General features: G+C 39.7%; 1 protein-coding gene and 1 pseudogene across 1 annotated transcript; both read left to right on the top strand.

Moving 5' to 3' along the window:
- Positions 1–50084: 50084 nt before the first annotated feature.
- On the top strand, positions 50085–206428 carry LOC119890634 (CUB and sushi domain-containing protein 1-like). The gene is made up of 62 exons (XM_038701984.1): positions 50085–50295; positions 50991–51176; positions 57787–57927; positions 62771–62892; positions 63170–63242; positions 64576–64714; positions 65372–65559; positions 65750–65938; positions 71201–71317; positions 71592–71807; positions 72526–72714; positions 74317–74486; positions 79326–79482; positions 81649–81840; positions 86193–86319; positions 86902–87113; positions 89586–89777; positions 92826–92964; positions 95772–95959; positions 103642–103836; positions 117882–117998; positions 118110–118223; positions 119936–120031; positions 120145–120348; positions 120714–120838; positions 120951–121047; positions 129806–129910; positions 133490–133608; positions 133996–134065; positions 135613–135729; positions 136376–136585; positions 141070–141258; positions 141738–141915; positions 149658–149803; positions 154523–154603; positions 156711–156824; positions 158972–159088; positions 159457–159528; positions 161686–161832; positions 164356–164544; positions 164656–164841; positions 165716–165913; positions 167478–167651; positions 172540–172713; positions 173023–173196; positions 175666–175854; positions 177535–177711; positions 179496–179681; positions 182821–182997; positions 183571–183750; positions 191010–191183; positions 191311–191377; positions 191589–191695; positions 192779–192852; positions 193379–193490; positions 193682–193861; positions 194316–194378; positions 195137–195298; positions 196465–196577; positions 198022–198109; positions 198409–198535; positions 203141–206428. Exons 1-62 carry the CDS (start codon positions 50085–50087, stop codon positions 203298–203300), a joined length of 9192 nt encoding a protein of 3063 aa, XP_038557912.1. The 3' UTR covers positions 203301–206428.
- Positions 206429–243825: 37397 nt separating this feature from the next.
- LOC119890633 lies at positions 243826–256392 on the top strand (annotated as a pseudogene).
- Positions 256393–271032: the final 14640 nt, after the last annotated feature.

Here is a 271032-nt window from a genome sequence, read left to right as displayed (position 1 = left end):
TAAAAGAAAATTATAATGTAACCTAAATAGAATCTTTAGTTATACTTGTAATAAGGTCTATTGTTATGTAACAAGTAATAGTTTCCAAATAACTCTCAATTAAGTCTTTTCCAACTCAATATATGTTCTTCATTCAAAGTATTGCTCATAACTAGTTCACTGGTATTTGACGCTTATTGACCCACACACATTCCCTATTCTGAACTTGCCTCCTTTCTCCAAACAAAACATTAAAGCAAAAAACTTTACCAACTTAAAAATTCAAGAGCCTGAAGTTTGATCCTCCACCTGAGAAGCTGCTGTCCTTTGCTAAGAAATGTGTAACCCACATTACCCATGACAAAAAGACTATTACCGATGACACATTAAATGACAGGAATCCACTGTTGCTACATAGGGCACATGTCCCCTCTTAGATCCTATGGAGCAACAGTCACACTCCACACATCATTAAATATTCCTCAAGCATGATAAATAAATTTAAATTAGGAAGTAAATGGTCAGCAGGAAGATTCTTAATGTTCTTTTTTTATTTGCTAAAAACAGATTTTTATGAACTTTCACCAGCCCTTTGAAAGGATTTAGCCCCCCAATTTTCCCAGTATATTGACCAATTATGACAATCACAGGATTTCAATCAATTTTACAATGTACATGTATCTTTAATCTATAGTAACGGAATGCATTTTGTTTGTTGTTTTGCATTACAAAAATGTCCACTGTTGGCTGGTACATAATGACACAAGTTCCCTCTTAGATAGCATGGATTGACACTCACACTCCAGCATGAATAAATAAAAAAGAAATTGATAATTTCTAAGAGAAACTTATAATTTAAACTAAATATAATCTGTAGTTACTTGGGGTTTGAAGAGACACTAAGTTTACAAGACTAGGCGAGACACAATATTGGGTGCAAGTGTGAAATGTTAAGTAGTTCAAGTTCAAAGGCCTAACGATCATCATTGGTCGCAAGAAACCCTCCCCCACTGCAGACAATCAGACACAGATTCTCACTGCAGACAATCAGACACACGTTCACACCCCTCACCTGCTCCAGGTCACCTCTCAGAGACAGCACTCACACTTTCTCCAGGATTTTGTATTAGCTTAACTCTGCATTGGATGCTAATTCATAACAGTTTCCTACAACCACAAAAGAAAACGGTAGAATATGTAGACATATGTTTAGTAAAAGTGCCCAAACCCCAATTCTAATAAAAATCTGATGATGGTACAGCCAAAGAGAGAAAATAAATACAGGAGAGAGGAGATGCATGCTAATAAGCCACAGGTTTGATTAGAACTGGGCCACTGCAGTAAGAACTCATTTGTGTATGGTGCACATGCTCCTGAAGACACACGCTCATAAACTGAAAGTTTCTTGCTCTCTTCTCTCTTAACTTTGACCCTCAATTTACTGTATACTGCACTATAATGGCCACTCTACATTTTGGGTTTCAACAATACGCTTAAAAGAAATGTATGCCAGTTTGTATAGCATATTTACAATATTGGTAAGCCTGAGAGAAGTTCTCACCACTGTTAAATTATAGTATCCCTGACACAAGTGGCATGTAACACAAAATAAATTAAACACTCAATAAACACAATTAAGGCAAATAAAACAGAAGCCTTTTAACTACATAGCCTAAATACCTATGGTAGAAGCACAAAAAGCAAGGACAAATGACCAAATAATAAAAATCTGAGCAAGATAATAAGGCATTATGTTGGTTCTGAGACAGGCTGTAGGTAACTCCACCACTACACTTAATGTACGTAGAAGTTTAAATTCATCAGAAGAGAGTGACCTAGAATTTGAATGACTATGAATGCCTGGTTGACATTCATTGTAAGCCTTACATATTAAATGATTCCCACTGCTTGTAAACCTTTTCAGTGACTTTAAGCATTGTTGATCATGTGTCAGACCAATCAGAGAGACCATCAGTCTTCCTTCTTTTGAGATAGATTTCCATCCAAATACACTATATGGACAAAGGTGCTACCCCTGTCCTAATAAATTTGGTAGGGGCTGTGTTTTCATGGGTTGTTAAGGGAAATCTTGCCTATGGATTTAGAATGGGATGTCATAAAAGTAATGCGTAGGTGTTGCTGTATTTTTGTCCATACTAGTGTAATAAATTAACTCCATTATACACAATCGCTTTAAAATTATTTGGTGATATTTTAAAAGTTATTCAACCCCATTATTTGGGGGTGTACTAAATCGCACATATGTATGGTTATTATACTAATTCTTAGTAGATGTTTTCTGGTATAAAACACCTTATTTAGCTACTTTTTGTGAGTAGCTTGTAACATAGGGTACAATTTTCAACAAAAGTGGAGTATTGTACATCCGCTCTTTACAGTTTCAAAATATCTCCCACAAGACTCCAGAGAAGTTGCATTACTAAAGGCCAAGTCACTGGTTTGCGATCTTGACGCCCTAACGACCATCGTCAGCAACAAGAAACCATCCCCCACGCTGCACACAATGGAGAACAATGACTGAAACTTCACAACCCTCACCCAAGATGACTTCTCAGAGACAGCTCTCAACATTTCAACCTTAAAACATTTGTGAATCACATAGGCTCTAGTCACTTAAATGTAGAGGATTCTTTTAAATCTACATCATTAACTGAAGACATGTGTAACTCTTTCTAAAAAATCCACAACAATACCTTCAAGCAGTATGTCTGACATGTCTACCACAGTAAACAAAAGTAAATCAAACCTATATCTAATTGCCAGAGAACATTTGCATTACTATGCCAGCAGTAGTTAGCATTTGATGTCTTATCCTAAGAACCAATCACTGTCCAGATAGCTAGTCAGGATTGTGTATATATATTCTGGGCTCCTCAGAGAAGGTGCATGGCAGTCTTTGGTGTCTTGTGGAAGTGTTGACAAGTATGCAGTTTTTTGAAGGAGAAAACCAACTTTAAAATTTCTTTACTATTCTTACTAATCGTTTACCAGTCATCCATTTATCTGTCTATCTTAACGGTATGTAGACATATTTCACCTGTGTTGTTCTTTTGAAAAACTTTTTCATCTTTCCATCCTGAAGACCAAAGCGAGAGGTAAGTTGAACATTTTTACCAATACCCCTTGTATGTTTTCATCAAGGCTGTTTGTAACTAAACTATCAAATTTAAATATAAACATGTACATATATATATATATATAGTATTGTATAACATAGTATATTCTGACTGTATCAGATTGTACAGATAGTTTGTTATTGTATATTGATTGCTTAGTGTGTAAATTTTTACACCTATGTAGAATGTTACCTGTATATTGTATATAGGGTGTATATAGTATGAATATTATTTATACTAATACATAGAATTTTAACTGATTCTACTTTTATTGTATTTTATTCCTTACATTCCTATATACATATATGTACACAGAAAAAGTACTGATAGCTTATATTGTTTTACAAAGTCACCCAAGTTATCATGCTGTTCTTCTCATTGTATAAACAATAATCTTAAATTAACTTGTTATAAGTCAAGACACCATATGATGTATAATATATTGTAAAACATTTCACTGGAAAATGAGAACCAGAAGGGTTTTTCCTAAAAAGGAAGCCTTGCAACTTCACTGCATCTGAGAAAGAAAAAGCCAAATTTCAGAAAGGATTCATCTACAAGGAGAAAGGTATTAGATCAGAACATAAGATTCTCTATTCAATACTGTATTTAACTACAACTTTCTTGGTTGCTAATGAATTATAAGGAAATGGAGCATTGTTAAGTGTGTGCATAGTATTATACACTATATATAGTTATATGTTGCCATGTAAGGTGCAACCTGAAAATGGTTTAAAGGCATAGCTTGATTTTGTGTTCAGATATGAGAACAATATTGATCTTGTCATTCAACTCTCAGCAAGTCAGTCAAGCTAAGCAGGCAACAATTAAAATAAGAAATACCCACTGCCATCATACATAGTGTACAATTTGTGTGTATTATATAAATGTAGATACAAATCCAAACCCTTAGGGTGACATTGCATAAGATCCCATCGAGTGTTAGAATGCTGAGATAGTGTTGGTCGTTCATGGAATTTGATGACAGACAGACTGACAGATAATTCATTTATTCAGTATAAAAATCACCACCAAAAACACTGAGCCAGGAGAATTCTTGCAGGAATATATTTGAAGACACATCACTGACTCCAAAGAAGGGGCCCGGTTCTGAGAGTACTCCTTGTTATGGTACTAAAAGTCCTCAACGATTACACAGTGGCATTAAAGTACTATAAAACAAATGTCTGGGTTTGATAACAAACCGATTCTCTATTCCCTCAACAGCCCAGGACCTCCACATCCAGCATCTTCACCACCAAGATTGTCTGAGACCAGCCAGCCGGACAGCTGCTGCAAGAATCGTTTAGCATCCTCAAATAATTTCTGCACAAACTGTCAGGAACCATCTCAGGGAATCTCATCTGCATGCTCGTCATCCTCTTTGGGGTCTCGACCTGACTGCAGTTTGCCATCATAACCGACTTGAGTGGGCAAATGCTCACATACGATGGCGTCTGGCACTTTGGAGAGGTGTTCTCTTCATGGATGAATCCCAGTTTTCACTGTGCAGAGCAGATGACGTGTGTATGGCTTCGTGTGGGTGAGCGGTTTGTTGATGTCCTAGTTGTGGATCGAGTGGCCCATGGTGGCGGTGGGGTTATGGTATGGGCAGGCGTGTTTCACGGACAACAAACACAGGTGCATTTTATTGATGGCATTTTGAATGCATAGAGATACCATGACGAGATCCAGAGGCCCATTGTTGTGCCATTCATCCACAACCATCACCTCATGTTGCAGCATGATAATGCACGGCCCTATGTTGCAAGGATTACAATTCCTGGAAGCTGAAAACATCCCATTTCTTGCATGGCCAGCATACTCACCGGAGGAATTGGGGCAAAAACAAAAGTGTTGCGTTTATAATTTTGTTCAGTGTAAGAACACAGAAGAGGGTGGGCACATGAGGAACTTTCAGTTTAGGAGTTTGTGTGTGTCTTAGCTTAAAAGCACATTCAATAAAGTTTGCTTCAACATAGTTCTGTATATTTTGTACTGTTTTCTATTTGTGGTTGAACAACTTGTGTTATGAATAGCCATCCAACGTTGTGATGGTTCTGAGATGATCTATAGGTAACTCATCACTATTTCAATGGCTATTAAAATCACTAACACACATTTAAACTGTACATGCTAAAGAAAGAAGTTGAAAATACTGAGATGTAAAAATCTATAAAGACAAATACCTGCCAAATATCAGTGTGAACTTAATGCAGCACTGGTTGTGTGTTCTCCAGTTGATGCAAACTCTAAGTTCCATTGTTACGATGCTGCACCATTTGACAGCCCTCAAATATGCTTCTCTATTCGCCAACAAATGTTTAACCCCACATTTCAAAAAGCTACAATGAGAACATTGCTGGTGACACTTTTCTAAAAAACAAAACAACAACACTACAGCTTATATATTTGGTTTAGATTATAATTTTCGAATTGTCCATTTTGCTTATTTCATATTATTTGTAAAGTGTGTCTGAATGTCTCTGTGGACCTTTCTCTAAGGCTAAGAACAAATGTACTGCCGAAGCATTTTAGAAAGATTTTCAATTTTTCAGAGACAGGCTTCATTTAGCCCCTTAATTACCACATCATAAAACCTAAACAGCACATATGAACTTGTTCATTTGTAGCTAAACTAACCTTTTCAACATTTCACACTTTAGTTTTGACATGATGTGATTTCAACTGTATAAAAGTAGCTCATCTCGGCCACACCTACTGACTACCAGTTATGCACAGCGTTCTAACTTTTTCAGCTGTATTCTAAAACTAACATAGCTATCCTTATTAGCTAGGCTCCTTACATGCTTGCTGATAACTTTTTTGAAGGTGGGTCTCCGACATTGACAACATTGTGTTGGATAGATTTGTGCAGCGGTGTTTAGGAAACTAACTATTCAATTGACAGACAGGTCTGTTGTCAATGTGTTTGCGAGCAACAACTTCCTAAATATAGATTTAGGACACATACAAACACTGGTCATGTATCATGATAATTAACAGCATTAAATCCATTGATTAAAAATTAAGAGATCTTGCAGCTGACCTTTGTATTCATTTGTTTTTACTTTCACTTTTTTTGTGCTTTTAAAATACTCATTCTGCTGTCTACTGGGTAGTCTATCATTTTAGTAGTCTGAAGCTTGAAACAATTTAGGAATTTCACTAAAACTCAGCCTTTGTATTTTGTTGAAATAACTTCAATAAAAACTCAGGCTTTATATTTTCTTACAATAACAGATTATACTAAATAAGACACTCTGTAATTAGTTTCTTCTCATAAGTATGATTAAATTTGTTTATTTATTTTTTTCTCACAAGTTGGAGTGTGATTATCGCTCCATGCTATCTAAGAGGGAACTTGTGTCATCATGTACAAGAGAACAGTGGACTCCTGTCGTTCCACACAGTACAAGTGTGGTCCCTTTTTCTGTAATTCAAATCAATAAATAAAATGCATTTCTGTAAGTGTAGACTAAGCACATAGATATGATGACAAAATGTATTGACATTCAGTGGTTGTGAAAACTGGTCAGTTTGGTGTTTTAGGACTGAACAAGTTTAAAGCTGTAGTCAAAGTCTGATGTTAAATACTTTTTAACAATTAATTAAAACTGAATAGAAAGTATCTTACCTCTAATCATTTAATTAATAATTCAACTCTGGTTGTTTTTCTATTTTTGTTCCTTTTTTTTGGAATCTACAATTCATTTTACTCTCCAGGCCTTCAGTGTAGCCCTTTATTTTGATACATGTTGATCTTAAAACACAAGACATCCACTAAACCTCAGCCTTTATATTTTGTTTTAAAAGAATGTATAGAAAATAAAGAGACTATTTAGTTAGTTTATTTTGTCTCAAAAGTATGATTAAATTTGCTTATTTATATTTTCACACAAGTTGGAGTGTGATTATCGCTCCATGCTATCTAAGAGGGAACTTGTGTCATCATGTACAAGAGAACAGTGGACTCCTGTCGTTCCACACAGTACAAGTGTGGTCCCTTTTTCTGTAATTCAAATCAATAAATAAATGCATTTCTGTAAGTGTAGACTAAGCACATAGATATGATGACAAAATGTATTGACATTCAGTGGTTGTGAAAACTGGTCAGTTTGGTGTTTTAGGACTGAACAAGTTTAAAGCAGTAGTCAAAGTCTGATGTGAAATACTTTTTAACAATTAATTAAAACTGAATAGAAAGTATCTTACCTCTAATCATTTAATTATAATTCAACTCTGGTTGTTTTTCTATTTTTGTTCCTTTTTTTGGAATCTAAAATCCATTTTACTCTCCAGGCCTTCAGTGTAGCCCTTTATTTTAATACATGTTGATCTTAAAACACAAGACATCCACTAAAACTCAGCCTTTATATTTTGTTTTAAAAGAATGTATAGAAAATAAAGAGACTATTTAGTTAGTTTATTTTGTCTCAAAGTATGATTAAATTTGCTTATTATTTTCACACAAGTTGGAGTGTGATTATCGCCCCATGCTATCTAAGAGGGAACTTGTGTCATCACCTACAAGCGAACAGTGGACTCCTGTCGTTCCACACAGTACAAGTGTGGTCCCTTTTTCTGTAATTCAAATGCATATCTTTAAGTGTAGACTAAGCACACAAATATAAAAAAAAAATGTATTGATGTCCAGTGCTTGTGAAAGCTGGCCAGGTTAGTATTTTGGGACAGAACAAGTTTAAAGCTCTAGATGTCAAATGTCAAATATTTTTTTATTAATTAATACATTTTTTTTTATAATTAATTAAAACCGTAAAGAAAGTATCTTTATACTGACCATTTTATTTCTAATTCTACCCTGGTTGTTTTTCTATTTTGTTCCGGTTTTTAGAATCTACAATTCATTTTACTCTCCTGGCCTTCAGTGTAGCCCTTTATTTTAATACATGTTGATCTTAAAACACAAGACATCCACTAAAACTCAGCCTTTATATTTTGTTTCAAAAGAATGTATAGAAAATAAAGAGACTATTTAGTTAGTTTATTTTGTCTCAAAAGTATGATTAAATTTGCTTATTTATTATTTTCACACAAGTTGGAGTGTGATTATCGCTCCATGCTATCTAAGAGGGAACTTGTGTCATCATCTACAAGCAAACAGTGGACTCCTGTCGTTCCACACAGTACAAGTGTGGTCCCTTTTTCTGTAATTCAAATCAATAAATGAAATGCATATCTTTAAGTGTAGACTAAGCACACAAATATAATGGGGGAAAAAAAGTATTGATGTCCAGTGCTTGTGAAATCTGGTCAGGTTAGTATTTAGCGACTGAACAAGTTAAAATCTCTAGATAACAAATGTCAAATAATTTTTATTAATTCATTCATTTTTTATAATGAATTAAAACCATAAAAGTATCTTTATACTGACCATTTTATTTATAATTCTACCCTGGCTGTTTTTCTATTTTTGTTCCCTTATTTAGAATCTAAAATTCTCCAGGCCTTCAGTGTAGCCCTGTATTTTAATACATGTTGATCTTAAAACACAAGACATCGACTAAAACTCAGCCTGTATATTTTGTTAGAAAAAATTAAGAAATTGTGTTTCAAGAGACAGCTTTCTTTACTGAGTAGCTTGTATAATAGCCCCTCTACAGTCTGATAGACTCCCTGGGGCTGCAAGCCATTCACTCTATAGGGGAGTGTTAAGAACGACGTGTGTGAATGAGTCGTTAAAATCTTTGCTTGATCCACTAGAGGCACTGCTGAGTATGGACTTAAACACTCACACACCTGCAGGTCCCCTCTTGGCAATAGTTTAAAAAATTTACCAGATGGTTTTAGACATGATTTTAGCATGATTTAAAGCATGTCCAACAGGGGACCTAAAAAATGTCCCCTGTTCACTTTTTAGTCCCCTCTTAGTGGGTGTGTAACGACGTCGAGGTCCACTGTTAGATAGGTTGGTAAGTGCACACGCACACACACACACACACACATACCCACACAAGGTAATTGCTGCTGTTTTCTTTTTGTATTTCATTTTTGAAGGGTATTTTACAGAAGTCATTCACCAGTTGTTAGCTATATAAGATAATTCATGAACACAGAAGAGCATTGTATCACACCCACGTAAAGTAAATATGAAATATTTAAATATTGTGACTAAATATTTGCTGTTAACAATTTTGCACATTAATTGATAATTTATTCCCTTTGTAAACATCTGTGACTTGGTTTAAAGGCCCTGCATGCTCGTGATACACTAGCACAGGTGATTTGATTTATTTCATCTGATAACTGCTCTTAACAGCTTAATCTTCCTCCTTCACCTGTTACACCTCACCTAGGACAATATATACTACATCTATATCTACTTTATATGTTTAATCAATCTTAGTACTACCGGAAGTCCTGTGATCACATAATTCCAGTATAGCTTTCAACCTGAGTAGAGGTCTATTCAGCCAGAATAACTAAACACCTGTGTGAGTGTGCAGGGCCTTTAAGAGCGGAAATTCATCATTCATTGTCTGAAACTAACTATTCTACTAAAACAACATCTACAGTGGGTAAATGATTTTAATAATACGCAGAGCTTTTTTCATTTACAGGTTTAAACTGTGAAATATACAATGTCAAACTCGCAAACAAACAAAACAAAAAGAAATTCCAGCAACCTATACTTCCTTTGCATGTAGATTAGAGCTGCAACAATCAGAAAATGAATTGCCAATTACTTTGACAATTAAATAATCATTTTAGTAAAACAAGACATTTGAATATGTCGCCTTGGGTTGTGCGAAATTCTAACAGGCATTTTTTTTACCATTTCTGACATTTTATATCCAAAACAATTATTCAGCGAATCAAGAATTGATAATGAAAATAATTGTTGGTTCCCACATGGTTGCAGATAACGTTTACATGTCTACATCTGCAATTCTAAACTGCTGTTGCCTAATCTGCTAATAGGTGGTTCATGTTGGCCTGCAACATGCCTGTCGGTCCAGAGCTCCAGGTCTGATACTGCAGTTCTCCTCAGCCAACATAAACTGAGCCTGTTTTGTATTGTTCACTGTGTCTCCTTGTTTAGAGTCATTTTTAATCATCATCAGTAGCTGTCCAGAGACACATCAGTATTTACCAATTTACATTACTAATCACCCTTCAGGTTTTTAGGGCCCTTACTCATATTGAGGTTATAATTGGAAGGAATATTCCGGAAATAGGATCTTGGCTAATAAACAAAGACTTGGTGGACACAGGGATTTTTAAACAACTGAGTCCATGGTGTCTGTCATCTTATTAGTAGAAAGGGAGATAATTTCATGTAATCAGGAGCGAGCAATTATGAAATAATCACCTCTCCTTACGACTCATCCACTTAGCATCAGTGGCATCTAAATTATTCTTGTGTTTCTCTCGTGATTATGAGAGAATCAGGATGGGTAGTGAATTTTTTTTAACCTTTTTTCTTAGACTATTTTCAGGCCAAAAAACTTGAAATGATAATCATCTTTTAATCTCCAGCTCCTGGTGTTCTTCTTTACCATTAGTAACAATGACTGCACTGACTCTGTAGGACTATTAGTGGAGTTGTCTTAGTTAGTGAAAGGTCATTAACTCCATGTGTGTATGTGTTTGTCTGTGTGCTTTTATGTGTAGGCATGCATGCATGTTGGCATGGATGTGTTTGGTGTGTGTTACAGGTTTCTGTCTAATCATCATCAAGCACAACTGACGCAGATCTGCGGTGTGAAGAAGTAAGACAGGAAATGGGGAGAGAACATAGCTGCAGAGAAAACAAGAGGTTTTACTGTTACTGTGGCATGTGCAAAATGTCTGTAAGTCAGTGTCTCATGGCAGTTTTGATCCCCAAACAACCACATACACGAATGCAACAGAAAGCGTTTGGCTCTTTTCAAGGGAATAGCAATAACAACAAAGTTTTATTTCCTGTTATTGTAAATTGCACAGTGAGTGGCTAGATGTAAGGTGTTTTAAGTGTCATCAGCATCGCCATAGTGGCAGTAGCTGTAAAGTGAATGACCCAACTCTCCGTGACAAAGGCACTAACAGAGAGATTTGGCCAGACTGTACGACTCTACAGTGTTTAACAACAGGGTGGAGCTGCTGAACAACCAGAACCCTACATAGCGGATGTTTGGCCAGGTGGTAGACTGTGGTGTGTATCAGCAGGCAGGAGACATTAAGCTTTACAGCCAAGACACCATGCAGACTTCCACTTAGATGGCTGAATGTCCCTCTCACGTGTTTGACAGTGGGGTGTTGGTGAGAATGGGAAAACAAGAATGATCAGAACAAATGATTAGAGAGAGGGCGACCGGAGTGAAAGGATGAGAGAGCAAAGGAAAACAGAACAACAGAAAAAAGAACGAGTGGAGAAAGGTAATGTTCCTAATTGGGTGATCTGTGGTGACGGTCGTCTTATGCAGTGATCTAAAAGCCACTGCATCATTAATTTCATGGCCATCATTCATCCATTATTTATTCAATTCTCTCCTGGATGGGCCTAGTTCTCCTAACATGTAAGCAGTGATGTAAGAGTCTCCTATAAGTATCACCTGAATGTGACGGCTGATGTTGCAGTCGGAGCCTAGAATCACATTACTGTTATTACTGTGTTTGACAAGTGTTGTTACTGTTGTGTCTCCTTAACTAGAGTTGGCTCCAGCGTCCAGTTCAGTTGCGATGACAGCTATGTACTGCAAGGATCTAAAAGTATCACTTGTCAAAGAGTCACTGACACACTGGCTGCCTGGAGTGACCACAGACCCATCTGCAGAAGTAAGTTTCACCTGCCATTCCCTCTGAAACCTGTCACTTGTTAGGTGTGCATGCATTAGAATGGAGCCAGAGATATTTAATGCAATGGTTTCATACAACTGACATTGTGAGGACTCATCTTACAAAGCATATCTGCAGCTTGCTATTAGTGTGCCGTATGTACTGTACTGATTTGGCTGCATTATATAGCATTTCTTGATCTTTTACTAAGGTTAGGGTTTTAACGAATGGGCATTTGACACACTAAAAAGGTTTCCAGCACTATAAAGCAGTGAAGTAATTATCAAGGACAAGTATGGGGCAGAACTGTGGACATATTCATATTGCATTAGCTATCACATCATTCGTTTAGTATGAGTGTGTCATGATATTTATAAAGTTTTCCATGGACATACATAAACTGCATTTATGTAGTACATTTAACCTGAGAATGGTGGAAAGACCTTTACAATGCGTCACATTCACACACACTCTTACACATTCATACACTGATGGTGGTGGAGCCGTTGGGCAAGGTGCTGACCTGCTTATCTGGGATTCAGTGTCATGCTCAAGGACACTTCAGCATCCTGTCACGAGGAGCCTGGAGTTAAACAATTAAACCTGATGACCCGCTTTACCAACTATTATCATCCCAGAGGTCTAAGGGTTAACAAAAATTATGCCCTACTTGTCATGAGACATCCCACTGCTATAGGTGATGTAGCACTGAAACTAGTCTTGCAAGTGCGTCATAAAGCGGGAGTATGTCACCCAAATGCAACGTTGTGACTCTTTAATGTGTTTTTAATAGTTCTAGAATAACATTGGACTTACATTGCAGGGGTGTTTAGGCTTTATTGAGATCTGGCCACACAGGCAATACATGATAGTAAGATAAATTAAATGTTAGTTTTTGTGTCTTCAGGGAATTTGTTGATGATGTATAAAATAATATCTATCTTCTCCTTATAATTTGATACTTGCTGCTGCCTCAGGAGCCCTAATGGCAAATGCCTGTTCACCTTCAGTCATTTATATATAAATAAATAAAAAAATAATATAAAGGTCTAGTGTTGTGCTTCCTGATGGCAGTTACCCTGGTTGGAAAAACAACTAAGCCAATATGAGCGTTGAAGGCTGGATTAAGAATGGGAACGTCATCTTCTTGTGCCATAGCCAGAAAAATGGCAAAAGGGAAATGGTCACAAAAGATGTAAGTTGAGTTACATAACACAAATAACAACTCTGAAATCGACATATTTCTTTGATCAGCATGAGAAACATTAAGTTAACTGCTCCTGGCAACCACCTCCTAAGCTTGCGTGTCCACTGAAAATGACAAAAATGTGTGCCTGGACAATTTAATGCAATCCCAATCCCCATTTGGAAAGCATTAAATGTAACATTTTTGGCAAACTATATAAGCGATATTGACTGTGATGTTTTAAACTGTAATGGTATTTGCTAATGCAGAGGCTCAAACGGTAAAGTATCATAGAAACTTAATAAATAATATCACTGTGATTTACATTTTGTTGTGTTAAACTTATGATTCACTTTCTGACTGGTCTGTCTGGGTGACTAAATAAATAACTGTGTGAGTGACAGAGCAATGATGCAGGGGTTTTCACTGCCCACATGTTCACTGACAATACCCTGTTGGGTTTATTGCTCCACAATGAAAAGTCAGACAGCAAGCATATACACCCTAGTGCGCGTGCACACAACACACACTTACATTGACAGCAAGTGTCCAAAGGACAGTGTCACATACCTCATAGCTGCGGCAGTATTTGCCTTGAGCTGTGTGTGTGTGTTTGACAGACAAGCAGTCCCTGTGCTCGGACACAGACTATAGGGTCCCTGTCACATTGTATTATAGTCTGTGTGTGTTTGTGTGTGTGTGTGCGCGCCTGTGCCTGTTTTGTGTCTGCATGTCTGTCTGTGACTGCAGGGACCTGCCTGACTTCATGATACTGGCTACTCACGTCAGTAAGAGACAGTAGATATGGAGGAAGAGTGAGATAGTGACAGAGATGAAGGGACGTGTGGATACTCTTTCCACAGTTAGCTGACTTTCAAAGCTTAAATATTTTTTACTGTTCATATTTTCTTAGATTCTGTGTGCATACATTTACTGATGTATCACTAAATGTATACACAGCATCTGCTCCCGCAGAAAGCTGTTTCCGGCAAAATATATACATTATCTGTCTTGCATCAAACAGCAAATAGGTCTATAATGAAATATAATAGTGCTTGCCAGTGTCGTTAGCAAGCATCCTAATGTTGGGAACACGTTGTTTTCTTCTGTCCCTAACTTACTTAAATTGGTTAATGTGACTCTTCAAGTAATGTAAATGGCAATGTAAACATTTAGAAAAGTGTAAAAAATAAAATAAAAAAAGATTGTTTAGAACTAGAAAAACGTATGTATAAAATGATGCTACATGGACTCAATATGCATTACATTTCATATTCCTTAAAGGAACTGGTAGAAGAAATAGATGCAGAAAATGTGTGTGATGTTTTTTAACTGGAAAGACTTGTTTTTCTTACCTTGAAACCGATGAATTTACATTTTAGGGAAAAATCAGAATTCAAGAGGTGAATTTTCAGTAGGGCCCATTGTACAACTTTGCGGCAGCTGGAGACTAGCTAAGCTAATGTGTTTGACAGTGATATATGTCTTTTGATATTTTCCAAATGAATATAATTAGAGAGAGGAATAAATACAGAGAGAGAAAAGGGGAGAGCAAGGAGGAGAAAGAAAGAGAAGAAAATAAAAGAGAAAAATTAGGCTGTTACACACAAACAAGTAGGCAGGCAGAGGTTAAAAACTCCTATACTGTAGCTCTGGTGTATCTGGTGTGATCACTCTCCTGGGATTCAAACCCATGAGCCTCTCTCATTCTCTACTGAGACTTTAATGTTAATTAGAAGCTAGTCTCTGGGATGAATCGCTATGAATGTGTTACTGTGTGTCCATGTATGTGTGTGTACCTGTGTGCGTCTGTGTGTGTGTCATAGTGTGTTTCAGCTCTCTTTTCTAATTAACAGGCAGATCAGTCATCTGAGGTCCTCCTCTCTCTCTCTCCCTTTTTCTCCTAGTATTTTCTCTCTCTCTCTCTCTCTTTCTTGCCTCTTGCCCTTCCTCCTTCACATTCCTTTCTCTTCCTTTCTCACATTATTATCATTCACCCTTACTGCTCTCTCTTTCCGTCTCTTTCTAACCTCTCTCCGTCACGTCTCTCCACTTTCTCTCTCAACCTGTATTTGCAAAATCTTTACTTTATTATTTCCACCTTCCTCTCTCTCTAGCTCCTGACCGCCACTATTATTCTGTATTATTCTTATATTCTTCTTATATCATTTTGCTTTTGCCTCTTTGTTTTTGCCGATGGCCTTCCGTTCATCCAATGGGAGTGATCTGTCTAGCTAAATCATTATGATAGATAAAGGGCAAATATATGATCAGGTAAAACTTTCTCTACAGTGTTTTTGACTAAAACAGTAAGCCCTGTAATATTACTGTGCTCAAGAGAGGGGATTTTAAGGGGACTTTTGACACTACTTTTTTTTTTTTGCCAAATATCCCTTTAAGGCAATAACACATGGGTGACTTTATGAGGTACTGAAGGCAAGAAATATTACTTTGAGTATCACACAGGACAAAATCAATATGGGTAAAATAGAGCACTAGGAATAATATTTTGAAAATTGCTGTTGATTAAAGGGAGCAAAGATACTGAAAGTTCTAGCAGCAGAGGAGGAGAGTTTGGGGGTAAATGTTTTAAAAACATCTTTACTTGGAACATACCTATTTCTAAAAATAGTTATGTCGTATTGAAAGCATTTTTAGCCATGCCAGCTGGTCAGTGTGTTGATCCTTAGTGAAATATCCTAACAGCTATCCATGGACCACCGACGGATCAAAAATTGTACTTTAGTTCATGTAAGAATGCCTCCAATTACCAAATTCTTATCCACCTTAACTGTGCTTTTTAGATTAATGCTGCTAATATTGCCAGTTTAATAGCATGCACATTAGTTTAGTAAAAAATGACACAAACCTTTGCTGTATTTCAGCTACAAATATCATGTTTGTCTTATCTTATGTCGTATATTTTCTTATTTTTAGTCTTTTGCTATCCATTGTGAATGTATATCAGATTTTGCAGAGCTGCTGAATGTTCTGATTCAATGTTTTGACCCTGCTTTAATACTGCTGTTTTGTGTGCACGCTGTTTTACAATGGTCAGTTATATTGGGCATATCAAGTGCAGCATTCACCTTCATTTTCAGTGTTTTAGATAGGGGAAGTCAAAAATGTAAATTAAAAAACACCACATCATTTCCTTTTGATAAAAATAATGATACACTTGAAAAATTGTGAAGGCCCACAAGTGAGTCAAAGAGGGCAATGTTTTTTTTGCATTTGAGTGATTGATGTGAATCACTCAGCGTGTTTATCAAAATTGAGACTGTTGGAACTCTGGCAATGGATTAGAAGTAAGTAGCAAGGTGGGTTAGTAGAATCAGAATGAGTAAGTAATCAGTTTAATCTCACCAGCAGTTGATGTTTGTGGAATGTATCTGTGAAACGAAGACGAGGAAGGGGAATATGATTGATTTCATTGTAGGACTTAATGAAAGCATACAAAAATGTTACCTAATCTTACTAAATGTTGCAGTGACAGTTTTAAATATCCCACAAAAATATGACACACAGATAACTATATGTAGGTCCACCAAAATGCCCAAATTCAGTGTCTATAAACCACAGTTTCAGTTTTCGTTACATTGAACCCTATGATCTACAATAATTTGCATTTTCTGTTGTTGCTGCCACGCTATCTTTCTCTCTGACTTTTCACTTTTTAAGTTAAAAAGCCATTTGCAATCTGCATGCGTAATTTTGATTACCCCATAAATCTTATTTGAAACTCTGTGTCGGTCTGTTTCTCTCTCTATTGCTGTCTTCCTCTGTAGCTCGGACCTGTGGAAGCAATCTAAGGGGGCCCAAAGGTGTCATAACTTCTCCTAACTACCCTGTTCAATATGAGAACAACGCACACTGTGTGTGGGTCATCACTGCAATGGACTCTGGGAAGGTGAGCTCATTTTCATTATTTTATTTTCTTGTTATTTCACCAGGCATTATGATTAAGAAAAAAAACATTATAATCTGACGTGGGGGGAAATAAACCATCTATACCTTCAATTTTCTTACATCACATTGCATTGTCTAATGTAGTGTGTAACATGCCAATACGTGACCTTTGAGACAATTCGATTTTTGTGTTAGTCAACATGGCATTGGTTTGCCTGTTTTTTCACCAATCTCTGTCTGTGTTTTCAACTTTTTTATTATAGTTTTTTTATTAGTATTGCCAACTTGAACATAGCATAGCATTGGCCTTGAAAAGCTGATACTGGTTGCAATTTAAAATAGCTAAGATATCAACATAGTGATGAGGATATTATGAGATGAATTTGCCTCTGAAAGAGAATGGACACACATCTGTGAATTATCTATTCTATGTCTATTGCAGATCTTTGCCAAGAGAGGCAAACTGTCCACAAGATGGATATTAAATATGTGTTATTTATTTGAAGATTACTTTACTTTATTTGTTTTTATTAGCCAGAGATCCCAGGTGTGAGTTTGTGTAACTGCACGACTCTGATGTTATTGCATACAGAGCCTTCCTGTGGTAAATAGAAAATAAAGAAATGCAGAGTGACAGGAAACGTAAAATAGAGAGCATGACTTTGTAAGCCAGACTAAAAGCTATGACACTACATACAAAAATTTTCTCTTATGTGGTCCAGTGTTGAATATGTTGAAGAGCTGTTGTTTTAGGCATGCCTTTTGTTTTCCTGCATACTGACTGAATTCTGTTTCCATTGCTGAGCTCATGGTCACCACACCTCCCCAATTTTGTGATGGCAACTTTGTTGTTCAGTCATTTCTGTGCAGACGTTCATAATTGATATACCTGCGGTACAGCATCTCAAGTCTCTAGCTACAGTTTATTTTGTGGTATTATCTTGTCTCCATGTCTCGTCACATATCTTTTCTCCACTTCCTCTCCCCTTTCCCAGCTTCTGCACTCATTGCGGGACACTATTTCCCATCCCTCTCCCCTTATCCTCTGCTTGCCTCTCATTTTTTCCCAACATCTCTGTTCTTTATTCTCTACTCCTCTCTCCTCACCTTTCTCCCCGTTCACTCTGCTCTGCACTGCTCTCTTCCCAACCACTTTCTCCTTTTATCATCTTTTTTCCTCCCTTCACTTTGATTTGTCTAAAATGTTAAATTTGAAGACGGTGAGAGTCGGAAGAGAGGGAAGAGCAAAAAAGAATGCAAGATAGCACTGAGCTCATTGAAAACTACAGAGGAAAAGTATAGAGGAGAAAAAATGGGCCTGAATATTCAGCTAGCTACTTGACGATTAGAAAGCAGGCACCAGAAAGAGAGAAAAGGAGAAAAGACTGAATGTCCAAGCAGGTACTTGACATGTGACATTGAAGTTTTCTTTAAAGATGGATGAAAATGGAGTCTACAAACCCCTGAGCCTCTGAGGGAGTAGGATGGAGAAATAGTGAGATATAATTGAGGAGAGAGAAAAAAAATAAAAGGGAGGGAGTGTGTGTGTATGTTGGTGTTTAAAATAGAATAGCATACAATAGAGTATAATATATTCACAAGATGGATTGTCTTTTATCTGTTTTGTGTACTGCTCGCGCGTATGTGTGTGTGTGTGTGTGTGTGTGTGTGTTTAAAATGCTTGAGGTTTGAGAGCACTTTAAGAATGTGCTATAATGACAGATTATCAGCAACTACAGCTGCTGGCATTTGCAGAATGCCACCATCTACATACACAGTGGGAGAGACAAGGACAAAGACAAACAAGAGGATAAAGACAGTTATAGACTATACTAGACTGGAGTAGAATAGAAAAGAAAAATAATAAAATAGAATGTAAATGAATGACACAGAGGATAAAATTAAGTCCGATCCATCCACATTACTCAGACATCAGTGCCTTGTATAGAATACTCATATATTGGACACTTGTTTTGCATTCCTGATTTCACCTTTAAATGTAATCCTTTTTATTCCACCACTTAAAGAAGAGAGAAAGGCTGCTATACACTGAAAAAAAAGTCTGTTAAACTTACATAAAAACAATATGTACATCGGTTGCACATATATTTATTTTTAGTCGAAATTATTCATTTCAATTTAGTATACTGAATTCTTATATGTAAAACCAACATGATTTGATTATGTTCATTCAAAGTTATTTGTTAATGTTAAATTTATTAAATTATTCTGTAAAGACCCAACATCATTTGTTTGTGTTAATTTAACATTTCCCTTTAATGTTTAGTGTATTCAATTATCACTTATTAAATGAGATTTTGATGTAAAGTATATGCAATGTTGTTCTGTTAAATTAACCTAACCTGCTGAAATTAGTCTGATAAAGATTCTGCAAACTTTGTGTATAAATTCTACATGCTAAAAGTATTTCTGCATGCTGATTTCTTTTTAATCTTACCTACAGTTTTACTCCTGTAACATTTTCAGAACAAATAAGGCATGCACAAAAACATTTCTTTTGAAACTGTATTGTAATAAAATAGAGTTACTAACAATAATTCAATCAGTTCCATGCAATGTATACACAAATAAATGCATATATATACAAACCATTCTCACATTAGAACAAAGCACCTTTTTCCTTACATTGACACTTGGTAGCCAAGTTATCAAGAGTGCATTGTAAACATTCTGCTACAACCTGAGGCAACACTGTTGGTCATTAAAACACCTTCTAAATGACATCTAACCAGCATCAGTAGGGAATTTTACACTGCCAGATTAATGCAGAAATATCTTGCAAAATTATGTAAAAAAATGCGCAATACATCAACTACATTTACAACTTCTTTACAACAACAAAAAAGACAAATGTAATGAAATCATACACTTTGGTAAATTTAAATCCAGTGCTTGTAAAGTTATTGTGCTCCTTTAACTGCAAGGGTTCTGGAATTAAAGAGTAATAAAATTAAGGAGTAATTGCTTTCCCACCACTACTATATTTTCAGTTACGAATGTGCAAAAAAAAAAAATCACCTCCACATTTTAATATAGGGGAAACTGTTGGGAGCTCTGACACATCTGACAAAGCTGACATAATATGAAAGAGAGACATTTTGCCACACATGGCCCTGAGAGAAATAATCTGCTGAAACAAATACACTACACTTGCAGTAAACAAATGCATACATAAAGGCAGCGTGAGTTGCAGAAGTCCAATAAAAAAAGCAGCATTGGTCCATGTTCCAAGAAGAAAGGGAAACTGTTGTATCCAGGTTGCCTAAAATGGCAACGGCTCACTTATAGTTTGTTTTTGAGTCCCTGGGCTTTCTTTGACAGTGTGTTGCTGCCCAGCTCCATCACAACTTTCTGGAGCACGTCGAAAGAGTACTTAAGTTCAGGAGGGTAGTTGAGGTTCAAGGCATACATTAAGTGAAAAAACATGGGAGCAGCTAAGGCAATGTTGTCCATATCATGCCCATATCATGCAGTACCACCTGGCCTTCCAGGACAATCCCAATGTCTTCTGGTCTATCAGTGGCATTTAACATATTCCCACCATGGTCTCGTCAATGGCACCTTGGTTCAGGTCTTTGTCTTCTGCCTGCAGAACGTACAGTCACAAAAAAGTCATATGAGAGGAAATAAAAAAAAAACACACTTTAAGCCTATTATGCACTGAAAACATCACACTGAGTATCTGCATTAACTGATAACTGATTCTTAAAATTGTGGCCTGGGCCTTTATTTACCTTAGCAGCAAAAGGGTACCAGGTCTTGTGTGAAGTGAACAGATTGCTATTATAAGTTTATGATAAAAATGTTTTGCTCCTGTTTTGGAGTTTTTTTAATAAATTAACAGTCTCCAGTTACTCAAGTCCTGTGTTGTTGGTTTTTTTAATCACTTTTACCCATTTAAGATTTTCCATAGCCATGCAGTTGCACAATATACCAACAGTCTACATTAGCATTTATAAACTTTGACATGTGAAAAGCTTGTCATTAGGAAATGTAGCCAGTACCAAAGCAATACTCGTTAATGTTTTGTATAAAAAGTTCACTATATTTTATGTAACTACACGGGATCTGTCAGTGAATGTTTATGAATTTGACAGCGTCTATTAAATGGAATATCAGCAACTAACAATTCTGTCATTAGTTAATCTAATATTTTCTCAGACTTTGCTTGGGTATATTTGGTGACAAATTTTAACATTTTGCAGAGAAACACAGAGTTGTAATCTATTACTTTTAGGGCTGGACAATTCATCAAAAAGTAATTCAAACCGAATTTCAGATTATTCAGATAATTTCACTTTGAATTAAATTTAATGCCAACTTCACGGTCATGTGTATGAAGGATATAATGGAAAATCAGTATGGGTTTTAGAAAATAATTATTTACCATTAAGAGTCCCCACCCCTCTCCATGGCCTCACATAGTGCCTTTTGGTCAACAAAAGCTCCATTTTGAACTGAAGCTAATCGTTTTTTTTTTCTTTCCTGACAAAGAGCGTTCTACTTTCACAATGCAGTGTGACATCCACTGTTTCATAAACCGCACGTCAGCTGATTTCCTGACAGCTCTACTACAGTACTGTTAACTTCACAGCCGATCTCCTGACAGTGCTGTTTTATACTCATTTGGCCACTTTTCATAGTTAGCTTTGCACATATTTAATAGTGTTTTGATCATTCCAATTCCTAATCACCTCACTGTTTTTAGAAAGTGAGCTAGTTTAGGCAGTCAGCTAGCTTAGCTAGCTACTAAAATTAATTATAATAACGTTGTGATGATACAGGCATTCTATAGGAGACAAGCATAAAGCAGATATATGTGTCTTGTCACTAACACAGACTTCAGTCTGCAAATCCACACACTTCACTGATAAACCACACAAGTGTAGAGTAACAACAGGCTGCATGAGCCCCCGACAGGTGTCTGTTCTCGGCTGTTCTCATGTATCCAAAATACCTGCTACATACCCTGGACTGACTGGTGATGGTGAATGTTTCCTTCCTAATGTTATCTGCCCATTTTGCCCTTTTCTCAGCATCAGTTTGAGTGAGAACTTAAACACAGAGACTGAGCAAAACTCCATACAGCTGACAGCACTCCTCATAAGCCACACTGCTTTTCTTCATTTTAGTAGCCAACAGGCTTGCTGAATAGCTAAGCTAGCTTGCTTTGTGAAAATACTGAAGTGATAAGATTGATGAAAACACTGCATACAAAAAAGAACAGTAAAGACTATCAACAGTATGTACAAAGTTAACTGTGAAAGTGGCTAAAATAAGCATGACACTGCACTGTAAGGAGATCGATGGTGGCATTAATAGTATTGTAGAGGTGACGTCAATCTCAAAAGTACTGAACCCTAATAATTATACTCACAGTGTATTCTCTCGCTCATTTTTCCAGGTCCTCATTGAGGTACTTGAGTATGCATTTCCGCCAAACAAGTCATGGAGTTGAGAGTCCTTAAAAATGTCATCATACACACAACATTCCTTTAGTACCTTCATTACCAAACATAACCAAAATACTGCATTAATTTTAAACCAAAACTACAGGCATAATTAGTAGAATTTGTGGTCTGTGACAACAAATACTGCAACTTATAACCTTCATGACAGCAGGATTAATTACAGGACTGTATTAGACTGCATTAGTTTTTACTAAAGATTGCAGCAAGAAAATACCCAGGATCTTTTGAAAGTCTTGACAATCAAGTTTAAACATGTCCAGTGTTTCCCACAGAATGACAGTGCAGTCGATGTTGACTACCAGCTACATATAGCATGCTAGTGCTGGTCGTTGCTACATCATGCAAATAAAATAAAAACATTTGTATATTACTCACCATTTAACACATGGCCGAAGGTATGAAGCGTTGAGATCTCAACTGGAGGAACACCAAATACCTATCCAGAAAAAGATATATACATATTATTTCTACTAGCTAGTGAAGCATCCTGATTGTCACACAGCTTATCTAACTGTTACGCCGCCATGTTTCTACAGTAGCCCAAACAGACAAACTGCTCTACAGAGCGTGTTTGTCACTGAATATATACAAAGAAGAAGGAAGAAGAAGAAGAGGTAGTAGTAGTAGTAGTCGTCTGGTTTATTAGAAGTAAGAACAGAAGTGAAATTTGGACAAATGGAGGCCTAAGCGTATTATTTAGCACAAGAGCTGACAGTGTCAGCCATCATAGCTTCTTCTGCATTCTTGGAAAGGGAGCGGTAATCAGCGACTCATATTTTTATGTAGACTTAGAACAACAAAGTATAAGATTTAGACCTTGCTAATTAATGAATAAATAGTAATAATAAACAAAGCAAGAGGTTTCAGCTTAACAGCGATGTGCTTTTTTGTGTACTTGTAGATTTTACTATTATTGTGTATTTCTTGTAATATTAATATCCATACGTTTCCAGTGATAACCTGATATGTCCTATGTCGCGGCTACGTATATGCTCTCATTAGCTTTCACCACTAGGTTTTAAAAATAAGCTTTTATAAAAAAAGGATTTTGCCCTGTTCCTATAGATTTTCTTGATAATGTGGAGCACAGATCAGATTCGGACTTGTTGGCTATGTTTACCACTTTGAACAGTTTAATTCTGTACCTCAATATTACTCTATATCAAAAGATGTTATGTCATTCAGGCAGTTGCAGACAGATGCTCATCCCAAATTGAATTGAGCTGCCTTAAAAGCTAAAGACTTCAATAAAATAAACAATAACAATAAATGTAATCTTAAAATATATTCTCTAACTAGGTCCATCTACTGTCTAGGAATAAGCCATAATATTCAAATGACTTTATTAGCATTTGCATCTCAGTGACCTCAACTGAGCCTGATGATCAGCAATCGTCTCTTGCTTAAAGGCCCTAAACTTGTGTTTTGTTAGCCTCCTTTACAAGCACATCTTCCTTAAATAGAAGACACATGTATTCCCACTTGAACATTGATCTTTAATCATGATTTAATTTCTGTATACAGGGAACGAGACAGATGATTAAACACAGCACTTAGAATCCCAAGTGTAAGTTGCCCAGAAAAAAATATGTTTATATGTGCTTTTTGTGGTCAGTTAGAGAGTAAGTGCAGAGAGATTTAGGAAGATAACAAGATTTTTAAAGAGAACAAATAAGCATGAATTAAGATGAATAAGGCTCATCTTTCTGTAGACCTTTTTTTTTTCTCTTTACGTTTCATACAAAAGTCAACAGCCAATAAGTAATGCTGGTTGGTTGTGTGTCTGTTGTCATTCTGTTAAGTTCTAAATAGAAGCAGCACAATCAATACAGTATACTTTGTAGTGGCAGCCTGTCGGCAAAATGCTGTGGTTATGCTTCTCTTTGTGTGTGTGCCTTTGTTATTTGTGTAAGTGTGCGCACGAGCTTCTGGTTGTGTGTGATTTTATGAATGTTGACTGTGTGTTTTCTGTCTGCCAACTTAATTGCTAACTGCCAGAGGTTGTGAAAAATGTGTTGTAGGGTAAACTGTCAACTTTCAGGTAGTAGTGAGGAAAAACACGGGTGTACAGCAGAAAAAAACATGTGTGCGTGCGGCTTTTTGTGTGTCAGTCGTTTTGATTCATCAGTATCAAGCACATAATTATTTTGTTCAAGTCTGAACCATGCCTGACTGCTCATACACATACACCCTGAAACGCTTCATCACACATGCCCATTAGGCCTCTAATCATTGCTGTCTTTTTCCTGATGAATACATATTAGTGTGTGTGGTATGGTATTGGATGTTGGGTCATTTTCATGCATGGATCATCATCATCATCGTCGTCATGATCATCATCATCATCATTGCTTTAGTGTTGGCAGGAGACATTCAGTGACCATCTATCTGATTCTGTTATATTTTACTTGATATAGAAATTGAGGCCAATAAAGACCAATAAAGGCCTTAGCCAGAATATGTTGAAGTCCAGTCTGATTCTACAACAGTACATTGTTGTGCAATATGATTGCACAGTTGCTTGAATGGTTACATGATGAAGACACAATTCCCAATATTCAGTGTATTATCATAATGGTATAAGAGTGTAAAGTTGTTTAACTTAAGTTTGGTGTCAGTACACTGAAGTTAAAGGATAACTATGGTTCATGGTGTGGACAAGCCAACAGTTTAACTAGATTAGTGTCCACCTTATTTGGAGGTAAAACAAAGAGTCAGTGCTTCAGCACTGTTTGTAATCATCCTTCACTGGACAGGAAAGCTGTATGCTCTGCTACAGTAGGTTAAAGAGGCCATATTATGCTTTTGGCTTTTTCCACTCCTTTATTGACTGATACCTTACCTTTTTTTGTGCATGTAATAGGTCTGCAAATTGAAAAAGCCTTAAGTCCACTCCAAAGGGAGTTCCCATCTCCCACAGAAAACACTGCTCTGAACTGCCTGAAAAAAAAAATTGTAGTCCAGCCTTTTCCTTTTTGTTCTCTGTGACGTCACAGCAAAATGCTTGTCATAATGCTCGCCTAGCGACTAGTCCAACATGCCCTCAAAAACACCGGTGGAAAAACACACTGAGCTGCATCACACAGCGACAAGATGTCAGCTTGCTGCCTCTTCTCTCCCTTCCAAACACTAGCTACCCTCCAGGCAGTCAATGGACATAAGGATTTTACTGTGATGTAGAGACAGAGCTCAGTTAAAACTTAGATGAAAGATACATTTGTTACAGATTAATAACTCACCACTCTTAAACTGTTGCTCCAGTCCATGTTGCTAACCTGGTAAGGGGAACATGTACAGCTGAACTGAAGCTGTGTTTATAGGCTTCTCACGACACGCCCTTCTCTGCTTCTGATTGGCTAGTAGTCCTTAACTAGGAACTGCACATGTGCAACTCCCAACAAAGATCTTGTAGAGGTAGGATTTATCACTCCATATCTAAAACGAAGCGTTCAACACGAGGTGATGAGAGGAGCTGCAGCAATGTGCAGTATGACAAAAATATGGTGTTTTTTGACAATGAAACCATGTAAACCTGTTCTGATAATCCCCTAAACAAGATTTTGAACATGAAAATTAGCATAATATGATCTCATAAAGTTTAACCAGGAGGTTGGTCTGGAAACTGTTATATATTGACTGACAGTTTGCGTCATAGTTTTACTTTTCATTTCAGTTTCTCTTACAAATAAATTAACTTACCTGGGGGTGCCTTCAGAGATTTAAGCAATCCTTTGTAGAGCACAGTGTCATCATTACAGATACAGACAAAAATAAAACCCAAATTCTAATAAACCGTAGCTTTCTTTGAATGTTATAGGACTAACTTTCCACCTGAATTTGTCCTTTAAACTGTGTTAAGTAAGTTTAAGCTTGTCTACTATTTACTAGTGTTGTAGTCAAGACCGCCCAAACCGAGACCAAGTCAAGACCGAGTTTATCGAGACAGAGACAAGACACTACGAGCTGAAATCAACTTAAGCATATTTATTCAACATTCCTTTTCCATGTTTACCATTCACTTAACACTAGAGCTGGGCGATATGGCCAAAAATGTTATCACAATAAAAAATGGCATCATTCGAAATTGATAATTAAAGCCCCCCTCCTGCCAGTTTTAACTGACGTTTTTGGTGAATGTTCTTTCTCAAACAGAGACTGGGAGTGTGGTTAATAGTCGGACATTGGTAAAAACATTGCTAAAACGACATGCATGTTGCAGACTGTAAAGTTGTATAAGATGGTGGCATGTCAAAGTGTGACGCATTTTCTGTCAGCTGTCCAACACCGCATGCACAAATGCCATAATGAAAATGAACAGCACACTAAACCAAGGAGGAGGAAACTAAAAAATAAAATTAAGACCCTCTGTTAGCTAGCTTTCTGCAATAACTATGCTAGCTAACTACACCTGGCTACCTACAACTTAGTTAACTTAGCTAACTAAACTAGAAAGACAAACCAACAATCAGACACAGAGAGACATACCTACTGTAAGTTCAGTTAGACAAGACAGTTTTGTAACGAGGCATGACAGTGATCCTGCGCAAGCTTGGAGAATGACGTCACAACCCCGTTTTAACAACTAAGCAACTTTTGCAACTTTGAGCACAAAATAAAGCTATTTGTCAAAAAATATTTGTCAAACTATGTGGGTAATCAACATTGTAAGGAAATGACTCAGAAAAGTATGAAAGATCATAGAAATGTCAAAATACACTGGAGAGCGGCTTTAATACGGTAAATGTAAAAAAAAAAAAAAAAAAATCTAATTTTAGCCTTAATGTGGGAGCTGTATGCAGCTGACAAGTAGCTAAAGGTGATGTAACTTAACTTACACATTAGCTACATGTATATGGCCTGTCTCATCACAAGCAAAAATGGATCTTAGGAACAAGCTGTCACAACATTGCATTAACTACTTCCCTCAATATGTTAACTAAATTAGGTAGCTTGTGCACCTGGCTAGGTGGTTAACTCTGGCAAGCAACCATAGCAAGCAACTGAAATTAGTGTCCTGAAACATACGGTATACATGCGTAAGCTAACGTCACTTACACATCGCATACCTTTCTTTTTACTTTCTTTCTAAGTGGCAGTAAAAGTTAATAACGGGGTCCCAGCCGTCTCCATAAGGTTGCACTGCAGAATTTACAGACTGTTGTGTGTTTTCTTTTGGATGCTGTGTGACAAATTAATTCTTTATAGTTTAGATAGCTATATGTTATTACAAAGATTTTGTTGACATATCCTCCCGCTCCCGGACAGCCACAGCTTCTCCTATCTCCACCATTTACTTTCTTGGTGTGCGTGTTAAAAAAAGTGGACCGGTCTCGAGTATTTCAACACTAGTATCTACCATATATTTACTCTAAAACTGTATGTGTTTTTGTGGTGGTAGGACTGCTGCTACCATGTACAATACTGTGTAATTTCTGAATCACTACAAATTATACGACTTATAGGCCATAGATCAGTGAGGATGTTGATCACATAGACTGAACAAAATGTGCAGAGTAAATAACCATCAGTGTCCATAGTAATGGAAAGACATTCACCAATAGCTACCTAATTAGCACATTATCTCAATTCAAGGCTTTGTGCTATTTTGGCTTTTGACTGTAATTTGGCAGTCTGACTGACCATAATTCACTATATTAGCTGTGTCGTTGGCTCTTATTCCTGCACCTTATACCTCTCTACTGAAGGAGGCTGTCCATGGGCGATGTATGAATGTCCCAAGGTCACACCTTTTCATTTTCTGCACTGGCCTCTTCTAATGGTGGTAATACATGAATTAAAAGTTTGTTTTAGAGTAATGTCAAATAATCCTATAAAAAAGCATCTCAAATCCAGCATCGTTAAAGTAAATGTATCAATCCACAGTCTGCTGTTGTCAGATATTTTTCTGCAGTATCACTGAACAGTTTATTAGGCAAAGAGGTTACACAGAGCTGCAACACAGCTGTTGCTCAAACATAGTGTTGTAGCGGTCTCACCAAGTTTAAGCCAGTCAAAAGTATCAGTATCAAACCACACAAAGAATCTGATGTGAATAAAGGGGCCAGACTTCCAGAAAGCAGGTAAATCAGAGCCATATCACTGATTGACAGGATTGGTGGGTGTTTGGAAGCGAATGAACAAAACAACAACAATGTACATCTCTTACAACAACAACATAATTTGGACAACACTATGCAGTTTTTATATATATATATATATATATATATATATATATATAAATAAATAAATAAATAAATGTCCAGGCAACATGTCAACAGCACTCAGTGGTGCTGTAACACCTTGGCAAGGGAGTTATTTTACCAGACAGCAGCTGTTTGCTTTCTTGCCACTTAAAGCAAAGGTCACCTCGGGGCACAACTGCAACACATAAACATGGCACATCTGGCTACTTTCAGGGTACAACCAGCAGGCTAGCATCCTTGGCAGTCTATTTTTAAACTGACTGGTATTTTATTTGTCCCAAATGGAAAATTGCTTGTCAGAGCATATAATAACATCGAGACACAGTAACTAAGTTAAAAAACATTGACATTTAAACCCAAGATGCAGTGATCACCACAGATGCTGCACTCTATACGGTATTGTGTAATGAAACCATTTTATTATAGTGCACATGTAATGACCTTTTAACACACACTACCTGTGAGGAAATTAATCTCTTGTGGCCAGGTAAGATTTCATTCTTTCTTATATCTCTATCACCATTTTTATCACATTTCTGCTGAGCTGAGATCAAGTGTATATGCTAACATCTTAATTGGCTGCACTGGTTGCCGGTCATGGGGTGTCAGTCAGTATAATTTATCAGCCTCTTTTGTTTTTTCCGTCAACTTTTGTCTGAAGCAGAAGACGTCACCAGGTTCTTTGGTAGTGCCCAGATCAAGATGTAGCTGGGATCAGTAAGAAGTCCTAACCTCATTTAATGTTTTAAATTGTGTTGTTCCTCTTGTTGATACTGTTTCCTCACACATTCCAAAGTCATGCAGGTCAGGTATACTGCTATTGGGTGATTGTATATCTAAGGTAACCCTGTGATAGACCAGCCATCTGTCTAAGCCATGCTCTGCCCTCTGGTCAGTGCATACTCGGACAGCTTCTGGCCCTCGAGACCCTGAAAAGCAATAAACATAAACAAAAGCAATGAATGGATGTCTCTTACAGAGAGCAGCAAATTCACCGCTCAATTTATTGTAATGAGAGCCTGGCAGAGGACCTTGGGATCCAGTCACTTAATAGTATAACAGACTTCTGAAACATTTTATAACAGTGTGTCAAATAATGATGGTTGATCCTACAGCTAAACTACTAGCTCATACTCTCGCCTAGTGGACTGCAAGGGGCTGTAGCATTGGACTTAGACATCTATGCACATTCAGCTGCAGCATCTACTTCTTTGTGCTTGTTAACAGCTTGATGAGGCTCTAAACAGCTGATCTAAATGAACTGTAAGGATGAGAATCTACAAGCAGTGCCTTGGTATGCATCCCGCTGCTGCGTTTGTCCCTCATTGCCCAGCTGCGTGGTTTGTATCCATCATAAAATTCACTGCAGCTGCAAGATGCAGTGCACTATAAATATGATTTATAACACTCTCTTGAGCTGCATTGAGCAGCAAAAGTGCTTCTAAAATTCTGATTAGACTGTCAATGAAATGAAATGCTCCTAAAAGGTCTAGAATGAAAAAAAGAAGAAGAAAAGTGAGTAATCCAATAAATAATTGATTAGGCTACAGGTAGTTTGTTTTCTGTAGCTGATCACATTCTGAAAATAACTTTCCCAGGGATGAAGAGTGCTGCTGTGGGTGCCGTCTTCAAGCAGGGTTTTATGCTATTCTATTCTTTATTTGGCTGAAAGGTTAAAAGTAATCTATTGGAAAAAAGCCACCACTTACATTGTGGGTGTTCACCAATGACTCAACGTAGCTGCACAACCTCAGCAAGGGAATTCTCGTACACTCTGCTTTCAGGACAGATGTTCCTTCTCTGTACTACTTGTGACAAGGGGTCACCTCAGTACATAGTTTAAACGTTTTCTTGACAGTTTATTTTTGACTCAGTGTAGTTAGAAATGCATTAAAGCCTCAGTGAGCAAAATATAAAAGTACGCCCCTCTTAAGCTTAAATCCCACTGGGATAGAAGAGGAATAGAGTTTGTCAGTCCTGACTCTGTCCCTGTTAAGACCCTGTATATCACATAAATTGTGGTGTTAGGTATGTTTATTCGCATGACACTATCAATGTGGACAGGAAGTGACAAAATTAATGAAACAAGTGTTCTATCAAGAGGAAGTTAGACATGACAAACATGATTTTGCCTCTCTCGTCAGTCTACCGTTCCCAATCTGAGACCGTCCATGTTTGTCATCATCAGTGGTGGCAAGTTTACTGATGTCATGCTGTATAATTTCTGGGTACTTTAGTGTTTAAATTGCATTACCTCTCATGTCATTTGAGGTTGCCAACTTGTAAAAAATGTGTAATCCAGCTTCAAAATAATGGATTTACCATTTTGATTTCATTTCTTTCATGCCCAGACGTTTGGACCTGTGGTGATTGAATTGCATACACACACACACACACTCTTACTATACACGGTTGTTGTCAGCTTCTAATTCAAGTAAGACAAATTGTAAAAGTGCTTTTTGTTGGAAAATAATGTACAAACACAGCATTCTGTCATGTCTTCGAAAGCTGTATAAGATTTTCCTAGTACAGCTTTTGCTTTAACTTTAGTTAAGAAACATTTTGTTTTGCAATAATTGCTACATTTACAGTGGGTCATTTGAGAGGTTGATCAAATCCAGAGTGAGTTCTGTTAGAAATCATTGTTTGATGTGAGAAAAATTGCATGTTTGTTGTAGTGTTGTTGAGTGTGATAGTAATAAGGAGGTGTCTATGAAGATTCTCAGTCATCCAGGTCATAGTTATCTACACTAACGAACCAGCGGTATCGATGACCCGAGATAACGACCCCACTGAGGTTAATAGCTGAGTTTCCCTGCCAGTCAGTCAGAACTGAAGAAGTCCTTTGGATAAGGGACGAAACGTCTTCCAGTAGCTTCAACCAAGTCCAGTTGCCCTTCATTTTAACCTTCGTTGGATAGTAATAAGGAGGTTGGCCATTTTGCCACCAAGGTTGAAATTTATCCTATACCCATGTGTGCTACCCAGAGATGTGCACAGAGATTTTGGACGGCAGGGGCTCAAGTGAAAAAGGGCACTTCTCATAATTATTTATTAGAAAAATGTTTAATATATAACAAGTGCTGGACAACGATTACAATTTTTAATTGTGATTAATCACATGATTTTCTTGCGTTTAATTGCATGATTTTTGCATTAATCACATGATTTTCTTGCGATTAATCGCATTGTTATACGCAAAATAAAATAAAAGTAGTATATTTAGTACTTTTAATTTAAATGTACTGCTATATAGGCTACACAAAAGTGCAAAACACTTTAAACAAATAAGGTGCTTTTTACCAGCAGTATTCCCATTACACAGTAGCAATAAAATATTTCTTGTAAATCTCAACTTAAACATTAATGTAATCAAATCAAATATTAAACCAAAAGCTATTTGCCACTGCCAGGGCATTACCTTTTATCTAGCTTGTTAAAGCAAGTTACCATCAGAGTCCAGTTTTCTTGTTTTTTTTTCTGAACGGTAATCAGCAGAAACATTTTTCTTTTATCAGGGAGCAGTCTATGTTCAATCAGTAGCAAGTTTCCCTGTTAGAGTGAGGTGAAGTGGTCGAGCGCAAGTATTAGCGACAAGGGGTCCGTTCCCGTTCGCCTCACGCACACGCCTGCCAGCTACTGAAGTTGAATTGTCCTGAACATTTTGTACGCGATGCGGAGCATAAATCATTGGAGGAGAGACTGATCCTCGCTGTTTGTGAGTTTCCAGAATCTATTACTGTTTACTAAATAGTTACCAGGACATCAACAGGAGGGAATGCACATGGCAGAGCATCCCCGCAAAACTAGATGAAGGCCTATCAGGTAAAGTTATGTATAATTTTAACTTAAGTTAAATATTCTACAGCTGTGTAACGCACAGAAGCCGTTGCCACGGTTACTATCCATAGAGCGCCTGCCATTTACTCACGGAGTGCTGTCTCCCTTTCTGTTCACCTGAGAGAACCTGCTGAAGCCTCCCTCCACTGCTAGTTTGGGTGGGTGATTTGCTGGCTGATCAACATCACATCCCTCCTGTGACCCATGGTTTGACTGTATGTGTATTCAGAGCCAGTGAGCAACGGACTTTCAAAATAATAATAATTTTTAAAAAACTGCGTTAACGTGAGATAAAATAACTGTCGTGTTAATTAATTAATGCATTAACGCAATAATGATGCATTAATGTGCACAGCCCTATATATTACACAACTGACTTCCTTACCAATTTATTTGAATTCCCTCACACACACCCCAAAATCATCAGTTCACACAGAGACCATGGTCTTCTTTAGTATTCACTAGGTTTATCTCATGAATAGGCAACAGCAAAGGAAACTATGCAACAATGTGCATGTTTCAAGTTACAAGTATTTATTTTGAATAAATGACTGCACCAAGGAGAGGGACATCAAAATGAATTGTTTAAATATTTTTTTGTTTCATAAGCAAGAAATCCTTGAGCTTTACACAGCCTAGCAACAGAATACTGAATTACCTGAATACATTAATGTATTGATCGAATACATTAATTTATTGATCAAATACATTATTTTTATTATTATTACATTAGCTATTAGTGTAGTCATGGATGTTAGTAAGATACAAGTTAACTATATTTGGCTTTTGGCTAATTAACTGTCAAACTTGAATGCCCAAACCTAACTGCCCAAATGCCCACTCCTAAATTCCTAAATGGCCAATTCTAAATACTAATTGCCTAATGCTAAAACCAAATGCCCAATCCTAAATGCATTTTTAATTTAGACTTTTAGTTTAGACGAGTTTTAATTCTGACTCAATAAACCCTCCATAGGCATCGGAACTTAAAGTCTAATCTCCTGACCTGATCTTTTGATTTTTTATTCAATAAATATATGTGTTTGACAGGGAAGCTGTGCGCAAACAGGAATATATATTCAAAAGTACCCCTGTAAAAAGGGCACTTTCTCACCAGGAAGAAAAAGGGCAGGTGCTTAAGCTTTTGATGTCTATGTGTGCACGTGCCTGGTGCTACCCTTGGTGAGGGACACCTCATCTTATTCTTTAGTTGAAATGGCTGGCAGAACGTAACTCATTAGACATATTTACATTTTAATAGTGCCCAAATCAAATCTTATTTTTTAGGGGAACCTAGGACTGCCCAACAGTATAGTAAGTATGGTTGGAAGGCTGCCATCTGACCAGAGGACCCAAATGAAAAAAACCATACAGAGAAGCATTTGACCTCCTTTGATTGGAAAATTTCTCTCCTCTGTTGCTGCTTGACAGTGACCAGCACCACTGCAGCCTCAGCTCAACAAGGGAATTCAGGAACTAGTCCACCCAATATTTCACTGTAGGTTTGGTTTGCACAGTGCTCTTAACAATGTTTAAATAGCCTATTGAGCTGCTCTGCTGCCTGCTAATGACCTCAAAGTGATAACGCTTCACTTATCACTTGAAAGAGCATCCACCCTAAGATAGAAACGCTTTTACTGATCTTGGTCCAACTTCGAACATGAGGAACTCTCCTGGAAAAAACTCAGTAATGTGAATCAAAAGAATATACAGAACTGCAGTCATCAAACTGAAGGCACATTTTGTGTTTACTGTCAACACTGTTTTAGTTAAATATTTGTAAAGGCCTAGATTATACTTCCTGTCCTTTTTCTTTCTGTCGTGTTTGCTTCCTTACTTCCTTTCTATCCTTGCTTTAGAAAATAAAGAAGCTAATCTAGTATGGTTTTGGGTTGCAGGCTGCTCTTAATGTGTTTCTAAATGGGTCCACTTGGATCTATTGAACAGCACTGAGCTTCTTGCTCAGTTCAGTTCTTTCTTTTAAGTATGCTGCTTCTATGCAATCTGCCTTGACTGTCTAGACACCACACATACACACAAACATATAAATAAAGACAGAAACATGTAGGCACTGAAACACAGCCAAACTGTGCTCTCACATTCAGTGAAACAGGCGTGCCTAAACATCATTCTGCTTCAGTTGATAAGAGAGATATACCTCAGCAAACCACCTATACAAACACACACACACACACACACACACACACACACACACACATTGACACACTCACAAGCTGCTGCTGTACAATCTTAATAACTTTAATTTAACTTGTGCCTGGAATGAAAGCCCAACAAATTTTTTTAAAAGGAAGAAAAAAGTATTTGAGGACAAATGAAACTGATTAAAGTTGACATTTGGAGGTAGCTGTTTAGTGTGCTACAGCTGACTAGCCAATTAGCAAGCAACTGACATTAGCAGTGCACCTTTAGCCCTGTAGATGTTTGGTAGCTAGCCAAGGTACAACACAAGACATGTAGGTAAGAATGAGATATTGGCTGGAAAGCTGTAGTGGGTTGTGGTTCTTTATGTGTTTTTCACAGCTGTTATGCGGCTGTTAGTCACAGTCAGCCTATGCAAAACTGATAATTACTGCTCTATGCAAATAAGTTAAAAACAAATATTTGGCTATATGCATAAATCAACACAGAAGAAATTGAAATCCCAAAATATAAAATATATATTTCTCCCATTTGGGTACTTTTTGTAGGAAAAGAAAGCAAAGGATATGCAATTTACAAATGAGATGTGTATGTTGTTGCTGAAAACGAGTATTTAATTTCACCTTGACTTTAAATGCTTTTATGCCTGTTAACATGTATTTCTCTTTCAGCTGTCTGCCAAACTAGTTATCAAAAGTTTTACTGATGTATCACAGCCAAGAAATGGTTTCTGTATCCCCATAAAACCTGGGTAGTTGACGTGATCAGTACTACTGTTATACTACTGATAGATAAAATATTGTGTCCTTAAAAATGGTTATGAAACATCTGAAGATCTTAACAGTGATATAAAATGTAGTGTACCTACGTTACCTTTAACAAAAATTATGAATATTAATATTCAGAAGTATTCATTCATAAATCCTCAGGGCACCACCAGAAATTCAGTTCTCCCAGGGCCTATGGACTCCCTGGGTATGGTTTTATAATTATACAATTATTCCTAGTGATCAGTTAGTTAGTAGTAATTGCTTAATCATTTTTTATAAATCAATCAGTCAATCTCATATCAAAGGCGTAAATCCTCTGTTACAGTGACCTGGAGTTAAACAATACCCACAGTTCCTGTGATTTGGGTGAAATTTATTAGAACTAACTACGTGAATAGATGAGGTTAAATATACATCAAAGAAATAAACAATGGCTAAACAAAACAAAGTGCAGACAAGGGGAATGGTGTAGTTCAATGTGAATTTTGTTGGTCTGAGTTATTGTGGCGAAGGATTTGATTCTAAGAGAGAAAGAGAACCAATAAATGGAAGTTATATGATAATGTGTTTTTTTTGATGTCCTCTGTTACTGCTGGCGTAACTAACCCATGGCCTCCCGGGCTTCGTTGTTGTGGGGAGGAGTGAGGTTAGACGGGAAAAAAGCTTAAAAAGAAACTTGCGTGACTTAAAACGGTTTGATAACTTTACAAACAAATAAAAGAAAAGAATAACTTCCACGAAGGTTCTCCAGACCTCACAGATGTAGGCTGAATAAGTTACTGTGAGACAAAGAAAACTTGAAAGTCGTGGCGCTCTTTGGGCCGGACTTCTTAGGACGTTACATTAAACCGCGGGAGACGCATTACATGTAATACTTTTTTTGTCCTCTTGGGGTGCGGGGGGGGGGGGGGGGGCTCTGGTCCTATGAGAGGAGACTGAGATAACTTTGATTATTTCTTTAAAACAAACATTTGCTCAGGAGCTGGGGAAATTAATTAAGTAGCACAGGATAACATTTCTGTATCATATCAATTCTAAAGGAAGTGTCAGAAAGTGTTGGGATAAAACATTAGTTAAAACATAAATTAAAGGAATGTCAGTGATCATTGCTGTAAATTAAAGAGCACTGCAAAATTATTATTACTTATTTATGGATTCTTCTTTTCAACAACAGCAAACACATGATTATATAACTACTCAAATGGAAGTGGAGACCTACTAAGTAACTTAAAGATTCTTTAATTAAAACAAGGTAATAGGCAAGTTTATAAGGAGACAATATTCATTTGTCCACACAAAGGAATTCGAGGTAGTGTTTCTCTGGTGTCTGTCTTTCTTATCAGTTTCGCATGTCTGCATGAGAAGGAAGAGGGCATGTAAAGGGTCCAAATTAATGGCTCTTTGGTGGGATAGAGAGTCAAGACTGAGGAAGGGGGTCTTTGATGTCTGAGGTAATCTGAAAGAGGAACTTCGTTTCCATGGTTACCCTGTGTGGGGGCAGTTTAGCGTCTCTTGACCTTTATTCAAAAGGGTTCTGATAGGCTGGTTCAGGATGAAGTTAGTCTCTGGGAAGTGTCGGGGTGACACCTTTATGGTCACTGAGGTCCTCACAGCCTGGTTCAGGTTAAGGTTATTCTCTGGACAAGGTTAATATTGTCATTTTAATAGTCATGCATAGAGTGTTATCTCAACTTCATTAGAGGTGGTAGGTTTTATAGCTGAAACTACCCAAGCAGCACTTTGGAGTGGAGCAAACCTTTCACCCCCTCCTTTGGGGTACTGCAGCTGTCTGTTGAGGGTTGATATTTCAACCCCCCCCCCCCCCCCCCCCCCCCCCCCCCCTTTCTCTCAGGGAGAAACAAAGAGAATTTGAATCTTCCTTTTGATATAGAATAATCAAAAACAACACACTGGCTGGTCCACTACAAAAAACATGGGTTCTTGAGAATAGTCAGATTCAGTGGAAGATAAGATACTAAAACACATCAACAAATAAAGTACAATGGTTTATTAATGCTCTCTCTGTGACTGTGTGTTATCCACCTCACAATGATGTTTTGCATCTCTTTACCATTATATGTAGCCATTTTTGAAAGACTAAACATTGCCAGAGGCAGTGTATAATAAGATAGTAAAATGTGTTCTTCAAGTATGAGTCTCATTTTCTTTGAGCTGCTTCTTGAATGTAAGTTGCTGATGTTAAAATAAACTTTTTTATAAATATTAGCCTGTTTACATGTCAGTTTGCACTTTTTTAGAGATTGTGTGTGTGTGCATTTATGTATTCAATCGTGAATCATGAATACAGATTTGTTCATTATACATGTATTCTTTATCATTCCAATGATCCCTGTTAACCCATCACATGTTTCCATATTCTTTTACATTTGCACAGCCAATGGCTTACTTTTGCATAGCTGATTCTGGCGTGTTGAAATGGTTTTTACATCCGTACCACCTGCAGTAAGCTTTTTCTTCTTGTAATTTGCCATGTGACGGATTCTCATCCAAAATATCACATGTTCATGGTTCATCTTGGTTCTCTAATACACGAGAAACTCACTGATTGAGACCAAAAAATTGAGTAACTATGAGTGTAAAGGAGGATGCTACCAAATGAAAGCAAGGTCGCTTTCAGTACCGAAGTTGTGTTCTTTCTGTCTGCTCACTTTCATTAAAGATGGATTCTTTTGAAATGCTAATATGTCACAAATTTATAGTTATACCTTTGCCATAGCAGCTTTAATTGAGTACAATGATGGTCACGGCCAAGAACACTGGTTGTCTCTCTCTCATGTTGGTTTTATCATTAGTAGTGGCATGTTTTAGAATAGCATATTTACTCTCATATTTGTTGCCTCCTGCTATAAAGAGGACATAGCTCCAACCCTCTTTCAACTAATCATTTTCATTTTACGTTGAAGAAAGAGCATAACAGGATTTGTGATTTCCCCTTTGTTTGATTCATTTCACATTCTGGCATATCAGGTGTCCCCTGGAAAGCCTGAGTTTGATGATACTATCAGTTTCAATTGTTTTTAATATTTTTTTTTTATGTTGTTTTCTAAGACTGCTTGTAAATGCACATTAAACAACCTATTGAAGTACTGTAGAATATTGCTACAGAGAGTATGTTAGGACACTCATGAAGGTAGAAGCCTTCTTCCTATTTTCTGCTCTAAACTGATTTCCTCTGTGCTATAATTAAATGAGACTTTGTGAAGTCAGACTTAATGAAAGCAGGACAAAAAAAAATCTCTCTATCTATCTATCTATCTATCTATCTAAATGCTACTTTATAATGGATGTTATCAGAGACGTTTTATAGAGGAGACACGCCACTCAATCACATCCTCAAAACAACTCTATGGGGAAAGCCTCTAACGGCAAACATGAAAGCCAGTCGTCTGCTTTTAACAGCCAAAGCGGGAAACATATTTCAGCCAATCGTGTGATTCCACTGACGTAAGGGTCTGTTTTACTTCTACTGTGCATGCGTGGTAGTAGTGACGCATGCGTAGTAGAAGTGTAACCAGTCGGGAAAACCGCTTTTTAAACCTTATTTTTGGGCACAGTCGTCAAACTTTTTCAGTGATTTTTAATATATTTTAGTGCTGATTCTATTAACGTAGTTTTTATGACCAGTATAAGTGCAGTTATGGCTCTCTCCCAATTCATTCAGATAGGAGCCTGGTCTTGTTAGTCCGAAATAGCTGCCTGGAGGTGTTGCCAAGATGGCTGCCGAGTGGCATAACTTGCCTATAAGGACTTTGATGTTATTAATTTATTGTTATTAACATGGAAAACTAACATCATATAGCACTTCCATTTCTCAAGCAGCAGTTATTTGTAAAAGCAACAATTTTAGTACTAGGCGTTGGCATTTCCCCAGCGATATAATAATTTGTTTCTATTGCTGGAATTCGTTTGAGACCATCCCTGCAAGAATTAATAATAAATCTCTCACTGGTTTTCTTCCTGTATTCTCACTTTACCACATGTTTGTGTTTTTAAGTGTTTCAATGTTTGCTTTTATTATGTTTCATTTTTCTAGGTGATAAAGCTGTCATTTGAAGAGTTTGACCTGGAAAGAGGATATGACACACTAACTGTGGGAGATGGAGGAAAGATAGGAGACACTCGGAGGGTACTCTATGTGTAAGCACCACTTACTGTATATTCTGGCCTAACGCGTTGTAATACTGACATGCAACACTATGGAACAGGCTAATGGTGGCAATCAGAGGAACAATTGGAGACACATGGATGCTATTATGCAGGTACACATACACATATTGGATTGCTTTATCAACTTGACATTTTGATGGAATCGTTGGAGTACACATGGTCCACCTTTAAGTTAGGACAGTGTACGCTAAACTACACGGGGTATAATAGGAATGTAAATTTTATGTAAATGTAAATTGTAAGTTTTTTACAGTGTTAAACAATGCTGTATACCAATCATAGATTAAGCCATCTAAGTATTAATATGTTGTATTAGGTTTGTACATGATTAAAGTCAAAAGTAGAAAGTTATAAACCATTAATGCTTATTAACAGATTGTGTTGATGTATATTTGTTTGTACATCTCTGTGTGTAGACTTACTGGCTCCAGTGTCCCTGACCTCATCGTCAGCTTGTCCAATCAGATGTGGCTACACCTGCAGTCAGACGATACAATCGGCTCAGCCGGATTCAAGGCAGTGTATGAAGGTATGGCCTTACAATGGATACACCAACTTTAAATACAATGTGTCAGCCACTCTTTCTCTTTCTCTCTCTTTCTCTCCATCTCTTAGAGAAACACACACACACACACACACACACACATATAATACACATATAATATATATATATATATATACACCCTCACATAATGAAGTGTGAAAGTCACTGACGTGACGATTCAGTAGTAAACACAACTGTATGTTGTCTGTCCTTGTGTATACATGTGAGTGTGTGTGCAACTGTGCATTACAATAAGGTAATAAATGAATTATGAGTCAATCAGTTGATCGTTTTGCTTCGTTATTTTTCATATTATGCCAAAGCTGACACTGATAGAGAGGTAAAGATGGTGACAGTCACAGTGATTGAAGGTGAGAGGGAGAGATGTAGATGTTCCTCTAAATACTTATTATTTAGAACAATCCATTTATTATATATTTTATATTTCATTACATACTGCATCTCATAATACCAATACAGCTCTTTAAATTGAATTGAACTAAATGGAACTCAACAAAATTAAATTCACTTGAGACAAAGAGTGAGAAAGGTCGAGAGAGAGACGTAATTTGATAAACATAGAGATAGAGGAAGGGGGACAACAAGAAATTGACTGAGTGTGACAGGACACACAATGACAAATTAAGTGAGAAGAAATAAACATTCTCAGAGAGATCTAGAAAGGGAGAGAGAGAGAGTGAGAGAGGGATGAAGGTTGTGCTCTTGGTTCTGCTTAGCTATGTTTGATTCGATGATGTTGCTGACAGTAATGTCCATGGTCAGTCACTGTTCAAGGGGATCAGCGCAGTGGAGTTACAGAAACTTGTGAGTGTGTGTGAATATATGCAACTGTAACTGAGCAGGTGATGTTTAACCCCATGTTACAATGTTTTCTTGGCTCAACATGAGACTATAATGGTGCCGACCTTGATTTAAGGGCTAATCTTGATTTTGGGTTTAACATTAGCTCTAACAGCAGTAGGGCCATTTTTCCTCTTTACAACTTGGCTTAAGTGGTCTTAGTTATCTGAATGGCAAGGTAACGACAGTAGAGTGCTGTTTGAGAGCTGATGCTCAAGTTTTACACTGTCATTTGTATAAACCGACAAAGACAGGTTTTCTTAACACCTGCAATCCTGCATTCCACTGCGTTACCATGTGAAGATAGCATAACTGTATTGACATTAGTGTTGGTTGTTCAAAGAACGTTTCGTTCGTCCTCTGTCTGTGCTGGAATTCTTTTAAGAACTTGGTGGCTTTATCCAGATTATTATTTAATTGGTTGAATTTTAATAAGAGTGTGTTTTATTCATAGAGTGTGTCAAGTTTATTACTTCAAAATATTCCCCGCAAATCTGATGTTAACATATAGATGTTACTCATGGATATGAACGTTAGACTACTGTATGAATGAGCAATTTAGAGATATCATGATAGTAATTATAATTACAGATACATATATATGGCTGGTCTGGTTGTATAGTCAGGAAAGACTGAAAATGGACAGATTTAGCTGGATTAGTGCATATTGACAACATATTTCTGTGGTTTTTACATGGTTTGAATTTGTTTGTCGCCCCATTGGGCTTTATAGAAAGATGATAGAGAATGATCAAGAAGTGAATTTAATCATTATACTTTTTCAATTAAAACAAGCCAGGCAGCCTCCCCTGTTTGAGAACTGTGCTGGTTTTACATCGTGAACCAAGATGAGTCAAAATTAGTTCATTTTAATGAAGGAGATTTGAAGATTCAAGTCTGTCAAAAGAGTCATTTTTACCATCACTACTTGACATTAACACACATCAACCCGCCAAATGCGGGTGGATTTCAGCCGTGGCGGGTAACACAGCCACTTCTACTAGCTGCTTTCGCGTGTTTTAGTCTTTTCAAAAGGCATCTGAAATAACAAACAAATTGCAATTTGACACTATGGCACGACAACTCCCATGAGTGAACATAGTGTTTGCACATTGGTCCATTTGTGAAGCCAAACTTGATCGACAACACTGTAACCAAGAAGACGCTGTGGAGATTAAACTCACTGACTGGCCACCAGACCGAGAGCTGTTTTAGCCGGGAATAGCAGGAGAATCCAGACCACAGGCGCGTCTCACACTTTCCTGCAGTGCCGCCGCGCCAGGGTGTGAACGCCAAATATGACATCTAGACTTTTGTCAAACGACAATATAAAAATTGAATCTGTCACAGGACAGCCACAGTCCGTTAGACCCGTAGACTGCCAGCCTCCCACCTGCTTTTAACCTGATGGTATGATGCCTCTCATCACATGGGACTGGTCGCATGCACACACACATCAACATAGCGTTCAGTCAGTTTGTGAATGTGTGTGGCCAGCCAGTGTGGAGAAAAAATGCACAGGAGAACAAGAGAAAGAGGAAAGGCAGAGCTGAGACAGAGAAAAGGCAGTAGGAAAGTGCCCTTAAATGCTGTAAAATTACAGATATCTTTATGATAAAGGGACATGGTGTTACTACTAGCAGGGCTGCCCTTATTTCACATCATATCGTCATCACAACTACCTTTCCAGAGTTAATTCTGTTTTTTAATAAAAGTAATCATGCCATGTATAAAAGCAGGAGATGCATTTGTATGGGAATAATATGGAAAATAAAGACCTGTAAACTCGTTTCAGGTGGAGGTATTCTGTTACTCAGAGTGATCAGACCTTCATGAAGATAAACATAATTAAAACATAATTTTCCAATTTCCAACAGAAATGTGGCTAGTAAAAATGCTGCATGGCTAGTACCTTTTTAAAACCACTAGCCACATTAACTAGTGAGAAAAAAAGATAATGTCAAACTTAAGACTGTAAAGTTTTCACTGTGATTGATTACCTACATCTAGCACTTCCCGTTCTCTGCAAGTTGATCTTTCGTACCGCACTGGCATGAACTGAAACCAAATGTGGCTGTATTGAAATACATGTACACATTTTCTGTTTAGTTTTCTATTTTCAATTATGTAGATTACTTTGTTTAACATGTGACAGACACAGTATAAGCATAAAATGTTGTATTGAGTTATAAATATAGGTTCGGCACTTCAGTAAAACTTTGTAAACTTATAAAGAAATGCAAGAAAATTACAAGAAAAACAACAAACTAAAAAAAGACAAAGGAATGGCTGTTACAACTATAATGACAGACTTACCAGGGGCTCAAGATCGCTGATATCCATCCTGACACTCATCAGTGTGACAGTTAGCTGTGGGCCACACACATATACACACACACACACACACACACACACACACACACACACCCTTGCCACTTCTTTGACTATTCTTGTGGGCGCACTTACATCCCAACAGATAGTAAAAGTGTAGAAGACATAAAAACACACACACACGCACAGCTCACCTTGAGATGTATTTGCCCAAAGCGAAACCAGGAGCATGGTGGAGCATGTGTTACAAGATGATACACGTCTGGTAGAATGTCAAATTGTAAAGGGAGGGAGCAAGGGACGAGTGGTAGATACACTGCCATTAAGAAAAGAAGGCATAAAAAAAAGTGTGTGACAAAATGAATGGAATATGATTGCAGGCCAGTTCGGGAGTACTGCTAATGTGACACTTGTGCCAATAAAGCAGTGTATTGAATCAGATTGAGAGAGCGGGAGCGATAAGAAGAAAATAGAGCACAGTGGGAGAAAAGGACATGGACTATTTAAAGGAGAACAGACAGAAATAAAAGGATACAGCTAAAGGAACAAGGGGAGAAACAACGTCTGTCTGAAAATGTGTTGTAGGAGAAACACTACTTTAATAAACCCTCATCACTGGGAGCACCACCTTATTTATAGCAAGATTAAACCAAATTTATTAAAACTCCATTATTCATTTGATCAGTCTCTTCAGAAAGAATTTAATTCTTTCGATAGATTGACTTTGTCTTTTCCTTCAAAGAAAACACAGACAGCTTCTTACTGATTAAACTAGGGTATTCATTTATAGCTAAATACCTAATAAATGATTAAATTAAGGATTATGAAAGAAAACAAATGAAAAAGATGAGTGGCAGATATTGTAATGATATAAGGCTGATCATATTGGCAATAGTGAAGTGAAGTATGTGATCTAATGGTGAAACACAACGGTAAAACACTAACGTAACGCTAGGGCACTTAACTTCTCTAAATGGGAATTGATCTCTTTTATTCAACATCAACTCTTATCACAGCAAAAAAGTGGTTCAGGCGGCTGTTGTGAATCGCTGGCAGTGACGAGATGCTCCTGCTGGTTTCTGGTGTGGTGTGCAGGGTTCAGGCGGCTGTGCAGCGGGTGATACAGTTACGGTCCCCGGTGACTCCTGTAGAGCAGTCTTGTTTTAGGGCTGAGATCGGGGCAAAGACCTTGTGGCCACAGTTTGTAGTTTCCTCTGTTCTAATCTTTGTCGCGTTAGCACAAAGTGCACTCGTCTTTCCAGAATGTTAGCCACTTTCAAAGCTGGCTGAACTACACTGGCTCAGGGTCATTACAGCTGCAGTTATCCTGGTTGACAAGTTGGCTTTGTCGAATAAAATATCTCTCACTACATTGACCTTTTCAGGGAGGCTTCTATTCCTGAAAGAAAAAATAGCATGCCACAACTTGAGAGACTACGTAGTACAAAAACAAAGTAACAAACCACTCTTCAGTTTAGTATGGAGGCATTCAAAGGCTTGTTGAGAAAATAATTAAATTGTGTGCTGACTTCAGATGAGGCGCAAAATAATCTAGAAAAAGAAACAATCCTGAGCTAGAAGAGGATTGAGCCTAAAACTAAAACGACGGTGCCTGTCTTTTGTCGACTAGCCAAAGCAGGAGGAGTTCCCCTTCGAGGGAACTCGAACTGCATCGGTTACGACACTATGGGAACGCCTCTAGGCGTAGCAGGTCTGAACGTGAATGAAATCACTCCAATCCTATTGGTTTGTTGCTAGAACGATAAGGTGTGATGGAATAACCAGAGGAGTATAAAGCACACCTGTACACACTCATCATTAGCTTTTTTCTATTCAGCAGGCGCTCTGTATGTTGTTTGAAGAAAGCTCCAGTCCTACAAGCAGTGTGTCTTACCTGAAGAAGAAGTCTACCAGCATGTCCGGCAACCAGATGTACAGAAGGTGTGTTTTTCCTTGCCCTCGGTACATCACGGATGGAGATTCTCATGAGATGTGTGTCTCATGTTTGGGGATGGAGCACGCTCGGGCAGCTCTCGAGGGGGCTGCCTGCGCCCGTTGCGAAGCCCTTTCCATGCGGGTACTGAGGTACAGCATGGCTCTCTTTTCCGAGGATGGCCGGATGTGTTCTCCCCGCGGTGCAGGCCCTGCGGCCGCTGAGGCGGCCCAGCAGCTTCACTCATGGGGTTCACAACGTTATCTGGGACATCACGGATGTCTTGCAGCAATCTGACTCTGAGGAGGCGGACTTGCTCAGCGTCATCAGGCGGCGCCCGACTATGACGAGCTGCTGGAGGTGGTGACTATAGCCGTGGCTAAGCTCAACATCAACTGGCCACAGGAGGAGCAGACACCACAGGCTAGTGGTAAGCTTGATGAAAGGTTTCTTAAGCACCACATGCCACCTTCATGCCGGTCTCTGCTATTCTTTCCTGATTTACATGATGAACTGAGTAAATCATGGGGCAGACCCTTCTCTACACGGCTTTCCACACCCCGATCACTGAACTACAGTAATGTGATGGGGGTTAGGGACCGTGGTTAGCGGAGGATGCCTCGGGTGGAGGATGCGCTTGCGAGCTATCTCTCCCCTCGACTTGCGTCATCCCTGGAGAAGCTGGCATTACCCTCCAAGCCATGTCGCACCACATCTACGCTCGTGGGGAAGGCGTACATGGCAGCAGGCCAGGCAGGTGCGAGCTGCACTTTCCCCTTGCACATTCACCAAGTGTATGGATGCAGCACTGGCCCCGCTGAGGCTCCAGGGCATCCGGATTTTCAACAACGACGACTGGCTCATCCTAGCCCAGTCTCGAGAGTTGGCGGTTCGGCATCGAGATGTCGTTCTGGCTCATCTGCTGCGTTTAGGGCTGAGGCTCAACGCAAAGAAGAGTGTGCTGGCGCCCACCCAACGGACTACATTCCTAGGGGTAGTATGGGATTCGACAACGATGCGGGCACAGTTGTCTCCGGCACGTGTCGACACCATATTGGCTGCCGTGAAAGGGGTGAAGTTAGGCCACGCCATCACTATAAAACACTTTCAACGAGTGTTGGGTCTCCTGGCGGCTGCGTCCAGCGTAATACCATCTGGACTGCTGCACATGAGACCCCTGCAGTGTTAGGACCAAGGGTTTTTCCCCGAGGGAAGCCGCTTTGCAAGGGGATCCTGGCAGGTGCATCAGTCCGAGTGGCATATCAACTGTCTCAAGATGTTGGCGATGTTCCAGGCTCTAAGGAGTTTCCTGCCCGATCTCCAAGGCCATATGGTGGCCTATCTGAATCACCAGGGCGGTCTGCGCTCGCGCCCTCTGTACAGACTGGCGCGTCAGATCCTCCTGTGGTCCTAGCAGAGGTTACTATTGCTCAGGGCGATGTATCTCCCGGGGACGCAGAATCAGGGAGCAGACCTGGCTGAGGCCCGGGGAATGGAGACTTCACTTCGAAGTGGTGGAGCTCTTGTGCGGAGAGTTCGGCTCCATAGACGTGGATCTGTTTGCGTCTCAAGAGACTATGCACTGCCCGCTATGGTTTTCTCTCATTCCTCCAGCCCCATTGGGTCTGGACGCCATGGTACATTCGTGGCCGAGGCTACGTCTGTACACTTTTCCCTTAGTCGCTCTGCTCCCGGGGGTTCTGGAGCGGGTCCGCCAGGAAAATGTCGGCCTACTGCTCATAGCCCTGTTCTGGCCAACCCGGGTGTGGTTCTCGGACATCATGTCGCTCCTGGACGGCCCGCCGTGGCAGGTCCCTCTGAGGAGAGACCTGCTGTCCCAGGCGCAGGGCCGGGTTCTTCACCCTTGCCCCGCCGTATGCCGACTGTGGGTCTGGCCCCTGAGGTGGCACAGTACCTAGAGGCGGGTCTAACAGCTGGAGCAGTCGAGACCCTCCTCAGCTCCAGGGCCCCGTCCACACGGATCCTCCGTGGTGCCCGGATGAGACCTGCGACTCGGTCCAAGGTTCCCACTCGGGATCTGGCGGTGGTTCTTGGGGCGTTGGCTGAGGCCCCCTTCGAACCCCTGGAGTCAGCTGAGGCTAAGCACTTGACCCTCAAGATGGCCTTTCTCCTTGCTATCACCTCTCTGAGGAGGGTGGGGGATCTGCCTTCTTGTGCGGCAGGGTCCACAGTGCTGCAGGCATTTCATCCTCCACCTCATGTGACAGAGAAGGACGGGAGACTTCATCTGCTCTGCCCTGTCAGAGCACTGAGTATTTACACTCTGAGGTCCTCCCGTTGGAGGAAGGCTGACCAACTGCTAGTGTATTTTGGGTCCCCAGGGCTGGGCTCCCTGCACCCAAACATACTATTAGCAACTGGATTGTTCAGACTATTTCCCTGGCCTATCAGGTGCGCGGTTTGCCTTCACCTGTGGCTGTGAGGGCTCATTCTACCAGAGGCATGGCGGCCGCACACATTCATTCGGTTTACAGTCTTGAACTTCCTTCGGCACCTGGTGCGCTCTCCTCTTAGTCGTGCCACTTTATTGCACACTGGGGCAGGCGGGGTTTTTGGCACGGTTTAGTGGGTATCTCGTTCCCATAGTGTCGTAACCGACGCAGTTTGAGTTCCCTCGAAGGGGAACGTCTCGGGTTACGTATGTAACCCTGGTTCCCCGAGAAGGGGAACGAGACACTGCGCCGGCCCGCCGCACCTCTCTCCCCGCCTGAAGCGCCTGCGTCATAGTTTAAGCTAATGATGAGTGTGTACAGGTGTGCTTTATACTCCTCCGGTTATTCCGTCACACCTTACCGTTCTAGCAACAAACCAATAGGATTGGAGTGATTTCATTCACGTTCAGACCTGCTACGCCTAGAGGCGTTCCCATAGTGTCGTAACCGACGCAGTGTCTCGTTCCCCTTCTCGGGGAACCAGGGTTACATACGTTACATATAGGAAACTATATTCCTTTGCCTAAAGGGGACACGTGGTATGGAGCCAATGTGGTCTTCTCCAGTTTCCTGCCTTAAGTAATTCACATACTCTCAACATCACTATTGTAAATCAATCCTGATCCAAACATGAAAACAACAGTGATTATGAGAACATTCAAGGAAAACCCAGTTCAACCAACAGCTATTTCAGCAGATCATTAAACCAGTTTACTTGAGGCTCTTAACTAAGTCGTATACATTTTAACACTATAATTATTAACAGTTATGTTCTACATGACATAGCCTAGTATAATAGTTACAACATTGCACAGATTCCTAATGCCGATCACAAAGACTTCTGTCCATTGGTAAGTAGTTGGCAATGTAGTTACATGGTAAAAAAGAGGTTAATTGTGTTAATAAATAAAAATAAAAGTTGATTATCCTTATTTCAGACCTGTCTCAAAAGAAGTAATAGTTTATTTAAGGATGTCCGTTTATCTCTTATTATCGCAACTTATCTCAAACCACATGTTGGGTGAGAGGAAAGTGTGTGTGTGTGTGTGTGGGTGGGTGGGTGTTCAGTCTTTTCTCATTACTCAAACAATCAAAGGGAAGGTATATGGTTCTTCACATCCTTGCCATGAATTCATTATGTTGACGACACACATCTTCTCAGGGGTGACAAGTTTTTGTCTTATCTGGCGAGTCTCCAAATTTACATCTTTACTATCAGAGAAAGGAGATGTTAGTGTGCAGACCTGCAGACTCTCAGGAGAGGTTTATTCAACCCCCCAATGGAATTCTACAGAGTCATAAATGCTGCAGTGTCTGTTAATGTGTGAGACTTAATTGTGCTCACCACAGCGTGTATGGGAAGCATCGTATTTTATATAGTGTCACAAACATCAGTGTTGCATCATCTTTAATTTTTACCACCTGCTGGTTTCTTAACAAGAGTATGCATGGATCAGTGTGTGTGTGTTTGTGCCACTCCACTTATTGTTTTGCCTTTTACAATTAACGCTGAATTAAAGTACAATTACTCTGATCTGATTAGCTGTGAGAAGGGAAACAATAACATTTATTTCTTCTATGTTGTATTTAATTTCTTAATGCAGCACTGTAAAATAATAGATACTAAATCTTTTTTTTTTGCTTCTCCACACAGTCATATTAACATTGCTGCCAGTCCTCCCTTTAAGACTTGACAGTTCTTGCCACATGCCAACCTGTTGACAGCCAGTAGTAGTGATACTGCTGCCAGCTGTCATCCAGAGAAAGTAGCATGAATTATAAGTATGGCTCCTCTCCTATTGGGTCACCTTTGGCCCCACCTGAGTGGACAGTCCAGCGAGACAGAAGCCTTTCTCTTTAGACAGCATGAGAAATGTCCGTTTGCAGGTCGCAGCTTAACCCTAACCATAACTGTCTCTACACAGAGTATGTCTTTGAGCGGTGTCCACAAGTTGCAGATAGCTCTTCTTGGGACTGGGCAACGTGTGATCAGTGCTTGTGCAATTAAGAGTAACATGAATGTTTCACCCCTGCATCAATATCAGGGCAAAACATCTGTTTGTCAAGTGCTTTTATTTAACATTTTTCTTCATGGTCCAAATAAGTTGCTCTTGAGAATGTTTGAAAAGGGTTGTAAAAAGTCATAGTATAGTGACAAACTAGAAAGAACATAGCTACATTACCGTAAACACCAGGTAGGAAATTTTTCAGATTTGACTCACTGACTATCTAAAAATCAATGTATGCAGATTTTTGGCATTTAACCCCACATCCGAATGTCACCATGTCACATTTTGACATTAATTATCAGCATAAAAACATGGCTGTCTTTGTGTTATGTGCTCCAGAGATTGAACGAGGAGGCTGTGGTGATCCCGGAGTGCCGGCATTTGGGCGCCGTAGCGGTGATCGCTTTCAGCATGGTGATGTGTTGACGTTCTTTTGCCAGTCAGCCTTTGAACTGGTGGGAGAGAGGACTATCACATGCCAGCACAACAACCAGTGGTCTGGCAATAAACCCAGTTGTGTCTGTAAGTACACATATTTTAAAAAAATATTTGTGTTGACTATGTTACTGCGTTTAGAGCCGGGTCAGGGGGGTAATATTCTGAGAAAAAACTCAGGTTTTTGTTTTTTTTGTTTCATATATTCTTCGTTGTACACCACTGTTGTGTGTGTTATACATTTATGAGAAAAAAACAGATATTCTCTGAGATTAATCACAATTTCTCAGATGTTGAGATGATTGAAGGCTCAGTACTCCATTAAATGCTGGATATGCAGATGTTGATAAGAGTCTTCCTTCTCTTCGAAGATCAAAATCAAAATTGGGGAAGAATTGCGGACATTGATATTATAATTGACTAAGATGTTACTCAAATGGCTTTGTTGCAGTCCCAGTCGTATACAGTATATCTGCCTGTCTGAAAGCTCCACCTCTCCTCTTATGTCTGCACTGAGCTCTTGTGGAAAACACACATTTTTCCACAACTTTATTGACTTTAATCTCGGGAATTCTGAGTTATTTTTTTATACCTACAATGGCCCTAATACGGCGTCATAATTAATTGTTTTTCTGTATGTATCTTCCATTTTTTTTTCTTTAGTACCTTGTGCTGAATCTATGTATCTGTCTTTGCCTCTCTGTTTGAATTCTTGCCGAATAATCCAACACCTTAACCTCTTTCCTTCCCACCTTTATTCCTTTGTTACTTTCTGTTTGTAGTCTCATGTTTCTTCAACTTCACGGCTCCATCTGGGACTATATTGTCCCCGAACTACCCAGAGGAGTATGGAAACAACCTGAACTGTGTGTGGTTGATTATCTCTGAACCTGGGAGCCGCATTCATCTCCTATTCTCTGACTTTGACCTGGAGCCACAGTTTGACTGGTTGGTGGTCAAAGATGAAGGTAATTCTATTATAATATTTCACCATGTTTTTAAAAAACGTCTTCCTAAATTAAGACCTCAGGGTATGGTTAAGCAAGTTATGTATTGGTTATATATGAATGGGCATGTGTATACAACTGAAAAAGTAAATTAATTTGGTGGAGCAACTCTGCCTCAACATGTAATTTTAATCTGTATCCAGTAGGTAAAGCGAATTTCAAATTGGATTTGGTTGTTAAATGCCTGGCTGCCAAACTCGATGGATGGATGGATGGATGGATGCATAGTTGTAATCTTTTATATTGTTTTTGCATTTTTCTACTACAAACAGAAAGCAGGGCAATTAGATGTCTGTTCCCCATTGTAATACAGGTTATTGATTTAAACTGAATTGAGTAAAGCCCTAGTTTGAGTAGTTGGTCATTAAAGATGACGTGTTTAATTCAGGGTCTGTAAACCTGGCCCTCTGCAGGAATGTTTTTTGTAGTAGCATTTAGAAAATTGCCAGGCAATTAGTGCTTTTGCACTGGGCAAACTGAAATTAAATTTGTTAAAGTTTTTTCTGCTTGGTAATAATTTTGGTATGATTTGGTATGGTTAAAAATGTGTCCTGTAACTGACATGCCCTCTTGAAATTAATTATGATATTGAAATATTAATGATAATTACTGTCTAAATGACAAGGTTAGGGTTGAAACCGCAAGTGCTGTTTAGTGATGTGAGAAATGTTGCTTCAAAAATCAGGTGGACTTCTAAATCTAGTCAAACATAAGTCAAAAATAAGTCAAGTGAAAGCCACGTGTATAAAGTTTATACAGCACAATATTTTATAAATGTGACAAAAGTTGCTTTCATGGCAAGCAACCAGAACAACCATGAACAGATGTTGGTTCATAAATAGCATGTAACGGATCAATACTCACTTATATGGCACCCGTTAAATGGTTCGTAATTGGTCTTTAGAAAGTAAACTACTATATGAGACTGCCTTTAATACTCTTACGCTTTTCAGAATCACACAGAATATATTTATGAATCAGTTTGAACTTAAAGGCTGCACCACCATTCTCAATTGGCTCTTAGATGAGAAAATTGGTTTAAAACTAACACAACTCAGCATTGCTCAGTAACTTTAATGTAAAGCACTGATAACAAAGTGAAAACATATATTGGGCAGTTATTTGAAGTGGTTGTAATAACCAGATCACTTCTCAGGTTTTGCCCATCACTTATTCATCGCTGAAAATATATCAGCATCAATGATTGATTTGCATTGTCTAATATCCTGTCCTTATGTCAGACATTAAATATTGGGATCCTTATGATCCACAATTTTGCATTTTTGCAGCCAGTGTGGTGACTCACAGTCCGCTATTGTGCCTTTAAAAATTGCATATACAAAAAAAATAATTAGATGCTTTGGCCCAGGAAGAAAATAAGTCTGCACCCCAAGTTAAAAGTTTCTCTGGATCAGAGAAACCCAAGGGCGTTTCTGTTCACCAAGGAGTTTATGTGACTTTGACACTCATAACTTTCTTTTCTTTTTTAATCCCGGATAATTAACAGTAGCATGAAATCCACCCTAAAAAATCGAATAAAGCTTCAAGGTACCCCTTTGAACAGTGTGTAAATGGTTAATCGTAATCAAACAGCCATTGTTGGCATCTAAAATAAGAGAACTTTGTGATAGACTATAACAAAAGGCTTCTCTCTAAATCTCTCCCCTTAGATAAGACAACGTAGGACCTTGTCACTCTTTCAGCTATTGTCACGTTGATTTTCTTTCCACTCCTGGTCTCTTGCCCATCAATGCAATAATGAATAAGTGAAAGAGCTTGTGGGTTGCTGAAGAACCAAGAGACTGGCATTTCCCAACTCAGTCACTGTGTAACTTAAATGAGTCTAAGTGCATGGGATCCAAAACTCCAAGTCAACGAGGAAATGAAAAAAAAAATTATGGGAGAGTTGGCGAAGAATCCCTATTTCATAAACAGTGTGTTTTATTAGTGTGTGTGTGTGTGTGTGTGTTCTCATAGCTTTATTTCTTTCCCTTGCAGAAAAGGTTGTCAACACGTTGCTTTTAATTGTACCTTTTGTAGTTAGATTCATAAGATGGTTTGAATATTACTTTCAATAGAGAGTATACACAACAATGTAATCTAAAACACACCGCAGTGCATCATGCTGATTAATTTTTGTTATGTTTAAACAATTGTGTGGGGTTTTTTTTAAAGCTCAAGAATGATGAGGAACAGTGTCAAAACCATGATATACAGCCAATCAATACTATAGGCTTCAACTATTTCAGGATTTGTTAATGATTCTGGTGTATCTTATCTGATATTTTAAACGCCCTTAAAATAACTAATAAACAACTAATACAGTCTAATTACTGTTTGGGTTAAGGTTTCCTCAATAACTGTAATCATAGTATGAACTGGCTCAATACAATATCATGTAATGAATACAATGAATGCTGAATACTGAATACAAGGACCAGAAAAAGTCAGATCTTGGCTCTGCAGAAGAATAAAGCCTCTCTTTGGGATTGCGTATGACGCACCACATGAGCAAGTGTATGCAACACATCTATGTATACATTTGCTCTGTATGTGAATAGATTACCAAGACTGGAATTAAAGATTATTACTTGTCAGACTTTGAAAAAAGCATCATTGTAAATACCAGAGGGCTTTAGATTCACCAATACCACGGAGTTGCTTGAATCTTTGAGAGTAGCTTTCTTAAAGGTAATCAATACAACAGACCAGCACACAAGACACCACATCAAACCACTTGCTATCTGGGTAGATAACCCTTAGTGGATGAATGCAGGAAATGCCTAATAGCAAAAGGCCACAAGGAATAATCAACTTTTCCTACCCATGCAAAACTGCAGGTGTTTTCTGATTAATCACAGTCCCTGCTGCAACACCAATCTGCTAGACTCCTGGTGGGTCGTCAACAACAACAAGCATTGTGTTTCTTCTGGCAGTGAACTGAAGTTGTGCATGCCAATAGCTTATCAGCATCATTTGACATTTATAATCTCCCATCACACACACAAATACATTTCCAATCACATTCAATCAAGACAAAAAGGTGGTCTTTATCATCTCACTTATACTTGATCATTATTCCGCTGCCGCTGCTGGTGGTTAATCTGTTTATTTCTACCTGCTGCAAACTGCTGTTACTGGCTGTGGCGATTGATTTCTCCATCAACTAGCTCAGCCTCCTCCGGTTCAAGTGGCTTAATACCATAGGGAATGGCATTTCTTTCCTTGTGCATTATGTATATTCCATATCTCACTGATATGGGCCTGCTGGATTCTGTTCTGTGTAGCCCTTTAGGGTTTTATTGCACTCCCCCACTGAATCCGTTGCTGCCTGTTGGATGATTGGGGAGCACCCTCAAGAGCAGAGTGTATTCTGCCAAACAAAAGTATATAACCATTTGTTGCAGTAAATGGTCCTATGCTGTGACACAAATGTCTCAGACAGAAATGAGGTGATGCATGGTTACAGCTGTACAGGCCAGTGGGGGAGGTGTAATGGTTTCGGGGCCATTCAATTGGAATACAGTGGGTTTTTTAATGGCTATAGAGCAATGCCTTTATACCAGTGCACCCCTTAACATAGCATCTAGGCTCAGCCATTCATTTCATTCATGTACCCCCAAGGGGATGATGGGTATTTTGAGCAAGATAATGGCCCCTGCCGTGGTGACGGAATTGTCCAGGTATGCATGGTGCAAGACACATTCAGGTGAAAAAACGTTAATGACCTGGACACCACAATCCCCTGATAGAAGTCTCTTTAGGATTCACTCAGATGCAGCTTCTGTAGAAAAGAGCATCTACGTATCAACCTTTAGCAGTTCTATGAAGCACTGATGTCTGTCTGGTTTGCATTCAATACCGAGAACATGGCAGGTCCCTTGCTGAGTCACTGCCATACGGACATGTGGAAGCTGTTATTAGAGCTAGATATCAGTAGGATAGTCATATTAGATTTCTGTTTAAATAGTCTCGATTCAATGTAAGTTTTATCCAAAATTAATGAGATGGGTTATGAATCAATCATGTATTTATGTACAGCTACATTTATACATATTCTGCATTTTCTTCTTACAGTATTATTTATTAGTGCTTAGGCTTTTTTGAGATTACAATCAACATGAAAAAATCACTGGACACACTGTAACACATTAAAAAATTCCAAATCTCCAAAATGCCTTTTTCAAGGAACTATTAAAAATAAGATTGTTTTATATGAATTTTAACATCATCTCACTAGTTTCAGAAAGATATCTAAGCTCGTAGAGAAGCAAGTTATCCTTCAATGGCCTAAAGGAAAAACATCACCAAAAACTGAGTTTTCAACAACATAGACCATTTAATGTAACTCAGTGCTGTCATTATAAATGTAAAAAACAGTGTAATGAAATAATCAAACTGGGCCACCTGGGTCTGCTACACTATCTTAATACAACATACAGTGTCAGTAATTTGTCACTCTGAAAGCAGGGGTGGACTGCTAATCTGGCATACTGGGCAAAAGCCTGGTGGGCCGACGCACCTATTGGGCTGGTAAAACGTGAATTATTTATTGATATAACTGTTGAAAAATGGGCCAACATACTGGCCCAGCGAGCACAGACAGCGTCCCATTGGTTCATTTTCTATACTGACACTCGGCTGGCCCAATCACATCTCTTACTAGCCCCCCCCCCCCCGTCCAGTCCCTCCCCCTCTGCCCTCTGTTTCTTGTGTTGAGGGCCAAAAAACAAAAATCTTGTGACGGCTGCCGCCAAATGTGCCAAAATAACCGATATGTTTGCTACTGAGGCTGCAGTAGTTTTAACATCAACTGCAGTACCCGAGACTGTGCAGTCACAGACACTTGAAAGAGTAAAGGAGAGCCGTGGCCCCTGCCAGGCAGAGAAGGAGGCATTTATCAGTGAAGCAGAATGACAGAGTCCCTGTGACAGGGCCGAGGGACACAGAGAGCAGGAGGAGAGTGGAGGTGAAGCGGTAAGCATAGAGTAGCTCAACCTGTAGGGAGGGAGCAAGGAAGGTCATAGGTGTCATTTACACTGGAGACACTGGGGACATGTACCCATCACTTTTTGAGAGTGTTTGTTAAAAGTTTTCTGAAAAATAGTTTGTCCAAAAAAAGTAACTTAAGCTAAAAAAACAGCTACTGATTACTACGTTATATTCTATGATTTATATTTTCTGATGTGTAACTAACCAACCTGAATTTTGTTTCCCTTTATATAAATACAGGCATTTCCACCATAAATTGGTGCAGAAAATGTCTATAAATGCAGGAAATTAAGTGTTTAATGCTCAAAATCGTCTGGGAGAGGACCCACAGACCCCCTATCGTATATTTTATTGTTATGGAGGAGAATGTATTGTTGTGGTGAATTTTCTTCTAAATACTGTTAGAGTATCTTCCTGTCTTTTTATTGTGCATCGTCACGTCTAATAATACCCTTAATCCGAGCCCTTAAATGTCCTCACGACTTTTCAACACAAAGTGACACCATGTGTGTGCCATATGCCATAATGACAATGATGATAATAACTCCAATTAAGGTAAATAATAATAATATAATCATAACATCATAAAGTGAGACTGTCACCTACTGCTGGGGATCACTCACTGCCAAACAGCGCAGCATAAGCTATTTGACATTGTTTATGTAGAACAGTTCCTTAATGCAGTTTCAACTTCGGCCAACTGTCCTAATGGCTGTCATTATTTTGTCAGCAACGCGTTGGCTAATCCTACGCTGCTGTGAAAATTACCTGTACTTGACTATGAGTTGTGTACTCCATGCCACCTTTGATCACTAAGGACTCAATAATTGAGTGCGAATGAGTACACTTTCCACGGCACTTACTACTCAGCTTTACAGTGGTTTAGGGGAATATTATGGTATATTTAAGAGGACGTAATGAGGGTATTGGTATTGGTGAGGAGTGTCCGACCAATTGTTGTCAAAAATGCCAGGGCCGAATTTTTGCCCCAGTCTAGCCCTGTCTGAAAATAATCATTCTTCACCATGAATAGTTTTCATACTTAAGCATATTTTGCTGCTAATACTTGTTTACGTTTCTTAAATAAAATATTTTATTCAGGACTTGTCCATTTTGTTACTGACAGTATTGGGGAACTGAATGAAAGGAATTGAATGGATTCTTTGCACTCCATTAAATTCTTTAATCCAAAATGACTGGCAGACAGCAGGTGATGGGCTAATAGTTACAGCCATTGTGCTACCAACAACCCTTTTCTCTGGTGACTCCCAGAGAAGAGTATTTAATACAGTAGAAGATGTACATTGGCTGCATTTGAATGCAAAATAACATCAAAGCAACATATTAGGATTTGTTAAGTTTAATAAGAGTGAGAAACTACTGAATCATCTCAAAGTTCTTTTTTCCCTTGCCTTAATAACAGTTAATGCGTCTCTTGAGGTGTCTTTGGGTATTTAGTTTTTTTCCTTTACAGGAGTCCTTCCAAGTCTGTCCTTGGCCTAATGTTATACAGACAGAATTAGATAAGCACCATTAAAATGTGTCTCTAAAAGATTGTTTCAACTCTGTTCTATTTTAGGCCTGTCTGAGCCAACAACATTTGGGACGTTCTCAGGAAAAGATGTTCCATCACAGATCGCCTCAAACGGACACATCATCAGACTGGAATTTCAGTCTGATCATTCTAATACTGGAAAAGGCTTCAATATCAGTTACACCAGTATGTGCTACCTACCTACCTACCTACCTACCTACCTACCTACCCTCCTACCTATTTCTTTCTCTGTTTGTCTGTGTGCCAAAAATGATTGATTAAGTTTTTGCTATTTTATTTTCAACACAACCATTACATTTCAATGTAAGTGATTTAAGTTGCAGGTTTTAGTAGTTGCTCCTTCTGCATTCAGTGCATTTTATATTCCTTTTTGAATGTTTGTATTTGACTTAACTACTGGCTTTGTCTATAATATAGTATATCTATATATCTATCTATCTATCTATCTATATATAGTATCTTACAAAAGTGAGTACACCCCTCACATTATTGTAATTATTGGATTATATCTTTTCATGAGACAACACTGAAGAAACTTTGCTACAATGTAAAGTAGTTAGTGCACAGCTTGTATAACTTGTATGCTGTCCACTCAAAATAACACATCACACACCATTAATGTCTAAACTGCTTGCAACAAAAGTGAGTATACCCTAAAGTGAAAATGTCCAAATTGGGCCCAACTAGCCTTCCTGGTGTCATGTGACTTGTTAGTGTTACAAGGTCTCAGGTGTGAATGGGGAGCAAGTGTGTTAAATTTGGTGTTATCGCTCTCACACTCCCTCATACTGGTCACTGGAAGTTCAACATGGCACCTCATGGCAAAGAACTCTCTCTCTGGCAAAGAATTGTTGCTCTACATAATGATGGCCTAGGCTATAAGAAAATTGCCAAGACCCTGAAACTGAGCAGCAGCACGGTAGCCAAGACCATACAGCGGTTCAACAGGACAGGTTCCACTCTGAACAGGCCTCGCCATGGTCGACCAAAGAAGTTGAGTGCACGTGCTCAGCATCATATCCAGTGGTTGTCTTTGGGAAATAGACTATGAATGCTGCCAGAATTGCTGCAGAGGTTAAAGGAGTTGGGGGGGGGGTCACCCTTTCAGTGCTCAGACCATGCGCCGCACACTGCATCAAATTAGTCTGCACAGCTGTCATCCCAGAAGGAAGCCTCTTCTAAAGATGATGCACAAGAAAGCGCGCAAACAGTTTGCTGAAGACAAGCAGACTAAGGACATGGATTACTGGAACCATGTCCTGTGGTCTGATGAAAGCAAGATAAACTTAGTAGGTTCAGATGGTGTCAAGCGTGTGTGGCGGCAACCAGGTATGGAGTACAAAGACAAGTGTGTCTTGCCTACAGTCAAGCATGGCAGTGGGAGTGTCATGGTCTGGGGCTACATGAGTGCTGCTGCCACTGGGGAGCTACAGTTCATTGAGAGAACCATGAATGCCAACATGTACTGTGACATACTGAAGCAGAGCATGATCCCCTCCCTTCGGAGACTGAGCCGCAGGGCAGTATTCCAACATGATAACAACCCAAAACACACCTCCAAGACGATCACTGCCTTGCTAAAGAAGCTGAGGGTAAAGGTGACGGACTAGCCAAGCATGTCTTCAGACCTAAACCCTATTGAGGATCTGTGGGGCATCCTCAAACAGAAGGAGGAGCGCAAGGTCTCTAGCATCCACCAGCTTTGTGATGTCATCATGGAGGAGTGGAAGAGGACACCAGTGGCAACCTGTGAAGCTCTGGTGAACTCCATGCATGGGTTAAGGCAGTGCTGGAAAATAATGATGGCCACACAAAATATTTTGGGTCCAATTTGGACATTTTCACTTAAGGGTGTATTCACTTTTGTTGGCAGCGATTTAGGTATTAATGGCTGTGTGATGTGTTATTTTGAGGGGACAGCAAATTTACACTGTTATACAAGCTGTTTGTTCACTACTTTACATTGTAGCAAAGTGTCATTTCTTCAGTGTTGTCACATAGCTATATATGTATGAATGTATATCTATATATATCTATATCTATCTATATATAGATATATAGATAGATATGTATCAACTGAGTCAACTAAATAGTTATTTGTGATGTGGTGTGGCCATTTGTGTGCCAGTGCTGTTGTGTCTAGGTGTATTTTCCTTATTCCTGCAGTTATCCAGTCAACCGTCAGCATGATATCACTTTCAGATATTCGCAGAACAGTTACAATGAAGTTTTGATTGCAGAAAATTGTTAAACAGTTTTACAATGACAGCAGTAAACATGGGCAGCAGCTTTTTTAGGTAATTTCCTCAGAATGGAAGAGAAATTGCTTCTTGCAAGATACAGCTGGTGTATGATCATGTAGGGAGATGAACAGAAGAGTCAGTTGACTATAATCACCTGTGCATGTAACCAACAATTCAAAGCAATAAGTGAATGCCCCTTTCTTAAGCATTGCTATGAGGCATTTTGGCAAATCGAGAGAATCACTATAGGTAGTGAGGTATAAGTACAGAAGTGCTGGCAGCACTTTATAGTAAAATAAAATAGGCTATAACTCTCGCTGATATCTTGCGCAAGATGAGTATTCAGGAGTGAGTTTTCTGTTTGAATACTACATGAGAACCCCACTGTAGATTCTACATCAGTCATCTAAGTATAGTATACAAACTCTTTTTTTCATTCATCTGTCTAGTGAAGCTAATTAGGCAACTAAATTTCCAAATATAAGGAGTTTATTTGAAAGGGTTTCAGGCACTGCCTTAAAGGATCTGCGTAGCTACTATCTCTGGATATAATATCTATTAAAGACCATTCAAACACAAATATTAAAAACAGAAATACAGTAACTGGCTCAGGTGAAAATGTATTTTCATCACTAACTAACCAGAACTGAAAAATAATGCTAACATTCCCTTCATCTGTGGTGAGTTAGACTGCTTCTACTTTACCTGGTTAAGTCTGTCCCATTGTCAACTCTGTCTACTGCTGCCTGTATATTTATCTGCTCTGAGCTGAACTAGTTCTGCATGACTGATTCTGATTAATTCTCTGTGATTTCCATGCGGTTTTGCACCATTTCACACACTGCCTCCCAAATGACCTTGCCTCCGACTCTTCCTTGGAAGGTGCCTTTTGACAAATGAAAATACTAAATGATTTTTTTGGCCTCTCCTATACCACAACATATAAAAAGTCCAATCTCTAATCCTAACGCAAACATTTTTTCCCACCCTAATCCTAACACAAATGAATGGCTTGATGCACCATTGGAAGCAATAATATGCCATGTGTCCTTTTTCACTTATAAACATTTCCAAAGGAAATGTACAAATACAGAAATCCTCTTATGTTTCTCTTTCCCTGGATATATTATGCAATATGTTTATTGTCAACATTCTTAAAAACACACTGTAGATAAATACTCATATTCTTAAAGAAAGACAAATGTTTAACTACAGACATATAGTTTTTGACAGTGAAATGCTTTGAGAATGTAATTTGAATGTCTGATCACATAAATTCTACTTTGGGACTTAAGAAAGATCAGGCATCTTTGTGCTGTTTCAGTAATTTGGTCTATTAACATTTTAATGCATATATGAATATCAATGGCTGTTACTTTGTATATATCAGTATTTATTTATATGAATAATGTTAGAAACAGAAGAAATAGGAACTTTGACACACCAGACTGCAGTTATGCACAAAGAGTAGTGCATTGGGAACCAAAGACTTATTTTCTTTACACCACTATGAAATTTAACCAATACAGTTATACGATCTGCTCCAAAATGTCACACGATGAACTGCGATTGCTACAGCACAGTGCGTTGCTGACCTCGCTGCATGTGACGGTAGCTGCAAAATTACACCAAACTCATTTGGTCCATGGTGAGCAACCAAGATACAAGAAAAAATGTTATACTCACTGCACCCCCTCAAAAAGGCACATGTTGCCAGTACAAAGCTACACCTGGCTGTCACTTTGAATCACCCTTTGACTTTCATTATATTGTTGTTAAAGTTAGAGGTCATCTATCTCCTTGTTTCTCTTTGTTTATCTCCCAATCCTATTCTTCTGCATTTTCTTCTCTTATTTTCTTAAATCCATCATGTTGATCTCCATCTTTCACTCTGGCTACTTCACAGTTGTTTAACTTTCTTATCACACGTAACCATGTTTCACATTTCCTTCATCCTAAACACTCATGGCACACTCTCTCTCATCCCTCATCTGAGTTTATACATACTGTGTAATTTTATTTTTACTTTGTGTATTGTCATTTTGTGTGTTTTCTCAGATGTGTGTACTCCTTTCCACCACTTCTCATTATATCAGGAGTGTCAATGAATGTGCTGGTTATTTTCTATGCATGCCATTGGCCTTTATATGCAGTATATGTGGCTCTACATATATATTTGAACACAAGCACATGTATGCCATCTGCCGGTATATGTATAATATGTATAATATGTATAATATATATGCTTATTCGTTGGGTTTGTGTACTTGCCCTTTCCTCTCTTGCACAGATTATTTCTCTATCCTTCTTTTTCTCTTTCTGCTCTCATTTCCTCTCCATCAGTAACTAATCAACGTGAGACATGTCCAATCACTGGTTGTGTGCTCTGGGTAGGATCAGGTTAATCTCTAGAATGGGGATAATATAAGCTAAACATGACAGGGTTGAATCCATGTGAAGATAATTCCATTCCCATAATTTCATATCAGTGGAGATGTCACATCCGCTGACAGTGGTGCAATAGAATTCAAACTGTTTTATTTTCTGTTAGGGCCATTTTTCCTTTCAAATTTCAGATATTGAAACAAATTGAAAAATAATTGATCAAATTAGGAAACGTATTCTTAACCACTCTAACAATTACATTTTTTTTTCTCTCTGCTCATTCAGTTCCAAAGTAATTTGCCTATGTTTCATACAGCTTATTTGTTTATATGTATATTGGCTCCTATTTTAACTTTACTTTCATTGTTGTCTCTCTGTAGCATTTGGTCAGAATGAATGTCATGATCCAGGTGTTCCTGTCAATGGTCAAAGGTATGGTGACCAGTTTCAGCTGGGCAGCTCTGTGGCTTTTCGTTGCGATCAAGGATTCATTAGGACACAGGTAAAAATCAGATTTCTGTCTGAATCTACTATAATATGGTATTATTCACACAAGTTAAATACAGATATGTTTTAGCAGTACTGGCATTATTAGCATGCATGTTGATATTAGATATAGTAGTAGGAGTAGCAGGTGTACTAGCTCAATAGTAAAATGCTACTAAATATATGATTATATGTAATTATCCTAATTTCTTATTTATGTTGCTCTTTTCAGTTTCATCTTACCTTAACATATTAACATACCTTAATACAGTACACTGATATCATATTTCCAGGGATCTGATCAGGTGACTTGCATCATCCAGGATGGAAATGTTGTTTGGTCTGCGGCTGTACCTCGCTGTGAAGGTAAACACACATACACACAGTTTACTGTATGTATGAGCAATGGGTAATCACTGGGAATGCTACCTTGCTTGAATATAAGGTGACAAAACATTCAACTATTTGCTTATACACCTTAGAAATTTTAAACTTCCTCTTCTAATTGCTTTAGCGTCCAGCCTCCCCACACTTATTCACCCTGTTTGCATGTGTCTGTCTCTCTCAACAATAATCTTAAATGAGATTGGCACAAGTTCTGCTGAAACTCATTCAGGCAGACACATTCATTAAATGCAGACTCTTATTTACAGATCTGCATCCATAGTGTTCAGATAATCTAATATGTGGAAGTAATAAGAAAAGGACAGTAAATGTGGTGTTATTTCAACACTTTCCGAAGGCAAAAGGCAACCACTTTTTGTATATATATTTTTTGTATCCCCTCCATCTTGATTGTGTCTAAATAACCTTATCATATGTTGCCTGTTGTTAATAAATGGGATGGAGGAGACAATCAAATGGAAAAGGATTGACACCTTATTAAATATGGAGTATGAACAGGGAAGGATAATTAGGTTTTATTTCTAGAAGGACCTTTTCTCGTGCATCCCGTCCATGAGTACCACCGCTTCAGCATGCAGGGTAAAAAAAAAATAAAAATTGAGAGAAGTGATATGCTTCAGCTTGCTGAAAATCTGGAGTTATGAGAGCAATCAAAGGGCGAAAGTATCAGCTGCTTGAGAACAGAAGAAGTGGTAAGAGTGTGAAAGATAATCCATTGCAAATTATATATTAAAGAAAGAGCAACGCATAATACACAGATCTTGACTTCTCATGCTCATACTGGGTGAATATCAAAGCTTATATAAAGGTATAAAGCATTTTTTTATTGATATGGAATCTAAACTCAACTAAAGCGAATTCTTGCATTTTAATGTGCCATAATTGTGAGCATAAGTGTTGGCTATAAATAATTTCTTGATGTGCCAGCTTTCCCGCCTGCAGCCTTCTGAGTTGCAGGCAAAGGAGGAGCCATTTTTTGGCATCATTCGACACATAAATATACTTGATTTCCCCTATAAACGATCGAGCTATAATTATTTTACCCTTTTTCAAACATGAGCAACTCAAATCTGTTTACTGTAGCACAAGATTGGCACAGCGTATTTTTTAAAAGGTAAATGTTTATATATGAAATCTAGAAATTCAGAAAGGATTAGCTAAAATAAATAGAGCAGATGATGAATTTGCTAACTTGATGTAATATGGGCATTGTGCTCATGCTACAAGAAAAAATGATTAATTCCTCTGTGTCTGTGTGTGTGTGTGTGTGTGTGTGTGTGTGTGTCTTCCATAGCTCCATGTGGAGGCCATCTCACTGCTCCAACTGGTGTTCTGCTGTCTCCTGGTTGGCCCTCCTTTTATAAAGATTCTCTCAACTGCCAGTGGGTGATTGAAGCACAGCCAGACCATGCTGTGAAGATCCACTTTGACAGGTAAGTGATTCTTATGAGTTGGATAATATAGTCATGAATGTTGGCATTTTACACATTTATTTTCATGTGATGTCCTTTTTCTAAATCAGTTCCTACTGTTTTTGATGATTAAAATTATAACCAGGAGAACTCAGGAACCAACTGGTTCTCAGGGCTCTGCAGCCAATACTGTAGGTAATTGCTCAGTCAGTCAGTGAGTCAGTTAATCAGATTGGAGTACAGGCAGAGATAACAAGTCAGTCGATGGTTCAGCTAGTTAGTTGCACATGGTGATGTTTATATAAGTGCACAGTTATTTAAATAAGCAGTTAGAATGTGAGTCAACCACTTTTGTAAGTTAGCATAGCATATTGCATGACAGGTTTTCAATCTGTTGTTGTTGATTGTTGACTGTGCATACAATGCGTGGCTTTAATGAAATGAACAATGCCGCTGTGTCCCCTCCCAGCATAAACACCCTGTTTATTATTTTAACATAATTTACTGCTGATTGCAAACAAACTTTTGCTCTTAGTTTCATTACATTAGCTAGTGTTTGAGGTATCCTGGACACAGGCCTTTGTTACCTTGCACACTGATGAATGTTATCTTTGTGTATGCCAGGTTATTGTACATGTTCTTCTGTTTTTTGTTTTTTTTGCCTGTGTGTCTGTCTAGGTTCCAGACTGAGGTCAACTATGACACACTGGAAATCAGGGATGGCCCCTCAGCCTCCTCTCCCCTGATCGGTGAATACCACGGCACTCAAGCACCTCATTTCCTGATTTCCACGTCCAACGTCCTGTTCCTGTTGTTCACTACAGACAACAGTCGCTCTGCAGCAGGCTTCAGCATCAGATATGAAAGTAAGGCTGATTGACTGACTGATAGAAATGGTTGTTAGACACACACTGGATTGCTTGCAGGAACTCATACATATCAATAATTTCTTACTCAGTGTTCAAACCAGCTTAAAAAGGTGTAATTACCCACACACACATACACGTTCCCCGTCTTGACTCTGTGGTATTTGTGCTTGTGTGATGTGATTTTCAGGTGTGAAAATGGAGTCAGACTCTTGTCTCGATCCCGGTATCCCAGTCAATGGTCGTCGCTATGGCAGCAGCTTTTCCATTGGCTCCCGTGTCTCATTTACATGTGACCCAGGATACACACTGAGTGATCAGGAGCCCATTGTTTGCGAGCAGAATCATCAGTGGAGTCACGCTCTTCCCAGTTGTGATGGTGAGAATCTTTCTTTCATTCGCCCCCTTGATGAAGACCTTGAGTGGGCTGAAACTTTTTGTACCTTATTCCAGAAAGAATAAGATAATTTGAGGAACCCATTATTATTATAACCCCCGCTTGCTGGAATACGTATCAAATGGAGTTTGAAGTCCTCTAAATACAGGAAAAAGTTGTCATCAAGGAGACGTTAAAGTCAGTTACACTGTCAAAGAAACAGAAAAACCGATGTCCAATACAAACTGGCACAGCAGGTCACTGTGGTCAATTTGTTCCTTTACCTCAGCGGTCAAAGCCCCCTTTTTGCTTAAAACAAAAGAAAATAGCTGAAAAGAGACTTGTAAATACACATGTTGAAAGCTATACTAAATCTTGTGCTTGGCAAATGAAGTAATCTTGATCTGAATTTAACCTTGGACCACAAAAAGGGTGTGTGATTGATTATGTAAGCTTTAGTGGTGATGTTTTCATTTTTCCAGCTGAACACTGCAGCTAAGAAAGTGTAGGTACATGTTATTATTGTGGTAATTTGGAACCCCTTTTTATCAAAATCTTTTATTTATGCTATGTATGTGAATGTGTTATTAGTGAAATAAATGCAGCACTGCAGAATAAGATAAAGTTGCATCATCCATTGGAAAACAGTTAATTTAGCTCTTTTCTTCAGGTCCGTCCATCCCTCCATTATTCATAGCTGCAGGTGGGTTGAACCTGTGCCAACTAACTCTGGTTCGGTGCACCCTGAACAGGTCTCCAGTCTATCAAAGGGCAGCCATATATAGACAGAAAACCATTCACACTCACACCTATGGGCTATTTAGAGTCACCAGTTAACATAATGCATGTCTTGGGAGCATCAGAAGGAAACACATGCGGGCCTCAATTGTTCCGCATGTTCAAATCCAGAACCTCCTTGCTGTAAGCTGAAAATCCTGATCTCTGTCCTATTCTCTTTTTTGGAAAATAGAAAATTGGACCAAACTCTTAAGAAACTTTTGAAAATATATTAAAATTTACATTTTTAAATAACTTTTGAAAATTATTTAAAGTAAATTGCCTTCTGACTTGTTGTAACAGAGTTGATGTTAAAATGCCAGATAGCTGTCACTTTGAACTCTGAGTTACCCACAACACTGTACTGGAACCCAAATACAAAGTCAAGACACAAGGCAGATGCAGTTAGAAGCCACTTTATATGGTTGTCAGGCAGGCTTACATTTGACAATAAGCAGACAGAATCTGGCAAAGAGTCACCAGTACTGCAGCAGTGTCATGCTCATTGGAAATTGTTTTTCGCAATTCCCTTTTGCAAGCCACCAGCTGTGTGTTTGTAATGTGCGAGATAAGTTTGGGGATAGGGAAGTGACGTGTAGTAGTTAGTTTGTTTATTGACTTCAGTATCGCAGTACAAACAAATGTACATGTTCAAATAAAAACATTAGGTCCAAGCAATATTCCACATACAATACAATTCTGACAGCGCATAAACAAAATCATTAAACAACATGATCTCAACATTTAGGTAAAGGATATGGCTAAGTGATATGTCTTCATCAATGCACACTTGCTGCTTGAGTGTTTTATAGTCCACGTCATTGTCCCACCGTGGAATGTGGAGTGAATAGGGTAAAGTGTCTGGAAGAAGGCTGAGCCAAAGAGTCAGAGGCAGAAGAATGGGGAGAGATAGTTGATGCAAGTGTACCCATCAGTAAATTGTTTCATCCATACAAGGAGATATATATATACAATCATTCCACTATCCAGAGTACACACTGCCACAATGGCCCGAGTTGGACATGCAGCCTCAGTGAAATTGTCAACAGGCACCACTAAAACAGATACTCACAGGCCTTCTGGTTCAGCATTTTGCCTCCAAATCACTGGAGATTAATACACAGCGTCTGATTCGATCTGCCGATTGAAAAGAATCCAATTTGAAAGCCAACATCAGAATGTCTCAACTTGGGAGTGAGTTCATACCAAAGCAATCTACCTCACAGTATCAGCCATGTAACATAAGCAGTTTTAAACGGCTGCTTTGACATTTTCAATTTTCTGCCAAGCATGCCATCTCATGTGTCTTACAATTTGACAGCTGTTACATTGCAAGACACATTATTTCAGAATGCCTCTTTTCTAAAACAGGGTGGAAATCTTGACCAAAGTAATGTTTTAGAGAAGATCCTGGGGCAAATTATATTATTATATTAAAGTATGTTTTAACATGTTAGTTTTGATTTTTCAGATCGCCATTGTCTTTATCTGCTCTGTTACTTGACTCTTTTCTTACCTACTGACAATTCCATATGTCCAGGTCACCTTATTTGCATGTGTCAGAGCTTCGGGCCAGAGCAAATGCACGAAAACACAGAGAAAACCTGCAAACTGGAGAAAGGGCTTAGACATGTCTCTCAATTTATAGCAGAAATGAAATCATCTTTAAAAACTCCCACAGCCATACTCAAATTAACTCATACACATACATTAACGCCAAAACTCTTATTTGTAGTATAGTCTCAGAGGAAGAGTTAACATTTTAACATGAAAAGCCTAACCTTTTTCTACACCATACACACTGCATTACACAGCCACCAAAATTCATTATTTTGACAATATTTGTCTAAAATAAAAAAATAAAATGACAGGTAGTCCTCCTGCAGGTGTGCAGAGACCATTCTCTTTCAGTAATGCCACACTGTTTGTTAGACCCAAACTGCTCATCTTATTCCTGCAGGTCAGCTAAATTGCCAAACAGATAATATAGAACACTGGCTGCTCTTTTATGTGTCAGGGAGAATATTGAAGGTGTGCTGTGATATTTTAAAGCTCGCAGTTAGTGCCAAGACGACAACTTGTTAGAAGTGACCAAAGTCACAGTATCCCTTTTATAAAAAAATGGCATGGCATCCTTTAAGAAGGAAATAATTAAAGATAAAGATAACATCGGAGGCAGGAAAGAGGAGGAGGAATTTAGCTGAAGTCTGGTATACTTTATTTACCTCTCCCCTCTCTGAAAAACAGGCTATATCTTTCTGCATCTGCTTTTCTTTCAGCATGCAGTCTGTTGCTTCTGTTCTCAACATTGAAGGCATCTTTTTGTTAGACTCATAAATAGTCTTTCTTTCTGTCTTATTATTTTCTTTTTCTTGCATCTTTATACAGCTCACACTTTCTTTCTCTCTCTCATCACACACACACACACACACACACACATTAATAATCTGTCTCTATCTTCTCACAGATAGATCATTCATACACACTATTCACTCGCGCACACAATGGCTAAAGTCAGACACGCACACATGCCTCCCTCAACAAGGGTCATTTAGTCAGACAGTGTCCTAGTTTTAGCTGAATCCTGATGGGAGTGTAGAAAAACTACTTCTGGTTACCACAACGCACAAAAGATGGCTAGTCAGAGAGAGAGGGGGAGAGTGGCTCTCATCACAGCTACTCAACTCCAGCTCTGTTGAAATATGATATGGAACGAGATGTAGGGAAAGACATTGATAGACAGAGAGATAGGGGTGGAGCGGCGGAGACACAGAAGCTCTCTACAAACACACACTGGAATAGCTGCGGTTTAAAGAAATAAGAGAAGCTTCGACATCAGTCTTTAAACATTTTAAATAATAAATTGTCATTTTATGAACCTTTTGCCAAATTAATCATCACACTGTTTATTTTAAGAGCTAAAAGGGACTTTTGTGCAACAAAATATATCTAAACCAATAACAACGAGAAAGAAGGGACATGTGGAAAAAAATGTTTTATTGTCTCTAATTCAGTTTATAATCTGGGTGTGTTTCTCATAGGTGAGAAAAACATTTTTATTTATTTCCATGACAGTCAAGCACCTTGAAGAACTTTAACTGAATGAAATTTAACTGAATTGAGATGAAGAGAATTAAAAGGGATGGATGCACAGTTATGCAGAGAAACAATGAGTCAATATATTATCTTAGTTCAACAGTCTCTAATGCACTGAAAGTCATCTTTTACTCTGGATTACATTACTACAGTTTTTTCAATTCTGCTCTTTCCCAAATGAATTTGTCCTGTTCCATATCAGTCATCCGACTCTGTGTGGAGGCTAGGTGACACACACACACACACACGCGCGCACACACACACACACACGCACACACACGCACGCACGCATCTCTCACTCTTTTTCAACAAACCACTCTTATTGTCAGTCACATTCTTCCTGCTCTATTTTTTTCTCTCTACGTTAAGTGCATTTCTATTTCTCTCTCTGTAGCTGTATGTAGAAGCTGCATCTTCAGCTGATTTATGCCATGGTAGCGACTTGTCAATCGCAAGGTAGCCACGCTGTAAATCCTATTTCATTTACTCTAAATGAGACCATAATTAACAAAATGAACATCATGCTGCATTGAAGAAGACTTGAAACTAGAAACTGAGACCACAAGCTCACCAGGAAAATGTTTACTGAGGTAATAAATCAAGTGAGAAGTATAGTCATTATCAGAGTCTCCAATGTAATCTGACATCTTTTTGCAACCACTGGAGTCGCCCCCTGCTGGCCCTTAGAAAGAATGCCGGTTTAAGGTACTTCCACATTGGATTAACTTTTCAGATCCAGAGATTCCCTCTTGGTTTAAGCACATTATTTAGCTGACCGGCCCACACTTTTACTGTTTCACTGTTAGCAGGCATCTGTTGTTGGTAATACAGCTAAACAAAAACACTATACAGTTCTTGTTCAGCACCAAACATCAGACAGGAACAATTAACGACTAGCTGGTGAACATAGTGAAGTATTCAGGAGCTTAAGAGCTAGATATTTCTCTCAGGAGTTGGTGGAGACCGAAAACAGAGATAAAAGAGAGTGAATATTGGACTGGTGCCAGGTTGCCGGAAACACGACTCAAATTTTATACTAGTGTTACTCTGTAACTTCTGAATGTGTAGATAGGCAACGACACAGTGCATTTCAACTGGGGATCATATGTCAATGATGTGTTCACAGTTTGCTTCCAGTGCATTCAAATTGCCAGAAAAATATGTTATTGCAGGCTTAAGAATAAATGCATTTGCTCAAAATTTGGAATTTGCGAGTCTGCAGATTAAAAAAAAAAAGCCAAATGTGGTTTAATTCCAGTCCATTAATTTAGTTTGGACATTTAGAGCAAAGATACCTCATTTTTTTCTTTACCTGAGATTGTACATTTATAAAATAGAAATTATTCTACCTTTCTTTTCTACCCTTCTCTGTCTGTCGCTTTCTCTCTGTAGCTCTTTGTGGAGGCTATGTCTACGGTAAAATGGGAACAATTCTGTCTCCTGGCTTTCCTGACTTCTACCCCAATTCGCTTAACTGCACCTGGACTATAGAGGTGTCTCATGGGAAAGGTAAGAACACATATGGTATACACAGACATAATAGAAACACCCATTAATTTGTTCAGGTTTTTTTTCTTCATATGTTAATAAACATGTTTATTTGCACATTTTGAAGATTGTTGTGTATTTACACTCTATATGTTGAGATATGTGTGTATGTGTTTCTGGTTTGGTTTCTGTGTTTCTGCCATTAATGTATCCGTGACTGTCTATCCATTCATCCATTCATCCATCTATCCATTCATCTGTTCCTCCACCCATCCATTCATCCGTGAATTTCCAGGAGTCCATCTGGTTTTCCACACTTTCCATCTGGAGGAGAACCATGACTACCTTTCCATCACTGAGGACAGCAATTTCCAGGTTCCAGTAGTTCGACTCACTGGCTCAGTGCTGCCCCCTAGTGTCAAAGCAGGACTCTATGGGAACTTCAGCGCTCAGCTACGTTTCATATCGGATTTTTCCATGAGTTATGAAGGCTTCAATATTACTTTCTCAGGTAAGAACACTGGAACAGAAACTTTTTGTTAATGTGAATGTAACGGACAGTAAATCAGACTGTTTAACTCTCTTTACAAGATTCCCTTTTTATCCAAACATAGGCCTAACTCTTCAGATCTGATTGAAAGGCGGAAGAGATATTATTTACACAGGAACAGGAACAGTCTTATTTAGTTATATTTTATCTGCTAATATGGTACATTGTGCTGCTTTACAAAGGCAGAGAGCAGCAACTGGAGAAACAGTTGACAAAAAAGGGTTTGTAATTTGAAGACCCTTAGCCAAACTGTCACCGATAAGTTATAATTAAAAATGTATGCCTTTTTAGGCTGATTAACATTGTATAATTATTGTGACAGACCTTACATAAAACTTTAAAACATTAAAATACTGCACTCTTAGCCCTGATGGGGACTGTTTCATCCACGGCATGTGTGATAGTCATAGAAGGTCCCATAGAAAAGTTTAGGGAAGACGCTATGTGCTGCTTGTTAACAGAGGTGGAGCAGTTAACCAGATCAGTTTGTCTTTATCCTTTTCCTTTGAACATTTCCTGAGCCCAGTTTTTTAAAAATGTAATTACTTTCTTTCTGTTTACCTTATATCACCTAGTCTTGGCTGACTAACAACTTTCACACATTCTTGTACTTTTTGCACTACTTTGTTCTTTTTATAATGACTCCTGACAATGTTATTTATTTGTCCCGGATCTACAGAATACGACTTAGAGCCATGTGAGGATCCCGGCGTTCCGGCATTCAGCAGAAGGATGGGATTCAGATTTCGAGTTGGCGACTCGCTGGCCTTCTCTTGTTTCAATGGCTACCGACTTGAGGGAGACAGCAAAATCACTTGTCTGGGGGGAGGCAGGCGGGTTTGGAGCAACACATTACCACGATGTATCGGTAAGACAGTCGAGCAGACAGTGTAGTGTCTACACAAATCAAGATAATGAAATAAATAAATAGAAATATTTTTAACATTCAGCCTATAGTTTTAGACATATAGTTGTACAGAGTTTGGGTAAATTATACTGTATTCTTTCCTTATACAACATTATAGTAAATAGTAACAAGCCTTTCAAAAGTATTTCTGCATTCAACATTTATAGCTTTGGAGTGGTTTATGTTCTGTGAACAAAACTGTCAGCTTGTAAAATAGAACTTTCAAATGATCATCTTCACCATATGAATAGGTGTGGAGGTAAAGTATCAGCATTTTCCTGGTTGTAATTCACCAGTGTTTTATTGCTGACACAATGATAATTTACTATTATTTGACTGGTTGACAGCTGGTTTTATTTGCTAGGATTTGGCCGTTAGCAGGTTGTAATTTGCTGGTATTTGATGAGTATCAGCGTTTCCTTGGATGCTGTTGGTAATTTATGAGAGTCTGACTGGTGGCTGCTGGTAATTTCAAGCCCCAAAAAGAGCAGACTGAAAATGCTATAATAGCATTATCTGTCAAGAGATCAGGCCTGACTAAGAGGAAAGTGAGCAACAGCAGCTGGCACCGTTCACTGGGTTTGTCTCCCTCTTTTTCTTTCCAAATGTGCCTCTCTTTAGCTCTCTGTCTCTCTCTTTCTAACTTTGTAACTGTGTCTCTTCCTCTCCCTCTGTATTTAGACAGTCCTCGGGTAGATAATTAGGGCATTAGCTGCTATATGAAAAGTGTTAATACTGTGTCTTTTGTTACTCCCCTTTTCCCTTTTCTAATTTCTCTCGGCATATTTTCAAAAGGCCCTTGTCTGTCTTGGTTCATCTGCCAGATTATTTTCTTTTCTTCCTGCTTCAAGCTCTCTGTCCATCCATTTCTTCTCCTGCTTCACTATCCTCTATTCTCTATTGTAGTATAGATTACTAGTAGTATTGTACACTGTCTTTACTTTCAAAACATTTTCTGAAGCAATGCTTGTAGCATCGTTGAATTTATGCTCCTTATCATAATTTTTAAAAACTACAGAAAATTTGATAAACACTGCATCTCGTTTTGAGTTCAATATAGTTCCACACTCTCCCCTCTTTTCTCCTCTCCTCATTTACATATGACAAAACCCTATTTGCACAAATACTACTTATTTGAATTCCTAAACTTTGATAGGCTAGATAATTCTGTATAATTTCTATGAATCACTTTTTTCTAACAAACTGATCTAGACGTGCTTTTATGCATGTTTTTCATTTTGCCCTCTTTTTAATCTCTGGCAGTTTGCGCTTAATTGCTTTTCTTTTGAATGTGTTTTGCTGTTCATCATCCTTGGTTTTATTGTCTTTTTTAAAGGACATTTTAGTGCTTTAAGCTTTGTTATACTGCATCATCATTATTGTTATCGTGTCTGCTGAGTTGAATAAGGTTTGTGGTCATATTGAATATGTACCTTTCCTCTTATCTCACATATTCATGTAGAGTTGTCCACAACAAGCTAGTTGACTGCTTAAACTTAAATAGGTAGAAATGATGTGATTTTGATCCACGCTATTCATGCCCCCTTTATTCTTTTTCTGTAGCGGAGTGTGGAGCCTCCTCACTAGGACCAGAAGGCGTTCTCCTCTCACCTAACTTCCCCTCCAACTACGATAACAACCATGAGTGCATCTACCGCATCACTACAGAAAATGGCAAAGGAATCAGGCTGAAAGCTGAGAGCTTCTCACTGCAAGATGGAGACTATCTCAAGGTATGCGCACACACTTGACAAGCTTTTACCAATCAGGTAGTATGAAATCCGTAAACGCATAATTTATTTACAGGTACACACACGATGCACACACAGGATTATAGTCATAACCAAAAGCTGTCTAAATGCAAAGTTGTATATACTCTGACACAAATATGCTTGAAAAGATTATCATGTGTTTGTGGTCTTTTATTGTGGCCAGCCTAAGGCACACCTGTGCACTACCCATGCTGTCTGGTCAGCATCTTGATATGCCACACCTGTGAGGTGGATGGATTGTCTCGGCAAAGACACATAGAGTACATAGTGAGTTCAGCTCATGATGAATGGGGGCAAAAACAGAAGTGTTGCGTTTATAATTTTGTTCTTCATATATAACAGAATGTAATACAATAGAAGAGAAATGTATTATTCACACAATGTGTAAAACTGCCTCTATGCCAGCTAGTATCACATGACTGAAGCCAAAATTATTTGTGTTTGAACAAATGCCCCAACCTTCAGTGCCTTTTTTGTTGCAAAAAAACACCATTTTGATTGATCATGTATGCAATGTCAGCTGTAATTTGGCGAGATGCACTTCAAGCGATACAAGCTTGATCTGCAATGTGTTATTATGGTTCTTTTCAGTCTGCTGGTGTCCCCACACATTGTAAGTTTTCACAATGTGTATATAAGGAAATCATTGAAGTGTTTACATATTATAAACTTGGATGTGCGTGCTTGTGTACGTCTGAACTACAAAGAGAATTACAGATGTTCCCAAGGCTCATAATTGCGTAAGTCCTCTCCCGGGTACGTGTGCCCACTTCAGTGTCAGTTAGGAGCAGCTGTGCGAGCTGTTTTACAGTCTTGACGCTGTCAGACATCACCTAAGACTTTTTCTATTCACAATGTCTCTTAGCGGTATTAGGCCTGTGGGCATGGTTAAGCCACTATGTGGTTAGAGTGTATTATCAGTATTAGGCCTAGAGCATTGACTGAGCCTGTCTGTGGTTAGATTGTATTAGTAGGGTTCTCCCTGACTTTTAGAGAGAAATAACGTGATTGTAAAAGGTGGAAAATATCCCCAGTGGAATAAGTATTAAGAAAATCTAAATCCCCTTGAAGGAAAGGAAATTCCCACGAAGATGGTTAACGTATCTAAACATGCTTAAATATTTCTTACACAATATATTCTATCACAGCTTGAATTCTGAATGCTTTACACAATACCCCCCCCCCCAATATGTCATTGTCTCAATTCAACAAAATTATTCAACTACCAAGAAGAGAGCAAAGGAAGGCATTTGCTCTTGTTCACTATGAATGTGTTCTTCATGAGGCATTTGACATAGTATTTACTGTAATAAATTGATTCCTTATCAGAAAATAACAGAACAGAGGAACAGAATACAGAGAATGACTCCAGATCACAAAAGTTAATGAGGATGCACTGGATGCTAACATAGCAATCAAAAAGTAATGGAAGGCTCCCAGACTGATTGCAAGAATGGGGCATCACATTCTACATAGGGCATATAACAATATTCGAATTTTGGTGCTTGCGATCGTAAATTTCTGATAACAATAACTTTTAAAATTAGATGAAAAGTAAGTCTGTGCACACACACTACTGGAATGATTAAATGTATACAATTGGAAAAGGAACATATTTTTAAAATGCCTAAAATTCCTTTGAATGTGCATAGTTATCGGTTTTTATCTGTATCTTTTGCAAAGTGCATACAGAGACCTCTCCAGATTTAAAAAAAAAGGGTGTAATTAATACGTTGATCTAAATTAATTAAAACTATTGTTCACTGGAGTATAAATACTTTTGAGCTAGATAATGTGTCCTTTGCTAAACTCTCAGGCATTTTTGCCACACTAGTGGTAAGGATAACTAAGGTGTCTCTCCATTTTCATAAATCCAAAGTTTTTTCTTTTTTGTGTGGAATGGGCATAACAGCTAAATGAGGCTGCAGCTGTAGCAGGGCTATTGACCTTTAGTCTCATAAATTATGTACTAAAAACCCTGTAAAATCAAGCAGTAGTGGCACTTTTCCACCTGAGCATCCATCATTTTAAAAATATAGTGTATAGTCAAAAATTCATTGCGTAAAAGTAAAACAATAATTATGCAACAGAAAGCAGGTGCTTGATGTGATGAAATTGTCTGTACTATAGTCATCTTGTGTGATGCTATAGAAATGAGCTTTTATAAGGGTAATGCCTAGTAATGTACAACATTTCTGTTAATCATAACTTTCCTGAAGAATTAGCAGAAAGCATAGTGCAAACTATAATGAACTGCAAGAGAAGCCCCAAAGTGCCACTTAGGCTGGCAATTAGCATGCCACTCCCCAGGCTAACCGTAATGGAGCTAATGCCTGTTACTGCAGCTGAACACAAACCATTTGTTTGACAGTTCCAGCAAGCTTTAGGCTCAAATCTCCTGTAACATATGAACCAGCTCATTACAATTCCTTTTGCTATTGGCTAAGTTTTCGCCTTGGTACCGTTAAAGAAAGGGCTAACCCAGCTCAATTTGCCCCAAAAATGTCCTCTAATATAGTGCTTGACCAAATTTACTCCAGTGTACTCCAGCCCTGAAGGAAAAGAGGGGATGAAAAAGAAACAATGTGGGGGTGCGCAGGAATTGTTCTATGAAAATAGAGGTGGTAGGAGAGCAAGCGAGAACGAGAGAGTCAGACAGACAGAAAGAGGGGGGGTGGCAGATGGTGACATGTTGATTTATGAGCCACAGGGCTTTTCATTAACCATACTGAGTCTTACTGAAACAGAGGGAGGAGGAAAGAAGGATGGAAAGAAAGCAAGGGAGAAACAGAAAAGCAAGATAGAAAGGTGCAAAATTGGGGAACACTGATGGATAGAACAGGAGGGGTTGGGGAGAGAGGTACAGGGAAGGAAATTAAGTTTAGAGGAGTGTGCTACAGATACAGACTGTGATGCCGTTCTTTATTTTTTATAAAGCTTTTGCTCTTTTTCACACTGTCCCATGTCTCTCTTCTTCCTATGTATGCTTTCCATCACAACCACACACAACATTCTGTAACTCCTACTTTGGCTTCTCATAGAGGTGTCTCCTCTCACTGGCCATACTTGTCGAGATAGAACAGCCTTAACCCATTTCTTTGGCATTCCTGCCACCTGCAGACTTGTCACCACCAATCTGTGGAAATGTCCGCGGCTGCCATATATAAGCATGAGCAGTTCACATTTATACCCCAGCTGTGAGATGATATTATGAGGTACTTCAGAGTCCTAATTCTCCCCTTCAAACTGCAGTCAAAAGTAGTTCCCAAACTACTACTTCTCTACTGTTCACATTAAAGATACATTCACACAGTTTTGACCACTAGACGGCAGAAAGTAGACTCCAAAATAAACTAGTGCCTCAGTATCACATAATTACCACTTGAAATTGTGTATATATATAATACATTTCTCTAAGCTCTTCTGCTGGATAATCCAATACTCTGCTCTCTATCTGTATGCTCAGTATGTTGCAAACTCCTCCGAAATATGGCTAAATACACAGTTTGGATCTGTTGCTTGCGCCGTTTGTTTTGTTGTATGGATCTGTGTTAGCTTACTTTAGTTCCGTAACGTAATCTGTTAACTGTGCTAGCTAAATGTGTGCACATCAGCCTTTCAGCTGGACACTGTTACACTTTGATGGCGTATGATGTCAAACTCTGCTCAACTTTCTTGTGTTGCCAAGTTGCATAGTTCTCTCTGGCAGTCAATACTCCACCCTCCACAGCTACTTGTCTCGCAGCGCTCATTTGAAATTGAACTTCCAGCTGTTTTGTCTCCTGTTTGTGCTACCAGCCCAATGGTGTTTTGTGTTGTTTTCTGTCTTCACACTTTACTCTCCTCCTATTTTCACCTCCTCTAATATGCATTACAGCATCTCAAACCGAATCACACACACATTAACTGATTTGCTGTTTTGGACTAAGTTAGTTAGCAGTAGATGATATGCATTCTGAGACTCATAGCTTTTGTTGGTGTTTTCTAGGAAACACTCTGTATTACTTTAATAGTTTTCTCTGTTAAAACGAATCCACTTTAGCATCATTTTTAAAAATATAAACAAAATTTGGAACACTTATCACAGCTGGAGACAAGCTCAACTGTGAATAAGCTACTTTTATTTTTTATTGAGGGCAGCAATATCCCCTCTGCTAATGTACAAATTAAAGTGATACTTAAATCTATTGCTTCTCACAGGTGCTAGACAATGATTAAACTGCAAAATTCAAAATTCTCACTCCACCACTTCAAGTTGTAAGGTTACCACTTTATTTACCAACCATGAAACCTCTAAACATTTTGTTTCTTTACACTCTGAATTGTTTTATAAACATATTGATGGTTTATCATAATAAATGGGAGGCTTCATCATTTCAGCTGACTGTTGTTGAGTCTCTTAACAACTCACTTGTGACCTCAGCAACTTTCATGTGATATTTCAGGCTCCATCTTTGTGGTGCTTCACACGGTCCACGCTGATGCAAAGCTAAGCAAAGTGGCTTCTTCATGTTTTTTTGTCTGGCTTGCATTGGTATTTTTTGGTGATTCACCGTGTGTTGTAGTGGAGAGATATAGGCAACACAGCAGTGGCCTGCAATTTTGGTTTCAAGACTGATTACATTGCCAGTCGTTTTTCCCCCTGGACCATGTCAGCAGCACTGTGCACCCATGTTGTGTGATTCTCATTACTTACATTAGTAGACATGCACTCGCATACACCTCTACAAAACCACACAAACCCTTAGCTTGGGTTTGTATTCATGTTCTGCGGTCCTGTTCCTGTGTTTTGATTGACAGGCGTTTGATGGAGAGAACACTTCATCCCGTCTCCTTGGCAACTTCACACATGATGACATGATGGGTCATGTCATCAATAGTACGTCCAATCGCTTGTGGCTGGAGTTCAACAGCAACGCCTCTGGAACCAGTCAGGGCTTCCGCCTCACATACACAAGTGAGTTGTTTTTAATTTAGGATTAACAGATTAGAAATGAGCAATTGATTGTCTTTTATATTTACTGTTACAGCCATGATTTGTTCAAGCATGGCCAAGGAAAGTGCCCTCTCTTTAGCTCTCACACACACACACACACACACTCTCTCATACACACACAAACACAAACACAAACAGTAATTTGCAAAATTTTGAGTATCTCAGGGTCCTTGTAAGGAGATGTTTCTAATTGAAAATTAAAGTGGTAGTGATTGTGTTAGATTGCCCTCATAAATATATCCTGTCTTGTGCCTCAGTCAAGTGATTCTTGAGTGCTACATACCAGAATACAAAATGTGTCATGTACTACAAAACTGTAGAGAGGACATTTTTTCCTTGATCAAATTACTAAGCTATTTCTTTCACTTCTGACAGATGGACCACAATCTCTTTTCTAAGCAATTTCTGTTGAAGGTGGAGGCCAGAGTGCTAAAGTAGTAGTAATAGTCTACCAAGCATACAGAAATGTGAATATGAATGCTTGAAACATACGTACATGCCCCCCCTCCCCCACACACTCACTCTCACACAAACACACACATACACATGTTAAAGGCGAATCTCTTAAGAAGGCAAGACCAGCTGCTGTGTAAGTCAAAGAGGCTATTAGAAGAGCATTTATCTGCAAGTCATTAAAAGAAGGTGAGAAAGTGACGCATCTGGAGTGGAAGAGCGGCTGGACAGAGGGGCGAATGGATGAAGGTAGATGGATACAAGATGGATGCTCGGTATGTCAGTCAAACCATTACACAGCCGTTAATCTGCAAGTCATTAAACTGGAGAAGGTGACACCTTCTGCAAAGTTCTGCTACAATGGATGAGCTGATGGACAGATAAGAGAGATTGATAGAAAGTTTAAACAGGGGAACGGAGAGAGAGAAGCATCCGATGAATAGAGGCAGGTTTCGTAAGGAAGGTCAAGGACTGAGTAGAACAGCTTTAATAGTGCACAGTGTGAGAGGCTATATTAATAGAGTAATAATAATTCAAACTTCTGTTCAAGACTTAACATACATTTAACAACAACAGAAGTGAGATGCATCTATTTTGCTGAAAAGGATGCAGGAAGGAATAGGCAGTCTTAGAAACACCTCAGAAAACTGTGGAGACAGCTCACTTAAAAAGTTGCTGGCTGTGTACAAGTCTTTATGGATGAGTAAATTGCGATTGGACAATGACTGCATTCTGAGTTTGTGCCCTAATTCTTCCAGAAATAACAGATAACAGGTGATGTTTTACATATAATTACACCATTCAGCAGTCAAGAGGAATGTTGGAAATTGCTGTCAGTCTAATCAAGTATTTTACCAACACTCTCTGCCAAAAAGACATTATTTCACTGACAAAAGCTCAGCTTTTAGAAGAATTTTGTTTATAGTCCATGGATGTTACTTTACATTCAGAATATGCGCTTGCAGTGTGGTTTAGAAGTTACATTAAGCTTGTTGTAAAATTGAGTTTTCAGTAAGTTGTTATGTCATAAGTGGGCTAATATATATACGATTCAATGTTCATTGTTCATTGAACTCTGATTTTTCTGATCTAAGGGAGGACATTCTGTTTTGAAGAGGCTGACCTGAGGGATAGAAAATGTGTTGGTGACATTGTCATGTCTTTGTTTATCCATTTGTCTTAAAGGCAGGAAACTTTCCTGTTCTTTGTTATCTTCAAAACACACAGACGTCCCTTGCAGTGTGTTCATTCAAGTGGACAGTATATTTGTGCTTGTGTGGGATGTGAAATTATCATTTGATGTTTTTCCACAGAACCACATTTTCTGTCCATAAATATAATCGCCTGTGCTGTTCACTGCACATCATGATACCTTTCAGAAAAGGGAGAATGCCCATATTTTGAATATCATATAAACAAGCATATGAAATCTGAAATGAAGTCTGAAATGTCCAATAGCTTTTCCTGCAGCTGTCACACAGGATTTCAGCATTAGCAATGAGTGTTCAAGAAGAGTACTATGACCTTATGTCCTCTTGTCCAGACTTGCTCTGAATCACCCTGTTCATTTATGCAATGTTGTCTTGTGCATGGACAGGAAGACCTAATCTTTACGTGTGTGTGTACCTGTCTGTGTGTGTTTCCCTCTATGTGTGTCTGTGGGTCTCTTTCCAGGTTTTGATCTAGTGCGCTGCGAGGAACCAGGTGTCCCTAGTTATGGCTATAAGATCCAGGACGACGGTCATTATGCCAACACTTTTGTCTTGTACTCCTGCAACCCTGGATATAGTCTCCATGGTAGCAGTACACTGACCTGTCTTAGCGGGGACAGACGTGTCTGGGACAAACCGCTTCCTTCCTGTATCGGTCAGTATGCCAACACATGGTTAGGATCTATGTACATCAATGATTCAGAACTACAAGATCTGAATTATTAACATGTTTCATACAATTCATTGAATAAAAATAGCAGGCAGAAGCAGTTGAAACTTGTGTCTGTAAGCTCCAGCATGAGTGTGCTGATTCAAAAGAGAGTGAGCGAGTGAACAAGTGATTGAGTCAGTACACGTGAATACTTTGAAAAGAGGTCATGGGGGCTGATTCAACACTGGGGGAAATATTCATTGTGGCGCTAATACATCTCTGTGCGTAAAAACAGCCCTTGCTGCTCCATCAACCTGTGCTCACAAGGCTATCTGTGCTTGGACAGCAGGATGTCACCGGGTATGAGATTTTAGTGCACCAGGCGCCTGTGTATTTTAAGGATGGCATGGTTAAGGTGCAAAAATAGGGGAGGACTGTCGGAATTGAACTTTGATAAATTTATAATGTAAGCCAGACTATTTTCTTGTACCCTGAAGGTGCACACAGTATTTTATGCCAAGGACTTTGACAGAAGCCTTAGCTTACTGTTCTATTCTCAGCATGCACAATAACTAGAATATTCTATCAGAAGCAGACTTTTTCCAGATGTCAGAAAGTGATGTGATGCAAAAACAATATTGATTTATCTGAAATTGTTGAGTGAGTGTATCTTTTTTGATACTGGACAACAGACTGGACTGAAAGTGCACCCAAAACTGATGACTGCATCCTTTGTTACTTTCAGAAGTTTGAATAATTGTTTTGCATGCTTTTATGTCAATATAGTAAAAGTAGTGGCAATAATTCCACAAATAATTGAAAAAAACTGTATCATCATATTCAACTCTAATCATGCATATTGCTGTTTAAAACACCCAAATGGTATGATTTTTATTGACTTAATAAGGATGACAGCTTATTTCTAATGTAAATGTCATAGTAACACATTTGGACATACAAGCAATTGTTAAGTTTTGAGAAAATTATTATAGAATTTTAATTGAAGCCAATGAGAACTTCCAGAAAGCATGTTGTAATACTCCACCATCTATTTGACTGTTGCTGTGCACTCCCACAATATCAGGTTTTATTTTTCAGACAGTGAAAATTTGGCATATTTAGAATAAATTTGAATATTTCCCAGGTTTGAGGTAGATAAGCTGCCAGAGGGCAGATTTAGCTTTAGTTGGCACTTGGCAGCTCTTAATTAGGTTGGAGAGGAGAGTGGCAAATGATTCACCTGCTTTGACATGGTGATTTTTTTCTTTTGCTCATGGACCTGTAAAAGTTGTTTTGGGTTTTACCTGCAATATGTACAGATGGCCATTCTGGTTCCTTATTGTCATTCAGCAGCCACCAGTGAAGCATGGACTTGCCATTTGTTTGTTTGTATTGTTCCTGACTAGCTTTGAAATCCCTAAAGCAAATTTTTAACGACCATAATTCCTGCTTGTTCATAAATATTTTGTGGCTTTGCATATTTTACAAATGAAAGCACTTTCCCTGTATAGTATTTCTACCTTGTTGGGTAGATGTGGGCACTTGGCACATGTTAATTTGGCCCTACTGCAGAGCCAAACTTTGTGTCTTTCTAACCTGCCAGCGCACCTGAGCTCGCTGAGGTGGGACATGGCCTGATGTGGTTGCTAATAGCAACTAGAAAGAATGTGGGTGCATAGGCGTGTGCGGTGAATGTATTTATGTGTATTTGAATGAGAATGAGTATACGTTTTTGGCTGGATGTGTGTGTAAATCTAAATCTTTGTGTGTGTCCCTGTGTACCTCTGCAGTCAGTCATTAATTTGTAGCTGCTATGTCCCTGCCTTATTTCAGGTAAGCCAGCAACCAGGAGAATACTTGCTGGCAGAGCCCAAGGCTAACTACCCCTATAGCTACCTTTGTATCTTCCTCCTTTGTCTGTCTGTTGGGGTGTTTGTCTTTCTGCCACTCTCTGACCCCTTCCCTGTCGGTTTGGCTCGGTCCCATATCTGCATGTACAAGCATGGAGATGAGGCGATGGCTTTGCCTCAGGCTGTTTCTATACCCTCTCTTTCTCCCACATGGAGTCGAACAGAGTGATGGTCTACCTCAGACGCTTTTTGTCATTCTCTCGTTCGCGATTCATACAGTAAACCTGTCAATCCTCTTCTCTATATGTGTGTGCCTGTTATTCTCCCTTTCTTTTTCTATTTCTGGAAATTGCAGTTATGTTGGCCCAAGCATACAAAATAACTATTTCTTTCTCTCCTTGTGTGTCTATGCCTCTTCCGTCTCTATCTGCTTTTTGTAATAAAACACAGCGGAGTAGTTGCCTTTCTTACTATATTTTCTATCTCCAGGGACTGAAACAATTGGTTATATTGTATGTGCTTGCATAATTGCATACATGTTTTCAAGTATGATTCTGGCCTTGTGTGTGTGTGTGTGTGTGTGTGTGTGTGTGTGTGTGTGTGTGTGTGTGTGTGTGTACATGTGAATGTGTAGTTGAGTGCATTCTGCCTAGGGTAATGCAACAGCAGTAGGTTGTCATGATATTGTTGATTGCAGAGCTGTTTTAATGGTGCCCTCTTAACTCACACAAACACACTAATATAAGCCTTCTCCATACAAAACTGTTGTCTAATCAACAGAGATCTCCTGGCTCTATGTGTGCCATGTACTACCATGATGAGTTCAAATCTGCTCCCAGCCTTTCTCCTGCTTCCTGCCAATCTCCCCTGTTCCTCACCACTGAAAACAATGTAAAAATAACACAAAAAGCCAGTTCTTTTTCTTGAACTTTGAACACTATAGCAAGATCCTTAAGGGAAAACAGCCATCAAAGTTATTCACCAACCTTGAAACTGTATGGCAGGGGCTTGGGTAATTCAAGGTTGATTTAATGATTCAAGCCTTTCTTAACTGATTCTCATTTGACTCAACCTTCACACCACAGAGTAAATTACAGCAAAGTAGAGGAGCCGCCTCTTGTGGAGATTAACTGAAATGTAAATAGAGTTGGAAAGAAAGCCTAGAAATATGATACAAATAATGTCGTTTAACTGAGAGTGGAGGTCTTCACAGGTCCATGATGCTGGACCTGATCCTAAACAGAGCCATGGGAAATCTACCCAAAACCAATAAGTTACTTTTTAAAAAGCCAGATCTGACAGGGACCTGAGCACAGTCAGACCTGATCAGAATATACCCGCGGATAAGTAGACCTGGTCCAAAATGTGATCAAGCCAGACAGAACCCAGAGAGCACCAACACCGGCAGCAACATTTTCCTCTAACAATTAACAAGCCACGAAGCTTGAACAGAGCAGCAGTATAATAATAGCATCCTTAGAACAAATATAAAGTCATAGAAACTAACTCCAAAATAATTTATTTATATGCAAGACTAATTTATAGAAATATTGAAAGTTATATTTTCTTCTCCTCCAATATTCTTTTGCCATAGCCATCTGGCCGATCAATGAACAGAAGGTAATAATTTTGTAACCTAGAAAATACCTGAGTCTAATTCCAGAAACAATATTTGTCATTTAAAGACAAACATTTTCCCAAAATGTTTTCTCCAGTGACGATGATGGCGTACAGTACCATGTGATCTGAGCTGATAGCGAGTACACCCATATCCATTTGGATCCACTCTGTTATTAGACAATGTTTAAACAGAGACCCGGAGAGCCATGGCAATAAGACCCTACTCTTCCCAATTAGTGTACGATTTTACTGTGGTTCAGCTCAGGTCATGGACCAGGTCTCTGTTCTGAGAAACTGAGGGAAGCTGTGAAAACCTTTAACTCAGAGAGACACTATAAAAGGAAGGACATTAACAAGTTATCTAAAACAAAAAGAGCAAGAGCTACTAAACCACAGAATTACAGTATGCCTTGTACAAATCAGGCTGTGGGGTAAAAGGACTGTGAAGTGGTGCACATTTATAGCCCTTCTTTTCTTTATTTGGTTACCTCATAAAAAGTTAAATCAATTTCTCCAGTACAGTCCAAATGTCTTTGTTGCTGGATTTTATGGCCGAGGTGGCTGCAAGATGCCAACAATATCTACTGCAAGGTTTGTAATTCATACTAACCTTGCAGTAGTCGTACATTGTATGGGTTTGCCTGTGATCCTTAATTTGGTAAGTTCCCAGTTTGCCCAGTTAGGTGTGTGCCAAGTGTGGTTTTGTATGTGTTTTGTTAATTTGGTTAAGATGAAAATGTGGTTTTATATATAAATAAATTTCTGACTGGATAGATATATTTCAATTATTAATACTTAGAACCTCAATTAAAAGAGGGGAAACAAAAGTATTTTATTTTATTTTATTTCCAGTTATGATAATTCCTGTGTCTTGTGTCCTTGTAGCGGAGTGTGGAGGTCACATAACTGGAGCAGTGTCTGGTCGGATTCTGTCTCCGGGATATCCTGCTCCTTATGACAACAACCTCCACTGTACCTGGACTATAGAGGCTGATACGGGCAAGACTATCAGGTAATTATGAAGAAGCTGGAAATACACTGAAGCCACTGAGTATGCTGATGGCCTACAGTTATCTGGAGTTGTTTTTGTCTTTTTTTGGTTTAACATTTAACAAAACTAGTCAAGACATGTTTTTCATATAATACGACATCATGTATACTAACAAGTATATGCAGAGTTGCTTTGCTCTGATCCTGCTAGCTTACTGGCTAACCCTATATTTGCTAGGAGCAGTAATACAGTAGTAGCATTATATAGGACAATTCCCACACAACAACATCTCTCACTCTACATGGACTACAGGTAAAGACTTACAAGGCTGTCAGATAATGATTATTCATAAATTATAGATAAATGTTTACTGTCAAAACTACTGCTGTGTAGGAGAGTACACCACATTAGTCATTATGCCACCATTGTGTTTCTCAACACAGTGTGGGCCACTGTTGACATTCCTGTTTGTGTGTGTGTGTCTCTGCATCATATTAGTTCATTTATCTATTTTTATTTTATTTTATTTGTTTGAATAAGGAACATGTGTTAATATTTGTTTTATAGCAATGATCTCCTGTATAATTTTCCATGTTTTCTCAGCCTCCACTTCATCGTCTTTGACACTGAGGTCGGCCACGATATCCTGAGAGTTTGGGATGGTCCATCTGGGCCATCAGACGGAGGGATACTATTGAAAGAGTGGTCAGGCCCAGCCTTACCTGAAGATATCCACTCGACTTTCAACATACTCACATTACAGTTTGATTCTGATTATTTCATCAGCAAGCAAGGCTTTTCTATACAGTTCTCCAGTAAGTATACTTATCTTTAAATCAGAATTATTAAACTTAAAATTCACATAGTAGAGGAAACTCTGAATGACTGGAAAAACTATAAAATGTGCCATAATTCTACTATATCACTGATTTGGGTGGTCTGCCCCACTCTACCCCCCAACATCCATTCATGAAGATAAAACAATGACTGAATTAGCAATTAAATTACCTAATTAACAAACTCAGCACTCATCACACATATGGTTTCGTAGTTATTATATAAACCTCATTTATATTGGCAATAAGGGAATTAATTTAGAATTATTGCTGCATTTAACAGGATTTCTGAAAAACCTTTAGCCAAAGAATCAAATGAGAAACTTAATAACTCACCCTGGGACCCAGGCTCACTAAGTACTAAAGGAGCCCACCAGAGACCTGTGGCAATGTTTTGGTCGTATCCCACAGTTAAGGAAACCAGGAAATGCACTACCAAAACTAGGAGTGATGATTCTACTTATTTTACGGCATTGTGAAATGTTCAATTCTTTGAAAGATAGTAGTTTTGTGAAATAGATTAATATGAATAATAACATAAATACATGCTATAAATCGTTTTTTAAAGCTAATGAATGGTTCCAGCCATTTTACTGGTTGTGAACTTGTAAATTGAACAACTGTGAATCTCAAAAATCTCTTTTTTGTAACAAGATTTTAGTTTCTTCATCATACTCTCTCAAAGAGATGTCAGTGAACACAAACTATTGCTGCGGTTCCCATTTTTTTTTAAAGAAAGGGCAACCTGCACAATAACTGTGCCCTTTGGGTGTAGAGATGGCCTTTGCTGTTTGAGCCACTGGACCCAAAAATGCCTGTGCACTGTCCCCTTCGAATCATTGGCCAAAGTCACTGCAATCCACAGTGGCAGCAAAATCAATCAGAGGCACGCTGAGTAAGAAAATTTAGGAAGCGGGAGAACAGGCAGTTAAGACCATCTTACCTTTACAGCTGATTATTCACATTAGCACACACGCACACACACACGTTTACCTATCATCTTTACCTAGCCATTTATTACCAACACAAGTCTTGCATGAGCCCATACACCTCCACCTCCTTGCTCTGTGGTTCATATACATCTACATACATAATCATGCATACACACAAATGCCAATTTTTAGTCATAAATATTTACAGCCAATGCTTTTTGTCTCCCAGCCTCTCTCTATCTCTCTCAAACATTTAATTTTTTTCTGTTCTCCCCATATTTAAAACAATAAATATTTGCACTCACTAACTAACATTATAAAGCACCGTTATTCCATTATTATGGTAATGACTCCTTATATTTACCTCAATGTTGATTTACTAAAGCAAAGGTAATGGTATTTACCACCACACTTATTTATTTAAAGCAAGGTTTGTGGATTTATTAAGAGTGGCTTTTATTGCTTTTTTTTTCTTTTATTTTGTCCTCTCTGTGTCCCTGTCTGTCCACTGACCTGATGGAAAAAACACTGTTTTGTACTGGAAATATATAATAAACTTGATGTTATAATACTATATTTGGCCATACATAATTTACACGTTCAGTGTGGATTATGATACAATAGACTAGCTGCCATGTGCTCATGTTCTACTCATTTTGCCATGGCTCTGGCCAAGATTACATCTATAATTTCCACTGAATCTGAAGATTCATGACTAATTGTTGAGTCTACTGTATAATGAGGATTGAAGTGGTGGCAAATGCTGTCTTGTCTGTTCTTTGGCAAATGACGTAAGTGAGTTGTTCTCAACCTTCTTTTGCTTGTGATCCCTAAAAAAAGAAGCAATGTCTTCATCTAATCTGTCAGCAAGAGTTGCATTTATCTATGAGTTATAAGCAAATAGTCGCTTTGGATAAAAGCGTCAGCTAAATGAATAAATGTAATGTAAAGTAGACCAATGCCCACTTTTATATAAGAGGTCTGAAGGAGGTATTATTATGCAGAATAAATATCCTTTACATTTAATCAGTCTTTAAAGACTGATTGATATGACGTAAACACTGCTGTATATTTAAACACAACTGCAAACCCAGTAGCTGAAATCCCTACACACAGAGGCTGATTGTCATGAATCCCTACCAAGAACAATGCTAAACCTGAAGGGAGAGCCACTAATTAAAAAGGAAAAAGACAGCACCAGGCTAAATTTGATTGATCCTGGAGGGACAGTCTATTTAGTTATTAACTGGTGTGGATGAGTTTCCATATGTATCTTCAATAATAAATAGAATCATTTTGTTAGTTATTGTAAGTATGATGACAGAATGCCCCATTAGTAATTAATACCCCCATTAGTAATCATATGTCTATATATTATAAAGTATGTTTTTGTCTTATAGCTGCCAGCGACAATAGTAATGTTGTGTTTGTGTGCATCTGTCTCAAAGCCTCTCTTTCTATTTACCAACTGCAATATATAATGACAAAACTTCTCTCTTTTTGTCTGTTTCACACTCAGCCACTACAGCAACAACATGCAATGACCCAGGCATCCCTGTAAATGGTTCTCGATACGGGGACAGTAAGGAGCCTGGTGACAGTATGACGTTCCAATGTGACCCAGGCTACCAGTTGCAAGGCCAGGACACCATTACATGTGTACGGATGGATAACAGATTCTACTGGCAGCCTGACCCTCCAACGTGTGTCGGTAGGTGTACGTTACTCTGTGGATCACTGACTGCCAAACTGAGATTAAATTAAATGACAAAATGTTCTAAAAGAGGATGATGAGATAATGAGTTGCATCTTTAAATGTCTTGTTGCACACTAAATAATGAGGACTAAAAATGAAAAAGGCAGTAGATATTAAGATTTTAAGATTCGGTCAATCAGACACTTCCACGATCCGTGTTAATATGTCAGACAATGGAAGACTAAACACAAAACTTGAGACAGATACATAGATGGATAGTTAGTTAGTTAGTTAGTTAGTTAGCTAGTTAGTGTTAGCATACAAACAGATTAAAAAACAATAACAGACAGTAGCGATGAGTTAAAAACAGACAAATAATAAATAAATAAGATAAATACAGAAATAAGTAAATAACATGATGAATGAATGTGCTAACAGAAACAGTGCCATTAAAAAGTGCCAATAAAACAGTTTGAAGGAGTATTTCACCGACCCTTGGGGGAGGATGGGTAGGGAGAGAGAGAGAGATAAAGAGAGTAGAGAGGCTGACTGGTTAAAAAGTCTGATGGCTTTGGGGATAAAGGATCTCCTGAACCTCTCAGTCCTGCAGAAAAGCAAGAAGAGGCGTCCACTGCTGCTGCTTTTTTGGTCCACCAGGATGTTGTGAAGGCTGTGACAGGTACTTCTCTGGAGGCAAATCAAATGAAGCCTACTGGTGAGGTGATCTCTAATCCCAAATGATGCTGCTGGCGCATCAGATGGTTTTCCATGCTACAGGCATGGTCTTTAAGATCATGGAGAAGTTGTACCAGTACTGAAAAAAATGTGGTTGGCATTGAGCAAAGTTGCTGTGGACCACACAGAAATTCAACATGGGTCACCAAAACCTCCTAAACTCCAAGGTGGGATGGTGACCCCGTGGACAGGAGAAGGTTGGGGAAAAAAGTGAGGTCATATTTGTAACATCACAGAAAGATGCAGGTAGCTGTGATAGGGTTCCTCTATTAAAACTACTGAAAAAACAGAGCTTGTTTGCTCTTTTTTCTCTATTAACACCACCATCAGACCCACCTGCTGCTTATAGCCTAGCAAGCTTCCACATTCCACTCCACACCTCATTCACATAATTCTGCTGCAGTTTGTTTTTCATTTTCCCACTTTCCAGTGTGCTTCCCTCCTTTATTTTCTTCCTCAGCTCCTTCTGACACACTTGACTTACTCACTAAAGGAAAGATGTGACTTCTAGTCCTGAAGCCATTTTTTTGAGTCATAAAGCAGGAATAGCAGAGTCAGTGCAAAAAAAGATGCAATCTGTAATGCAGCAAAAGCCCCTCAGTGTCCTCACCGTACAAATCCCAGTGTGTTAGTGCAAAACAAGCCTGTAGCACATCCATAGATTTCTCTTACCCTGCTAGAAGTCGGCTGCTGCTGAGCTACGTTCCTTTTTCAAAATGAAAAATGCATAAAGTTATTTTTCCATGATTAACTGCCGCATCCAATTCAATTTTGTCTTGTACTTGAAATATCACATCAACTTAGTCTGAGTATATGGATGAGGAAAATCACCAGATATTACCATAAATGTATGGAAGCCCTGAGAGGCAAGTGAGGAAAAAAAAATCCTGATGATCAATTTTCCACAAATTGTGAAAACAGGTTAAAAAAATTGTCAGGATAATAATAATAAAGTGTTTGTTGATAGAATGCTCATTTCAGCCACAAGAGGCTATGGCACCGAATAAAAAACATTTTTAGCTAAACAAAAGACATAACAGTGATGTTACCTAACTTACTAACACAATATAAGTTTACAGTGCATAGAGGGATAAAAACTTTCCTGGAAGGAAACACGAATGCTTTTATGGTGCTTTTGTGGTGCAGTTCAGGGGCTTATGGCTGAAATGAGTATTACAATGCAAACTTATCCTCACAAAAAAATGTTTACACCTACATTTTTTCCCCACCTGTTTTTAAAGATGAAAAAAAAAGTAACTAGCTTACTTTTAAAGGTCCTGGCCGGCTGTATTTTTTAATTATGCAAGGATGAGATATGACATCATACACAGCTGAAGGTGGGATGGAAACAGTGTGAGCAAATTGGTGATTCTTGCAACAGGTAGCTTGCTGAGCTTGCGGTAAAGGACTACAGACATTTGCCTTGCTGTTAGATGCCACAGCCTTCCTTTATGTTGCCTTCTCTTTATCAGCCAGCACTATCGGGAAGTCTTCCAGTACAGACACAGAGACTAGTAATTTGCCTTGTTACTATGCCTGGGAAACACATTATGCTTTGTTCCTGATATTGCCTCTGACTTTTTCCAGTGACCTCATGTTTTTCATGACTGTAGATAAAATGTTGGGCTTAAATCTCCCTCTGTTTTCTCTTAGCTTAGCATGTGTGCACTTCCCCCTCCTGCACTTACAACTCAGTTAGGGAATCCCTGGGTGTTCAAAAGCTCCTAAGATTATACCAACATTATACACAATAGTCTAGTGTGTAAGTGTGCATCTGTCTGTGAGTGATTTGTAACTGTTAATGGCTTTGTTTACCTCTATTTCACTGTTGATAATCCGTTCACACCCATCTGCCACCCCCAAGGCACCCTCCATGTTTCAAATTCTTCTCCTTCACATCACCAAATTGCTGCTTGAATGCATCTATCTGTTTCTCTTGCCAATATCTCTTTGCTGCACTCTGGCTGGTTGTGGTATAACAGGACCGCAAGGGGTGATTCTCTCTGCTAACTACCCCCAGCTTTCACTCCGTGGCTAAATCTCAGTTTCTCTTTTGCTCTTTCTCCCTCTTCAGCTACCTGTGGAGGTAATAACAAAATTCCATCAGGGGTAATTTTCTTTCTCCTAACCAACCCCTACTATACTTCCCATCATTAACTAACTCCTTTCAACTCTGCCTTCCAGTGGGGGTTATATGAGTGGTCAATCAGGGGTGATTCTCTTTCCAAATTACCCCAAGCCCAATGCTAATCATTTCTCTCTCTCTCTCTCTCTCTCTCTCTCTCTCTCTCTCTCTCTCTCTCTCTCTCACTATTTGTCTGTCTCCAGCAACATGTGGGGGTAATGTCAGTGGTCCTTCAGGAGTAATCCTGTCCCCTAACTACCCCCAGCCTTACCCCGCTGGGAAAGAGTGTGATTGGAGAATCCGAGTCAACCCTGACTTTGTTATTGCTCTCATCTTCAAAAGGTAAGCGAACAAAATTCAAAACATGGCTCTGTATATGTGTGTACATGACCACTTGTATATACTATGTATTTTTTTCTCCACTTTTTTCTCCAAATTGTCACAATAAGCCTGCACAGTTTTTCAGCAATGATTTCATAATTTAGAGTTTCCTGTGGGAGTTGGGACTTTCCTCCAGTATTTGCTGTATAAAAGTCTGCCCATGTTATTTTTGGTGGAGGACTTTGCTGCAACATGAGAGCAACAATTACATAAGCAAAAACTGTAATCCCTCCACTACAGTGTCTAAATATAAAGCAAAGTAGCTAATTAATTAATTAATTAATTAATTAATATTAATGGTAGTTAAACATTTGCACTAAAAAACATGACTTGTCCGTGTCATATTGTTACAATAATAAAAGCAGGCTACTGCATGCTGAAAGAAACAATAACTGTCATGACAGAATTTTAATTGTGTGTATCCAAGTGTATACAAGTCAAGTCAGAACTCTACTGTAAAATCCACTTCTAACATATCTGAAGTAGCTTATTTGTTAGTTTGTGGTGAGATGATCTCATCTTTAAAAGCTTGACTGGTAGACATCTTTATTTTTTTGTTTTAGTTTATAAATCACGGTGAGCTTGGCTAGTAATTCCATATGCATCCTTTGTTTTGGACATACCATAAACTGATTTGTTTAACGCTAATTATTATCTAAACACTATATGTTGGCAGATACACTATTCTTGCCTTGATTTGGAAAGTAAAAGTAATGTGTAAATGAAAGGGATTTCTGACCATGTCTGTGTTTTGTTTTTTGTTACTAGGGCAGTGTTTATTTACATTTCAAGTCCTGATTGTGCCTCAGTGGTGACAGTGTCGCAGTGGTTAGGGGCTTATGACTAAAGCAAAAGTGAAGATTGGAGTTTCACATGTAGCAAAGGAGATAAAAGCAAAGTGGACTTTCTCTAGATTGCCAAAGGAGAAAAAATGACCCAATTTTGGCTTATGTTTTTCAGCTGGATAGATAATTCCCTTCTGTTCTAACAGTGGGACAGTTTTTAATTTCACTTTTTCTTAAGTTGTATTGATATTGGTTGTTTTGCGAATGTTGTGTATAATTTTGTTGTCATTATTTATCTAATTTGAACCTAAAAACAGAGCTGGATAGACTTCTATTGGCCCAGTTACTAGTAACTCAAGTCTTTGAATCAGTACAATTTGTGTTTGTCCAGTGAAGTCAGAATTCATTTTGTGGTGTCATGTAATGGTCTTTTGAGTGTCACACCCAACTGACCTTGTTTTGTAGTGTACTGTCTACTAATTACTTATAGTCAGTCGAAAAGCAAATACATTTGCATTCTTCTTCTTATTAGAGTACTGACTGTTTTGTGGCTTTATCTTCCAAAATGTATAATTCATTACTAAACAAACTAAAAAGCACCCTCTCAAGTTTGCATTATTGCAATTAATTTGCATTGAGAGTCTTCACTGTTATCAGACCCTTTGTGTTACTTATTTGTTCTTCGGCCATGACAGGTTATGATGCTGCCCCATTTCTGCTCACTGAGATCTTTATGTTCTTGTTATGACATTTAGTAGCTTTACCATTCAGACCCAGAATGTATCACTAAAGCAAAAGGTATTACCACGGATCATTTTAATGCTTTGTCAGTGCAAAAGGGGCTTATGTGTAGTTAAGCCTATTCTGCACCAGATATAAACACAGTGCTTAAACTTGAGCATTCTTCACACTTATTTTGACTTTGGTAATGATTACATAAGGGTTTTTTAAGTTTAATAAGTCCTCTTCAATAATAAAAAATAATTTGAACCAAATGTCACACACAACACCTTTCTTTCACAATTGTCTTTATGTGTATTGGAGTAAAGGTTAGAAGAAGAAGACGGCACATGAGTGAATAATCCTGTAAATTTGCCAGAATAATTTGGCATTTCTGAATTTCTATAACTTAACATCCCAGTTGAATTAAATGGCAACCATGTTCATCTAAATCTTAATGTTGCTCTACGGCACCCCTGGTGCTTAAAAATTGCACAGGGTACCTTTATGCTAGTTACCAATACTGCTACACTTTAACATACACACTGCTCTCCTCTTTCTCTCTTCAACTCTATCTTTCTTTGCTCTGACAAGACACAAATATAGACACACAGTAAAGTCACCTGACTCCTAGTCAAACCTTGAACAGGCTGGTTTAACCACACAGGCGAGAGACAGAGCTAATATATACATATTCACACTACAATGTGTGGGTGTGTGTGTGTGTGTGTGTGTGTGTGGGGAGGGGGGGGGCATGTATGTACGCATACAAATTTGTCTCTGTGTGACAAGTAAGAGACGAGGCTAACACAACTACTGTCTGAGCAAACACTGTTGTGTGTGTGTCAGGATACATATTTATGTTAGGGTCACACGCCTGCTGAAGATATAAAGATCAGAATAGATCAAGACATGCTCTTTCCCGATGAGACAACAAGATGATGTTCAGATGACGCAGCCTTTGTAATTTTCAAAAGTATCAATGAATCAATTGTTTTGGATCATATATTGCTGTCTTAAATTCAAGAAGAAATTAAAAAATGTTATGCACTAAACACATCCAGCATCCATGTCAAAATGAAATTTAGAACATTAGCAGATTATTAAAAGAAACTAATTTATTAAATGAAGCAGGTATTTGAATTTAATCACTGGATTCATTGTTTGGAGAATATGAACATGCACACACACAAGAAAACTAGCATCAATCTTGCTTGATTGTTAAACCCAAGTTTCTCTGTTTTGTTATCTCTTCTACTCCAGTTTCAACATGGAGCCAAGTTACGACTTCCTGCACATCTACGAGGGTGAAGATTCTAATGGGCCGTTATTAGCAAGTCTCCAAGGCAACCAGGCCCCAGAGCGAATAGAGAGCGGTGGTAACAGTCTCTTCCTGGCATTCAGATCTGACGCCTCACTGGGCATGTCTGGGTTTGCCATCGAATATAGAGGTAACTAAAGCCCCAGACAGTCTACGGTGCAGCCTATATTTCTACAAACTAAGTGTTGTAGTATCACAAGCATTAGATCACTGACATGTAGGGTGATTTTGGAGACAATACAGCTTATAACAGTAAAGTTATTGAAGATAGAAATTCTCCTAGTGCTAAGTATCACAAGCAGGATATCAATGATTTGTGGGGTGATTTTTGAGACACTAAAACTCAGTGAAGTTACTGAAGAGAAAATTTTTCCAAAATTATGCGAAACAATATTTCTACAAACTTAGTGTTGTAGTATCATCAGCATGATCACTGATACCTGGGGTGATTTTTGAGACACTACAGCCTTTGTGAAGTTAGAAGACAGTGAAGTTATTGAATATTGAAAAGAGACGTACCTAATATTAGGTATGCAAAAGTCTTTTTTACCCTAAACAAAGTGTTGTAGTATAACCAGCAGTATATCATTAATGTCTAAGGTGATTTTGGGGGCACTATATTGTGTAAGTGTGAAGTTATTGAATATCTCTGCAGAATGTGTTTTCGGTGTTGCACTTTGTAGACGGTCCCTGCGCACTCGTCTCACAGCCGGCTGCACGTAGAGACCAACGTCATTTGTTCTGCTCCTAGGAAGACTCATTTATGTGAAAATGTACTTGTAGCTCGTTGTCTACTTAACTACGATAATAAAGAGGCGTCGTTTGTGTTTTAAACACGTTTTGCTTACAAGTTATTGATCCCATCTTATCTCGTAATTATGCCATCTTTTCTCGTAATTATGACATCTTTTCTCGTAATTATGACATCCTTTCTCGTAATTATGACATCTTTTCTCGTAATTACGACATCCTTTCTCGTAATTATGACATCTTTTCTCGTAATTACGACATCCTGATCTCGTAATTATGAGATAAGGCTTCCAATTTTTTTTTCTTTGGTGAATGCAATGCGCTTCCGTAAGAAAGTGTCCAAAGTATGGGATTATTTCAAGATAAAAGAAAACAACAATACTGTAATGTTACAGTCTGTCCACCGTAAAACGTAATATTACTGCAACAACACGACGGCAACTGGTCAGAAAGCACCCGGTGTTCTGCCAGCTGACCACAGACAAGGTAACAGGAACAGCAACTTTAGCGTTTAACTGAAATCATGATTGATTGTTGAGTTGAAGGCTAGCCAAAGTAAGCCACAAACCTCAGCTGAAAATGTACACATGTGCGTTTGTTGTTCTTCTGGTTGGGCCGCGAGTTTGGGTTGTAATGTCACACTTGTGAGTTTACCGAGTGCCGGGGAGTTGCACGTTAGTATTTTGTATATCACTCGGGTGATGTTTGTGTTGGTAAAGCAGTTGTCTGTTACTTCTTAAATGATGCATTGATGAATCGATTAAATAATCTATAGAAGGTTCGAGTTCTAAAATCATCGTTAGCTGCAGCCCTACATACCAGTTTGTAATGTTTTTATTCAGAATGCTTTCTATAGTACCAGCTCGCCTCACCTCCACTTGACTTGCCTTTGTTTGGTTTTCCATTGCGGAAAAGTTGTACCTGTACCTGCTTCTATTCGTATCACCTCCGTCAAGGTTGCAAGCGAGCTGAGGCGATACTAAAAGGTGACGTGAAAACACAGCAGATTACTGATTGGTCAGAGAGAATCGTCACTATTCCCTGCGTCATCATTGTGCGCACCTGACAGAGGCCAGCAACAGATAGTTTTATATTTTACAGTTTTCATACTTTTTAGGTTTTCATACAGTTTTGAGGTGAGAAATCAACTGTGTAGATTTTGAATATTGACAGTTTTATGAAAAGTGATGGCGGAACAAAAATGTGCTTGAAGGTTTCGGAGTTGAGAAGCTCGCAAGTGGCTGCGGGGGAAGCCTGTGCCAACCCGCGGGAGTAGCGTGTGAGGCCGGCCAGCCGCCCGCTCACAGAGCCTTCTGCTCCCGCCATCACACAGACCGCTGCAGCAACAACGGCAGAGGAAAACACAGCTGAAAGGTTTTCATATCGCTTATCTGTCTTTACATTCTGAGGAGTTTTGAAACGTTTTGCTTAAATAAAGAGAAAGCTGTGTGGATCGCTGGTGTGTGTGTGTCGCGTTGAACATTATGTTGCGGCAGTTGTGTGGCGTCGCTATGACGACCAGGGGTACTATTTGCAATGGGAAACGGAGCACGGCCAAACCGAGGTGAGTTGAGTCGAGTCGAGCTGGTACTGGTAATGGAATAGCGCCAATTTACTCCTCTGTAGCGGTTTTCGAGTTTCCTTTACCAGAATTGAGATGTGAGATGACCATTTTACGCTATTTCAGAATCAGAATCAGTTTTATTGCCAGATATGTGTACACATACGAGGAATTTGACTCAGGATTGTACATTGCTCACGATGTGCTTACTTATACAATAATACCATAACACAATAAGAAAATAATAATAAAATAAAATCAGACACAAACTACTGAATAGACAGCACTAATATACACACTATGAACAAAACAATATAGACATATTGACAAATAGTGCAGTGATCAGAGTGCAAAGGATGCAAGAGTAAACTATTCTCATTATGTACATGTTGAAGGTGGGTATGATATACAGGTACACATACACATACATGCATACAGGTACACATGTACACAGTGTGATGGAGCATAGTGCAAAGGATGCTGGAAAAAATAAATAAGACCTATGACCTTATGACCTGAGGTAGGTGTATTGGTATACAGTATATACAATATGACATAGTATGAACATAGTATGAACATAGTATGAACAGCACTGGAATAGAGAATGGTGAATAAATAAATAATAAGTGGTAACCAGTAAACAGGTGGCTGATTAGAGACAGAGTTACTGGGTTATTGCACAGGAATTGTTCCTGACACTGTGAGTCAGAAATCAGCTGTTCATCAGAGTGATGGCTTGTGGGAAGAAACTGCATCTGTTGGTTTTGGCGTACAGTGGTCTGTAGCGCCTACCAGAGAGGAGGAGCTGGAACAGGTTGTGTCCGGGGTGAGATGGATCTGCAGTGATGTTTCCTGCCCAAGTCCTGAATGGAGGGCAGGTTGGCGCCGATTATTTTTTCTGCAGTCCTGACTGTCCGTTGTAGTCTGTCCCTGTCCTTTTTGGTGGCAGATCCAAACCAGACAGTGATGGAGGTGCAGAGAACAGACTGGATGATGGCTGTGTAGAACTGGATCAGCAGCTCCTTAGGCAGGTTGAGCTTCCTGAGCTGACGCAGGAAGTACATCCTCTGCTGGGCCTTCTTGATGATCGTGTCAGTGTTGGGCTCCCACTTCAGTACCACTTAGTGGAACCCAGAAACCTGAAGGATTCCACAGCAGACACAGGGCTGTTGAGTATGGTGATGGGGGGCAGAGTGAGGGGGCTCCTCCTGAAGTCCACGGTCATCTCCACAGTTTTGAGCGTGTTAAGCTCCAGGTTGTTCTGACCGCACCAGAGAGCCAGCTGATCAACCTCCCGTCTGTAGGCCGACTCATCACCGTCCCAGATGAGGCCGATGTGTCGTCAGCGAACTTCAGGAGTTTGACAGATGGGTCCCCTGAGGTGCAGTTGTTGGTGTAGAGGGAGAAGAGCAGTGGGGAGAGCACACACCCCTGGGGGGCGCCAGTGCAGATAGTCCGGGTGCTGGTTGTGATGTTTCCCAGCCTCACCTGCTGACTCCTGTCAGTCAGGAAGTCTGTGATCCACTGACAGGTGGAGGCTGGCACAGTGAGCTGGGTGAGTTTGGTGCTGAGGATGTCCGGGATGATGGTGTTGAACGCCGAGCTGAAGTCCACAAACAGGATCTAGCATATGTCCCTGGAGAGTTGAGGTGTTGCAGGATGTGATTCATACCCAAGTTGACAGCATCATCCAGTGACCTGTTAGCCCTGTAGGCAAACTGCAGGGGGTCCAGCAGGGGGCCAACACCAGTCTTTCAAAGGACTTCATGACTACAGATGTCAGGGCAATGGGCCTGTAGTCATTTAGTCCAGAGATGGAGGGTTTTTTTGGGACCGGGATGACTGTGGAGCGTTTGAAGCATGAGGGAACTTCACACAGCTCCAGTGATCTGTTGAAGATCTGAGTGAAGATGGGGGCCAGCTGGTCCGCACAGATTTTCAGGCAGGATGGAGACACACCATCAGGGCCAGGAGCCTTGCTGATCTTCTGCCTTTGGAAGAGGTGGCTCGCGTCCTCTTCACAGATCTTGAGTGCAGGTGAGAGGTCAGAGGGGGAAGGTGACTGTTTGAAGATGGCGGTGGAGTGGGGGAGAGGTGTGACTCTGGGCTTTTCAAACCTACAGTAGAAACCATTCAGCTCGTCTGCCAGTCGTTGAGTACCAGCAGTGTTGAGGGATGGTCTCTTGTAGTTTGTGAGTGTCCGTAGGCTTCTCCACAACGACGCAGGGTCGTTGGCTGCACTGACTTCTGACTTCTGAAGGCCTCCTCCTTGGTCTGACGAAGCTGCCTGAGTTTCGCTGTGAACCAGGGTTTTTGGTTATTGTATGTGCGGAAGGTTTTTGTCGGCACGCACGTCCTCACAAAAACTAATGTAAGAGGTCACAGTGTCAGTTAGTTCGTCCAGGTCAGTGGCTGCAGCCTCAGAAACACTCCAGTCAGTACAGTCAAAGCAGGCCTGGAACTCCAGCTTTGACTTGTTGGTCCATCTTTTCACAGTCTTTACAACAGGTTTAGCAGATCAGAGAGTCCCAAGGCTGCATGGGGAACAGAGCGATAGGCATCCTTTAATGTTGTGTAGCAGTGGTCCAGTGTGTTAGTGTCCCTGGTGGGACACTTAACATGCTGTCTGTATTTTGGAAGTTCATGACTGAGGTTTGCTTTGTTAAAGTCCCCAAGAACTATGAGCAGGGAGTCTGGATGTTTTTTCTCCACGTTAGTTATCTGGTGGGCCAGGTGTAGTAACGCCTCACTAACACAGGCCTGAGGTGGAATGTAAACGGCGACCAGAACAAACGAAGAAAACTTTACAGATTATAAATAATGTCTCTAGGTGAGGCCTGCATGATTTCTTCAACACTGTGACATCTGTGCACCAACCTTCGTTTATATAGAAACAGAGTCCGTCTCCCTGTGTTTTCGTTCAGTGAGCCAGGATTCGGTGAAACAGAGGGCAGCAGATCTGCAGAAGTCCGAGTTAGTTCTGTTTGAGGAGCAGCAGTTCGTCCATTTTGTTGGCCAGAGAGCGGACATTCGCCAGGTGAATTGAAGGGAGCGCAGTGCGAAATCCCCGCTGTCTCAGCTTAACCAGCGCGCCTGCTCATTTTCCACTGCACCGTTTCCGAAGGATCCCAAACAGAGCTGCCGCTCCTCGCTTCCAGCAGTGGAATAGTATGAGCAGTTCAAAGTCCAATGTTTAAGAGCTCTTCTCTGGTAAAAGTTACCACAGAGGGACGGCAGAAAACAGTGTTAATTAACAAAAACACAAAAAGCACTACGGTGCGTAATCCCGAAGCGGCCGTCTGCGGCGCCATCTTGGTTATTATTTGTAATACTGACTCAAAGGAACCTGCACCACCTCTTCATTGATGTAGATATTGAGCGGTAGGTTGTTCTCTGTGCAATAATCTGCACGATCGCGATTTCCTCCTGAAATGAAGTCTCACTGTTGTTTGAATTCTGGCTGAGGATGGTGGTGTTGTCTGCAAACTTCTCACCATGTCGGGACTAGTTTCTCAAGCATTTCATCAGAATGGAGGTTAGTGCCACAGGACGGTAGTCGTTCAGACTAGACACCGCAAACTTTTTAGGTACAAGGACGATGTTGGCAGTCTTCAAGCAGGTGGGAATACTCTCCTGTGACAGTGATATGTTAAAAATGTCAGTAATAATATAAACTGATTGGCACAGGTTTTTAGTACATGGCCAGTGGTGTAATCAGGCCCAGCAGCTTTGTTCATATTTAGTCTCAGCAGGATTCCTCTCTTACCTGCTGTGGATATTGCTAGTAGTGGATGCTGGCAGTGGCTGGTCCTCTGGAGGTGGAGTAGACTTGACTCTTTGTTGAGCATAAAATGTGTCTGCTAATATGTCCTCACACATGATGCTGCTTTGTAGCCTGTGATGTTTTTGATCGCCTGCCACATATCTTCTGTGGTGTTAGTGTTGGTGTTGTGGTCTCTCTCCTGTCTCTGCTGATGTCTCTGCTTTGCCTTTTTGATGCCAGCTTTCCGTGTCGCTCTGACGGTGCTGTGTGCTTTCTTATCACCTGACCGAAAGGCAGCTTTTTCACCTCTCCAAAAGTAGCAGCAATATTAACCATTTGGCAGTCTCAACGTAGCACTGCTCTAAGTTGCATTACTGCATAAAGTTCAAAGCTAAAAAAATAAATATTATTTACGTTGACTTGGCGGACAAATCAATGCTGTATTACATTTCTGCTTTCACAGGGGACCTATTATGCTTTTTCATATTTTCATGGGGGGGGGTCTCTCAACAGGAACATCTACAGCTTGTTTCAGACAGATGCTGAAATGAGGGCCTGCATGAAGTGCCAGTATAAGATAGAAAATTATTTTTTTAAACTTTGAATCATGCAAAGCTACCATAGAGGAGTCAAAGAACTTCAGTATAGGGCTGGAAATGCAGTATAGGTCTCCTTTATTATTGTGTGTGCCAGATTTGTGTAGGCTTTTGCACACGTTTTTTAGGCAGCTGGGACGCATTCTGCCCCAAACACGTGCTATATGCATCAAACAAACGTATCAGGCTGGAGTCACAGTTTGTGTGTCAGTTTGTGAAGTGTAATGATAAAAATTTTAATACAGTATTATTACTGGATAATACTTGAAACTGCCTCTGCTTCTTTTCATTTCACCCTTCCTGTGTGTCAGAAGAGTTTTTCAGTTGAAAGGGCAATGGTGTTCCATGTCAGTCCATGAGTTGTTTACTTCCACAGATTGTGACTCATCCTGGTTTTACAGACGTCGTTTGACTGGGGGTGATTTAACAGCTATAGTCATTGTGGGACTGATGATTAGTTGTTCGACTCACTAGAGAGTAGATCTGCTTTGTCAAGTTTTATAAACTCTTTTTTTCTCTTGTTTCTCTCACTCCATTTATCTCTAATTAAAAAAAGATTATCTCGTTCTCTGTTGTCTGTCTCCTCACGCTACCTCACACCTCTGTACTTTTGTCATTAATTCACTACCTTTCATCTGCCATCTCTCTAATTAAAATACAACCTTAATCATCTCCCTGTTTCACTTCCATTTTGCCCTCCACCCCCCACCCTCTCTCTTTATCAGTTTTCCTCTGTCACACCCAATATCTTATTCTTATTGGGTGATCACAGTGAAGTAAACAAGCTGGCACAACGCCAAGTCATAAAGATCCAAGAGAGTTTTTGACCATGGTTGACTCCTTGTCTTTTACTCCTTATCCCTTTCTTCTTCTTTTATCCTTATTTGTTCCTTCCTCTCCCATGGAGGGGAAATATATTAGAAGTTAATTGAGGATATGTAGCCTATATTAGGGGTCTCTTGACTATGTTTTGGCAAGTACTGCTATAACTGTTAACTATTAATACTCATTTAGATTCTAATAAAAATGACATGAATGTACCATCAATATCAGATAGGTCTAATAAACATTTTAGTTTAGTAAACCTAATAATCTGGGCTTTGTCTTTGTCCAGTAACACAACTTCTCTCTATTGTCCACAGAAAAACCAAGAGAGGCCTGTTTTGACCCTGGTAACATTATGAACGCCAGTCGGACAGGTTATGACTATAAATTGGGATCTCAAGTCTCCTACAACTGTCACCATGGATACACAACAGTGGGCGGGGAAACCATCACCTGCATCATGGGGCATGATGGGAAGCCGGTGTGGGACAGGGCTCTGCCATCATGTAAAGGTAGGGGAGACACATCAAGAACTGCACCCTTACAAAAAATAGACACCGTTATGTTAAATTTTTTAAAAACAACCTGTTTGCACTACGTTATTAGGTACACCTGTACAATTAATGCAATCTGATACCACTGTTGTGCCATTAAGATTACTTTTATGATGCCTACAATCAGTTTTTGCTGACACTGTCAGAGAGATGATGATTCAATTATTTGTTTTAGCACTGAGGTCATATACAGGACTGCATTATATTCAGAGGTGTTTCTAATATTCCCCATCCTTCATGTATGTACATTGGAAGGACAAATATAAGAATCATCTCTCATTATAATGTAGTCCAGCACAACATCACCTTTCATTGAATTTGAATTTACACATTTCAGACAAAAAAATAAACATGATAAACTTCGTAAGGTTGAACTTATGGCTGAGCTCCATCCATCTATCCATCGTCAACCGCTTATCCTGCATACAGGGTCGTGGGGGCTGGAGCCAATCCCAGATGACATCGGGCGAATCATGAAGTAGAGTAGTAAATCAAAAGGCAGAGTGAGTTGTGGGAAGACTTACAGCTGTCATGTGTTGTGCTGGTTGTCTCTTAGGCTGTGACATGCACTGACATATCTTGCTGCTTCTACAGTGCTGACACTTTTTCAGCACTGTAGAAGTAGATGTTGCATTTTAGTCTGGTCAGAGAGTATCAGAATCCGGGAATTTACATTTAATTTTTGTAAAGAAGTTTCTTCTAATAGCTTCATATGTGCTACATTATAGCCTGCTCTCTCTCTCCCCATGTTGCCTGTGTGTCTCTATAATATCAGTTATTTATTAATAGTGAATGTGGCACAAAAATGTTTTTAATAAACTGCATATTTACAAGTCACACCCAACACCTGTGGTTACCATGGAAAGATATGATGACTGATTTATCGAAACCTAAATGGTATGATGGTATTCAGTGTGTGCATATGTGCGTGTGCATGTACACAGTGGAGACAGAGAGTCTGTCAGGGATTGGAAGGCTGAACTGTCTAATTGATTGACATCTCAGACATCCCAGGGATGTGACACCTTCCAAACTGCCATTGAAAGTGTATATGTGATTTTGTCTGTGTGTGTGTGTGGATGGGTCAGTGGGTAGTGTGTGATCTCTAAAGTGACAGAGACCTGGCATGGTGCCATGTGGATAAAAAAAACATTCAAATAAGCCACAAAGCAAGGTGGCAGGACAATGAAGGAATTTTAAAATGAGCTCATAATATACACACACACACACACACACAATCCACACTTACTTATACCTCTTAACATTTTGAAAAAGGTTCCTGTAAAAGCTCTGTTTAATAATGTCTGAGAGACAGTGAAGAGGTGGGGGAGAATAAAGATGAGATAATTGCACTCAGAGTAGCTATTTGAGAACAGCAACGAATAATAGACAGCAAGAAAAAAAAAAAGCTCATCAAGTCATTTTATCTCATGTTCACATTCATCTAGTTTATTTCATGGTAATACTGCCACTTATCAACTTCAGATGTGTTTCAGTTACTTAACCAACCTCAATGCAGGGATTTTCTCTTTAGCCAGTGGTGGAAGAAGTATTGAGCTTCTTAACTCAAGTAAAAGTACCAATACCACGATGTGAAAAATCTACTACAAGTAAAAAGTCCTGAATTTAAGTATTAGAAACAACATTTACTCAAAATATGAAAAGTAAAAGTAGTCATGAGTGGTAAAATGGTCCCTGGCAGTGTTATACTGTTATATATAATGTTTTTGGATTAATATTACTGATGTATTAATGTGTATGTTGTATTTTAGTGCTGTAGATTTTTACAGCTGTACTAATGTGAACTAGTTTATATTTAAATTTGTAATTTAACCTTCATTTAACCAGGTTCGTCCCATTTCATCTAATTTTCAAGCGAGACCTGGACATGGATAAAAAACATATACTTGCAGCAAGTCAGCAAAATGGATAAAAACCATATACTTGCAGACATAAAACTCAAAAGGAGACAAAAAAACAGATTAGGGAACTCACATTTCAAAAAGAGTCAGAGTCGCGTAACCACGAGGGTTATATACTTTATTTAGTGTAAGAAGTAGGCGAGTGTTCTCAAGGCATAAAGGAACACCTAATCAAAATCATCACATTTGGAGAAAAATGGTTTTCACTGGACATTAAGGGTATGAAAAATTGTAATCTGAAAAATAACTAGAAACTGTTAGACAAATGTAGTGGAATAAAAAATAAAATATTTACCTCTGAGATTTATTGGAATAGAAGTATAAAGTTGCATTAAATGGAAATATTCAAGTATACAGTATGTAGTATAAGAGCCTCAAATTTTGCACCTACGTACAATACTATTATATAAGTACTATATAATTACTAAGAAAAATGTGTTTATATCTCATTTTTTTGGTGCAGCATCTGTGCACTTGAAGCAATTTTTTTCAGGGTTTCCAGCTAGCTAGTTGGCCGCCCAGATAAGAAACCCAGAAGGCAGTCGTTTAGGCCATAATTTTGTCGGTAAAAGAATTAGTTCATTATTTGGTCCGACCATTAACCGGCCAGTTACTTGATCAGTGAATAACTTACCTGCTACATTTGTTGGATGGGCAAAAGGAAGCTTTTCCAGTGTTTGGTAACATTAACAAGCTTTCTTTGCTGTTACATAAATAACTTGTGTTCGTTAGCAAACAGGGGTGGCTGAAATTGATTGAGTATAATATTTAGATGCTTTCCCCCACAAACAAATATATTTATGAACAGGAGCCGTGTATTGATATTTCAGTCACGTTTGAAGACTATTAATAGAAGACTACATAATGGTCCTCCATCAAATAAAAAATGATCTGACTCTCTGAAAGGCCTCAAACTTCATCTGGGAATTAATTCCTGTCTTTTTGCTGTAATTGATTTTGACATAATTTACAGATAAGCTGTGTTTCTTTCTGCTTGTTACAATGGCAAAGTAAGTAAGTATATTTATACATTTATATTCACACTTTTTTGGACACTGTGGTGTGTTTTAGAAGTTCTAGATTGACCCCAGTTTCAACAATATTAGCCCGGCTCTTCGTTGGATGAGCTGTTTAATCTGTTTCCTCACAGTTAGACAGGCCTGTGGTTTGTGGCCCAGGCCCTTTCTGTGTCCCAGATATATGGATTGATCTGCCAAGATTGCTGTCACCTTCACTCTGAGACAATTCACATAATCAAAACAGAACAATTTAACTTAATCCAGTCCTCCTCAGTAATCTTGCTTTTTTTCCTCCCTTGGCTCGTATTGCACATTGAATTTTCTCACCACATAGTTAGGGAAGTTTCTTTGTCTGTCTGTCTCTCTCTCTCTCTCTGTCTTTGGGCAGCTCTTGGGGCTTTTAGACCAAACTCATTAGACGGGGTGAGACCTCTTTAAATAATACATCTCCACTTACACTCCCTTGTCTTCTCTCTTCTTCCTTTTCATCCCCCCTTACACTTTCTCCTCCTTTCTTTTTCCTTTTCTGTGTAACTACTTCTCACTCTCCTCCATCCCTTCCTGTTATGTCGTCCTCTCTGCCTCCCTCTCTGTTTTTCTACCTTCCTCCCACCTCCTCTGTCTGTGTCTGATTTCCTCTATATTTTTCTCTCACCATTTCTCTCTGGCTCTCTCTCCCCTTCTTGCCCCTCTCTCTCTGTGTCTCTCTCTCTCTCACACACACACACACACACATACACACACACACACCTCCCATCTTAAACCGCTCTTTTATTGGTTTCCATGGTAACTAAGAGCTGGTGCGAGAAAGAAGGAATTCTCCGTGACTGTTGATAGGGGTGTGTGTGTGTGTGTGTGTGTGTGTGTATGTGTGTGTGTGTGTAAGAGAGGGAGAGAGACACAGAGAGAGGTAAAGTGAGAGAGGGACATTGCTATTACAGTGTGCTGCCTAGAGTCAGTAGTCACGCGCACACGCCCTAACACACATACAGATCAAAAACAGGATACCTCTCATGTTTATTCATCCAAACACATTTGAATGCTCGATCTTTGGACACGCGATATAATGTATTTTTTAATATCAATTAAAGAGGAACTCCACACTAAATTATTTATTTTTTTGAGCTGTGCACATAATGACGTAATCATGCATGTAGTTTTTTGCTCAAAATTAGCTTGTATGTATACTTGTATTACGTATGTCAGCTGCCACACCAAAAATAAATAGCATCTCAGTGGCTAATCGTAGCCCGTTTGTGCCTCTCTCAAGTAGCTGCTGGTTGTGTTAGCATTAGCAAGACTGATAAGCGTCTGCGGGAAAACCACATTGCACATGAGCATGATTTATTTCTCTTCAATAGCATTAGGTACAACGCATGGACCTGACGATAACAGTAATGTTAACACTGGTACCCACCTTTCTTATATACAGTCTATGGTACCCACACAGTAACTCTCGCAAATGGCCATTAATGTGCTTCTGCTGACTGTCAAAGCTCCACCAGACTCCCTGTCTTTCCAGCAAAGAAACGGAGAGCCTTACAGTAGCTGCTCATAGCTGGTTAGCTCTGACTACCACCTCTTCATCTCTATCCATGCTACACTAATGACTGGAATTAATTAGTGACTGAAAACATTGTTTTCAACATTTTTTTAACGGCAGATTGGTGAGTATGACATGTCTGCGCTGTCGTACTGGTGGAATTAGACTTGTATTAAGGTAGATTATGCTGACTTTACCCCTCAGATAGTAGAAGTGTACCCTTTCTCAATATTTTTTTACCTGGCCTTTATTTGTTCATACTGTCCATGTCACAGTTATTAATGTCCCCGCTTTCTTTATATTGTTATATTATTACTAAACATCTGGGATATTTCTTGTCACTGTTTTGATCTTCTGGCAGTGGCCATTACCTGTGTACTTGTACCTCATCGCACATGCTCATTCAGGTACACCAGGCCTTTGTTTAGGAGGTCTTCTGCTGCCACTACTCAGTTCATGTTCAGGCCACATATGTGTGGCCTTTTGTTGATACAGGACTGAGGGTACAGGGTTGCAGTGTTTACAGGCTATGGGTGGCATAATGCTCTTCATTATACCCTAAAATGATTTTGTTTGTGATTTGGCTTCTAAAGTAAGTAGTGGTCACACATTGCGCGCGCACACACACAAACACACACACACACACATACACACACACACACTATATCCATTACTTGCTTTAAAGAGGTGGCATTATGGTTTTTGGCTTTTTCCCTCTCCTTTATTGAGTCATATATCTTTTTTGTGCATTGTTACGTTCCTCCGGCTGGTAAGTCCAGGGGGAGGAGGAGCAACAATATTTGAAATAAAAACCCGGGGCAAAAGAGGACAGGAAGTCAGGGTTATGTGCAAACTAAATTGTATTTATTCAATATTCAACAAAGGAAAACCAACTCAAAATTACTCTCTCAAAAGGAGACAGCGAGCCAACAAGGTAAGGCAACAATAAACACAGGGTAAGTAACTGAGGGAGCAAGGTTCAACACTAAATGAACAGTTAAAAAAGTCCTCTCTCCACTGAGGAGGTTAAAACCAGACACTGTTCTGGACTCACGGAAGCTCTAAGCTGGAATTCAACCCACTGGTTGAATGGGCTGCCCCTGTACGCTGGGCTGGTCTGCTCACGGGTGTGGGTCTGCAGTGTGGTCGCAACAGGTAGAAAGGGAAACAGACCGCACCGCTGTGAAAAAAGCAAGCCTTCATATCCTCCAAGCAGTGAGTGGTGATCAGGCACACCTGCTGCCACTCACTCATGCAGCTGAGGAACACACAACCCAACCCAAACACACGACCCGTTACGGGTCGTAACATGCATGTATTGGGTTTGCAAAGTGAAAAAGCCCAAAGTCCACCCCAAAGGGAGTTCCCATTGTAGCATGTCTACTTATGATTTTTAATAAACTTATGAGAATGAATACAAATTATGAATTTTAATATTCAGAGAATATTAATTCATCTCTCGTTTCGCGGGGCACCACCGGAGATTCAATTCACCCAGAGTCTCCGGACCTCTGGGTAGCGTTTTTTATTTAATTCAATTATTCACTAGTGATCAGTTAGTTAATAATCGCTTAATTATCTTAAATCAATCAGTCAATCTCATATCGAAGGGGTAGATTCTCGTGACAGGGACTTGGAGTTAGACAATACACACACACAATTCCTGTGATTACGGTGAAATTTATTAACTAAGGTAAAATAAATGCAGTTTAATAGACAAAGGAATAAGCTAACAAACATGAGGCAAACAACAGGAATGTGGAGTTCTCTTGTGGGGAGAATTTGATTCATACGGGCAGCTAATGAACGCAAGCTATGAGTTTTAAGGATTAAAAATAATCTATTAACAAACTATTGGACATCACTGAACACAGAATGCAGGGTTTTAGTCTTCTGCTTGTCATTTCTCCCAGCCGGGTTGCTGGTCAGCAGCTTCACGCTGGCGGAGTTCCGTGCGTTCTCGGTTAGGACGGCTTAAAGCTGTCAGCCGGTCACTTTCTCTGCCAGGGAATTGCTCTGGAGGTCTGTCTTGGTTGGCTTATTGAAGAAAGCTTGCAGTGGGAGGCCTTTACAACCCTGGCTCGGATAAAGGTTCGGTCGTCCTTTGTTACTGCTGGCAGGCCCACGTGGCTGGGTCCGGGCATCGGTGGGAGCAGTGTAAGTTAGCTTGACGAATAAAGCTTAAAAGAACTTGGTCGTTCTTGAATTAAAATTGAGCAACTTAACGGTCTAATAACTAAAAGCAAGTAAATAAAAAGCAAGTAAGTTGCTGGAAACGAGGGAAAAGCCGAGTTCGCCGCGATTTGCATGTGTGGCTTGAAACGAACAAAGAGCCCTCACGGCACGCCGGGTCGAACTTCTTAGGGCATTGCTGGGAGAGGGAGCACACTGAGAAGTGCAGGTGAAGAGCGCAAGAGGACCAGAGGACCAGAGCGAGCGCGTGTCGCTGCTTTTGTTTGTTGGGCCGTGGTTCCCAGGGGGGAAGTCCTTTGTTCACCTGAGGGCTTGTTTCCGGTCTTTTTTTAACTTTTAATATGTCTATTCAAAAATCTATTTGCGCATATTATAATAAAATATCCCAAAATCAAACCTTAATTGTCAAACGGTTATACCGTTCTTAGTTTTAAGCATTTGATAACAATTGTCAGTAGTTAAACCTTGAGGTTAGCATTTCCTAGGAATCACATCAGATGAGAGGAACTTAACTAGCTTCCTGGGTAATATTGGTTGTTACACATTCTTACAGTTGCCATGGTTACGTGTGTGGGGGGCAGTTTAGGGTTTCCTTCCCTTTGTTCACAACACCATCTCTCACAGAAAACTCTGCTCTGATCTGCCTGAAAACAACTTGTTTGTAGTTCAGCCTTTACTTCCCTTTCTTGGGATGTCACAATGAAAATACGTCATACGTCATAATGCTGAGCGACTAGTTCGACACACCCTCAAAAACACCGGTGGAACAGTGAGCTGCAGCACACCTCTCCCTTCCAAACACTAGATACCCTCCAAGCAGTCAATGGACATGAAGTTGTTACTGTGATGTAGAGACAGAGCTCAGTTAAAACTTTATGGATGAAAGATACTTTTGTTACAGATTAATAACTCACCACTCTGAAACTCTTGCTCCAGTCCATGTTGCCAACCTGGTCGGCAACATGTAGCCTACAGCTGAATCGAAGCTGTTTACCGCCTTTTGCTGACCTGCCCTTCTCTGCTTCTGATTGGCTAGTAGTCCTTAACTAGGAACTGCATATGTGCAACTCCCAACAAAGATCATTTAGAGACAAGATGTATCCTCCATAGCTAAAACAAAGCCTTCATCACAGGGTGAAAAGAGGAGCTGCAGCAATGTGCAGTATGACAAAAAAATATGGTGTTTTTTGAAAATGAAACCATGTAAACCTGTTCTGGTACAAACCCTAAATAAGATTATGAACCTGAAAATGAGCATAATACCACCTCTTTAACTTCACTTCAAATCAGTTTTGTGGTAAGATATATATAAGAGGTCTTGTTTTATAATCAACATTGCATATACAGTACTAAATATGGCAAAGCCATTTTTCTGATGTTTCATAGAAATGTTATTCTCTCTGTGTTTCAGGATGAAAATAAATGGACTATTCTGTGTATGTAGTGTTAGCTCAAGAGATTGTGGTTATTTACATTGTTGTGATACTCTCTAAAAAGTAGAGGTCACTAAAACTGTTGAAACTGGAAGAACTGCAATTCAACTTTCAAAGTTAAGGACATTTTTGAAAATCTTTTTCTGTACTCTTACTACCACCCTAAAGGTATGTGTGTGTGTGTGTGTGTGTGTGTGTGTGTGTGTGTGTGTGTGAAAATGAGACGCAAACAGTGAGAGGTAGGACTACAAAAGTGTTGTGTATATGTGTGTTCTTGTGTATGTGTGCGGATGATCAAAGCGCATGGGTGTGTGAAAGAGAGTGACTTGCATAGCTTTTTTTTTTGCATTTATTTGTGTGTGTGTCAGAGGGTGTGAGTGATCAAAGCACATGTGTGTGTGAAGGCTTTTGATAGGGCTGACACGGAGCCTAGAGCAGCACCACTGGGGGATTGTGGGTAGATCAAGACAAGACCCCTAGACCTGCAGTTTTGAATGCAGCAGCACAACAAGAATCAATCCAAAAAATATCAATTGATATCAATGCGCAGGACCAGGAACAATAGAAAGAAAGAGGGTGATTACTCTGATGCTTTACAAAACAAGAAGAAAGTAGGAAGGGATAGGAGGAGGATGAGTGGGTGGGATAACAACAACTGTCTCGCGAAGGAGTAGAAACCAAACCGAGTTCTGCTCTAACATTCATTCTAGGCATGTAAATCGGTTTAGTTGAGCAAGGCTTAGCCAAGAATATGGGCCCAGTCTTAATGTCCACCCTCATGGTCTCAAAGACTTTGACATGTGTTCCTGATAAGTCCACAAGGGCTCAAGGCTGTCCCACTGTGAAATCGTAAAGTGCTTGAGGGCTCTCTGGTGGACTTTTTGAGCCCTTTATGCACCGTTTCCACAAGGCTGAAATGCTGAAGACTTTGCTTGAGGGAATTACCCTCAAGGGGATGTCAAAAATGATCAAAAAAAAAAGAAAAGGGAAATGTTAGCATGTTCATAGCACCAATGATTGCTTCTATTTTTTTTATATGTGGCTGCAGACCTGCCTTTATTAATTCATAAATTGCTGTCCCATTAATCATAGAGCATTTTCAACCTTTGCAGCCTCCTACTCTCACATTTTCCTTGAGCACAGAGGTGATGATAGTTAAAGTCTGTTAGGGATGACAGTTGATACCGTGGGTGGACACTGGGACTGGGCCACAGAGTTATACAAAACAACCAAAACAAGACGAGGAAACGATAAGAACGCACCATGATTGTGTGTGTGTGTTGGGGGATGACGTTGACAGATGTGCTTGTTGCTGCTGTTTTCTACAAAGACACACAGTCATTAACAGACAGTTACACTAATTTCATTGTCTTCTGCTGGCCTAACCTGTAATATAAATGTGCACACCCCCACATACTGTTCGCACTCAAGGTTTGTAACTCTCTTGGGGGTACTGAAGATGGATCAAGCTACTGTTAAGTCTGCTTCTTGGGGGTCATGCAATGGTAGTAGGGAATAATAGGCTTTTTGATATTGCAGTACACTGACACGGGAGATCCCACACTGTGCACTGCCTTGGCACCAAATTCATTCACTAAAGTTTTTGTCCTGCTGGGTTTTTGTTAAGAGGATACTACTCTGAAAAGGGTGCAGCAGAACTTCCACCTCAGGCTAGATTGTTTTTCAAGTTTTTAATTTGTTATATAGTTTCCAAATTCTGCTGTTGCATACTACCTACTGCTCAGTAGTAGCACAATATGTGTGGTTTACATGTAAATGTGTGTTTTTCTAAGCCATCACAATCTGCAGTCTGCCTAAGAAAGGCATCATTTCTTTTTTTTCTGAGTAATCTCACATAATTAAAAAGGTAACACCTGTTTCAGATACATAACTAGATCTATGGTTGAACAGTTTTTGCATGCACAAATATCCATGCACACACATACGCACACAGATCAAAAGCGCCATATTTTTCACATTATATAACAAAGCCTTGGAGCCACAAGGGTCCAAGTGATATTTGGGGACAAGATGAATTTTCTGCTAAACTAAACAACTTTTGAGCCAAATGCAGCCAGTTGATTTTTTTTCTTTTAAATACATAAAAAAAAACAGATTAGAGTAGTTATATGCTCGCCAGCTTTGAGTGCAATGGGCAGTGCTCCCAGCAGTATGAAAAAATAAAATAAATAAGAGACACATGATTAAAATCTGAAGGCTTCATTTCAACATGATGACTCTAAATAATTGAAGCAACAAAGCGGATGACACTGTTTGGGCACTGTTGCCAGAAGTGTTCCTTGCTATATTGTTACTTTAGTTCTACAGTAGCTACAGTGTACTCTGTAAGTATTGGTACATTGTTATTTTTGTATTGTTTGTATCCTGCAAGCTGGATTAAAGCAAACAAAATGACAGTGATGTTATAGTCCTGGCTTTCAGCTTTCAGGGTATTTAAGGGTGTTGGCATCCATACTGGGTCAACAGTGTTGTCATTTCTATATAGTTCTCCAATTGTATGACATTGCAGCAGAACAATGATCCCGACATACAGACAAGAAACCAAGGAGTATATTATGGCCAAACAGAGCAATGTGCCTCTCTTGCCAGTTCAGTCACCCGACCTCAATCCAACTGATCATACTTTTCAGGAAACAAACAGTAAGTGAAGCTGGCTGCAGTCCAGGCCTGGCCAAGCATCACTAGGAAATATAGTCCCCAGTGAGAAGTGCATTCTGTGGGCTTTAGACTTCTGTCACTCACCTATTTATTTATTTCAACCTTTATTTATTCAGTGGAGTTTTACTCAGAGCCGAGCTCTCTTTTTCAAGACCACTGTGACCACACACAGTTGTTCACGTTCACACCTGGAAGACCTGAGCAACTAGGGTTAAGGGGCTTGCTCAGTGATAGTAAAGAGGGAGGGGTAGTTGTTTGTCTTTCACTTTCTCCTCACAGATTTATCCTGCCAGTTAATGAACAAAAAAGTACATATGATTTAATTTAACTTTCTTTTTTTGTGTTTAATACATTTTAGTCCCCTAAAATTGAGAAACTAGATTTAGAAATTGCTATGATACCTATAAAGTTCATCTAATGTGAATGTAAGATGTCTGTGAAGTTTCTCAGTCATCCAGGTCATAGTTATCCAACGAAGATTAAAGTCAAGGGAAACTGGACTTGGTTGAAGATACTGGAAGACTTTTCGTCACTCATCCAAGGGACTTCTTCAGTTCTGACTAACTGGTAGGGAAACTCAGCTATTTAACCTCAGTGGGGTCGTTTGCCAGGATCGTCGATAGTGCTGGTTCGTTAGTGTTCCTGGTTGTTGTAACGACAGTCGTTACGGTCGTTAGGACTACCCGTGACCCAAGACTGAACGACCATCGTTGGCATCTTCACAGCCACAAGATCCAAGAAGAACAAAACTACAGGGGATGAAGAAAAGAAGGTCAAACACAACAACATTGTGATTCCATACGTGTCTGGAGTATCAGAGAAACTCAGGAGGATTTTCAACAAACACAACATCCCTGTGTTTTTTAAACCCAAGAACACACTAAGACAGATACTGGTACACCCCAAAGACCGCACACCCAAACACAAGAAAAGCAATCTAGTGTATGCTGTCCAATGCAGTGAGGAATGCACAGACCTGTATATTGGGGAGACTAAACAACCACTACACAAACGCATGGCTCAACACAGAAGGGCCAACTCCTCAGGTCAAGACTCTGCAGTCTACTTACATCTGAAGGACAGAGTACATTTGTTTGCGGACCACCAGGTGCACATTTTAGACAGAGAAGATGGATGGTTTGAAAGAGGTGTCAAGGAAGCCATCTACACCCGGGTCGAGAAGCCGTCATTGAACAGGGGAGGGGGTCTACGCCACCACTTATCCCCCACTTACAATGCTGTCCTTTCATCACTTCCCAGGAAACTCAACAAACGTAACCTATTGGCCTCAGGTTTGGCCTCAGGTCAAGATGCCAACGATGGTCGTTCAGTCTTGGGTCACGGGTAGTCCTAACGACCGTAACGACTGTCGTTACAACAACCAGGAACACTAACAAACCAGCACTATCGACGATCCTGGCAAACGACCCCACTGAGGTTAAATAGCTGAGTTTCCTACCAGTTAGTCAGAACTGAAGAAGTCCCTTGGATGAGGGACGAAACGTCTTCCAGTATCTTCAACCAAGTCCAGTTGCCCTTGACTTTAACCCTCGTTGGATTATGTGAATGTAAACACTCTCAAGTATAAGATGAATGTCGGCAGTTAAACGTCGTAGTTTTTTTTCATTTTTAAATTCAATATGCTGTGTACACATATGTACAAACTGTAACAAAATGTGTCACTGTCAGAATTCACTGTATATAGCTGCTACATATATCCTTTCTCTATGTCTATTCATACTATTCAGAGTGTGGGGAGTTCCCAGCATACACTAGGTTAGGGTCAGTGTACTCCCTGGACAGGTTGCCAGTCTGTCATGTTTATAGACAGATTTACACTCACATTCATTTCAATAGACAATTTATTATGATGTATAAGTTATTAATTTTTCAGTTCACCTAATCTTTACTATTCATTGGTTGGCACTAAGGTGACAGTATTTACTACTGAGCCACTCAACAAAAGAATTCCTTTCCAAGCGTACCTAAGCAAGTCTAGGTTTTGCATAACGCAAGCTCAATCTAACAATCATGTCTCCCTGCAAGCCACATTTACAGTATGTACGTGAAAGCACATTGCACTTTTCTCCTGTGCCTTTCACTCAATTTGTGCTTATAGTCTGTGTAAAATTACCATGTGGTTTGCAAAGGCAATAGGTTATTACTCAGTAAGTGACTGGGGTGGTCTTTTAGAGATGCATTTTGTGAGGAGCACTCAAAAGGTGCAGATCGGAGATGGATTTGTCTTAGATCAGTAAGGTCACAAGATAACAGGATTCAAAAACATTTACTAAACCTGCAGCTGAGAAACATTTCAGCATGTATCACTCAGGAAATTACAGTGGTGATCTTACTTTATTGAAGGCTTTGTAAAAGCTTCAAAGGAAACAAAAAATGCCTGCGGAGCATGAGCAGCGGTATTGGTATACAAAAAAAACAGTTTATTAAGTATCTGAAAAATTCAATCAACACTTATTAATGACAAAAAAAAATATTTGTTCCAACAATTAGGGATTGTTATGTGTCTGTAGTGCTCACCTTCATGACATCAGATCTGCAAGGTCTCTGGGCTGCAAGGATAAGACAGTAAAATGCTACATGTCAAAGGACTTGAGACCTCAGTCATGGCTCTTTTCACAAGACAAACCCATGTATAACTTGTGTATCAATGGATTATTAAAATTAAATCAATTTAATCATTAATTCAATTCATTGATTTTAGTTTGGTATCGGCAGATGCTCTGTTGTCATTTCCGTATCGAGCCAGCTCTGGAATGAGACCGCTGACGGTTCCTTAGAATCAGTAAATGCAGCCACATGCACAAACTTATGCAATCACCAAAGTGCATTAGTAACTCAGTGAGCATCAGACTTAAATTTGAACGTTTTTGGTTATTAAATGTTCAGATATTGTGTTAATTTTCTTGTTTTTATGAAAATCTTTTTAATCTTTAATCTTATTATTTTATTATTTAAATTTAATTTTTTTATTAAACCTTGCAGGTTTGGTCTGTTTGACAGGTAACATGCAACAAAATGACTTTTAAGCAAGTTGCAAAAGGCTTTGTGAATCTGGTCCCCTCTCACTTTGGAAAATACATACTGTACAAAACATGTGGGCAGTACCTAAAACATGGCTTAAATGTGCAGAAAGGTGTAAAATATGTGAATATTATTTAAGCACTTTTAAATGAAAAAATTTGTATTTCTGTAGCTCCATGTGGAGGACAGTATGGTGGATCTGAAGGAGTTGTCTTGTCTCCAAACTATCCTCTAAACTACACTACAAGACAGACTTGCTCCTACTACATCACTGTGTCCACACAGTTTGGTAAGTACATAAATTAACACACCACATGTCGTAAACGAAACACACAAAAGCTAATTTGTAACCTAATTAATTTCTGACATTTTTTTTTTCTTGCCTGTTCATCTTCTTCAGTGGTGTTTGGTCAGTTTGCTGTTTTCCAGACAGCGATGAATGACTCAGTGGAGCTGTTTGATGGAGCCAATGAGAATGCTCGGTTGCTCAGCTCCCTTGCTGGGTCACATTCAGGTGAGTCTCCTATTGGCTGACAGCTAAAGGAATGCCTTTGGATGTTGTTTGCTTGTTTTTTTCCGTCATTGTGAGTTGACTTATTGGGACTCATGACATTATATTTTTGAAAAGCTGCCATTTAGTTCTAATGTTTAAATTTTTTTTCTGTGTTTTCCCTTTTTTGTGCTCGTGTGCACATCTTTGAAAGAGGAAAATAATGAAATAGTCTGTAAGAAAGCAGCTCTTGGGGGCTGTAGAACACAGCAGCAGTGGTCGTTATCACAATTTATTTGACAGTGATGTATTTGGTGAAAATCCATTTTGGGTTATCTTCACAAGAAGAAATCAGCAGTGGAAAGCATCTCACTGGGGCCATACAATATAAAGTAACAGTGATACTTCTTAGCACAATCCTCCATGGGTTTCCTTATCCTCCAACTTTTAGTCATCCCAGCTCTGCAACATTTTGAGTCACTACACAGGAACACAGTCAGCATGGATGGAAATTGAAAGCTCAGGCAAAATCGATGTAGATGTAGTATGAAGAAATATTGATTAACATAGTTGTTGGCAAAATGTGCTCTCATTGCCTCAGAGTTTCGTGTTCTTCTGTTGTGCGTAATGGCCACGGGGCATGCTGCAAGGGAACCCCACTGGAATTGACATTTAGTTTCTTTCTATAAAAATCAGGGCTTTTAAAATATTTTCTCTGTAATGTTTATTCAGTTGCATGCTTGCACTGTCACGACTGGCCAAAATTAAGCAGTTTAATAAAGCATAAGACCGGAAATGCCAATAAAAATATCTTTCCAATATTAACATACTGTAGAATTTGATGGTAAAACATTAGTTTTACATTAGGTTTACATTTTTGCTTTTGCTATGCTTTTTGTACCTTCATTCATTGAGTGGATCAGTGAGCTTATTTCAACATAACATTAACAAGGAGGATGTGACAGTTTTTGTTTAGCTAAATGTAGCTGCACATTATGCAATTCAACTACTATTCATCTTAGTTAAAAAAAAAGAGGCCAGTTTATATAATATAGAATGGGTGGTTTATTCCTTAATGTTAATTTTGGTTTGAAATTCCCCTTTTGGCTAAAACTGGCAGCAAAGAATGAAACAAACACACAAGGCTTTACAAAATAATATTAGGCGCATCATTACCCTATGACACATGCACGAATACACACACACACACACACACACACACACACAGGCAAACAGCTTTGTAGCACATTGTTCCAGCTAACTGACTGATTATCCTGACACACAAACATATTAACACACATACATGCATACTGAACTTACACATACACACACATCCCGGCTCAGTTAATGATGGTTCTAAATGTCAGCCACACCGGACCATGTTTTCCTCATTTATCACTGTTATTTCATTTGCTCGTGTATGTGTGTGCATATATATCTGCCTGGGAGTCGGTGTGTATGTGTGTGTTTGTTCCTACGTTCTTATTATTGTGAGGATCACATTTTGCCACAAGGCAAAAAGGAAGGAGAATTCCTGCTAAGTGGTTATGGGTGCTGTAGAAACAAACAGGCTGTGTATGTTTGTGTGTTCATATGGAGCTGTATTTTTGAAAAAAAAAAAAGTGCTGTGTTTTCAGGAGAGAACATTAAATTTTTTTTGTTTGCATTAACATTAACATTAATTTTGAATTAATTTTAATCATTTTTCTGTGTGTGTGTGAAATTCTTTGTCCCAGGAGAGACACTGCCATTGGCAACTTCCAATCAAATCATGCTGCGGTTCAATGCTAAGAGTGGCCAGTCAGCTAGAGGTTTCCACTTTGTCTACCAAGGTAACTCTAAATCTTTCGCTCTCTTTTATCAGAGTCATTCTACTTATAACTATATTTCATTTTTCTTCTCTCTTCCTTCTTTTCAAATGATTTAATTACCGTCATCATTGAAGCTGTGCCTCGCACTAGTGACAGTCAGTGCAGTTCAGTGCCAGAGCCTCGGTACGGCAGGCGGATCGGTTCAGAGTTCTCAGCTGGTTCTGTGGTTCGGTTTGAGTGCAGTCCAGGGTATCTACTGAAAGGATCCAGTGCTATGCGGTGCCAGGCTGTGCCAGGTGCCCTTGCCCAGTGGAATGCAACAACACCAACCTGTATAGGTTCGTCAAAGCTAACCAGCTAACATATGCAGCTCCAAAAAAAAGAAATTTGTCTTTCCTGTGAATCATCCAGTACTGTATGAGTTGGGATTTTGACATTAATTCTAACAAACTAAATGTATGCCTGAGTGAAATCTCCCTCTGCTTAGAGCAAGCCTTTTGCAAGCAGCTTCAACTGTCACCTCAGTTTATACCATAAATAATGTTAGTTATCATATTTTCTCTCTCCGGCTCCCCGTAGTGTTAATTTGAACACCATATTGTTCCTGGGAATGCAGAGCCATATTCCAACAACCTGTCCTATTTGTTAGCTATTTAGTTAATAAACTTTGCCAAGATATCCATATTTTATGTCTTTATTCTAGTTCCCTGCAGTGGCAATTTGACTGAACGTCGCGGTACAATACTGTCTCCTGGCTATCCTGAACCCTACCCAAACAGTCTCAACTGTCTGTGGAGGATCCATGTCAGTGAAGGGGCTGGGATACAGGTACAGATATGTTTACATATACACTAAATATAATGTATAAACACTCATTATGGGAGATGCACATAAACTTGGAGGCTATTATGTTTATTTATTTTTATTTTATGCTATTTAGATCCAAGTGATGACGTTTGCTACTGAGCACAACTGGGACTCTTTGGAGATCTACGATGGAGGAGACATGACAGCTCCTAAATTAGGGTCATTTTCTGGTATGACAGTATGCTCTCTCACACACACAAACGCAAACTCATGCACAGACTCCCATGCACACAAGCACTCCAGAAATCTATGATGGATGAGATATGACAGCTCATAAACTATAGACCCACACACATAGCACATATGCACACTCGAACATGAACACACACACACAAGATCTATGATGAATTAGATATGACAGGTCTTAACCTATAGATACACACGCATATAGCACACCCTGGCGATCTATGATGGATGAGTCGTAATACCAAAAAAATATGATATACATCTTAAATAAATAATAAACACTTGAATTCTTCTGATTTCCTGGAAGTCAGTGAGAGGAATAGAAGAAAGAAGGAAGTTAGGGAGGGGATGTGTTTACCATGAGCTTTGAGTGAAGGATGATAAAAAAAGAGGGAGAGAAAGAAGACGGGGAGGGATAAAGAATGATCTAACCTTTTACTATTTCCCAGCGGAGTTTCCCCTGTGACCTGCCCCAAGCACATACCTGTCACACACCTATCACACATTAAACATACTGCCCACAGGACAACACACACACACACACACACACACACACACACACACACACACACACACACACACAAATGACTATGCCCAACGGCACATTGGGGAGCTGCCCACTATAACCACAGTGATCTGATGTTGGCCACTGAGCAGCTTCACACTAAAATGCTAGCTGTCCACAGAGGGTGAGGTGTCGTTCACCTTCTGTGCACATAATTTCCCAGCTGGTCGTGGGATTTAAACCATACTTGAAAAAGTGTCACCATGTATTTTTCACTTGATTTCTTTTTTTCTTGTATGCCCAGCATTGGGCTACATAAACTTTAATGGTATTTTTTTTATATAAATTAATGTAGGTGAAAAAGAAATATACTTAAGTAGCACTTTTTTTGGTTGCACTTATCACATTTTAATTGTACTATACTAAGTGTATATTAAATGTTTATTTTGGAACAACTTAAATTATGATAAGTGTCCTTTTAGAAATACTTAAACTCAACTTTAAGATAATTGCAATATATTTGAATATACTTAGTTGTGTTAAGATGGAACCACTTTAACTACCTTTATTGTAATTTAAATATACTTCTTTAAATTTAACTTAAAATGCCCTTTTGTCCTGTACTTGAAGAACAGTTTAAATATATTTTAAACTTCACATAAATGTCTTCCCTGAACATTTTTAGTAGCATATCAGCTTTTAGTAATTTATTTCTTGTATACTCCAAGAGCCACTATTAATATATTGGGAAGCTGCTTTATGAAACTATTCAGTATGAGAATAATTCATTATTAATGCGTTAAAAATACCTTGCATAATAAAAATCAGTAAAAAAATAAATTCCTGTACATTAAAAGGTACAGCAGCATGTATCACATCTAGACTAAAACACCTTCAAATAAAATAAAATCAGTAAAATGATGACATATGACCAGTATTACTGAAAAGCTCACTATACACATCCCATTATTAATGTTACCCATGGGGGTCCCTCATACAGTTCGGACACTGGGCAAGCCATCCCACTTCTGACACCATATGCGGCAAAAGGCGAGAGCAGTCACCCTACCCAGATTCAAACACAGGTCTACAGGGTACCAAACATGCAACTTTGACAGCAACGCCAAAGAGCCAGGCTCATTGGTATGGCAGCCCAAGCGCTTACTCAACTGTAGTGAAGGTACTTCGTCACAAGCATACAGTACAAATGGTGGAACCAAACTGAAACAGAAAAAATGTCACAATCCTTATCCTTCAAATGGAGGGTTGGTTATCTTTATGTAGGACTCGTTGCATTTTCTGCAACTGCAGACACTATGGGATTTGGAAACTGCTTTATCACACAGCATCTGTAGAAGGGAAAAGAAAATATTTTGTCTATATCAAAGCAATATTACCTCTAATTAACTAACTACGATTGTCTGATTTTTTTATTTTGTTTAAAGTTGCTGAAACACAATATGACATCATGTCTAACTGTTCTGATAATGCTAACTGTTTAGGCTCAGGTGAAATGGTTTCCATAAGGGACCCCTCCCAGTTAATGCTCAGTTCTTCCATTTCAACATGATCCAAAACATTACATAAACACTACTGTATATTCAGCCAAGGAGCTGTATATGATAAAATGTTATTAATCCGCAACAACAAATAACACAAACATTCAGACTTGCTTAACAACTGTGCTGTCTACATGTCATTTCACATTAACACAGCAGTCAATTTGTGAAGTACAAAAGCAGCCACTTAATGTATAACAATATTTTAATATAATTATTTTTTCAAAAGAATATTTGTTTATTTAGTCCTGTTGACATGTAGTGAGAGCAAAAACAGTGATCGTGTGCAGGAGCCAGACATCCCTATGAGCACATTGAGCTTGTGAGGGTCCAGCTGGTCCTTTGAGGTTTTCAGGGCCTCTAAGCCATCTGAGTGAGGCAACAATCCCAGGAAGCTCTAAAAGAAAAGAAATGCAGTTGCAAATGAGTTTAAATATTCAGTTAGGCCAAAACTTCCACCTAGTTTAGTTCATTTGCGTATCATTATAAATACTGTAATTCTATTCTTATAGCAAATCTTTATTATTATTCTTTATTTAATTTTTTTGAGCTAAGGCAGGGAATTCCAACTCTGGGTTTAGCATTAAGTTGGTTAAAGTTGGCAAAGGGTAGGTTCAACTTTTAAAAGTTGAATACAGGATATATAATAATAATAATAAAATAATCTTTATTTGTAAAGCACTTTTCAAAAACAAGTTACAAAGTGCTTTAACAAGTGTAAAGACAATAATACCCAAAAGACAATAATACAAAAACAATACAAGATAAAAGCAAGAAAACATTGAAAAGACTAACGTCTAAGATAAATATAAAATAAGTAAAATAGAATAAAATAAAAGGGATAAAATAGTCAAATAAGATCGGGAAAGGCTCTCCTATAAAAGTATGTTTTAAGAAGGGACTTAAAAGAGTTCACTGACTCAGCCGACCTGATTTCCTCGGGTAGGCTGTTCCAGAGCCTCGGGGCCCTGACTGCAAACGCTCTGTCCCCTTTATTTTTCAGTCGAGACTCTGGAACAGACAACAGACCTCTGCCTGAGGATCTCAAGGTACGTGCTGGTGCGTATGGGACTAAAAGGTCAGAAATATAAAAAGGCGAGAGGCCATGAAGAGCTTTAAAAGTGATCAATTAAATTTTAAAGTCAATTCTAAAACATACTGGGAGCCAGTGTAATGAAGCTAAAACAGGGGTAATGTGGTCATATTTCTTTGTTCTGGTTAAAAGCCTGGCAGCTGAGTTCTGGACAGTCTGGAGTCGATCAGTAGATTTTTGGGTTAAACAAGAAAAGGCTGATGCAATAATCCAGGCGTGATGAGATGAAGGCGTGTAAAATGGTCTCAGTGTCCTTAAAAGTTAATATAGATGGAATTTTTGCTATATTTCTAAGTTGATAAAAACATGATTGAACAATCTTTGTGGTGTGCTGCTTGAAATTTAAATTACTATCAAACCAGAAACCAAGGTTCTTTGCCACAGGCTTAATGTGATTTACTAGGGAACCAGCAGATGGCAGTATTTGTTTTGCCATCTACTGGGACCCGATGACCAGGATTTCTGTTTTGTTTTTGAGTTCAGCTGGAGGAAATTATTTGACATCCATTTTTTAACTTCACAAAGGCAGTCAGTAAGTGAACTCAGCATTCCAGGGTCTGTGGATCTGACGGGCAAGTACATTTGTGTGTCATCAGCATAAATATGAAAAGAAATGCCATGTTTATGGATAATATGTCCAAGGGGAAGCAGATACAAGGAAAACAAAATGGGTCCTAAGACCGACCCCTGAGGCACACCATATTTAACTGGACAGAACGAAGAGACATAGTTGTTTACAGACACGCAAAACTTCGTATTTGACGGGTAGGATGAAAACCATTCTAGGGCCATACCAGAGATCCCCACCCAGTGCCTCAGTCTGTCTAACATGATGTTGTGATCAAGCAACTAAGCACTAAGGTCCAGGAGTACCAGGACTGAGCACATACCTTCATCAGCAGACATTAAAAGGTCATTGGTGACTTTAAGCAGGGCAGTCTCAGTGCTGTGGTACTTCCTGAAACCAGACTGAAACTTTTCAAATAATTTGTTATTTTCCAGTACAGTGAGCAGCTGATTGGACACAATTCTTTCTAGAATCTTTGCAATAAAAGGCAGTTTTGAAATTGGTCTAACATTTTGTGGGAGGCAGGGATCTAAACCAGGTTTCTTTAAAAGTGGGTTCACGCAAGCCGTTTTAAAATAATCAGGGACACAACCAGTATATAGGGAGCTGTAAAAAATTTGTAGGTATTACATCAAGTGGGCTGGAGGACACTCTCATTTGTGATACCGTTTTTAAAAGCTCAGACAAGTCGATGGGATAAAACTGGTTAAAACTCTCTTGTTGCTGGTGAGGGACCTCTGAGTAAGAGGCCGTGGGGGTAATAGAGGCTCTGATTGACACCACCTTATTGGTAAAATAAGATAAAAACAATTCACATTCATCAGTACTTCCAGCTGAGGCACAAGGAGGGGTTGGGTTTACCAGCTGATCCACAGTCTTAAACAGAAACCTGGGATTGTGTTTATGTGTAGTAATGAGCTCAGAAAAATAGTGTGTTCTCGCATCCTTAACCATGTTATTGTAGTTAATTAATTAATCCTTCAGACTGAGGTAATGGACTTGAAGACTGCTTTTCTGCATTCCCCTTTGAGGCTGCGAATGCTGTCATTTATCCAGGGTTGCTTATTAGCTTTAGACGTAGGCCTAACCTTTAGAGGAGCAGTAATATTTAGTGACGACAAGCAGATATGATTGAAGTGATCGACCAGATTGTTGGTGTTGGAATCAGACAGGTGTTGGCTTTGGCTCTGAGAGAATGCGCAAAACTTTGAAACACTTTGTTCATTAAAGATGCGAGAACACACGGAGCTTGGTGAGGTGGCATGAGTAACAGGAGAATCACAGCTAAAAACAACAACATAATTTAAAACTAAAGTAGATAAAAATTCAGGAAGTCCTCCAGGCGGTTTTGGGGGTGATAAATTATAATAAAACATGATAGGTTGCAGCCCTCCAAGTTTAAGAGGGAGAACTTCAAAGGAGTTATATTCATCACAGCGTACTTGATGACATTTAAAATTTTTCGTATACATGCTCACTAGCCCACCACCACGACCACTGACCCTCGGTTGACTAAATCATTTTGAGGCGGACGCAGTTCAGCTAGCTGGCGATAGTCATTCATTTGCAACCATGATTCAGTTAAAAACATAAAATCTAGATTTGCAGACAAGATAAAATCATTTAAGATAAAAGTCTTACTTGAAAGTGATCTTACATTGAAGAGAGCCATTTTAAATGAGTTTGTTCTAGGTGCTGGAGTTGGTGCAGTTGTCCTAATCCATATAAGATTACTATGATTGCTGTGTGGGATGTGCACATTTCGGTTTACTGGTCTATGCATGATGATGACAGGAATAGAAGTCTTTGGAACAACGCTGTGAGCAGACGGTTTTACATGCCAGCAGGTGGAGACAGTTGTTTGTGGCAGTGAGGCAGAGTTATGTTGACCGGTGTTGAAGTGACCGGTGGTGTGTCCAGGTGTGCTGCATGAATGATTAGTCATTTACTCTAACATTTCTGAGCCACGTTTGTTTGGGTTAAGTCCGTCTGTTTTAAAAAGAAACATTCTTTGCCAGAAAATATTAAAGTTATCGACATAACACACACCGTGAGCCCTGCAGGCGGACTGGAGCCAGTCGTGGAGGCCAAGAAGTCTACTGAAGCGGCCAGCACCGCGACCAACTGTGGGAATGGGACCAGAGATAAAAACGGACTTTCCACACTGCTTTAAAAAGTTAAAAGACGGTTAAAATCTGATTTTGTCAGCTCAGACTGCTGAAGAGCTGTGTCATTTGTTCCCACATGGACTATCACTTTTGTGATGGAGCACGGGAGCGATGGCATTAGGTCCTGGAGTTTTTTTAAAATGTCAGCCGTGGTGGCACCGGGGAAGCAGTGAGTGGTAGTGTTAAAGAAAAGCATGTTTCTGGTTATGGAGTCACCAATTATTAGTGTGGTTGGGGAGAAAAGGGGATGAGGAGATGCCAGTTGTGTGGTTCCAGAGCAGGACTGAGCAGAATCTGCTTCAACACTGCGTGCGGACTGAGGATGGAGTGTGTGAGCTGCCGAGTGTTGTGTTAGAGTAGCAGTAACAGACCTGAGAGAAGCGCTACCCGATGGTGCAGGGTAGAGACGGCCTCCAGAGCGACTGAGCACACCTACGTCGGGAAGTGGAGGTTTTTGACCGGGATGACGGCCGCCGACCAGGCCCAGCAGCAGACCAGTGGCCCAGCCGATCACCGTTTGCCGCCAGTGCAGGAGATGTAGCCGGTGGAGGAGATGCAACAGTGTCGGCAGGCACTATCCGCCGAAAGGGATCCGTGTCAAGGAGACTCGAAGCCGCAGGTGCATCCGCTGGATGGACCGGAGTGTTGTCAGACAGGGCTGCACAGCGGTTGGAGAGGCCGATGTGCTGAGGAGAGGCAACCCCGTCCGAGCCTCTCTTGCAGCCACGAACCACCACTTCAGCCCAGGTTGACTGATGCTTCGGAGTCGAGCAGGAGGACAGCCTTGGAAGGCTAGATGGGTCCCATAACACGGTGTCCTGGATGTTAGCGGTTGCGTTAAGAGAAACAATCTGTTTGGCTTGTACTGAAGCCACATCCATAAAGCCAGTCAGCAGGGAATCTTTCTCTTTGAGTTCCTCTGAAAGTCGTCAGATATCTTTCACAAGGTCAGCAATCTTTTTGTTCGCTTTCTTAAGGAGCGTGCAGTCCTCATGGGGCAGAGTTATCTCGGCTAGCGTAACGGTAGTCGCCGAAGCTTTGTTGTGATCAGTAGCGTTGATAGCGTTTTTACGGTCATCTAGCTTAAAATCCATGTCGGATGACTTAAATCCTTAACCCACGTAAAACATAAGTTAAAAACTTAAGTTAAATAAAAAGGATATAAAAAATGTAACAAAAAAGTGTGGATTAAAACTGGATAAGGCGTCTGTAGCTACAGACGCCAACGCATGCGCATATGACCATACAAATGTATATAACATCACATGCTATTATATATCGTGTGGTCAGACATTGCAGGACACAAACATTATTTCAAGCCTGTCTTAAAAGAATTCTCACATACCCGTGTACACTTTAACATTGTTGTTATAACTGAGTTATTGGTCACTGTAATGATTATCCCCTCCATTGCTGCAGTGAAGAGAAATCTGTAAATAACAGAGTACCTTTAGAAGAAATGCACTTTTGACTAGTCTAACGCAGATGCTTAGCTGATGATTCATATTAGCTTCAGTTAAACAAAAATGACAACTGATGTCTTTACAGACTAAATGGGCAGGAATAATAATGATTACAGTGACCAATAACTTACTTGATGTAAATATGGACATGTGAGTATTAAGGTAGACTATAAAAATGTGAACCTATTCTTTAGCACACAGACAGCAACATATTAATTGCATTTGTTACTCTGATCTGGTCATTTTAACAGTGCAAAAGCACAATTGAGGACTCATATACACACACGCACAGGCCTGCCTTGTTAAAATCTTATGCATCAAATTCCAGCAACAGGGTTACTGAGATCGAAATTTTTGTAACATTAAAAACTTCCCTACAGCAAAAAGTAATATGTTACTGTAACGTTAATTGCGTTACTCCAACACTGTTTTAAGGCAGACGAAAGTCACTGTCTCCTTTATGAAGCTATTAAAATGCTAACTAACGTTAGCTAATAAATACTGTATATTAATCCATTAGCTCATGCACACCAGCGCTATCCTCCAAGGAAAATATTTTCAAACCCAGAGTGAGCTCAACTTTAGTTAACTTACACAATTGTGTTGTCTTGCTAACAATAATAAACTTACCAAGAAGGACGATTTTTGCCGGTCCAGCAGTATCTGCGTCTGTCCTCTCCTGCTTGTAACGTTACTTGCCAGGCATACCTCTTTTTTTAACTTCTGCAGGGAGCTGACCGGATATTCTTCTCTTCCGTGTTCTTTTCTTATTATGTCTGTGGTGTCCACTTTCGGCAAGTCAGAGTTGGTAAGAAACAAAATGATTTCAAAAATAGCTTCCCTCTCAACGACAGTACACACGTTAACTTTCGTGAAGCGGACTTTCACACTGTGTGATTGGATCGTTGATTAGAAAACCTTGATTCTGATTGGTCAAATTGCATGCACTGCGCTAGTGGGCTGGGCGGGAGGGCACACTTTGCCCCTGTGTACAGATGTTTTTACTGTTTACAAACAGAAACAAGTATAACTACATTATGATTTAAAGTATGCTTATTATACGTTGTTGTTTGTTTGTTAAGTTAACAACATGTGCTGCTTCCTTCTTGGCCAGGTTACCTTTGTGAAAGAGGTCTCAACTAGCTATTTACCTGATTTAAAAAAAATAACAGAAAGAAAAGAAAAGAGAATGTTAAAGCTCCAGAGAATATATCTTTATTATACTTGTAGTAAGCATGTTAGGAGTATGAATGTACTATAAGCATACTATGTGAATTTCTAGTACATTTTCAGTGCCTTTAAGAGCACTTCTTTTTGAAGAATTGTGAATTGGGCTAACATCTCATTGACTGGTTCTGCCATGTGTTTATCTCTGTCTTTTTACAGGAACCACTGCTCCCGCCCTCCTCAACTCAACGTCCAATCAGCTCCTTCTGCACTTTCAGAGTGACATCAGTGTGGTGGCAGCAGGCTTTCACCTAGAATACAAGAGTGAGTGAAAGCTTTTAACAAAGACGGACGGACGGACAGATAGATAGATAGATAGATAGATAAGTTTAAAAAGATTATACTGCTGAGGTAAAACAACTAGGGAGAGAATACTGGGTGCCTTCCCACCAGAAACCACAAACCCACAGACAGGCACATACACTTGAGCACACGCACACACACATCGTTGCAGCCAAAACCTCAACATCAAATAACAAGAGTCAGTGACCTGAACTGGTACTGCCTGAAAGCATACACACATACTGAGAGCCACATTGGAGCGCACACACAGAGCACACACCTAAAGGTACGTAAACGGAGACATGTAGACTCAGACACATACATACATGTACATAAAAAAGTGCTTTTGCTTGTGTCGTCATACCAATAAGACCAAACAAAGGGACATACACACACACAAATATGTACACATACAAAGGTATAGACATGTATATTAACAGCATGCCTTTACACACATACACAGGCCATGGTTGTGCTTTTCAGTCCTTTGTAGTTGTTTTAGCTTAAAATCACTTCTAGATCAATGAACATGTCCCCTTTTCTGATTATGTATGAGCATAATAGTGTGTGTTTGCACGTGCTTTTCTGTGTGTGTGTCTGTGTGTGTAGGTGAGTGCACACGTTTGTGGCTCAGTAGTCCGTATTTTCGTTGGCTCTATGTGTCAACATGCCGTCACTGGGAATGAAAACTTGGAAGAATGGTCACTTTTGGCGACTCAGTTCATCGTGCCTATTTCTTTATTTTTGCTTCAGTGTATTTCTGACTGTGGTTACTCTCATCTTTTTAGTGTGGCTTTTATTACCGAATGTGCCATGTGGATCCCTTCCTGTACAGTATCATAAATACTCCTCAGATAAAAATGGCACTGGTTGTGGGCCACTTTTCTATTTTTATGTTTTATCATTTATTTTGTCCTGCGACACATACTGTATATTTTTGAGTTGAGAGCAATACAGGTGGTATTATGTTGGGGCTTTTTTTATTTTTTTGCTTTCCTTCTCTATCATGTTTCGTAGTTTCCATGGCAAGAGGATTTTGGGTGTGCTGTGCTGGCAGGAAGGTTGGGATTAGAGGTCTTCATGGGTCCTCTTAGTTCTTTGTAACCAAGATCCAACTTAAAACCCAAGCCAGGCTGCATTATATTTAGTTTAATCAGATTGCGTAGGTCTACGCAATCTGATCAGTGAACAGTGGATCCTGACTACCTGGTATCAGCCCTGATTATATGTTTAATAATATTAATAACAGCATGTGTGGCAAAATGTTTTGATCTTGGCTGCTTGTTAATTTGGGGACATGAAAAAAACAAGTATAACTTTTGTTTTTGTGTGCACATGTATATGCGTATACATTAAAATTTGTGTGTGTGCTTGTCCATGTGTATCAGTCTTTGTTTGTGTTTAGCTCACAGCAAAAGTTGTAAGGCAGTACAGGGGAGGGTGGAGACGGAACAAAGGGCAGAAAGAAAAGACGAGATAGGTTATGTAAGGAGAGTGAAAGGCGGGTAGATGAAGAGTGAGAAACACAGAGATCTCTATTGTCTACATTATAAAGAATAATCATCTCTTCTCTTGGTGTTTCTGCATTTGTGTATAAGTAAATGTCTGCTATTATGTGGCAAAAACAACACAACGCATGCCGTTTCATAGTGTTAGTCCGCAAGCAGACTATTTACTGTAATCACAGCAACCAAATCCAAGTACAGCATGCTGAGCATTGAAGTCTTTCCAAGATCACCTTAAATAAATATATCATACATTACACCACCATAAGAGCTCTTGCATGACTCAGATTGTAGTTATCTCAAAATGAGTGCCAACACTTTAATCTGTACCAGAATTTGTTCCAAGTTTGCCTGAGAGGTTCTTTACAGGAGGTCTAGCTACAAAGTAGGCTTTTAACTTTTTCCATTAAACACAAATCAGTCAATGTACCTGTTCATTATGCGATAAGAACAGAGACACTGCAATTATTATTTTCCCTTCAGATGATTACCTGTGTGCACTCTAGGAAAAACAACTAGTATAACCCAAAAAGGACTTACATTACATTTAGACTTCTCGTAATGATTTTCATTTGGTGTTTAAACACTATACAAGTTGTGCACCAATGTTTCTTATGGAAGGAAAACAAGACCCACCGTATAGCTATTAGTCTGCTAACGGTTCTTTCAGTTTTACAGTAATGTGATAGCTTGTGTAACTGGACACAATTGTCTGCTGGGGACACAGGGATGATTGTGGTGATGATATTCTCGTAATTTTAAGTTTACTAAAGGGGCTTTCATTGAAAGGGCAGAGAAAGACATCTCTAAATCTCTCTCCCTCATATGTCCTCAAGTAAACTGAAACAGAAGTATAGTAAATCCAGTCAGTTAGACTTAAATGCTGACACTGTCTAGCTGTAGTCTAGTGGCCCTAGTGGGGTGGTTTGTGGTACTGTCAGCATTTTACAAAGCATCACTGCTCTGTCATGACCAGGGAAAAGAGGGAACATTTTGTAAGCACAGAGAGAGGGAGAGAGAGAGATGGTCAGCCAAATGGAATAGTTTCATTGATCAGTTGTCCTGACAGCCTGCTGATGCTCCACCTAATAACACAGTGTGTGTGCATGCTTCTGCGTCTCAAAGTTACAATCTTGTGCAGCTATTTCACTTATGCTCAATCTAAAAAAAAGTAGACCAGGACATACATTCACAAACACACAAACATTCACTCCTCTCTCTCCCCTCCTTTTTCTCTCTCTCCCCCTTACACCCCTGTGTTGCCATGGTAACCGCTCTAGGGCAGTCTCCTGCGGAAGTTTTCAAGTGAAACAAGCAGGCGTGCACACACACACACACACACACACTCCCTCTCACTGATGCTATTTGGTAAAGGGCTGCTGTCAAACTTATTAAGGATGTGTTTAACCTTTAATGTGTTGGGAAAACACAACCAAAGTCATTATGTTAGCTTCACATATTTGTAAGCACATTTCAGAGGCTGCTGTCACTGCTGACAATGTGCAAGCTTTTTTATTGTACTAGCTGTCAATTCAAAAATAGGCTCCTGTTTATTAGAAACAAAACAATAAGAACATTTGTAAATTAATCTGCCACATTAGTTCTTTAAATGAATGAATGTAGATATTGTAGATTGAAGTTACTCAGAGACACTATTAACCTGTGTAAGTGCTAGATACAGAAATTAGGTAAACTACTGTGTTTTGCTGTGATTGTGTCTTTTATTTGGTGTGCTCATTTTAAGAGAAAGTTCCCATACGTGTCAAGTACAAAGACGGGAATAGCAATGGTAACATCTGAAGCAAAGACAAGGTTAATTGTTTTGCTGTCACTGTAGTGTAGAATAAAATTACTTTAGTCTGCCTTGATAAGTTTCACAAAGACAGCAATGTGAGTTTAGCTGTCTAGAACCTAAGGAAGTGATGATCATGTCACATGTACTGTATTTTCTGTCCATATCTGAGGCTAAGTAACATTTAGATAGAAAACATAATGACAAAATATATAATAGTAACAACATTGTTAATCATGTTTATGCTCATTTCCTTTTTTGTAGCTGTTGGTCTTACCACGTGTCCAGAGCCAATGATCCCAGCCAATGGCATTAAAACAGGGGACAGATACATGGTAAATGAGGTGGTAGCATTCACCTGTGAACCTGGGTACACGTTGCAGGTAATAAACACAGACACACAAACTGACCAATAAACTGGTTTTCATATATTGTGGTTGGTATTAATTCAACAGAAAATAAGATTTTTGAACGTTGTTTATTAGGAGCACACTGAAGGCAAAACTTGTGTCTGGACACGCACTGTTGTGTGTAACAATTAGCAAGCATGCAATAAAATGACATTTCTACATTGTCTGCTTTTAACACACCACAGTTGTTCTTAGATTAAGTAAAATTTGAATTCCCAATCTTAGAAAATGCCAACATCGCACATTTTTCTCTACTTCTTTCTTTACTATTTTCATTTGATATTAATTTCATGCCCTGCAGTGTCTTTCCTAACTCACTGTACCAAACTCGAACCTAACTCACTGTATTATCACTTTTAGGGCCACTCTCACATTTCCTGTATGCCTGGGACTGTGCGTCGATGGAATTACCCACCTCCTCTTTGCATAGGTAATACATACACTGCTCTAACCGATATGTATCTCTGTCTAAAAACACAAGTGTTACAAGCTTATGGTCATATGTTAACAGAGATTAATTTGAATGACTTTCATTTCACATCCATTTTGAAGGTAAGAAATCTGTTTATTTAGGTCATTGATTACATGTCAGTGTGTGGCATTCTGGAAAACAGTGTAATTCTTAACTATGATTTAATTAGTATATTTAATGTCATCGCCTTGAAATCAGATTTAGGGTGATGTAAGCAACTTCTTTACTGACATAGGATCAGTGATAATAGGATCAATATACCTGCTGGGAGCAACAGAATTTTATAACTTGTGCTGAGAGCTAAGATGTCCTAAAATCTGCAATAGTGTTAAGGAATCTTGATAATATTGATGTTTGTGTTTAGGCCTGGATAATTCAGTCCTTGGTGAAAACTTGTAGCAGGTCTGGGAAACCAATTCCAGTTAAACTCCACTTCGACATGTCAGGACTAACTAAAGTTAGCTCTGCCACAACCCCCTCCAGCATGTGTCAAATCCAACATTTCCTATTTCATTCAGAGACTACTGGATCAACCAAATCATGCCCAAAACTGTCAATAGAAGGGGTGCCATAATAAGGTGCCATATATAATTTTAATGTCTGTCACCATTAGACACCATATGGGATTTACAAAAATTCAGCACACATTGTCCAAGCCTCTGTGAAGTCTATATTTGAATTTTCACAGTCTCCTGAGAATTGCTTTACTTCAGTTAACACCAAATGAGTGGACTTATTGACACTTCTCTTTTGATTTCTTTTATTTTATATTTATAGTTTACACCCAATGCACCATACTTGCTACATAGTATTCATGTATCTAACCCTATCTGGTGCCTATAAAGTGAGAATACTAAACAAGTAAAAACAACAAAAAACGCATATTGGCAGTGGCTAATCAAATCAAGTCCATAACTCTAAATACTGTAACGTTTGTTTTCAATATATTGTAGTATTCTAAAACATTATCAATAATACACACACCCAGTGGCCACTTTATTGGGTACACCTGTACAATTGCAATCCAATACAGCTGTTCTGTAGTAAAGTGGATTTTTATGATGCCCACAATATTTTGTTGTTTTATGCTGTCATTTACATGTTTTAGCACTGAGGTCACAGTTACTGGTGATGTTATGCTGGACTGCACCTGAGTTTTTTTCTAATATGACCTCAGTAGTACATAATTGAATGTACACATTTTGACAATGTCACCAAACTGAACATTATAAACTTTGTAAAATTTATGGCAGAGCTGTTGTATTGAATTGCAATCGATTGGTCAGATGTATCTAATAAAGCTATATACTACAAACCCCCCTGTCTCCCTGTAAGGGCGCTCAAATCCCTTTTGTTTCTGCTTGTGGCTGTATTTTCTAACACTTTTGGCTTTTTTGCTGTGGTGTGACCTTCTTCCTGTTGGAGCAGAGGATAAAGTGATGATCTGCACTGTACATTGCTCATGTGTTGCCTGTTTTAACAATGTGTTTGTTCTGTGTTGTCAGCTCGTTGCGGCGGGGTGTTGTCTGAGATGAGTGGTGTCATCCTTAGTCCAGGTTTCCCTGGCAACTACCCCGGAAACTTGGACTGCACCTGGCAAATCACCCTGCCAACTGGATATGGTGAGTATTATGGGATGGAAGAGCATTTCTAAAAAAGAATGTGTCACTTTCAGTTCATCTGTTGGTGTAGCTGGGAAACACAGACCTTTTTTTAGCATGAAATCTGCAGCAGTAACACATGGTTTATCGAAAGCTTCACCACATGTTTAATTGGAGGCTGACACATGGTGTGTGCTGTTTAATGACTACAGGATCTGATGGTTTGAATGGACACAATTTTTATCTTTTGCATGGCATGCATGTCCATGTGTGTAATTATAGCAAGTTTTCAGAAATAATAATAGAATACTTGTTGACAAAACTAGATTCAAGACAGCTTTATTGTCATTGTCTCTTTAGTGTAAGTTGTAATGTAAAAGTACCAAATAAAGATATGGCAATAAAAATAGATGAAAGTGTGAAAAAATGTCAACTGATTGTATGTGGTCTCTCTACCTTTAAGGCGCATTCAAAAAAGATTACAAAATAATGTAAAATCTCAGTAGTTATTCTTGGGTCCATAAAGTTTAGGCCATCTATATGGCATGAAAACAAAGAAAAGTTTGACTATAAAATCACGTATACTGTAATTCTCATATTCTGTTATTATGTTGTATATAGTCTATAATACAGTATATATATATTAAATTTTGTGTTTGTATTCTAGGAGCCCATATTCAGTTTCAAAACTTCTCTTCTGAAGACAACCATGACTTCCTGGAAGTCAGGGCTGGACCGCAGCACAGCTCTTCTCTTATTGGACAGTTTACTGGCTCGCAGATCCCCCCCCCTTTGCTGAGCACAACCCACCTGACAATCATCCACTTCTACAGTGACCACTCAGAGAACAGGGCGGGGTTCAAACTGACCTTTCAGGGTGAGTTCCATTGTGATTTTAGATTAAATAGGATTTGTTTTTAGGGCAATAACTGCAAAGACAAAAGGCTAGAAACCTGAGGTATTACTGCTGGCACTTCCAGTTGAAAGCAGCCCATCCAGGGATGCTGAGGGCAAATTGAACTGTATTCAAATTGAACATACTGCTTCGTTTCTCCAGATCTGGGGTATAAAAGACGAGATGGTTGCTTGAATGTTTTAGGGAGAAAAAAGGTCTCCTCAAATGTCCTGAATAAATTAACATCCAAACCTAGTAGCGAAATTAAAAAGCATTCCCAACTCCAAGAAAATGAAGGGTAGGATGAAAAAACATATTGCTATGAGGTTTTGAGCTTTGATCCATGGATGAGTCATGCTAAAGACTTAAAAAACCTTATGGCTTTCCTCTCATCATTAAAAGAGATGGATTGTTAGTAAGCCCCTGCGAGAGACTGGCATCTTGTCCAGCAGGCTTTACTTGTAGCCCTAAGTGCTTCACTTCAAAGACACAAGAGATGCACTATGGGCCTATGCACCACAACTAGAGCAAGACTTACTAACTTACACATAAGCTAACCCACATTCACATGCATGTAATCGTTTTTCCCTTTTTCTCCCAATTTGCAATGGCCAAGTCCCCAAACACGTCACTCCTTGTCACTGATAACTCCCATTGTTGGTGTGTGGAAGTTGTGGACATGTTTCCACACAGGGAGTAGCACCAGATATCTTTTTTTTTTCAGATCTTTGTTGAGACGATGCATGAGAGGTTTATGATAATTTTGTGTTAACCCATTAAGACCTGTGGCACCCTCTAGAAAAGCATTTTAAAACCTGAGGTACTTTTTGAAAACAACCTCCAACATCCTGAGGGTTTTCTGAAAAACCTAAACCTATATTTCTCAGCCTCTGTAGCAGATAGAAATGTGAAATAAAAAAACATTTGAGAACTTTGTCTTTTATTGGAAATGATTGCCTTTGTCCTCATGTTCATGCACATCAAAAATAATCAATAAACAAAGGAAATTGTTATTATTAATCTTATATTTATTATTATTGCCTCCAGGTCATTGCAAATCTGTCCCTTTTTTAGGGTACATTTGTCTGAAAAAGCTAGTTCTTTTTATTGTTTTATTTCTTTCATTAGTTTCTCCTCACTTGCAGCTGAAAAATGCCCATAGTGACACACATTTGTCCACTTACTGCTGGATGGAGATTTGCCCCGGCTTTGTTACTCATTTGAATTTGTCTCCATCACAACCGACAAACTCGTCGAAATCCTCCTCCTGCTCCTCAAACATGTCTCTCACCCACGGACTCGTGGCTAATGGGTCAGCAGTGTAGCAAACCTAGATTTATGAAAATTAATACCCAATTATGAATTTTAATATTCATAAAATCAACAATATTCCTCGTTTAAGGGCACCACCGGAGTTGTTATAATCCTAGAGTCTCCGGACCTCTAGGTAGTTTTTAATAATTATACAATTATTACTAGTGATCAGTTAATAATCACTCAATTATCTTCAATCAATCAGTCAGTCTCATATCTAAAGGGTCAATTCTCTTGGCAGGGACGTAGAAATAGGCAACACACACAGTTCTTGATTATATTACAGTGAATTTACTCTCTAACTAATGTGATATAAACGGATAAATAAACAATGGCGGCACAATGAGCCTGGAGGTTCGATTGTGGGAAGCATTTGACTCATACGGCATAGGAGAACTAATGAAAGTAAGCTAACGCTATGAGTTTAGGAGTTAAAAGGAAATCTCTGACCACAGAATGTTGGTTAGGTCTTACGGCTTGTCGACGGCCTGCTTTGGCCTGTTGCACAGGTCCCACGCTAGCTTCCCGATCCTGGCTTTTTGCTAGGGATTCTCCGGGGTTCTCCGTGTCTGACTGAAGAAAACGCTGTCCTCCGTCTGGCAATTCGGCTGTTTTCAGGTTTCCTTCATTGCCGCTGGCGAGACCACGTGGCTTTGTCTGACCTCAGTGAAGTTGGCTCGACAAAAAGGCTTAAAATGGAACTTGGTCGTTCCTGAATTAGTCCAGTGTAACTTAACGGACTGCTAACTTTAACAAAACAAAAGAAAGAAAGAAAATAAAACAAACTGAGGGGCAGATCGATGTCGCGGCACTTCATGTGTGTAGCTTCAAGTGAACAAAAGGCCTGTTTCGCTGGCCGACTCTGAGGGCGCCGGACGCGTGCCGAAGCGTCCAGAGAGCAGAGAGCCGAGAGCAGAGAAGAGAAGAGGGGAAGAGCGCGAACGACGTCGCGTGTCGCTCTTTTGTTGTCTGGGGCGTGGTTCCCCAGAGGGCGTTTCAGGTTTCCCGAGGGACTGCCTTTCTAAACTTAATGTCAAAAAGAAAAGAAATCTATTTGCACGTATTATAATTTTCCACAGTCGAACCTCAATGGTCGAATAGTTGTACCGTTCTAAGTTAAGCATTTGGTAACAGGAAACAATTGTCACATTATTGGTCAGGATATTTATTCATTTAACGGCATTTCCAACGATGGTATGTAATACTTATTTCGTCCACTTGGGGGAGCTCAGGTTACATGAGGAAAGCTTAGATTAATCCAAGATCATCTCTCCTTAGGAACCGGGGGATTTAGTTATTCATCCTTAAATTCAAGCAGGCGATTAAGAGTATAGTAAGACATTTCTTTATCATCATTTCTAAAGGAATTTTGTAGGAAAGTATTATGAACAAGCATTGATTACATTAGATGAAGGAGTGTCTTGCTGAAAATAAAAAAACTGCAAAAGTAACTTATTTAGATTCTTTTCAGCACTAATAACAACAGATAGCAACAACATTTTAACATAACTACTCAAATAGAGGTAAACGTAATTAGGTAACTAAAGATTTAATTAAACTTAATTAAATGCTTTGAGTCTTTGGAGACTTAAAGTTCGGCTTCCTGGGTTATGTCACAACTTGGGTGAGACAGGGGTATCCCTTTGATGGGGTAATGAAACACAGCAAGGTCAGTTGCCACAGTTACATGTGTGGGGGGGCCAGTTTTGATAGGCTGTTCAGGGAAATGCTAATCGCTGGTTCGTGTCCCTTTGTCAGTTTAACAGTCAGGCCTCAGCTTCGGAATCAAAAAGGTGCCAGTTTTACGATCAACTGCCCAGGCATTGCACTTAAAGAAAGCAACTTTGACCCCCCCCTTCTTCTCTGGGAGAGGAGAGAGGAATTTGGAGTAGCTCCAAATTTATTCAATATAATATGCACAAATCCACACCGTTGTTCACTACAGCAGTCACATCATAATCTGGGCCTGAATCTTCTTATCCATTGTTGTTTTGATCCTCAAAGCAACTGCTGTAATCGGCGTAAATGTCGCTCCCTTCGCTCAGCTCATCAGCAACGATGAGATAAAAATGATGACATCTACTAAATCGGCCAAACGTCGCATCCGGCCTTAAAGGTAGAAGCATGCATGCGTTGCAGCAGGTCGCAAAGGTTGCTAATATGTGATACCAGTTTTAATGTTTGACACATTGCAGCTTCTTGGTTGTAGTTTCACTCTTGCAAGTACTAGTAGAAGAGGCGTAGAGCCACAAGGGGGGTCGTGGATGTTGAGCGGACCTAAAGTTGCATGAATATGATTTATGTGGTGATATACAAACAAAAGTGCTCTGATGCTAGCAAGTCTGTTTTGCTCACCTGAATCTTGTTTATTTCAATTGCATTTATTGTTAATGATTGATAAAAATTAAATCCACTTTTGCTGGTGTGAGGGGACATGAACTTTTTTTGACTTCTGAAGGGGGGCGTGGTGTGAAATGTTTGAGAACCATTGGTCTAGCCCATAATCTGTGGCAACATATGTGTTCCTGTACACATCCCATGCTTTGATTGTGTGTGCAGTTCCCTCTTAGATGTTAGATCTTGCTGCTACCAGCATAAACTGTCTCTGAAGCCTCGTTCCACAATCTGCACCTCGGGTGTTGGCTAGTGCTGCAGTGTGTATTGACCTGCTGCTCAGTGCTTGTTCTTTTGTGTGCTGTGAGGTTCTGTCCTTCTCTCTAGCCTTTTCTAGGAACTGGTCAGCCCCCTCTGCTCACTGTAAATGGCACATCTAATGGAGGGGCTTGACTTGCCATTGACACTCATGCAGAGTGAGATGTTCCCTAAATAGACCTGTGATACTAACATCCCCTCAAGCAAGTGCTGGCATGTCATGCATACATGTCCATAAAGTCCATTAGCTGTAGACTGAATACATAGTTTGAATACAGTGAATTGCAGTTGTCATTTTGTAGTCACATTTTAAAAGGCTACTGTGTAAGACTACACAATAGAATACAAAGGGGCAAATACTGTATACAGCCACACTGTATTTATTAATAGAGTATAACTGTATGCCTGCTTATCTAGTTTGCCTGGCTTATTTTATTTTCCTGATGCCTAAAAATGAAGGTGTTTCTGCACTGACAGTCATTCTCTTCATCTCTCCTTAGCCTATCAACTTCAGAATTGCCAGGACCCCTTTCCTTTCCCCAACGGCGACATCATAAACAGTGACTACAGCGCTGGCCAATCAGTAACTTTTCAGTGCTACCCTGGTTATGTTTTGATCGGACACCCAGTGTTAACTTGCTTGCACGGGACCAACCGGAAGTGGAACCACCCATTTCCACGCTGTGAAGGTAAGAACAACCAATGACTTCTAAAATGTAATTTTCTCCTATAGGCAGTTCATCTAGTATTGTGTGGACACATGTGGTGTTATCATTGTTATCCCAGAACATCTCCATCACTCACATACCAAATGTAATTTAAAATCTAGACATTTAGTAAATGTTGTTATCCTAATTGAATTTCAGTAAGTTTATTCTCATCTTTCATCAGTATCAGAAGCTGGCAGTGTGAGCAGTTAAGTAGAGAGTAAACATTTCTGTGTCACTTGGATCATTTACTCCATACATTAGTAGCACAATCCATGCTCTTATTACTAATGCTACTACTGCTGCTTCTACTTGTACTACCACAAATAATGTTGATAATTATATTCCTCACTGACTGCAGCTGAACAGTTATTCTTATCTCCTGATCATTGCAGGTCTAGCACATTAGAAAAAAGTGACACATTTGCAAATAGATAATCTTATACGTCTGCTTTTTACAGCTCCCTGCGGTTATAATGTCACGGCCGAAAATGGGACCATCTATTCACCTCAGTACCCCAATGAATACCCCAACTCCCAAGACTGTAGCTGGCTCATCACTGTTCCCCACGGACATGGAGTTTATATCAACTTTACCTTATTGCAGACAGAGCCTGTCACTGATTACATCGCTGTCTGGTAAGTCTGGGTACACTCACACTCTCTCTCTCTCACACACACACACACACACACACACACACAAATGCATATGCTTCTTTTCAATGTTGCCCTTTATCCTGGGACTGATTGCATCACTGCCAGGTAAGTCTTGAATGTACTTATAGCCTGTCTCCTCTCTGCACATTAATAAGAAGATACTGAAGTTGTATCAATTTATACTTATATTTTTTGTCCATCTCTTTCTCTCCCACTCGCACACACTTACATTCTCTCACACAGACATTTGGGGATAAATTTTATTGGTGGCAACTTTATCCCTGGGATTAATTGCAATTTTACTCATTACATATTTTATACAAACACAGTCTTGCCTCTATAAAGGTAGATATCATTATGAGTCAATTGTTTGTGACTTTGTCATACAGGAAGAAATACACACAAATCCATATTGATCTGCAAATGGCATGCTTGATACACAGGGGTTACTGCTTCATAGACTGCTGATACATGCACACATATATACACTGTGCTATGCATACACTGACTCTCCTGCAGCAATAATGGGATTCAGTGTGGAGGTAAGATTGTTATACAGGGAATGTGAGAGTAATGCATTTACAATGGGACCACTGACCAATTCAATCTAACTCAGTACCATGGCCATACGCAGACCCAGAGAGGGCTCGGGAACTCTGGCACTAATGATGAGATTCAGTGGGGAGTGGGAAATGTAATGAAAGGAGTGGTGGAGATGGTGGTGGTTCACAAATCCAACGGGACATGGCTGGTTCTGACTAGCTTGGGTCAGTTCAAAAGAAATTTCTCACTCAGTAGTTTCATTTTGCACCATGTTTGCTGTCAAAAATAATACTGAGGAGTGAATTTATTAGGAAGAAAATTAACATAAGAAGTGAGATTTGAACCCTGTCATCATTTGGGATATGTTTGGTTCAGGAAAGAAATATTTGGTGTGTGGGGGTGGTCAGTCTTTAATTTTCAGGCTCAAGAGTCAAGCTCTAGGGAGTGAGCAGTTGAAATGCAGGCAGTGGGAAAGTGACACATTCACGGTCGGTGACTACTCGCTTTCAATCTCACAAGCTACTAGAGCCATGGCTATAGCTATGGGGAGGCGCGACATCAAGTTATTTTGCAGTTGCAAATTGATTTTGGTGATTAATGTGTTTTTGGCACATTTCATGGGCAACAAATTTATAAAATCACATTCATAGATTGTAGGGCACCAAAAGACATCTGTAATGTGAGATTAGTGCATGCATGATGGACTGTTGCACTGCTCAATCTGTATATCTCAAACACATGAATGTATTTGGAAATGACTGGGGGCTGACGCTGAAGAGGGGAGTGCTTTTCTTAGACTCAGTGAGATACTATCTACCTTCCAGGGCCTTAGACACATTTGGAGTGGGTGATCCAAAGGTCTACTGCTGCTGCATTACAACCATGTAAATAGAAGAGTACTGAAACCCGTATCAGTTTGAATAATGAGTATTTATGTTGTTTGTATTAAAAATATAAATACTAAAATGCAATTATTATAATATTTATTTAGATTGTCAGTAGACAGTCTTTAGATTTGATTTGATTAATAGATGTATCCAAAGTGTCTAAAATTAATGACTAATTTAAATATTATAGATTTTACTAATTAACTAATAACTGCAAACATTCTCCAATAACATATTTGTTTTACTCCAGACAGCTATACTGTAGACAGTAATGTCAGCACAGGGGTAACAATCATAATTGCCTTCTACGTAGTTGTTGTCAGTTAGATCAAAGGTTGTTGCATCAGTGACCCTGACCACCTTTCTTTTTAACAGAGATGCGCACACTGCTCATCTGTGTTTCAGCAGATCTTATATTCTTTTTTTTTTTTGACTTTGACTTGCTCAGACAGAAACAAATGTGCTTTTCATGTCAAAGGTTAGAGCAATGTGAGAGGTACAAGGAGTTGACAGTGAATTAATGGCCTATATCCTATTTCGATCATGAACACAGACCTCCTGAAACTTTTTTTAATGATGTAGTTTATATTTGGAATACTTTTAATTATGTGCATCAGCAGCGAGCTGTTAATAAATTGGATAACTGACATTATCTCATTTTACTCATAAGAGCTTAGGATTGGGGCCACTGCTTTTGTCATGATTTGGCCATTTGACTGTTTGAATTGATGAATTCAATTGGACAGAGAGCGGGAAGAGACTCAGTATGCCCTGTGTACACTGCTGGGTTAATAAGAAATTGAGCATAATTTCAATTAAATACAGAACTTTAAATGCTTAACTTTAAGGGTTTGATCCCAAAATGAGTCAGACCAAAGCACACCTATTATTGATGAAAATGAAATTTACATTCAAAAGCATTTGGCCAAGTGTTGTGTTTTTCACATAGATACTGTACATATAAAAGGTGTGTGCTACAAAAGCTGAGCAATGAACGTGAGAGGACATACAGATTAATGTGTTCATAGATAATTGCTTTAGTTCAGGCTGAGCATTGAATTTGTGCAGTGCCATCAGTAACAGCTGACTCTTCAATCACCAGTCACATTCAAAAAAGTCAATGAGGTGGTTTTTCTATGATCTGAGGAGCCTACCCTTTCCCGTTTCTGATCATTCATTCTACCGCACCTGACAGTGGTTATGCTGATTTCCAGCCTCATCCTGTTCTGGTTTCTAATTAATCAAACTCGCAAGGGATGTCTTTTGCCTTGTGCATTACTATGTCCTGTATATTCCATATCTCAGTGATGCGTGTCTGCTGATTTCTGCCCTGTATACCCCTGGGGTTTATGTGACTGCGACTGCATCCAGATGTCAGAAACTGAAGCCAAACTGTCTCTATAGTTTGCCACCAGTTGTGTTTGGCTTATTGCCTAATATCACTGAAGCATTTCTAACAGCGGGCTATAGATCTAACACCAGAGCAACACAGAGTTTATGATGCCGTATACTCACTCAACAAAATCAAATACAGTATTTTCTAAAATCTTGTTAAACAATGTAGATTTTTTTTTGTCTACCGTTGCTGCTTTGGTATAATATTTAATCTATCCTAGTGCTGGATCTCTGAGGAAAAAAACAATGTAGAAATTATGAATTTGTATAATAATGAATTGTTTATTTCACTCTGTAAGAAAATGCTGTATAGTTGATACAAGCTCAAACAATTATAGCATTCAGCTATTATGCAGCCTTTCAGAACAGGAAGAGAGAACATTTAACATACATCACAATATTTTAATAAACAACGTTCCCGAATATCTATTCTCATATCACAGCATTGCCTTTTTATCAACATACTGTCTCTTCTAAACGATTTTCACTTGGCAATTTTACATATCCAGCATAAAAACATCAGTTTACTTTCAAGGAGAGGCAACCTCACCTCACTGTTCAAGTTAGATTCCCCCTACACAGCTGTTTCTGTTTCAGTTAATGATTAGGTTTCAACCTACATGTTTAATTGGTGATCAAACCTAAAACCTATCACACCAAAGCCTTTTGCACAATACAATAGTGTAAATACAGCCCCCAAATATGAAAATGTTTTAACATAACAGATAATTTTAAAGTTTGTGTATTTTTCAGTAAGTAAAAATAGTCTCAAAATTATAAATCAGTTTTGATTCAAATGACCAAAATAGCACATTTTGATTCTCCAAATGAGCTCCAACACCTACAGAAGACCTTGAATTATTGAAGAGCCAAGAGATCCCAGGCACTCTTTGAATTAAAATTTAAAAACCCTTGTTTAATCTGATGGCATGTTCATTAAAAACCTAAAACTGGGCATTTAGAAACTTTAGAAAGAGTAACCTTTCAACAACATTCAATATTTAATGAATTAAGTTAAGCATTTAATCTATGGGCTTTGTTCAATGAACATGTTTGAAATGGGTGAAAAATATGTTTTGCTTCCCTTTCAGTGAACAAGTGGACTTTTGTTAACAAAGGCTGTTCAGGGCTCAACGTTAAACTTGAAACTTACTGGCCCGAAGACAATTTTTACTGTCTCTCCTTCCAAAAGTGTTTAATCGTTTATTAAATACATCCTGGATATAAAAAAACTAAACAAAAATGTAATCACAGTTAAAATTATAAAAATAAAAAGGTTAACAAAACAATTTACTTTTAAAACAAAACATACTAACAGCCATTTATGAAAAATGTACATAGAGTAGCGGACACAAATCGCCTCTATCCTGATGAACAGGTTCCCTGTCAATCACAAGGTAGTCCCGTCCAAAAGCATGCGCTGCTTTATTGTCTATTTTCCCCTAAATAGGACCATAATATACTAAATGAACATCATGCTGTGTTGAAGAAGACTCATTTAAAAGTGTTTACTGAGGTAATAAATCAGCTGAGAAGTAGCAACATTTTACCATTATTTATATGTGTATCCAGTAACCTGGGAAATATATTCTGCAACATCATTAATAAATAATAAAAAATTATTAATAAAACTTTTTTTTTTTGCCAAATTGCCACACAACGGACCATATATTTACCCTCCAGACTTTAATTGATCAAGAATTAAACATTAAGAAAAGAAAGGTATATGCCTGTTTTGTTGACTTCCAAAAAGCCTTTGATTCCATCTGGCACAAGGGCCTTTTCTATTGGCTACTGGCACTGGAGGAAAAACATATGATTTGATTAAGAACATGTATACAAAAAGTGAATGTGCCATAAAGATTGGAAACAAACAAACGGCGTTCTTCTCCCAGGGCCGGGGAGTGAGGCAGGGATGCAATCTCAGTTCAATTCTCTTCAACCTATATATCAATGAATTAGCAAACCAATTAGAGAGTTCCACGGCACCTGGCCTCACCCTGAACGACACAGAGATCAGAGGTCTGCTGTATGCAGATAATAATAATAATAATAATAATAAAATGAATTTGTATAGCGCTTTTCACGAACTCAAAGTCGCTTGACTTAGTGTTGCTCTCACCTACTAAAGAAGGTTTGCAGCAGCACCTTAACCTCCTACAGAGATTCTGTCAGACCTGGGCCCTGACAGTAAACACAGCAAAGACTAAGATAATGATCTTTCAGAAACAATACAGAAATCAGGTTACACACAATTTCTATTTAGACACCACTAAATTACAATACACAAAAAACTACACTTACCTTGGCACAGGGAACTTCAACATGGCTGTGAAAGATCTGAGGGACAAAGCAAGGAGAGCTTTCTATGCAATAAAAATAAACATTAAAATCTATATTCCAATTGAAATCTGGCTTAAAATTTTCCAATTTGTACTAGAACCAATAATTCTATATGGTAGCGAAATTTGGGAGCCAAAACTAAATAATGAATTTGACAAATGGGACAAAACAATCATAGAATCTTTCTATGATCCTGCATGTGCAGAGAAAAACACCAAATAACCTGTGCAGAGCAGAGCTTCGCCAATAACCCCTCTTACTAAAAATACAGAAAAGATCACTTAAATTTTACAATCACTTAAAATCAGGTAACCCTCAGACGTATCATCACAAAGCCCTAACTTACCCGGAGCTGAAACCAGAGAAGAGTCCCCTCAGCCAGCTGGTCCTGAGGCTCTCTGCAGTCAACAAGTCAACAAGTCCCCAACAGCCTCAGGACAGCAACACCAACTCAAGCAGACCAAACCAAATTATCAGTAAGCAGAAAGAAAAATATATTGAATACTGGAAAGAAACGACCAAAACACAAAGTAAATTACAATGTTATCTGACCCTAAAAAGAAAATTCACACTGGCAAATTACCTGAATACAATAAAATGTCCTAAACTAAGAAAAATGTTGACAACATACAGACTGAGTGAACACCGCCTGGCCATAGAAAAGGATGGCCACAGACAGAGCAGGCTACCACAAGAGGAGAGACTCTGCTCCCAGTGTGACAGAGCTGCACTTTCTAACCTCATGCCCCAAATATAAAACACTAAGACAAAAACACTTTGCAAACATTTCCCAAATATGCCCTGAATTTGAATTCATATCAGAAACACAGAAACTCCCCTATTTACTGGGAGAAATGCCCAAATGTGAAATAATTGCTGCAAACTATGTCTCCTCATGCCATGAAGTGAGGACAACCAGTGGAACCTCAGACTGATAAATAATTGTACAAATTTTCAAATTATTATTATTATTTTGATCGTTTGATATTTTAGTAATTGTTTTGTTTTTACATTTAATACTGATTTCTTTTTTTAAATGTATTATTATTATTATTTTTTAATCAATTAATTTTGTTTTTTAATTTTTGAAATATACACACACACGTTACAGTTTTATTTATTTATTTTATTTAAATTTTTTAACATACACACACGCTTACTGTTTTATTTATTTATTTTATTAAATTTTTTTATGTATTCTTGTTTTTTTAACACACACACACGCTTACTGTTTTATTTATTTATTTATTTTATTTTTAATATATTTAAATTTTTTTAACACACACACACGCTTACTGTTTCATTTATTTATTTGATTTTTTATATATTTGTTTTAAACACACACACACACACGCTTTGATTACTTTACATCACATTAATTAATTACTTAATGAAATGTATGGGGTTGATTGTTCTTATGTAGTTTGTATGATGCTTTGACAATATTGTTGTTACACATTCTTGCCAATAAAGCTAATTTGAATTGAATTGAATTGAGAATGCAGCTTTAAGTTCCGTCTGCATGGTTTCACTTCAGACCCAGAAGTTGCCGCATGATTGAGATTAGAGAGATAACATTTGACAACTTCTTGTCACGTAAGTACATCTCTGGATTGGACATCAGTGTGTGTCAAGAGCTGCAAAACAACTGCAAGATTTTTTTTAAATACTAATGTTGATCGGGCTAGTGAGTAGCTAGTTCAACTGTCCCAACGTTACATTACATACATCCCGACGAGCATCGGGCCACCGTTACTGTCGAGCCCGGCTGTTTATGGTTTGTCATTAAATCCAGTCAGTGAAAGCAAATCCACAACTAGCATTTCAAAAGAAGTTCATACTGCGTCCAACCCTTGACCTTCTTTTAGAGCCATGGCAGACACATGTCACACCAGTTTATTCACTGTGAATTTAGTAATCAAATCACACCTGTATTTAGCCATTTTAGTTTTTATTATGGGTAAGTAAGTTTAACCTGGGCAGATACAGTGCAGGATGCAAAAATAAGAGAAACAGTTTACTCTATGTCAGGGGTTTTCAAAGTGTGAGGCGGGCCTCCCTAGGGGGGCTCCAAACAGTTTCAGGGGAGGCTCAGTGAATGGGAGTGAAACAATATTACATTATTGCATTAGTTATCAAAAGGAGATCACATAGAATAGCCTACATGTGTGAGAGTTCAGAGATATAGTTTTTGGGAACTGTCCCCCCCCCCCCCCCCATCAGAGCCAGAAACTAATAAATGCCCAGAACTTTGTTAAAAACTATTTGGTGTAGTCTGAAGTTATGTCAAACAGCAACATTAGGTTATTTTGGCTCAAATGTTGAGCGAAACTTACCAAGTAAACTAAAGATGTGGTGGGGGGAGGCCCGCAGTCTCAGACTATTAAAACCCCTGCTCTATGTCATATGCATTGTGTCCTATAACTTTCACTCAACTATCATGTGACTCTTGGTTTCTCTCTCCCCATTCCTCTGCTGCAGTAGTTTAGATGTACCCTGCTTCCAGTTTAAGCATCACCAGTTGTCTTTGTTGTCTCTCACTCTCTGTTTATTTAGGGATGGGCCAGATACGTCTAGTCCTCAGCTGGGAGTCTTCAGTGGCAACACGGCATTAGAGTCGGCTTACAGTACTAGCCTGAAGGTCCTGATCCGCTTTCACTCTGACTTTTCAACTGGAGGGTTCTTCATTCTCAACTTTCATGGTACAGATACACACACACACACACACACACACACACACACACACACACACACACACACACACACACATTTACCTGCAGTATAGATACCCTCTTATATATGTGTGCAGCAAATACTCTGGATATAGGAAAAAGTAAGTATAAGTACCATGATTTTTTTCAGTGCCAGAACTTGGGACTAAAGGTTTATGCATAAAAGTGAATTTTGTTTTTGCATTTCTATAGTCCCCTGCAAAAGACATTTGGGTTTAAGATCAAAAGAATTAAGAATTTCAGCTCTCATTTCCTGGTATTCACATCTAGATGTGTTAAACAACTTAGGACATATCACCATTTGTATTAGACCACAGCATTCTTAGGTGGGCAAAAGTAATGGAACAAATAATCTTCAAGTAAATAACATTTAATATTTAGTGGCATAACCCTTGCTGCAATAACTGCCTCAAGCCTGCGACCCATCGACATCACCAAACTGTTGCATTCTTCATTTGCGATGCTATTCCAGGCTTTTACCGCAGCTTCTTTCAGTTCTTGTTTGTTTCGGGGTGTTTCTCCCTTCAGTCTCCTCTTAAGATTGTGAAATGCATGCTCTATTGGGTTAAGGTCAGGTGATTGATTTGGCCCCCCCCGATGAAGTCCTTTGTTTTGTTGGCAGTGTGCTTGCGGTCATTGTCCTGCTGCAAGATAAACTTCCTCCCGATTAGTTTCAATGCATTTCTCCGTAAATTGGCAGACAAAATGTTTCTGTACACTTCTGAATTAATTCCGCTGCTACCATCATCAGTTACATCATCAATAAATATTAATGAGCCTGTTCCAGAAGCAGCCATGCACACCCAAGCCATGACATTACCTCCACCGTGCTTCATAGATGCGCTTGTATGCTTCAGATCATAAGCAGTTCCTTTCTTTCTCCACACTTTGGCCTTTCCATCACTTTGGTAGAGATTAATCTTGGTCTCATCAGTCCATAAGATTGTGTTGCAGAACTTTTGCGGCTCATCTCTGTACTTCTTTGCAAATTTCAATCTGGCCTTCCAATTCTTACTGCTGATGAGTGGTTTGCATCTTGTGGTGTGACCTCTATATTTCTGCTCTCTGAGTCTTCTTCCAACAGTGGATTGTGATACCTTCACTCCTGCACTGTGGAGGTCGTTGGTGATGTGACTTGCTGATGTTTTGGGGGTTTTCTTCACAGCTCTCACAATATTTCTGTCATCAACTACTGTTTTCCTTGGCAGACCTGTTCGACGTCTGTTGCTCAGTACACCAGTAGTTTCTTTCTTTTTCAGGACATTCCAAATTGTTGTGCTTGCTATGTCCAATGTTTGTCCAATGGCTCTGGTCGATTTTCCTTATTTTCTCAGCTTGACAATGGCTTGCTTTTCTCCCATAGACAGCTCTCTGGTCTTCATGTTGGTTTATTGTCTTTAACAGGAAATGCAGTCTTTATAGGTTTGAACCAAGGATGAAAACTTAGGCTAGTCATGCAGAGCTATTTAATGTTTTGACAATCAACCTAAAAGGCAACACCTGGGCAACAATAAACATCTGTTCACAATAGTTTTGCTCACTTGAAAAATGGGTGGGTTCAAACAAAGGGTCATATGTCCTGAGTGGTTTAACACATCTAGATGTGAATACCAGGAAATGAGAGCTGAAACTCTTTTGATCTTAAACCCAAATGTCTTCAGTGAACAACAAAAACAAAGGAATTTGCCTTACCGTTCCAATACTTTTGGAGGGGACTGTACATGCCATCTACATTTACAGATACCAAACTAATTTCTCTTTAACTTTATTAAAAAATGTATATAGTCTTAGCATGAGTGTGTGTAGTGCTTCGCAGTAACCACAGTACTTAATTTGTAAATCAGGATGTCCTGGAACACAGAAAGGGTGCTGTTCCTGTTCACATTGGACAACGCTACATTCTAGCTGTTAAAAATAAGCAAAACAAAACTGTCATCACAAACAAAGCATTATTTATTTACATTTATTTTTCAGAGCATTCACAATTGTCACTCAAAGTCAGCACAGGAGGCACGTAGAAACAGCTGCAGCTCTCTCTCTCTGATTGATTATCCCTTCACATCCCTGTCGTGTCCCTTCTGTAGATTGCTGATAAAATGGGGGATAATTGAAATATGTCTTTCTACTCCGTTTCAGTACTATGAAACTACACAAAGAGATCCTACCCTAATTTAGCCATACTCATTTCACCGTTTCACAGCCCAAACACCCACTTGGCTGTGGGGCTTACAGTAATAACATACTAAAAAGCACCACTTGCCACCATACAGTTCATTGGCCTGATGCATTAATCATTATCATTATCAAACTCATCATCAACAATACACAGCAGATCATAGTCATAAAAAACGCGTGCTGACCCAACTGTTTAATTGTCCAAAACAGCCCACAAACCAGCCATGGAGTCCCCTGACTCCTTTTCTTTGCTTCTTACTTTAATCCTACCTGTGCAGCTATTATCACCACCTGGCTACTGGTTTGAAAAAATTTATCAAATTTAATATTTCACATTGTACCAGTTTCCTCCTTATTGCTGAGGGTATCCTAATTCAAATTGCAGTAACATTAAGTGCACAGAACTCATACACTTCAGGCGTCACTGCGTGACATGTCCCGATCCAGCTTTTTTAAGTCAGATTTTAAATTCTTCAAAAATAGCGATTTACGAATAACTTAAATGGTAAATAAAATAATGAGAACAGATAACATTAAATATTACACAAAATTTATTTATAGATTTTATAGCGACAAAATAGCTGCCAGATCCAATCAAATAGGTTCTGGTCCTAATCCTGTTCCGGCAGGTACACAAACATTAAGCCATAGCTATAAGACATGACGTCGGAGGCCTTTTTACACTAAATAAACAAAAGTACTGAGAGATGCTAGAGCTTTTTTTTTTCTTTCACTCTTTTCTTTGGTTTTCTCCATTACTCAGTACTATTCACAATTTTTAAGGAGTCTATATCTCTGAATAGGTCCATCTCACAGTCTTTCAGTGATGTGTTTTACATCAACAGGCAACATTTTCTGAGTAATCACTGGTAATGTGTGCACTAGAAGGTAGCTTTTGTTACCGGGGCTCTAAAGTTTTGTTACATTGAAACAGCCCCAGTGTCTAAGGGTACAATCCTACACCTTGTTCCTCAGGGCTTGCATTGTTTTCTTTAAGCTCAAACAACTGTTTTTCTGTATAGCATACTGTTAAGGGGTGTATGATATGTATTGTCTGCGATAACATCTTAATTGTTGTTTTAACGATGTGTGTGCAGACATTATTGGCATTACGTAACTCACTTTGAAAAAAACACCTTTACTGCCATGCCTCGTGCATGCAGTACAAGCTGAATAATTAATGACTGAAGTTAAAAATGACTGATCATGCAGCGCAGGAGATAAAATACTGACAACACTAGCCTCGCAATCTAAGAATTACTATTGAGTTGCTAGACATGGATCAACCTAACTCGACAGATGTTGCTCGAAAACGTCAGTCTGCAAACTATGTTGAAAATCGGTTGCTGTTAAAGACCACGAACTAACCACCACACAGAATATCAAGCATATGAAAAGCTTTGCAACTCAGCTGTCCACGACAGGCCTAAACCTAATCCAAGGTACTAGCACAAAACAAACTCCAGTTCAAGAACCGTTACAGTGATGATGACCGAATCAAAGCCACAAGACAACAGCTATGACAGAAATCACAGTTTACTCATACTTGCACTGTTTGATTTCAGTAATACTTACATTGATGATTTGAGTGTTTTCATATTGCTTGAATGCTTCAGTTTTAAATAAATAAACAAGGCATGTTTCCATGAATGTCATTAACAAGCAAAACTTTTTATCCTATTAACTAGAGCAAGCTAGTACAATATTAGATTTTTACAAACACACTTTCAAAGGATGCAAAATATCGTCTAATTATCATTACCAACAAAATTGACCCAAAAAATTTAAATAACATTTTTGTCAATATCGCACACCCCTAATATAAAAAGTGAGTAAAACTTACAAGAGTGATGAAGCAAGCAGTCCAGGATATAAAAATATCCTGCAGAAAATCCAAAGGTAATCCAAAACATGACAGAAATAAACAATAACTGACATAAAGACAAGAACACAAGAAGAATACAGAGGAAGTAAGTAAACACAGACACATAAGGGAGGAAAGATCTTAATAAAACCGGAAATACAATATAACAAAACCAAAACCATAACACAAACTACCTACACATATGTTTAGAATATTATTTAAATACTACCTGAATCTTCAGTTACCGTTCTTTTCTCATTGTTCTGAAGTTCTTGCAGAGTTTGACACTGTTGTTCATTTATAAATTAAATCATGTAGTGTTTCTTTAAAAACACAAACTGGGAAATTGTGCGGATATCAAAGTCGTATTCCCTAAAACACCATGATACAAGCAAGAGACAAGGTAGTGGCTGCCCTTAAATACTTATCTGGATATTTTAAATAATAAAGATCACACCCACTGTCCCATTCTCCACATCCATGAGGTTTGTGATTTCTTTCCAAAGAGACAACAGCGACAGACACACTATCACAAATCCCCCACATTCTTATTACAAATGGAAAGATATGTTGATGCTGTAGAGGTCTTTGTTTTGTTTTTCAGCTGAAATCTAAGGTGACTTATTAATAGTTTTTGCACCTCTCTTCAGCCTACCGTTTGAAGAAATGCCCTCTTCCCCCTGTTGTGGAAAATGCAGAGGTGATCTATGAAGATGAAGACTTCCAGATAGGTAATAATCCTGATTAACAATGATATGACCGTTTGATACAATATGAAAGTGCTGCTGTTGCACCGATTTACTGTTAAAGAAACTGACAGTAAAATTTGGCTCATTTAGTAAATTTTTTTAATGACATTGTTTTGTACATTCTTCAAAATTGGAAGCATTTTCAACTTTATCTAGTTTAGGACATCTCAATCAAAACGACTCATACCTGACAGGACTGACAATCTGATCAGGCTTGTAGGAGGTCATTATTCTGCTGATTGTTAATTACTCCACTAATGGCCCCACATGACTTTCCAAATGCACAGTAGTAAAATTCATTCACTGTGCGTGCATGTGTGCATTTTTTTTAAATATAATCACTCAAGTAAAATTACATTTATAATCACTGTTGATTATAAATGATAACATCAATCAGTCAACATTGGCAACCAAGAATATGATGGCTGGTAACCACAGTGGCAACCTGTTAAAACCACCGTGAGTAGATGAATATGCTACAAAGAATCACAAAGAGATGAGAAGGTTATACAAAATATTTTCTTTCTCTAATCATTCTTACATTTTTCTGTGAAATACTGGATATTTTTACCTCTTTGGGTCTCCAAAAAATCTACTAATTTGTTTTCTTACTCTTAACTGACAAGATCTATGTCAGTTACATCACTTTGCACCCTTTTCAGTGATTATCTTAGCATATAGGTATATATATATACATATATAATAAAAATGGTGAACTGGTGAAATGCAACACTGAGTACATTATGTGCCCCCAAGGTTTTGAAAAACATCCATTTTAGGAGAAATAATCGCTTGTCAAGTTTTCCATTTTCCCTCAGCTCTGTGTTATGTGATTTGCTCAAATCATCTTACTCTTAGGTTTGGTGACCTTTTAGAGCAACAAGAAAAAAGCAGACATTTCAGAAAACCTCAAGCAAGATCAGTTTACCTTGCCACTGGTATGCATAGCTTAGTCGCTTCTGGCAATGTATAATAAGTTCTCTGCAGAAAACATACATATCAAAATGTCAACATTTTATGATTTCAGAAAAAGTCAGTAGATTTTTGAATGATTTGTTGATTTTGGGGATTTTTTGCTTTTGACCTTTTAAAGACATAATACATTAGTGAAATTCCAGGTTCAAGAAAGACTTCATCAGCCTTTCTATAAATACAGAAAAATTGTCATTAGATACAATGTTCCTAACAGGATGCAGACAAATACAATAGTGACCCAGAGCATGTACTTCTTCAAAGTGTTGATTTATAACAATGATGTCAAATTATTGCCACTTGCAACCCCACCACAGCAGCACCAGGCCTGTACCTCTTCACAGCAAGAGTGAAGCAATTCTCTGTGACACAGTAAAGACCAAAGGGAGTTAGTTTGAGATAATCATACATAGAAATCTCACAAGCCCTCAGAACATTGGAGTGCTTGTACTGTGAATTTCACATTCACAAAACCTGGCAGAATAGAGTACCTCAAAGACATCACTAGCTTTGTTGTCGGTCAGTCTAATAGCCAATTATACAATCTTTGAAGAAGCTCAAGGAAAGGTTGAATGTTCTTGTTTGTTCTGTTCAGCAGTTTTAAACATCATGGCCCATGCTCTGAGCTTGCACACTGTATGCCTTCTGGGCAGAGTTTGAAGCATGCATTACATCTCTCTGACAGTTGGTAGATCTCCATCTCTTTTAAAATAACAAGCCTGTCAAACGTTGCCTCTCAAAATGGAGCAACATAATTAACGTCAACTATTTTGGATTTCTCTACTTGCAAAATAAACAGCTAAAAGCCCAGGTTATTGGTTGCTGTAATTGTTCTCACTGTCCATACTAGCTGTAAAGAAATCCCTGCCTAGCACTAATCTAATATAATGGTGGAGACAAAATCCACAGTCTATGTTCCATTCAACAATGTACTCTAAAGTTTAGACAAGCAATTTTAGGCTATATTTCCAACATCTTTTTAGTATGAAATATCCTGGGGTATGTGAGTAGTAATATAAAACTTTTAATATTTGTGCAGGGATTTTTACTTGTGCTGTCATGAAGACCCAACTCTGCAGAAACACTTAATAGAAGTTTTATTTATTTCCTGTGGTAGGTGATATTGTGAAGTACCGCTGTTTACCTGGATACACATTGGTCGGAAAGGCAGAGCTTATGTGTAAACTCAATTCCCATTTGCTTTTTGAAGCCCCGCCCCCAACATGCCAAGGTAAGGCAACACTCCCAAACACTATACACAATACACTGCATACGCTATGTGCATGTCAGTGTGAAATTCAGATGGTGATGCTTTATGGTTTGAGTCTATAGTTAACTGAAGTTGTGTCATGTAAAAATGTTCTCCAAATAAATGTATCCTTACAACTAAGCTTATCAAATTATACTTTACCAATCTTTGATCTATAGTTCATGTTGGAGCATTTCTCTGATGTTAGCATTTATGGTTTCAATAGCAAATAATCATTCAAATTGTCTTGTTAAACTGAATTTACTGTATATAGGACATGAATTATAAGCTGATATTAATGTGTAAAATTGGGGGAGGTCCCTTTCAATCAATTATTTAGAAAATATATTTAAAGAGGTGGTATTATGGTTTTTGGCTTTTTCCCTCTCCTTTATTGAGTTATATACCTTTTTTGTGCATGTAATAGGTTTGCAAAGTCCACCCCAAAGGGAGTTCCCATCTCCCACAGAAAATACTGCTCTGAACTGCTTGAAAACAGCTCGTTTGTAGTCCAGCCTTTACTTCCCTTTCTTGTGACGTCACAATGAAAATACGTGTCATAATGCTCGCCTAACGACTAGACGACACGCCCTCAACACTGAGCACACCTCTCCTCTCCTTTCCAAACACTAGCTACCCTCATCATTTAGAGACAAGATGTATCCTCCATAGCTAAAACAAAGCCTTCAACACAGGGTGAAAAGAGGAGCTGCAGCAATGTGCAGTATGAAAAAAATGTGTTTTTTTGAAAATTAAACCATGTAAACCTGTTTTGGTACAACCCCTAAATAGGATTTTGAACCTGAAACCTGAGCATAATACCACCTCTTTAATATCACCTCTTTTCACCTCTTAGCACCCATTGTTCCATAGCATTTATATTCGACAGTGAATCACATAAAGTGATGGTTATATTATCACACATTTGATGATGAAGATGAAGGTAATTTTATCTCATCAGGGTCTTGAGTCATTTTTCACCAAAGAAATGAGTTTTAATGCAAAATGGGGGTAAATAAATAGATTAAAGAAGATATATAGTGCTCAAACAAATGTGGCCTTAATTACCGACATTGCATCTAGAAAAAAAGTTGTGTTTTGAGCAAATGGTGCAATACTTCTTACTAAAACCCAGCTATGTAAAAGCAGCACAGCATCATTTCCAGTGGTTTGTCACATGTCATTTTTGGAAATGTTAGCAAATTCCTGACTGAAGTACAGTAGCCTTTTTACACAGGCAAACATTTTGGCAAAAAATATCTTAAACTTTTTCAAACATTTGAAAACTATACAAAAACCTGCTGCTCTTTAACCCAAAACCCCATCTTCCTTTTCCAATGACTGTATTTCTGTCATAGGTAACACGTGTTATTGTAATAAAGCCGGAAAAGTGTAGCAAAGTTCGAAGGAGCTACCGGCTGCTGCATCTACACGCGCTGCCGGTTATGTAATGTTACACCATTGGTACTGACAGTTTATCATCATCCAACAGTCCTAGTGTTGTGTGTTGAAAATGTTAGATAGAAAACTTATGTGAACCTATTCCACTTTTTCATTTCCTTATATTACTCAAAAGTTGTTAAATATGTTTATTCAGTGGACATTTGAGTTTTCAGACTGAAGAGATTTCAGGAAAGTTATATTATATAATATTATGTATTTTCATTTAACAGCATTAACGCATCAAAATTAGGACGTTCTGGTAGCTCCTGGTATTTCAATTAGACAACTGAATACTGATTTGAATTTCTATATTGAGAAAAAAGTTTTTTGTGTTTAAGAGATGCTCAGCCTTTGTCATCATGTGGAATGAACAGACTCTCCATTCCATTGTAAAGCAAGTTAATTACTCTTGTAAGAGGACAGGCAACCAAAAGGCTCCCCTGCACAGCTTAGAGTTCAGTTCCTTTGGAATCTTGTTACCTACCAGTCGTCACACAGAAAAATGGGGAGAGGCTTCTAGCGTCTCGCTTGTGCTCAGGAAAAACAATGTACAATGGAATTCAACAAGTAAGGCCCTAAACAAGAACGGAGAGATGGGTGGAAAGGACGCACATTGGGAGAGTTGCTAGAATCCGGAAATATACAAAAAGTCAGAAGAGTTTTCACTTTGTCTTTTCCTCCTCTAGCCCAATGCCCAGCCAATGAGGAGCGGTCATCATCATCAGGAGTGATACTAAGCCCCGGGTTTCCTAGCAACTACCCCAACAGCCAGACATGCTCCTGGCTGCTCCATATGGTTGCAGGTACAGTTTGTGCCGAGGGGGTGCAACCAATACAAGTCTAGACTGCTGTTTATTATGCGTGTGTGTGTGTGTGTGTGTGTGTGTGTGTGTGTGTGATTATATGTTGTGTAGTGTGAGAGACTGTCTGTATGCAGCATTATTGTATGTACAGTACATTTTATGGAATGCTGTTATATGTAAAATACAGGATGTGTCAAAGTGATGCTTACAAGGCAGTGTGTATGTGCATCTGCTCTTTGGTTTGTGCATTTGTCTGTGTGTGTGTGTGTGTGTGTGTGTGTGTGTGTGTGTGTGTGTGGTATACCCTTTCTATATTGCATTTTGCAGGGTTTTGGTTGTGGTTGTAAATAATTTGTTTTGTTTCCTAGGTTACACCATCAATATCTATGTAGAGATGTTCCACAGCGAGAAACAGTTTGATGAACTGGAGATTTTTGATGGTATACAAAGCTTTTCCTCCCTATTTTTGTTACACCTAGATGCACACACACACATACACAAAAGCAGCTTTAATTCATGTTTGTTTATGAAAAGTAGCACAACAGTTAATAAGATGCACAACACTTAATTCTCATTTGTGGTGTTGGAATCTCCGACCATGTTCCATAACACATTATAACCACCGACTCTGCCTCGTTATAAATACACTTTAGTCAACATTTAGAATTAGTGATATAAAATGGAATAATAGCTTATTGTAATGTTTAAAGTTATATAGCATGTCTTTGTTTGCTTTAAGTAAAGTGTTAAAATATCTATCCCTGCATAATATATTACAGGTGGACATAATACCATATGAACTAATTATAAGACCTTATAACACATTGCTTTAAGTAAAGTGACTCACATTTTGCGCAGGAAAACAAATTTTATTTATGTTTCTTCACTTTATGAACAATCTGTATGAATTTTGAACATTTTGCAGTTTAGCACAAAAATACAACATAATTACATCAAGAAAACTCATTCACTTTACTTAAAGCAAACAATTAGGGCTCATGTCCACTAAAGCGCTTTTTTCTGATGCCAGCATCTTTTTTCAGTTAATTCCAATGGGAGAGTTTTTCCAAGCTGGTAAAAACGTCAGGAGTGTGACGAGGCACTGAGCGACTTTTCCGCGCTGGGCAGTTTTTTTCCGGCCGCCGAGAGTTGAAAAATGTTCAACTTTGGGAAAAACGCTGCACTCTTCACTGTCAGTTTTTACCCACCCGTCCAATCACAGTGCAGGAAGGGCCGGACAAACACCGCACCGAGCACATCCGATCTTGAACGAAACCATGTGCCTACTCGCCAAAGTGTTTTCTCGCCTGCAAAATCTCATGAATCCACGTACGGACAGTCTGTGCTCTCATGTTTCAGCCTTCTCTTCATGCAGAGCAAGGGCCAGAGCAAGTTGGCCTACATACTTTGTGGTGACATTTTTGCATCCAGTAAAATTAAGTAGGCTACCCTACTTGCAGCACATCGCCTCCACGGAAATTATGTATCATAGCAACCACAATGTCTCGAAAAAAAACACTGCGCCTCCAAAACGCACCCTAGCGTTCCCAGCTAGGCGTTTTCAGAACATATAACAATTGTTATAATGTCTTATGGACGCATCATGTTATAAATATATGCATAAGTCATTATAGCAATGATCTTCATAGAAAGTGTTACCAGATTTTTAAAATCATGCACAGCTTAGTTTCTAAAACAGCAAACATACATACAAGCCAACAAAACACAAATTAGATCTTACTAGCTTTTGAAATATATCATTTGTATTGGAATCCACTCGCAGGGATGAGCATATATACTGCCAATATGTTTATCTCGCTCAGCTCTGTCTATTTGTATTTATCTTGCCTGGTCCTAAAAAGACTAGCTGCCTTTGATGTTGCTGACAGCAATGGCATCACTGTGGAGTAGATGGCTGTGACTGGAGTTGTTTCTGATTCGCATTGTTGAAAGGAACAGAATTTCAATAGGTGTCAACATTAACTCAGTTTGTCTTTGTAGGCCATTTTAAACGAAACATTTTAAATTAATGGTACATGGCTATATGTAGAAACTCTACAAACTCTAGTGCAAAATAAATTCATAGATGCATGCTGTGTCTTTCTAAACAAGACCACACTTAATCTGAGCTGCAACCACTTGGTTCAGACAATCGGCATGAGCACAGGAGGGGGTTGTGGTCAATAAACCAGAGATTGAGCTAAACAATATGCTTTGATCAGAATACATGTACAACAAGTAATTTGGGTGTTCTAAGCAATTTAATGATGCTGTCACACTCATGTGTTCCATGTCTCAGTAACAATAAAACACATTCTGATTGCAGCATACTGGTCATCGCCGTCTCAGGTTAGGCTAATATTCCTCTGGGAGATTGTAAGATTATTGGAATTTGTGAATTTACTGATGCGGACATGTGAAAGAAGTAATATTTATCAAAGATTATCCCTGTCATGGCCCACCTTTCCCTCCAACACGCATGCAGGCCACTAAATACAATGACATATGATATATACACATGCATAAACATGAGACCATAAAATATACAGCACACTGTACACACAGTTGTTCTGTGTCTCATTCATTTGTTTCTCTAGGATCCTCAGGACAAAGCCCTTTGCTTGTCGCTCTAAGTGGTAACCACTCATCTCAGCTAAACTTCACATCTAAAACAAACCAGCTCTATCTACGATGGTCCACTGACCACGCAACAAACAAGAGAGGATTCAAGATACGATATTCAGGTACATACATTATGTTTCTTTTTCTATCATTCCTTTTGTTGAGTGTTACTCTGCTTATTGTCAGCTAGTAACCATGTTGTCATTAGGAGAATAATATCAGCAAAATAATACCTCAGCCATCTCCTTATCTATTGTAGATGCTTTAAATCTTAAAGCATCTAAATAGATCCTATCTTAAAGCTTAAGATATCATACATGTGTCAGTTTACTGGTCAGTCTAATTTGTTCTCTGCTCTAGGTATTTTTTTTAAATTCAAATTAAATTTAAATATACATTGCTTGCCTTGTCATGAAGGAAAGCTACCTTGTGAGTTTGTTTGAGGCAAGAGGATGAGTGTACCACTATGTCGAGAAAACTGCCAACTGTTTTCTCTGCTTTATCTCTGCTTTCACTCACAGTACATACAATTTTTTACCCGTGCTGCTATGTTGAAAAATCTTTGATTAATGTTGGCTGAAGTGATTTGTCTCTACTAGCATGAATAACGAACCCCAACGCCTTTCTTATCGTGAAAATTAATTGATGCATCAAGGATCCTAGGTGCCTGAGCATGATCATTTAGAAAACACTTCTAAATGGAAATGTTCTTTTTAATGCATTAGGCTAATTAAGAGTGAATGAGATTTACTAAATCCAATTTGTGAATTTGACAATTTGTTTCAGATTGAGTGTATTATCTCTACAGGTTCTTGCCAGCACTGTGTTATGACCATTAGCCTTGTTCGATTTGGGTTGTGACGTTTTTCAGCTGCCACTTAATCATAGGTTTTAACTTGTTAAGAATTTGTTGAAGACGGCTGCCAATCTCAGTTACAGAAAATTGATTGTAGAGACTTTTCACTCATTATACACTTATCATACACGTTCTGTGCTCTGGTGTGCTTTATATTGAAGCATACCATACATATAGTAAAGTATGTATTGTATATGTATGTTTATCATGTGTGTGCATGTATTATGTCTATCAGAGTCCTCTATCAGGGGTGCTTTGGTCAGGCTATTAACATGTACGGGAGGTAGTATGTTTTAAGTAAGTATCAGCAGTGGTAGTAGTATCAACAATATTTATTATTAAAATGTCTACAGCAAGTGTGAGAACCAAGCTATTATATTTTTCACATAAACATTTAAGGCTTTGTATTAGTCAGCTAAAGCAATTTCAAACCAAAGCCAAACTAAACAAGTCTGTCACTGTCTCAGGGAAGCATTGTTGTTGGTAGCTGTCACAGACAGGTAAAAAGATGATGACAAAATAAAAGTAAAAGCAGCCAATGTTAGCAGAAGAAGAAGCACACCACTGCAGTGGATAAAACTATGAATGCTGCGCAATTTCTGTGTGTATTGATAACTGTTTGGCTGGCAAATGTCTGGTAAAATGATTTTAAATCACTGAAAGCCAACATAGCAATATGGTGTGTGTCATCTTTTGCCTCTAAATTATCCATTACCCTGCAGCTGTTGGAGAAAGGCACAACTAACTAACTTGCTGCATTTTCTAGTATAGCACAATGCACAGGATATGAGATCTCATTTCACAGGAAAGAAACCACTTCAGCACATATCTGATTATCCTGTCTACATATGCACAATTAGATTACATTCATAATATACAATTTGACATATTCCTGTCAAATTGTCAAAAAGATCGTACTAATATATAATTTGACAGATTCCTGTCAAATTATATATTAGTACGATCTTACAGTTAAATATAGGCGTGAAGTTTGTTTTTTTCCAACGTGATTTGAGATTTTTCTGGAAAAGTCTCAATAAAATCACCAGTGCAATTCAGTTCTCTTCTTCTTGGAACAGCAACTGATCCAAGAAGAAGAGTTCATATCCTTTTTATTACAATAATAAACATTCAGTAGTAATGAATTTAAGGAATGGGCCTTCATTTCCTGACTTTAATAAGATATAAAATTAGTGGTGCAAATAGAACTGGTTGATATTAGAGCAGATAGAGTGAACCAAAGAGAGGTCAAATGACTCATTGGGGAGAGGATGACATAAGATACTTCTTGAAAATAAAGGTTTATAAATGAAAATGAATAATTACACATTTAATCTGTTGTCCTGAGCGGAGTGGGAAAGTCATTCCACCAATGTGAAGCCAAAAGGGAGAAGAGCCAAGGCCAGGTTGAGCAATGACCACATCAGACAGGGAAGAGAGAGCCAAGTGGCCGATTGTGGCGTGTTCTGCCGGATGTTTAGATTGCTCTCCATGCTCTAGCAGTTATGCTTTTATACTTCAGGAAGACAAAAACATTACATTACCTGTAAAAGTATCAGAAAAAGTACTTTATTTGATACCTGTTCTAGAGTATTCTGTTTGTGTCTGTAACTTGTTCACAGGTTTTTGAGTCACTATATGTTTTGTAATTCACTGACAGCTGTAATGCCACAATGGACATGGATGATATTTGATATGTCTTTTATCCAAAATGCCTGGTAATGTTGCCAGACCTACTTACATTTTTAAAAAAATTTTCTTCTGCCTCTCTATGTTTCTGTCTCTCCAGCTGCCTACTGTAGCATTAATGATCCTCCAGTGAATGGGGGCGTGGTCAACCGAACCAAACTCCGTCCAGGTAGCAGACTTCAGTTCTACTGTAACAGAGGTTACCGCCTGGTAGGCTCAAGCAATGCCACCTGCAGGCTCCACCCCAATGGGCTTTTCCAGTGGGATGCACCACCACCTTTTTGTCAAGGTACAGGTTATTTTTAAGTACATTCTTCGTCATCTAAAAGTTGATAAGCATTAAAACCTTACAGTTTGAGAAGGATTTCCCTACAGCACTTCTCTCTTTGTGTTGCAACAGCTGTCTCATGTGGAATCCCCCAGTCACCAGGCAACGGTAGCTTCAGCGCTAACCAGTACACTGTTGGTAGCCAGGTCACCTACCATTGTAATCATGGTTACCACCTGGACCCTGGGGTTCCAATGACAGCAGTGTGTTTGGAGGATGGCAGTTGGAGTAATGCTGCCTCAGCACCCAGATGTCTACGTAAGTATTTTTTAACAATGATTTAAGGACAGTCAAGAGTGTGAGTAGACAAAAAGAAAAATCTTAACTCAAGGTCCACTTACTAGCTATTTCTGGAGCTTTTCACTGCATTGTGCAGTCTTTCCCAGTGGACAGAGTGGAGTTTGCTCAGTTTTCATGGTTGTCTAATGTCTGTGTGCCACGAGATGCAGTTGAAAGCAATAAGCTAGTAAGTTGAGTTGCAGTTTTCTATTTATCAAACTAATGTTTCCACGGTCAAGAGTAAAATATCGTCAGTGTATGACTGACACTGTATGAAAAACATTTACAATGCACAATATTAATTATTTTAGATTAGATTAAACAATATCAATGTAAACCAACTGGTACAGTTTCAAAGTTGTTTAGCTGTAACATGCTGCCAGTGTGTGATACATTAATGGACAATATGATATTTTAAAAATGTCTTTTGTTCATATTGATTAGCATTATAGACATTTGCAAATGGGGGTATTATGTATTGGATCATTTATTATTGAGTAAAATTAATGGTATGCTGTGCATGGAGTAAATGTATGCATTTTAATTTATGTATTTGTACAGTTTCTTTCTAAACAGGGGTGGGATATGAAAAAATATTTTTGTTTGTGTAGAGAAATGAAAGTTTGAAATTCACAGAAATGCATATCGCCATTTACATTATGGATTGGACCCATATATAATATTATAGATTTTATATCAAATTTATAAATTATAGATTATAGAGACTTGTGTATTATTTAGTGTTGGCATGTGCTGTATGTAAACTGAAACTATATGGCAGTAAATCACTAATGGTTAAGGACACACATGAAGCTTTTATTAAATTGTAATTTCATTACATTTTATTTTCCAGCCATCCACTGCCCCAGCATTGAGGGCACCTTGTCAGATCACATGACCTACCGCCTGCTTTCTGGTAGGTCGGGAGAGTTTGGTTCTATGGTGATGCTGGAATGCTCAACAGGGTACTATTTGGGTGTAGGCCGTCGAACTCTTCGCTGCCTTGCCAACGGGACCTGGGAGGGGTCAGATGACCCAGCTGCATGCAAGAGTAAGCATTTCTACAAACATGAACACCCTACATGAACACATTACTATCCTATGCAAAAGAAATCTCAACTGGTAGACTAAATGTAATAGCTACATAGCCTATTCCAAATATTTAACAAATACCAGCCTGTCCAAGAGCAGCAACGCAACATCCGTGTCTGCCCTCAGTCCCTTCTCTTCTGTCAGCGTTCTCCAACAAGGAAAGGCTACACCAATGGTTATTTGTGTCTGTCCTTGCTGTCGATCACTTTCCTTTTTTGACGATGAAGCAATGGAGTTGTGTCATCTCTGTTCAATCTCAATTCAAGTTGCTTTATTGGCATGACTGCACACAATACAACATCGCCAACAAATATTAACACAAAGTATGCAATCAAAATAAACTCTCTCCACAGGACCCTGGTTTGCTCCCCCCTTCAGCTCTGGTAATGCTGGTTGGAATAAAGTTCTTCACAACTGGTGCTCCAGCATGGAAATGTCAACACAAACACCAGATTTAAAAACTCCAGAGTACTGCAGATAGTAGCGTAATCAGAATTGTGTGAATTCATTTAGCCAGGGCTTGATTGTAATGGACGTTCATTTATATGTAAAAGTCCTGCACTCCAGCTTTAATATATACCGGTGTATATATATGTTTTATGCGCTTGTTCTATTGGCACTCAGGGTGACATATAACTTTTATATACATTTATGAGTCTACACAGACCTAAAGCCATATATAAGATTTTATTACAGTAAATGTTTCGCACTCCCTTGTACATATTTGCGTTGTAGGGACTGCCACAACCTGTCATGAATAAGTTATCAAAACAGCGTACCCACCCTGGCACAAGCAAAACAGCTGGAAAAGTCTGAGAAAGTTATTGCTCTGATGGATTTGCTTCTTTTGTGCCAAGAAAGCATGTGCTTTTCAGTTAGTTTGAGAGGAAGCATGGCCGTGTATAGTACTGGCTGCCACAGGTAGGTTTGATAGTCGGAAAGGGACAGCTTGACAGGGAGCTACTTTCTGTGTGAGCCTGTGTATGTTTCTCTATTTCCCTTACTACTTCTTTTATTTTAAAGTCTTACCAGGGTTATCTCAACCACTGCATATTGGTTTGGGACTGTGATAATTATTTTAAACAAAAAAATTAAATCTATCTTACATTATAACAGTGTTTTTTAAATTTTATTTAAAAACATTTTAATATTTTTTCATGATCCAGTATTTGAGTTGACCTACCTAACACTGCAGCAGCTCCGAGGGATTTGGCAATGTAACAGAAGTGTCTATTCTTCAAGTTGGCCAATGGTTTAGAAACAGTGTCTCCAAGGATATTAAGGGGGAAAGATCTTATATCTTCTGACCTAAATCTAATTCAGCAGGTATTGTATTGGAAAACTACATTTACAGTGTTTAAATTCAGTCTATGAAGACTTGGCAACATAACCCATTTCAAATTCTGATTTTCGAAAACACAGAAAATATAACTGTACCAGTTTCCCCATAATGCTATGTAATATCTAATTTCCAGTGTCTTTTTGTAACAACATGATCTTATCATATTTATGCTATTATTTAGTCATCTCCTGTGGTGAGCTTCCTTCTCCACCCTTTGGGACCAAACTGGGGACGTTGACTACATTTGGAGCAACTGCAATCTTCATGTGTAACCACGGTTACACACTGGTCGGGTCTCATGTCAGAGAGTGTGGCGCTAACGGGCTTTGGAGTGGAACGGAGACCAGGTGTCTAGGTAAGACTGATCAAACATGTAAAGATGTGCATTGTGTTGTGGTCTATCCTAACCAACTTTGGGATAAATATATTGATATCAATTTTATTTATATAGCACACTTAAAACAACCAAGGTTGACCAAGGTGCTTCACAGGTTAAAATACAACAACAAGACACTACTTATACAGTAAAAGTACAGCAATTACATACAGTACATTATAATATAGAGTATACGATATATAGTGATATTAAAATTGCCAGGAATAATAAAAGACTTAACTCGAAGGAAATGCCAAAGAAGAGACATGTTTTTATAGTGATTTAAAACGTTAGAGAGTTGGGGCAGTTCTGATATGGAGTGGCAGGTTGTTCCACAGGTTAGGGGCAGCTACACTAAAGGCTCGATCGCGTCTGGTTTTAAGTCTGCTTCTGGGTACATCCAGGAGGAGGAGATTGGTGGATCTCAGCACTCTAGCTGCAGTATGAACGTGAAGAAGCTCTGTTAAGTACAATGCAGCCAATCCATTAAGGCATTTAAAAGTAAGATTTTAAAATCAATCCTGTAATGAACAGGAAACCAGTGGAGGGAGCGCAACACAGGTGTGATGTGGTCCCTCTTCTTCTTTCCTGTCAGGAGGCGGGCAGCAGCATTTTGGACTAACTGCAGGCGCTGAGTAGATGACTTGTCTAAGCCTACATATAAGGAGTTGCAATAGTCAAGGCGGGAAGTTATAAAGGCATTAATCACCCTCTCCAAAATGTTTGGAGGGAGATAGGTCTTTACCTTGGCTATAGTTCTCAACTGGAAAAAGCAGGATCTAACAGTGGCGGATATCTGTTTATCAAATTTAAACGCACTATCCAATACAACACCAAGACTCCTCACAGTTGAGCAGTTGTTTGAAGTTAAAGGGCAGCGAGAATCTACATCAAGCAGTTCAGGGTGTCCAAACACTATGATCTCTGTCTTGTCTCCGTTTAGGTTGAGGAAGTTTAGGTTCATCTAGGTGATGATGTCCTTCATACAGTCAAGCAGGGGCTGCAGTGAGCCCTCTGTTTTTACATTCAGGGGCAAATAAATTTGAATATCGTCTGTAAAACAGTGGAAAGAGACCTCATACCTCTCAAAAATGGAGGCCAGGGGCAGCATATACAAAGAAAATAAGAAGGGGCCTAAGACAGAACCTTGAGGGTCACCACAGGTAAATGGGGCTGTCTCAGAGGAATAACCACCAAGGTGGACAGAGAAGCTCCTATCTTTTAGATGAAAGTGCAGTACCTTTGATTCCCACACAATTTTCCAACCGTGACAAGAGGATTGAGTGGTCAACAGTGTCAAAGGCAGCAGTGAGGTCTAAGAACACTAGGACGGCAGAGACTCCTGAGTCAACAGTTAAAATCAGGTCATTAAAACTCTTAAAAGTGCCATTTCAGTGCTGTGACGGGGTTTGAAGCCAGACTGGAACTTTTCATAAACATTATTAATTAAAAATGTTTGCAACTTTCTCCAGGACTTTAGATAAGAAAGACATTTTAGAGAGGGGCCTGAAGTTAGAGAGAACAGAGGGGTCGAGATTTTCCTTTTTTAGCAGGGGCTGTACAACAGTGCGTTTAAAGGAGGACGGAACATAACCAGAGACAAGACAGGTATTTATCAATGACAAAATACATGGTCCAACGGTATCAAAGACTTCTCTAATCAGACGAGAGAGAATGCTGTGACAATTTGTGAGCCGCAGATGATGGACCACCTCAGATAGGGAGGAGATTGAGATGGGCTCAAACTGATCTAGAACCGTAAGGCACATAGGAGGAACAGAGGGATCATGGTCAGAGGATGTGGTTACAGAAGATCGAAGAGCAAAAATCTTCTCAACAAATAATTTTAGGAAAGAGAGGTGTAGGTGTAATAGGAGCAGAGTTTCGGGGATTTGTAATGGTGTTAAACATATTAAAAAGAACCTGTCGCCTGTGATAGTTGTTGGTGACCAGCTTAGAAATAAAATCAGATTTTGCAGATTTTACAGCTCTCTGATAGTCAGATAGATATTGCTGTAGGATTTCATATGACACTCTGAGTTTCTTTCTTCCACCTTCTCTCAGCTTGCAGACATGCACGTCTGAGCGCACGGGTGGAGTCATTCAACCAGGGCTCTGAAAGTGCTTTAGTGCGTTTCATCCTCAAAGGAGCTACAGAGTCCAAGATGTTTGTGCAGGTTGAATTAAAAAGAGTAATAAGTTCATCAGCACCAGTAGCATCACCTCCATCCAAGTTATAGAGCACAGAGTCTTTGAAAGCAGCAGAGAACTGTGCCGGGGTTTGACTGTTAATTACATGACGGCAGTGTGCAAAAGGAGATTTGACCACAAAACATGGGACTGTAATCGTAAATAAGACATCTGAAATACATACGTTACAGATTTCATTTACATGAACACGTAAGCCATGAGACAGCACTTGGGTCTAATGTGTGTCCCTTTTCATGCGTTGGGCCAGACACTGATTGAGTGAGATTAAGAGTTAAGAAGATTTAAGAAGTCTTTAACAAGTCTTTAATTTAAGTTTGCTAACACAGCATACATGTAAATTAAAGTCACCACAAATTATGAAATGGTCACAGTTTAACCTGACACCTGCTATAAAATCAGCAAACTCGGAGAAGAGGCGTTAAATTAGCAAAGCTAATCAATAATAGTTACACAAGAAATTCAACATTTTGAATGGTGTGAACCATCGAAACCAGAAGAGAGGGCAAGTTCACTGGGAATAAAATGTTGTAAGCTGTTATGAAATAAAATCAAAGTTTTGTAATCAGCTTGCATTAAAGATCTCTTGTATCATTTATTTTTTTCATTTCTGCATAAAATCCAATTTGATTAGTGCCTTGTTTCAACGGTCAGACTGGCTGTAATGCCAATTTAAAGGGCCATTATGTACAAAATAAAAATACATAAAATGTGATTAAAAATCATTCTGTTTGTCTGCTGTAAGCCGTGGTATCACTAGATTCCACAGTCATAGAGAGACTCTAAGCCGTGTGTAGTACTTGTTACGTGTCATGAACTTTCGTAAAGGCCATTTTTAATGGAAATGTGTAAACTTATGTACTTAGGCTTCATTAATAAATATGGTTGTGACAGGTGCCTAGGTAAGGTCCATGAAAATTAGACCAGCAAGTGAGATAAACTGTGCACATGCTTCAGTAACTCAAATGATATGCTACTGAGACATGTTATTACTTAAAACATTAAGCTCTGACCAGAGATGATTAATCCTGATTTTACATGCACACTCTACTCCAGTGATTCAGCCTTGGAGTTACAGGCCTGAGTAAGAAGCTATATGCAGATGCCCATTTCATGTGATGAATGTATAAATCAAGGCATGTCCACATTCACATTATTATTCTGAGATTACGATGCTAACAAGGGCAGGTAAAATATACCTAAACTCCATCAAGCTCATAGAAATGGAGTGTAACAAGACAGTTCTGTCTAATATCAGACAAAGATGTGGGTTTTATTTGGTTCAAATAGCTGTACTGCATTTCTCAACACAGACTGCAAATTCACTGGGTTCGTATTAAGACTGAAAAGTTATCATCACATCAAGTCACATCAGGATGTTGTTTATTACATGTGGAAAAAGTGACCAACCTTGAAAGTTTGATTGAAGTCAAGCTATGTGAAGGTCTTTCCCAAGAGGTGTTGCATTTTGCAAGTGCTGTATTATACTGTATTGTTCCACTTTTAAGTCTATTTTTAAAAGATTACCCCTCTACACCCCCCAAAATATATGTTTAGGGCTTCCATCAGTCTCACGCTTGTTTAAAAGTAACATAATAAAAAAAAAGTTTATAATGAATAGATCATATGGTCAGTGATGTTGACACTGGCACACATTAATGTTAAGGTTCCACAATCTTTTTATATACATAATCTGATTTTATGGAATTTTATTCAGAATTTATTGAAGAGATTTGTCTCTTTAAAAAAGCAGAACATCTGTTCCTCACAATTTTGGAAAGGCTATAATTTGTAGCATTTCAGTGTGGAATATTTGACACATTCCTCTGTGTATTCTGTTGGCTCAAATATTGATGGCACAATAAATCACAATTTGCTTCAGAAAAACTCTTAGACATGTTAACTGCTGTAAACTGTTTTGGTATTCATGATAAAACCTTCTTTATCTGGTGTGTCCTAATGATTTTATAAAATTAGACTGAACAAAGAAAATAAAAAAGGAAAGACAGAAAGAAAGAAATAAAGAAAGAAATCCAAAGACTTCTGCAAAATAATCAATGTTCTAGATGCCTGTTTTTACAGCATTAATCATCATTCACGAAAGTGTATAAAATCGTTTGAGAAATGTGAAATACATCAAAATGTACTGGGCCTCAGTTATTGACTTCATGAGGCCCAGAAACATGAAGCAAGGGATTGACTGAAATGCGGGTGATTGGTCTCTTAATAGTTGTAATGGTATTGAATACAATTCAATGATTCTCCACACCTAAGCTCTCAAGATGTGTCCTGCAATTTATGTGCTCAAGTTTTACGAAATCATGAAATTATGTGGTACTTCAAGGCCACTTTAACAGACTTTTAGTGCATCTGTAATTGCTGCATGGTTAGGCCGCAGTCATGGAGCTGTGCTGTCTTTGTATATTGATTTGCAGATGGGCTGATGACATCACTCCCCCGACATTCAGAAGTTTAAGTACTGAGACAGCGCCTGTAAATCACTTGGCAATCTAACTGTTGTCTTTTAAGGTCGTAACTACGGGAACAGTGAACCAACACTGATGACTTTAAAGCCCGAGATAGGGAAAGTGAGGAAGAAGGAGAAGAAGTTTTTTGTCCTTATACTGCATTAATCTCATTTCATTTCTTCCTATTCTAGCTGGTCACTGTGACTCTCCAGATCCTATAGTCAATGGCCACATTAGTGGAGATGGCTCTAGTTACCGTGACACAGTGGTGTACCAGTGCATGTTAGGATATCGTCTAATGGGCACATCAGTCAGAATCTGTCAGCAAGACCATCGGTGGTCTGGAACAACACCCGTCTGCGTCCGTAAGTACTTTATAAAACTAAAACCATTGTAGTTCATCTCTAAGTATAATAATATAATTATTTATCACTCTTTCTTTTAATATGACAAGCTAAAAAGAATGTCCTATACAAAGGAAGTCCATTGCACACAAGAGTCTTAGCCTTTCTGGGTTTAAATTGTTCTTTTAATGACTTTTCCTGCAGCATCTATATGTTCCAGCAAAACGTTTAAAATATCACAAAATATCTAGTGGAAAATACAACAATGCTGCACATGATACTTTTCTCCACACCTCACACTTCTCATCATACTTCTCTCTACTCCCTCAGCTATCACTTGTGGTCACCCTGGAAACCCAGCCAACGGGCGAACCAATGGCAGCGAGTTCAACCTCAATGATGTTGTCAACTTCACCTGTAACAGAGGTTACATCCTCAGTGGAAATGCTCGTGCCCAGTGCCGACTCAATGGACAGTGGAGCAGCCCCCTACCTGTCTGCAAAGGTCACAGACGCACATCTTAACACAGAGTCACTTAAAAACCCATGTAAATCCCTGTAAATGCTTTATTTAAATCCACTATTCAGATCAGAATGTATAGGAGACAGCAAGATAAGATGGTGTTGGCTTTCGGTTTACCTCTGGTATTTGTTATCTTCATCCCTAGTTGCTCCAGAGGCGTGTGGCCTCTCAACAGGGCCAGCCCTGACAGTGTTGGAGCCCTTGGCGAGATATTATATTAATTATATAAAGAGAAACGCTAAATTCACTAAATTCATGCTGCAGTTGAAAATTCAAAATATTTTAAAAAGTATAGAACATAATGCAGTAAGACTCTCAGGCATTCTGTTGCTGTTGCTTTTAAATATGTTTTCTCCTATAGAAAATAAAATAAAAGAATAAAGTCCAAAATAAAGTCCCTGCTGAGTCAACACACATGATTTAGTCTTCCCTCCCCTTTTCTATCTTTTGTTTGGCTAAGTAACCTCTTTAAATGTGCAGAACTGGCACCTTTTCACCTCAATGATAAATTAATTCATTTTAATTCAGTTACAAACTCCTGAACTTTAATAGCTCCTGTGTTTCAGCAGGTTTTCTGCTCATGTTCACAACATTCTGCACATTCAGAATCTATCCCACATATCTGTGTTCCTGACATGTCAAGAAAAAAAGTTGTAATATTTTGAGACTAATGTCATCATTTAGTTATTGCTCGGCTAATACAGTAAGAACGTATGACAGACACAGAACTGGAAGGGACAGGCAGGTTAAAAAACTAACTGAAAACAACCACAGCATGTTGACTTTAGCACATCTGATAAAATGCAGCTCACTGTCCCAAAGAGAGCAAGGTTGTGCTTGAGTTGTTACATTTTTCTATTGCAAATCTACCAGCTATGTTACTACTCTGCCGCTCACAACGAGAGGTAGGTGCCTTTGTTACAATCTCGGCATACTCTGTTGTCGCATCAGCTGGGAGGAGTGGGTTCACACCGAGTTGAAAATTGTCTCTTGCAGTGCCCCCGGTATTTTGTACCCTAGGCAAGCACCTATGTCACCTTTGCCAAGGGCCTCTGACATATATAGTAGTTGTGAGTCACATTGGATAATTGTTAAAAGTAGTTGTGCGCACACGCATTGGCATTGTGGTGGATGGCTGTGGTAGACATTTCTAGTGCCCTCACCTTTGTTTTCACTTTCAGATAATTTCACTGAGGTCGCCAGCTCCTTAGGTCCTAGCAGTTGGCGAGTAAATTGTCATCATAACCAAATGGAATCATTGCCACAGTGACAAAAATTAGCATGTATTCAGTATTTGTTGGCCCGATTTGCTTCTAGCTACATTATGTCAACTGGAACATTTTTGGCCAAATCTGCTGCCAACAGACTGTAAAATTGAGAAGTGAATAATTGTAGCTTAAACACACACTTACCATTAAGCTGTATTCAGCTACATTCAGTGTGGGGTGTGTGTGTGTGTGTGTGTGTGTGTGTGTGTGTGTGTGTGTGTGTGTGTGTCTAAATAGACTCAAAAATTCATATGTGCACACACACACACAGCTGGATACATGTCCAGAGACACGTTCTCCTCCTCTGCTAACCATGCGTGGTCGTTACACTACAAGCCTCCCAACACCTCCGTGAGTGTAACAGTTATGATAGTAAAACAGACACACACACACTGGTATTCTGCACAGTCATGTCAGCAGATCAATATGACATAGCTGCTCATGGGTTTTCCATTGAAGTGATTCATCCTCACTTACTTGCTTTTTTCATCTCCCTCACTATTTCTGTCTCATCCCTGTATCCCTCTCTCTCCCTCCCAGCAGCAGCTGTCAATTATGAGACTGAAACTTTCTTTGTTCCCATAGGGTGCCAGACACACACACACACATATCCATGTCCCCCATGGACTTGAATTTGAGTGAATGTCAGTCTCCCCTGTGACATGTGGAAAATAAAACTCCACTCTTATTAGACTGGCATCCACCCAGAGAGCAGGACAGAGTCTAAGGGACCTGAGGAAAGAATAGAGAACAAAGAAGTACTCTAGAAAACAGTTTAGCAGAAGACCTGAACAGATCAACAAGGACAAAAGTACCCAACCCCGTCCTGTGTTCTGGTGGCTGTTCTGAGCAAGTTTTAGTTAAGTGTGACTGATCCACACTGTTATTTGAGTGTGACATTTCTGAACTGTACAGTACCTTCAAAAAGTCCCACAATGGAAAAAGTACATCTGCCATATGTACTTTCTGCAAACATTCCCAAAATGCAACTTTTAAAAAACAACAGTCATACTACAGTACACTTGTCAGCAGTAGTATTTCAATACTAGTTCTTTTGTGCAGTCCGTACCCATATGTATCCATGTAAACCATTTGGGCCTAAACAACGTGAAGAAAAATTCCTATCTATATAATAAAAACTGTTTAAATAGGTTCCAACAGTGGCTTCTGCTCTCTTCTGCAGTGGTGAACTGTTCTGACCCCGGCCATGTGGAGAATGGCGTGCGCCAGTCTGGACTACGTTACCCAGAAGTCTTCAGCTATGGCGTAACTGTGGCAATCCACTGCAAACGAGGCTTCTATCTCCTGGGTTCTGCGCTCCTCACATGCCAGCATGATGGACGATGGGACCGACCAATCCCTCACTGCCTAGGTATGGATGAACAAATACAAGCAGTTTGAGGATTACTTGAATAGAGAGAAACAATGTCAATACAAGTTTTGGAGACAAGTGTGATGGAAGCAGAGCACCAACAAGCAATAAAATTACATTCATACGCCTATAATGCAAATGTTTGTCCTATTGTGAGAAGTTACAACTTTATGGAATTCAGCAAAAGAATTTTTAGTACACATAGGTAGCTGGATTTCTATTTATTTTTCATTGTATTCGTCAGGAAAAGTGATTTGTAGAGCGAAATGGCTGGAAGAGCCACTGGGAGGAAGATGAGGGGCGAATGAGAAACTGAGAGAATAGGAGAGGGTTCAAGGGAGGAAATGGGAGGGAAGTAATCATAAAAGGAGGACGAGAGTATGAAAGAAAGAGGCTTAAAGTGTGTGTGTGTGTGTGTGTGTGTGTGTGTGTGTGTGTGTGTGTGTGTGTGTGTGTTTGTGTGTTCGGAAAAGGTGAGCATCTCTCAGGGCAATAGGCATTCTTGTCAGAGAGCTACCATAGCTGATAGAAACATAGAGATTAAACTAGAGAGCGATAGAGAGGATGAGTCTGATTCAGAGTTGGAGAGAGATCCAGAGAGAGGCGAACAGGGCCGCAAAATGAGGACACAGGAACAGAGAGGTGGAGATGAGGAGTCAGACAGAGAAGGAGAGAGGGGTAGACATCGGTGAAATTCTGGTGTCTGTGCATCAACCATTACATTCGAGAAACAAAGTCTTATCGGAAAATTGGGGGGAGAGGGGTGACGACTGAGGGGCAAGGAGAGGATGGAGCAATACAATTTGGGGGTAAGGGGAGATATCGGAGGGCCAGTCATTTGGCAGAAATTGAAAATCGAGAGCAGTTTCATATCTGTGCCCTCCAGAAACCTGTGCTCTGTAAAATGTCGATTTTTCCAAAATTGAAGCAAAAGCTAGAAGTTTTTTTTTGACTGATGTCTGTTGCTTTGACTTTTTCTACCTGAAGGGAATATAATTTGAGCCCTTTCACTTACTCGGACAATTCAATTAAACTCAATTAAAAATAAGTGTTACTGTCGTGACTTTATACTGCCATACAGTGTAAGCAAAGCAGTATGGGTTATGTTTAGTCATGTGTCTATGTAAATTATATTGCAAAATTACAACTGTTACAAAAAGCGAGTGCCTAGGTTTTAGCACCCATACCACATAACTGCAATGTCCTCGGTTTGATTCCAGCAGGAGACCTTTGTTGCATGTTCTATCCTTCTCCTGCTGTCTCTCTCTCTCCCTACATTTACGGTCTCTACATCAAATAAAGGATTAAAGCTGTAAGCAAAGGAAACCTACCGTGTAACAGTAGTTGATATTACATTTGTAAAATGATTGTCTTGTAAATTCTCATTTTGTAGACATCACAAGTTTGTCAAACTCAAATAAAAAAAAGATAAGATAAAAACTCTTTTGTTTTCTCATTCACAAAAACAACAGACACTTAAAAACAGACACGAAAACAACAGACACTTGCGTTTATCCCACCCCTCACCCTCTCCCTCTAGCTGCCTCCTGCAATGACCCAGCTGAATCATGTAATGCAGTAGCATCTGGAATCTATAGCTGGACACAATTTTACACACCAACACCCCCCCACCCCCCCTTCTCTCTCCCCCTGTCGTTCCATCTCTCACTGTCTCTGCAGCTATTTCCTGTGGTGACCCGGGTGTACCCCCTAATGCAGTAGTATCTGGAACCCACAGTTGGACATACGGTTCAGTGCTGCAGTACTCTTGTCTGCCTGGAGGAATGCTAGTGGGCAATGCTACTCGCCACTGCCAGGAGGACGGCACATGGAGTGGAGCACCACCGTACTGCACTGGTAAAGGCACACTGGTCGATAAAGCAGAGAATGTACAGTGTTTTTTTTTTTTTTAGATTGTTGGCAACATGCTGGCTGTCTGGTTAACAGTGTTTCTAAATCTTAAGCAATAATCCAGCAATCGCACCCATTTAAATCAACATCTATACTGAGACTGCCAATAGGAAAGTGTGCTTCATGAAATTACAAGAATTCCCATAAAAGTTATGGGTGAGTTTACAAGATGATGCTATATATAGATGCTATACATCAGGCCACATAAATACAAACAAAAACTACTGAATAACAACAACAACCAAAAGACACTGCTCAAAATCAAAACTCTGTGACGCAAGGGAACTAAAGTCACAGAGTTTAGTTTAGTAGTGAGTAAGAGCTGTCTAAAAATATCATCCCATCAGGTGCAACAAGAGTTTGCCATATCACACAAGCAAGTCAGTATGAAAATGTCTTCAGGGTGTTGTTGCTCCAGCATAACACACGGAATAATGTCACCTTTAGCCTACACTGCTCTATATGACAATAAAGGGTTCTAACTATAATCGACAGGTAAATATGATTGACAGTCCAGGGTCCCTGTGAGTTTCAGAATTTCATAAAAAGATCAGCACTCACTTCTCAACTGGATTTGCTTTTGATATGGACTGTAAACAGATAATGACAGTGGTAGACTTTCAATAAGGCCAGTGCATACTATAGCTGAAGGTTATTCCTCATGAATCTAGGCACATGAGAATGTGTTACACGACAGGACTTTGCCCATTTACATAGTGCAAACTGTTGCGAGCTGCTCATATCTTTGATTAAAATGACCTACTTTCTAGCTTACTGACAACTAGGCACTCTATTACTATGCTGTCCTTTCATGGCATCGTCTTTGCTCCACAAAAAAAAAAAAAACTTTACATAAGACACAAGAGAGAAAGCTGTTCAATATTTTCAACACTTTTTTAAACAGCGTAATACAAAAACCGAGTGCCCAGTGTGTAAGAAACGAGAAACGAGGTGACAGAGTGCTGGTTTACTGCTCAGGTTGTAAGTGCTCCTCTACAGTAGGCTTACGCAGATCCCACAACACTACAACTGATCATTTCCAAACCCAGCGTCAACTGTCTCAACGGCTGAAATGCAATAAGCTTACTCTGCTGGCCCCAAAACAGAGCGCTCAACAGGGTAGAATCCATCCTGCAGACCTCATTGAGATGCAAGACGCTGCATTTGGAGCTGTACCCTGTTAAACTCACAAATCCCTACCGATGGAATTTAAGCTGCTAAAACTGTGACACGCTCAGTGCTTTTAATGCTAGAACAAGTTGGTATAGCCTAAATGCAAAGTACAGTTCTACAAAGTCTGGGTATCTGCGTGTACTGTATATGTGTGTCACAAGACCGAGTAGGCAAAATTTGTGAGGCTATGAGATGACTAATATATATTTTTGTTAATGTTATTGGCCTGTAGCATGAAGGCAGTCATATACTTTTAGCATGGTGGCCACAGTGACAGACAACCTCCGATCCCTGTTTTTTACCATTTAGTTACATAAAATCACTAAACCCTATTAGGAGACTAATGGACATCCGTTGAATACACCTGCTGTTTCACAGCAGGATACATTAACTGTATCAAGTGCATTTCGAATTTCATGTGGTTAAGTGTGTTTCTATTTTTGTGTCTCATCAGTTCAGGACTGCATAGGGGTCCTTGGTTGCTTCGGTGGTGTGCATGTGCCTGTCTTTTGGTGTGTGTTTGGTACATTAACTTTATGTCTCTGTTCTCGCTATAGGTGTAAGTCCAGGAGTCTGTGGAGACCCAGGGATGCCTCCCCACGGTGCCCGTCTGGGAGGGGAAGAATTTAAAACCAAGAGCCTGCTGCGTTTCAGCTGTGAGGCGGGATATAGTCTGATTGGCTCAGCCGAGAGGACCTGCCTTCACAACTGCACCTGGAGCGGCACGCAGCCTGTCTGTCAAGGTGCGCAAGCTTACATGACTCCTTTAAAAGATGAAACAAAAGCCATTAGACGCAGCAAACAAATCACATTTGTTTATCATAGAGATATCATTGCATCATCATAGCACTTGGTTCTGTAGTATTTTATATCAAAGCAGTGGATTTCTGCTGGAGTCAAAATAGATATTTGGTTGTTGTGCACAGTATTCTATTTATGTGCACCTTGATTGACCCTGTTTTATAGTAAGAGACTGCTGCTTGCTTTATACAATGCACTTGGATTTTTGCTTGCTGAGCAAATGTTATGTGCATATGTCTGTTTAGAAAACATCATACATTTTGATACCAAGTTATCTCTGTCTCAATTCAGGTTAACTTTGGGTCCCAACCTAGATTCTGTAAAACATTGCTGTAAAAATAAACATTGCTGTAAAATTAGTGCAGATTTTGTATAAACCCACAGTGTATTTGTGGCATATGGACTTAATTATTCAGCATTTTATGTGAAAATAAATCAGTTCAGCCTCCAAAGTTGAACAGCTTAATCTTCTCTTCTTCAGAGAATACAGTAGCATCAGGCTACTTGGCATGCTACTGACAAGCAACTAATCCATTACCAAATATAGTTTGAAGCATGTTACATACATTGTACATTATACACATACTTTATATTGTGTAAGTAAAGCCTACAAGTTGCTTTTACATGCATTTATTGAGATGGATTTAATTCATAAAATTAAGTAGAAGTAAGTAAATATGTATTGTTAAATGTAGTATACGTTTAAATTAAGCTACACACGACACAAAAATCAATCATTTATAGTACCTTTTGGCATTAGTGGTGAACTAATATGTTGACAAAATTTACATCATTTAACAAAAAAAAAATTGTTCATGTCATGTAAGAGGTTTGTGGAAGTAGATGTTTGTAGAAAAAAAGCATGGATATTCAATGTTTATGTGTGTGTGCAATGATATCTGATATCTGTGTGGCCCAGATACAAAGGATTGAAGTGTGTCACTCCTCACTAACTGAACTGGATCTTCCATAGCACTATGGTAATAAAGTGCGTGCTATACAATAACAGCTTTCAAAGACACTCTTTAAACCATTGGGGGTTTAGGGGAAATTAAAGTGGGTCCCCATGGTGCTATAGTGACACTGGAATCCATAGCTGCTGCCTGTGTTACTTTTCCTGTTCACCACTACCGTATGTTGTAGGCTGAATAAAACACTGCTGACATTAACTCCATTGTCTGACGCAGATTTTAGATTCAGTTAGATAGATAGGCTGTTATAGCAGTAATTTGAGTGGATAGGGGGAGAAAGAGTGAGTCATGCAGTTTCAGAGTACTATATTATATTATTGTGACCGAAAACACTACAACTATACTAAATATAGAATGCTAAAAGGCCACACTGACTTAAAGGACGAAAATCAGATCATGAACAAATAAATGTGGCTGTGAAATGGCAACATTTGTTCAAGAATTTGCTGATTTATAAAAAAAAAAAGCTAGTTTTAATAGAAATGTGTATTATGATTCTCCTTCATAACAGCAATCTATGTTTTCAGATCGTATTCCATTTTGGAAAAAAATCTTGCAACCCTCTCCTGAAACTACAAGTACAAGACACTGAAACAGTGCTGTGAACTATATTAAGCAGTAGTCCACCTATAGTATGACAATTAAGTACTGAATTTTACTGTTGTTTGCCTACATGTACTAAATCCCAAATGTCAAAATCTAGCCCTCTACTCGCACACCTTAGAGGTGTGTGTCTGTTTGTGTGTGTGTGTGTGTGTGTGTGTGTGTGTGCACCAGTGTCTGAGTGTTTGAGTAACACTAATTATTTATGTCTGTCTACAGTTGTTTTTCATTAAGCTAAAAGTGGTTAAACGCTGATTCAGAAAGAATGAGACATCTATCACTGAGACACAAACACAAAGAAATCCATACACACGTCCATACGACCACACACACATACACAAACTGGTGGACACACCATGTATACTGATAACATTCTCAGCCACAAACGGTAAGCTGCTGTAGACACACACACAAACCGTGCATAAGGTGCTCCACCTACACACTCTGTCACACACACACACACACACACTCTCTTGGACAGAGCTTTTAAGGGCTCTAACTAATGCATCCCATCAATAGGTGTTTGATTGTTAAAGGCTGTCAGCTGTCATGATCTTATTAGTGAAATGTGCTGTGGTTGGTTGCTAATTCCTGTTTGTTAATGTGCAGTGCCAGCAGACTAAAGATTGATGGACTAGTTCAGACCAGAGATGGAATTCTCTCCCATCTGCATTCTTGTGTCCTCCCAGATAGTTTTGTCTTCCAATCTACAAGACAAGCAGTGGTTCAAAAACAATGACAGCCAAAGACGGATAAAGATCCTAGCCTTTTACTTGCCAAAAAAAAAACAAAGGTGTTACTTGTCCCAGAGGAAAAAAGGGAAGCCTTACAATTCACTATGAAAACAATGCATTGTGGTGGCTTTAGTGTAGAGCCTGTTGAAGCAGCTTTGGAAATGAACATCGGTGTGTCTTAATAGATGCTGCAGTGTCAATTATACAGCCAATCTCAAATTATAAATATGTATTCTCTGTGTGCTCATTGTTGGGGCTTGTTCTCCCCAAGATAACTCGGGAAGGACACAGTCCACAAGTACTGACTGACAATTAGATATACAACCCTGCTGCATGACCAATGCTTCCTCCTACTGTAGGACGTCTTACCGTGATGATATTTAAAACCACCAGCACATACATATTTGCAGACAATGTGTCTTGGTTTTTAACAAGAGGCAGAACCAGGTAACCAGGCTCGCTGCTTTGCTCAGTGGCACTTTGGCTGTTACAGTGGATGCTGTATATGTAGTACCAGCCTAATGCCAGCCTCTAGCAGACAATTCAATACTGTACATCTACCATTCAGTGCTGGGAATAAATCAACCTTTAGTTATTAATCAGCCTCTCTACCTCAAGGTCATATTTGTTGTTATTTCCAGCCAACTCCAGTGATAATCTCATTATTGCAGCCTACAGCTGATCAGCCTTGAGTGACAGCAAGACAGTATTGCTCACACCGATATTATCACCGTGCTTAATCATCACTGGTTAATTTTTTCTTCAATTCTCAGCTGTATCCTGTGGTAACCCTGGCACCCCAGCACATGGCAGAATTGTCTTCAGTGATGGCATCACTTTCGGCAGCTCGGTGGCCTATGCATGCTGGGATGGCTTCAAAACATCAGGCCTGACAACCAGACACTGCACAACAAATGGGACATGGACAGGACAACCCCCAGACTGCACTGGTAGGAAACATTTAAAATTGTTGCTCTACTGTTACTATCACTGTTATTATTAATGGTAACAGCAAGGGTAGCAAAGATAGCTTCATTAGCTGTAGAACTACAAGTACTACTGCAAATACTGTCAGTGTTGGTGCATGCATAGTGGAGTTTTTTTGTTAAGGATCCAAGAGGACTATAAATTGTGCATGAACTGGGCAACCTGCTTCTGTACAGGCACAGAACTATACAAGGGTAAGTTTGTTGTGTCTGAGATTTCAACTTGTATAGTTCAACAGAGCCAGTCAGAGGTTTGGGAAAAGGAAGAAAAAGAAGGTGGGAGGTAGCTGAATTGAAGCAGGATGTGCTTTAGGAAAGTTAAGGACGGCAGTCTGTGAGAAAGTTGAGTAGGAGGATGAAGTTAAGGGGCAGACAGGGAGAAGTAGGGGGGTTCAGACTATGTTAGAAAACACAGTAAGTTAAAATACAGAGACTGGATAAAATAAAATTGTCCAAAAATGTTACTGCACCATCTGACTGATATACACTATACTGTATCCATGACTATTGGTCCTGTAAAATTTCTCTCACTTTTAGTGATCAGTTGCGGAGACCCTGGACCCGTAGCCAATGGGATCTATCTAGGAAGTGAGTTTACCTTCAACCATACAGTGACCTACCACTGTAATCCTGGTCACCTGATGGAACCACCTGGACGCAGTGTTCTGCACTGCACCAAAGATGGAACCTGGAACCAAACCAAACCCAGCTGTAAAGGTAAGAAGAACTAAGACCTTAACTAACTCCTTCCTAAGGGCCCGTGTCCACCAAAGCGTTTTTTCCTGAAGCCAGCGTCTTTTTTTCAATTCATTGCAATGGGAGCTCCGCGTTTTTACTTGCTGGTAAAAACAGCAGGAGCGTGACGAGGCGCTGAGCTTCTTTTTCCGTGCTGAGCGTTTTTTTCCGGTCGCCGAGAGTTGAAAAATGGAGAAGGGTCCAGCTGCAGCCCACAGACAAACCCATAGACTGTATATAAATATCTGTATAAATTGGGGCTGGGTATTATCGCATTAACCATTAATTAATTAACACAGATAATTATTTTATCTCACGTTAACACAGTTTTTGAAAGTCCGTTGCTCACTGGCTCTGAATACACATACAGTCAAACCGTGGGTCACAGGAGGGGTGGGATGTTGATCAGCCTGCAAATCACCTACCCAAACAAGCAGTGGAGGGAGGCCTCGGCAGACTACGTTGGATGCAGTGTGTGGGAAAAGTAGATAAACAAAAGCAAGACAGGCAAAAAAATGCCATAGCGAAGTGGATAGCTGCACACTGCATTCTGATTTAGTATTGGGGAAGATGTCGGTTTTAGGAACGTTCTTAAAATCACAACATAGTCGCTTGACCCCGCGGGGTTGCTCTGTGCTCCTCGGGTGAACAGGAGACCAATGCTCCGCGAGTAGGCGCTCTATGGAGAGTAACCATAGCAACGGCTTCTGTGCGCTACACAGCTATAGCCTATTTAACTTGCTATTAAAAATTATAGGCTACATAACTTGACCTGATAGGCCTACACCAAGTTTGGTGGGGATTCTCTGCCATGCTAATTCCCTCCTGTTGATGTCCTATTTAGTAAACAGTAATAGATTCTGGAAACTCACAAACAGCGAGGATCAGTCTCTCTACCAATGATTTGTGCTATGCGTTGCGTACAAAGAGTCAAGACAATTTAACTTTGGGAGCTGGTGGGTGTGTGCGTGAGGCCAGCAAACCGCGACAGTTTCACGGGAACACACCCGCTTGTTGCTACATCTTGTGCTTGACCACTTCACCTTACTACTGAACATGGAAATATTTTATTGCTACTGTGTAAAGGGAACACTGCTGGTAAAAAAAACACCTTAAGTTAAGTTACTGGAAAGCTTTTTCAAAGTATTGTTGATTTCAAGAGACTGAAACAGAAATCTGCTAATAACAAGGTACATAACAATGGAGAATAAAACATGTTATAGAGCTGTACAATTGCAGCAAAAGAAGCCCCACAAAAAAAGTGACAATTTAAATAAGAACAGTATTATTTCAGTGTGTGCATACTAAAATAACAGATTGTAACTTTAACAGTACGTTAGGAAGAGGCCAAGGAAAGATTAACATTGCTCCTTACACGTGTTAAATTTGAGTTTATTTCCTGAAACCCCTGTTTTTGTTCATAAGCACAAAGGGGGAATTAAAAAAGAATGCATTAAAATAAAATGAGTCACAGTTTTACAGCAGCCCATATTTAGAGTTTAGACTGTGATACTCAACAACAGCGAAAGGGAATGTTTCCTGAGATCTTCCCTGCCGCTTCTTCCCACAAACAGAAAATCTCCTGCTGGCTCATGCAGTTGCAGAGGCTTTGAACTGAGATGAAAAAAACTGAGTAAGCCGGCAGAGAGGCTACTGAGAGGGAACCGCAGAGAGATGCAGAGAAAGGGAAAGCAGAAGTTAAAGATACTGTAGGTGATAGAGAATGAGACTGAGGCAAGAAATTGAAAAGAAAAAATTTGAAGGAAAGGAAAAGAATGGGAGACAGAGGGAGAGATACAGGTAGGAAAATGCTGCAAGTCCTTTATCTCTCTGTTTCTCTTCCTTTTGTTCACCCTCTGTCTTTTCGTCTTTGCCCTCTTTTGCTCCTCACTTTCTCCTCCTCTTTAGGTGCTAATTCTGCTGTTCACATGTTTTTTTATTCAGCTCCCCTGTATCCATCCCGTCTGTTTTCTCCCACTTCAAACAATTCACAACTCGCCATGTTTTGTAACAACAGCTTCTTCGAGCAGAGACATAAATGCACACACAGAAACATATTGAATGGAGGAGTTGTAAAGCCATAAAAGTGTAGCTTGACAGGCAAAATGAATTGAGTGAGGAAGAATGAGAGCTTGAGCAAGCGAGGCACTGAGGAGCAGGAGAGTGAAAGAAAGAAAGAATGAAGGAGTAAAGGGAGGAAGAATTGAAGGGATGACAAGGTGTAGTGGAAGAAAACATTAGATAACAGAGGAGACACACAAAGACAGAGTAATTCAGAGATTAAGATAGAAAGAAAATGGGAGGTGGAAAAAGAGAGACTCAGGTGGATGAATGAAAAAGGAGAGTGCGATGAGCCATCAGTGGGGCTAAAAGGAGAAAGCGACAGAGAAGCAAGTGAGAGAGAGGAAGCAAATGATGTGAGAAACAAAGAGAGGCAAATCAATACCTGCCCCCAAACCTGTAAACACACTGTGAGAAAAGGGATTAAGCCCATAAAATGTGTTGGCTGGGTGAATTGCGCCATGGGAGATATGCCTAAAAGACGAACGGAGGAAGGGAGAAGCCGTAATGGTGTGAGAAGGAGACCAGGAGAACAATGGAAGAAGATAAAAGAGTACTGGATCTGGGACAAAAGGACAAAGAAGATAGGTGCAGGGAGAAGGAGAAGAAGGGCTGGAGGGAGAGATTGGGGGGGTGGGGAGTAGGAAGACAGAAAGGAGGCAGGGGACCAAAGTGTAAGAAGTAAGTGTGGAGTGTGGAGATGTGAGAGGAAAGAAGAAAGGGTGGGGAAAGGAGTCAATGATTGCAGTGACAGATGGAAGAGCAGAGGTGCGTAAGCAAGCAGGGATGAGTGTTACTCCTCCAGACTCATATGAAGCTAACTCAGTCTATTCACAAGACGGGAGAGACACAGAGAGAAAAGACGAGTTCAGAAACCTTCAATTATAGTCACAAGTGTTCTTTGGGCATCAGAGACCTGCAGACATATTGTGCCGGAATATTAACTGCTGAAGTCAATAAGAGTGTTTAATTTATTTTTAGACAGTGGGCGGGGGACAGATTATACAGGGAGGCGTCCCCACAAAGATCGTAGAATGAACAGGGCTCCATGGATGTGGGGAGGGGCTCATAGAGAATGCATAGGGTTCAAAATAAAGTTTTTGATAAACCCTCATTCAATTGATAATTTGAATCCCCATTATCTGTTGGCTAGCCACTAGCTATTGTTTCTGGAGACAACAACAGAAAATGATGAACAACATGCTTTAAGAAACTGGCTTTGGAATTGTCTTGTGTGCAGGTGTGTCGATTTTTGTAACGGGACTAGCAACAAGCAGAACATGTTGTAGAGCAGAGAATTGGGAGGATGACTTTGGGGAGATGCAAGGCTTCTTCAGGACACCGGTGACATACAAAGCCAGAATTAGTCATTAGTTTGCTGCGAGGACCAGCGGTTGCCTAGAAACCTGCAATGTTACAAAGAAAAGATTTAGTCTTTGGTTTTGGTTTTTTTGGAGTTCAGAACAATTTTTTGTTAATTGCACTTTGATTCTGCATCCAAAAGACTGGTCATACTGCAACAGAGAAAGAGAAAAGACACAGGAAAAAAAGGAAAAGAAAATAAGATAAAAAGTTGACTAAATCAAGAGTTTAAGGAAGAGTCCAGGCGAGAAACAAAACACAGAAAAAGTAATAGTCAAACTAAGAGAGAAGCAAGATTCCCAAATAGTGTTCATATTTGGTATTATTGTCGAAACAACACTTGTTATATTAATGCATTTTGTCCATTTTTTTTTCTGTTCATTTCAGTATTTGCTTATTGCTGCGTCTTCTGTGTACATACCATGTATGTGTTGTTTATGCATGCACATCTGTGTATCTGTGTCTGTCTTCCTCCCTCTCTGTGTATGCCTGTGTGCACTGTATATCATCATAGCAGAGTGAATGGAGCGTGAAACCATCTGTCTCCTGGTTAGATGAGAATTACACTGACTTTATTAGATGTTTGAAACCATGCAGATGGTTATCATTATCTTAGGGAGTTAGGCACAGGCACGCTCATGGACGCGCCCACACAGGTGTTTATCGAGGTGTTATGAAGTTATATGCATAGACGTCTATGCTCATACAACACTCTTGCATGTATGAACACAGGTTTGTTTGAATCATTAGCATTACATAAATAGCAATCCCATATAGTGAGTCTCAAGTATAAATATGTAATTCTTCCTGAAATCCCCAATGTAGGAAAAAATTTCAAAAGGAGGAGGTTGATGGAGAAGCTGCCTTATGGATAGTATTGCATTTAAATTAGCAGACTTGAGGAAAACAATATCACTGCTAAATCACAGTGGAAGCAGAAATTTCATCACAGACAACGCAAACCCCCTAAATGTCCGTACAGAAACTCTCAGTCCATATGGTGACCATGGTTTGTCTTTTGGTTAAGCAACTTAAATCTGGTGACCTAGGTCATCTGCTGCTTTAAGACAGTAAATGTCCATATGGTGATCATGGCAGTATGCTGCTTTTGCTGTTCTTGTTTTATACTTGATGTCACACTGCAGCCATATTTTATTGTGTTTATTTATTCATTGTTTATTTGAGAAAGTACAATGTACAATGATCAACATTCAAAACAAATGTAAATGTACATGAGTTGAGCTTCTGTTACAGGCCATGGTTACCTCTCGCCTCGACTATTGCAATGCCCTCCTAGCGGGTCTTCCAGCTTGTGTGGTGAGAACGCAGCAGCATGTCTGGTTTTGATCAGCCCAAAAGGACTCATGTCACTCCATTGCTGTGTGACCTCCACTGGCTACCCGTGGCCTCCAGAATCAGATTCAAGGCACTAATGCTTGCATACAGAGTGACTACTGGGTCTGCACCCATCTACCTAAACTCCATAATACAAGTTTATGTTCCTTCTCGGCCGCTACGCTCCTCCAACGAACGCCGCCTGGCTCTGCCATCCCTTCACACAAAGCAATCCTAGTCCCGGCTGTTCTCAGCTCTTGAAAACTCTCTTCCGAGAACACTTCCTCTTATAACATCTCTAACTCCTAACATCTAACATGCACTTCCTGTGCTCTTCTTCTTCTATCCCCTTACAATTATTTTGTATTGATTGCACTTTTTTTTTAATTTTAAATTCTTTCACTAGGTATTTACCCCATTGATGCGATATGTGCCATTAGCGCTTGCTAGTATTTACTGCTGCTTTATGTATTGTCAGTTGTAGATCTCATGCTGTATTTTATGCTCTGTTAATGATTGTATGTTGTTCCTCAAATGTAAGTCACTTTGGATAAAAGCGTCTGCCAAATGAGTAAATGTAATGTAATGAGTAAGCCACGAGCTAGTTTTCATCAGCAGTCCCTTTGCCTGATGTTGTTAGGCATCCAAAAATAATAAAACTAATACAAAACAATAAACAATGGATAGAAATAACATTACTTTAAAAATTGGGCTGGGCAAGTTAATGCATTATTTAATTAACGCTGACAATTATTTTATCTCGTGTTAACACAGTTTTTATTATTATTATTTTGAAAGTCCGTTGCTCACTGGCTTTGAATACACATACAGTCAAACCGGGGGTCACAGGAGGTGTGGGATGTTGATCAGCCTGCAATCACCCACCCAAACAAGCAGTGGAGGCTTCGGCAGACTAGGTTGAATGCAGCTTGTGGGAGAAGTAGATAAACAAAAGCAAGGCAAGCAAACAATTAAACGCCATAGCAGATAGCTACACTCTGCATGCTGATTAGTAAAACTCAGAAACGTCAGGGATCAGTCTCTCTTCCAATGATTTGTGCAGCACGTTGCATACAAAAAGTTCAAGACAATTCAACTCGGCACTTGTCACTACGCCTTGTGCTCGACCACTTCACCTCACTCTAACAGGGACACTTGCTACTGAACATAGACTGTTTATGCTGCTCCCTGATAAAAGAAAAATGTTTCTTCTGATACCTGCCCAGAAAAAAAAAAACAAGAAAACAGATTTATATATGTTAACCTGTTGCTCAGAAGGTGCCTGTTAGAATTTTATGATCGTGACTCTGGACTCTGATGGTAACTTGTTTTAACAAGCCAGATAAAAGGTAATGCCCTGGCAGTGGCAAATAGCTTTGGTTTTATATTTGATTTGATTACATTAATGTTTGAGATTTACAAGAAATATTTTATCGCTACTGTGTAAAGGGAATACTGCTGGTAAAAAGCACCTTATTTGTTTAAAGTGTTTGCAAACCACATCTTATTGAACTTTTGTGTATATAGCAGTACATTTAAATTAAAAGTGCGCAATACAGTACTTTAGAATTCATTGTTAAATTTTTTTTGCATAACAATGCGATTAATCACGATTAATCGTAGAAAATCATGCAATTATTTGCGATTACATTTTTCAGTCGTTGTCCAGCACTAGTTAAAAACATAAACAATTGGTTAAACAACATGAGCATTGTCATGTACCATTGTGAATTCCTCATTATAAGCACTTGTTTACTACATATCAGAGATTAGAGAGGGGAAGCACAGTGGGTAGCTCGTTGATCAGCGTGTGGGGTTTTTCCTGCATTTTGTCTGGTGCATACTGGGGTAGACACCAGCCCCCGACATGACTAAATACACAAGCATTTGGCTTTGGCAAATGTTACAATGCACATTTTACATTTAAGTTTTTCTTCAGGGGGCCGTTGTTTCAATTGTTGTATCTTAGGGCTGCATATCCACCAGGGACAAGCCATTACTGCTGTTTTCTTGTCTTTGACAATCTGAGAGCTCATCATGTTATTTGGTGCTGATTAATTTGTCTCTACTGAAGGCAAAAAGATGTTAGTTCAAATGAAGTATAAAAATCCTATTGTAATAATATTAGTCATTACTGGCATACTATTTGTTAAACTATCTGTTTTGTACTGCTATCTACGGCGTTAGAGCAGTGTCAGCGTAAAAAAAAAGTTCATTCTTTCACTTGTTAGAGCCTACATCCAGTATACTGAATATTGCAAACGGTAGAAAGTAAGACGAGACAGATTAAATCCAACAGAAACACACCTATAGTCACAGCTAACAGCTGTATTTGGATGGATGGATGGAAACCGAGCACCTGGTGGAGAGAACATGCTAATTCAGTACACACAGGAAGGATCAGTGCAGAGATTCCAACACCATGCACCATGTACCATCTTCAGTGCTATAGGTGATCTTTTACATCTCTGTGTGTGTTTCAGTGATCCAGTGTGGACCTCCTCCTCAAGTACATCATGGGAAAGTAGAAGGAACCGACCATTCATGGGGATCGAGTGTGAGCTACAGTTGTTTCCATGGTTACCAGTTGTCCACCCCTGCTGTGTTAACCTGTGAGGGAAATGGGACGTGGACAGGAGACGTACCACAGTGTCTGCGTAAGTTTCGCTACCTAAAAACTACTGCTTAGTAAATTTAAGTAACTTTATCCACACATCACAGTTTCCCTTTCAGCAGCATTAGCAGTTCAAATCAAAAGTCCTAACTGTATGCATCTCATTTAAGCTGTGCTGTGTGGCGATCCTGGCTCTCCTGGAGGAGGATTCAGAGAGGGGAACATTTTTTCCTACCGGTCAGTGGTTATATCTAGCAATTACTGACCTAAACAGACACTGCTTTTCATATATTCATGTATGATAGGTGTGTAAAACAACACAAGGAATGTTGTAGAAAGGCTGTCAACCTTTTTGAAATACTTGCTGCATGTATCCTATCTGTCCTATGGACATCAAACAATACTTACATTTTTTGTATGTGTAATCAAATCTTTGTCTCCTATACAGGTCAGAGGTCAGGTTCTACTGCCATGCCCCCTACTTGCTGGTAGGCTCTGCCTCCAGGGTCTGTCAAGCTGAGGGGATTTGGAGTGGCCAACAACCAGCCTGTATAGGTAATATAAATATAGGTATTGGTAAACACCAAGTAACTTTTGCTATAAAACACACTACAAGTGTGTGTGGTGTTGTTGTTTTTTCCAGTATAAAGCTTTTAGTTTATGCTCACTTTCAGGAAGGAAAAATGAATAGCATTGTCTTCAGTGCTCTTTACATCCTTCTGCATCACACACAGACAAACCTGCATACATGTGAGGTACAAAATTACACCATTGTATGTTTGTGTACATCTTTGAAATATTATATATATTAATCTTTCCATATTTGTGAGGAACAGACATTTTGTATACTGCAAAAAAAAAAACATTACATCAACAAGTTATGAATACAGTTGATTGAAATCAGATTATTGGTAAACAGGATTGTGGAGTTTACCCTTGTACACATTTTAGCATTAGTATTCCTGTGCGGATAGAGCTGAAGATATTATCTAATAAATAGATGAAGTGTGAAGTTTTGATGTCAGCGTTTGGTTTCTATAAAGATTTTATCTCGGAAAAGCATCCCTTGATTTTTTGAAGGAAAATTTAGGTTCTTGTGGTAACTGCTCTGAAAGCATGAAGCTTATTTTGGAACAAGCTGTGAAATCACAAGGAAAAAGCAGAATTATTGTGTAAGAACTGAAGTGGAAAGCAGCCTTGTAGCAACACTGCAGCCAGCTTAGAATGTTCCTCGGTTATGTCGTACAAAGCATGGTGGAACCCATTTGCCCTGACCATTATTGAATTACTTCTTGTGACTTGTATCTTTCATAATTGCTGCTGGATGATGTCAGTCTTTTATCCATATACTGTACATTATTTTAAGTAGTAGAAGCTCAAGTTGCAAGTACTCCAGTGTATTGCAGTATTGGAGTACTAATACTTTTACTTTACTGCTCGATAATCCAGCAAAACAATTATGGTGCACTGTAGCTGAACATCTGTGCTGACCACATTGGTAAACTTGCAGTACGTATGAAATATCAGAATGCTTCCTTGACTTGGAGAATGATTATAAAAATGTGAAAGAATATAATGCCCAATGCTAATGTGTGTGTGTGTGTGTGTGTGTCTGTGTGTGTGTCTGTGTGTGGGTAGACCCAGCCTTCAACAACTGTCGTGACCCAGGAACTCCAGCCTATGGTATCCCGGTCATGGCCCAGGGTTTTCAGGTGACAAATATATCATTTGTGTGCTTGACAAAACTGCGGTATAATCCTTCAAATAACATTTAATACATAAAGAATCGGACATGTATTTACATTTGCACTTTTAAATAAAAACTGGCTGAGTGAAAGTGCAGCATGCAGAGTTGTGTTGGTAAGTACATTAGGTTCCAAACAAAAGTAAATATATTCTCTCCATCTGAGATACAGTAGGCCTAAGGTTTGCAAAGTTCCTCAGTTGGACAAACAAGAGCCAATCAAAAATGCAGGTCAAAACTTCTGATTAAAAGTGGCACCCAGACTTTACAGATGACAAAAAGAGGCAATATTTCTTTTTGTCTTAGGAACCAGGCTGTCTGGAGCGCACACAACAACCTGCTGATAGAATATATTGGCCATAAATCCATAATGTTTTGTTAGACTTAAAGAGTTATGGGCTAAATGTAATGGAAACTAACCCATACTGTTGATTGTAACATGTCTTAAGAAGCTAACAGCAAGAGGACTTTTGTTTTGCTTTTACATCATGAAGGTTGGCAGTAAGATTTCCTTCAAGTGCCGTAAGAACTACCACATCCTTGGTTCCACCACAAGAACGTGCCTAGAAAACCTAACCTGGAGTGGAACTCAACCTGAGTGCATATGTGAGGAATAACTATGTCTGTTATTACCGTGTACAAATATTATTTTTCCTCATCATAGTGTGTGCGTTAATTCAATTCATCTGTTTTTTTTGTTACTGGTGAGATTTTTTTTTTATGTTCATGTTGCATTTTACTCAATATTTATTTTGGTTAGTGTAAACTCTGGGTTTATTATTCTCCCCATCACTCAGCCCATTCATGCAGACAGCCAGAGACCCCCAGCAATGTAGATGTTCGAGCTATGGACCTGCCTACCTTGGGATATACGCTGATCTACACCTGTCAAGATGGTTTCTATCTGGCTGGGGGATCAGAGCACAGAACCTGCAAAAGTGATGGGAGATGGTCAGGCAAACCCCCGCTCTGTAAAGGTATCTAGATCCTATCTTGAAAATGTGCAGCTTGTATAAAATGGGCTCCTGTTGAGCCTAAGATCTAAACTGGATGTCATAATACCATATGGCTTTAGATAAATACAGATTATCACCCTGATATTATTGCTATGCTCTCATAAATCAGCCTTAGGCTTACCATGAATGCTTGGGTGATGTTTTTTTGTTGTTGTTTTTCACACACATGGCCCTACCTAGTCTGAAACACAAGGAATGGGTGGCTGTGAATGCTGTGAACCATACAGGAAATACTGCCAGTTCCTTTTTATGCGTGGAATATCAATGTAAAAAGCAAATTTTATGGCTTATTATATTAATAAATACTTCCTGTCACACATTAAATTTCATTCATTTCTATTCATACCAAATATACTGCCAATAAACTAAACCATCAAGTAAGCTAATCTAAACTTAATCCTATTTTATGTTTCAGTTGGAGTGAAGGTCAATCCCAAAGGCAGAGGAGAGTCAGATGTCCAGAAGAACAAGATTCGAGGTATGCAAAAAAAACACTACAACACACACATACACTGTAGTACTTAAACCACAGATGTAAATTTCAAATCGAAATGCTGTTCACCTTACCGTTCTTTTAATCAACAGGATTGTCACAAAGTATTTTCCAGAGAGGTATTGGTAGAACGTTGTAGTGAGTGTTAACCATTTGAGTCTTCTGTCTGGACAAGCAGTCTTGTGTCAGATTTATACAACGAAGGCTCAGACGAAGTAAATAAATCAGTCAAAACATTCAGGTGCAATACCATGAAATACCTTGTAAGTTTGAAGTGGGATTTTATAATCAATAAATGCATTTAGAGGGAGCCAGCAAAGAGACTGACACCAGAGGGAGAGACCAAAGTTGTGCAATTTTTGCAAGAATAGTAAAGCTGCTGAGTTTTGAATAAGTCATATTTTAAAGTGTGGGATTCAGACAGGCTGATCCCAACCCACTGCAGCTGTCAATTACGAAGGTATATGTTTTGTCTGTTTCTCAGGAAACCCCTTCACCCTTATCTCGCCATCATTTCTATTCATTACTTATAACTTGTGGCTTGGAAAAGTTGCAAAGGTTGGTTGGCAAGCATGCTGAAGTTGATCCTTTCAAACTGAGAAATCCACATGGTGTTACTCGTCACACTTTAAAGCAGGGGTGAAATTGTTAGCAGCAGCATTAGCAGCAGCAAACTTTTGATTGAAAAAAGTCAAGCGAGCTTTACATTTCTTCTTGTTTTTGTTTTTTTGTCTCCATTACAGTTCCAGTGGACGTGTTCTCTCCAAACTCTGAGTGGAGCGGTTTTTACGAGTATCTAGGGAAGAGACAGGCCACCACATTTACAGTTACTGGGTTCAATGCTACCAGTGGCAGAGTTAACGTCACATTGCTAGAGACCAGCGGAGTGTCAATCAGACTGTCAGGTAAAAAACAAAGATCACAATAATGTTATTAAGAGTCACTCTAATGAATTTTACTCGAAGTAACTTCAGAAAAGACCTATCATTATGTTATTTTTATGTTTTAAGAGTTTGAAAATAGGATACGTAAAACTGAGCCAATAAACTAATTTGTTGAATCTGTTTTATTTTCTAAGATTAAATTTACATCAACAAATCCTGTCGTAAATGTTCAAAGTCATAAAATGTACATAAAAAAGAACATACGTTTCTTTAACAACCCTGAAGAAGATAAGTGGATATAGAGAATGTGTGGGAAATGCTTATTAATATTCATATTCAAATATTGGATAAATGAAAATAAAGTTGACCTGTCTTTGTAAACTTTCACAGTCTGCATTCTCACAAAAGAGTTGTAGAGGATAAAGAGAAACTAGGTTACTATACGTTAAATAATATAACATGCAGAGGCACTGGTGACAAAGTTGTGTGCCTTGGCCCCTGCACATCAAGGCAGGTAATACATTACCTTAGCAACATAATCTCCCGGGGGTAGTGCTGTAGTGCACATGATGCTTTTTTCTTTCATCTACATGTACTGTAGATACATGCAGTGTGTTGTATAGAAATGACTGGCAGGTTAAAAAAACAGGTTAAGCCTCCAAAATAGTTGTGTTTAAGCAACTGAGAATAACTGTCTGACTCTCCCACTGACACTTGACTTTTCACAATGACATTTCACAATCAGCAGTTCAGCTTGAACATGAAAGATGTTCTGCCGGTGAGAGACGAGGGCTCTCAACGCATAAAATAATTTTTCTTTTGCACGGACTTGTCATATTGAACAGCAGCAGCTTCTGTGTTGGCACTATAGTTAACCAAGTAGAGACATGTAGCTGAAGGGTAAATGTCACCTTTCCTCCACTGTCAGGTGTTTGGTGAAGAAAATAGAATGTGATAATTCAAAATGTTGATGTGCTTTTTTTTCTGTGTTTGTCAGTCAGCCTGTCTGTCTGTTTGCCTACGACCCTGTCTTTCTGTATATCAACCTCCTCAATGTCTTCCGCCATTCTTTTTCTCTCCAAGCGCCAACTCAAATTAGAAGTAAAATTGTGATTATTATACCAGATTCAGGCACTTACCCCATTCTCTCCAAAACAATATCTCTCTGTATATATCTATTCATCCAGGTACCTATAAGTCAGAGGAGAACCAGCTGCTATTGAAGGTCTACCAGGTGAAGGGCCCGGCAGAGCATTTCCTCAGCAAGTTTAAAAACGACAACTGGGCTATGGATGGATATGTAAGACATACTTCTCAAAGCATTTCAAGCATTTGACAAAGACATCTTTTTAGTAACAATCAATATCACAATAATAATGTTGATATTCTTGGACAACAGAATTATAACAGGATATGAACGTATCATTAAAGTCGATAAATGCTGATATTGAATTATTGCCCTGTCCTACCCTGTAACAATAATATAATACCATCCACACCACATTACTCACCCTGCACCTACTACAGTGAACAGGGTCTTGCGAGAGAGGTGTATTGAAATTCCAGACAAATCCTCAGTCCCATTTTGCAAAACAGATTTATAAATACAATGAACTCTAATTAATGTCTTTTCAAATAGAGGAATAATGTGATTTACCAAGAAGCTTTTGTTTCCATGACAAAGGTGTAAGTAAATTATCGCCACTAGCTAAATTAAAGAAAAGTCATCAGAATCCAAAAATCCCAATACATGTCTATGCACTTGTTACCAAGAATGCAGTATAGTTGAAATGAAAGTGGTGTCAGTTTTTTTCTTTTATTAGTCTATCCACAATGTTTACTGTCTTTTAAACTTTTATAGGCCAAATCTATAGAGTAGTTTAAAATGAAGACATCCAGAAATGAACTATTTGCAGAGTTGGCCATTATAAAGAATGAAAGTTTATCTCCTACATGTCACATCTAATTGCTGTCTATTATATTTTCTAACTATGTCTAAAATTATTTTTCACAGAATGTATCTAGGGATTCAAGAAGGAGTAAACGAGGGAGAGATTTGCTGTGTATTCATATTTTCTAATTCATATTCTTTAGATTGTGGATGTATGCAATCAGCTACATTAAATTTGATATGAGTATTGAATGCTATGGGTGTCTAGAAAGAGAGATAAAGAGCAAAAAATAAAGATAGAAAGTCATCTGGGACAAGTCAGGCTAAAAATGGCCAACTTGTGATTCCTGAAAAACAGTCCTACAGTTGTTGATTTGTGGATAAAACATTGCTGCTTCAATCTCCAAACACAAGATGGTGGAGAAGGGAGCAGAAGGAGGTGGGGACAGGAAAGTGGCCAGAGTACATGATGTGGAGAGACTTTTTGAAACTTACTTCTACTGTAATCCTTAAAAATGACAACATTAAGCTGACTAGTGTTACCTTGAAGTTGTCAACCATACACAGTCAATTATACAGGAAGGTCATTACATATTCGAAAATATTTTCACCCTACAACCACACCTGTCTCATACATCCTATTTTTGAATCATAAGCTACTTTGCTTAGTATTCTGCACTGTTTTCATAGTGAAAAAAGTGAGAGTTGAAGACTGTCCACTATACTATCAGGCTAACACTTGTTTCTTTTCTACCTCCATCACATAATCCTTTACTCCTAAAACAAAATATCCAGTGTCTTCCACTGTCTGTGCAAAAAAGGCTGATATTAAACTGTATGTTTTATTTTTCAGGTGACTGCAGAATCAGACCAGAAAACATTTGTCTACCAGGGCCATATTCACAGTAAAGATTTTGGCAAGTTCCATCTGACACGGCAAGGTGGGTCTGTCTGAAACATCAGCACCAATAACAACCAGAACAAACAATAAGGCCATAAATCTTCCGGGGAACACAAAGTCATGCTGAAAGTGGAACAATGTGGAAAACCTAAAATATAAAGTTAATATCATTGAAATGTTGTGGTTAGTGTAGTGTAAAATCATTTAATTTTGGAAAGTAAACATGAATAGAATAGCTTAAGTGTACAGAATAATAATCTAAGAAGCACACATGTAGAAAAGGAGTTTGGCTGTTTTGTGTTCATGCATTTGTGGGTTTATCTGTCTCTCTATCCCCAGGCCCTGTAACCATGGCAATGGATCCATCCAACCCCTACACAAACAGCAGCTCTGTGGCAGCAGCCATCTTAGTTCCCTTCTTTGCCCTCATCCTGTCTGGATTTGCCTTCTACCTCTACAAGCACAGGTAAGCAAGTCCTCAATGTAAATCCATCAAAGAAGGACAGACAGCAGAGTAGAATACAAACACAGGTGTTTACCTTCTGGCTCTGCTATCTCTGTAAAATAAAAATAAAAATTTTATAAAAAAATAGTTTTGATGCCTTCAATGAAAGTAATGTAAAAGCGTACTGTCACTGAGTACAGCGTAGTAAAGTAAAAGTGAAATTATAACACACACATGAACAGAATCTCAATCAGTTAATATTTGATAGGTTCACCTGCTGAATGAAAATATTGGAATTATTTATTCATTTATTTCACAACACTAACTTATTTTTGGTTGCACTGCATTGTGTCTCTTAAGGCCTACTGGCGATGAAAGACTTATTACTGCATATCTGCTTTTTGGTAAATGTTAGTGGCAAAATGGTGGGACCTCTCAATCTGAGAGGCTGTCACCAAAACTTGCCTGTGTTTATCTAGCTTCTCAAAGTGAGAAAAAGCATAAAGCATCAATTAAAAGAAAATCCTTTTTATTGAGAGTAAGTCTCCAAAACTTACTAAACAACCCGATCTTACAGCACTGTTCCTAGAAGTGATTCTGAGATGCTTAATAAATATGAGCACTGATGGACAGTTTATTATTTATGCGACAGCGGAAATGTTTTTGCTATCAGTTGTAGCTACACTTGAAGTATTTTGAAGTGACAGTTTTATGTGGCTTTTTGATTATCCTCAAGAAGAAGAAAAATAAACCACAAACAAAATGAGTCCATTAATGCAAAATGCATGTAGACAAGGGAGGACCTTTCTCTTGATTGTAAGCATTTGTTACACTGAGGACATTTGTTATACAAAGAATTAAAACAATATTGCAGTCTCACACAATGGTGTAACCATTTCCTTTCACAAAACAAATCAAACCGTCTTTTATATATATATGTATTTTGAGACACAGGGCTCTAATTTAATGAAGGTGAAAATGTCCAGGCCAGTGTTGTCAAATATACACCAGCCTATATATTATAATACTGCTTTCACAATTGCTTTCAAGGGCAGATATTGTCCTTTTTCAAGTTCAATTCAGATTACAGTAGACTATGAAATCCCTTATAACATCCTGTCTATGAATAATAATGTGAAGTAGCTTGTACAGTGATCTGTACAGTTGGACTGAAATTTTCCTTATAGTTGTTAAAATTCTTTAAAAAAATAGTTTGTTTAATCCATTGCTTGACTGGATAAACATTTCCCATAAATATCACAGACAAAAACATTCATAGTGAATGCCCTTATACATCCTACAAGCAGTTGTGGATGACATTATTGTTAGGCATCACCCAATAAACTAACCTTGAATACATCTTCCCTAATGACATTGAAAATTGAATGATATGAATGATGTCAATTCACTTGTATGAGATGAAAAATAATAATAGTCATTAGTATGACCAAATACGTGCAGACAGACGAGTAACTTACTTGCAAACTGCCAAATTGTAAGTTCACCAGCATGTGTCCCTTGGACCACCTTGCACCAGTGTCACATTAGAGCTCATTTGATAAAGAGAGTGATGAAATATTTTTTGAAAATGATTAATTAGCGAGTCCAAATTATGTAGAGGTGATGACTGTTTGATACACACTGTTTGATACACACTGTATCCTAAAACAACTGAAATATTTTATGGGGACCAGATGGACAGGCAGGTTTACAGGAGTTTTAAAAGATAATTATAGCGCTAAAACTCCAACCATGAAGGTTAAATCTGATTGACCTTAGATATTAATTATTGTTCCTAGAAAGTTCACAAAAGCCTTACAATGGCTAAAGATGCAAGATAATTCAGAATTATATTGAGGGTAAAATGTCATCACTAATATTTTCTGTTAAAGACTTGTGTGTCTACATCTAAGGGGTGTTCTGACTTATACACTTCATCACTCAAAGTTATCATACTCATCTAACAGTAGTAATATTATTATTGCACATTAATATGTTGGCTTGCCATTTATGGCAGCTGCAGTGAAAGTGAAGCGTCTTGCTCTATTGACGTTATAGAGGAAACACAGACTGTTTGCCGGTAGGTCGAAACATGCTTTGTTAGCCAGTTAGTAATGTGCTTTGCTATGTACTAACCAGTTAGTATAATAAATCCTGTGGATGCTAGGATGGTGACTACTATGTACAGGAACATGCAGACTTACACAGATATTGACAGTAATAACTGATTAGGCCAGTAGATGACTAATAGTACCATTACATCACTTTCCACTGTGTTACACAACCTGCTTGAAAGTTGTGTGTGCTAGCGCAATGCTAGTTAATGTATATTAAAGCTGATGGTTGTATGCAGGACATTGTCTGCTGACACAGATGACAATGAGAGACCAAAAGACACCTGGGGGCCTGGCGGCAGGTAAGACTGGCACCTGTCATTCATCTGGTTTCAAACAGCAACCAGATCTCCGCCCGCCGCCACATCCTCCGTCAAACTCGTCATTCCCTTGTTTTCAGTTTTTAGATTTTTCTTCATGCTGTTAAGTAAGGCTGCACAATTGACCAACATATAAAAATGTTATTTGCTGACCTGAATTTGTGTACTTTTTTTTGTATTGCTGGAAAATAAAAATTAAGCCTGTAAACCAAAATGAATATTAATTCAGCAAGAAATGGAACAAGGAGATGCCCCCTGTTAGCTTAAAGTAATAGGGGTGACACAATGAAACAATTAAGTTTTTTAAAACAGTGCAGCCCTACTGTGTCAAACAGCAATCATAGATTGAGGGCTTTTAGTTTTGTCTTTGATCTCATTGTCATCTCTCTGTCAGCATTATGTCATCAAGAACAAATACAGTATTTAACCTACAATAAACTGGTCTGATTAATACTAGTAATATGTATACTTCTGTATGCTGTTGCTTTTTTCTACTGTTACCTTTAATTTTCATTTCTTTAATCTTGATTTAACAGTACTTGTATGATAAAGTTAATTTTGCTAACAAAATGCCGAGCCTAACATAATGGCAAACCAACAGAAATAGAAAAATATTCCTCACATAACAATATTAAAGCTTAAATGAGAAACTAAAAGCAAGGTGTGAGTGTGTACGCTGCAGTTTCTTCCTGCTTTGGCTCATCTCCCTGTACAGTATCTACACTACTGTCACAGCAATTATGTGTGCATTCTACCAGTAAAATTAAACTATTGTACCTACAGCCACAACCAGAAACTAGTGCAGCGATTTGAACTACAGCCACGCAGGGAGGTCTGCCGTGTGTGTGCAGTTTTGTAAAGTAATGGGTTGAGCATGTAGGGTAGGCTTAGTGGCTCCCCAGGGTTGGATTTCTACCATTGCACACACACACACACACACACGTACACACGCTCTTAATGAGGTCAGAGTCAAACAGCGTTTCAGCTGCAGCACTCCTCCCTGCTAATAGTTCCACAGGGTTTGGGAGTAAGTGATTATATCTAACTGGATTATAGGACCTGATTATCCAAAAATGTAATCTGCGACAAACAGACAAATTAGGAGGGGCTAGTCATATTTCACCATGTTTGAACCCCTGCAGTAAGTTTCTTAAAATCTTCATTCGGGCAGATTGAGTAATAATATATTCTTTTGAACTAAAACCATTGGGTACCTTTTGCAGAGTGATGGCAGGTTGAAAGCACACAGTCACACTCGCTTGAGAGCAGCAGATGGGCACTGGGCAGCTGAACCACTGAAGCAGGCAGTTGTTATGGTTCATGTTCTCCCTCCTGCCAGAATTTGCAATTTGTAGGTTTTTACCAGAAACCCACTCTTACCAAGTTTGCGTCTTTAATGTCAAAAGTAAAGCTGCCAATCAACATGTCAGTTGAAAAGGGACAGAGAATGTTTTTTTTTATTTTACTTTTTTTTTAACATGTTCTAGAAATAAATGAGACAAACATAAATTCAAAGATCAATATTTGGTTAATTGTGAATCTATACCTTTACAAGTATGTACATCTTCTCCTATGCATGCAAACTTTTCACACAAAAGAAAAAGTCTGACTTTTCACATACGACCTAAATAAGTGTTCCTATCTTGCAGTCAGCTGAGATCGTTTTACTCAAAACAAACTCATCGACCTACACAAGATCCATCAGACACAGAGCAACACGAGCATCTCACGTGTGTCTGTGAGACTCGACTATACAGTCTTTGTGCTGGAAAACCAAACCATTGAACTGAAAGCTGCATAGACCTACCATGACACTACAGACAACACTACAGACGTATGTGTTAATTCTGACTGGGCTCAGCACTACCAGTGACAATTTTACATGATACTGAGTCAATTAGAAATATCACTTAATACAGGTCATGCTAAATTAGTGCCAGACGTGTCACAGCTAATGCATACTGTACATTAAAACAAGGACCTCAGCAAATTTAAGCAACTTAATCCCGCTGTCCTAAAATGTCTATGAGTTTGTGGTTTAGTCATTTTGTGTTTCAGAGGCCTACACCTGTTTTGTGTGTACTGTGTTTTTATTTTTAACATTAAATACTAATAATAATTTTGCAAAAATATTTTTGTGAAAAACATGTATCTACCATGAACACAATTATTTCCTTCTTTTTTTTTTTCAGGACACGTCCCAAGGTCCAGTTCAATGGCTATGTCGGCCATGAGAGCTCCAATGGCCAGGCATCATTTGAAAACCCAATGTATGACACCAACATGAAGCCTACTGAGGCTAAGGCAGTTCGATTTGATACTACACTCAATACAGTCTGCACTGTGGTATAGTCCAACAAACCTGCCACTGCCTGTACAGTGGTTCAGTCCAGTTTCCCTGTTGCAGTCTGCGGTGTGGTTTCAGAGAAGAAAGAACAAACTTATGATTTGGACTCGTCACCGTGGGCAGTCTGTGTTGTAGCATGCTGGTCCTCTGTCGGCATAATCTGCACAATAATGCAGCTCTGCTCCACCTCCTACCTGAACAATGGTATCATCCACCTATTCCTATAGTCTGAAAGAGCGAAATAAGTTGGAACCAATAAACAAGGGAGTAAACAATAACATCATCAAATAACATGAAATCTGTTGATCAGACAGACATCCAGGAAAAACACAGAAAGATGGTACAACTAATTGACTTTCCTCAAAGAACGACAACCTGATTGACCAGTGCTCGTCCAGTGTCAGGTGACAAAATTTGGCCCAACCTTCTTATGGAAAGGGCTGGAGTTATATGGCTCTCAAATACCATCCCTGCAACCTGAATAGTGGTTTGCCCAACCGAACCAACCCATAGCCCATGCCAAATTTACACAGTGGTATAGGCTTACTAACTCCCCTGTGACCAGACATGGGTTTGACTGATGCAAGGTTCTACCCTCAGGGGAAGCAGATATAGTATTCCACCCTTCAACCCCCTCTAGACATTGAATAGTAATTGGATGGTTCCTATACCTCAACACAAAAAACATCATTAGTGCTGGACCAAAAACCTCCCACTGGACTGGACAGGACTGCACTCTCTGACGTAATGACAGCTTTTAGAGTCTGTTTTGGTTGAATTTGATATTGATTGGACAGACTGCTGTAAAGTTGACAACCAAATGCCAACGTAGTGACATGTTCAAAATAGACCAATTCCTTTGAAGAAAACGATACTTTAGTCCAGCACTAGATACTAGTTTTACATATTAGTACTAGGCGTGGTGGACTAGTGCTAGACAAGCCAGGGTCAAATAACAGCTGCAGATACATTTTTAAAATGTTTGTTTTAGCCTATTTGGAGAAATTAATGGGTTAGGTTTAATATAGCAGGACAATCACAGAGTTTGGGTTGACTTGTCAGTCAATAATGACTTTTCAAATAGGTTTCTGTGATTGTTTTTACCTTCTGCCGCTTACTACATTGCCTTTTATGACAATGTCTACCTACAGTATTTTGGCAACTTACTAGGCTAAAACATACCAAATCAAGCATTTGCAAATGCTATTTTTCCTAGGTTTAGTTTGAGGACCTGTGAACTAGTTCCAGATAAGTTTTGGATGTTTTCAAATATTCTATAGAGGTGTTACACTCTTAAAATCAGTCCTAAACACATTATCCCGCACTAGCACTAGCCAGACTGTGCTGAACCAGAAAACCAGACATTTGAGTTGCCGGGCTGGTGTACACAATGGACTTGTTTCCAGAGGCCTGTCAAACACAATCAAAGAGTCAGACAACAGATCCTTGTTCTTGGACTAGCCAGGATTCTGTGCTTGGTGGCTGAACAAGTGGAAGCCTGGAGGCAATAAGCTGTCAGGATCGTTGACTGCTGCAATCAGCTGTGGCCAAATCCAGGAAATGATTTGTCTTCTTGTTACTCCGGTCGGGATTAACAGTCTAGTGATGACTGATTCCTTTTCTACAGTAAACTCTCCAGCCACAGAGTCAGAAATAGATGAACGCATTAACAGACTGACCGTTGACTGACAGAAATTAGACAGACCGACACAGACAAATGGACAGATAGACACCTCTGTCAGTCGTGCTGGAAAAGAGAGGACAGGTTTCTATGGAAACAGAGGCAAATAGTTGTCTCTCATTGTCTCTTCTGGCATTTTTCTTCAGTGAAGATATTGATGAACAGACTCCATGTTCAAATACCCAGTGGCCCCATGGGACTTCCCAAACCACTGCTGCTGGGGACCCCAAAATATAAACTTTATATAACTCTTAAACCGCACAAATTTTGCACTAGTGTGTTTTTCTGACTGGGTTATGAAAAAAATGAATAATTTTTGGGTCTGAAATGGGTTTGAAAAATTAGTCATTCAAAAAAGAGAATTTTATTCAAAAACTTCTATCTTTAAAAAGACGGCGAAATGACTAAATACAGGGTTACAGAGTGTTTGTATATACACATTTATATTTCACACTCCTTGTTAGCAGGTGTGACCACATGCTATACCGTTGTTTATTTTGTTGCCATGACAACATGCTAGCCAACCAGAAAGTTGGGATCAGTTTACCTGTGGACCTCCAAGCTTCTGGTGTCACATAATGACACCTTTAATTTTATTTTTAGAACAGTGGTTGTTTCTGAAAGCTCATACTGAATACTGTTACAACTATAATATGTGTATGAAATAAACAGAAAGGCTCACATCCATAATACACACCATGGTACCACTGAAACACTGGTGCCACACTGCTAATTTTATTTACAGGCATTAAATTCCATCATTTTCTGAGATACTGTGCATAGCTACACAAACAGCACATAAAGATAGTATCTCAATATGATCACAGTTTTTCAGTCAGATCACTTGTAGTAGCAGACAGTGTCAGCTTTCAGAAACATGTGACTGTTTTTTCTGTTTGAGAATTGGTCATTTAAGGCAGAGGACAAACCGATACAGTATGAAGACAACATGCACAATTATTGTTGTCTACAGTTGTCTGCTCTGGAAGCCTCCGTCCCCCATTGTTTGAGAAATACCTCGTGTGCAGAGAGTAAGTTACATCCTGCTTATCAATGCTGGAACCTCACTGCAACAAATACACAAGCTTAGCGAGTGAGACCTTCCATTCATTATTTCCGGGTATTTTAAGTCAAAATGTCATATTAACACCCAAGAAAATGCATTAGTTTCAAATCACTTGCCAAGCTTGTTATTTCTCGCAGTGTTCTCTCAAAATATTTTTATTTTTCAAAAGATGCTGCACTTGGTTTAGATCACCGATGTATGCTTTTAATGTATGTCTTTCTTCAGGCCTGTTGTTCGTTTCACACGCCATTCCAACATTTGCTTTAACCAGCACGACTGTCCAAATGGATTTTCTTTTGACGTTTCCCCATGTTTTCAATTACTCAATGTCAATCCATCATACTCTCATACCTACACACAATAAATCGCAAATTCATTCATTTACACATACTGTATGATATCAAGTGGTGAGTGGTATGTAAGAGAGGCAACTTAGAACTACTAAAATTATGATTTGAATGCATGTTATATTCAAGGCCAAGACTCAGTTCATCAAATCAGAGAGTGGATTTTCTCTAGAACTGGGAAAAAAAACATTTGGCATGAGAAGGTTGTCACATCCACCTATTGTGACACAAATGAGAATGAATTAACTACCAAATTGCTGTTTCTATTTACATTTTCAGCTCACTTAATTGAAAATGTATCGACTGCAGACCTGAATGTTGCAAGTGAAATGTGCTGAAACAATGGTGATTATGTTTGGAAGCATGACTATGGCATATTGTTGACATCATAATATCCATTGTTTTCCTGTCATTCACTGCCTCAATGTCAGGGTCATGGTCAGACAACCAGAGACACGTACACCAGTGTGAGGCACAGGACACACATCTGCATATAAAAATATGCAGAAATAAAGAAGACATCTGTAAACAACAGTAGAGCGTCTGCTCAAAAGATAGTGAGCTGCCTTCTTTTTGCTGGAGTGCACCCAGTGCCTGATTTTTAATTGATTTAATTAATTCAGTTAAGATGTCCTATGGAGTCAAGAGAGCATAACAGAGCCTGAAAATTAGAGACTGTAAAGTTTCCACAGGTGTAATAAAAGGTCTATTTTGAGCAATAACACAAATCTGATCTACTAGTGAGCCCAAACCCCCTTTCCCCTGTTAGTAAAACAAAGGTTAGATTTCAGGTCTTGTGTAGCCACAGAAATTTGTGGAAATGAAAAGTGCATAATATGGTCTCACTTTTACATCACTTTGTAATGTTTCTTCTCCTTAAATTCTGGATACACGTACATAACCCAGACTCTGATAAATTTAGATATGTTGACTCAAGGTGGAGGTGCAGACACAGTAAGTGAACCCAGCCCTGGATTGTTGGAATACTAGATTACAGCTAAACAGAAATTAATTGTTACACATTTTTATTCAAAATAGTAAAATATCTCTTTCAACAAAAAGGTCTTCAACATGGTCACATACTCTGCTGTACTTTGCTGGAGATGATTAATTTTCTTGACGATTTAATTAAAATTAAAGCAATGTGAATGATTGAAATTGGAAGAAATACACTCCTCTGAAGTTTACCTGTGTTTTTTTTTCACCTAAGAACAGCATAAATAGGAATTACATTTTTGTGTCCCTGATTAAGAACATTTTTGTGGACATGGTCTTACAATGGACAACATTTTTATTGAAGTAGAAAATGTGTCATAGCTAATTCTAAATCTTGGTATAATCAAATTTTATGACAAAAGACCCTTCCTGTTGCAATGAGATACTCTTGTTCAGTATAGCTATTCTGTTCATTTGTGTTGGAAAATGTAAAAAAAGACGTGGGGAGGCTGCACAAACTGTAAAGCTGATACAGTGTGATACAGTGACTTCTACCTCTACTAATACTCTCTCTCTAAAATTGATATGCATGTTATCATTCTGAACATGACACATCCGTTCTCTGAGACTCCCTGAAAATGTAGATAATGTTCTCTTCACTCAAAAACTTTTAACACACTCTTTACAATTGTGTTAAATTGTGTTAAAGTTTCTACATTTGTCCTTCATTTGGCATCGTCAGCAGTCCTCACAGTCCTCACAGTTCCAGCGACAGCTGGATACAAGTTAAAAAAATTAAACTACCCTCTAAATCATAAAATGTCAAGGTTGTTTGTTCTTCCTGATCTAGGACTTTTCATAGTTTGGGGGGAAAAAATTCCACAATTGGCCCTCACTTTCTCTAAAGTGGTGTTGTCAGCATTGAAACAAAGGGACCCAGATTGCTGCAAGCTCAAAAAAAACCCAGCTACAATTGTCACATGGCAGAGATGATGAGTTTTTTCCCCCACCAGGTGTGAAATACAGAATAGATTCAATGCAGATATAAGATATATCTAAATTACATCAAGATGGGGTCTGAGAGTAATTTAATCACTGGTGCAAATTAAACCAGGAAGGACTGCAGAGTGATGTTGCTGAATTTTTCTGGTAGGAATACTGTAGGAAAATCCAGTTGCTATCCTGCTCGGGGAGCAACTGTGTCATACAAGTGTGAACTGTAGATGGATTTTTATCTGTGCTTGAATTTTATTGCTAGATGGAAATCAGGCGTTTCTATATGTGTCAGAACAATTTTTAACCCTAACAGTTTAAATCTGTAGTGTAGTCAAATTAAAATAGTCAGTATTGCAGTTCATTTGCCCGTGACAGGTTTTTGTTTCACCTTCTCAACAGTGTGGATAGGACAGACTTCTCATGCCACACGTTTGAAGAAAATTACAACCTCAATTGTGTGTCTGTAGTGAACGTGAGTTGACTGCATCGCTGCTTCACTCATCAGTGCAAAGGATGAATAATTATCATTTCGGCAAATCGCAGCTTGTAGATTGGGATGCCACACCTAACAGTGCTATATTTACACATTACAGTGACAGGATGTGTTCTCCGCATCACATGTTGACAGGCAGTAAATAAGTTTGATGCTTCTAAATGTGTACTGAAACATCTTGTTTAATTTTTGTTGTCCCAAATGGCAAGTCCTCACCATCGTCATAAATGTTATAATTTTAAGCATCATAATAACCGTCAGTATTATCACTGTCACCTCCCACCGTCATCATGTGCTGCTGAACTTGAAGTAGGTGCAAAAGAAAAAAACATTTTGTATAGAAATCTATTTTTTATGGAGAATTTGTAAAAAAGAAAATACAACAAACAAACAAATTATTAAACATGCTGTACTTTTTATGATTAATGATGTAGGTACAACAAAATCTTGTTCATTACAGTCAATGTTTTTACTGTTACACACCATGTAAAAATCTACGGTTCAAACTGAGTATCAAATATCAAAATGTCATATGATCTCTTTTGTCCATTATGGCTGCTTTTACACAGGAACAGAAAACCTTGTGGGACCCAGAGTTAATTATCTTTGTGCTGCAGAGACTCTTATCTCTGGGTCACAATCTAAAACACTTGAGTCTTAAAATGATGTATCAGTTCAAACCCCTCTACAGCAGAGTATGTGTGTCTTTTGAACAGCAACATTTTTAAATCAGCTTTCATTGCAAAAATATGATATGTAACGTAATGATGCATAGAACCATTCTGGGCGGCTTATAATGTGGCAGCTGTACCATAAGAGTTGCCTCGGCATTGGTGATAAAATATTGTGTTTACATACAGTAAATCTTTTGACTGCAATATAGATTCACACACTTCACATTGAAAACAACAGATGTTATGTGTCATAATGTAATGAACAGTATTCATGAATGGGTTGGAAATGACACTTCCTTTAAAAGACTGTTCTTGTGTAAGAGCAGCCCGGTGTGGCTGATCCTAATGTCTATATCTGGGAGAGGGATGAATTCCACAGGCACAAAAGATTTTGGATGACTTGACCCCTTTACGGCCCAAAATCTGACCTCGTGTCTATCTAAACAAGGAGGAATCTGGTTCTCCTTGCTTAGACATTATGGGGTTTAGAGTGGAAAATGATGGTCTAGCAGCCGCATAGCAAATCGGTTTTGGATGCTCTGATCTTGACTGGTAAGACTGGTACTCTAAGTTTTGAAGTAAAGGGCAGAAAATGTCATTTTTCTGTTCTCTTATGTGATCATGAGAGAGAAACCACGTGGAGTGTTATAAAGGTTTAAACAACAGATACTGTATGTGAATGCAGCCTCACAACCTGCTGTTAAAGAGACTCACAGTTTATCTATCAGCTATTTTGAAAACATTATTTGAGAATAAAGTTTTTGATACAATAATTTCTCCTTTGTACCAATGTTTTTTTTTGTAAACTGCTGTCTTGGTTTATATACTAGCCTTTAGTAGGATTTTGTTTGGTTGAATATGTTCAGTCACAAACTCAGAGTCAGCATGGAGCCTTAATCCCGGGTTTAAAATGGACGGAAGCCTCCCTGCGTGCATGATTTCTCGAATGTCCTCTTGGTGCTTCAACTTCCCTGCACAATCTAAAGATATGCTTGACAGGTGAGTTTATGTTATTGTTTGTCTGGGTTTATTAGCCCTTAAACAAACTGCCGACTTGTCCACAATGTACCCTGCCTCTCATTTAATGCATGTTGGGATAGGGACAATTTGCTTGCAGTTTGTCGTTTCAATGAGGAGCACCGTAATCCTGACAGAACAGGATAATCCATGGCAAACTGTGTGTTTGCCTCTGGATTGGGTATCAATTATAGAATAATCTACCCTTAGTTATTTAGTTCAGGCCCAGCACCACGCAGGGTCTTAAGCGAGCTTAGTCAACTCAGTTGTATTTTTCCCCCCTCTGTTAAAGCTTTATGTATTCAAGATGTTATGGGATGGTCAATGAGAGAGAGCTGCAAACTGCGAACGGTTGTTTCTACGTGCCTCCCCATTCTGACTTCACAGATAACTGTTTGTGAATTCAAGATAATTAGTGCTCTGCTAGTGCTACGCTCTTAGGCACCTTATGGTGTTGTTATTTATCCTTTCTGAGTCTATTGCATGGTTAAGAAACTTGCCCCCTCGCTGATTCAGTTACTGATGGGAAACAATGTAAAGGTCAATTACTGCTTATGAACTGGGATTGGAGTGGATTATCTCCCTTATCACATTCAAACAGGTATTGGTTACTAATATTATGTAGGAGTACACTCTATTAAAAAATAGAAGCTCTTTGTTGGCACAATATATGCTACCCTTAGTACAAGTATAAGGTAGCCTCTTCTTCATGGACATGGTATTTACATCCCTACATGCACACAATGCTCAGATATTTTAAATAATTAAAAGTACATTTACTTATCTTTATAGAATGTTGGGTTTAAAATGTTTGAAAGAAATTGCAAAGTTTGCGTTTTTTTCTGGACTTGCTGCTTTACCAGCATGTTACCATGGTGACACATTTGGGATGAGCAAATACATAATACACAAGGAAAGTGATTTCATTAATGACTCATGAAACCAGAGAAGCAGCTGGAGAAGTGAAAGGAGAAAGCAGCACAACCAGTCAGCCGCAGCGTGTGACTGGATGGGAACATGGGCAGAATGATGACTTGTAACAGCTGAAACTTTATTTATACAAGCTGCTATACGGGAGAATTTGAGATTAAACATTTCAAGACTTAAGATTCGGGGAGCAAGACATAAACCAGGAGAACAAGTAATAAATTAGTAAAGTAAGAAAATAATTTAAAAAAATAAAAGGACAATTATATAAAATAAAGGAAAACAGAAAACACTAAAAGCAGTAGAAGTAGTAAAATAAAAGTTGACATTGACATGGGACCAGAATAGAGTTAATGTGATCTTGTCTCTTTGAATTCAATACCTTCTTCACCCCCCACTGACCTGCCAGTGAATCCATCATTATAAACTCCTGTTGTCTGGACAAATTCTGTTCAAAACCACATACGTTTCTTAAATTCCTGTGGTGATCAAATATTTTCCTAAGATAAAAATCATGTTAACAAGAATATGCTGCGGCAGCCATGAAACATTTGGCATCTTAGGTTTGATGATTCCAGTCAGTTTACGGGTCATACAGCTTCAATAAAGCACTTAGCACACAGAAAATGTGTATTGTAACAAATGGAAGTAAAAGCATATGGCTTTCTCTAGATCACATTTCACATTTATCAAATTTAAATGCTCCTGGAGGAACCATACACAAGGATAAATATTACATAAAACTTTATGACTGCTCCCTTTACATTTACAGACACAGTACCAACATTGTTCTGCAGAATTGTCAGGGACCAAACAGTCAGGCAATGACAAGAACAGGAGTTTGTTGAAATAGATTTTTTTTTTTATTTACCCCCCAAAAAAGTTAAACAATAGAAACCAAAATCTTAACTAGGCTTATAAAAGAGGTCAACAAAATATAACTATACTTAAAACAGCATTCAACAAAACAGAATATGAACAAACTGACCTAACTGAATGAGACACAAGGGAACATATATAGTGGCTTGGCCAAACCAATTTACACATAAGGGGAAAACAAAATGGACGACAACTACAACAAACAGAAAATGTTTACATAACCTTACAATGTGAAAATGTGTGCACTCCATTTAAACAGAGTATGGCTAAAGCAACTAAATGTATATTATAACTCATCAATCATGAATTGTTTTGGGTGTGGCTAACTGCAAAAATAACTTAACCTGTGTACTTAAAACATGGCTTGTGTACTGGTAGGCTTATGTGCGGTATTACCAATTTCTGGCTGTTACCCTGTGTGGCTTGGGCTATCACACACCCCCCTTCAGGACTTTGCTGGAATTGTGAAAGAGGTAGTCAGCTGTATTGTTGTCCTTGCCAGGGATGTGCTTGATGATGAAGGGGAAAGGTTGTAGTGCCAGATACTACCAAGTAATCCGGCCATTGGTGTCCTTCATTCTTTCCATCCACTGAAGAGCTTTGTGGTCGCTATTCACGACCTCATGGTCATGAAGAGATTGAAGCCTTGATTGATCTCCACACAGATCGGTGTCCTGTCTCTCGGCGCCTCAGTAGGACTTGCTGCTTCTGCTGGTGGCTCTAATATCTGCACCTTATGAGCCCCTGGAGCAGTTCTCATTGAAAATGCTATCTCTTGAACAGCCCTGCGCCTTGCTCTCACCTCTGCTAAGAAGGTGAGTGAGCCTGTGTGCCTGTCGGTTCACCACAGCTGCATGTTGGTTCTTGGTGTCCACAGTGCAGCTGGATTGAGACAACACACCTTCTTTGTTCTTAAGAACATAAGGAGCATGTTCAGATCCAGGACAATAAATCTGGATGCTTTCTACCCCCCTACCCCACTCAGGGTGCAGGGTGGTGAGAGTGCATCTGTTGTGTCTATGTGTGCTAGACTAACGTCCTATGTAGAGCACACAGCCCCCATTCGATGCACTGGTCAGCTGTTCGTCTGTTTCAGTGATTGTGCAGTCATTAAAACCCTGTCCAAGAAGAGCCTGGACAGCTGGTTTTGTGAGAGAATCTCCCAAGCCTGTAGCGGTGCGTGCACATTCCACTCAGAAGTGTGGAAGTGTCTACAGCCCTTTTTCAGCGGGGTGTGTCGAAGAGATCTGCACAATGGCATCTTGGCCCTTACTGTGCCAGTTTGTGCGTTTCTATTTCTTGGATATGTCGGGCTCCTTCTCAGGATCCAGCTCGCAAGTGCGACCTAGGATCTGAAAAGTGAGGATCTGGCGACTACTGGGTGTAGAGGGGGAACATACACCGGCAGTGCCTGACGTTTCAGTGAGAAGTCAGGACAGTGCAGGTGTTAATGGTCAGGCCAAGCCCCTATCGGTCCAGTGACCTTCTCAGGGGTGTCCCACCATTCTGTCACTAGGTGATGTGGTGGTCGGGGCTTTGGCCGGCCTGTGGCCGACCGGGTTGGTGCGGTGGACTTTGGTTTTGTCGTGGCTAGGGCGGACAGTAGAGGGCAGAGCCTGTGTGAGATAGAACGAAGGTTACGATATAGTAACCCTAGTTCTATAAGCACAGGCGGAGCCCTCTACCACTGCTGAGGCAGTAGGGACACTGCTATTTATACGTCACGCACATATCCGTCACAACGTCCTATTGGTCAGCTACGTGCAGGATAAAATTTCAGTGGGCAAGTGCGTGCGTGTGATTGGAGGAGGTAGTAGATTTCTCTCACCTGAAGCTGCTTTTCTTCAGAGAGGTGGTTGAGGTTGTGGTCCCCTGGAGCCCCAGCTGAAGGCAAGTACTGTTCGTCCACTTCCTCCTTCTGCACACCTCTGATAAGCATCACTTCTTTTTGTTCAGGTCGCTGCACCCACTCCTTCAGGAGATTTATGTGAAGTGTCGTGCTGGACCGTAGCCGCCCTGGGGTTGTTACCTGGTTTGTGGTGGGCCCAAGTTTCTTTAAAATCTCGAATGGTCCCTGCCACTTTGCAAGACGTTTGTTATCGTCACTGGGGAGGAGCACCAGCACCTTCTGTCCTGAGTTGAAGGATATCTGCCTGGCTGACCGGTTGTACCAGGACTTCTGCTGTTGCTGGCCCTCCACCATATGTGAGTGGGCAAGTTTGCTGATCTTTTCCAGCTGCTCCCTCATCTGAACAACATAGGATATTATATTAATTGATTCCCCATTCCCCTTGCCAACCTCCCAAATCTCTCAATAGCGAGAGAGGACCTCATACTTCATGCCTGTACAAAAGTTCAAAGGGAGAAAAACCAGTGGAGGGTTGGGGTACTTCCCTGTAGGCAAAGAGGAGATAAGGCAGCCACTGATCCCAGAAAGCAACTGATTTTGCTTTTATAGATTTAAGTGGAAAAACTTCAGGGTATTTTGTAGCATAGTCTGACCAGCATGTACCAGTTCCCTGATTTACTCCTTTCAACAGGACCCACAATATCCATTCCCAGGTGCTCAAATGGGGTGCCAATGATGGGTAAAGGTCGGAGGGGAGCTTTGGAGGGAGTTTTAGCCGATGTTATTTGGCACTGAGAGCAGCTTCTGCAGAATTCAGCTACCTGTCTGCTTAAGCCAGGCCAGTGAAAATGGCGTTTGATGCGTGCTGTAGTTTTGTGCTTACCCAGGTGGCCAGCCCAGGGAACAGAGTGCCCCATGGTGAGTATGGTATGTCTAGTCGCTTGGGGAGCCACTAACTGCAACACTGACCTCTGTTGACGGTAGAGCATGCCATTTTGCAGAATATACTCATCTCTGTTGGTGTCTTGCCCAGCTCTGGGCTCCTTCCCCTCTGCTTTCGGAAAGAGAGACAGTACAGATGGATCAGCTTTTTGCATTTCAATTATGTTATCTGGCATTTGAAATCCTAAGGGTAACTGGCTGAGGATGGGTTGGTGGCTTCACCACTGCATGTTGGAACTTCTCCTGCCATCTCTGTCTGTGAGTTTCCCGAGACTTCCCAGGAGCTGTCTCCAACTCCTCATTGTAGAAAGGCAGGGCACATAGAGTCTCAGAATAGTCACTGGATTTCGTTGCCTGTGCTCTGGTAACAACTACATTACATTTTCGGCTTTGGTCTGACTCCAACAAGTCAAACAGCACTGGAAGGTCTCTCCCTAGCACAGCAGGAAAAGGTAAGCTATCGATAACGCCAATATTCAACAGGTAAGTTTGCCTATCTACTTTTATGTACATGTCAGCTGTTGAATATCTCTTCTCATCCCCATGTACACAACAGATAGGTATGGTGTCTTCCGAGCTGATTATGGTTGGAGGTACAAACTTCCTGTGCACAAGAGTCTGGTCACTTCCTGAATCAAGTAGGGCCTTGAGCATTATCCCATTAACTTCAATGTTTTTCATTTTAATAAACTGGACCTTCTTGAGCTCAGGTTCCTCCTGAGTTTGCAGTACACAGCACATCTGAGTCATGTTAACCGAGTTTCTAAGGCACAAAGGTTTTGTATGTCCCTTCTTTTGGGCAGCCACAAAAACCTCAGCCAGTCTAGCAGCCTCCATGGTGGAATCTGGGTCATGCTCTCGGACCCAGACTTGCAGCTCAGGAGACAACATCCTCAGATGCTGCTCTAGTATTATCACTTCACCAACTTCCTGGATGGTTTTACCTTTAGACTGGATCCACTTCCCATAAAGCTCCTTGAGCCTTGCATACAACTCCTTGGGGCTCTCATCAGGGTCCACCTCTAGGGAGCGGAATCTCTACCTGTAGGTCTCAGGGTTAATGTCATATTTGGCAAGAATGGCTGATTTTACCTGGTCATAGTCAAGGGAGATATCACTGTCCATATGCACTTCTAGCTTTGCCAGTTAGTTATGGAATTATCTGAAAAACCCAGTCTGCTTTTTGCCACCTGTATGCTACAGCAAGGCGTTCAAATGTAATCAGGAAATGTTCAATGTCATCAATATTAGGTAATTTTTCCAACCTGGGCTTATGTTGTGAGCAAGACTGACCAACAAAGGTCCCCGTTTGAGTGTCACGGTTTTGTGGTGAAGGCAGGGTGGAGCAGGTTGGAGGACCCAAACGCAGGACACAGAGCGGAGCAGGTATAGTTCAGTGGTTTTAATATAACAAAAAGCGAGCGCACTTACAAACAGAGTGGAAAGAGTCCAAAAACAAGGGCTGTCCAACAGAAATACAAAATACAAAATCTAATAACGGCAGGGAAACAGGGAGAGACGACGAGTGAGGCTGACGACACGAAACACACTGTTACACAGGGTGACAACATCCAATGACCCGACAAAGACAAGACAGAAACACCAGGTATATATACACAAAGGGACTAACAAGCAGGGCGGGAGCAACACAGGTGAAAGACATGAGGCTAATGAAGCACAGGCAGGGAGAGATAGCAGGGGAAAACGGAGACAGACATACAGAGGGATAACTGGGGTAACAGACATGACAAGGGTTACCAAACACTAGACGACAGACAAGACAGACCCCCAAAACCCAACATACTATAAGGCAGATACCAACTCAAAAGTGCAACACAAAGAATGGCTGACCGGCAGAGCGTGACATTGAGTGGTCATCATGGGCTCAGATTGGTCTGGCAGAGGGTGTGTAGTGGATGATTGAACCTCCCTATCTGGAGGGTCAGTGTCTTCTGAAAGAGGGTTTGGCACCACAGATGTTCGGGCCTGAACTTCTAAGTGCAAAAACTGAAACTGGTGTTGAAGAGTTTTAAAACAGTGTTCTTGTCTTGCAGTTACCTCATTCTGCTTTGCCTCTCGAGCCTCCTGCTGCCCCGTGTGTGCCTGAAAAATGGTCATCAAGTCCGACAGAGTTGGCTCCTTACCCTCTGATATTCTGCCAACAGGTTTTTTCAAAAATGTTTCTAAATTCATGGCCTCAGTTCTACTACAAATTGTCAACATGTCTCTCCTCTCAGGTTTTTTCCCACAGGCCCTGAAAACTGCAGTCATTAAGCCACTCTAAGCCAGCAATCTAGACAGGTCACTAATGAACAGTTACAGGCCCATATCAAATCTCCATTTTTTAAGTAAAATCATTGAAAAAGCTGGTTTTCAACAGCTTAGTGCTTTCTTGGCACTAAATAACTGTTTTGATGTCTTCCAGTCAGGTTTTCTACCACACCACAGCACTGAGACGGTTCTTGTTAAGGTCTTCAGTGACATCCATTTAAACACTGACAGTGGCAGAATTTCAGTCTTAGTATTATTATTGGATCTTCAGCAGCCATGGAAGGCTCCATTCTGAGGCCTCTTTTGTTTAACATTTACATGCTTCCACTGGCTCAGATTATGAAAAACATACCATAATTACCATAATTATGCAGATGACACACAGATTTACATAACGATATCACCAGGGGACTATGATCCAATACAGGCACTGAGTGACTGTATTGAAAGATTGGATGTGCCAGAATTTTATTGAATTGAACAAAGACAAAACTGAAGTTATTGTTTTTGGAGCCAGGGAGGAACGATTTGAACTCAGTGCTCAGCTTCAATCAGTAATGATAAGAACCACAGACCAAGCCAGATATGTTGGTGTAGTCATGGACTCTAATCTAAGGAGCCACATTAAGACAATTACAAAGTCAGCCTATTATCACCTAAAGAATATATCAAGGATTAGAAGACTTATGTCTCAGCAGGACCTGGAAAAACTTATCCATGCATTTATCTTCAGTTGACTCAACTACTGTTCTTTACAGGGCTCCCTATGAAATCCATCAGACAGCTGCAGCTGATTCAGAACGCTGCTGCTCGAGTCCTCAATAAAACCAAAAAAGTGGATCACATCACTCCAGTTCTGAGGTCTTTACATTGGTTTCCTGTATGTCAGAGAATTGATTTTAAAATCACTGAATGGTTTAGGGCCAAAATACATTTCTGACAGGTCTGCTTTCTGTCCCCAGAGTCAAAACTAAACATGGAAAAGCAGCGTTCAATTATTATGCTCTGTATATCTGGAACAAACTCCCAGATAACTGCAGGTCTGCTGAAACTGTCAGTTCTTTTAAATTAAGATTGAAGACTTTTCTTTTTACCACCGCTTTTAGTTAAATTAAAGCCATAGATTGGTACCTTTCACTGCACTGTAACGTCCGGTTTTCATTTGCTTTGTTTTTAAATTTTCAGTGCCCTGATTGTATACTGCACTGTAACTTTTACTGTCCTGTTTTATCCTGTTTTTGTAATGTGTTTTATTTTTTAAATTTCCCTTTGTTGCTTATGTTTTATGTAAAGCACTTTGAATTGCCTTGTTGTTGAAATGTGCTATACAAATAAACTTGCCTTGCCTCTGTGTCATCAGCCCCTCCTGAAGCTCCACTTTCTTCCTCTTCACTGGCTTGCTCCTCCTGAGCCACTGTTAAGCCTGTAGACCCACTTAGTCTTTTCCCACCTTTTCCTCTTGTCATCTTTCTTCAGTGTTGGGGGAGTCGCAACCAAAGAATCCAAAAAGAAAAACAAAACTGAAAAAGGGAAGAGAAGAAAAAAAATCCTGTTTCCTCAGCTGGATGATCCCACCACTGCCACCAATTGTCAGGGACCATACAGTCAGGCAATTAGGAGAAAAGGTGTTTTTGTTGAAAACTAGTGTTTTTTATTTACCCCCCAAAAAGTTGAACAATACAAACCAAAAACTTAACAACTAGGCTTATAAAAGAGGTCAACAAAATACAACTATACTCAAAACAGCATACAACAAATCAGGAAATGAAGTGAACAAACTGACCTAACTGAATGAGACACAAGGGAACATATATAGTGGCTTGGCCAAACCAATTTACACATAAGGGGAAAACAAAATGGATGACAACTGTAACTAACAGAAAATGTTTACATAACCTTACAATGTGAAAATGTGTGCACTCCATTTAAACAGTGTATGGCTAAAGCAACTAAATGTATATTATAACTCAAATAAACTGTGCTGTATTTTGAAATCATGAATTGTTTTGGGTGTGGCTAACTGCAAAAAATACTTAACATGTGTACTTAAAACATGGCTTGTGTACTGGTAGGCTTGTGCGCGGTATTACCATTGCTAGCTGTTACCCTGTGTGGCTTGGGCCATCACAAGAATGATGGGCAACTGTCACTATCCGTGGTGCTGCATTGTGGATAGAGAATGTTGCATATCATTCATTGCAAGTGACAGTATTTGTCTTTTGCTTTCTGTGGTCTGATGTAAAATATACTCAATAATATCTAGTTTCCCGTCTCTCGGTGGTCCACAGCTGTTCCACATACAGTATGTCCCACATATGTCCCACTGTGATAACCCGAGGCCTGCTTGTTACATTTTTACTGGCTCTGACACAAGCCAACACAACCTTTTTTCTTTTTTACCTTAATTTATAATTAGTCAACCTTTAGGTCCAGTCAGCCCTACTAGACAGACCCTTGCATTGTCTCAGCTTTTAGGCAAATATATAGAGATGCAGTAATTATTGTAACCCACTACCCTGTGCAGAGATCCTTCAGAAAACCCACCAGTTATTGTTACAGGTTAGTCAGAAAGTTACCTGACAGGAGATCAACACTCCATCAACATAACACAGGGGAGCTAATTATTACCACGAAAGACGGCATTTAACTCCAGCCAAGTAGTGACATTTAGACACCACCACCTCAAGTTGGAATGCTGTTGGAAATGGAACGTCTATAACTGATGATTGTCACCTGTAGGCATAAAGGAAATAATACTGCAATATGAGATTACTAATTTTAGATATATCATCCACTAATTAAGAAACAACTGTTTTGATTGAAGACAACTGACATTTTTTACATGCTCTCACACCACACGTCACGAATAACAAATGTATGAGTGATAATGTTGACACGCGGAGCGAATCAACTCCGCCCAGCTGATGTGAAACTGGCATACACCATGAGAGTAATCAAGTGAACCTGCTCTCGTGCTGTATATCCGGACAGTTGTGACAAGTGGTATTGTAGCTGGCAGAGTTTGGCAACATATAAACTGAGGCGCAACCTTGCTCTGTTTGGGATTGTGAGCTGCACTTTATCAAAGGTGCTGAAGTTTACCTGTGTGGATTTGTGGTGAGATTCCTATCTGATCAGCAGTGTATTCAGTTATTTTCGTTTTCCACAATTGTGTGTGTGTGTGTGGGTGTGTGTGTTTGGTGTTTGAAGTTGTTACCTGACAGGTCCGTTGTGGATGGAGCCAGGTGGTGAAGAATAGTTTAGATGCAATCTTTAATGGGTCGTGATTCAGATGAGAGGGTCTGGCCACTGTCTGTTCTCCTCAGAGTTAACTGGTTGCTGGACCTTGTGTTGCAGCCGAGAGGTCTGCTTGGTCTGGTCTGAGGAGGCCAAAGGAGGAGGCCGCTGTTGCCTGTGGGTCCGTCCAGAAGAAGGAAGAGAGGAAGAAGAGAACGAAACGAGCTTGTGCTGCTGTTTTTTATCAATGAGGTGGCTTAGGTCACAGGTCACTGACCAATCAAAGCTTGCGGCTGGGTCTGTAGACTGAGTCTCACTGAGTCCATCCTCACTTCCTCCATCACCATCTGGTACGCTGCTGCCACTGCCAGGGACAAGGGCATATTGCACATATTTGTTGTTAACTGTTAATTTTTGTTGTGTATATTTTTGTATTGTCAATTTATATATTTCGTTGCAATGCACAAAACCAGAATAATGCACATGTAAATATCTGCGACGTTGTTCTTTCTCTGCAAATAGTTGTATTATAACTTGCATTGTCTATTCCATATTTATATATTTCTACATATATTTAGATTAACTGTATGTTTGTCTACGTGTAGCACCTTAACACCAAAGCAAATTCCTCATATGTGTAAAACACTACTTGGCAATAAAGCTCCTTCTGATTCTGATTCTGATATTCAGATCAGTTCTGTCTAACTCCTTTTTGCTTTTTTATGATGGTATTTAGTAATAAAGTCTCAAGGTACATTTATTTGTCATTCTACAACTCAGGGCTGCGCAATGAAATTAAGGTTGTAGCCCACTTCATGCTACACACACAGAACACACATACATACAGAATAGAATAAAAAACAATATATACAATTACACATATACATTAGGGATGCACCGAAAAAAAAAATTCTTGGAAAAAGTACATTAACTTTCTTTCCATTTATTTTGCATATTTTGCATAAATTAAATAGTTAAAATGTGTGTTTTACTCAGTGTTTCCCAGAGGATTTGGAGAGACTATGGCGGGTGGGTCGAGTAAAGTAAATAACGTGTCCATTATAAGTAAATGGATAGTAATATGTTTTATACTTTCTGTGAATATAATCCAATTAATCTTATTTCCATACTGTATATTCACCTTATTTTGAAAACTGGACGTTGTGTATCCTCGCGCTAAATTCATCAAGTCCGAATATTGTAAGTGATTCTTGTAACATGAAGACTTCACAGCCTCTCTTCAGGTAGGCCTCTCATACTGCAACACTTGTCTTTGTAAAGAAAGAAACTTACAGGATAAAGTCGCTAAGCAACCTGCCTGTCAGCTCCGGTCAGCTCGCACTGGTCTGTTTCAGTTACCATAAAGGCTTGAATACGTATGCACTCCAAATTTAGGTGCGGCTAGCTTAATCACATTCTCAGAAACGAGTGACAGAAACACTCAATGGGATGGGTCAGGTCGTTTGTTGCCTTTTCCAAGAAGTCAGCCACAGAGTGGATGTGCTAGGAGACAATTCAGCAGAACAGCATTTGCGAAGGGCGATCTTTGCATATTTCTGGAACCTTTTTTTTTTTTTTTTTTTTTTTTTTTTTTTTACTATTTTCGGCCGATTAATTTCGGTGGCCGAACATTGGGTGCATCCCTAATATAAATGTATGATAAAAACGTAGTGGTATGGTAATGTTCAAAACCAGCATTTAACAGAAAGTTCTATGTCATGTATTTATGGTAGTGTGGAGAATGAGGGGGAGTTGATGAGTCTCACAGTTTCACATGGTAGCTCCGTTTTAATCTATAGAAGCTGCAGAGCTGCAGTCTCTATTCATTAGTCACTCTAAGTTACACTGTACATTTACAGCTAGGCATATTGTAACTGAGGCATATTGTTGACCCTGTTCTCTCTGCTCTGCTCGCCTGTGTTAGAAAAAAGTATTTTAAACTGTTGCAAGCTTGTCTGGAAATAGAAAAGGAGAATCGTTTAACATTTTCAGTGAACTTATAAAAAAGGAACTGGTGCATAGAGACAGAGATGCTCACAAGTCTTTGAGCTAGAGTCCAAGTCAAGTCTCAAGTCTCTCGAGGCACCTGCTGCGTTCAATCCAGGTTGCTAATAAAACTGCATGGCTATAAGGAATTCTATAACTGTAACCTGTTTTTTCATTTACAGAGCACAATCATGTAATGTGCAATGCAATTATTGACAGCTTATTAAATACTGTAAGTCAACACACTCCCCAGACTCGTTAACTAAATAAAACTGTGACATTGCATAATCAACAATAAACCTGTAACCTGTTTTTAACTTACAGAGCACAACCATGTAGCATAATGTACAATGCGTCTACAATTAATGACAGCTTATAAACTACTGTAACTCAACAAACCCTGTTGACTCTCAAACCCAGTGTATGTTATAACTAAATAAAACTGTAAAGTTACATGGTCAGCAATAAAGCTGTAACCTGTTTTTAACTTACAGAGCACAACCTGTGCATTGCAGTTAATGACAGCTTATAAACTACTGTAAGTCAACACATCCTCCTGACTCTCAAATCAATAAACTGTAACCTGTTTTTAACTTACAGAGCACAACCATAATGTGCAATGTAATCACTGACAGCCTAAACTACTGTAAGTCAACACACCACTAGACTCTCAAACGTTGTAACGTTATAACTAAATAAAACTGTAAGGTTACATGATCAACAATAAACTCTTTCTAGCCAATGGTAATAATTAACGTGATGGCAGCCAGCGGGACATAATGATTACGTTAATCGACCACAAGTTTGGCATGTAAACAAACTCTCATTCATCTTTTCATAACGAACGACAGTTGGACCAAACCTCCCGTAGGTCGTAGCTGCAGCAAGAAGCAAGCTAACATTAGATGGCCAATGCTGAGCTAAACATGTTTACTCACCACAGGTTACTTACCTATTTGTGTTCAGCGCGTCTTTGTTTGGGTCTTGTTTTATTCAGTTTTAAAGCCAAAGTTTATATTGAATGGCGGAGCAGCTGCCGGTGTTTGTTGTCCTCTCTCAAGCGCGGCCGTGCGCAGCAGATGCTACGTAATACATAGGCAGGTTATAGGTAACGAGGGAGGGAATAACGGCAAGCTCATCAGACGTTTCCTAAAAATCAACATTGTTCACGAGTCCCGCACCTCGAGTCGGAGTCGAGTCTAAAGTCTTTTGAGGACGAGTCTCAAGTCGAGTCTCAAGTCACTGTGTGTGTGACTTAAGTCACACTCGAGTACGAGTCTCTAACTCGAGTCCCCATCTCTGCATAGAGATAGACAGGAAATGCCTATGGGTGAAAGCTAGATAACAGTTCCTGTCTGTACCTGAGTGACATGTGACATAGGTAAAGATTCCGCTACCTTGTAATAACATGGAAAACAATGAGTATAACCAATTGTGTAAAAGCAGACTGTCAAACTTTTCACGTCAGTCACTTCTGCATTCATTGCAGTGCATGTATTGACTCCTTGCAAGTAAAAGATCATTGATCGCGACTCCAGTGACTGTCGTTCTTTGATAAAGATTTTCCTAACAGCCTACTATTCACCGGTCTTGTACGGAGTTGTGCATGCCCGCCGAGAATTGCATGCACATTGTAAAAACGTTATAATATTCTTTATGTGGTTCATCAGTGGTGGTCAATGATTCAAACGTACTGCTGGGCGTGCCCCCACAAGTCGGCACAACACCGGCGCAGCTGGTGCTCTTTCTCTCTTTATACACATGCACACACACACGTTACACTGACAGGCTGATCAGGCTCCTCCTGTTGAATCATCGAATCTTCGACTATTCGGAATCACCCTCAATTTATTGTCCTCATTTCTGTTCAGTCTTTATCAGATGACCATGTTGTGTGTTTTCTGCTCTGTATGTTCACCTGTAACCCTGCCATTTTGTTCATTTTTCTTTTGGATTTACGTTTCACTCCTGCCTCTCTGTTTTGGATTCTTGTTTCTATTTTTTGTCAGTGGATTTATTTTTGCCACTTTATTGGATTAGCAGCTTTTGGATTACATTGTTTATTTGGTCTGTTTCCACATTTCGTTATCTGGACCTACCACAGTAAGTTTGCTCACCTTTATTTTTTCTTCAATAAATCCTTAAACTCATCCTGTTGGTAAAGTGTCTGCATTTCGGTCCTAAAACCTAAGCACACTGCCCACCCTAACAGTGGAGTTGACCATGACAGGTTCTATATGATGCTGATTCTCTGGGAACCTAGAGCCGTTCACCTACTCCACATCAGCTCCACTGATGTCGACAGGGGTGTCTGTCTTTGTATCCTTCTACCAAAAATCAACAATCAGCTCCTCAGTTTTGCCGACGCTGAGCAGTAGGTTGTTCTCTTTGAACCACTCAAGATGCCTGCAAGATTGTTGGTTTTCTACCCATATGAAGTCTCATCGTTATTTGTAATCCAGACAGTGAACAGAGTTATATCCATGTTGGAGATTACATTCGTGGGTGTACAGGAGAACAAGTTTGTTAAAGCACCTCAACAGGGTGGTAGTCGTTCAGAATAGACACTGCAGACTTTTTAGGTACCGGAAAGATGGTGGCTGTGTTAAAGCAGGTGGGACCACATCAAGAGCTAGTTGATCAGTAATGACATGAACTAGCTGATTGGCACTTGTTTTTAGCAAACAGCCAGGGATACTGTCAGGCCCAGCAGCTTTACTCAAAATCTCAGGGTGTCCCTGCTTTTATAGCCTGTGAGCATCTGAATTACTTCCCACTTATCTTTGGTGTTGTTGGTATTGAGGTCTCTTTCCAGTCTCTACTGATGTCTTTGCTTTGCCTCTTTGGTGCCAGCTTTCAGTCTCACTCTGCTGGTGCTGTAAGCTTCCTTGTTACCAGAATAAAAGGCAGATTTTTTGGCTCTGGATAGACTTCTCACATCTCCATTCATACAGGCTTTCTGGTTGGGTAATGTTTTATTTGTCTTTGTGATCACCACATCATTAACACTTTTTGCTGATGTATGATGTCACTGATCTGTAGAGATGCTGTAGTTTCATCTGTTCACACTTTACTCTGGTTTCGCCCTTTTTAATTGAGTGTAAGTAAGTAGGCAGGTGAAGCAGGGGAAAAGTCTGACTGACCAAAATGGGGGCGGTGGAGGGTCTTTGGAGCTGCTCGAAATGTCCACATAAACATTGGTCCAGGGTATTGCTTCCCCCACTGAGGGTGTGGACATGCTGGTGAACGTTTTGTCAAACAGTTCTGAGGTCTGTTTGTTTAACATCACCACCTACAATGATTTTCAATCGCTATTAGTCTTTTTAGCCTTCAGTCCCCTCTTCATTTTAGACTCATTTAACAAGCCCTCAGTAACAGTGAATGTATATGTCCCCACCAAAGAAAGCAAGTATCTTTTTTTAAATGTGAAAACAGGTAGGTAGTTCTCAAATACTGATGCATTAGTTTAGTCTTTGATCTGCCTGATATCCACTACCAGTGCAGGATTATTTTCACAATGCAGTAAGGGAGAGAGTGGGGGGGGCAAAATGGACTACCACATCTTATTCTGGAGTCACCATATGGTGTGTGCGTGTATGTGTATGTAGGTCTGTGTTCTAAGTTATAGAACACCATAGAAGATCATAATACTACTTGTAATGGTCAAACACCAGTCCAACAGACACTGTGTGCTGTTTGACTGTATGCAGTTTGTTTCTCCCTCAGTTTTCAAATTGCAAATCTCGTTTAATTACACTGGACTCTGCTCAGTTATCGTCATTATACAGACTATACAATCTTGGTCGAAAGAAAAGGACATTATGCTTGGCAGTATGTGGCCAGGAAGGAGGGAGAGCTATAGGGGGGGATATCATCACAAAGAGTGATCAGTCTTATGGAGAGTGGGGCCAATATGTGTCAACAATTCTCATCATTTCCATCATCACTGCGTCCACAGCAGCCAACATTCTTTACTCTTATTTTTTAGAGTGGGCCGCATTTGAAAAAATAAAGAATCACACATTTAATATGCGCATTTTTTCCCATGAAGCTTAAACAACAAATACATTTAAACAATTAAAATGAAAATAGGTAAATAAGTATAAGCACTCATGTAGTGTAGAATTTATGGTGATAGATGGGGAAGGCCTGACAGTGAAGGGTACATTTTTCCACAGACTGGACAAACTAAAGCAGTACTGCCAATTTTTAGAGCGTAGTCAGCATGCTGTGCTATGATTCATCAATATCATTGAACTCATGACGTGCCACAATCAAACTTGTGCCCAGAGTTGTCTCAAAAACTCACAAAAGAATAAATGATGGATGTGCTAGTCTTTATAGATTTATCTTTGTCCATGCCCATTGGCTGCTTTGATTGTCTACTACACACAACACAGGACAAAACACAATTTCATCCATGACGCTCATATTCCTCCATGTCAATATGGTCGGGCCATTATTAGGCAGATATTAAGTAGTTGGGGGAGGCTTTAAGTGACTGTGAAAAACTGTAAACAAGAGTGAGCCAGTCTGTAACTCATTATCAGGAAAGGAACTCCAGCATCTGTCTCTTCATATCATCACAGATTAGAGCCCTCACTGCTCTGGGTTTAATCTTTGGCAGACAGTTGTTGATTTAACAGGAGAACTTTATCACCACGTGGTTTGCTGTCACAGAATTTCATTATTATTGGTTTCAATGGAGAGTTTTAGTATCACATCTAAATGCTGTTTCAGGGGCCTTTTCACACTGCCAAAAAAAACATATCTTGGGGAAACACTGAAATGCTATTATGTACTTATTGTATTGGCCAATTGCCTAAAATGGGAAATGGCAAAGGATTTTGGCATCATTGCAGGGATTTGGGCATGATTATCATTTTGGCTTCGTCCACGATTGGCAGCATGGGTGAATCATTTTCCCTCTCTCGCTTTCTCCCCCTTTCTTTGTGTATGTGTGTTTGTGTGTCTATGACAAGGAATGGAAATTCAGAATTCCTGTCGGCAAATGCCTCCTGAGTCTCCTCTCGTCTTCCGCTCTCCTGCTCTCCTTTGTCTTATTGCTCTGTCTTTTTTTGCTCGTCTTTGCTTCTTTCTGCTCTTGTTTTTTCTCTCTGGTTGTCTAAACGAGTGCGGGTATGATGGTGGATATTCAACATGGCAGCGGGTTAGGGGAACACTTTTGAACCAACCACACACGCGCACACACACGCACACACACAGCTTTCACAATCAGAAGTTAAGATGATGTGAATTCTGTGTTTGTCTTCTCTGAGGGCAGTGGTGAAGATAAAACAAAGACAAAGAGAAACAAGGGTAAAGTCTACTTAGGCACAGCAATGCTTTGAGCTAAATGCTAACATCAGCATGCTAACATGCTGACAATGACAATGGTAATATGCTGATGTTTAGCAGGCATAAAGTTTCCCATGTTGATCATCTTAATTTAACATAAAGATGGACAAATGGCAGCTACACAAAAGTGAAGCCAAAACATCTAGATTACCCTTCTGGTTGCTGGCTTATAAGTTTGGTTTTAATTAGTTGCTTGATGCTATAAAAAGGGGGTTTCATGATATGATTGACAGCTGAATCCTGCTCACGATTAAGTACACCAGCCGGGTGCATGGGCTGAACTTGAATAACGGGGTTACCACAATTATCACTACTGCGCAGACTGGTTCCAAATGACTTCACTAGTACAATATGGCAGTGTCCGTATTTGGATGTTTTGGTTTCATTTTTGTACAGTAGAAGGAAATGGAGATGTGTCATCCATCTTTACATACAGTCTATGGTTTAACCTGTTACCATGCTAACATTTGCTAATTAGCACTAAACACAAAGTAGCCTACAGTTGAGGCTGATGGTGATGTCATTAGGTGTGCAGGTATCTGGCCCTAAACTAAAGTGTTAAGTGAAAAATTCCTTCTGCTAGGAACATGAATGTGTGTACCAGAAAGGTCAGGGGATCACCAAAGTCATTAGGAGCCATCCTTAGGGAGCAATGAATACCTGTACAACATTAGGCATTCCATCCAGTAATTGTTGAGATATTTTAGTCTGGACAAAAATGGTGGAGCGATCAACAGGGATATCTATAGTCGCTACGATGAATAAAAATGAGAGAGGAGAGACAGGTAAAAGCTGATAAGCATAGGAGGAAGGGTTAATAGGTCCAAAAACAAAAGAAGAAAAATGACTAGGTCAAGGTGACTAGGTCAAATGGGCCTAACACAAACACTTCCGCCAGGTGGGCAGGGTATTAGCACATGGCAGGTCTGATAAGTAACTTTAGATTGGGGATTTCTGTGTAAAGTCAGTTCCACCACCTTCCAGAGATGTTGGTGCCTCTGTTTGTATATGTGTATGGGCACACATGCACCATGTGGGTGTCAGGTGTTATACACAGGAATCTGTAGAGGTTATAATGACCTACACACACCCACACAGGTGTCAGATCATGGGTTTTGTGATAGTGTGGCAGTCCACCATAATGAAATCTGAAGAGACGGAGACATACAGAGACTTATAAATGTATGTCCTTTCCCCTTGCCGCCCAGCAGCGATGTTCTCTGGTGCTTTATCAAACACCTCTATCCCTGGAATTACATTTCGGCCAAAGACAGGCCTCTTATCTCCTCTTACAGTTTGTTCCTTTTTCGCCTTATTCTTTGATTTTAGCTTCTCTTGATAAAGTCTGCAGTCCTTCATCTAACACCTATTAGTACAATGATCGAAGCCTTAGCCTAAGCACCCTGTCTGCCCTTATTTGCCTCCCTTATTACTTGGGGAATATGAGAACTAGTATCTATAGCAACTAGGGCTGCGGCTAACTATGTTTTTAGTAATTGAAGTTTCTACAGATTATTTCATCAATTCATCAAGTAGTTTTGCTTGGCGGCACACCCGTCATGCTGTTGCGGTAGGCTACATAAGTTTTGTTTTACGGTGGACTGTAAAATTACAGAGTTGCTGTTTTCTTTTAGCTTGATTTAATCCCATTCTTTGGACACTTTCTTCTTTGTCCCTTGCTATTTTCTCTCTCTTCCTGTCATGTCATGTTCACTTGATCACAACGTAAGCGCTACAGTAATAAATGTCAGTGCAAAACAGTACACTATAAAGTTATATGGATTAAACAAAGCTTTTTAGTAATCAAATTAATCGATTTAATAGATGAATCATTTCAGCCCTAGCAGCAACAGTAATTTGAAACTCGATTGGGAAATGAGAATCTGTTCACTAAAAGCGGGGACATAATTTAAGACTTTTGAGACACTTTTAAATGATTTGGGCGTGTCATCTGAGTGGACCAAATCGAACCAGATCTGCTCTAATCTGGGTCAGGAGGTGATGACAATTTGAGGATAAAAGCATACATTGTTGCTTAAAGTTTACTGTATGTCCGAATCAAAATCCTCATTGGATATTAGTTTGTTACTCAGGACTATCTGATGTTACTGCTTTTTTAGTAATTTCTTTTCTGTTTTTTGCCCTCACATTCAGATATTACACAGCATCAAGTCACCAGCTCAGAACAAAACCTCTGCATGTCCATATTTTTTTTTATTATACCGTGACTCATACAAAACAGCTGTCAGTATTTTAGAACAGTTCCACTAAAATGTTTATTGCATATAATGTGTAATCTTAGTTTAAATTATAAATATCAGTGTAAAGCTTAAAGGTTCAGTGCCATCTAGTGGTAAGGGTTGCATATTGCAACCAGCACCTCATGGGGCATTCACATGTTCCTCAGATGGTCCCATTTCCCGAGTTGTGAAGTTGTTCTTCCAACTTCAGTGTGTGTTCATGTGCTCTGAAGTCAGAATGTGGAATCAACATGGACGCTACTACAAAGAAGTGTTGGATTAGCATTATCAGAGCATATAAAGAACACGCAGACATCTAGTTCAATCAACATGGACAGGAAACTAACAATATTACAAATGACATGTTTGCAAAATATGTATATGCAATGCGTGATTTTGCACGAATCAAAGGCATCTTTATCTCCTATGTACACTTTATTTGTCTTTTTGCAATGAAGATTTAAGGAGGAAAAAAGATTATGATTATTGCAACACCACGTGAATGCACCGCTCACCCCTCCCTTTCCTTTGCATTTCTGTCAATAGATCCCAATAAACCTCTTTAATATTTTTTTGTGAGCAGGATCATGGTGTAACTGCAGAATGTAATTAGAAAGTGAGGTTTAAATAGGTTGCATATAATCTGACCATGTTTTCACAGCATTTCAGTGACTTTGTTTACATTCACTACATTTGTTGAAGTATCTGAAATAAAGCCACTGAATGCTGTTGAGCCAAGATCCAAACAGATTGGATTGGATTGTGAGCTTACAATCATGTCCCTCTGTCTTTGATCTATATATTTTTCCCATCTTTTACTGTATCTTTCATCTTCAGATTCTGACCCTTCAGATTAAAGCTGAAATTTAATGTACATTATGGAAATCTAAGTCTGGTAAATTATTTATTAATTAAAAATAAATGTTTAATACTGAATAAAACTTAAGAATATAACATAATAAAAATGTTTATAATGTCCGTATATTCATGTATTAATATCTCTACATCCACATACCTGTTGCCACAGTGAATAATAATTTTGGAGCTCCATTGATGATGGCTTTTTTCATTTACCATTCACAAACTTAACTCAATGTGAACATACTTAGAGTTAAATGAACGTCTCGGGTTATGTATGTAACCCTTGTTCCCCGAGAAGGGGAACGAGACACTGCGTCAGTGACGACACTATGGGAACGCCTCTGGGCGTGGCAGGGCTGAACTATGAATGAAACTACTCCAATGCTATTGGTGTTACTAGAACGGTAGTGTGTGACGGCGTAACTGGAGGGGGTATATAAGCACGCCGGCACATAGGACACATTAGCCCTTTCTATGAAGCAAGGCACTCCAGGCGGGGTGAGGTGTGGCGGACCGACGCAGTGTCTCGTTCCCCTTCTCGGGGAACAAGGGTTACATAGGTAACCCGAGACATTCCCCTTTGAGGGAACTCGAACTGCGTCGGTGACGACACTGTGGGAACGAGATACCCACTTAGGCCGCGCCGATACCCCACCTGCCCCCAGCGTGCAGAACCTGACGGCACGACTAGGAGGAGAGCGCACGGGTGCCGGGTGCAGAAGGAAGGTCCACACTGTAAAACCGGATAAAAATGTGAGGGGTGGCCCAGCCAGCCGCGTCACACAAATCCTGGAGTGACGCCCCTGCGAGGAGAGCCCTAGAAGCCGCCGTGTCTCGAGTAGAGTGCGCCCTTACAGCCATAGGTGAAGGCAAACCGCGCACCTGATAGGCCAGGGAAATAGTCTGAACGATCCAGTTGCTGATGGTGTGTTTAGAAGCGGGGAGCCCAGCCTTGGAGGACCTGAAACACACCAGCAACTGGTCTGCTTTCCTCCACCGGGAAGACCTCAGAGTGTAAATACTTCCGAAGTCTCCCGTCCTTATGGACATAACCTGGACAAGGGTGCAGGATGGCCCTGACCCTCCCCGGGGCAAACTCCAGGCATCAGGGAGAAACCGAAAGTGCCTGGAGATCCCCCACCCTCCTCTGAGAGGTGATAGTGAGGAGAAAGGTCATCTTAAGGGTCAGGTGCTTGGCCTCAGCCGACTCCAGGGGTTCGATGAGGGCCTCAGCCAGCGCTTCGAGAACCACTGCCAGGTCCCAGGTGGGAACCCTGGAACGAGTCACGGGTCTCAGCCTCGGCCACGTCTGCACCATGGCATCCAGCCCTAGCGGGTACAAAAATACTCCTCATATCATGGCGAGGGCTGATGACGTTCCGTTTCCCCGAAGTCATTCTCCATGCTAAGCACATCTAGCTCCTCAGAGCCAGATCGTGCAAGCCTCTCCGGACTCACCCCTCTTCCAGCACCCTCTGCGATCTCGTGTTGCGATCCCCAGGATCGGAGCCGCGGCGACGCCTCAGCGACCGCGGGGCCTGTGCCACGGGGGCAGCGCATCCGACCATACTCTAGAAAAAGAGCTGCTCGAGACCTCAGCACCCTCAGGGGCAGGGCCTCGCAATGGTCGCAGGCAGCCCCCTCTAGAGCTGCCTGAGCGTGCGACATCCCCAGGCATGAGACGCACATCCCATGGGTATCACCTTCCGTGATGAAATGCTCACACTGTCGGAATCGCTTCGACATGATCTGCTTCATCTCAACTTCAGGTAGGATGATGGAGCTTCCAAACATAGCCAGAGTGCCTGCTGAATAGAAAGAAGCTAATGTGTCCTATGTGCCGGCGTGCTTATATATCCCCTCCGGTTACGCCGTCACACACTACCGTTCTAGTAACACCAATAGGATTGGAGTAGTTTCATTCATAGTTCAGCCCTGCCACACCCAGAGGCGTTCCCATAGTGTCGTCACCGACGCAGTTCGAGTTCCCTCGAAGGGGAACTGAGTGTGATTGGCTTTTCTGTAAATGAAAACTCTCAGGGTTCATCAACTCAAAAAAAATAGTTTCTGGAATAGACCCCAGGAGAAACAATATTCAAGAAAAACTACTGAAACTCATGTAATGTGCTGTAACACTGTACTCCTTCCAGTCACTAGCCATGTTTCCATCCAATTTTCATGCAAATTTTAAGCAGACTTTTGAAATGTCGCAACAAAGAAAAAAAAGTAAATGCGAAATATGTGCATTTCCATTAGCTGGTTTGGAGCAAATAAACCCGGCTATGGCAAGCGTAGTTACGTCAGTAATTGACGTTACATATGGCTGTATAAACAAGGTGTATGGGTTCCAAACCACAAACAAAACCAGTCGCATGGAACTGAGGGCCATTGATCTTAGAAAGATGGAGTGAGGTCCTCAGGAATGTGTTTCAAGCGGGCAAGCTGTTACCTGCCATTTCTCCGCACATTATGGGAATATCGCTGATAGCGGAAACAGCTGATCAGACATGAGTTACAAGTGTGCTATGTCAGAACTTATTCGACAAAAGTGTTTCCATCTCCCATTAACTGTTTAGCAAGTAATAATAAGATGGGAATCAGGCCAGTGGCTAGCAGCCAAGATGCTAGCCTCACAGTTGTCAGGTGTCTCCAGGAACAACTGTAAGTCCATCTTAGAAAGAGCCGCTAACTCCTCAACCATCTGTTGTCACATTCAGAAGCCTGGGTCTAGAGAGAATGGTTTTCTCCGTGAGTGTATAAACAAGCAGTCTGTTCTTTACATCTGTTGAATTTGTAATGGCAAAGTATAATCCTTCGAAGGAGGAGGACCTTTTAGATCCTCTGAAAGAGGTCCCGTGCCCTTACTGGCTAGTTCATCCTATCATGTACAGCCAAATGTGGAACACAGGAAAACAAGGCAATGGGCCCATATGCAGTCAATGGAGGCAGAGCAGGTTCAGTTCAGTGATTTAATGTCAACTGGGGCAAAGACTTGAGAGGTGATAAGGCAGAAGGAGGTCAACACAAGCAAACATATCCGATAGGGAGCGGACAAAAATCAAAATACAAAATCCAGTCCACATGAAACAAAGAATAAATCCAGAAAAAACATATGAACTGGGAGAACACAAGCAGCAAGTGCATCGTGATCAGAATGTGATCCGATCTGCCTCACCACATCAGGCAGTAGTCTGGCTTGTATTGTTCTGGATCTTAGGTAGTTGCACACACAATCCGTAATATACCGTACAGATATTTGTTTTTAGCTAACATAAAATGAAAGTCTGAAAGAGATACTTCTCAAATGACTTATTATGTGTCTATTGTGTGCCACGAAAGCGCCAAAACATGCATTATTAGGGCTGTCGCGGTGAAGTTATTTCCTCTGTGGTGACTTTTTGTGGCTCAGCAGCAGTATTACAGTATTGTTGCCATTTTGGGGTTTTTTTGCAAATTACAAAATTTTTGGACAAATCCATTATAAGCTATATATATATATATAAGCAGGCTATAAGCTGTTAAACCTGCATATAAATAGCTTGCTGGGCATTGACAAATTATTAAATTAACTTAAAGTGTATAATTGACAGATGACAGCTATAAAATGAATAACTTAATGTATTACATTTGCCAAATTTACAAGAGGGGACAAATATTTAATGTCATAGAAAAACTCAACACACTCACATAACTTTGTGATGTTTTAAAAGAGTCTGGGTCTGGGGATTTGCCTCCACCTCAAATTACTCACGCGGATAGAGATCCTATCTCAATGAGGATAACAAGAACGGCACTAGCTGCCACACCGTGCCAATAGCTGCCACTGCCACTGGGAGGGTCTCACTGTCCCTCCAAAAATTCATTCACTTTTCTGTGCATATTGCAGTGTAAATTAGCAAGGCAAACTCTATTTAATGAGTGTGTGTCTTCACACCATTTCAGAGGTTGACCAGTGACGGAACATTAATAATAACCTATCGCCCATTGTGTTGTTTCTGCACTTATTCTGGCATTAGTGTGCTCCCTCCTGGCTGCCAAGACTAAACAATTAGTGTATGTTGGTGAAAATAGTTGTTATGTGTGGACTGTCTAGTCTTTGTAGGTTTCAGTAATCACTGGAGCTGGTAGAGATTCTGTGTCATGGTACAGGGCATTAACCCGGAGTATCCTGTTGACAGCTGGTCTCTTTCATCAGTACATCCCCTTGAGACCTTTTCAAACATGGCTTTGGGATGACTGGTCACCTGTATATCACCTAGCTCCAGCAATGTGTAGACATTGCACGTTCACTCAGTATTTGGATGGGCCTCATCCTCCTCTCTCTCGTCCAAACACAAGCTCTTCAGGTGGGTGTGAGGCAGCAGGCTTTACATTGCCATTAGTGTGAGTGGTTGTGTAGCTACTGTATCTGTGTTCATCCCCTCACGGACTAGCCTTTCATTGTGTTATTGTGTGTATTTCTTTTTGTCCAGCAAATGCAGGGATACGGTAGACTCCTGACCGCACTGATATGCAACTGGGTGAAGAAAATAAACAAATGGATTTACAGAGGCCATAGCTATCAGTCCTGTATATATCCTTCAGTGATGAGATTTTAGGCCATATTATCATGTGATTCCTATTTTATTCCTTTCTGCACTGTTTGACAGCCTTCAATACTTTTTTGCCACTTATGGTTGTGCCTCTTGAGCCTGACAGCAGCGGGTAGCTAGCAAGGGAGGGATTATCATCTGATATAGTCCACTGAGTTGAATTCAGTTTTGCAAGAGGTGTCCTGGAGTCAAGCTGCAAATAGTGGACAGTAAATATGATTTTCTAAGCTAAAGGGTTTCATTTCAACCTTGGGGGGACACGCTCATGATAAGAGGAGAATTATTGTTCCATGTGAAACACAATGAGATATTATCTAACTGATCACGAGGATTGTAGGGAAAAATATTGATCAGAACATGAAGTGTATGAATCTGTTGTGGTCAGAATGTATTTAAATCATTAGACAGTAGTTTCAATTTTGTCCCACGTGCTTCTGTGTATCCCATATAAGATATTACAGAAACCACATCACTCATACAGTACATGTGTCCTTCATGAGTCCTACAGCAGGATAGTGGTACAGTGGATCAACGTCCCTACATTTGCACCACAGTGGTAGACATTGTGGTAGATTTTACAATAAAGAATAGTTTCTGCCTAATATGTTATACCTGCTGTTATGCTTTAATATAAATGACTAATTCAACAGACACAATTAAAATAAACGTGATGAGATAAGCAGATTTTTTCATAGTCATACATGGTAAATTACCATGCTTTTACTAAACCTCCAAGTCAAAAAAAATTAATTGAAAATCAAAATAGGCACACAATGAAATTCTAGACAGAGATTCAAATTTGAATGTGATTTTTTTTATTTATTGTTTTTACTTTAGAATGAAATTAGAGTTAAAATTAAGGTTCTGGGCTTTTTTAAGTGTTTAGTGTACCGTTGGTACGGTATTTCACGCACTATTCCAACTCTTAGTCAACCACAATCCATGTGGAACTGTATTTTGCTTAGCTCCAGGGCCTGTGATGAGACCTTAAGCTTGATTTAATGATGTGTGTTAAGGTTATGCTGTAGCACATTAGCTATGCTATAGCTAACTAGCTATGCTATAGCTAATGTGCACCCCCTCAAAAGTGTTCCTGCACATTTGTAAGTGCCATGGCTACAGAGATACTATGTGGCTACTTGTGTTATCTTCCACAAGTTCTGATGCTGGTGGAGAGCGTTAAGAGTGAAGACAACATTAAGGAAGTTGAAGAAAGACCTCATTAGTTTTCTCCTTTTCAGTAACACACATCTAGCAAAGACAACTCCGTACCTTCTGTTCAACGCTGTCACCACTCTTTATCACACTGAATGAATGTTAACACAGCAGCCCATCCAACTAGCTTACCAGGACTAATCTAAACATAACAAGACTGGATCGGAGCATCTGTTTAATTGATTACTGTGACAGCTGAACAAGTTCCTGATTCAGCAACATTTCCATTTCCAACCTGCACTGGCATTTACAGTAGTTCCATGAACTGTACATCATTTATATGACTTTTTAAGAATAACCAACAAAAAGACTCCATTATACTGTGCATTAGGGATGCTGAAAATTTACATTGCATATTGGCATTTTGGCATTCAGTGGTAGAAGTTACATGTAACACTATATATAACAGATATTTTAGCGGCAACAGGCTGTAACAACCACAACACCCATTTTCTACCTGCTCCACTGGAGTATGCAGTTTAGCAGAGCATACACTGAGTCTCATGTCTGCATGAGCAGCTACCAAAATCCGCCTTCAAGCTCAACAAATATTATCAATTCAGTATGGCAATAGAGCGGGGAAAATGTGCTGACAGAGGAGGACAGAGAGACAGAGGGAGAAAGAGATTAAAAAGGTGAAAGAAGAATAGAAAGAGGGTGCATAAACAGACACAGACGGGGGATGAAGCATGTTTGGCTCTTGGTGCTCTAAAGCAGCTGTCGTGCTGCCTTATTTCATCACCTGACGTCTACACATACACAGCACAGAAAGAAACACACCATCTCTGCACTTACTGTAGCTACCTCCACAGCATTATGTAAGCACTCCACTTGCTGGCTCATGTCTTTGACTGGGAACCAGGACAAGAAACACAGACAAAAAATCTAATCCTTCTCTACTGTATAGGATGATGGGTGTGTGTTAAATCATACGTGTGTTTTTATTTTATTTTATTTTCACCTACTGGGATATATTTTTATCTCAAATTCAATTGTGAAACAGTTTATAGGTAAAATGACAAGATATGAATGCCTAACAGACAGATCAAGACACTTCATCACATTGATGCAACAGTCCAGTTAATCCAATATTGCTGTGCAGCAGACCTGCTGATTAATTTGCAAGATTGTCCACAAAAGGACTAGTCGATTAATCTAATCTCAATTTTAATCGTGATGTCATTCTGTGCGATTACATAACCTCAAAAAGGTGCGATTTAATTAAACAAAAGAAAGTGTGCTGTGGGTGTGATACTCTTGTCTCTGTGTGCACTGTAGTCAGCTCATTATCCCTGCCCACACCAGGCTCTCGCATATGCCCTTAAAAACAGATGTGTACAAACCAGAAAACTGATTTATGAGTAGAGTGCAAGTTACGTTAAAGACAATGCACTGTAAACCCCTGTGTTTAAAAAGAAATGCCGGTGACAGAAACAGAGATGCGTTGCAGGCAGCTGAAGCGGAAAGACAGAAGAAAACAGGGAGAAGATAAGGAAGGTTTGTGTTTACCTAAGCAGCCATTTAACGTTGGCTGTATCGGTGCCTTTTTGTTGTTCAACATTCAACTTTTCAAAAATGTGCTTGTCAGTGTCACTACTCCTCAACTGGCCAATCACAGGCTCGACGGGGCGGAACATTAAAATAAAGTTTCATGTACTATAGCAAACTTTCAAATGTTGAACAATATGATTATTGGCAAGTTAGATTGGATGATATAAATTCAAGACCAATGTAGAGCCATTTTTCTTGCACAAGGATTTAATGAATAAAAACAACCCACAGAAATGAAACAGCTTTAACTGGATTTAATATTAAACTAGTGGTAAAAAAGTATTCTATTAGGCCGATATGAAATTATAATGAATATGGCAATTAATATAACATTATACTAACAGTATACTATTAACTGAGCAATATACTTTTTTTTAATGGTATACTATTAAACTAATACACTCATTTCTACTAGTTCCTCCTCCATGTTTTGGACAGAGCCTCTGCAGTGGACAGATGTAGATTTAGCCAGAGCCAGGATGCCATTAGAGCCTTCTTCTGTTTTACATCTTTTTAACTAAAGTTATTGTTATAAATATTGTTCAGTAATCTTGTTCACATAAAGTATGCCGTGGGTTGTGTTGGTGCTGCTGGTGTATCGTGTATCTGTCCCTGGTTCAAAAAATACAAGTCCCACATGCCACAATGCACCAGTCATCGTAGAGTTTTCTGTGATGAGTGATTTAAAAAGCTGTTTACATGTGGCAAAACCAGTATTTTTGGACTGGTGGTAAAAAACCCTGTATTTCTTCTTATGCTCGTTTAACTTTTTTCGAGTTGAGAAATGTCAGTATTTAGTGCATTTTCCTTGATAATCAAGCAAGTAGACTCATAGTACTATTTGTTCCATTTTATCACAATTGCAAATTGCAGTGTTGTCCACAATAATCGCAATATGACTTTTTCTCCAAATCGTGCAGCCCTAGTCCACAATGTAGATTTTAAAGGGATAGCTACCATGGTCTAAATGGGATAAAATCTCTGATGATTGACACATTTATGTTGTCTCAATGAATAAACACTCCATGACCACTTTATTAGGTACACCTAAACAATCTAATGCAATTCAGTTAAGTGGTTCAGCAACATATTTTCCCTTCTTCCTCCATGTAAAAAGGTGTTTTCTATTATTTTCCCCCTCTCATGTTTGTAAATGGGGTGGACCAAACATTAAAAAAACCTCTCAATATAATGCAGCCCACTACAACACTACTGCAAACTACAAACTCAAAAGTTAAGGGGCTATATATAGTTTTTTAATGAAATGAATCACTTTTTTATTGCCTGTGAGTGAAGGGGTTATAACCACACATAAAAACAATCCACTTGCTGGGTTTTTCTGTTACCTCTGATGGCCAGTATACCTATTTCTATGTGAAGACACCGGTTCAGATTTTCTGGGAAATCCACTGATTGTTGTTTGTATGTGTGATCCTGAGTCTCTTGCCTGATGAATCCGTACCATATACACAGCAACAACATCGCAGCTAACAATGTGGAGTCCACTAAGACCATAAAACAACCTACTCCAAGCACAACACAGACTCCAACACAAACGCCACGTAAGGACAAGTTTTATGTGCTGGAGCCCTTCAGGCAAAACGAGAATTAGGTTGGCTTCAGGTGAAAACACAGTCATCGCGGTGACCTGGAGAGCAGAACAACAGACCAGGGGCCTCATGTATAAACGCTGCCTACACACAAAAAGGTTACGTATGCTGGTTTTCACACACACGTGTGATGTATAAAAATGAATGTGACGTGAGAATGTGCGGGCTGTGGCGCAAACTCTTGTCTGTCTCTGTCAGTGAACTCCAAAGTACCAAAACTCACCAAATGTTTTAAAATAACGTTTCTGGCCTAGTCCAGTTTCTGTGCATATGCATAACCTAATTATGTCCGTTGATACACAATAAAAGTTTGATTATGTATGTGTTAAAGATCAAAATAAAACTGATTCACTAACTTGCTTATAATGGAGCCGAGACGAATTGTACAAGTGCCCAGAGGGTGGGCTCAGGGATGTAGGGATCACTCAGAAAAAGGAAATTAGCTGGTTATTACATTAGCAAAAGTGTAACATGTAATTTGAACATTATAATTTCCCTTATATATAATTAAAATAAAATCATGTAGGAGAAGCATGAAATTCTACAACTTAACATTTGTTAAATTCAGTCATGTTGAGATAACGTGATTCAATATAGCCAGACTGATCTTGCACCGAAGATGGACTAGCGAGTTCACGGAATATCACACGAGATGACAAACCATCTGGCGTGCCTGGGAAAATACGTTATTTTAAATAACCTGCAACGGCATCAGGAGAAGACGGCATTGAGAATTAGTTGTCTTTCGTGCGTGGAGTTTATTTGGAAAAGGTAAGATAAAATCAGTTTTCATCCATCTAAATGCAAATGAAACGACGTGGATAAAGTCATCAGCAGACTGTCCATCATTTTTAGCAATATTTGGTCACGCTTGATTGTTATGTTTGTGTAGTAACTCACAGAAGACTGTATGCACATGGAGTAGTTTTATTTCGCTTCTTGGCGATAGAACCGTGCAGCTATAGTTACAACCATTCTGCATTACAACAAACCACTGTTTCTTCTTCCCCAGTGCCTAACTCCCCTGGCAACAACGTCTATGTCGCAGCGCCACCTAGTGGTCTAGCTGACTAACCTTCAGTCCTGTCCTACAACATTCCTCCCCCCTTAAGCAAATGCCATGCATCTCACAGGGAAACAGGAACAAGATAACACTTCTTTACTTATACATTTGGTTCAACTTACACCTGCTTAATTTATTTATTTATTTTTTTTTATTTATTTATTTTTTTTTCAAGTGCCCCCATTATTAAGTCCTTACTTAGTTAACTGTTACTTAGTTAATCCTTAAGGTAACTAGGCAACTTAGTTTCCCTTTTGTCTCCTCACTGGACTTTCCAGTGCCACAGTCCCTTTGTCTGTCTCTGATTGTCCTGCAGCTTCCATAGCTGCTGGCTTCTCCGACTTCTCCCCGACAAGCACCGTCTCTCCCACATCCAGCCATGTCTCTTCCAGGATGGCAGCTGAGCTTTGCTGATTTGAATCAGCTTGTTGTCCCTCACTGCTTTGTCCTGGTCTCTGATGATGAGTATGAATCTGGTCCACATGTCTCCGGATGACTCTCCCATCACCTAACAGCACTTTGTAGGATACGGGTCCTGTCACTGACTCTATGATCCCTGGAATCCACTTGGGTCCAAGACTGAAGTTTTGGGTCAGTACTGAGTCACCTGGTTTGAACCAGCGTCCCCTTGCCTTCCAGTCATGATCTCTTATTTGTCTTTCTTGTTTTTCTTGTACCTTGAGGCGGAGGTCTGGATGAATTAAGTCCAGTGTGCAACGTAGTTTCCTTCCCAGAAGCAGCTCTGCTGGTGACAGGCCTGTTGTAGTGTGAGGAGTTACTCTGTAACTAAACAACACTCTGGCTACCTTGGCTGTTAGTGTGCCTTCTGGACACTTTTTCATCATTCTTTTAAATGTCTGTACCCCTCTCTCAGCTAACCCATTACTGGAGGCATGGTAAGGTGCAGAGGTCACATGACGAATACCATTTTTACTCAGAAAGTCTTTAAACTCTGTGCTGACAAAACGTGCCATTATCAGACACCAACAACTCAGGCAATCCATGGTTACTGAAACTGGTACGTAAACACTCAATGGTGGTGGCTGAAGTAGCAGAGTTTACTGGATACACATCCATCCATTTTGAATGCGCATCAATCAGCACAAAGAACACCTTCCCCATAAATGGTCCAGCATAATCTACATGAAGATGACTCCAGGGCTTGTCAGGCCAGTCCCAGGGGTGTAATGGAGCAGGTGCAGGAGCATTTTTGTGCTCTTGACAGGTTGCACAACACCTGACAGTATGCTCCACTTCTTTGTGGAGCTTTGGCCACCATACGTATTTCCTGGCCAACGCTTTCATTCTGGACACTCCTGGGTGACATTGGTGGAGCTGCTTAAGCACATTTTCTTGGCCTGGCTTTTGCATAATGACTCTCGCCGCCCAAAGCACACACCCATTTTGAATACTGGGTTCATGCTTCCTCACTGCATAGGGGGAAAATTCTGTCCCCTCCAGTTCTGATGTCCAGCCTCTGTGCACCATTTCCTGCACTCGTGAGAGTAATGGATCCTTGTCTGTCCATGTCTTCACTTGCTCAGCAGTTACCAGTGTAATGTCGGAGCTCTCCAGCATGAGAACCCTCTCTTCTGTCCTCTCCAAGTCAGGTTCCTCTGGTAACGGCAAGCGACTCAAGGCGTCTGCATTGTTGTGGTACTTCCCTTCCTTGTACACTATTGTGTATTCATAAGCTCTCAAGGTTACAGCCCATCGTTGGATCCTGGGTGATGCCATTTGTGGTACTGCTTTCATCTCACTGAAAAGTGACAACAATGGCTTGTGGTCTGTCACTATAGTGAACTTCCTTCCATAGATGTACAGTGGAGCCAGTGCAGTTGACAGATTTTTCAGGAACTTGTTATAATAGTTCAAAAGCCCTAAGTATGCCTTTAACTCTGTCACATTTGAAGGTGTGGGTGCCTCTTGTATTGCTTGTACCTTCTCATTGACTGGGTGCAGTCCTGTTGCATCCACTTTGTGTCCCAGGAACATCACTTCTTCAACCATGAACGAGCACTTGGTCCTCTTGAGCCTGAGACAGGCATCCTGTAGCCGCTTTAGCACTGTGGAAAGAGTCTGCAGGTGCTCTTGGTCATCTTTTCCTGTCAGTAGGATGTCATCCAAGAAGATGGCCACCCCAGGAATGCCCTGCAGCAGTCCCTCCATGGTTCGCTGAAAAATAGCTGGGCTGGATGACACTCCAAAAGGTAACACTTTGTATGTAAACAAGCGCTTGTGTGTGTTTATGGTGACATACCTTTTCGTTTACTGAACACACACTCTCTTTTTAAATAAGTATTCCACTGCTGTAAAGATGTCTTTGTAGCCATGCTGCATTCAAGAGACCTGTACCAAAGGTTTTGAATACATGTACTGATACACCTCTACTCAGGATAAATTAAATATTTTAATGGTTGTAAATTTATCTGATCTTTTTCAGGACGTCACATGTCTGCCATCCAACCACATGAGTGACTGCTGGTGAAGGGGGTTATCGGCCATCATGAAGTTTGTGATTTGAATATTTGTAAGTTTTTGCTACTTTCACTGATTTCACTGTTGAAATGCTTATGATGCTAGGGTCCAGCTAAACCTTTATTTGCCCAGTTTGTTTTGAAGTGAAGTGAATTACTGCCCCTCCTATCCATCTGGTGAAACAGCAGAGACAGTAGAAGAGATAAGAGTGGTGCTCCTCTCAGAAGTAAGAGAAACAATAAGCACATGTTGGTGGCAATGATGGACAAGACCTTTGCACACAGACTGCAAGAGGTAGTTGGAGAGGCCCCCACGATAGCTGATTTCAAAACGAGGTGGCCAGCTCTCTTCCATGTGCATAAGGTAAGTGAATGAATGTGTGAAATAACATCCCCACTGCACTGGATGTGTCACAATACATATTGACAAAATCTGAGAAGTTACTCAAACTTAGGATTTACTGAAACCAGCAAAGGCTGATATTGCTGGCCTTCTTACAAAGGAAACAAATTTATAGATAAATACATGTATTACGCAGAACTGTTGTTTCAAACTGTTGTTTCAAATGTGTACCAAAAAGGTGATAGCTCAATTAGCCTAACTGAGTTTTGTCTACCCTTTGTTTTGTTTTTTGTAGGTGAGTGCAGAGTTCAATAGAATCACAACAATCCATTTGCAGGTCTTCTCCGAGTATGATGTTCACTCTGCAAACCTGATGAGGGCGCATGCCCTGGAATCTGTTGGAAAGCCATTTTGAAGCACTGACGGAACTGTATACTATTATATAGGCCTGAAATAAGGCACTCAAAGCTGTCTTAAATGGAGATGGCAGGTATTTGGCCACTGTGTTTATCGTGATACTTGTTCCTAGTTTTTCTTTCCTCTCTAATCTGTATACTCAGATTGACACTTTCTAAGTCAGAAGAGAATGTATCCTCAACAATCTCTGCGTGTACCTGAATGAAGATCCAGAGAAGCTGGTGAAGGAATACCCAGTATGTTAATTTACCTGTGTTCACAATGGAGATTATCAGAGTGGAGAGTATTGGGTTTCCTGTGTGTGCCCATTAGATTTAAAATTAGGTTAAGATAAGGCCATTATAAATCTCTTCTTCTTCTTCTCTCACTTACTTAGTGACACGCACCATACTGTGGCGTAATCCCAAAACTGTCCCCTACCTACTAAAACTTTACTACCAATTGTCATTCCAAATCGAGTCACATGCTGCTGTGGAGGGTCACTTAAATAAGGGGGAGGGTATAAACACACCGACGACTTTTGGGACATCCCCGCCTTTCTCAGATGGAAACGTAAGTTTGTGAAAGGGAAATTATTAGGATACTTAAATAAAACTCACTCCCACATAAAAAATCTTTGGCCACATCAGTTTTATTGAATGTGATTTTTCATAATTTAATTCTTTTATACATAAACAGTCTATCAAATGTCTGTTTGAGCTAAAGTAACTTGTTACTGATCTTTTTGGAAATAACCGCACCATGCACTGTCGTGGCATTTCCTCCATCCCGGGAACAAGACAGGTTCTGCACCTGGAAGAAGTGTGGTTTGTGTATTGACTCGCTATGGAGTTCTTCATAACCCAGACTCCATGTGGCAAACCTACAAGCAAATGGGCAAATGGAGGGGGAGTAGACAGGGCCAGGGGGTAGTGTGCCTGTTTGGGATTCAGCCTTTCTCCTTGTCTGTCTCTCAGACAATAACACACACACACGCATGCACGCACACACACATGCACGCGCCATACTTTAACTCATTCTTTTTCCTTTAATGAGGCAATTTACTTTATTCGGATGGAATAACTAACAGTGAGCTCATGATTACAACAGACAGACAACAGAGTTGTTGAAGTATTTCACCATGACTCCAGCAAAACAGTTCTAATGTCAATAGGTTGTTATTTGATTACATTTGCATTATTATATTATAAATATGGATTAAGTTAGTGATAGCCATTTTACAGAAATACTGTAAAGATTGTGTGCTATAAATATTGATGCAATGAACATCAGTAAAAAAAAATCTTTGTCCTTGTTAATTTTTTTTGTCACAGGACGTCGATGAAAGCACTCAAATGGCCATAGCGGAGACAATATTTGGAATCTTTCTCATTCGACAAGAAGGTACAGAGCCTGGCGATGACCCCGCGGATGTTGGGATTGTCCTGGAGGGGGTGGAAGTGATGAGTGAGTTGGGCAATGTAGCTTTTGCTGTGGTGATGTTGCTGGGTCTTGTCTACACGCTGAACCTGAGCTACCCTTGTTTAAAGATGTCCCTAGCGACTTTTCAATGTAAACATTTTAAATATATTTGTAAACAAATGTTCTACCTTTGGTAAATATTTTTTATTTCACCAAGATTTACAAAATGCAAATGTTAAGAGTAATGTGAAATGATCAAGGGGTATGTGAGTAAGAGAGCCCATTTCCTAGGATCTTCAGTTTATCAGTTTCACATAACAGACATGAGATATTTTTCCTTGTTGTGTTGTGAACAAGCAACTGCACTGCCAGTGTAAAACAATGCACATTATAGTTTTGGAAATACAGTTTGATTATACCTTTTTCCATTTATTTTGTGTTGTTTCCACCCTTGATGCCAACCGGTAGACTTTGTTGAAAAGTTTTAATTTATTAACACTCAAAAGCTATTCTTTGTATTAATGAAATTAAATCATGGAAAGGATTTCCACGTGATTAAATGGCTTTCTTTCAGCATTAAGCCAACTTTATTTACTAGTGTAATTGTACTACTGTAAAATAAGTTGGATTGAACTATATTTAATTAAGTTGGATGCAAATTAAGTAAATTAGTTGGTCCAAAACATTGCAAATTAGTTGGGCTGACACTATTAATTTAAGCTGGGCCCAACCATAGTAAATAAGTAGAATCAACCTTAATAATTTAAGTTGACCCAACGCAAGTGCATTAAATTTGAATAACAGAATTGCATAATGCTGAAATAAAGCAAGTTAATCGTGTGGAAATCCTTTCCATGATTTATTTATGTTCATTCAAAGAGCTATTTTTTTGAGTGATGGGGGAGAGGCTCGAGGGATGAGGGGTAGAGGTCGAGTTGTGATGGATGAAGGGTTTTGGGGAAGACAAGAAGGTGTACAGTGGTGGTTATCAACCTTTTTTGGGCCAGCGCCCCCCTATCCATTATCCAGGTCCCTTACTGCCCCCCATCAAAAAAGATATTTGCTATTTGCCCTGAATATTTTTGATTTTTTTTAATTGTTACTATTGTTATTAAAAACATGGAAAAGGTAACAAAAGCATACACAAAAGCCATGTGAAAAGTAATTATATTTAACTAATAAGTGACTGTTCCTCCCAGAAACTGTGTGTGAAGCCAGAGACTGGTTTCTTGGATGGGGCACTAAATAAGTGGGGGGTATGGGGGTCCTCCACCAGAAGATTTTGAGCATTATACACTTAATTTCCTGCATTCTGGTGAAAATTTCTCCTCCAATTTCTGCCTTTTCTGCACCAATTTATGGTGTAAATGTCTAAAAATTCAGGTGGCAGGTGACAATTCAAAATATATAATTATAATAGAATATAATGTAGTGAGGCTCTCAGGCATTCTCACGGCTTTTAAATATTTTTCTCTGCTGAGTCAACACACATGATTAAGTCTTACCTCCTCTTTTGAGGGGAAGTAACCTATTTAAATGTGTTTGTGGCCCCTTTTCATCTCAGTAATAAATTAATCTGTTTTAATTTAGTTATTGACTGGACTTAATTAGCTCATCTGTTAATAACTTATCTGCTCATGTTCAAAACTTTCTGCACATTCAGAATCTCTCCCACATATCTGAGTTCTCTGACATGTAAAGAAAAAAAGTCGTAATGGGAGACATTACGTCATTAGCGTATTTAAAGAGAATTCAAAATATTTTACTACATGCCCTATACTGCATTATGTTACTGATTCGCTGGAAGTATCCCCTCGCCGTCTAACAGACAAAACTGAATGAGATGAGAAGGTGCTCATGTCGGGGAAAAACGAAACTAACCGACAGTACATGTTATCAGGCAGAAATCTCCGACTCCGTTAAAACTTCAGCAATTCTGATAAAGTGCCGCTTACAATCCCCAACAGAGTCAGGGCTTCAGTTTTTGACGTTACATTTTTATAGCTTACTGAAACTACAGTATATGTCCGCTTTGGCACAAACTGTCTGCAACTCACAGCGCAAGGGGTGTCCACTTTACTCGCTGGTGTCGCAGCGCTGCTTTCAGGGTTAGTCCGACAGCAGATATCCCTCTTTTAAATGTGTAACCACTGCGATAACAAGACGTTCACGGTGTATTCCTCAGAGAAATAAACACTTTTCCACCAAGAAAGAGAGCGTTCCAGAGTTTACACAGTAAACGCCATGTGGGTAAAATTTTACAGAAGATACTCTGACTTCCCGTTCCCGTGAAGGCAGCATGAAGCTGCACCACAAGTAGCTGAAGGAGAAAAAATACACAGTCTCGTCCAGTCGCAGTGGGCTAAACTGGCAGGGTTTAATGTTGCAGACCACAGTTTTTTGCAAGTAGTTTAAAGTTTAAACTCCTGTTGTTGTGGATCTTAAGTGTAAACCCGCCTTAGAATTTCCAACCAACAAACGCCCCCCAAAAGTAGCTCAGCACCCCCCTTTCCAAAATATTGCTTCCAGAGGACGATCCGAGGAGAAACACTAGGAACCGGTGGAGTCGAGACTCTGAGTGGGGGAACCGTTTCTTAGTCCGCGGACGTGCGAACTCCCCCCCCCCCCCCCAGGTTCGTGTATGCAGACAAAGAGAGAGAAGAGAGCAGCGGGAGAGAGAGAGAAAAAGAAAGGGATTTGGGTGGGAGGGATGAGAAAGCTGAAACTTCATATGTGAGAGGAACAGATAAATGATGCCTCACATATTTAATTTTACATCATATCACATGTTAACACTTTATCATTTTAACATTCAAACCAACAGTGTTACTTGTGCTCACATTAGTGAGCAATAACTATTCCATACTGCACCTTTCAATTGTAAAAAAAAAATGTATGTATATATATATATAAACCAAGTGCCAACTCAAATCTCAAATCTATGTCCACTAAATATTTCATCAGCCCCCCCGGAGCACTGTGGAGAGGGCCAGAGTGAATGCTCGGACACTGAGCGCACTGAGACACCGTAGTGGTGCTCAAACAGATCCGCCTTCTCACCTCGACTCGACCTAGCACATCTACACCACCTGCACATATGGACTGTGTAAATTAATAATGTCTGGAAATAAAGTCAGTGACAGCTCTCGCACAATCACCAGTCCTAATCATGATGCAAGCCAAGCATAACAAAACCAACCTAAAAAAATGTGCTCACCTGTCAAACCTCCATCTTCCAATGATCTCCCTGGGGGGGGGGACCACTGACTGAAGCGATCATTTTGGCAAGGTATGAAGTACTCTGTATGATTGCTGTAAATATTAATACTGTGTGACACTTGTGCATAATGCTGCATGGGCACTACAGAGTACAACACAATTGGAAGGATTACAGAGTGTCCATGAGGGACCATAATGATGACTGGCTAACACTTCGATTTAGATTCTTTAGAGTCGTGCTCTTGGATCTGTGTTCCAAACTGGGCCCAGCATTAGACAGACCAACCTGACAGAACCATGTCATCTCGGTACAAATACCATTAGGCTATAATCACTGTTACCATCGGGAGCAGACAGGGTTGTGTCTGATGTGATCAATAATAGGTCTATTGTGTTTACCTTTCTACCTAAAGCCTTTGTTTAGAATAATATAATTCGATTAAACTCTCTGAATTTTCCTTTGTTTATGAACAAGCTGCATCAACCAATATGTTCTTCATCTCCCAAGCACCTCAGAAAAAACTCTTTCCCCCATCTGTTTTGACATCCACTTTATGTCAGACCATGTTTTCTTTATTCCAGCTATTATGAGTCTGCATTGAGCCATCCCGTTTTGCGCTTGTTGCTGATCCAAGAGTTCAAATCATCAAATGAAATATTTCTTCTTGCCTCCACTTCAATGATCAGCACCACAATCTCGCACTCAATGTAGTTTCTCTTTTTCGCGTGTTTTGCAGCAAGATCGGCCGTTGTTCATTGGACTTTAGGAGGTGACGTTGGTGTATCTGTGGTCATTTGCATAGCAATTTATGGGAGGCGCTCAATTTCACGTTGATTGGGATGTATAAAGGAAAGGTGCGCAGGACCTGGCGTACGCCTGGATTTATACATGTAGATACTTCTGTGCGTACGTACTTTTCAAATTCTGTGAGTACGCCATCTTTCCGTCCCAGTCTTTTATACATGAGGCCCCAGGACGGCGGTTCACACGGACTCCCCCATAGAGATACAGCAAAAGCCGTTAAATTTCCCTTCCCATGATAATTTGGATAACCTCTCAACTCAAGAAAAAGAAAGATATGGGCACTTGCAATCCATATACAACACCCCCTGCCGTATTTCTGCCTTTAAAAACCGCCCGTCCCTGCCAGAGCTAGACTGTGGTGATGTTTACAATTACCTTGTGGAGAATCCCTCACCTTACACCTTACCTCGTCAATTAGTGCATCCGATAGCATTTTGGCAGCACAAAAGTAACAAACTCAAAGTAACAGTGTATCACTTGTTGGCGAGCAGCGGAAAATAACAACTTTTTGCCCTCCAAGGGAGCATTCCTGTTGGAACGTGACGTTAACACGAGTCTTCCCCTCGCCTGTTCATAAAACTTTTCCTCAGAACTTTCCCTCTTTGGCTGTTTCACAGCCGTCATCCCAGCTAGAGTCCCGTAATGAGTCCAGCATATTCGAATGTACCAGTGTTTGTTTACATTATCTTTCCCACTACTTCAAGCAGTTGCTGATTGTTGTGGCTGCTCCCTCCCAGCAGCTGTGTTTGTGTTGTATTTACAGACCCAGGGCTGTGTAGGAAAACCAGACTCTTTTTTTCAAAGAAAGAAAGAAAGAGAGCTACATAGTCTAGTTACATAGAAGTACCAGTTTTCTCTCAATAAGTTAATATACTGCCTATTACAATATAAATGTCAATGTTTAATGCTGTAAATAAAAATGTGAAAAGAAAGAAGCTTTTAAGAAAGGTTTTTAAATAAATAAATCCAAAATTGTAACCCTAACCCTGGGGCGTCAGTGCGCATGTGTAGGCATAGCGTGTGCGTGTGTATTGGCAGAAAAGGAACACTTGCTGAAGAGACGGAGCCACAGCTTCACCAGTGTTGTGCCTGACCGTGACAAGCTTATGACTTTCAGAGATTGTTTATAGTAATTAGCTACCTTATAACATTGACAAAATATGTCTAAGTCAATTTACATGCAGAACAAGATTCACTATTTGATACTAGTATGTATTCTTTTAATTTAATACTTTACTTTGCCTTTTAAGTTATTGTTTACCATTTACAATGTGTGCTTTCATTGTTATGTGACGTCATTAAGCTGCTACTCGTGAATTCAGTGGACATATTTTTTATCTGAGTTCCTAAGTAGGAAATCATGTGCATGTGGTTGTCGGCCGCACAGCATGCATGCAAAACTCTGCACAAGACCGATGAATGGCAGGCGATCAGAAAGAAAATGATCAATGACAAGCCAGTTTAGCTGGAAATGTACAGTGTAAGTTACAGTGATAATGAATAAATACTGCAACTCTGCGGCTTCTCAAGATTAAAGCGGAGCAACGTTAGATTATAGTGACACAGATGGAGTCTCTAACAACCTTTTTCCAAATTCAGTGTTCAGGCCATGCTTGCATACATATTTGATTTCTCAGTATGATAATAAAGCACAAAAGGTCAACACAGTTTTTTTTTTTTATTAGACTTTGACAGTTATGTTCCTCCTTTTGACTTAAAACAAGACAAGAATGGAAAAAATGCCCTTCAGTGCTTGAGTGATTAGAGAAAAGTAAAATCAAACTTTGAAGAAATTACTGCAAAGCATTAAATCATAAAATCGAATTATCAGTGAACAAATAAGCATACTTCATCTATCAAATTCAATCTTGAGGACTAGGCTACATTAATCAAAGTATTGGTCAAATTATGTGCAGAACTGAAATACTGTATAGAGTATATGTGTCAGGAGCAGGAGAGAGCCCAAATACAAAACACTAGAGAGCAGAGGTTCACTTCAGGGATTTTAATCCAACAAAAATAACAAAGCTTACAGGTAGTGATGAAATGTTCAAAACGACAGGTAACAGGTAACTCTGAAGCAGGCAAGAACACAGATCTCACGACAATGACCAGACACAAACTAAAGAGGGATTACTGGGGATAGGGATTACTGGGGGAATCAACAGAACACAGGTTACTAAACACAAGACCTGGGGCCTGTACCACAAAGCAGGATTTGATCTTATCCAGGTAACTTCAGTACCACGGGCTGCTTTATGTTTGCTGCGATTATACGGAGAAACTCTTGTAGGCTAAAGCGATATACTACTGTCCTACTGAGACGGATTAAAAGCCTTAGACTATTGTTTCCTACAGGTTTTTACAGTAAGCCTACTTACTGCTTTGAAATGTGTTTAATATTTTATATTTGCTCCCAGTCCATTTCACACAGCCTGTCGCAGCCGTTAGGCTAAATGGGTTTCATTTTTCTTATGTTAGGCTGAATATTATGAGCAGTTTGGTAGGGAAATTGAAATACATTTTAATATGAATGTAGGCTATTTATTTTAGGTTAGTAGCTTTCTTATAGGCCTACTACAGAGACTGGTCATGTAGCCTACCTCCCCACCTTTTGCGATGTGGGCACAGGTAATGAAGTGAGTTTTCAGCAGTCTAAATGTTGAGATTCAGTCTTTCAACCACTTTTTGAGCAAATGTTATGGCATGAATGGATTTTTCATTTCATTGCTTTATGAAGTTAACTTTGAACAATGTTTGGAACACTTTTGAGTGTGTTAAATAAATTAATCTCATTTTTGAAGTGACAAGAAGTTTTTTAAAGTGAGGTGGAACGACATCTTCTTCAGTGCCCAAGTCTTTTAATGTAGAAACACCGACGCAGCCAAGCTGAAAGAATAAGGCTGATATTTTCATACAGCTCATAACAACACATCAAATCAACGCATTATTATAGACTACGCCTGTCCATTTAGGCATTCACACTGTCGGCGAATTTCTGTCTCCCTGCATGTGTCAGCTGCAGCCGTGCTACTTAGACTTGGCCTATGTCGCATTTCTGTAGTGTTACAGTTTGCGCGTTAAAATATTCCACTCTGCTGCCACTACACTTGTTTATGTCTGCAATTGGTCATCTGCTGCCAACACCGCCTCTTTTATGTGAATGCGCTCACGGCTGGATTGGGAAACCTGGGTTGAGTTACCGAGTTGATAATCAGCTTCGTGGTACCGCTTATCCCAGCCACGATTGTTAGGATTAGTTAAGCCAAATAACTGAAAGACATCCTGTGTATGTTGAACTCGCTTCGTGGTACAGGCCCCAGAATCCAACCCCAGACCATAACAGAATAAACCATGTAAACACACACTGATCAACTATTAAACAGGGATCACTACAGGAAAACAGACACTGAACAGACAGACCATGAAACTACAAACAACAAAACAACAAAAAAAACAGGGACCGACTAATAACACAGAGTGGATAAATTAGACAAGTTAACAAGAACAACACCGACAAACTCCACAACAACAAACTAAGATAACTGAAAAGAACATATTAACACAGAATGATCATAACCAAACAGTCAACAAATCAGGCAGAGCTCACAATTAACACTTTGCAGACTGGACACAGGATAAGAGACAGACAGGACTGAAACCCAAAACACAGACTAAATAACAGATACTGAACTGACCAATAAACAAAACTCACCGAACTAGACCGAGCAGACAGGCTGGACACAAGACAACAGACAGACAGGATTGTGACAATATGGCTGTATCAGCTGAAATGATGATAATAATAATATAAACAGTGGCTTACCACATGTAAAGCTTATTATATTGTAACTATATTTGCAGCTGTATCCTATGACTTGAGATGTGCTGTTGACTGGTGTTTACTGCAGGTAAATTTTCTTGAGGCTGTTACAGGGGAACTTGTGGGTGTTATTAAATGGAGTTATGTAAACTGAGGTTCAGGAACAGGACCACGCCTCCCTCTTCCCCCTCACTGATTAAACCACCTGTGTCCCATCACACGCACCTGCAAATCTAATCACCACTACATACATAAGATTGCTGAAACACTCTCGCACTGTCTCAGTTCTCTAAACGTTCCCACGCGACGTTAGCACTTCGACTCCACAGCAATCAACATTCTCACCACCTCGGACGACGAGCTATTCCTCTTCCGATCCGCAGTTCCCGAACCTACCCCGTCTGTTGCCTCACCCACTCCTCGATGGCGGGTCGTCCTGTCATCACGACCGCAGTCCTTCACCCAGGTCCCTCAGCCCAGCTTGGTTTTCTACTCTCCATCTAGCGGCTCCGGCCGTGCTTCGCCCGACCCACCCAGGGGCCGTAGCCAGCGCTGCCGCGATCCAGGTAACACCAGACGCCGTTCCGCCAGGCGCTCCGATCCCCACAGACGATCTGCTCCCGGCCGCCCCTCAGTCAGCCCGCAGTGTTTGGTTCCGGCGCCCCCACACCCGGCTGCTATATCCGACTGGACTGTGGCCCGCCTCCAGCAGGCGCTGAGGGCCAGGAACATTCCTTTTCATCGAAACGCCTACAAGGCCCAACTCTTTTAGCTCCACACGGCCTCAGTCTCAGCTACACGTAGCCACCCACTTCCAGCTTCTCCGACCCCATCAGGTGCTTACATTGACCTCGCTCTCCTATTCCTGCTATCCACAGGTCCTGCCGCAAGGTTTAGCCCAGCTCGTACAACCAGTCCCTTCTCGCTCTAGAGAACTTACAGCTGTCGAGTTCGCATTTGCCTTTTCCCTCTATCGTGACACAATTTGTTCAGTTTTCCCTCATTGCAGAGCAGAGCTGGACGATTATCTTTCCATCATCGTGGACTTGGCATTGCGGTTCGGCGGCACCGGGTTTTTCACTTATCACGTCCATTTTGCTTCCCAAGCGGCCGGTCGCCTTCACCAGTTTAACCTAGGCACGTACTGCCATCGACACCGAACTCTACTGCAGGGTTTTTGCTGCTCGCTCCTCTCTTGCTTGCACCTTGTGTGGTGCCCCATCACACCCAGCGTCCAGCTGCGTTATCGCGACTCCAAGCCCAATTTATGACTTAGGCAATTTCTGAAAACACCCATAAATATCCTCGCCCTCGACCTCGCATTGGCGAACCACCCTGATCACCAGTTTGTCAAGTTCCTCATCAACGGTTTCACTTGAGGTTTCCACCCAGGCATCAAGATTTTTCTCTTGCCACAACCTCCAGTCCGCCTTAGCCGAACCCGACATCGTAGACGAGCTCCTAGCCAAGGAGGTGTCAGATGGGTTCATGATCGGACCCTTCACCAATTCTCCCTTCCCTGTCCACCAGATTAGCCCCATCGGCATTGCGACCCGCAAGTACTCTGGCAAAAAGAGACTCATCATAGATCTATCTTCCCCCCACAGTGCCTCCACACCTAGCATCAACAGCTTAATACCCAGCCAGGATTTTTCCATCCACTACGCTACCATCACTCAGGCCATCAACCTTATTCGCCTCGCCGGCCCCGGTGCATGGTTAGGCAAGGCTGACATAACCAGCGCCTTCAAGATCTTGCCCATACACCCTGATTTCTGGCATTTGTTTGGCGTCTCTTGGAAAGGCTCCTTATACTTCTCCGTCCATCTCACTTTTGGGTGCAAAAGCAGCCCCAAGATCTTCGACTCACTTTCCAAAGCTTTATGTTGGATCTTGCTCAATAACCACAGACTACCGTATGTCATCCATCTCTTGGATGACATCCTCACAGTCTTGCCCTCCTCTCATCCTCCAGTGCACGGCCTTACCACACTGAAATCTGCCTTCCTCCAGCTCGGAGTCCCCCTTTCCCCAGAGAAAACTGCGGAACCCAGCACGTCTCTCGAATTCCTCGGCATCACCCTGGACTCCATATTCCTCCAAGCCTCCCTTTCTACCGATAAACTCCTACACATATCTCTGTTAATCTCCAACTACCTCCTCGCCACCAGATGCGCGAAACGCCAGCTCCTCTCACTTCTCAGTCACCTCAATTTCGCTATTCGCATCATTCCACAGGGTCGTTCCTTCCTCTCCCACCTGCTTTCGGTATCCGCAGCAGTTCCATCCCTTCACGGCTTCGTCACCATTGACGACGCTTGCAAAATGGAGCTCAGATTGTGGAGGGAATTCCTGTTGTCATGGAACGGCATCTCTTTCTTTTACGACGCCCACATCACCCACCCAGAGGACATCGACCTCTACACGGACGCTGCTCCAGTTTGCCTCAGAGTGGCCACCGGAGGTATTTTCCCTCTCCCCCTCTTCAGCCCTCTTTGAACTGTACCTGATCGTGGTCGCGGCCATTCTTTGGGGGCACGAGTGGTCCCAAAAAGTCATCCTCATACACTCTGACAACCAATGCACAGTCATCATAAACAAAGGGGCGTTCCTAATCTCTCGACATCATTAAGTTCATCCACAGACTAACCTTGGTATCAGCCCAGCACCAATTCATAATCCGTGCTGCCCACATCTCAGGGTCACAAAACTCCATTGCTGACTCTCTCGTTTCTCTTTCCAGAAATTCAAATGCTCGGCGCCAAACTCCGACTCCCATCCAACATCGGTCCCTCAGTTTTCAGCCACGATCTTTGACTGAATCTTGAGCTTCTCCACTCAAGATCAGCACATCCACCATCCGAGTATACCTAAGTGGGATCAACTTCTTCATCAAACTCCTCTCAGGAGCTCCAGCTCCTTCCATCTCTCACCCCCATATCCACATGTTGATGAAAGGCTTGAGGAAAATAGAACCTCATAACACCCTTAAACGCTTGCCTTTGATGTCAGACCTCCTCACCCGCTGCATCCTGACCCTTCGGGCCGGGTATCTATCTCCCTTGACTGTTTCTACCCTTGAAGCTATGTTCCTCCTTGCTTTCTTCAGCTTCCTACGATGCTCAGAATTCACCACCACCTCCTCTGCCTACGACCCTTCCCGGCATGCAGGCCTATCCGACATCGCCGTTCACTCCACAGACTCACTCAGGTTCAATCTCAAAAGGAGCAAAACAGACCAGTTCGGCCTTTCTCATCCCATATTCATTTTCCGCTTAAACTCCTATCTAAGCCCTTTCAAACCTAAACTACATCAACAGCAGACTACATTTCCACGCCTCCCCGCAAGACCTACTGTTCACCACCGAATCAGGCACAGTCGCCACATGATTCTGGTTCAATCACCATCTCCGTCTAGTCCTCTCTAAGTCTGGCATTTCTCCGGAGCTATACTCCGGACACTCCTTCCGCATCGGAGCTGCTTCCTCCGTTTCCAGCCAAGGCATTCCGGACCACACCATAAAAATCCTCGGCCGATGGTCCTCAGACGCATACCTCAGTTACATCCGCAGCGATCTCCGCGACCTCCAACGAGCCCATCACAGCCTAGCACAATAACTTGGGGGGGGGGGACGATCCATCAGCTGCTCCACAAGCGAGCCTCTACAGAGACGAGTCCCCACCCTGAGTCTCGACCCCCAGGTTCTCAGTAGCACCATACGACCTTCTATCATCCACCTTCCCTCGACCCCTTTCATCCCGTCCCTCTCGACCCCTCCTCGTAAACATGATCACATAAACCACCTCTAACTGGCGTGGTCCTGTTAGTGAAATGGAGTTATGTAAACTGAGATTCAGGAACAGGACCACGCCTCCCTCTTCCCTCTCACTGATTAAACCTTTGAGTTACCTCTGAGTAGTATAGGCTTATAGCCTTTCTAAATAATCAGACACTGCTTGATTGGATAGTTCCTGGGAGATGATGGTGCCCAGGAAGCGGAAGGAGTCCACAGTGGCAACTGGGGAGTCACACAGGATGATGCTCTGGCTGGGCTCTTTCTGAAGTCTGCGACCATCTCCACTGTCTTCAGAGCATTGAGCTCCAGACTGTTCTGGCTGCACCAGGTCACCAGATGGTCGATCTCCCATCTGTAGGGGGACTCATCCCCACCAGAGATGAGCCCAATGAGGGTGGTGTCATCCGCAAACTTCAGGAGTTTGACAGACTGGTGACTGGAGGTGCAGCTGTTGGTGTACAGGGAGAAGAGCAGAGGGGAAAGAACACAGCCCTGAGGGGAACCGGTGCTGAGGGTCCTGGAGTCAGAGAGATGTTTTCCCAGCTTAACATGCTGCTTTCTGTCCATCGGGAAATCTGTGATCCACCTGATGGTTGAGTCAGGCACGTTCAGCTGAGAGAGCTTGTCCTGAAGCAGGTTTATCTCCAGTGAGGTGTTAAAAATGTCTGTGAACACCGGAGACAGCTGATTGGCGCAGTGCTTTAGGGTGGAGACAGAATCCGGTCCAGCTGTTTTGCGAGGTTTCTGCCTCCTGAACAGTCTGTTGACATCCCTCTCCAGAATGGTAAGAGAGGGGGAGGAGGTGGGGGATGAGATGGTGGACTGTGGCCAATCAGTGGTGTGACGGGGGATGGTGTCAGGTCTGTCCCATTGTCTTTCAAAGCAACAGTAAAACTGGTTCAACTTGTTGGCAAGGCGTGAGTCATTCATGGATTGGGGGGATTTAGGTTTGTAGCTGGTGATCAGTCTGAAGCCTCTCCAGACAGAAGCAGAGTCATTATTTGAGAACCGGTGTTGTAGTCTCTCTGCGTACAGCTGTTTAGCATCTCGCACCACCTTGCTAAACCTGTACTCCTTAAACCTGGCCCGGTCGCCACTCCTAAACGCCTCTTCCTTTTCCAACCTCCGCTGTCTGAGCTTAGCTGTCAACCAGGGTTTGTCATTGTTATATCTCACCCTGGTCCGTGTTGGAATGCAGCTGTCTTCAAAGAAGCTAATGTAGGACGTCACAGCCTCTGTATACTCATCCAGACTGTTGGTAGCAGTCCTGAAAACATCCCAGTCAGTGCAGTCCAAGCACGCCTAGAAGTTCTCTACAGCTTCACTGGTCCACTGCTTTGATGTCGTCACCACAGGGTTTACAGATTTTTAGTGCAGGAATCAAGTGAACCATGGCATGGTCAGAGTGTCTCAGTGGAGCTCGAGGGATGGCGTGATAGGCACAGTTTACTGTGGTGTAGCAGTGATCCAAAGTGTTCCCCTCTCTGGTTGGACACTTTATGAACTGTCTGTATTTGGGGAGTTCATGGCTGAGGTTTCCTTTGTTAAAGTACCAAGAACAATAACTAAGGAGTCCGGGAATGTCCGCTCTTCCCACCGTATGTGATCGGCCAGCGTGCGCTGTGCCTCCTTCACGTTGGCTTGCGGTGCAATGTAAACACCAAGCAGAAAGTAGCTAGCAAACTCATGGGAGGAGTAGAATGGCTTACAATGTATCAATAAATATTCCAGGTCATGAGAACAGTGTTGCTGAATCACTGTTACATCGTTACACCAGCCACTGTTAATATAAAAACAGCTACCAATACCGCAGCTGCCCTGAGCGGCGCCATCTTATCGAGCCAAATGCTGTGCGAGTTTGGATGCGATGCGCTGCTTGTAAAAAGACATTATGGGAAAATAACACTATTATATTGTCATTTACAACAAGTCAAAGGCTATTTCTTTTAACTCAATGCCAGCTTCGTTAAGTGAGTGGAGTGTTTGTGTAGCCTAAATACATGTTGAAACACAGGTGTAATGCATTTGGTTTACTCTCTTTTCAAATGGGGGAATCCAAGTTAGTACCTGGGTCATCCTGTCTTGCGTGTGTGTGTGTCCCTCCGGTCAGTGACGTCACTACTCAAGAGGGATGCCCCTTCCTGCAGATCAGTTATGAAGGGGTGGAGCTCTGGTGCCCCTTTTCCTCCGGTGCACAAGCGTTGCATGAAAGTGCGTTTTTTACCCACCAAACAACATGGTTCAGCTTCACCAACAGGAACGTCAGTGTCACAATGAGTTAAATTTAATTTTGTAACTTTTTGCCTCCTTTTCTTCATGCAGTCAGTACATATTAATATTAATGAGGGGTGTTTCATTGATCATTTATAGGCAACTATGGCTGTTTGAAGGGCTGGACACGGAGCTCCTTCACATGCACCACATTTCAAGTTGATTGTGATTTATAAAGGGAACTTGAACAGAAATTTGGCTATTGCCTCCCTATGATTTTATTTTTCTCTGTGTGTTTTGCCTTCTCTTTTTCTGGGCCCCAGTGGGCTACAAAATTTTCTCGCTTTAAATTTGTGGGTCCTGCACATCTGAATGGCCAAATGTTTCGACCATACCATTTTCACAATAACAGCAGGGTGTGGGTTATCAGATGACAAGACCCCCCCTGATGGCAGGCCTGGCTGACGCCGGTGTATCACTTCGGCTAAATGCAGTCAATGTAACTTTGTCAATTAATCAGCATGGTTTAGTCCAACGTCAAGCTTATAAAAATGTTATTGTTGTCATAATGTGAGAACTTTTGGACTCAAAGGCAGACTTGGAACAGCTCAAAAGGGGTAACAAAGGATTTTATTGAGTTGTGCAACAGAAGGCTGGTTGATATGTTCCAACAAGACAGAGTGGCAAGCACGGAGGGATGGTTTGTCCAGGCAGGGTGTGAGCAGAGCGGAGCGTTCAGCAGAATCTCCAAAGGAAGAGTGATCCTGAGCACAGAGAAGTACAGGTTAATCCAGGGGGCACATAGAAAGCACAAAGAATCTTGATGGCAGGCCTTGACACATGTACCACGTGTGGTTAACTGACGATCTGGCGAAGAACGGTGAGGAGGACTGGGGTTGATATACTGCAGGAGCTTGATTAGTGGGATGAGGACCAGGTGGGTAGCTGGGTAGCTTGAGCTTGGCTGCAGGAGCCAGAGAGTGTAGCCACGCCCAGACAAACACAGACACAGAGACAGACAGGGAAGACAGACAGAAAACACAGGGAAGGGGGGAACAAAAGAATACATGGTAGTGGGGAGATACTGCTGTACCACAACAACTGTAACATTGCCGTGCAAGTTTAAATGAGTTTTCAGCAAGTTGTGTGATGCTGTCTCCTGGTATGTCAGATTTTGCTCGCTCATAAGTCCGAAGGAGTGTAAAAGCACACACCTGGTGAAGGATAGTTCCAATAGTTACTGTAATGCAGCAGGCAAGCTAATGCTGTGTTCACAGTGAAAGCGAATCCAGCGTTCTGGGCGGCTTGATTACATACAAAGTCAATGCAAAGATGCGAATTCCTGCCATTTCGCTCCGAGCGGTGCAGAAGATGCGTTTGTTGCGGCATTCACTCGTGGTGAGATTGTCCTGACTTCACCGACGGCTTCAGAACGTTGTTTGGAGAGGACCGGGCAGAGCGGGGGAGTGAAATGCCGCTTGCCAACGGAGAGCTGCTAAAGTACAGGGCCGTAAGCAGCACTGCAGCTTTTGGACAAATAAACAACCGTAGTCTGTCTGGATTATGCTCTGACATCTACGCCGTTTACCTGCGGGAGGAGCTCGGGGTCAACCGCTTTTATTAAATAAGTTTTTTACTTTAGTTTGTAGGATTGCAACATTGATTTATCTTCACTTGCACTTCTCAGCAGCTAGCTTCTGTGCATTTCTGGTTCCGCTGTTGTTGTTAGCGTCGGTTGGCACCCAGAGCTCTGTTGGACTACTACTTCATATTTATATTAAAACTAGACATTGCTTGGAGAAAAGAAAGTGAGGAAGTTTAACTACCTGGTAAGTTCAAAAAATATGTGTCTGTTACTTTATTCCAGCTATCTTTGTACTTTACAGTGAACAAGTTAGCATAGCTTAGCCCTTATCGATCCGAACTCCATTCAGAAAACAAACATTTTAGAAGTTGTTGTCCTGCTGTCTTGCTGACGGACCTGACAAAGCATGAATTCATATGTTTAACAAATCGGCATCATATTGTAGTTATTTTGGCATAAGTTTGATCCGTTTATTGCAATTCACAGCAAAATGTTTACTTCGGTTTCATACAGCTGTGGAATTTGCGGGTTATGTTTATTCGCTTATCGCGTTGTGTATGAACACTCAGCAGTTGTCCATGATAAAACCTGTGCAAGGAAAGCGTTGCAAGGATTAAATTTGTTTTGTATGTGAACACAGCATAACTAACTGCAGTCATGTAACAAGCATGGATTAGTTCTAGTGGCCGCTGAAAAATGCATACAGCCCCTTTAATATTTCTATTCAAATTATTACTTATCTTAGAGCAAAAAATGTACTTAAGAATAAAGTAGGCACAGAGTGTATTGCTTTATTGCCTATATCTACATGAGATCAAACTCCTCAGATGTGTAAAGTGAACACTTAAGTTATTATAATTTATGTAATAATAAAGTTACTATAATATGATGCATTTAAGTCATCTGGATATGATTGTGCTGAAAATTGACAAAAGATAATTAAATTGAATTATTGCCCAGAACTTCACTGTACTGCCAAAATGCAACCACTGCAGTCCTTTTTAAATATATGGATTTTGCATTTAAATCTGGGCGCTATCCCCGCTTCGAAGTATCTGTGCTGTTGCACAACTAGAGTGTGTGCATGTGCATGTGTGGGAGTGAGTGTGGTCTCATTTCTGAGCACACTGCAACATTTTAAGCCCCCCACTCCAGCTTGAAAAGATCAGTGCTGCTCTTTTTTATTTTCTCTTGGCTGGAGCACACAAATGAAGCACATACACATTCAATACATTTTCACAAACATGGTTCAAATATATTCAGGACCACTGAGAATGTAGCTTAGTCCTGAGGTTGAAATGTCTGAACATAGTCAATGCAGCTTGTTGATGTCTTCCACTCTGTGTGTATATGAAAGCAAAAAGAATAACAGGTACAGGTGACTGCGCAGCTGACCCTCATACTACTAGAGAGAGCAGAAAAGCATTTGTCTATGAGTGTGTGCGCGCGTGTGTGGAGGAGCTGCGGTCTTTGTGATAATGATTGGCCATGACAGGGGAAGTGTACTGGCCTGCTGCCAGGAGCAACAGCATCCTGCTACCATACACACATCTTAACTAAACAATTGACTTTAAACATTTTTTGTCTTTTTTTCTTAAATTCATCTTTCGGTACATTTTGTTGAGTGTCCTGTTATTCCTGTTGTTCTCATTCCTTCTCTCACTGTGTTTTTGTCTTTCTCTCCATTCCTTCTTCCTCAGCTTCTTTTATTTATTGCGTGTCACTTCAAATGCCATTGTTTAATTTTTTCTCCAAATCCATAATTTTACTATCTATTTATTTTTGGTAATGTAATAGCATTATATTGTCATGCTTCCCAGTGCCAGTATAGTATGCAGAAGAGTGACAAAAGGGGAAAAGGCCTGAATAAATGAGTGGAGGAATATAAAAGATGCAAATGATTTCATAAAGGGCAGAAGGGGTCATTGAATGGTTAGATGAGTATGAAAATTATGTGAATCATATGCTATGGCCTTCACAGTTGTTGGATCGCAACCCAGTTAAACACAGATAGAAGATTTTGGACCATCACCATCATCCAAACACCAAATGAGAGGATATCTGTTGGAAGAACGATGTTCATCCCTCGAATAAAGTTCCAGAGGCATAAAGAATCTGTACCACAGTGCATTGAAGCCACTCTGGTGGCTCATTGTGGCCAAACACCTTACTATGACACTTAATTATATTAGACTATAAAATACATTTTAGACTTTAAAACATAAACAACAGTCACGCTCTTTACATATCTAACATTTATGTGTCAATAATACCTCTGCTCTTTTTCCCTAAGGGCAAATGTTTTATTTCAAAGTTTATACATTTTTTATGATGCTAGTGGTGGTAGACTACCTCTGCTATAAAACACTTTGGGCAATCCCAATCTTTATGTATTTACCCACAATAGTAAGTAAGTGTAAATTTTGTGATTTGTAATTCTGAAATATTGTACATAAATTAGTCTACCATCAGACATTTTGCCATACCCTTTATCCATCCAACCATCGTCAACCGCTTATCCAGGGTACAGGGTCACAGGGGGCTGGAGCCAATCCCAACTGACATCGGGCGAAAGGCGGGGTACACCCTGGACAGGTCACCAGTCCATCGCAGGGCCACACATAGACAGACATCCACACACTCACATCCACACCTAAGGACAATTTTGGAGACACCAATTAACCTAGCCTGCATGTCTTTGGAGGATGGGAGGAAGCCGGAGCACCTGGAGAGAACCCACGCGGACACTGGGAGAACATGCAAACTTCACACAGAAAGGCCGGGGCAACCGGGGTTTGAACCCACGACCTTCTTGCTGTGAGGCAACAGTGCTCTGCATTCTGTGGCAAATATCCCCTCAATATGTCTGTGTGCAGTTGTGGGCAATGTTGCAAGTCAGTGAGTGGATTGTTGTTATGTTTTCTTTTTTTCATTAGCTGGGTTTGGTGATTCTGCACAGGTGAACTTGAGTAAAACCAAAAGACCTACAAATCGTGGAAAATCTGTGCTGCAACAGGTTAAAAAGTTCAAAGTAAATAATGTTATTTAATATTGTGAGAAAAAAAGCAGATCAGAGACAGAGAGGAGACAACCCAACGGCTTTTATCTCGAATGCTGTAACTTTTAAGTCATTTCTTGCTTTTATTGGATGGACTCAGAGAGGTGTAAGATTAAAGAGAGGAAGTAAAAAAGAGACAGACAGAATGACATTGACCATGAGCATCCTGAAAACAAAAGCTTTGTTAATACGTCCACCTCAACCTGCAGCTCCACCAGGAATTATAGCACACATATTATACCTGCATGTAGCAGAAATGGCTCACACCTAAATAGGCATACAGTATAATGCATGCAGTGACAGCAGGTGTGTTGCAAATTTGACTCTTTCTCATTAGACTGCCACTAGGGAATTTGATCCTCAGGACCTTATGGGCAAGAGTCCTCTCCTCTAATTGTAAGGTCACAACCACAACCACTGTACTCTCATGTCCATGCATGGATATTCAAACACACTTTTCACACGCCAGTAATAGCTCTTTGCTGGACTTAAACGGCTCACTTCACATTACCAAAGCCTGGATTTGACCCATGGGACTTTTGACATACTGATCATACTGCCCTTGCTAAACAAGTAGGCCGCTATACAGAGCAATTCATTTAGCTTGCTGCTTGTTTAAAAGGCTGTCTTATTGTTAATTACTATGACTACTACTACAACAACTAATACTACTTCTGCAGCTACAACAACTATTACTATTACAACAACTACTACTACTACTACTGCAACAGCTAAAAGTATTACAAAAACCTCTACTACTTCTCTGGAATCCACTGTCTTATCTCTAACCATAATCAAGTACTTTTAGTTACCTAAAATTAACCACTTTCCAGATTAGAAAATGCTCATAAGGGTTGTTTTGGTTGATGGACTTGTTAAAGGGGCCAACAAAAAAATAAAAGTTATCTTTATTGGTTTTCAAATATACCTTGGACACCTTGGAAATGTGTTGTTGGACTCATAGAAAATCATTGCGGCGATACTGATTGTTTTTTTTCACTGTTTTTTAACATAAACCATTCAGTACTGCACAATGCACCACTGGTCATTAGCACTCAGATGTGTGAATGTATTTTGCTGAAGAGGCCTTCAAAGGAAACTTGTTCACTTATTTAATTGCTCATGTAATTTCAGAAGACGATAAAGACGAAAGGACAGGGAAAGAGGTTAGAATCAATAATATCTGCTTGTTACTTCAATAAGAAAGAAAAGATGTTTGTAACTATGTGAGATGAGGGTATCAGTGGTGGAAGCTCTTTTACTTACAGTGAAAGTAGCAAAATCACACAAAACATACTACAAGTAGAGGTCTCATCTTCATATTTTTACATTAAGTAAAAGTACAAAAGTATAAGCAGCATTATATACTTGGAGTATCAAAATTAATAGGCAACAGAACAGCCTCCTTTCATAGTGTTCTATGATTGGGTTATAATTACTTTTGCATTTTGATTTTCTTTCAATGTTGTCGTTGATTGTGGTGGATAAATTCTTAACTATATTGTTGGGTAGTTTAATCTATACCAATGCATATTTTTTCATGAACTGGTCATGGTAACAAGTAAATGTCAGATAATGGAGGAAAAAGTACAATATGTATTTGTGCAGTGTAGTGTGATGGAGTATCAGTAGCTTAAAATACTCAAAATAAAGTAGATATACCTCAAGTTGTACTTAAGAACAGTAAGTGAGTATATACTCAGTTACATCCTACCTCATTTTGGAGTATCTGAAAATGATACATTGCAATAAAATCAAGACATTAATGAATTAATGCTCCTGGCTCTCAGCTGTGCTGCTTGCAGCTGATGGCTGGATGGCTTCTGAGGTGGGGTGAAAAGTTGAATTTGAAGTGGCTGATTATGATGTAGCCTCTTCCTCTGACTCTGCCCCTTAGCCTGAGGAGGTGCAGACACCTGTTCACTATGCCTCCGCAGTTCAACGCAAAAAGTCAAGAAGAACATCTGATGCATGGAAAAGACAGGTGAAGCAAACCTGGTGTGCTGCCTTCACATAATAATCTCAGCGAGACAGCTGGCCCACATCAAGGGGAAAAAAATTAAATTGCCAGCAGTCTTGACAGCTTCCTTTGTCTGTGTGACTTCGACATGTTGACACGCATCAGGGACTGCACTGTTTCCAAGGAGCTCAAAATTCATCTGTATGTGGTTTCGGAGGAAATAAGGCACATTATTGTGAGAATGTGCATAATATGACGTTCTGCAACACAGATATGCACCAGGATAAACATGTAACTCGTGTTTTAATGATACAGTTTGCTAACTGTAACTCCGTCTATCTGCCTTCCTATCATGTCTCTTCTCCCAGCTGTAGCCTCTCTTCTTTTGTCTCATCTGTTTTCAAAGCTAGTTAAAGTCAGTAAATGTTGGGGCTCATGCTTGTTGGCACCTCGCCAGTAACGCCACTTTTAGGTCTGGATTGTGTTTCTTACATCTATGTTTGTATATGTGTGACGGAGAAAGAGGGAGAGAAATGAAAGAGTGAGCGTATGCAAAAGAGAATGAGAGGGTGGGAGACTTGCAAAGTGTCAATGTGAGTATGTCTGGCTGTCTGGGTGGGTGTGCCTGTGAAGCTGCAAAATCATTTAAATTGGGAAAAGGAATGCAGGAATGCTCGCTAGTGATTCTGATCGGAGCCAAATTTCTCTGTCTGAAAAGTCCCCAACCAGCCGCCTTGCAATTTCACAGTGATTGGAGAAGGAGTGCAAAAAAAGAGTGAGGGAGGAGAGAGTGAAAGAGAGAAGAAATAGAGGAAGAAAAGGGGGCCAGAAATGAATAGAGAGTAGAGATACGAGTTAGAGGGCGGTCTGTCTCTCTGCCTCTGAGAAGAGTAATACTGAGTTCATTTTTGTTAGTAATCCAGCTGTGAGGGAAGAAGAACAGTGCAGTCAGGGGAGAGTTTCAATCTTTAAAAAAATGTCAGCTTTCCAGGAATAAGCAGCTTAGGTAAAATCACACATCATTCTCATTGTCTCGAATTCTCACAGACTCCATTTAGACTATCAAGTTTCACAAACAGCTACTTATATTCTCTGCTCACTCTCTCTTTCTCTCTCTCTCTCTCTCACACACAAACACACACACAAGCTCAGACAGATGATGAGTCACATTCATAAATGTGAGCAATTTATCAAATCAAACTAATGTCCATGTCTGTGATTGGAGATAAAAACTGATAAACCTGTAGGAAACCATGTGCACATGGAGACTGAAGATGAGAGCTTGCATGTTCCTTTGGGTTCTTTTTATAAAACAATGAGCCACTGTACCATGATTTATTGAACTGTGTTGACACAAACAATGTCTCTGGATTTAATGTGTGTATGGGCCGACAGTACCCCTTGGCAGTATAGAATGGCAAGCAGGCGCACTGTCCTTGGACAAGAGAATCCAGAGTTTAAGTCCCCATGTTGTCAAGCATCCGCCCAGCCGAAGCCTCCAACCGCCAGCCACTGAGTCACCATGAGCTCCAGGGAAGCTGCTGTGTAGCTGAGCTACCTGACTTCCCTGCAGAGGCAGAAGAGTGTTTCCCTGCAAAGCATCACTTAATATCACTCGAAATATACCAGATGTGAACATTAAGCCTCCTTTTTAAGATGAGTCATTTTCTACTTGACGTAAATGCAGGCTTTAAGTTTACAGAATGTGTTTTCAGCATGAGACAGGGATGGAATCCACCAAGAAGTTTCTGACAGATAACATGTCAGAAGAAAATATGTCCAAAGACTGTATTAATAATGACAGCATGGATGATTCTAACCTGCTCTCATCTCATGAAACTATTTTATAGCCCAGCTAGCCAAAGAATAGTACAGCAATGGAGCGGAAGTGCATCTGTGTCTGTATTACTTCATTTGTATTGCACAGAACAAATGTTGAAGCTGTAAGGCTGTGGGCACAGTGGAGGATTACTGGGGTGATTTATTTCAGGTGTGCCACTAAATCTGAGGTGAAATCCCAGCCAGAGGTTAGACAGGACCAATGGTCATCCAGGATTATCTGGTAATGTGAGTGGTTTACAAATTCAGTCTGCACTGGTCTTATCAATTAGCAGACACGTTCCTGATGTCTTGTGTCAAACTTTATATTTACGATCCGGAATTTGCAAACTGAGATTTTTTTGATTGGGGTGAGAGCTCCTGTAAGATTGGAGGTGCCGACATGGTTGATGTATCAGACACAAGCAAAGCTAGAACAGTGTGTGTGATACCCCCCCTGTTCTCTGACAGTAGTGTGAAGAGCACAAAAGCCAACATTGTGTATCTGGTGCAATGCACTTTCAAAATCACTTCTCCCTCCCTCTTCAACTCCCCTGCTCGTTTCCCTCTTTCCTCTCCTGCCCTCCCTTTTGTCTCTTATACCTCTCTATCTCCCTTATTGCTCCCTCTCTGCACTCTTTCTCAACTTTCTTTCCCTCTCCCTATTCACGTTACTCTCACCTTCCTTCCCTTTTTCCTGTAGCTGTCCTTGTCTCACAGTAAAATAAAGAAATGATCATCTGTGCTGAAACAGCGAGACAAGCTTGCGGAACAACATGCTGCTCGTTTCTCCTCTCTCAATCTGTCCTTTTATTAGTTCCGATTTCCTCCTTCCCTTGTTCCTCGTGTCTCCCCTCACATCCCTCTGTGCACCTCTTTCATCCTCTCTCTTTTAGGCCAGCAGTAATCAATATCATTATTAGAATATTTGTCAGCATTTACCCCCACAATGCAACCTGCTAATTAAAAAATATGTTTGCATGTACATGTGTGCATAATAGAAGTATTTTAAATGTGGCTGTGTCAGTGCACACCCACAAAATGTCTCTGCTCCTAGTTTATCTCATTGTTTGAACAGTGCTGCTTTAATTAGGACAGGCCTGTGTATCCATATGTGTGTATGTGTGAGCAAGGGAGTGCATGTGCCTAAAAGTAGGTAGTGTCTAAGTGTGTGTGCATGTTACGATAGTGCCACCATGTGGAGGACTGTAGAAGAGCATATGTTCTATAGTCTTGTTTCTCAACACACACACACACACACACACACACACACACTCCAATGACACGGTGTTATATTTGGAAACACAATTTCATGCTATCAGTGCTGGCTAGCTATTCCATTTAGATAGCAGCCGTCTATATGTGCGTGTGCATGTGTGCCTGTATGTATGGATCTATTTGTGTGTCTGCGAGGGCACAGGCTGTCTTGCGTGTTTCACAGAGACGAGTCCTTTTCCAAGTTTATTGAAATGAAAACTTGGTTGTCATGGTGACATTTGGATTCTCAGTAATTATGTTGATTAAAAATGTGAAAATTAATTAAAAAGTCAGGAAAATGATCTCACAGCAGATGATCAGCCAATCATCAAAATGATTCAGCTCTCTGTCTCTCTCGCTCTCCCTCCCGCTCTCTCCAATCTCTCTCTCAAGTCTCCCTCTCTTCCTGTCTTTTCTCTGTCGCACTTCAGAAGTCCTTTATTGCCACCCAACACTGAATTATCTACATTCATCTCTCACACACGCTTTGTCTCACTCTGTTTCTTCCTTCCTTTCACACATCTACACACAATTTGTGACATGGGATTTGTCTTCATGTCCAAAAGAAAACACAGCAGCAATAGCAAAATAACTTCACACTTACTACACCGCTCTCCCCTTTTCATTCAATCATTCAACTCATTCTCGACTTGTTAACAAGCATGACAAGACTCGTCTCATGCCGCCAGAGCAGACACATCAGCAGCAAAAAAGTAACACAAAACAATAGCAACCTAACAGTCTCCCTTTCTCTCTTTCAGCTTCTCCATTACTTCAGTCCTCTCACTCTCACAATCCGTCTCTGGCTCTTGGCCGCGTTCTCTCTGACAGAATGAATAAACAGGCTCAGCAAAGTTTAATCTCTTTCTTTTATTAGCAACAGCAAACACAGAAACAATGAATTTACCCTCCTCCCCTCCCTCTCTCTCCACTCTCTTCTCCTCTCATCAGCTTTAATGAACCACAAATCTCATCAGACATCTTTTCATCAGCTCTGCCATCACAACTTCCTGCACTTTAAACCTGACTAACTACTCAAAGCATGTCTGTTTCTGCTGTTGGCTGGCGACTATACATAATTGACATTTAGCTGTAAGGTAGAATGCATATAGATTTTCCCAAAATGATTTTTTGTGCTAACGGTCGGAGTCAATATTAAGCAGAATTCAGTTATGACAGTTTTCAGAGGCAGCAGTGTTAGTGTGACAGTCCTGCTCCTCGGCTCTGGTTTACTAAGTGGTGATTCACTGCCAGCTGATCTTCAGCATGTTCAATATCTCACCATGGTGATGTTAAGGAGGATTGTGTTATATATTTGCAGCCATCGGCTGACAGAGGTGGGAGCATAATGATGACTTTGTGCAGCACGACCTATTTCTCTCTGTACCTGTGTTCTCATGCTCTTTGTGAAAGTTAGCATTATTTTTTAAGGAAGGTAAAAATTACATATCGTGAACATTCATCTTCTTGGATGTGGCAGTGACTTGGAGCTTTGAAGTCGTTGTTTTTTGCATCCACATCCTGCAGAAACCATTACAGGAGAGAGATTTTCTGAAACGTGTAAATGAAATCCTTCATGTATAAAACATGTCTCATGACCGTGAGACTGAACCATTGATCATATCCCACCTCTCTCCACAGGGCCACGACTTGGCTTGGCCCTGTCTTCAAAAGGTGACGGAGTTGGTGGTGAAGCTGTGTGAGGGGGGCCATGGGTCTCATAAAGCACAATATGTTGCACATTATAAAACTGCAAGCATCAAAACTGCAAGCAT

Source organism: Micropterus salmoides, unplaced genomic scaffold (assembly GCF_014851395.1).
Source record: "Micropterus salmoides isolate LMB-PRFRI ecotype aquatic unplaced genomic scaffold, ASM1485139v1 Ms_hic_scaffold_6, whole genome shotgun sequence".
NCBI lineage: Eukaryota > Metazoa > Chordata > Actinopteri > Centrarchiformes > Centrarchidae > Micropterus > Micropterus salmoides.
The sequence above is the reverse complement of the archived record's forward strand: the minus strand, read 5'-3'. Positions and strand labels throughout refer to the sequence as shown.

Excerpts from the sequence above, each read along its gene's own strand:
- LOC119890634 (XM_038701984.1), top strand. The coding sequence starts at position 50,085 with ATGGCTGTCTTTGTGTTATGTGCTCCAGAGATTGAACGAGGAGGCTGT. Across the intron at positions 121,048-129,805 it reads TAAATTAGGGTCATTTTCTG|GAACCACTGCTCCCGCCCTC; the intron begins GTATGACAGTAT and ends GTCTTTTTACAG. Across the intron at positions 136,586-141,069 it reads GTTCAAACTGACCTTTCAGG|CCTATCAACTTCAGAATTGC; the intron begins GTGAGTTCCATT and ends ATCTCTCCTTAG.